The sequence below is a fragment of the Rhopalosiphum maidis genome, chromosome 1 (genome assembly GCF_003676215.2).
Source record: "Rhopalosiphum maidis isolate BTI-1 chromosome 1, ASM367621v3, whole genome shotgun sequence".
In the NCBI taxonomy this organism is placed as follows: Eukaryota; Metazoa; Arthropoda; class Insecta; order Hemiptera; family Aphididae; genus Rhopalosiphum; species Rhopalosiphum maidis.
Window position 1 is genome coordinate 49,448,778 of NC_040877.1, and position 288,358 is coordinate 49,737,135.

General features: G+C 25.5%; 11 protein-coding genes across 15 annotated transcripts; 2 read left to right on the forward strand and 9 right to left on the reverse strand.

Annotated features, from left to right (window-relative positions):
* Nucleotides 1-372: 372 nt before the first annotated feature.
* On the reverse strand, nucleotides 373-6,382 carry LOC113549475 (tektin-4). Its single transcript, XM_026950795.1, has 7 exons — nucleotides 6,353-6,382; nucleotides 4,116-4,374; nucleotides 3,726-4,032; nucleotides 3,447-3,661; nucleotides 3,139-3,364; nucleotides 827-981; nucleotides 373-736 (listed from the first exon to the last, which is right to left on the reverse strand). The coding sequence occupies exons 2-7, from the start codon at nucleotides 4,337-4,339 to the stop codon at nucleotides 523-525; spliced, it is 1,341 nt and encodes a 446-aa protein (XP_026806596.1). The 5' UTR covers nucleotides 4,340-4,374; nucleotides 6,353-6,382; the 3' UTR covers nucleotides 373-522.
* Nucleotides 6,383-12,650: 6,268 nt separating this feature from the next.
* Nucleotides 12,651-24,847, reverse strand: LOC113560874 (fatty acid synthase-like; the record flags this gene model as incomplete). The annotated part of the gene is made up of 33 exons (XM_026966988.1): nucleotides 24,709-24,847; nucleotides 24,308-24,631; nucleotides 24,035-24,235; nucleotides 23,510-23,748; nucleotides 22,775-23,008; nucleotides 22,431-22,634; nucleotides 22,186-22,320; nucleotides 21,846-22,076; nucleotides 21,580-21,769; nucleotides 20,558-20,787; nucleotides 20,169-20,473; nucleotides 19,835-19,982; nucleotides 19,590-19,700; nucleotides 19,385-19,493; nucleotides 18,874-19,308; nucleotides 18,626-18,786; nucleotides 17,309-17,473; nucleotides 16,998-17,231; nucleotides 16,744-16,940; nucleotides 16,468-16,668; nucleotides 16,321-16,390; nucleotides 16,078-16,251; nucleotides 15,840-16,019; nucleotides 15,581-15,779; nucleotides 15,298-15,490; nucleotides 15,084-15,226; nucleotides 14,906-15,014; nucleotides 14,689-14,827; nucleotides 14,300-14,582; nucleotides 13,754-14,037; nucleotides 13,461-13,688; nucleotides 12,936-13,160; nucleotides 12,651-12,830 (listed from the first exon to the last, which is right to left on the reverse strand). Coding segments are annotated over exons 1-33 (6,600 nt in total), but the record flags the coding sequence as incomplete, so codon positions are not given.
* An 8,165-nt stretch (nucleotides 24,848-33,012) lies between these two features.
* Nucleotides 33,013-48,738, reverse strand: LOC113561322 (fatty acid synthase-like). The gene is made up of 34 exons (XM_026967664.1): nucleotides 48,610-48,738; nucleotides 45,801-45,965; nucleotides 45,405-45,728; nucleotides 45,130-45,330; nucleotides 42,312-42,550; nucleotides 42,017-42,250; nucleotides 41,627-41,830; nucleotides 41,429-41,563; nucleotides 41,095-41,325; nucleotides 40,825-41,014; nucleotides 40,533-40,762; nucleotides 40,146-40,450; nucleotides 39,895-40,036; nucleotides 39,500-39,610; nucleotides 39,325-39,433; nucleotides 38,823-39,257; nucleotides 38,584-38,744; nucleotides 37,685-37,858; nucleotides 37,386-37,619; nucleotides 37,139-37,332; nucleotides 36,867-37,067; nucleotides 36,725-36,794; nucleotides 36,482-36,655; nucleotides 36,244-36,423; nucleotides 35,985-36,183; nucleotides 35,702-35,894; nucleotides 35,498-35,640; nucleotides 35,301-35,409; nucleotides 35,078-35,216; nucleotides 34,719-34,998; nucleotides 34,107-34,390; nucleotides 33,812-34,039; nucleotides 33,373-33,597; nucleotides 33,013-33,306 (listed from the first exon to the last, which is right to left on the reverse strand). Exons 2-34 carry the CDS (start codon nucleotides 45,937-45,939, stop codon nucleotides 33,109-33,111), a joined length of 6,615 nt encoding a protein of 2,204 aa, XP_026823465.1. The 5' UTR covers nucleotides 45,940-45,965; nucleotides 48,610-48,738; the 3' UTR covers nucleotides 33,013-33,108.
* A 3,481-nt stretch (nucleotides 48,739-52,219) lies between these two features.
* On the reverse strand, nucleotides 52,220-72,321 carry LOC113550202 (fatty acid synthase-like). Of its 2 annotated transcripts, none has more exons than XM_026951910.2 (32): nucleotides 72,022-72,321; nucleotides 69,292-69,444; nucleotides 67,905-68,075; nucleotides 67,545-67,745; nucleotides 67,204-67,442; nucleotides 66,881-67,114; nucleotides 66,507-66,716; nucleotides 66,295-66,429; nucleotides 65,991-66,221; nucleotides 64,555-64,974; nucleotides 64,192-64,493; nucleotides 63,505-63,649; nucleotides 63,296-63,406; nucleotides 62,999-63,107; nucleotides 62,603-62,878; nucleotides 62,095-62,265; nucleotides 61,031-61,191; nucleotides 60,380-60,526; nucleotides 60,056-60,298; nucleotides 59,742-59,932; nucleotides 59,472-59,672; nucleotides 57,792-58,050; nucleotides 57,520-57,699; nucleotides 57,243-57,435; nucleotides 56,972-57,164; nucleotides 56,773-56,891; nucleotides 56,461-56,708; nucleotides 55,455-55,737; nucleotides 54,666-54,955; nucleotides 52,985-53,215; nucleotides 52,660-52,887; nucleotides 52,220-52,520 (listed from the first exon to the last, which is right to left on the reverse strand). In XM_026951910.2, the coding sequence occupies exons 1-32, from the start codon at nucleotides 72,161-72,163 to the stop codon at nucleotides 52,335-52,337; spliced, it is 6,603 nt and encodes a 2,200-aa protein (XP_026807711.1). In that variant the 5' UTR covers nucleotides 72,164-72,321; the 3' UTR covers nucleotides 52,220-52,334. The 2 variants fall into 2 exon arrangements, with proteins under 2 accessions (XP_026807711.1, XP_026807710.1); XM_026951909.1 differs by having other exon boundaries at nucleotides 56,452-56,708; nucleotides 72,022-72,163.
* Nucleotides 72,322-81,767: 9,446 nt separating this feature from the next.
* LOC113550201 (fatty acid synthase-like) lies at nucleotides 81,768-100,175 on the reverse strand. Its single transcript, XM_026951908.2, has 33 exons — nucleotides 100,037-100,175; nucleotides 98,433-98,585; nucleotides 98,179-98,349; nucleotides 97,910-98,110; nucleotides 95,527-95,762; nucleotides 95,178-95,411; nucleotides 94,778-95,119; nucleotides 94,484-94,717; nucleotides 93,998-94,417; nucleotides 93,605-93,909; nucleotides 93,380-93,524; nucleotides 92,645-92,755; nucleotides 92,474-92,582; nucleotides 91,712-91,981; nucleotides 90,367-90,534; nucleotides 90,033-90,193; nucleotides 89,788-89,958; nucleotides 89,488-89,715; nucleotides 89,227-89,426; nucleotides 88,940-89,140; nucleotides 88,191-88,263; nucleotides 85,863-86,045; nucleotides 85,510-85,698; nucleotides 85,216-85,411; nucleotides 84,959-85,151; nucleotides 84,754-84,887; nucleotides 84,554-84,665; nucleotides 84,327-84,471; nucleotides 83,455-83,743; nucleotides 82,964-83,244; nucleotides 82,636-82,863; nucleotides 82,329-82,559; nucleotides 81,768-82,073 (listed from the first exon to the last, which is right to left on the reverse strand). The coding sequence occupies exons 1-33, from the start codon at nucleotides 100,173-100,175 to the stop codon at nucleotides 81,885-81,887; spliced, it is 6,642 nt and encodes a 2,213-aa protein (XP_026807709.1). The 3' UTR covers nucleotides 81,768-81,884.
* Nucleotides 100,176-104,830: 4,655 nt separating this feature from the next.
* Nucleotides 104,831-107,871, forward strand: LOC113548554 (vacuolar protein sorting-associated protein 72 homolog). 2 transcript variants are annotated; one of them, XM_026949497.2, is made up of 3 exons: nucleotides 104,831-105,186; nucleotides 105,272-105,525; nucleotides 107,096-107,871. In XM_026949497.2, the coding sequence occupies exons 2-3, from the start codon at nucleotides 105,275-105,277 to the stop codon at nucleotides 107,763-107,765; spliced, it is 921 nt and encodes a 306-aa protein (XP_026805298.1). In that variant the 5' UTR covers nucleotides 104,831-105,186; nucleotides 105,272-105,274; the 3' UTR covers nucleotides 107,766-107,871. The 2 variants fall into 2 exon arrangements, with proteins under 2 accessions (XP_026805298.1, XP_026805297.1); XM_026949496.2 differs by having other exon boundaries at nucleotides 104,832-105,172.
* A 6,488-nt stretch (nucleotides 107,872-114,359) lies between these two features.
* Nucleotides 114,360-208,792, reverse strand: LOC113555863 (brain-specific angiogenesis inhibitor 1-associated protein 2). 2 transcript variants are annotated; one of them, XM_026960445.2, is made up of 15 exons: nucleotides 208,289-208,792; nucleotides 185,058-185,133; nucleotides 164,289-164,381; nucleotides 133,439-133,500; nucleotides 125,841-125,912; nucleotides 125,123-125,260; nucleotides 124,198-124,263; nucleotides 123,920-124,111; nucleotides 123,617-123,833; nucleotides 122,999-123,169; nucleotides 122,827-122,932; nucleotides 122,557-122,716; nucleotides 121,797-122,107; nucleotides 117,955-119,092; nucleotides 114,360-114,675 (listed from the first exon to the last, which is right to left on the reverse strand). In XM_026960445.2, the coding sequence occupies exons 1-14, from the start codon at nucleotides 208,331-208,333 to the stop codon at nucleotides 117,967-117,969; spliced, it is 2,835 nt and encodes a 944-aa protein (XP_026816246.1). In that variant the 5' UTR covers nucleotides 208,334-208,792; the 3' UTR covers nucleotides 114,360-114,675; nucleotides 117,955-117,966. The 2 variants fall into 2 exon arrangements, with proteins under 2 accessions (XP_026816246.1, XP_026816256.1); XM_026960455.2 differs by lacking the exon at nucleotides 117,955-119,092.
* A 14,630-nt stretch (nucleotides 208,793-223,422) lies between these two features.
* LOC113560732 lies at nucleotides 223,423-229,202 on the reverse strand. The gene is made up of 8 exons (XM_026966784.2): nucleotides 228,835-229,202; nucleotides 228,597-228,754; nucleotides 227,445-227,598; nucleotides 226,479-227,042; nucleotides 226,318-226,385; nucleotides 226,033-226,255; nucleotides 225,511-225,619; nucleotides 223,423-224,851 (listed from the first exon to the last, which is right to left on the reverse strand). The coding sequence occupies exons 1-8, from the start codon at nucleotides 228,893-228,895 to the stop codon at nucleotides 224,656-224,658; spliced, it is 1,533 nt and encodes a 510-aa protein (XP_026822585.1). The 5' UTR covers nucleotides 228,896-229,202; the 3' UTR covers nucleotides 223,423-224,655.
* Nucleotides 229,203-230,954: 1,752 nt separating this feature from the next.
* On the reverse strand, nucleotides 230,955-236,031 carry LOC113550231. The gene is made up of 4 exons (XM_026951946.1): nucleotides 235,876-236,031; nucleotides 234,938-235,822; nucleotides 233,197-233,653; nucleotides 230,955-231,244 (listed from the first exon to the last, which is right to left on the reverse strand). The coding sequence occupies exons 1-4, from the start codon at nucleotides 236,029-236,031 to the stop codon at nucleotides 230,955-230,957; spliced, it is 1,788 nt and encodes a 595-aa protein (XP_026807747.1).
* Nucleotides 236,032-237,256: 1,225 nt separating this feature from the next.
* On the reverse strand, nucleotides 237,257-240,399 carry LOC113547878 (signal peptidase complex catalytic subunit SEC11A). Its single transcript, XM_026948436.2, has 5 exons — nucleotides 240,215-240,399; nucleotides 239,996-240,105; nucleotides 239,686-239,835; nucleotides 239,443-239,620; nucleotides 237,257-237,523 (listed from the first exon to the last, which is right to left on the reverse strand). Exons 1-5 carry the CDS (start codon nucleotides 240,260-240,262, stop codon nucleotides 237,473-237,475), a joined length of 537 nt encoding a protein of 178 aa, XP_026804237.1. The 5' UTR covers nucleotides 240,263-240,399; the 3' UTR covers nucleotides 237,257-237,472.
* Nucleotides 240,400-268,722: 28,323 nt separating this feature from the next.
* On the forward strand, nucleotides 268,723-286,696 carry LOC113559087 (solute carrier family 46 member 3-like). 2 transcript variants are annotated; one of them, XM_026964682.2, is made up of 8 exons: nucleotides 268,723-269,210; nucleotides 280,704-281,396; nucleotides 281,669-282,041; nucleotides 283,429-283,530; nucleotides 283,619-283,756; nucleotides 285,353-285,436; nucleotides 285,495-285,651; nucleotides 285,850-286,696. In XM_026964682.2, the coding sequence occupies exons 2-8, from the start codon at nucleotides 280,806-280,808 to the stop codon at nucleotides 286,091-286,093; spliced, it is 1,689 nt and encodes a 562-aa protein (XP_026820483.1). In that variant the 5' UTR covers nucleotides 268,723-269,210; nucleotides 280,704-280,805; the 3' UTR covers nucleotides 286,094-286,696. The 2 variants fall into 2 exon arrangements, with proteins under 2 accessions (XP_026820483.1, XP_026820485.1); XM_026964684.2 differs by lacking the exon at nucleotides 268,723-269,210 and adding an exon at nucleotides 277,226-277,343.
* Nucleotides 286,697-288,358: the final 1,662 nt, after the last annotated feature.

A 288,358-nucleotide genomic window follows, 5' to 3' on the forward strand; every position in this document is an offset into this window, starting at 1 on the left:
ACAAGACTATTTAACAAACTTCCATTACAAATGTTACTATATCTGTTAAATAGTCCTGCTACACTCTGTATATCATCGTAAAACGGTCGACTCCGGATATAATTTGAAGATTTTTTTAATTATTCTCGAAGTATTGATTGCAAAATTATAAACAGAATATATTATAGAAATTCCGAAGTCATCCCGTTTTACGGTAACTTAAGGATCTTAAAATATTAAGTATGCTAGTTTTTTTTTACTGTAGAAAGAGTATATTTTAGTACCTATTATTTTTTATATTTTATATAATACTTATTCTACACATTTCAATTGATGAATAAAAGTTTTATTGTTTACAAATGTGTATTATATACACAAATACGTGGTCTAGCTCATAGATAATTTGATTTTATATCGTTAGACGACAATTTAATAGCTTGTTATGGCGAATATCCTATCAATACATTGTATGTCAATATATTATGTTCTTTGATGGGCCATAAAAAATTATTTTCATTACACGCGTTCTATTATCGTGTCGTTTCAATGGCCAATTAATATGTTCATAGAAGGATAATGCGCTCGTATGTTTTGACATCTAATGCTATCGATCCAAAGCGTTTTCCTTTTAATACGACAATCGTCTTCGAGTTGTGAACGCGCTTCTTGCAAACCCAAGTGTCCCGTTCTGGCACAGTGCAATTGATAATTAAGCGTGTTTAATTGTTCGGTTATGCTTTTTACTTCCGAAATAAGACTATAAAAGAAAAAAAATAATATTGTTTTACATAAATTTTAGGTATAGACTATGTAAATAAGTATTTTTAGTAGAGTTAATCAAAAATACCTTAGTTGTGCATTATCCTTTACGTTCTCATCCCCCGGACGTTTCAAACGATTGTGTAACCTTGTTTCAGCAGTTTGTTTGGCCTTTTCTAAATTCGATATTACGCGAAGGAGATTTCCGATTGATTTTTCCGAATCGCCTAATCGTTGAACTACCTAGTTAATTTTGAATCAACGCAAACAAATATAATATATACAAATACAATTATAAAAGTTACTAAAACATGAATATGAGATATATTATATAGCTTTATTAGTATTCACATTTTCTAAGTTTATCTTTATTAACAAATTCATAAACCTAATAAACACATAAAAAATAATTTACTTAAGCACTAAATTGTTATTATATTGTGTAGTCTTAAAGTATTACATGTAATGTATAACATGTTGTACTTTACAAATCGTATTTGGTAAAAACGAAAAGTGTACAACTACTTATTAAATATAATATCCGTGTTGAAGTGGAAAACTATCAAAAAAGAGTGGCTGTCGTTCGAATAACTTACTATGAGTCCTATTAAATTATACTAGAAAAAATAATTGGTTTCTCTCCGTCGACACAATAAATACCATTGATAAACTTACATTTACGGGCAACGCAAATTACAAATTAAGAATAACTGTACCAGAATTAATATTTAAGCAACGTAAAATTAACTTTTATGCTACGTAAAGTAACGTACATTTATTACTTTTTAAAAGTAATTTACCTAGATATATATTTAATAACGTTTAAGATTATAAATAATAGACTATTAGTGGATATACAGGAAAGTAAAATACGACATTACTGTATAAGAGCACTGAACTCAAATCGTAAACTTAATTAATAAGAGGCGTAATCACTTTAAATTGTAATTATACATTCAAATCATACAACGATTGATTTTAAATGATAGCAAAATTTAAACTAAAAATCTTTTAATTCAACATAATATATAAATATCTCTATTTAAGTGAAATAAAAATATAATAAAAGTGTAAAAAGATCTTTGAAACAATTACTCAAGTTGAAGATAATTTTGTCAATAAACAATAAATATTTAAATATATAAATGAATTCTAATTAATTTTGTTCTAGTTTATAACATCTGCTTTAATTTTAGTTACTTAAATTATTCATTATTTTTTTAAATATGTTAAATAACTATATATTTTAGTATTTTAAATAGTATTTAATTTGATGTTATAATATTATGTCCGATCTCAATTAATAATAAGAGTAAATTACTTAATTATTAAATTGTGTTAGTATTTTTTTACATTTTATATTACTGATTTATTATTTATTGTTTTATAATATATCTAAATCTATTTAGTATTTACACTTAGTATTTAATATAGAAAAATTATATCGAGTATTGATTTCGACAAACGGGCAAAATTAATTAAAAAATATGAATATCTTGTCTTGACAATTAAATTCAAAATAAGAATGTCCAATACAATCAAGTTCAATTTGTACCAACAATTTTTCGAGTTTTTTTATAACTCACATTTAAATTAGCAAATGTATATTCATAAATAGTAGTGGTCAGTATACTTAAAATTAATTGATATATAACGATTGATAGTACATGGAAATATTATAATGTTAACCACCTCCAAATCAGCACATACTAATTCTTATTATATTAACATGTATAATAATAAACAATAATACTTTGACTCCAAATTTAACCTAGACAAAAAGAATAATCATTTAAAATAAACATACTAAATCACATAGACTAACACTTAATATTAGTTTCTTAAAACCCTTGTTTTCAAAAATACTTACACAAACTTAAATTTAAATACAAAAATAATAATTTTCAAATCAATCCTAAGACTTATCTAAGTTTACAAACTACAACAATGTGACTAAAAAGTCGAGTATTAAAAAAATTCAACTCTATCGAAATATTTCTTTCAGCAAAGTAATAAATAACTCTTCTGTTTTTGTCATAAGTCATGATTTCCTTATCAAAATAATCGACAAAAAAGCAACAACTTTTTACAATTTATTTCAATCTCACTAGCCACCATAATTCATTCGTAAAAAGTTTATTTATCCCAAATCTACAAACCGTAAGTTTAATAGAAGATAGTGCTGTGAATGCTATGACCTTTAATATTACAAATATTTTATATATATAAATATATAATTATACTATAAATTATACTCAATATCGGAAGCACTATTATTATATGTTGCTTCTTTAATCAAGTCTTTCACGCCTATAAATTTGTTAATCAATAATAAGAAGATTTTCTTATTGTGCATATGAATATTTAATAGAGATAATATATTTCTTAATATTTATTTACTTGTTTCAAGTCATTTTCGATTGCTTGTCCAATTTGTTGTGTATCGGATATGAACCGCGCTAAAGCAATATCAACTGTATCAGCTTGATCTCTTAATCTATTTGCGCTTTTCTTGAGTACATCGTCGATTATTGATCTCAATTGTCTCGATTCATTTAAAACTTGCATGGCTTCTTCATATAAAGTTTTAGTAATTGTTTCCCATTCTGGTACTGACAAACAAGTGCTATTATAAAAAAATAAAATAATATATGTGAAGATTAAAATCGCGCATTTCAAAATATTTTGTGTCAATAAAATGGTCATACCTTTCAGAATCTTTGATAACGTCCGTATGTGACATTATGATAGGCGACTGAATATTTAGCCCTAAATTGATAGTATCAATTTGAAATGATTGATGTTTATCACTCCAACTTTTTTCTAGTCGAAACTTTAATTGTTTGTTGCGATCTAACTGAACTTCTATCTGGCACAATGTACGGCAAAATAAATGTCCTATTTCGGTAATTAGTTTTTTTTCCTATTTATATATTATAATAGAATTTTGAGATATAAAAAACTATAACTAATAATGTAAATAATACTTTAACAAGTTCTACTTGTCCGGGATCTAAAGTGTGATCCATTTCCAATCTAAACGATCGTCGTTCCAAGCATTCAGTAGATATAGAACAAATAATATGCAAAGCCGTTTGAGCTTTTTGAATTTTTTTTTTACTTAAAATAAGGAAATCGATTTCATTTCGCATGTTTTCTAAAATTTGAAACATGTATGTTTTCCATCTATCTATGTTTCTAGCCATACCAGCAATTTTATTGGTACTGTCTAACATACATTTGTCCACGGAACCGGATAACGTGTTTATTGCACGTTGCACATTATACTCAACCCTAAGTTTATATTTGAATAGTACATATTATAGTAAGAAATAGTTTTAAAATAATATATATATTTTTAGATCATAAAATCTTACACATTTGATTGATGATGTCCCTGAGTTGATCGGTTTAGTAGTTCCTCGTTGTGTTTTTGCCATTGGAGAAACGAAGAAAATGTTTTCTCCTTTTCGGGATGATCCGCACAGATGTTATAAGTGACACATGGTTTGTCGATAGCTTGGTTTTTAATTTGAGATAAATCATCGGAAATCATATCACACATTGAGAGTTGACGGTTAGGGGTTGAAATGTTTTCCATGATAATGAATTATTATTTTTTTTTAAATAAACAATCTAAAAAAGGATAAGTGAAATATATTGATAAAATGTTTTAGTATAATAAAATAAATACCTGTATATATGTTGAATTTAAATCACTATTAAATTATTTTAATAATTATATACACTTAAGAAATAATAATTTTTTTTAGCCTTATTTCGTAAGTAAAAAACTCAAATGATCAATTAAACACGCTTAATTATCACAATTGCACTGCGCTAAAACGAGGCATTTGAGTATGCAATAAGCGTTATTTTTAAAGACAATACTCTCGTGTTAAAAGAAAAATCCGTTTTATTAGAATATAAAATCGTTAGTATTAGATGTCTAAACAGATTTAGAATATTGTAAGTTAATTAAAAATGTATTATAAAAGGTTCATTAAAAAATGTACTAAAGAATATATATAATTTTTTATATTATAATTATAGGATTTAATGAAAAATAGAAATAATTATGTAAGTCACAATTTTTAAATGATATATCTCTAACATAACATTTTTAAACACTAAAAAATACTTACTGATTTAACAGTCAATAGTATCATAGCAACATAAATATTATGTTATAAGTATATACGGGAAATATACACATTACAAAATGTTGTAAATATGCAAGGAAAAGGGTCAATATTAATATACACTTATATGAATAAATAATTGGAAAAAATATTCCAATATGTATCATAAATTTTCACTATTTTGTACCTTTCAATATTAAATAAATAACAGTTAAAATCTGCAATGTATACAAAACGAACAAATACTAATTTAGTAATTTGTTGGTATTACAAATTTGAGAAATTAATTTTTAATACTTTCGCTTTATCAAATAATTGACAATATCCCTTTTTTCGTGAGTACTCGTGTAATTATTAAAAAATTTCAATTTCCAGAACCGAGAGTTGAAATGATTTGATTATTTACTAAAATTGTACAAAATATACGCATTTTATATGCTTTAATGACAAAATGTTTCAATACTCCAAATATTCAATTGTATGTAAAATCAAATTTAGTCTATGGAATCAGTTCGATTTGAAATACAGACATTTTTAATCCTCATATATAGTGCACTAACTCTGTATGAATCTATAAATTTATATACAATTCTAGTTTCTAGTTATATAACTTTTTATGTTTAGTTAAAAAAAAGATAAAATACGAATTGTTGTACATTAATAATTATTTAAATTGTGTGGGTGAGGTTTTAATTGGTATAAAACTATAAAACCTATGATTTAAAAATACTCCACGCCCATGATTTCATACGAAACAGTTGCTTCTCGTACAGTACCTATGGTTCAACAACCTGAACAAAAATCTCAGATGTGCTTATAATATTGCATATCTCATAAACACCGAGGCGTTCTATAATCAACAATAATATAATAATAACTATTGCTTATTAAGTTTGAATTACCGAAATAGTTAGTACAAATATTTTATCATTATGATATAAAGAAAGTAAGTTTAGTTAATTTTTCTCTAAAACCATGAATTACGTATTTTTATAAATACAATTTTTTGATACATAAAACTTAAAACTCAGTTAAAAGTATAAAATGTTATAATTGTAATTCTTCAAATAACTATTCAGAAGATAAGTTTGTGTTTAAAAAAAACCTTGTCAATATATTTTTTGTTTTATTTGATAAATAAGTTTATACAACGAATAGTTATTTGAAATTTTGAAGAATGATAATTTGATGACTGAAAACCCGAGCTTACATTGAAAATTATTCCGGTTGAAATTTATTTTAAATTGTACGACTTTAAGTCACTTTATCTTATTATATTTCTAAAAGCAATAGAATATTTTTAATTAAAAAAATAATATCTGATTATATTTTTTATTTAAAATCTAGATACATCTGAGTGCACTATTAGTTACACATATAATAAATTTTTTACACAAAAACATTACAAAAATGTACATATAAATAGTTATATTTAATTGTTTTTATGTAAAAGTTTTGTGCTGTGTGCTTACCTTAATTTATTTGATTTATACTTTTGTAGAATTCTTTCAACGTGAGTAGTGATGCCTTTCAACTGTTCAGACCTTGAAATTATATAAATCATATCTTTTGATGAATTATGTGTTTCTAATGCTTTCAAAATGCTCAAATCGTTTTTATTATTTGTTGGTTTTTTAACTTTGCTTTTATCATATTTTATTATTATTGCCTAAAAAATATTAATTTTAGTCGTAATCAAACAATACATACATTTATGAGAAGATTCACCTTTTTCATCAATGATAAATAGTTGTTGTTGTTAAGTTTCTGTTGTGTTCAATTATTTTCCAGTCTTTGAGATATTGGAGCTTTGTTATGGAGCATACAATTATATAACTACATTTTTGTATCTTGAAAGTAATCAACATTTATGACCGTGATAAATCTTTCAAATACGTCATTTCTGGATATTTTCTCGGCGTTATCCCAATTCAATATTGTACACTTATTATAGTTAGAATATTTCATTAATATATATTTATATATAATTTTAATTTAATAAAAATACTCACATCAATTAATATATCGTTTTCAATCATTTATTCAATCGATTTTGTGCATGATATATATAATGTATCATTATAATGGAACAGTTTATAAAGAATACATTTTCCAGATGTATTGTCATCATAATTTTTTTCAGACTTTGTTATTAAATTCATAAAGTCATAAATAGTGTCATTGATATTTTGGAAGTAAAATCGTACTTAATATTTAAACAAATGTTTTTTTTTCATTCATTTTCATTCAATGCATACAAATATTACTTTTTCAATAATTATAACATTTTTCAAGTTATTTAAATTAATTATTGTTTTTTTAATCGTTATTTTTTATTGACGTATACGAATTAGAACTAAACTTATTGTAATCTTAACTGATGAAAAAACTTTGATCTTTATCTTTATCTCAAATAATTCTTTAACTTTTATTGAAAAATAAAAATAAATTTGTTTTTTTTTTTTTTGGTAAAAAATAATTTTACAAGATATTAGTACTTATTAAAATAAAATCTAATAAAACTAAAATTCTAAACTCAATTTAAATTCAAATAACCTTGACAGGGCACTGAAAGTAATTAATGTTTTTTTTTTTTTTATTTGTATAATGTAAACTGGCCGTGATTCAGCTTATTACAAATTATTAACAAAATATTTTAATAATTTAGGTAGGTATATGATATTTAGGTATTTATCAATTGTTTCAAAAGTAAAAATAATATTATTATTTTGCAATGTGAGCAGTTGAATGGAATAAGTTTTACTTCTTCTAATTTAATTTCTACAGAGTTTAGTATAGGTATTGTCAAATGTTCGTTTATTACATCACATATTTGTACTCCATTACATGTTATTTCATTTGTGACTTTGTTGTAATTAATGGTAATGTCTAAAAAAATAATTGTTAAACGCCTATTGTTATTAAAAAAAAAAAAAAAAATGTTAATACCTTTTATTGTGTATTTATTGAACGTAATACGGTTTATATTTAGTTGTCTAATGGAAACTGGTGCTTCCGTTTAGTGAATGCCTAAATTGTCTAATAATGGAAACTTTAATAGCCCATCTAAAAAATAAATCCAATTATTTTCCCATTTTACGAAACCTTGAATATTATTTTTATAAACATCTAAATGTATAATATTTTTGAAGTTGTCTCCTAAATTGTAACTATTTTTTTTTTCAAAATGGCATAAAGTTCTTCGTTTGATATACATCCTTGAAAATCATTAGATTTTGTATCATTTTCTGGTTTCTCAATTAAATTTAAGTCGTCTTTAAAACGTATTTGACCAGAAAAAAAAATTCCATCGTTGAAATTGTATTCAAATAAGTCAGATCCTCATTGTATCATTATATAACACTCAGCCAAATCTGGAAAATAGAAATTGTCTTTATATTGTAAGTATAAGAAGTATAGATATACAACCTTTGAAAAGATTTACTTACAGTAAAATTATAGTTCTAAAGAAATTAGTTTGTCGATTAATTTGTGATTTATGATTTAATATAATACCAATAAAATTATAGTAATCGTGAATATTGTACAAATTTATAAATCGTTATTCGATACTTCAATATAAACAAAAATATCAATAATCACAATGTAATAATGATCGATTTCGAAATTATATTACGCGTAGCGATCATTTTATGAACTTGATAAAAAATATAAATAAATGACTATAATAGATAGGTACTATTAAGATTATAAAGTCAAAGTCGAAAAAAAAATGTTATACTACGGAGAGTTTTATATGCTTTTAATTGTTTAGCATTGATCCAATGGAATTTTAGTAAAATAACTTATATAAAATGAAAATTTTTATTTTGTGTAGTATTTTGGTACTGATTCGTTTTTAGTATAACATTTTAAATTAAAGTAAATATGTGTTAAAAATAAGTTAATAATATAATATATAGTGGTACATTATAATAATTATTCCATGATTAATTAATTTTTATAATCAAATTCTGTTTCCAGTGCCTTTCAAATATTTTTTTAAACGGTATTAAATCAATTAAAACTGAATATTTAATGATAATTTAACATAGGTACCTATTATATTGTTTCATAATTGATTCATCTGTGGAATTTGTATTCATAGTAGGTATATGATGGCATATGATCAATATAATAAATATAACGGAAATAATAAGTCCATGTTAACAGAATATAATATTTCTTTGTCTTTAACTTATTCAGTACATTTGCATTAAGGTCATCAATAGAGTTTAGATGCATTTAATTGATTGCGTTTAAAGAATATTTCGTTTATTAAACATTTGATAAATCAATATTAATTTATTATTATAGTTATTTTAGTTAAGGCCCTCAAGACTTAAGATGACATTTTTCTATTAGTAAAAGCTTAATCGATTTTAATCTCATCTTATCTGATTTTCAATCATTTTTCATTATTAAATCATGTTTTAGTTGTTTTACAAATTATTTACGACAACTATTAATTTATAAATTTGTACACCTAATATATTGTTCTAACATCTAACACCAGTCTTCCTGTTTCATTAAATATTCAATGATACTCATAACTTATAACCATAATATTTTTGTAATAAAAAAGCTAAAATTATCTTATCATAAGTATATGGTATGTACTAATATAACTTACACTAACCTAAACTTAATATATTGAGTAATATATACTTGTATTACCTAAATATACATAACTTTAATCGAATATAATGTTAAACGAATAAAATTTGGTTCTTGAAATACGCGCTTTGATGTAAAAAGCCTTTAATTCCATTGGTGACAAAATATTTTTAATGAAGCTAGAAATGTAATATGGTGTCTGAGAGGTTTGAAATAACTTAACTGATATAGTTTTCTAAAAAATTTGTGAATATGAAGTAGATACTAAGTAATGAAAATATACACAATAAATAATGGGGGCCCGCAAGAAACCGTTTTAGGACCATAAATATTTATTTTATATTATAATATAAAAGATTTACTTAGTTAGAATTTTGAATACTTGATGTTTTTGTTTTGCCAGCAATACTATAATCCTACTATCATCTTAGTTAATGATAGAAATAAAATTAATTTAATGAAAAAAGCAACAAAAACGATATAAAATTGGTTCAATACCTACTTTGGGTCTGAAATCTTAATTTTCAAAAACCCATTAAAAATAAAATACATGGAATAAAATATAAATAGAAAAATTAAACAAATACTTGTAAAGTTATGTGTAAATAATATTGTGACCACAAATGTTCGTTATTTTTTAATTGAAAAATTAAAAACTTATGAGGAGCTTTGTATTAAATTTGCAAAAATTTATATTTGGCAAATAATTTTTAATCATTGTTTATATAAAAAAAAAAGAACTAAGAAAAATTTAAAAATTATTATGCCTAAAAATAGTTTAAAAATGGTCTGAACAAATTGAAAATGTTATTATAATAGAAAACAATAATAAACATTTAGTATACATTAGTATCTGCGATTATTCGTTTTTGAGTAACATCAAAAAAACAAAATTGGAATTTTATTAAAAATTCGATTTGCGTAAAAATCCTGTTTTCCTTAATTTTTTGTTGGTTTTCTCAATTACAAAAAAAAGTACCAGGGAATTTAAATTTGATCTCTTTAAAGTACAAACTAAATTCAATATGATATCCAAAACTACTCCCTTTTTCAAAAATCGAAGCATTTAATCGATAACTTATCGTGTACTCATATACAAAAAAAACTCATCATGATAAAATCAATATATTTATCGTTCCGTTCAGAATCTAAAATATAATTTTGAATTTTAAAAAATTTATCCTAGTAATTTAAGTATACATTTGTAGGTATATATTACATGATATCATTATGAAAGTTTTTAAGATCTATGATTTTTATGAAAAATATACAGTTTTAGAATATTTTTTTGTTTATTTTATAGTTCTATGTTTTAGATATTTGATTTGTTTTCATTAAATTCGAATACGTTATTTTTATAAAAATTATATAAATATAATTGTATAAAAATTGGTTTGAAATTTTAATTTTTTATAATCATAGTTTTATTTTCTTAAAACAAATTTGAATTTTTTTTTAATTTTACCAGGAAATTTATTTAAGTTTTATAAATAGTCATCATATAATTTAACTATGAAAATTATATTGAGAAAACTAAATAATAATTAATCAATGTTAGCAGTTATCTGTAAGATAAAATTTTTTACTAAAAATACATATAATCTTGTTTCAATCTCAACCACATTGAATATTAATACAATTTTTATTTAGAAACAATGATAATATTTTCAATATAATTCAGTATCTAACCCATATCAGATAGTGTAAATCATTACCTGGTAATATATATTTTGTTATAAATTAGTTGACTGCAACATTCAACACTTAAACCTATATCATACTAAGGATATATTGTTAATTTTAGTAAAGTGTTTAATTCCCTAATTCCCAAATATTTTTGGGCCTCTTTTTTTTAGTGTCATCTGAATTTACAAAGGTCAAATTTTAAATAATTTACATCACATATCTGTAACATGTAATGTTCTAATAATTCAATAAGTATGTGTACTTGAAAATCCTATACTTGCATATTATTAACTATCAGAAATATAGCAAGTAAACAAATATTATATAATCAAATATTCAATTAAGATAGATTTCAGTAATAATCTTTCAATCATTCAATGTGTTGAACTGTTGATCACTCTCTATTCATTCTAATCATTACCTATTAATTCATAATTATATTGATTATTTATGATGCACGATGCACATACTTTTAACGATACCATTTAATTAGCTATTCGCACAATGAATGATATATATTATTATACGCAACATACCTACCTATAAATAAAATAATAGAAAATTTTTTAAATACTTTATTAATTAAACAAAACAAAAAAGAGTCTTGGTTGATAAATTATTTAAATAAATATATTTTATATTTTTATCTTGTGTACCACATATCACAACTATTCAACAACGTCCACTGAAACCCCAAAATCTACCTGATAGAGAAACTCGTTCACTACACTAATATCATTTTAATATATTACATGTTTTTAGATTATATGAAAACCTCCCTCCTCAAATAAAAATGTATGATTCCTATCTTTTTTTAAACAATTTACCAACCAATATTTTAATTTGTTTTGTTTAATAAATATCTATAGCATTTTTAAAATCTGGGTAGGTATTAATTAATGCTAATATGATATATATTTAACATTTAATAATAATGTATTTATATTTATTGTATATTATTGAATAAAACCTATTATCACAAATATTTCTAAACTATATTGTATTAGTCTTGAATAAGTAATAATTGGGTATTTATAAAAACTATCTCAGTTTTGGTATTGGGGTTTTAAAAGTAGTATGGAAACAGATAAATCCTTTGGATATTTATGAATAAAGTGATTAATCAGCTGTGATAATAAGTAGACAGGAGGTATAGCTAAAAAAAATTGCAGCTAAACATAGTCATATTCGTTTCTCAAGTGTTCTGAAAAATCTTACTGAAAATCTTTCCGCAATAATTTATTCCACACTAATTGTTATCATTAAATTGTTGAAATATTGTTCAATGCGAGTAAGCTGTAAGCTTGTTACCTGATACCAAAAACAAACTAGGTTATAAATTAAATTTGAAGTTATACACAACATTAAATAACTATATAAGTTCTATTAACAATTTTAAAATTTATTGAATAGAAAAACCAACTATAATAACTATAATATTGTAATTATTTTTATTTATGCATTTTTCAAATATTTTTGCATATAAAAGTAGAAATTTTTGTATTTATCACTCAGTGACAATTCCACTCCTATCGGATACGAATGAACAATATTATTATTAATGATTGAAATCATTTTCTTGTCTACCATCATGTGTTTATAATCCATCCCAGAAATTATATGGACAAATGGTGGGTTGAGACAATACTGTGAAAAAAAAAAACAAATTATACATAGTGGACAACCTTATTATCCCTTAATTTTAATTCAGGAAAATAGGAAATAAATAAAAAATTACTTAGTAAAACTTACATCTTTTAAGTTAGTGCTATTAAATTTAGATGTTTTTTCATATCTAAATATTACAACTTTTGAATGTATTTTATTTGAAAGTGGCTTAGTTTCTAATAATGTTTGTAACTTATAGCGAATTGTATTTAAAGCTTTCTGTGTGTTTTCTTCAAACTGTTTTTGATAAGCTGACATATTTATCAACTGCGATTCTTCATTATAGTTTTGTATAGGATGTTTAGAAAACTACATAAATTATAAGAAAAATGCTATGTTACTGATTTTTAAGTAAAGTAAATTATTAAACGTTAAATTTATGACGGGTATATGAATCGGATAAATTAATAATAACCAATAATTTCTTAAATTTAAGTAGTACTAATATTTATAAAACAATCAAAATATATCTATATTAAATTAATTTGTTTACACATATAAAATATATACTTACATACATTATTTAAGAACATCAGATTTACTACTTTAAAGTAGGTATATAAATATTTTTGAGGTAAATGTTTGATAAATAAATGTTTTTATATTTACCTTACTTGATAATGAACCATATACTGTATTTAGTTTCTTAGTGATATAGCCATTAGATAAAAATTGTTTCGCACACTCTGCTAACATTTCTGGATCGCCTTCTAATAATGTTACAGTAGTTAATGTTCCTTGTGCTTCCAATATTTGAGCCATTTTAAGAGCAACGGTTCCGCCCCAAGATTCACCAATTATAGATACATATTTTTGATTTGTAATTTTTTTTAGTTTCTATGTTCGAATAAAAATAAATCAGCTTAGTTATATTTAGACATATCATTGCGTTAAAAGCTTACATTTACTAAAATCTGTGATACTTCATCGATGGACTTGATATCATTGGATAATTGGGCTTCAAAAACTGGGTAACTCAATTTTTCAAAAAATGTTTTTATGAGTTTTGGCTTAAATCCAGGTATTATGAATACAGGTATGACAGATTTTAGTTGTGATAATCTAGGACTTCTAGTTGAAACTTCGACAAATTTTATTTCTTGAGTTTGTATATTGTTAAGAAAATGTAATTCATCACTTGATTCGGGAAAAATATTTGTGATTATATTATTAATTTGTTGATAACCTAATAAAAATAAAAAAAAAATAATATTATTTATAATATAATGAAAATATAATGGTGCCACTCATATTATAAAAATAAATTTAAATTAAAATATATTATAAAACATATATAATAATATAATATAATACATAATTATTTTGAAGTGAAAACAGTTTTAGCTTATTTTTATAATTTGTGTACTTGTAATACACCGGAGACCAGTTGATCTTTTATCTGGGTAAACATATCATGCTTTTTTTATTATTTAATATAAATGTATTACTCTCTGATTTAAAAGAGCCATGTTCTGAGCATACAAATGATGAAGACTCCGCTGTGTATGATTTCTGTAACAAAATATCCAATGAAGGCAATATTTTGGATGTATTAGTCATTTGCGAAGACATTCCATCCCAGGAAATATTTAAAGCGTTCAATCCAATCGATTTAAGCTCAGAACAAATAGAATTTCCATTACTTAATAAACATACAAACGAACTTGTTAATGTTCTATTGGTATGCTTTTCAAAAGCATATCGAAGATTATTAATTTTATCAATATCAAACTATGACAAAAAAAAAAAAATTATTCATACAAATTATTATACTCTACTCTTAATAGGTGAATGTTAATTTTTAAAAGCCTGCTGGGTTATTTATATTTTATAGTACCTGATTCACTATAAAAATGGAATCCAAAACTTTAAAATTTGTCAAATTATTTAACCAGTTAAGTGATTCCTCTTTTGATTTTAAATGCAAATCTGATTCAATTTGTACAGATACATTTCGTGAAATGAGTCTATCAAATCTATATAGAAAAATATAATCATGCAGAATATTATACATTTAACACTTATATATGACATTCACAAAAGTATTTACAAACCTCCTACAAATAGTAGATGACATTAAACACCTTTTGACTATGATTACAATTTTTTGAGCACCTCGGTCAACCAACCATTCAGCAAGGTCTAGCCAATCTCCTCTATTTCCTGTAATTTAAATCACTATTTAAGTTGTATAAAAAATGTAATAAATCGAATAAGTAGAGAAATATTTACCAACTATTAGATACGTTTTATTAGGATGACATTCGTATGATTTATATTGAAGTTTTTCTTTTAACTTAGAACTCTCATCATTATTGTTATTATCGTCTATTGAAAGTACAACTTTTTCAGATTTAATCGATACAGCATTGGATCTAAATTAAACACAAATTAATAAAATTGTTATATTTATGTATAGTTAACATGTATTTTATAAGTTATTTACCTCATTGTGTTAAAAATGTTTATACCATTTAATGATGTAATTACAAAATAATTACGTATAGGCTTTAATACACCTTCATTTAAACCGTTCATTAGTGCTTGTTGTACAATTTGTTTATTTAGAACACTTTCGTTTAACAAAATTCCTGAACTGATGGTGAAGAACGATGTGTCTTGCAAAAATATTCGTGTTCCTTTTGATTTATGACAATTGTTTTTATAAATTAAATTACTCGTAAAATAAAGTTAATAGTTTAAATTTAAATTTTATAATATTTGTTTACCTAAGTATTTTTGATTTTTCATATCTGCTTTTGAAAAATTAAAGAAACTTCCATGCTTAGCTAATGTACGAAAAGAAGCTTCAAATGATTTACCACTCAAAAAGTTTAATATAAAATCTATTCCTTTGGATTTAGTTATCATTTTTAGTTGAACGTCAAATTTGTTATTGGTGTTCACAAGTATTCTTGATCGCAATAGCTGCAATTTAAATTTTATTTAATTATATTTTTTATTATAACTATCGTTAATAACTTATACCTCTGGGAAGATACTAGATAATTGTTCTGCTTGTTGGTGTGAGTTTACAATAGCGTACGTTTCACACTTTATACTTAAACTTATTGCAATTGCAGCTTGACCTATTGGATGCAACCCAGAAGTTACCAAAACGGAATTATCTTTTTGAAGTTTACACAAAATGTTAAAAATATAATAATTCTGAAATTATAGACATTAAATTAGTTAATTTGTTGTAATTAATTGCAAGGGTAGTCACCATTGCGTATGCCAGAGGAATAGTGGTTGCTTCTTCTAGTGACCATGTCGATGGTATAGGCCATGATAATAATGGATCATAAATCATTTGAGAAGATATTTTTTCGAACGAAGTAATTCCCATAATGGTTTTATTATCAATATACCCTGAGTATTCCAAAGGTCCAAATTCGTTCTAATGAAAATAAATACAATATTATATTCTTTAATACATGAGTTATGACTTATATTATTAAATAATTACCTCGGTGTTTTCTTCGACAACTATTTCTTTAAAATTCAAACCAAGATATTTTACTGTTAATTTACTTTTACTGAAATAAATTAAAATAGTGTGATAAAAAAGTGATTAAGCAATTAAAATCATAACATTTTTTTTTATTCAACTTACTTATTTTTAGTGAGATTTTTGAACACTAAATTTTTGTTGAACTTAATATCATTTTTTAAATCTTGAAGAACAATTTTTTTATAAGAGCCCCAACCGCCATTTTTATAAATATTTACTATTAAATCTTTTGATAACTGATTTGTATAAAATGTCTGGTTAGAATCAAAATCTGGTGCGTTTGAATCCAATATAAACAAAAATCTAACATAAACGTACGTATAAATTATAATATAGTATACAATTGTTTTGTTGACCAAATTTTTATTATGCACTCACCTTAATTTTTTTGATTTATACTTTTGTAAGATTTCGTTAACATAAACATTAATGCCTTCCAATGGCTCAGACCTTGAAATTATATAAATCATATCTTTCGATGAATTATTATGTGTCTCTAATGCTTTCCAAATGCTCAAATCATATTCATCATTTGTTGGTTTTATAGATATTACGTTCTTGTCTAAGACAATTACCTAAAAAAAAAAAAAAAATTAACCAATATTAAATAACTAATACAAAATAACATTTACCTTTTTCATCAATCCTAAACAGCAGTTATTGTCAAATTTTTGTTGTGTGATAATTTTCCAATCTTTAAGATCTTTAAGTTTGTTTTCTGAACATACTATAATGAAACTACATTTTATATTGACTAAAGCTCTTGTTGTATCTTGTAAGTAATTAACATTAGTAACTGTGATAAATCTTCTAGATTCGTCATTTTCCGGTACGTTTTCAATGTCATGCCAATTTAAGGTCTCATTCTAATAGTTATATTATATTTTATTTTAATATTAAATATATTATTTTAAAATTATATTCATTAAGATAAAACACTTACATGCATTGTTAATTGATTTTCAAAGATTTGTTTGATTGTTTTTGTACATAATTTAGATAAAAGATCGTCAAAATGGTATGGAGTACATAAAATTAATTTTTCTGAGGTTTTATCAAAAGTATCTGTTATTATATCCATAGAGTCATAGATGAAATGATTAATGTTCTAAAATTAAAAACAATATTAAATGTTTAAAATAATAATTTACAACAAGTTTATTTTTATAATTTTTAAAACTAACTAAGATTAATGCATTTTTTTTCAATTATTTGTGTATATTTTATTCTATTGAAAATTATACTAGTTCAACAAATTATAATGTGAATCTCCTAAATTTTAAGTATATGAAAAATTTGGGTTTGAAAATTGTTTGGATATAAATTAATTATTACTATATATTAGTATCAGTATTTTTAATTCCTGATTTCATATTAATTAACATGTATACTGAAACATTTTCGTTTCACACTTATATTTAAGAAATAAATAGTTGTATTTGTGACTAATTGTTACTACAACCACTTTTAATATTTCATCAATACTTGTCTTATTATCACTACATAATTTACTTTAAAATTATTCTCTACCTAAACCACCATTGTGTTTGGCTAAAATAGTCGCTTATGAGATTATTACAGTGAAAGGTATTTCAATTATATAGGAGACATCTTTAACCAGAAGACTTTGCTCCAAATTAATTGCAATTTATGTATAAATTGCGCATAATTTATTATTTTTATATTTAAGCTAGGCTATCTGAATAAAATTAATATGTATTTACTTGTTAAGTGTGTTACCTAGAAGTTTTGTGTTATTTATTATTATTTATTAAACTGACTTACTACTAGATAATATTTTAGTTCATTATTATTTTTTTTTTATATTCATTTAAACACTAGTTAAACTCTAAAGTATGTCTGAGCTCATTGGTATTTTTTCATAGATCACAATCAAAGCTGTTTAAATCACAGTACATATTCACATACTTAACACACACCTTGATAATGTATCGATGTAGTAGTTTGCACAATATGAATCTATATTATTTATCTAGTTATGCAATCATAATTTAATTTTAAGTTACTGGACTATTCAGTTTATATATTAGTATATTTAGAATACATTATAATATTAAAAAACGTATCTATTTTATCTGTTAAGTATAAATCTATTTGTAGATAATAATACTCATAAATAGTTTTAAAATTATCTAAAAATTAAAATTGATATAATTATGTAATTAATGACTGTATATTATGATTAGTATATAAACATATTAAATTAATTTTTAATTTTTATAGATAAATAAAATATTACTTTGCATTGTGAGAGATTGAATTGAATAAATATCTCTTCTTGTACATTTACTACTGCAGAATTAATCACCGGCAATATTGAATGCCCATATTTTATATCTGTTATTTTTATTCCGTCACATGTTATTTCTTTAGTTGCGGTGTTATAATTTACACATACATCTTAAAAGAAAAATATTGTAAACTAAGTATTAGCATTAAATTTTAGTAATATAAACTTTTAATCATAACGTGTGATGTATATATTACCTCTTTCTGTATTTGTTTTTAACATTGTCGGATTTATACTTATTTGCCTAATAGAAATTGGTGTTTCTATTGGACATGTGCCTAAATTTTGTAATATAGGAAATTTAAATAAGCCATCAAGAAAATAAATCCAATCATTTTTCCATTTTATATTGCCTTGGATATAATTTTTATAGATATTAAATTTGGTAATATTTTTGAAATTCTCCCCTAGATTGAATCCGTTATTTTTGAATATCTCATATATTTCATCTTTTAGTACACACCCTTGAAATTGATCAGATGTTATATCACATTCTATTGGTTTTTCTGTTTTTCTGTTTAAATGTATATTATTTAAGAAGCTTATTTGACCAGAAAAAATAACTTCATCATTTAAATAGTATTCAAAATGACCAGATCCCCATTGAATCATTAAATTACCTTCAGCTACATCTGTAAGATTAAGAAATCACTTTGTAACAATTGACAATATTGAAATTCAATACCTTTGATGGATATTAATATTTACTATTTGGATGGACTTTGATATTATTTTTAAAACGTAGATTATCAAATTGAACAGATTCTTCGGAAAATGTTTTAGAATTAATTTCAACAAACATTTCCCAAGTATTTATCTAAACAAACCATAATCAAATCATATGAACATATCTAACAAAGTACGAGTATTAGTCAAAAGAGTGTTTAAAATATATATGGTACAATTATCTTACCATTATATAAGCAAATGGTATAATATGAAGATTATGAACTTGGTACTCGGTTAAATGAATACTATCATTAACTAGTATAGTAGTTGTTCTTTCACCAAAGAATCCATGTATCTAATATTTAAGTAAAATAAATAAAATTTAATATATATATTTAAAAAAAAACTTATAATATTTAATAGAAATAAAATAAATTATAATATGATTCAGGTATGTAAACATATTTTGAATTGAATGTGTAATATTACTTGTGAATTGGTAGTTACAACAGGTGTCCATTGCTCATTATGGTCCCAAAAAGGCAAACTTTGAATACTGGGAGTACCTCGACTAACAGGAAATGAAATTTTTGGATAAATATTTTGAATTCTAAGATTAACACCATTTGCATATAACCTAAAATTAATGTAAAATGATACATAATAATAAAATAAAATGAAATATGGCTTTACATCTAAATACACTATATCCTGACTAACAAATAAATAATAATCTATTAAATAAAAATTATTGACATGACAAGGACATGAAATGCGTTAACAATTTTAAAAAAAGTCCTAAAGATAACAAGCGATGACTCACTTTCCTATAGCAGAAAGTAGAAATCGAATTGAATCTCCATACATTCTCTTTGTTAGTGGCACATTGGTTACTGTTTCGGGTAATGCTTCTTTTAATATTGCCTGAAGGAGACCATGAGGAGCAATTTCAATTACGATGGCATCACTAGGTATATGTTTTAGAACGTCTTCAAACAACACACTACTCAATAAATTGTTTGTATGATATTCTGGTGAAGAATATTTTGAGAGGTCTAATTCCCATTTTGTTTCTGGCAATGAACTGCTAACCCATCTTGATGATCTTTTTTTCGGTACTCTGATTACCTATAAAAAAATAATTGGATTATTCAACATATATATTTACACAATAATGAAATGAAAATAATATATTAATTTTATTAAACTAACATCTTTTAAATATTTAAGCAGAGTCGGACCAGCGGATTGAATATATCTACTATGGAATGCAATGCCAGCAACATTGACAGCTTTTGCAAAGACACCTTTGGATTTTAATTCTGACACAAACTCATTGATGCTGTCAACTGGACCCGATATTGTGCAACTAGTGGCACTATTATGACAAGCAACGTCAATGTCATGTGGAAGTTTATCTTTTATTTGGTCGTATCCAAGTCCTAAACAAACAGTTAAAAAAAAAAAATTAATTACAAATATTTTACAAATATTTGGTGGTATATTGTAGATATTTTTTTTAACTTTCTTTCTAAATGGTATCTTAAACGCTCCTAATTAACTTGCTGAAATTCTATCTTAAGATCCTACCAGTGGAGTACGAAACCTAGCCCAGTGCTATGTCTTATACCACTCTACTGTCTATGATTACAATCACCCACTACACGGTATGCTTAGAGTTAAGAGGATACCATACCCGAGTGTGTTGTCTCTGTCTTACTAACATACATAATAAAAAAATTGTGTTCAGCAGAGCACATTTTGTGATGTTAGCTTTAATATTAAGTGTAAATTTACCCATTATCAAATTCAAAGGTAAGAACATTATCTAGAAAATTATATATGCTTTTATTGATATAATTATATTAAAGTGAGTTATGAACATTTTAAAGTTGTAATATTTTACATAGCTAACTCACTTTAAAATAATAATATCAATAAAAGCATATATAATTTTCTAGATAATGTTCTTAACACAAATTTGTTATGATGCATGTTAGTTAGACAGAGACAACATATATGTGTATGGTGTCGTCTTAATAATAAAAATATACTCTAATTATTTTAGCTGCGTTCTCAGGCTATTTATATAATTTGTATGTTTATTTATTATTATTGTAAAGTTTTATTATAGCTTGTTACTGTTACTTAATTTTAATGCCAACATATATGTATCTTTGTTAACTGCCAATTGGCGTAAAATATAATTAAATAAATAAATATTTATATATTACCAATGGCCGCCATCATTCCAGGAATAAGTTCTGTTTCTAAAGAAGCTCGACCTCGGGCGTAAGCAGATAATATCATTTCTTCAGCCGTAAAACAACCGTCAGCGTAGGCACACCCTAATTCTCCGACTGAGTGGCCTATAATCCCATCAGGTATAATGTCTAATGCTTTCAAAACTTCTACTAATCCAATCTAAAAAATATAAATATACATAGTATAAATTTTATACTTATTTCTCAAATTAAGATATTATTTTATTGATCTAAACCTGAACCGCAGCAATTCCAACAAAAGAATTAAGAATATTATCAAATATTTTTGGATTTTGGCTGGTTAAAATGTATTTGATGTCGACTCCTAGAGGCTTTAATGTGATATCACATTTGTTTATAGCATCAGCGAAAACTGGAAGTTTCATAAGATCTGTGCCCATTCCATGCCATTGTGATCCCATACCGGAGAATATAAACCATATCTGTCGTTTCTTCATATCAACATTCTATAAATATTATTTTGATGTTACATGGCAAAATATCAATAATATTTTAATACATATTGTATAATTTAAATTTAAATTACAATAATTATATTAAATAAATGTGAATTACCCAAACTTCATCTATCCGTGATTCATCTAATGTTGGGAAAATAGAAAAACTTCTGAAGAAATGAGCATTGATATTTCTAGTAAACACGTCATTGGTCAATGCTAAATATTCCGGATCATTTCCGTGACATTTGATCTATTAATAGTAGATAATCAGTAAATATATATTAGTACTTAAATTAAAATTTTACGCTCCATCAATTACTATAAATAATACAACAACATTTAACTCAAATGTGTATTTACTTTTTTTACAGTCGCTCTAGTATTTTCTTCATTCCGCCCAGATGCTAATATAAGTCTTGGGATAAAATCATTACTGCTGATATGCTTGAATATCTGTTTTTCTTTAATGTTTCTTTTTAGAATAACATGACTAAATGCATTTAATAAGCCAAAAGAATTGATTCCAATAATATCACCATTGAAAGGAGTTTTTTCATTAATCACCTGCATGACACAAAACATTTAAATATTTCATGTATATGGATTAAGGAATAAGGAACAATACTTTTTTTGATCAACATAAATTTTCTACAAACTATTTATTAGATATTATAATGAAAAATATAAAATTTATAAAATCTTACTTGAATTTTTCCATTTTTTAACGCTGCTACACTTTTATTTGGTTCTAAGTAATTGATGTTGGGTGGTATGTAACCACTTTCTAGTATAATTATGGCTTTTACAATTGACATAAAGAGACCAGACACTTCACAATGGCCTATATTACTTTTTACGGAACCTACTTTTAATGGAAACTTCCTCTGTTTAGTACAAAATACTTCATCCATAATATTTAATTCCATAGCATCTTCAGTCTAAAAATTAACCCAATATTACATTAATATTTATTTTATCCATTTATTGCTAATATCTAAATTGTATAAAAAGAATTCCATTAATTAAGCTTTTAAGGATTATATATATAAATATAACTTAAATTTCATTAATCACAATAAAATATTTACAAATACACATTCAATGATTTCTCCAATGCATATTATGATGTTATGGTTTTTCATTAAAAAACGAAATTTCATAAAAATAACTAGATCTAATGCCAAACAAAATTAACTATGAAGATTAAGTTTGATTTTTAATTTTGGGTTTTTATTCAATTACTACATTTTTTTGATTTACATAAATAATATACCACAATACATCCAATTAAAATTTTAATCGTTTGGGAATGAATAATGATATTTTTAATAAATGTATACTTAGTGAAGTGTATTGATTTAAAATTATTTATGTTATCTTTACAGACTTTAATCATCAGTTAATTGTATTATGTTTTGCCAAATATTGGTTAATATCACCTTTATTCCGGATCCGTAAGCTTCAATGAATTCTATAGAAGCTGGGTCGATATTAACTAGTTTATAAGAATCTAATAGTAATGACTTTAAGTTATTTCCATTGTGCTCAGTTATATGTCCTTCGTGGTCCCCAAACTGTATTGATCTTACACTCAATAATGTTCCATAAGAACGTTTAGCTTCAGATGCTTTTTGAAGATACATAACAATACAAGCTTCTGACCTGTTATAACCATCAGCTAAAAATAAAATGTGAATTAAATACATTTAAAATAAATAATAAAATATTAAACCATCTTGGTTTGTGCGCACAGGTAAGCAGTATTCGTTTTATTAATTAGTATGACTATTTATTAAATATAAAATATATCCCAAGTTGTATCCTTAATTTAAAGTAAAAATAATAAAAAAAAAATATTAATTTTCAACAATAGGTAATATAATACATATTATGTAAAGTATGTGTCAACGTGAATGTAACATTATATAGTTTATCTTATTTATTTATTTTTTTTAAATATTTACCATCAGAACTGAATGATTTTGTTTGAATATTTTTATTCAATCTATTTAACCCTTGAAATTGGAATTGTATCTCTGGTCTAAGAGTTAAATTTGTAACTCCAACAATTGCAGAAGATATAAAACCATTTTCAATCATTTTTTTGGCTTTTTCTAAAGCGTTTGATCCACAAATCCATCCTCCATCCATTGTAAAACTAGGTCCTGTATTAAATGTATTTGTGAATCAATTAGATACAATGTTATTTTTAGTATGATATGTTTTAATATAGGTACCTGTTAAATTTAGAATGTATGAAACGCGGTTAGCTTGCATTGTTCTACTCCGTCCTAACATTGAAAATGCAGCAAATTTAGAGGAGTCTAATGAAAACATTTCTGTTTCACTGATAGCTGAGCCTGAAAATACAGCTGTATTTGTTCCTCTTAAATCCGCTGGACTCAAACCTGCATCGAAAATTGCTTCAATTGAACGTTCTATGTAGATTCTCGTCATTGCATCCATAGATTCAGCCAATTTAGGATGAGCACTGAAGAATGTAGCATCAAATTTGTCAACATTTTTCATTTTTCCGGTTCCAGCAATAGCACCAAGTTCGTCTATTCGACATAATATCATTGAAAAAAAATAAAAATCCATAACAATAATATAGAAAAATTGAAAAATAATTATGTACTTGGTCTCCATCTTCTCGAATCGATTGTTATTCCATTGGTTTTGTTAAATAGTAAGTCTTTTAAGTCTTCCAACGAATCGCATTCAGGAAATACTCCTCCAATACCTGATATTACAACTTCTTCTTTTTGTACAGCCATGGTTTATTAATATTATTATTATTATTCACCGCCTTAAAATAAATATAAATGAATAGTTTAAGACACATAGAAATTTTCTTTAGCTAACTCGATGAATATACAACTAGTAAACTACTTAGTTAATCATGGTACAAATAATAGGAAATTCATAAACAACACAATAACATACGTAGCTTTTAAGTCTTGGTCATTATTTAATTATTAATATTTAAATAATGTTTATTGTACATAATATTCAATTGTTATGTCTATGAGAACTGAACTACACTGAAAGGGTTATAAACAACATTTTTAATAACAAATTATATATCTCTAGTGAAAGCCATAAATAACTTTGAATTGTATAAATACGCGCTTATTTCATCTGTAGACGTCAAAAGACCATTATTTGCATTTAACAATGTATTATCTTATATTTAATTGAAGATCTTTCGAAGAGGATAATAATATATTAATATTATGTACAAAATATCTATAACAATTTTATTTAGTATATTGAAAATTAAAAATTAACAATATACTTGGCTGAAAATAATAGCTGAATAATATAATAATAATATAAGCTAATTAATAGTTGAAGTTCAAAAAATGAAAACAGGTATGCGTAATGCCCAGTGACGTAGCTAAGTTTTTTTTTGGGGAGGGTTAATCAATTTTTGTAAAGTACAATTTAAGATTTTTGTAACAATTTTCATAGACCATTAAAAATTAAAATAGTTTTTACATTTTTTTGATATTTTGGGAGGGGGGGCTACAGCCCACTCAGCTCTCCCCCTGGCTACTTCACTGATAATGCCTATCGACTATCATCATATTAAAAATTATATAAAAAAAAATGTTTTATTAATAAATACATGTATATATTATATATTATAATGTAATTTTTAACGTAGATAAATATAAAAGCATAGTTGAGTGTAAATGTTGTAAGTGTAAAAAAAAAACTTAAAAAAATCAAAAATTTCAATTATATATAACGCTAATATAAACATTTGGTAAAAATTTCAAGTATTTACAATAATTTGTTTTTGAGCTACAACAAAATAAAAAAATCGATTTTGTTGAAAACTAATTATGCACAAAAATTCCCGTTTTTCCGTCACTTTTTTAGGGTTTTTTCTAACGCTTTTGAAAACTACTGTAAATGTTTTGCTTTTGACTCACCAAAGCACCAAATAGATTCAATTTCTTTTGTAAAGAGGGGCTGAAGTCAAAATTCAAAGCACTATTACTATTCCAAAACGTGATGACACAAAAAAAAAATAATAATAAAAAAACACACACATCATTGTAAAATCAATATATTCTTCATTCCGATCAGAATCTAAAACGTAGATATTCAATGAAAATACTCGACATTTTAGTTTAATTTTGAAAATTAACGTAAAAAATTTTTTAAATAAATGAAACCTTTTAATTTGCTTAGTCCAAATTAATGTTTAGCTACTTTTATTATTATTTTTTTTTCTTTATTTGTACTTTAAGTCCATAATATTATAGTAAGTGCGATACCTATATATACATAAATATATAATGTCGAAATATACTCATTTATCTTAAACTAATTAAATTAAAATAGTTGTAATAAATAAATGGTTTGTGAAAAATGTTGAGGATATTCTCTGGATATAAATGATATAAATCATAAATAATATATTATACGAAGAAATTAAAGTAAAAATTTACATTTTATGAAAATTTCATTTTATTGTAAAAATTATTTAGTTATTATAGCTACATAAAGAATTATTTTACTGCGTACAGTAATTATTTAAGTTTTATATAAGTATAATTTAAAATTAATTTTAATATTAAAAAAAATTAAATTAAGTTTTTAATACGCACATGTATACCAGTATTTATAAATAAATAATTAGAGAATTTTCATTGTTATTGTACTAAAAAATTTACATACATTACATATGTAAAAGTTTGAAATTAAATCAAATTCAATAAAAAATTATGAATTATTTTTGTGTTGTTCCAGGATAGAATTATTCAAAATGTATATTATTATTCATAGTAAATGCATGCTCTAATAATAAATGAAGCGGAAACATTAGGCTAAAATTAAATTATTACTTATTATTGCTAACTCATTCAACGTATTAACATTAAAGTCATTATATATTAATAATAGTTTCCATTGAATTTGTCGTCATATTTTTAATTTCCTTTAATAAATTTTAACGTTAATTTATTTGAATGATTTTTTTATTTAGCTATAGGATGAAAATAAAACAAGCTGAAAAATTCATAACAATAATATGATAGATAAACCTAAATATTATTATTTTAATAATCAAATACTAATAATATAATAACTGCATTTTATTTTTGGAAAAATTAAATCAACCTACTGTAGATATACTTAATACTAAATAAATTACTTTATATCGATAAAACATACTTATATAATATATTTATATATTTATACGATTTAATATAAATCGTATTTAAATGATAAATTTCAATAAGTTAAATTAGGGAAATCTACTTCGTCGAGTATTAATGTTACATATGGTGTTCCTCGGGAGAACATATATCATCTTACTTTTTTTTTAATATTTGAGTTATCAATATCTTTAAAAACTATAACTTCAGAATTTTTGCTGATGACCTAGCTAAAACTTTATTTACTAATTTATTCAATTAATGGTTGTGTTAAGCTACAATTACTTTGAATCAATTTTATTCGTGATGCACATCAAGTGTTCTTACTTTCTTAGTATAAATGAAGAAAAATGTTCGCAGATAACTTTTCTCGACGAAAATTAATAATTTTAATCTATTGGTAGCATTGAAAATATAAGATTTTGATATATTACTATCAAAGAACTGTCTTTTAATATTATTATATGCAATAAAGTTATTTGTGTGTTCGAGTTTATACGCCACACTTGAGCATTTTTTAAATTGTAGTTAAAGTAGTTAAAAACTACATAAAAAATCTTATATATTTTCCTTTAATTTATTTCGATTTTAGAATACGGTTCAGTTATTTGAAATCCTCACTAAACTAAACTAATAATCAAAATTTAACTTATTCAGAACCGGTAACTATACAGAAACTTTCATATAAAATAAATAAATCAGATTTATCTCTGGAAAAATTAGACATTAGTAGTGGAATTTGATAGTGAACCTCTAGAAAAAAGAAGAAAATTGAATTATGTTTAAATTGACTGTCTTGAATTACTGAGTTTAAGACTTAGATAAAATTAGTCATATTGCTTCAATTAATAGAATGATGATTGTATCAACAGGCATATATTATATAATATTAAATTAAATAAAAAATTATAATATAAACATGTTTATATTTGTATATCCCGATCAAAAGAAATTTCATTCGTTCTGGTGTAATAATACATTGAAGATATATCAATTAAATTAAAAGATAGTCCAAAAATGGTTACAAAACTATGAGTTACGTTCGATTAATTATTCATTATATAGATGCTTCAAAGATTAATTATATAAAAAATAAATCGAGTTACATACGTATATAGATTAAAATTAAATATTTTGATTGTATTTTTCTTTTACTAAAATTAAAAAAAAAAATAATATTTATAATTTATATAGTTGAATTGTTATACAAAAAAAAAAAAGGTAAAATTGCAAGTTAAAATTTAAAATTAGTTATTTAATAATAACGTCTTTAACATAATATTTTAAGTACGACTTTTGATACACAATAATTGATGTAAATCATTGTAAACGTTATAGTCTTATAATTATAGACAATTTACGTCCCTATTGAATTTACTATTGCCTCAATTTAGCTCTTTTTGAGACGCGAGTATCTATCTAATAATTAGTACTTGATATAACAATATGTACCAACATATCCACACACAAAAATTGTGTACTTATCATATTATAATGTAAAGTGTAGATATGTAATTTTTTATCAATATAAAATTAATTGAAACTTACACAATACAATACCTAATCCAACCTATGAAATAGCTTAACAATTATTACATGGTAAGCTAAATAATGGTATAAATATCTCAACATAGGTATTATAATTATTAATTATCAGCTTATAAAATAAAAACTCACAGCGCTAGGAAAAGCCTTTTACAAAATATTTCAATAAGTTTGACATAGCAAAATACTTTTAAAATTAGATATTTATTATAATATGTCTCATTTTTGAACAAATGATTATTAGGTAATCAATCTATACTACATAAAATCGTATATTTCAATTATATTATGAGTAAATGTTAAACTAATAAATTTATAGGAGCGATCCATCAGTTTTAGTTTATTTTGTAGCCCCTCATGTACACATTTACGCACTCACACAAGGATACAAATGTGCACTCCCTCTAAATAACCTTAATAAAATTATTTGATTATTTAATAATATTTTGCTTATAAAGATTTATTATATAGGAAATATATTTTTTTTTTTTTTAATAATGAAAACTCACTTTATAAAACGAATAGACTGTGTAATTTGAATAGAAATAAATAAAAAGTTTTTTGTTTAGATATTATTTATATTTTTAATATAAACAATAATCAAATATTTTTTTATATTTGTATTATTGTAACGTTACCTGATTTTGAATTTGTTGCGAAACCGTTAACAAACGTCTGACACTTTCATACAATTGTACTGAATGTAGACTTCACTAAAACTTAACTATATTCAGAATATCAAACAGGAAATATATTTATTTATAATACCCTAACATCATAAAATGCATAAAGGTCAAAATTTAAATACATATTGATATACGTAGATATATATTCTTACCTGCTGGATGCACAAGTAATAATTTAGTGACTCAGTACCTAAAAAAAAAAAAATTAGAATATTATAATAACACGACAAATCCCATCATTGTATATTTATATTATACATAAAGTAAACACTAATTATCATAGAGCATTTCATTCATAAGGATTTATTTTTAATTTTAATCATACTACTGTGTGTTGAGAAAGGCATACATATATATAAATATTGATGAGTACTAAAAAAGTAAATTTTTTTGTCAATAAACGATTAATAAATTTCCTTACATAACAATGACCTAATTGAATGGATTTTAATTAAACAAGAAGTAAATAACATCATTCAAATTAAATAGGAGGTACATTAATAATACGAAACTACTCATTATAGTCGACGGGTAGTAATAATTAGGCATCTATCTATACAAAAAGATTTAAACGCGTATAGTTAAATAAGAAGTAAATGTTATATGGTTATATAATGTTAAAAAAAATTATACTATAAAATTCATAATGTGATTTAAAACGTTTTTTGAAAATGAAATATTATAATAGGGAACTTAGTTGTAGTACAGTTATTACTAATATTAGTAATAATACTTATTACTTATATTTCAATGGAAAAATAGTGACATCAGTTTCGATCTACTTAATTATCTTAACCTATCGACTATCGAGATGTATCTGCATAATAACTATATCGGCCTCAAAATCGCTTAACGAATACTTATATAAGTATGATAATTATGCCTGTATTGTTATCATTCGTCAATTTTCAATGTTAAAAAATATAAACACTGGTTGCTTTTAATTTATTAAGCTATACAGTGAATTTATTGCTTGGAATTTAAAAAAAGACACTTCTAAAATATTATGTAAAATCTAAAGAGTTTCTATGATTTTTGAATTGTTTATAAATAATTTAAAAAAAACTATTTACAAGTTTAATGGGTTTATTTAATATTAATAATTATAGTTTAATAGCCCTGTCCAGGTATATTATTAGGTCATATTATTAAAAAAAACATTAAATATATATATGTATAAATGGAAATTACTTAGCTGTATAGTAGATATCAAATAATATACCTTATGTCCTCGTTATCTATAGGGTTATTGAAATGGATTTGAATTCAATGATAAATAATATTGTACATAAAAAAACAATTATGAACGGGGATGGTTTGAGGTATATTTCCAAAAACGGTTATCATATGTACTAGGTAATTATTTTTGGAAGAAAACTATTTATTTCAAAAATTATTAATGTTTTTAAAAACGTTTTTTTTACATAATTTTATACAAAAAAAAAAAAAAAAATTGGAGCAAATTATAACTTTATATACTTTTTTTCTATTATTGTTATAATTTTTAAAAATTTTTACTTTTATTGATAACAATAAAGTTTTGGATTATTTTGTAAAGTGAACCAACACTTTGTTTAATTATCAACTAGATTTATATTGCTTCCAGAAATCGCCTCAAAGTTAAAGATTGAAAAATTTTACTACTCCAAAACGTAATAACAGACACAAGAAAAAAGGAAAAAATCAGTCAACTACTTTGTCAAGTTGGTGTCGAGATTCCCTCATTATAGTGTAAGTCACTATATTAATGTAGGTATTTTTTGATAAATTGTTATGTACAAAAAACTATTTTCAGCGAATAAGGTCCATTGGTAATACTGGTATTACTACCTAAGTATATATTTTTATGATATTAGATTAATCTTGCTACTATAGTAATTTATTATAATCATTAGGCAATAAATAAAAAGATGAACTAATTTTAAATGGCATTGTGTGTATAAATTATAGTAATATTTGTTAAAAGTTTCAAGTAATAACGAATCATACCTATATTTGAGTCATAATAAAATAAATTAAATAGTTACTTGTTGTTTATAAATATATAATTTCTTTTAAATGTTTAGTTTAATTGTATATTTGTTTTAGATATTTTGTTTATAGTATTAACTATTAATGATTTTATTAAATTTTCAATCTTTAATAATACAAATTTAATTTTCAATTAAATGTAGAAAAAAATAATATTTATACTTTTATCTTCTATAAATAGTTGAAATCCAAGTTATAATTTTATTATAAATTATGGCTGCATTTAAAATAAAAATTGTAATTTCTAAGGCAATACAACTATTAAAAAGTATCAAAAATACGTTACCTAGGTTATTATATTTGATAATTACTATTAGGTATTAAGATTAAAATAATAACTTGAGATGGAACTTACATGTTAAAAATATATTGGGAAAAGTACCTTTCATACCTAATATACCAGCTAATATATCACCTATAACTTTATATATTATTGTTATTTATTACTATAGTTACAATTTTTTATCTCCATCAAAAGCTATAAGTTTACAGGAGATACGTAAATTGAAAATAGGATTAATTGCAAAAATAATTTGTGTTCATTTTTTAATTAATTAAAACATTTTAAAAATAAGAACATTAAATAACAATGTTCTTCTATAATAATTCACAATAGAACTAAAAAATCTAAAATTATACGCTCAAAATTTTTTTTTATATATATTTAAAACTAAAATTTGGACGAAATTACATATATTTGAATGATGAATAACTATTATATTACTTCGTTATATTTCAAAAACATTATTACTGGGGGCTCAAGTCTATTACGTATATTATAAATTTTACTATACACAATGATATTTTTAAAATATTATGTAGATTTATTTTATGATATTACCTATTTATGCCAAGAACTATTCATATTCACACTGTAATGCAATATTAAATCAAAACTCAAAACTCAAAAGTTAATAATAATATAATATATTATAATATAGATATTAGATATATATTATTATGATAATTCAATAGTAATAATTTAATAAATACAATGTTTTCGTTAAAAAATAAATCGTCATGCCGTAATAACACAAGTAAAAAAAATAACTTGTATAGCTATATCAAAAACCCTATCGTTAAGTTTACTTAATATAATAGTATTAGTATGTATGCTGACATATTATTTCTGCTTAGAATCGTCTATTGTATTTGTATGCAATGATATAATATCATTTAATTAAAATTTAAGACACCCTATTACAGTAACCCACTTGCTTACCTTTTAAAAATATTTGATAATATACTTAATATCATGATCATAAACAAAAAGTTATTTTACCTCAATTATATTGGAAAATAGAAAATATAGATAAAGTTAATTGCATATTAAAAGTATACAATAAAATTATAAAATCCATGTGATATCTTTTAATAATAAATATATCAAAAATATACTTATAATAGGTATTATATAGGATGATCATTTAAATATATTTTTAATGTGTACCACATATGTTGTACATATTTGTGTAGAAGTCAATATTGTTTCTAAACCAATTAATACTATTTAATGTATAACACAGATAATCCTTTTATTTATTCCATTTACAATAAACATATGTGTATATATTTTTAAAGTTAATATTAAAAATCAAATTTACTTTATGACTTATCAATCGATAAATATTTTTCAACGTTAAAGTAAAAATTTTTATATTTATCACTCAACGATAATTCTACTCCAACTGGATACGATAGTGCTACGTTCTTTGTTATAGCTTCAATCGTTGCCTCGTCTTCCAACATACTTTTATAATCTGGCTTAGGTATGATGTATACAAATGGCAGGTTAATACAATACTGCAATATAATTTACGTACAATTAAATTGTTGATTAATAACTGGAAAATAATTAATTGAACTTACATCATTCAATTTGGTTCTATTCAATTCAAACTTCCTTTCATATCTAAATATCAACACTTTTGTATGCAATTTATTTGACAGAGGCTTGGACTCTAATGATTTTCGCAATAAAACCCAAATAAAGTTTAAAGCTCTGCGTGTATTTTCTTCAAATGTTTTATGATGATAAGACATAATTATCGACTGGAAATCATTGTCACGCGTTTGAACTGTAGATTTAGGAAGCTAAATAAAATAATAATAAATTTATAACTTTTAAACAAATAAATAATGGTTGATATCAAATAGTAGAAATAGAGAATCAAAAAAAATAAATAAATTAAATTAAAAAAGATTTATTCATTATATATTTTTTCTCAGTTATATCAATTATTTTGTTATAAAAAAAATAACTAATAATAAATTAACACTTATTAATCCTTCTATAATTTATATTTACCTCACTGTATAGCGAACTATACATTTTATTTAACTTGTTGGTGAAATTATCATTTGACAGGAAACGTTCAGCCCATCCAGTCAAAAAATCTGGATCAACTTCTAATAATGTCACAGTAACGAATATACCTTGTAATTCTAATATTTGAGCCATTTTTAGTGCAATGATTCCGCCGAAGGATTCGCCAATAATGGATATGTAACTTCGATCAGTAATGCTTTTAAGTTTCTAAAGGTCAGATAACATATAAATTAGTTTAGTGATATGTAAATTTGTTCGTGCATTATAAACATACATTCACTAAAGTTTCGGCTAAATTATCAATTGATATGATATCTTCGGGAAATTGAGCTTCAAAAAGAGGATAAAAAAATTGTTTATAAAATGATTCGAGGCATTTTGGTTTTAATCCTGGTACAACAAACACAGGTATCACAGATTTCAACTGCGATAATCTTGGACTTCTTGTACCAACTTCGATAAATCCGGCTTCTTTTGTTATTTTATTATTAAGAAGATGTAACTCGTTAGAAGATTCAGGAAAAATACTTTTAATAACATCGTTCATTTGATGTGACCCTAAAATAAATTTATTTAATTTTAATTGTATGTTTTTAAAAGTAGGTTGAAGCTTTCAAAACTGTTTTTAATAATATTAATTTAAATATATGAACACAATTTACTATGATGATGTTTTAAGCAGTTAACAAAATCAATTTAATGAAATTATCAATTAAGCATTTTACATACTTTTTAGTATTAGCTTAAATAAAATCATTAAATTAAAATATTTGTAAATTATTATATGGTTTGATTAATTTTTTGCACTACTTGAGATTAGATTACTTTTGAATTAAAAATAATATTTAATCCAAATTTATTTTTATTATTTAATAAAAAAAATTACATGTTGATGTATTGTTTTCCTCGGAGCATATATATGAAGAAGACTCTGAAGTGTTTGAACTTCGTAGTAAAAAATCGAGGGAGTATAATAGTGTTCCTGTATTTTTCGGTTCTGAGGACCGTCCGTCCCAAGATATATTTAATGCATTAAAACCTTTTGATTTAAGCTCAGCACAAATGTGCTCTGTTTTACTTTGTATACACATAAACGGAGTAGCAGTTATTTTATTTTTATGTTCTTCGAAACAGTATTTTAAATTATTAATTTTTTTATCGTCAAACTAAATAATAATTAAAAATAATAAATTAGTAAAAACAAAAAAAAATTGTAAAAAAAAAAATAATAAATAAAATAAATACCTGATTAACTATAAATAATGCACCTAACACTCTCGATGATGTCAAAAAATTTAACCAATTCAGCGATTCCTCTTTTGTTTTTAAGTGTATATCTGATTCAATTTGTATAGATACATTTTGGGAGATGAGTTTATCAAATCTATCCAGAAAAATATTACCGTAAAAATATCATACAATAATTTACGTTAAAATAAAATAGATATTAATTAAAGTGTTTACGAACTTCCTACACATAGTCGATGACATTAAACACCTTTTGACTACGATTAAAATTTTTTGAGCACCTCGGTCGACCAACCATTCAGCAAGGTCTAGCCAATCTCCTCTATTTCCTGTAATATTACATTAAAACATATTATAATTTAAATGTGTATATTGATTGATCAATATAAAGAATAGAATAAGTAGAAAAATATTTACCAACTATAAGGTAAATTTTTTCTGGATGACATTCATACGATTTACATTCAAGATTTTCCTTTAATTTGGAACTATCATCATTATTCATATTATCGTTTATCAATAATATAACTTTTTCAGAAGTATTCGATGCAGAGTTAGTTCTATATTAAACACGAATTAATAAATATATTTTATAATTCCTAAAGTTATGTAATTATTTACCTCATTAAGTCGAACATATTACTATCACCAAATGATGTAGTTAACACATGACTACGGAAGGGCTTTATCACGCCTTCATTCAAACCATCTATAAGTGCTTGTCTTACAATTTGTTTATTTTCTACACTTTCGTTTAACAAATTGTTTGAACCGACAGCGAAAAACGATATGTCTTGCAAAAATATTCGTGTTCCTTTTGATTTATGACAATTGTTTTTATAAATTAAATTACTCGTAAAATAAAGTTAATAGTTTAAATTTAAATTTTATAATATTTGTTTACCTAAGTATTTTTGATTTTTCATATCTGCTTTTGAAAAATTAAAGAAACTTCCATGCTTAGCTAATGTACGAAAAGAAGCTTCAAATGATTTACCACTCAAAAAGTTTAATATAAAATCTATTCCTTTGGATTTAGTTATCATTTTTAGTTGAACGTCAAATTTGTTATTGGTGTTCACAAGTATTCTTGATCGCAATAGCTGCAATTTAAATTTTATTTAATTATATTTTTTATTATAACTATCGTTAATAACTTATACCTCTGGGAAGATACTAGATAATTGTTCTGCTTGTTGGTGTGAGTTTACAATAGCGTACGTTTCACACTTTATACTTAAACTTATTGCAATTGCAGCTTGACCTATTGGATGCAACCCAGAAGTTACCAAAACGGAATTATCTTTTTGAAGTTTACACAAAATGTTAAAAATATAATAATTCTGAAATTATAGACATTAAATTAGTTAATTTGTTGTAATTAATTGCAAGGGTAGTCACCATTGCGTATGCCAGAGGAATAGTGGTTGCTTCTTCTAGTGACCATGTCGATGGTATAGGCCATGATAATAATGGATCATAAATCATTTGAGAAGATATTTTTTCGAACGAAGTAATTCCCATAATGGTTTTATTATCAATATACCCTGAGTATTCCAAAGGTCCAAATTCGTTCTAATGAAAATAAATACAATATTATATTCTTTAATACATGAGTTATGACTTATATTATTAAATAATTACCTCGGTGTTTTCTTCGACAACCAAATCTTTGAAATTCAACCCTAGATATTTCACTTTTAATTTGTTTTTACTGAAAAAAATAACAAAATAATAAACAAAAGTGAATATAAAATTAGAAAATATATTTTTAAATTTTACTTACGTATTTGCGATGAATTTTTTAAGCATTATATTTTTGTTAACCTTCACATCATCTTTTAAATTTTGAAGAACAATTTTTTTATAAGAGCCCCAACCGCCATTTTTATAAATATTTACTATTAAATCTTTTGATAACTGATTTGTATAAAATGTCTGGTTAGAATCAAAATCTGGTGCGTTTGAATCCAATATAAACAAAAACCTTACAAAAATGTACGTATAAATAGTTATATTTAATTGTTTTTATGTGTAAGTTGTGTGCTGTGTGCTTACCTTAATTTATTTGATTTATACTTTTGTAGAATTCCTTCAACGTGAGTAGTGATGCCTTCTAATGGTTCAGAATTTGAAATTATATAAATCTTGCCTGTTGATGATTTATATTTATCTAGTGCTCTCCAAATGCTCAAATCGTAATTGTCATTGATTGGTTCGATAAATATACTATTTTCTTCTAATTTTACAATCTAAAAAAATTAATGCAGTTTATTTTCGTTCTTAATAAAAGTTTTAGATCTACCTTTTTCATCAATGTTAAACAACTGTTATTGTTGAATTCTTGTTGCATGATTATTTTCCATTCTTTAAGTTCTTGAAGTTTATTTGATGAACATACAACAATAAAACTATTTTTTTTATTTGCTAAGGCTCTCGTTGTATCTTGCAAGTAATTTACATTGGTTATAGTGATAAACCTTCCAGACTCATCAAAATCTGATACATCCTTAATGTTATCCCAGTTGATCGTAATACTCTAATATTTATAATAGTGAATTGAATTACGTATGTTTTACTTTAAAGTAATCATAATATACTTACATTTATAGATTGTTGGTTTATAATAATTTGTTTGATTTCATTTGTACATGCTTTAGCTATTGGATCATCGTAATGGTATGGTGTACTGAGAATAATTTTTCCACTTGTATCAACATTTAACTTATCAGCCTCCATTATAATATCCATAGAATCTTGAACAAAATCACTTATATTCTGAAAATTAAATATAACATTTATTTTTGATAAATTTTATTTAGATACCTATTTGAATTTGATTTTTAACAATAATTAATTAAGGTGACAAAATAGTTTTATACAATTCCATTTTCTTTATTTTCTATTATATTTATAAGCGTATAATTATACTGATTTTTAAATTATCTTTGAAAGTAGAAATGATATGAAAATTTGAGTGCTACCTATAATCTATTTATTTTTATAACAATGTATTTTTGTCAGGAGCTCGGTAAATAAAATAATAAAATAATTATATTATAAGTGATAATATTAATGATTTAACGATTTAAAGTTATATAATATTTAATGTATTGATTAACTATTTTATGATCATAGTGAAAATCAGAATCAAATTGATCTATACGTGTGTGGATCATGGGTATTTATTTTGGTCTTTAATTACAATTGCAATTAAATATTAAAATTTGTATGTCCACGCAATACTTTTAAATTATTTTTTTCGGTGAATTTATTAAATTAAAAAATTAAATATTTTTAAAATCTCATGATTTTCTGTCAAGAAGTAATTGGAGAATTTAAAATTTAAAATTTAAATTATTTTGGTTCTACATACGTAGTTTAATGTTTAGTATAATGTTTTATATATACAATGATAGTTAATTCTACTATGAAAAGTAATAATAATACTATGATCTATATTAAGCGGTTATTAATTGATTTGATAGTTTGATATTACATACTTTGCATTTTGAGTAGTTGAATTTAGTGAATAATTTTTCTTGTAATTTGAATTCTGAAGACTTAAGTTTGGGCAATGATGTTGAATCGTTTTTAATACCTAATATTTTAATTCCATCACAAGTCACTTCATTTGTTAGTTTGTTGTAATTTACGCTTATATCTGAAATAAAAATTTAGTGTTAATACATTAATTATATTTTGAATCTTATAATAAAGACTATTAATATTTTTAATATACCTTTTTCTGAATGATTTTCAAATAACGCAGGATTTATACACAATTCTCTTATATAAACGGGAATTTTTACGGGGCCTGTACCTAAATTTTCTAAAAATGGAAACTGAAATAACCCCTCCAAAAAATAAATCCAATCATTTCTCCATTTTACGGAGCATTGTATATTATTTTTATAAATTTCAAAATTTGTAATGTTTTTGAAGTCTCCTTCTAAATTTAATCCATTTTTTTTTAAAATAGAATATATTTCATTTTCCGATATATAGCCTTGGAAGTCATTTGATGTTTTGTCTAAATGTATTAATTTTTCTTTTGTAGAACCTAAGGCTGTATTATTTAAAAATCTTATTTCGCCTGATAAAACGATCTCATCATCAATATTGCACTCAAAAATACCAGATCCCAATTGAATCATTATATAGCTTTCAGAAGAATCTAAAAAATCAAAATTACATTTTTATTGCAATTTTATACACTAAATAAAATAAATGTAGATACCTACCAGTTGGATGCATTTTTACATTATTTTTGAACCGAAGATTTTTAAATTGAATCGATTTTTCGTACAAACTACAAACGTTTAATTGAATAAAAGTCTTCCAAACATTAAACTAAAAATTATAAAATTTCAAATGGATATTCAAATTAAATAGATATTTAAAATGTTTTTTTCTTACTAATATAAACGAAAATGGGATTATGTGTTGACCATGAATTTGATACCTGACTAAATGTATATTATCATTAAGTACTAACGCAGATATGTTTTCACCAGATTGCACATCCATCTAAAATAAAATAGCATACAAACTATTAATTTATACTTTTTTTGGTTTAAAAATAGATCATTTCTCTTATAGATTGCATTTTGTGGAAAAATAAGTTCTATACTCTCTATTAATTTAGTACACAAACCAAAATGGGTATATACATTTATTTTGTAATTAATAAATGTAATAAATATAAATCTATGTTACTCGAGTCCCGTTAATAAAATAAAAAATATAATTAAATATAATTGTATGTAAGCAGTACATATTTTGTTGGTTTGTTCGTGCAAAATTATACTTACATAGTCATTGAATCCATCAGTCCATTTTTCAGAATGGTCCCAAAATGGTAAGCTATAAATTGAAGGTGTTCCACGACTTACAGGGAGAGTTATTTTTGGATATAGTTCATTTATTTTTGGGTTTAATCCATTAGTATACATTCTAAAATAAATTAATACCAATATAGACTAATTATTTTAAAATAAAACTTATTACCTATTTACAAATTATAAATCATATAATAAAGTAAGCAAAGTTAAGGATGACTTACGTTCCAATAGAAGTAAGTAAGAATCGAATCGAATCTCCATACATTCTCTTTGTCAGTGGTATTTTTGTCACTGTCTCAGGTAATGCATTTTTTATAATTGCTTGAAGGAGGCCATGAGGAGCAATTTCAATTGTAATCGCGTCATTTGGAACGTGTTTTAGAACGTCTTCGAATAATACACTACTCAATAAATTGTTTGTATGATATTCTGGTGAAGAATATTTTGCGAGGTCTGATTCCCATTTTGTTTCCGGCAATGAACTGCTAACCCATCTTGAAGACCTTTTTTTTGGTACTTTGATTACCTATAAAAAATAATTGTATTATTCAAACTTATATTTACACAATCATGAAATTAAAATAATATAATAATTGTAATGAACTAACGTCTTTCAAATATTTAAGCAGAGTCGGACCAGCGGATTGAATATATCTACTATGGAATGCAATGCCAGCAACATTGACAGCTTTTGCAAAGACACCTTTGGATTTTAATTCTGACACAAACTCATTGATGCTGTCAACTGGACCCGATATTGTGCAACTAGTGGCACTATTATGACAAGCAACGTCAATGTCATGTGGAAGCTTGTCTTTGATTTGATCGTATCCAAGTCCTAAACAAAAAGTTTGAAAAAAATTAATTACAAATAATTTGGTGTTATATTATAGATATTACCAATTGCGGCCATCATTCCAGGAATAAGTTCTGTTTCTAAAGAAGCTCGACCTCGGGCGTAAGCAGATAATATCATTTCTTCAGCCGTAAAACAACCATCAGCGTAGGCACACCCTAATTCTCCGACCGAGTGGCCTATAATCCCATCAGGTATAATGTCTAATGCTTTCAAAACTTCTACTAATCCAATCTAAAAAATATATATATATATACATAGTATATATTTAATACTTATTTCTCAAATTAAGACATTATTTTATTGATCTAAACCTGAACCGCAGCAATTCCAACAAAAGAATTAAGAATATTATCAAATATTTTTGGATCTTGGCTGGTTAAAATGTATTTGATGTCGACTCCTAGAGGCTTTAATGTGATATCACATTTATTTATAGCATCAGCGAAAACTGGAAGTTTCATAAGATCTGTGCCCATTCCATGCCATTGTGATCCCATACCGGAGAATATAAACCATACCGGACGTTTTGTTGAAATAACATTCTAAAAATACAATTTTTTATTAATTTAGTTTAAAATGAAATAAAAAAAAAACCTAAAATAGGACTATGTAAAATGAATAAACAATTATAGGAATGCAATTTACCCAAATATCATCGGCTCGGGATTCATCCAGATTAGGAAAAATAGTATAACTTCTGTAGAAATGAGCATTGATATTTTTACCGAACACGTCATTCGTCAATGTTATAAAATCTGCATTATTTCCATGACTTTTAATCTAATAATTTTATGATTAATAATAATATACACTTAAAAGCTTTTGGTTTTAATTTATAAATACCTTGTGTAATATCTCTTTAACGTTTTCCTCATTACGACCTGATGCTAATATTAAACGTGGAATATTGATCGAGTCGTGGCCGTTTACGTTGTTGTTTTTAACGATATTATTTTTTTTAAGAATTACATGACTAAATGCATTTATAATTCCAAATGAACTGATTCCAATTATGTCTCCAACAAAAGGAGTCTTTTCAGTAATAACCTAAAATAAAATGATAACTTATAATTTATAATTAGGATAGAAGTGATAATACAACCAATTTAGTATACAAACATTTTTTATATGAATAGTTATTTATATAACAATACTTTTTTTGATCAACATAAATTTTCTACAAACTATTTATTAGATATTATAATGAAAAATATAAAATTTATAAAATCTTACTTGAATTTTTCCGTTTTTTAATGCTGCTACATTATTATTAGGCTCTGAGTAATTTAGGTTAGGTGGTATGTATCCACTTTCCATTGTAATAATGGCTTTTACAATTGACATAAAGAGACCAGACGCTTCACAGTGACCTATGTTACTCTTCACGGAACCCACTTTTAAGGGTGTTTTTCTATTTTCAGTGCAAAACACTTCTTCCATAATATTTAATTCCATAGCATCTTCACTCTTTAAAATAAACAAATAATTAAAATATTAAATATTAGCATTCATTTTTGTTAAATATCACTTTAATTCCAGATCCATAAGCTTCTATGAAATCAACTGTAGCAGGATCAATGTTAGCTTCTTTGTAAGAATCTAACAGCAATGATTTAAAGTGATTTCCATCGTGGTCAGTTATGTTTTCAATATGATTACCAAACTGCATAGATTTTACATTCAACAATGTTCCATATGAACGTTTGGCTTCAGACGCTTTTTGGAGATACAAAACAATACAAGCTTCTGATCTGTTATACCCGTCAGCTAAATTAAAGTATTTTTATCATTTGTAAGAAAGAATATAATATTTGTAGTTTATAATTAGCTAATAAAATTAAATGCCTAATGAGTAACATTGCCAATTAGACTGTATCACTATGATTATTTCATGGTATGTTTTTGATATTGCTATTAAAGTAATTTATTTTACTATTAGTATTACCATTGGTAAGTTTATTTAATTGTTGTCGAAAATAATACATTTATTATATTATTATGATGTTATAACTATTATAACGTGGTGCGCCGTGTATGCTTCCTCGCAATACACCCTTGTAACGAGTCGATAACTTGTTATCGACACGGCTAAAGTAAACGGAATCTCGGCCACCATACTGCATAGCATTCGCTTTAGAATATATATTAATATATATTAATATATATTATAACAATATATATTTATACCATATTATACAATTTTATAAACTTTTAAGTCAATACTACGTTACTGTAAAACAATGTCAAAAGGTTTTGATATAATTATTACTGAGTAATATTTTAGAATGAATTTATACATTTTAAAGATGTCATTAAGAGGCCACTATTCCAGCATTTGTTTTATCTGTCCATGTCCCACATAATATCGGAACAAAAATACTCCGTATTTCCACGATTACGACTCTCTGGTTCAGTTTAGGGCAAAAATACCTAGCATATATTTTATAAAAAGAGTATTTCCTGTGTATTGATCGGATAAATTTTTAATATTAACAATTTTGAATAAATTATTAATGGTTACTTTAATCAAAATTATTTTAAATTAAAACATACTTATACTTATAAAAAATGTAAATATTAAAAATCTATGCGGTCAATGCACAGAAAATATTCTTCTTTACAAAATATATAATAGATGCTTTTGCCCTAAACTGAACCCAGAGAGTCGTGATTGTGGAGATACGAAGTATCTTTGTTCCTATATTATGTGGGTGATAGACAGGGAAAACAAATGCTGGTGTAGCGGCCCCTTAAGTTAAGTAAAATTCATAAAAAACGTAAAAATTTGAAGTCCGCAAGAATATTGTTTTTGGATTATAACAAAATAGAAAAGCAATAATTTTTAATTTAAAAAAATAATTATTGCCCTAAGTTGTATTTAAAGTCCTCATATGAATAAACATAGTGTATAAATGATAACAAATCAATGAACGTTATACTCAATTTTAAAGCTTTTATAACTATTGAAAATAATTAATTAAAAAACTAAATTAAATAGAAAATTTCTCGCGCCTATAAAAACTCTAAAAGATTCAAAATATTTTTTAAAATTTTACTATGTACAGAAACGATGTAAATATTTGGTGAAAATTTCAAGTATATTCTACATTTCTTCATTCTTAAATTATAACAAAACATGAAACATTTTTGTGAATAACTTGTCATAAAAATTGTATTAACAATTTCAAACATTCATAAAAAACTTTCTGTTAATTTGTTTTTATTTTATTATGTTTAAAAACTTATGAAGAATTTTTTACTTAACTTTCAAATCTAATAAATTAAAATTTTTTATTTCTATGAATTTCTATCTACGTAAAATTTGTAAATTCTAAGTTTAAATTAAGTAAGCTTAAAAATAATTAAATATATTTTACATATTTTATCATATATATGTTGGCAATAATGTTGTCAATCTAGGCAATAATGACAGTTCCTTATACTGAAAAGAAATAATATCATTGCCTGGAATTGTCATAATTTCCGACGTTTATTGGGTAATGTTAACAAACATGTTTGATTGTCTAGCTTATTTAGATATTAGGTGTAGCAAAAATTAATTTGTTGATAGATGAAAAATGCTATGAAATTTAAATAAAATATTGGATGTATTTAAGTATTTTGTAATTAAAAAAAAACAGGCAAGTTAAAGAAAACGAACTGAGTACAAGTAATTTAGAACAAACTTGATAAAAAAAAAAAAAATAGAAATAAAAAAATAAATCGAATAATAGTATTATTGAAATTGATAAGAAAATGTTTAAAGATTAATAATTTATTAGAGTAATTATGTAAAAAAAAAATTAATGTTTAAAATACACTTATTTAATTAAAATTAAATTGAATGTTTTTTTATACTATATTATATTTAAATATAATTTAGTAGCTTTTATAAATACATGTATCTAATATTACTATGTTATGTATTGTCTGCTATCGTCAGGGAATGATAACATGTATTAATAAATTATATTATTTCCTTTCTTTATTAGAAATTGTCATAATTTTCTAATTGTTAACATATACATAAAAAATATATTGGTAAATATTTCAAATATTTATGGTTATTTGTTTTTTTAGTCACACTAAATAACAAAATTGATTTTTTCGAATACGCATAAAATACATTTCAAGCATGATTAATATCTATACAGATAAAATCGCAAATGTATAAAAACATTATCTAATTTTTAATTTAATAAAAAAAATTAAATACTGATGACACAATACAATCAACTAATTAAAACTTGAATATTAAAATTATGTTAGTATACAATTACAATGACTACAAAATATATGACATAATATTATTATTATGACTTGATTGTTTTAAAATTGAAATTTACCGTCAGAACTGAATGGTTTAGTTTGAGCACTTTTGGTTAATTTATTTAATCCTTCAAAAAGAAATTGTATTTCAGGTCGAAGAGTTAGATTAGTAACGCCCACTAATGCAGAGGATATGAAACCATTTTCAATCATTTCTTTCGCTTTTTTCAAACCATTAGAGCCACATATCCATCCTCCATCCATGCAAAAACTCGGACCTAGATTATATTGATTACGCATTATTTGAAAAATTATAAAAACTGTTTTATTTATTATTTTAAAAATAATTTACCTGTTAAATTGAGAATGAAAGAAAGCCGATTTGCTTGCATTGTTCTGCTACGACCTAACATTGAAAATGATAAACTTGAATCGGAGCTCATGGCTGCCATTTCCGTTTCACTAATTGCAGATCCCATAAATACCGCTGTATTTGTTCCATGCAAGTCCGATGGACTTAAACCGGCATCGATAATTGCTTCGATTGATCTTTCTAAGCTTATTCTTGTCAATAAGTCCATAACTTTGCAAAGTTTTGGATGAATGCTGAAGAATGTGGCATCGAATTTTTCGAGGTTTTTTATTTTTCCAGTTCCATTTATTCCTCCCAAATGATCTATAAAAAATATCATTTTTTAATTAAATTAAATTCAATATTGTGATAAAAAAAAAATTAATAGATAGGTACTTGATGTCCATCTCCTTGAATCAATTGTTATTCCGTTTATTTTGTTAAACAACAAATCGGTCAACTCGGTTATATTATTGCTTTCTGGGAACAATCCTCCGATTCCTGATATCACAACTTCTTCTTTGTGGTCAGCCATTATATTTATTTCCTTGTGATTAAACGCTATAATAATAAAAAGCTAATATTAATACAATGATTCTCTTTTTATACTTACCTATACTGATAATTTTAAAATATAATAGCATTGAAAATAGTTATAACTCAATTGTAAATTCAGTATTAAAGATAAAACATTTTTTTGAATATATTCTAACATTTAATATATAGTCCGAAAAAATAACATATTTGTTTGTATACCTACTTAACAATACCTGGTTGGTTCTAACATTATTTTATTTTAAAATAAAACTAAACATTTATAATTATATTCATTATCAATTATTACAAAATCTTATGTTTTAATGCGTATTCGTACTTATATAGCTAAAAAGTTTTCGTTTCTTATTTGTATGATACATTAATTATAGCTCATAAATAAATTAAAGTTGAAGTAATAACTATACAGTAATATATTATTAATAATAATAGTTACTTGATTTAAGAATTATTTACGATTTATTTGAAATTATGAAAGGTACAATTTTGGTAAAAGAATCAAAAATATAAATATTATATCTAAATTATATTATTATATTTTAGTATTATCTCTGATGCTATACTAAATATTGAATACTAGATAAACTACCTAATATTGATAGTACAATACAATTCAGAATTCTAAATAGTCTTGATATAATAATGAATAATATCTTGTTTATTTATTTTTTATTACATTGTCCCATCAATATTAGGTAAATAATTATATGTATTATATTATCATTGTTATAATTATTTTAAAATATTCATAACATAATACAATTTTGTTCAATAATAATATTATATTAATTAATATTTAAATTTTTTTATCAATAAATAACATTTTTACTATTTTTATTTTTTAGTAATAATAAATTCTAAATATTTTGTTTATGATATAGAAACTAATGGTAAAATTATAATTAATAAATAAGAATAAAGCATTAAATATTTATTCTTATAACTCAGCAAGTTAATTAATATATATATATATATATATTATAGATAATTCATAATAAAATATCTGCTTATAAAGTCATTTGACTTTAAAATGACTCAATAATTAATTTGAAACAATATATCTCTTAACGTTGAAACTATATGAAAAATATTTATTTCCATACCATATTCTATTGCAAACGATACAATGTTTTTTTTATTAAAAAGAGTCAACAATCCGTAATTATTTCCAGTATCAAATCGTTAGATAACAAAAAAATATTAGCTCGACCAATTCTATATATGAACTGAAGATGGAAGTTACCAATTACATAGATTTAAACAACTCTTCTAACTATATTTTCAAAAATTAGATATAAATTTGTATATATTTTATAACTGTTAAATTACTATTATTATGCTATGTTTCTGTACATTGTTGATATAAAATATTTTTTGTTGATCTTTTACACAAATTATTGTTTATTTATTTATTTTTATTTGTTCTTGTTTTTTTTTTTCTTAACTTGTTGTTATTGTATTAAGAAATTATAAAACATGCGATTCAAAAAAATACAAATGATTTGTACAGTAACAACAAAAATGGGATTTGTTAATTTTTAATAATAAAATTGTTTATTGGTAATGCAAAATTATTACATGAAAACAATAGTGGTTGGTAGATAAACTTAAAATAGTGACCAGTTTTGGTACAAATTTAAATGTATATAATATCTTAGTTTCTCTAGAAATTATATTAAATGTCACATTGAATAGTGTTATCAAATAATTTCCCTAGGATGACAATGACAGCGCGGTAGGTACTGCTTCTAACTATAATTATTACCTAAACTTATAATTGTTAGTTTTAATTAAAATATTATCGTTGTTATTTGTTTTACCAAACATAAAATTTAGGTTTATAACTAGGTATTATTATTATATCTATTTTATTTTGTGTAACCAATAGAAATCCTATGTACAAATAAATATTCATTTTTTTGGATTAAGAAATCTCTGTGTGAAATTATTTTTATATTGGCTTCAATTTGCATAATATCCTAAGGTGTAGTACCCAAGTACCAAATTTCAGAACAACGAGTGTGTTATACTTAGTAGGTCTTGTGGATCGCTTACACACAGATATAATGGTTACAAAAATAAAATAATAACACATCTTCCACTTAAAATATGCCCTAAAACGATAAATAATTAATATAGAACACAAATAAACTAAAGTAGACGTATGAAAAATAGTATGGATGATAATCTAATAAGTTTTTAATGTAAATATATAAACACTGCCATACATTAAAATACGTATAAAAGTTTATGAATAAATGAAAAATATACATGAGATATATATTGAATATTTTTTTTTAAACATAAACGATAATGTTAACCTTTAAAATGAAAATAACAGTTAACGTCAGACAGGTGCGGATGTAATATACAAATAAGAATTGGTCCTGTTATATTATTTTGAGCTTTAGAATAAGAGAAACATGCCAACCATGATATATAAACAATATGTTGTGACTAAGTGCAGTATTTTTTAAGTTGGCCCTTACACAAAATATTAATGGAAATAATTATTAATTTTGAAAAGAACTGTAAATCACTTTTTTGTTAAAACTTATAAAATTTGGAAAAAAAATAGACAGATATTAAATTAAATTTTTCTACTAAAACTTTGCCACTACGGAAGTATAATAATATATCAAATCATTACCTGAAAATAAATTAATTGTAGTAGATCCGTTTTCAGTCTTCAACAATACTCAACTAATATCACACTGAATAACGAATCCGAGACTATCGTTGTATTTATTTCGATGAAAAATGTCCTGATTATTGTAATACATAAACAAACCATTTATTGATCATCTCATTAAATGATTTTCATTAAAAATTATGTACAAAGGTTAACATGTAAATGATTTACTCTACTTACCGAGTGCATAAGCTGTATTGTTCTAGTGATTCACAATCACATAACTGGAAAACAATGCAATATTTTAAAAAGTAAAAACCGCATATCAACATTACGTCAGTAGTTTGCTTATTTATTATTCAAAAACATTTAAATCATTCAGGATATTGGAAATCAGTAGAGTAGTAAAAATTTTCTGAGTATCCCATGAATTCTCTAATTAGCACACTTCATTTGAATCGCCATAAAATTCTTAAATAAAAATAAACAAATTAACCCATAACGTTAAATATTTCTATACAATAATTTTCAGAAAATAAGTAATCAGGTTTGATATAAACTGACAAAATTCAAAATCTTTTTTTTTTAATAATTATTACATATTTTATTTTAATTATTTCAGTGAAGTTTATTAAGGTATTGTTTACATTTGAATGTCTAGTAGTTTGTTTTTTTATATAATTATATAATATTTTATTTACAATGTTTTCAATTTATTTTTACACGGTGCTAATTAAGCAATTATCAGTAATTTTCAAATAATTTTTAATGAAGGTTAACTTCTATTCAGACTGGTAACTTTACTTACTTTGAAAACGCTTTTAAGTTTGAATAATCTTACTTTTTTATTACATATTTGACTTTTAATAGTGGTAAAATTAAAAGAGATTAAAGTATACAATCATTTAAATATAAAACATTCAAAGTACTTTAGTAAACCATTGGTTCGGGGGTGATTATATTAATAAAGGGTTTGTACATCCTCAGATTTTTCCTTCAAATTTCACCATTGTATATGTTTAATTGGTTATATGCTAAATTTAACATACTGCTAAAACTCCATAATAATAAAAAAAAATCGAGGAAGTTACTCTATTGTATGTTTGTATAGTAGTTTAGTCATAGTGCAACGCTGAATTGGATGTGTTAAATTATTACAAAAATAAGATGTTAAAAAAATTATCTTATGATCATACTTTGAACCAATATTGAATGTTAGTTAAAAAATTGTAAAAAGCATTTCTGATAATACTTGATACAATATTTTATAAAGTACAAATATAATATTACATAATGTAATAACTAATATTGTTTTATTTTTAGTATTCACCAATGATTAATATCAAATATTAATACTGTCTGTAATTAAGATATTTTAAAATAATCTTAAAAGGGACACCTACTTTTTAACATTATTTAATTATTAATGAATAAACAATCACTTGAAACATATTAATAATTAAAGAGAAATGTGTACCTAAGAAGTATTTAAAGAATAAAGTCAGATATTTTTTTTTAGAAAATTAATTATAAGATGACTTTTTTGTATATATTAAAAAGTCATAACCTAGTTATTAAATTATCTCAATTTTAACACCAGTCATCAAACTTAGCGGATAAAAGAAGGTATTTATTTCTTGAGTACATTTTGCTAAAATTAGAATTATTATTAAATCAAATGAAAGAAAATAATTCAAGTACAATTTGTACATTCATTATTGGAATATACATTAAATGTGGTGCTGTACAAGTGGTGTACAGATAAAAATATTAGTGATGTAAATAATGCACATTTAAAAAGTTTATTTTACATGAATATATTTATAGTTGATGATGAAATAATAATTTTTTCAAAGTCATGTTTACCGAAAGTCATTTGTAATACTTAAATGAGAGGTGAATCTTATTTTTCATTTTTTATGAAAAAATTTCATGAGATGTACGGAAAAAAAATGAAAGTGTATTGAATTTAAAAATAATAATATATTAAAGCTAACAATTTGAAATTAAGTAAATTATTTTAAAGATGCAAAACACGAATAGTCTTGAAAAGAGTTTCTTTTGTAATTTTTAAGAAAAATATCATTTAATTTATTTTAAAGATTTGGTATATATCCAGATTTGTTGGAATTGGACCCGATATAATGGAACAGTGATACCACTTCCAATCGAGCAGCAATTTAATTAACTCCTAAACGCCTTTTGAATTGCCAAAGATAATGCTGATAAAAATGTAAAATCAATAAAATAATAATAATATTCTAAAAACTAATAATATTTAAATATTATACCTATTTATATAATTATCGTATTATATAGCTTTTAATAAGGTATAGCTAAAATATTAGGTAAATGTTATATTGTTGTGTAACTATTTATAACCGAATCCATATATTAACCTAATTTTTCTAGTAGTATTGGTGACCAATAAAAGCAGTTATTCAAAAACATTTAATGTTATAATTTCACTTTTAATTAAACTTACTAATTATTATTAAAATATTGTCCTTGTTCTTATTACATATTATTATACATCATTAATCTAAATTTTCATTATATAACATATTAAATATTCATCTTGTATTGAACGGATATCGATTAGACAATTTAGTCTTACTATTGTTGGCAGTAACCTAGCTACTTTCCACTAGATTGGGTTGAAATAATATATCATGTAATAATGTATTGACAATTTATTCTAATTATGATACTTATCTGCGTCTTATAAATATTGTCTTGCAAGACAATTGCATGTACATTTATATGATTATGACCTTATTGCATTGATTTGTAATTTTTTCAATATTTATTGTTCATCGTTATATTAGTATACGGTTATGCAATTGATTATCCTTGAAAAATTCAGTAAATAGATACATGTTATGCAGTCAAATATTTAAACACATAATCAATTGATTGGTATTTTAAATTTAGAAAATCAGAGCGTTCATTTTCAGTGATAAAACATTAAATGAAACATTGTTTGACAATTTAACACATTTTTAAGTACTTAAGGAGATACCCATTTTCGTAAAAAATTAATAAGTTTCGATTCACATATTCGCTAAAAAAAAATTGGAGATCAATGATATTAGTTGTTAGCAAGGTAAAATATAATGTAAACAATTTATTTTTATTAGCATAATAGAAATAGAAATATATAATAAAATATCCTTAAAAATGTACGCTTATAACTTTTTTGCTCGAATTTATTGTTTATGGTATACATTATATATAATGATTTATTATTGAATTTAAATTTTAACACATCCACATTATAGTGACTATTACTCAATGTTGAGGTACATTCGACACCTGCTATTAGTAGTCAAGCGGTCATTACCTATACTTGTCATCTTTTTTTTTTTTATTTTCATGCTTGAATAATATGTTATTAAAGCTTTAATATTTTTATTATTTTATAAACAATTTACAATTTTTTTTTTAGTTGGTCTAAATTTATTCAAAAAATTATATTAAAAAAAAACAACATGACTTTTATTATTTTTATTGTGAATCGTCATATGGTATGTATACATGTATAAAGTAAAATTTAGATGGATAACATATATATTTGTCTCAAGAAAGAATAAATAGCGAGGATTATAAATAAACCTATTGACTTTAAAATATGAAATGCTTTATTTCGATAATAAATAAACAATATTAATAGTATATGCATTTTTATCAAATGTTCTAACAAATAAGCACTGATTATTTGAAAAAGAAATATTAATAATTTGTTAACATACTAATGGAACATCGGTATTATAATAGTGCTGACTGTATTTGTCATTTAAAGACATCGTCGAACTGTGTGGGTAATCAAACGCTACGTTTTCATTGATCGTTTTGATAACATTTGCATCTTTCAACATATTCCGACTATTTTCTTCAGCAATATGAATAACAGGCTGGTTAATACAAAACTAATGAAAAAAAACAAACAAAAACAAAGATTCAAAAATACAACTTTAACTTGTAAAATTAACTATACGATAAAAAATAATAATGTGCAACAATGAACCGATTAATTATTATTATTTCGGTCATATTGAAGTTACTTACTTCATTTAACGCGTTCAGACTCGTATCGGATAGCTCGTTTGATACAAATACTTGGGGTATTGATAATAGTTTATTGGGTAATGGTTCTAGTTTAATCAATGTGTTGAGTTGCGTCTGTATCATGTTTAACGAGTTGCACACGTCATGAGTTTCTATGATCTTATTGGACCGCAGAAGCTGGTTAATGTTCGCATCCCATTCATGTTGAGACGAAAATTTTTTGGCCATCTATAATTCGTTAATATATAAAAAAATTAAATAACCAAAAATAAGTATTAACTATTTAAAAAAAATATATTAAGTAAGTTGTCGATCGAGTTCGTACCTCGCAGTCAATAGATAAGTATCTTGAAAGCAACGACACGTTAATGCTGTCATTAAGAACAAGAGTTTTGGTGGTCCAATTGAGAAGGGTGCTTGGTATTCCATTCAATAATGACAACGATACCAAAATGCCTTCAGTTTCCAATATTTGAGCCATGACCAAAGCGACTGCGCCACCCCAAGACTCTCCGATCAGAGTGACTGCGCGATGTTCGGTTATTTGTCTGATTTTCTAAAACACACATCATTGCATAACCATAACAAGGTAAGGTGGTAAACCAAGGTTACTAATCAAAATATTTCCAAACAAATTCTTATATCAATGTATATAAAAATATAAAAATATAATTAAAAAATAAAACTGATATATAAAAAAAAAAAACACCTAAATGAATAACTAATTATATCTTTTATTACGTTATAATTTACTTTAAGTATATTCGTATTACAAAATATCAATAATAACGTTAAGAATTTGTTATTTTAATTTTTATATTTTTTTATATTAAATTATTTAAATTCTCTATAAATACAATCAAAAAAGGGTATTTAATATTAAGCTATGCATAATATGCGTATCGTGAGAGATATATGTGTATACAAAAAGTGTATATAATATATATATATATAATATACATGTTTAGGGATTGTACCTTGAAGAAAATAGCTCTTTTTCCAATGCTAAATCAATCACTTTAAAATAAGTCGTAGAGCTTTACATTTTCGTTAACTCCTAAAACCATATACTTTTGACAAAATACAGAAAAAAACAGCACAGTTTTGGTAGGTTAAAACCACACACATTTAAAAGATTAATACCGCACAATTTTTAAAACTGTTGTATCCAAAAATCGCACATTTATTATTTTAACCAAAAAAAGGTCGATATATAAATACTATTTTAAAATTCTATAATTTATTAATTATTATTTAAATAAATAAAAAATAAAAATAATCTAAATAAAAAAATGTATACAGGTAGTATTCAAATTTATTACTGAAATTTTTTAAAAACTTTAAACGTTTACGTGTGATTAATGTATTGTATCTTATTATCTTATCTTATCTGTTATTTAGCAATAAACATAGTGTGAAGTTTTAAACACTATAAGTTTGCGATATTCTGTTATACAATGACTGATAAAGTGTGCGGTTATTGTCTATTGACCTTTTTGGGGTCGAAATCAAAAGTGTGTGGTTTTCGAATGCAACACACAATTTGAGGCGCCTAACATTTTACGAGTTGTTAAAAAGTTATTTAGCAGCTTTAAATGTGAAACTGTAGTATAATTACATAATTATTAACAACTTTTGATTTCATCGTGGATAAATAGGATCACAACGAATAATGACTATCATGTCCATCTGAAATGTTTTAACAATAGTATGAAAGTCAATATTTTGAGTTTTGACAACGTTAAATATCACCACAGTTATATTTCGTTGGTCTAAATCAGGTTGCTGATAGCTAACATATAGAAAACGCTTGTTGTCAAATGTTTTGTAACTAGCAAATACAATTGATTTATATTTTTTGCTAGTAGACATGTAATATAATATTTTGTTTGTTGTATAATATTCAAAATTGCACATGAGATCATTTTTCACAGTTAATTAAAACAGTGTTATTCGCCCTCTTCTAAGGTTAGTATAGGACATTTTATCAAACTATAGAATCTTACTTTTACGAGAGCACTGGCCACGCTTTTGACTGATTCAAATTTGGATGGGTATCGGGCCTCGAACGTCGGGTAGCCCAGATTTCTGTACAGGTTTGTCATGCAATTGGGTAAGAAACCTGGCATAACGAATACTGGGTATGCTCCTTTAGCTTCGGCATATAACACGCTTTTAGTGGCCACTTCTACGAAGTTTGGATCACCGACAACGATGATCTTCGAGTTACATTCCAGCTCTTGAATGGTGCTTGGTAAAAACATGTTGTTTTGGTCAGATTGCAGAACTTTGGAATCTTAAATCGAAAATTAGGTAGGTAAATATATATTATATATGCATATCTATATAATGATCTTTAAATGATTTAAAAATTGCATATCCTATTAAAATCTATAGATTTATTAATATATACAATATGACTGTTGTGCACAAATTGTACAATAAACTAAGAGTATAAAATAAGTAATAAATGTAACAATATAGATACTGGCAACAACGAACAAAAGATAATATCACCGTACTATCATATCCAGATTTTAGGATAAAATAACGTTAAATGATAATATATATAACATATATATCATAAATTAAATATACAAGATTATTAAGTTTATTGACTTTTATTGGCAGTTATAAGTTAACTTAACTGTTCTCAGATAATTTTATAGTAAAGTTAATTTTAAAACTATAGTTTTCTGGGTTAATTTTTTTGAAAACATCTGTATTTATTATGTATTTTAACATGCCTAATCTTTTAGTCATTTGTCCGTTAATAAATAAATTAATGATCATACTTGTCCATTTATCAGGCACGTGTTCAGAGCACACAACTACTGCGTTGGTGAGCGTATTAGATTTCAGTATTAAATTCTCCAATATGGGTATGATTTTGCTGAGCTTAGGTTTGTCACCGTTTTGGGCCCATGACAGGCACAACGCGTTGACGCCGATTGCCTTTAATCGTTCGCACGTCTTTGCCCCACCGCAGAATAAGCACGCGAATAATGTTTTCTGATTGTGTTTTGTGACAATTTGACCCATCGCTATTTGCATGTTTTCGATCATTTTTTCATCCACCTGTATAACATCAACGTTTTAACAACATATTATTTAGCTTCATGTATTCTAAAGGAATTAATCAATAACTGGTACGAATTCCATGCAAAAATAAATAAATTAGAAGTGTCCAAATTGCATGCTACCCCTTAAAATGATTTACGGAAACGCATGCTATGGACCTTGTAGGCTATAATATTATACATTACATTTTTACTTACCATAATTTTATTTATTTTAAATACTATCAAAATTTTTTAAATAAAATAGAAAATATAGTGAATTGCTTTTATCATTTTCAGATTCGCAGAAACGAAAAGCTTAATTTTATTTTATTCTTCCATAGCTATTTTCAATACAATTATTCTTTTTCCAATTTAATCGTATTACCTACTACAAGGTGTTATAAGGAAATTATTATTTTTTTTTTTAACTTAAAAACAAAATTTTTGTTATAGTTAGTTTAAAAATAAATGAATGTATTAAATTATTAAATAAAAAATATATTTATTTTGATCTATTTGTTTATTTTTAGAAAAAAAAAAGCCTATAGTTGTCAGTTGACTAATAACTATTTGAATACTCGTATAATTGTTGTTCAGTTAAATACATAAAATAAATAAATTCATGATAAGATAACTGTTATGTCACATAATTTAGACAGACCTTTTAAGAAATGACATAAAAAGTGTACAATTTTTGTTTTAACTTAAAATTCTAATGCATATGACTTACACCACTCACGAAAAATACTGCAGCTAATGGATATGTTTCAGTCGAACTGTTCAGTAAATCACAAGCCGCTTGTTCGGTGTCCAATAACGACTGTGATACCAATTGCACGGTGATCCCTTTATAACGATCAAGTAAAATGTTAAATTTCCGTGAAATTGTCGGCGTTAAGGAATATTTTTCCAAGCCTACGACTACTTTCAATGCACCTCTTTGCGCCAACCATTCCACCAGACATAACCAATCATTAGATTCATTTCCTAAACATAATTTTGGTACATAAGTATAAAATTATTATAATATTGATAACGGATTTGATTTTACCAATAACAAAATACACTTGGTCAGGATAACACTGGAATTGATGTATCATGTTTCCAGTGTTGTTGGCTTTCTCTGTGGATATTACAACTCGTTTAAATTCGTTTTCTCGAGTCAATCTCCTACAACACGTTACAAAACAAATAAGAACTCGCAAATTGTATCATAAATATAAAAACATTAATAATATTAGTTTTCTCACTCCAGTGTCTCCAGAGCTTGAGTTCCCGTACACGCACCGGTCAGTACATATCGATCAAACGGTTTGACTGTGCCGTTTCGTAAGCCATGTTCAATCAAATGTTGAATGACCCGTTTCGTTTCTTCGCATTCAGCAATTACTCTGTCCATGCCCACAGAAAAGAACGATATGTTATTTAAAAATTTTTTCAAACCTTTAAAAACATACAAATAAATATTCAAATTTAACATTCATAAAAACATTTAAATACAATTATATTATATTGTTTTACCCATTTTATATTTCTTCTTCATATCGCTTTTGGTCAGTTGAAAAAATTTTCCATGTTTCGCAATTACTCGTATGGTAGCATAAAAATCTTCTCCCTCCAGACAGTTCATAATTACGTCCATCTTATTGTTCGCCATAAGAAATTTAATTTCGAAATTCTCTTTGTCGTAAATTATTACGTTTTTATGTGGAAGCTATAATTCGTACGTATAGAAATTTATTAAAACACCCAAATATGTATACATTTTCAACCCTACAAAACTCTTCAATGTACGTACCAATGGAAATCTCTGTTTTAAGAACTCCATTTGTTTGGAATCCGATACGGTGACAAATACTTGACATTTTTTTTCCAGACATACGTCTATGGCTGCTTGACCTACAGGAGTTAATCCAGAATGTATCAGAACTAAATTTTCTTCGGTTATTTTACTAATTTCGATCAGTATGTAATATGCCTGTATGGATCGGAATACAATATACAAACGGTTAAGTATTGCAGAAAAATAATAATAATAATAATTTAATTATAAACAAATGTAATGTTTACCATTGAATATGGCACCGGAATGGTTGATGCTTCTTCGAGGGACATGTTTTTAGGAACTGCCCAAGATAGAATAGGGTCAACCGCAATATCAGAGACTGTCGGTGTGAATGGCGCAACGCCCATCACCAAAGAACCATTAGACACCACTCCGGAGTACTCAATAGGTCCTAGTTCGTCGTACTCGACATTGTTATTTTTCGTATCGATACTCGTGTCTTGTGGATTCAGACCAATATACTTTGCAGAAACGTTTTTCAATCTATAATACGAATAAAGCATATTAACATTAAAAACATTTAAGTAACGACTAACGAGTGATAGTGCTTAGAATAAATTAATACAATAGTCAATAAAAATAATCAATCGAATAAAATGTTTCATTAAATGAATTGTATAAACATTTAACATGTGTTGTAGTTTATATAATCTAATTTGATCTAATGTTCTATTATACAAATTATTGTCGATTTCGATTTTTTTAGAATCGCCGAACGTTCACTATAAATAACGTTAATTCCAAATATTTGAAAAAAAAATTTAACACATTATTCTACAAGTGTTATCAAACAATTTTAATAAAGATATAATAAGTTTTTTTTACATAAACTTTTATTATATTAGCTGTATAATTAAGTTGTAATTTTAAATAATTTAAATGGTGTACCGTCAATTTATCGTAAACAATTTACCGCGCGACAATTGATCGCAATTGCAATTTACCGCACGATAATTGATCGCAAACTATATAGGTTATTTCAGGGTTAGGTTAAAAGAGGAAAAAGAAAGCCGCCAAAGTATGCAATCACATTATGGAACTGTTTTTCGAGAGTAATCCAAGATTTAATTACCACAAATAATGCTATAGAATGATGGCACAATTGTTTCACATCACTTATAAATGGTATGCATCCTTCACTTTAGCGATTTATAGATGCATTAAAAAAGAAGGGAGCATTAATAGATTCAAAATCAAACAATATGTTGGGGGTAATGAGCCCCCCCAAAAAAAAAAAATTTACCGAGATAGAGCAGCTAAAATAAAAAAATGTGTACCAATTATAACAATAATAGATACAAATATTGAAGATTATCTTCGTGACATTGCATATAATTTTCAATTACAAGTTTAATATTTAGTGTTTTTTATTATTTTATGCCTACCTTGATAATTTATTATTATATTATATTTATTTTTTTTTTATATTCAATTAAATGTACAAATATTATCTATTTATATAAAAAAAATATTGCACATTATAATTTTAAATTGTAAGTTAAATTTTTTTCATTTTTATATACCGAACAACATTTTTTAAACATTTTTAATCTAAGACGAAAAAATATATTTTTAACCATACATGTAACCACAATTGTGCCAAATTTATTAAAATTAAATATGTATTCAAAATATTCGCCTTTGAATTTCAAAATTGAAAATTATTATTGAAAATGTTATTTTCCGATCAATTGCTGTGCGGTAAATTCCAATTGCGATCAATAATTTGCGGTAAATTGTTTACGATCAATTGACGTGTATCCAATTTAAATAATAATGGGCGTAGATTATAATTTTTACATCAACACTTTTTATTGAAAAAATATACACCATATGTTTGCAATAAATATTGAATATGATTAGAATATCAAACAATTATTTACATTATGGAATTCAAAACTTACGATATATTAGCTAAGTTAGCAAGAAGTGTTTTTTTTATTGATATTTGAGTATTAATAACATTTATGAATTCAAATTCCTTATACGTAACCCATCGGCCATTTTGGTAGACGTTCACTAGTAAGTCTTTGGCAAGTTGTTTTGAATAAAATGTATTACTTGTACTAAATCCAGGAACAGAATTGTCCAGCACGAAGAAAAACCTTAAAAACACCGATGCTTCTTTAAGTATTTTACTTAATGTGTATAAATACAATTTACCATTTTCTTACCGAATATTTTTTATTTCATTCATTTTTTTCACCAGCGATAGTATTCCATCTACTGGTTGAATTTTAGACACTAAGTAAATAGTTTTATTTAAAGATTTCAAATTGGATAATAAATTTTGAATTTGATCACAACAATTTATATTTTCTGAAGTTAATCTGTGTATGATGACATCACTATCGATTTCTATAACCTGTAAAAATAATTAATTTAAATATTAATAATTATATTTTGTTTCTATCGATCGTGTATTATTATTATTTCAACTTTGTGAAGGTGCAAATATTTTTATTATACAACATTTTTCGAATGTTACCTTTTTTATTAAAGACAAATAATTATCTCCAAATTTTTGTTGTAGCACTACCATAAAATCACTACTGTCAGATATAGGACTGTTTGAAGATATGATTAAGTGAACACGACTTTTATCTTTTATTAAAATCTTAGCATACGAAAATTTGTCGTGTCGAGTTAATATGATATATTGTGAATTTTCTGACCCACTATTTAGGTGCTCCTTGTTGACATCGTTTTCTATCATCATCAAAGCAGAACCCTAAAAATCAATATTTTAATATTTAACAAAAACCGAAACCAATATGTTCGTTAAAATTGTATTAAATTCTAGTCACTGTACTTTGGTTTTTAAAATATGATCGGAGTAGTTGCCCATCTCGGCGTCTTGACTATCATACACGGGATACATGAAAACATTTTCAAAATCGTCATTCTGTCGGAATTCAAGCACTATATCCATACACGTGTTAATAAAATCGATCGGTGTCTGCAAATACATTTAAGTAATATTAGTTTTATAAGTTGTATGTGATTTCATTTGTACAATAGTTGGATGAGCAAATTCATGCTAAAGTCTATACAACTTTCATATTTTACACAATCACTTAGTATTATATTATTTCATTATATTCAATAAAATAATGTTTGATCTATAAAGACAGCGAAAAACCATTTAATTAAATTTAAATATTTTGTCTATTGCATTAGGTTATTTATTATAGTTATAATACTTTTTTAAATAATAATATAGTCAATAAAAAATAATAAAATAATTTATCCAGTGGTAATATAATGACTATTATTTCCAATAAAAGAAAAAATATATAACAGTAAAAATTAATATATTTTTTTTTATATCCATACATTTTTATTAAGTAATGTATTTTTAATTAAAATGATATTTTTTTTCGGAACGTAGTAAATTTTCTATTTTATCTCCCTTTAGTCTTGCCCTGATAATAAAATATTGTGACACAGTAATATAGCTTACTTTCATACTAGGATTGGATAAATCGATCAAACCCTGTTCTTTAAGCTGGAATGTTGTCTTCATCAACGGATCCAATGGTAATACTTCGAAACAAGGTAAAGAAATCTTGATGCCTTTGCACGTCACTTCGTTGGTAAATATATTGTACTGTGCAGCAAAATCTGCATTAACATATAAAAATAACTATTAAATATTCATAAATAAATTTAATATAAAATCCCTCAAATATTTTTCTTATAATAGTTAAAAATATATAGTTAAATAATATTTTTTTTTAAACATTTCATGTTAAAATTTAAATTAAATTGAATATTTTTTAATATTTAAACGACAAATAAAATTTATTGTAATCCAAAAAGTAATATTCGTAGGAACATGAAATTTTTGCTACTATAAGCAAATATTTTTTCTATATACAATTAAATATTTAAAGTATTTAGATAATTTTTAGGTATTATTTCACACCCTTCTACGATACGATATGGTATTAATTTCTATCTAATTAACAGATAGTAATATTATACAATATTATTATTATATACCTAGGTATATTATGATTATTTTTTGGAAAAAATAGTTTAATCTACAGTATTTCTAATAGAAAAATAAATTATAAATAGCAATAATATTCTATTATACCAACTCATTTAATAAGTACACACGATATCTACAACTATACATATCACCATATCAGAGTTACTTTATTGGTTTTATTTTTGTACTTGTATGAATATTAATATTTAATAGAAATATTTCAAAAACATTTTTTTCACTTATAAAGCTGATTGGTGTATATTAATGAGCAAGAAATCAATATGAATTCAACATTATCTTAAAAGACATTTAAACATAATAATATTGTATTATCGTTAATATTTTATGTATATTTAGTAAAAATAATATTAAAGAATATTTTGTTATGAAGACCTATTCATCATGCATTATGTAGTGAAACAATAAAATTATAGTTTATATCTAGGTATTTGATTATAATAGTAATAATATACTTATACGGCTATAGGCCTTTAATAACAAAATCTTGAAACAGTTTTTATCAAATTCACCTATTGGTTCTAAACTTTTCGCTAACACAGATGGATCGATGCATATTTCTTGGATTGAAACCGGAACCACGAGCTCTCCGCGTTTCTCCATATGATGCACTGTCGCCAGCTGTATCATGGCGTCCAGATAATGTATCCAATTATTGTCCCACGATACATTTGCTTCCAGTCCTGTAGGACGAATTCAAAATAAATTACCAGATCGTTTTTTGGATGTCAATCGTATGAGTGAACTAATATTCATTTGTATACGATTGATAGCCCGGAAGTTAAGTATATGCTTGATACCAGTACTTAACAGGAATACAAATGGTTTTTTTTAATTTTATAATAATGTAATTTAAACCGAAACTCAAGAATTAAAGCTAAAATATTAAAAGAAAAAAATAACCGTTAAAATATTTCAAACTGAAGTTTTAATATCGGTTTCAAACATCAAACTCTGGTGGTTTATTCGTACCTACTTAGTATACATATTAAAATAATATTATGTTTATTTTACACATACTATCTTCATATATGTCTGCGTGCTGAATCGTCTTAAAAACGTCACCAACAATGTAGCCATACTGTTCGAGGCTTGAGTAGACCTCGTTGTGACTCAGTGATACTACACGGGGATAGCTATCGCTGCCGTTGCTTTCCCCATGTAGCGCTGTTGTGTTTTTGTTAAATTTTAGACGATCGAATACAAATATATATCCGGATAACACAATTGTATTGTTTAAGCACACTTCAAAGCGCCCAGTTCCACTTTGTATTGCCGTACATAAATCACCGGATTCTAAAACAAAACCACCACCAGAAAACCAAAATAAATAACTTGCGTAAGATATTATATTTGCGATTTAGGAACAAAAGTTAATCAAATACGCACTCTAAATACTGCATAAATCTTACTTACGAATTTTGTTTATCACAACGTGTTGATGATACTGAACATCTTGAAAGACAACGGGTAAGTTAATGTTGGATTCATCACTCAATTTATTAAACGATTCCCAGGTGTAAAACTAAAGAAAATGGATACGGTGTAAGTGATCATTTTATCATGTAAGACGTAGTTTGAGAGTAAACTTAGTGTATTTTATTATTTGTAGGGCCTAGAAAATGTACTATGTACTCATCCTTACAATAATTTTTAGATTTCAGTAATATATATATATATATATATATATATATATATAAATTATAAACATACTAATAATGCGGAGAGCGGAAGAACGTGACGGCCGTGTATTTCATATTCTTCGACTGAACTGTTTGTAGAAGGTGATAGCGAAATAAGTCTTTCACCTTTATTCTTTTTTATCTATAATTTTTATAATTTGTATGTTGAATCTGGTTTATTTTTCATATAAATTTATATTTATAAAATACTAATTTTTTATTGAATATTGTTATACGTACCAGTATTGTCACATCGATAGCTGGCCATATTTCTTCGTGATTCCATGACAATAATGTATGCAATGGTGGAGTACCACTAGATACTGGATAACTTACAGGGTTATATAACATTTCAATGTTTGGATTCAATCCATTACAATACATCCTAAAAAATTTTATTTTTAATTTACATTTTTTAACCATGAATTTAGATTGGTTGATTTTAAAAAAACTAAATTTTAACATAAAGGAACTTAAGTTTTCTTTTTCAATAGTCGCGTTAATTAATACGTATTTAATATACGTCCAATAATTAATATGTTATTTAGAAATGATGTGAACAACAATATTATAGTAAATACATTTTATTATCTAACGCAAAAAAACCCATAATATTATATAATACAGTTTGTACATGGCTTAAATTTTAAATAGGGTTATATTTAAATTTTAAATTTAAGCCTTTAAACATAAATTAATATACCTATATATCATTTGGTCACTAATCTTAAACAATTTATTATTATAATTTGTAGTAATAACCAAACTGAAGAAATAGTCCTACTTCTAGTAGTACTTCTACTATGATGTAAGACGTGTAAATACTATATTGTTATCTTTTAAAATCAATGACGTTTTATAAAAATCAATAAATAAAATAACTGATGAATAAGCAACTTGAATCATAGGCGTTTGATGTTTACTTACATTCCGATAGCTTTCAACAAAAATCTAACGGAATCTCCGAATACTTTTTGAGTCAACGGGATGTGAACCAAATCAACGAATGATCTTTTAAGTATGGCCTGGAGAAGACCATGCGGTGCGATCTCAATAACAACGGCATTATTTGGTATGTGCGTACACGTTTCCTCAAACAGAACGGGACTCAGTAGGTTGTTAGTATGATATTCCGCGGAACAGTAACGAGCCAAATCCGTATTCCACTTCGACTCTGGTACAGAAGTACTGAGCCATCGCGACGATCTCAGTTTCGGATTTGGTAAAATCTGAAAATCCATTAAAAATCGTTTAAATGAAAACCCGAAAACTGTTGCGTTCAAAACACACTTTAGATAGATATTCATGTAGAATGGGAGCCGCCGGCTGTATGTACCGGCTGTGGAACGAAATATTCGAAACGTTGACCATCTTTGCAAAAACTTTTTCCGATTTGAGTTTCTCGACAAACTCCTTCACACTTGCGGTGGGGCCGGATATTGTGCAGCTCTCTTTTGAATTGTGACACGCCACATCTATATCAGATGGTAACTTGTTCTTGATGGACTGATAACCAAGACCTATAGCCGCCATCATGCCGTCTGGAAGTTTTGTGTCCACGGAGGCCCTACCCCGGGCGTACGCAGCCATTATCATCTCTTCAGCAGTGAAACAACCGTCTGCATAAGCGCACCCCAGCTCACCGACGGAATGTCCGATCATACCATCCGGTTCAATGTCCAACGCCTTCAATATGTCTACCAAACCGATCTATAATAAACACCAACAACCGTCAAGTTTAGTTAATATTATTTAGTGTTATTAATTTATTATTGTTGTTGGTGCATGTGTCAAATCGTCGGGCTAAACCGGCCAACGACTCCAACGTATAAAATTCGAAAACGCGTTTTTCATTTAAATATTTTGATAAACGAGTAATATATTAATTATTTATTTTAGCTAATAGATAGAAACTAAACATATATCAAATATATACATATAAATCAAATTACTTACATACAGCTGGTGACTAAAAATAATTTAAAGTAATGGAACAAGTTAATACTACCTAATAGTTATGAAATAGATTAGCGTATTACACGTGAGAGGACATTGAAAAAACTTGTGATAATATCGGAAGGGATTCCATGAATTTTAACTAATTGATTTTAATATTCTATGAATGACTTGAGCCACGAAATAAAAGGTTTTCCAAACCTAATTCACTTAAAACTATAATGTTTATACAACGAATGTTTCGAATGCTTTAGCAAAATTAATAAAGACTACATAAATGTGGGAATGATCATTGAAAGCGTATACTACAACGATTCTCAACTTGGGTAGCGCCCCCCCAGGGAGGGGTGAAATTTAAAAAAAAACATAAACAACGTTTTTTTTATTATTGATTTTCATTTATATTAATCCAACAACCAATACTAAAGGTATGATGGATATTATAAATATTAAATATTACATTATATAAATATATTTCTAAACATAATTTAATTTTAGTATGGTGAGAAAGAGCGTGACATTATAAAATAGTATGAAAGGAGGCATTTACTTCAAAAGTTTGAAGACCGTTGGTACATTATGTATTCATTGAGAATCATGTTAAATCTTAATAAATAGATGAAAATTCAAAACAAAAATGTTTTGATGATTAAATTGGTTTTATGTATAAAATACAGTTTGTCTATTGTAAAATAAAAATCGTAACTTAATAAATTTTAGTATATAACTAAGTATTTAGGTTTTTGGAACATTTTTCACTATTTACGTACCTGAATTGCAGATATTCCAACGAATGAGTTCAAGATGTTATCAAACAACGCCGTATCGAGGCTCGTTATAATATTTACTATATCGATGCCAAACGGCCGCAAGACCGTATCACACTTTTCAATTGCTTTTGCGAAAATTGGTATTCGTAACAGCTGTGTGCCCATACCTAACCATTGTGACCCCATACCAGAGAACACGAACCACACTTGAGGTTTTTCATTCGTAATCGGCTAACAAACATATATTGACATAAATAATAAGTAAGTAGAGAAATGAAGGGATATTAAGTTCGAGTTTGCTTACGTAAACGTCTTTTTCTCTCCATGGGCCCGGCGTGGGAATGATGAAGAAACTTCGGGAGAAATGTGCACTTATATTTTTGGAGAACACTTTATGCAGCAACGATGTGTATTCTTCATCGACATTATAACTCTCAATCTATAAACAAAAACAAAAATATTCATGTGACATTAGTAGTAAATTATCTAAAGTTTAAATATCTAATACAATCATACCAATTTTATTGTTTTTCTGACTCCAGCATCATTACGTCCAGAAACAAGAATTAATCTCGGTAAATCATCATCAAACATTTCATCTTTTGCATATATTTTCTTCTTTTGTTTGTTATACCTTTTCATAATAATATGACCATAGTTTCCTGTTCTACCAAAAATATTTAAACCTACGTAATCACCATTTAATGGAGTCTTTTCTGTGACAACCTGAAATTTTAAACAAACTATTTTATTCATAAGATATTATTTTTTATTTTTTGTCACTCTAATCGATTATTTTATTGAAATTCTTTTAAAATTTGAATGATATATAATACAATTTTGTGTGGTTTTATGTGCTATATTTTAATCAATTAAATTTAACTAGGTACCTGTAATTTTCCAGATGTAAGAGCATCTGATTCACTATTTGGTGCAGTATAATTTATATTAGGAGGTATAAAACCGGTGTCCATTGCTATGATCGATTTCACTATCGAAACAAGACCAGCTGAAGCATCAGTGTGGCCTAAATTGCTTTTCACTGAACCGATCTTCAAGGGTTCTTTTCGATGGGGAGGACAAAATATATCTTTTATTATATCTAACTCCATTGCATCTACATTCTAAATTTAATATAATATTATATTGAATTATAAGTGTGCATTTTTAATGAATATATCATTATAGATGAGAGATAATATATTTTAAATACCTTAATAGCACATCCATCAGCTTCAATATACGCTACATTAGCGGGATCTATTCCTGCTTCTTCGTATGCTTTCATTATAATTTTTTTATAATGTTCACTAGAGTAATTGGTAAATACTCCTCTGAGATCTCCGTACTGTTCCATTTTTACACTCATTATCGTGCCATACGATCGTTTTGCATCCAACGAGTTTTGTAGTAAAATGGCCACGCACGATTCAGACCTGTTGAAACCATCAGCTAAGGAAAAAAAAGAAAAGACCAATTGTTATTAAACCATAATATTAACGTAGGCACTGATTTCGTCATAACCGGTAATATACGTGAATATATTATACTCACCATCTTCGCTAAACGACCTAGTCTCTATTCCATCGTTTAGAACTCCTAAACCTTTTAACTGAAGTGATAAATTTGGTCTTTGCACTAGATTACAACCTCCAATTATCGCGGTTCTGATATGGCCTTTTTCGATCATATGTTTAGCCATTACAATTGCGTCCACGCCGCCGGTAAACGACGAAAATATCGTGAAACTAGGACCTATATTATATGAAACAGTAAACCATTTTAATCACTATATGGGAATGTATTCCCATTACCCACATTAGACAATGTATATTTACATATTAGATCGGTTGAATAAAACAATGATTAAATAATCACTGGTCGATACGCATCGGAAAAAAATTGAATACTCACCGTTCAAATTTAAAACGTATGAAAGTCTGTTGGCTTGCATGGCCTTGTTGTGGCCAACTATAGCAAATCCTAATTTCGATTCGTCAAACATCGCAATTGTGTCGGTTTCGCTACCCGAAGAGCACGTGAATACTGCCGTATTTGTGTCGTATAAATCTCCCGGATTTATACCTAAAAAATGTATTTATAATTATCATTTATAAACACACTGTATTTGTTGTTATAATAATATCCGAGAAAATTGTATAGAATATAATCACAATTTATTTTGTATTATATTATCCAAAATTGTGAATTTTTATCGATTTTATATCAAAAACTATTGGTACCGTTGAGATATAAGAAATAAAAACTGTAGTGTTTTGATTTATACAATCAATATTGGATTGTTGAACATATATAAGACCATATTCAGATTTGATATAACCATTTTGCTTATTTACAAATATTCAAGATTAAATCATACTTTAATTTAGATATGAGCAGAGAGTAATTTTATAGAAAAATTTAGTATTTATTTAATATTTTGGTAGAACAACAGTTAAAAATTCAATTTGTGTGAATAACAAAAAAAAAATATAGATAACTGTTTTTCTATAAAATAGGAGTATTTTGAAATTAAACATGACAGTGTGACAGTATAATATTTATGTTAAATCATTACGTACGAATTCAAAATTCAACTATTTTGAATAAAGATGGTCTATCAGCATGTATATATAACTATAACTATAACAGCATACTATAACTTAATAACTTAGTATAATATAATTATTGTATGATATATTATATATATTAGCACTAAAATAATTTATTTTACATTCAGCAATATGATAAGTTGAATTATTTTATATAGAAAATATTGAATTTTAAAATTTAATTTTGTCTATAATATTCAATAATATGCATTAACATTTTTAAATATCAACGAATAAATAATAATGCTTTAGAACTAAAAAATATTAAAATCGTTATTTTTGGTTATTTAAATAAGTAATTTCGTCTAAATTTGAAATTTAAATATTTATAAAAAAATGTGATTATTTGTATATTTTTAGATATTTTGGTTTTTATAAATTGTTAACTACAAAATAATTTTAAAATTTCTGTCAACATTTTAACTACAATTACTTATAAAAACCGTATCTGTATATCTTTAAAAACCTATAAAAACAATTTGTAGGGAATCTTTTTCTATAATGTGCATATTATTTTGTAGTTGAAAATTAATATAATATTCAATATGAATAGATTTAAGTCTTAAAATAAATAACAATATAATTTAAAAACGAATACAATTAAAATTTTTGTTTCTATTTACTAAATAATATTATTATATTGGTACATATCGTTTGTTTACATTATAATGTAATGGTACAAAGCTAACCTGCGTCGATAATAGCTTCCACGGATCTCTCCAAATTCAACTTAATTACAGTCTCAGAACTTTCACATAATTTTCCGTGCATGTTGAAGAAGACGTTGTCAAATCGATTAATAGACTTTACCTTGCCTACTCCAGATTTTACCCCATACTCATCTGAAAACGAAACCAATCAAAGATTTTCAAATGTTTTGTGGAGTGCGGACAATATTTTTATGTTTAGACTATTCTTAATATAATATTTGTCATACTTACTAAAATAGTAAAATAAATTGAATATACTTAGATAGTATAGGTAGTATAGGTATTTATAACATTTACAAATCAATTACTTTGTCACAATAAGAATAAAAAAATATATACATAAAAGGACTATTTTAATTTTGTAACCTACATAAATGTACAAAGCTATACAGGAATGTTATATATTATTAAATATTTATATATCTATACATTTTTTAATATGGTTCTATTGTCGGGTTTCATAAATAATCGCTAAAAACTTAAGGAATCAATATATTGAGCTAATGATCTTAAAAATGATTTGATGATGCATGGTTTGTGAATCAAATTGTATTTAATTATTTAAGTAATCAATTTTTCATACAACCCGGCATATAATGCATTCTGTTTATTGCACAGTATTAGTAGTATTACATATATGAGAACTATAAAATATTCTGTACTGACCAAAGGTATATAACTAGATATCTTCATTTTTCAAATTTTTTTGAAGACATAAAACTTTTTAAAAATTGGTAAATTGACTATAAATTAAAAATATGCTATCATTAATAATAAGATACACAAATTGAAGCTGTTTTTTTAATTATTTAGTATAGATTTTGTGTACACAATACAAATTGATACAAGTTTTAATAACTATATATTACATATTTGTATTATTAAATTTTTAATAGTTTTAATAACAACTTAAGACCAATAATTCTCATTTTGAATATATCTGAATATGCATTATTATAAACAAATGCTAAGAAGTAAGCACACATACCTATTCTGATTTTATTCTACAGCTGGTGGTGTTTAATTTTTTTTTCATTTGTTTACTATCGGGATCGATGGTATTAATCATAATAAAACGGAATTTTCGGTAACTATGGTTGTAATTAAAATGTCCCGTATACCGCAGTATTGTAAATTACTAAAAAAAAAAACAGATAGAGGTATTAACCAATACTGATTTTTACATATAAACTGTAATTACCACAAAATCTAGAAATTAACATTTCAATAGCTAATAACTAAATGTTTGTAAGTTAAATAACTATAATGTTATTTATGATGTATAAATATGTTTTTTTTTGTATTTTAAATATTTCAATATTATTAAGTTATTTTATAGTCAAAACTTATCTTTTTTTCCTAATAATTATACTGGGTAAAATACAAAATGCTAATATAAATTTTATTATTATTAATAAACATTACATCCAGATGTTGGTTTTTGTGTAAAATTAAAACAAATATGTAAAATATTATGTAATTAAGAATATCCCAATGAAGGTACCAAAATTTGTTGAGATATATACTACGTTTATATGCATTAGTTAATGTGCATTAACTCAACGCACATTAAATTAATTTGCATTAGAGAACGGGTTTATATGCACCTAAAATATCAAGATTAGATGTTGTATAAAATTATAAGTTAATGCGAATGTTTTTTTAGTCCATGCTTTATACTTTGGATTCCATGACCAAAATAATTATAATTTGACGTTTTGAAATTCCCGCTAAAATATTAATTCGCATTAAAGTGTTTACATGCATTTCTTAATTCCAGAGTAAGAGTTAATTTGATTTGATGAGTCGAATTAAATAATAAATGCGCATCAGCTTAATGCGAATTAAAAATGCGTTTATATGCACCTAACTTTCGGACTAACTCAATGCGCATTAACTGATGCATATAAACGTAGTAACAGTTCTATCTCTAAAGTTAATGATGGAATGTAACTAATTGTTGCACCGGTTAATGAGAATATTTTTTTCTGAATAATAAATTCGAAAAAATATAAAATTAATATACATATATGTGTATACAATTATAAAGGTATACCAAATTAATTAATTTCGGTTTATACATTAACGAAAAATTATCCTAAGGAAAAGAATTTTTTTAAGCGAGAATGAGATTATATTGGTCACTTTAACGATAAATCAAATACCTGTAAAAAATTATAACAAATTTATATATTATATATACGTATACAACTAGTTTGAGTAAAAAACCAATCTTGTATACATAGTGCCATATTGGATTATATTACACTAAAATTAAATTTTAAATAAACCGTAAAAGTTTAACCTTATAATGATGTTGAAATTTTTGATTTTTCAAAGTAAAATGTGAGAAAAATTGTTCACGAATTTTGGATGAGAAAAAAATCATATGATAAATTGTGTTAAATTTATGATTATGATATCATTATTTACTTATCCAAAGTATCAGTGTAATCCCAAACATAATAGTTTTGTAGAAATATTAGTAACCGGTGTCTAGTATTACTACTGACCCGTTGACTGGTATTTCCCCATTCCCCTATAACTAATTACAATATTTACGATTCATTAAGCATTAGAAAATAATAGTAATAACAACAGAACGAGGAAAAATCTACATTTTAGATACAGACTTATAGAGTCCTGCGTTGACCAATACTAGTCATGCAACTCATAAAAACAACATAAATATCCATCATATTATCTCACCTAATGGCCAACGTCTCGAATCTAACGTAATCCCGTTTTGCTTATTGAAAAGCAGATCTTTCAATTCTTCCACATTGTCACTTTCGGGGAATACTCCGGCCACACCCGAAATGACGACTTCCACCTTATTTGTTTCCGCCATAACGGAGGTAGAAGTAACTAAACGGCGTTTAATGTTTGATTAAGAGAATATCGAATTTCGATTTCAAACGAATTTCACTACGATCAACAGTCATCGGTTTAACATTCCAGTCGAAAATCTAACCACAGTGTAACGAGTACCAGCAAAATAATAATGACAGGATTGCTGCCGATAGTCATTTGGTTTTATGATAATTGATGATAATTTTATTCATGGCTGTATAATGTACACTATAAGTGTAATCAGTATTCACTGTGTAATAATAAATTAATAGTCATCGGGGAAAAAATGTATGATTTAGTCATCAAGCGCTTCCGTTATCGGAAAAACGTCTTGTACGCTACACAGTCTTAAATCACTATTCACTCATATACCTGAAAATACATGGAATGACATTTTTTACTGTGTGATGATATGTTTTTTTATATGCATATATAATGTCTATAGACATATAAAAATATATGGGTGAATCTTTTGTCGAAGAACACTAATTATATCAAAACTAATTGCAGTTTAGAAAATATAATTTTTTTTACATATTTCCAAGTTATTACAAAACAAAATATGCGAACGATACAACGAAACAATTCAAATATTTAAAAATATATTATTACCTAACCTTTCCAAAAAATTACCCTGAAACTATAAACTAATAAATCATGAACATGCGTAAAAATATATTTTTATTATTTACCTTTGAATAGTTGATTTTACATACGTAAATAAAAATTACATTTCTACGAAATAACGAAAATATATTATGCAAATTGTTTTAAATGTACCGTTATCTTTAATATATGCATTTATAGGCACCATAAACTTTTTTTTATGAATTCTTTTCTAACTTAACCCCTTGAAATACAAACATTAAAAAATATTTATAAATATATATGAAAAATCATACACATCCGGAACTCTTGTTATAAGTATATAAAGCGACAAACGTGGACGAATGGAGTGAAGTGGCACAGGAGTACTTACCGTGTTATTCCATTACTTTCACTACTCCGCTCATCAAAACTTTACACCGGAAAGTCCAAATACTTGGTTAATCAATGGACAAAAAAGATATTTTCTATTTATTCATTACACATTTATAACATTGGCTATATTTTTACATGCGAAAGCCCGTAAAGCATAACTCTATAATATCTATTAAGAAAAAATATCAGTATAATAATATAACAATTGATTAAATATTCATAATGTGTAAAATGATCCAATGATATAATATTATTTTTAAATTTAAACATTTTAATACTAAAATTATACCTTTATAATACAATTAAATAGCTTGAACACATTCTTATTATTTTAATTAATAAAAAATAAATGTATCTATTTAATGATTTAATATCAATGTTTTCCACATTTTAACATATAAATTACCTTTATTATTTTTTCTTTATATATATATATATACATATATATACTGGATGTCCCGCGAGGATTTACTCATTACGATATCTCCTGAAATAATGAAGTTATTATAATTCTGGTTTTTTAACAAAATTCACAGAAACAAGAACTACAAATATTTCATGTTTTAATTTATTTGTATGTTTTGGTAAAAAAGTTATATATACAATAGCAATATTGTATAACATATGAATTAATTAAAAACAGGTAAGAAAATGGGTACCGATGTATACATTGTTTGATGTAAGTACCTACTTTCAGTCTGACTAGGTGTCGAGTGAATTTATTGTATAGGTATGTTAAATTTAAATTTTATAATGTATCATTTGATATTTACAAAAAGCGATTCTGAGCAAGAAGGCCAGTCTGTTTACATTTATCACTAAGTTTATATTTTCATTATATGTTTCTGATATAACTATTAGTCATTTATTTTATTTTTGCATTCTAAAAGGTTTATTTAATTTTTTTCTAAAAAAATAATATATTGACTTATTGTGTTATTAATATTTAATTATTGTAATAATATATTTTTTACCATATTATATGAACTTATATAACTAAAAAATTTAATTTTATCTTTCTGTAAATACCGTTAAACAGTGTGAATAGGATCGTAGTATAAATAAATAATAACTTAAAATTATTAAATATACTTTGAAAATGACATTGCGTATAACAAAATTCATAATATACAAAAGATAATTAACATCGTTATTCATTGTTGAAATACGTAATTTCATCCAAATTTGAATTACAAATATATATATAAATAAAAATTATGGTTTTATTTTATTTTTTTATTTTTTTTTTAATCCCAGCTAGCTATCTAAATAATTTACAAGAAAGATTGTATTAGATTTTTACATCTAAACTCTAAATTTAAAATCAAAAGTTGCTCACATCTATAAATAGCTAAAAAAAGAGTTAAGAAATTTTAAAAATTATACCATATACCAGGTATATTTTACACATAGAAAATAATAACATAAATATTTTGTAAAAGTTTTAAGTATCTAGGAATATTTGTTTTTGAAAGTCAAATGTATTTATAAAAAAATTAAATTTATAATTTTATAATTTTTATATAGATACAAGAACAACATATTCCATATAATATTATCTTATACTATATTTACAAGAATTTTTACCCAGCAAATAATTTATTATCAACATTCATAGAAAAAAACTAAAAATTAAAAAATGTCTCATTCAAAGCTCAAAAAAAGTGGAAATATTTTGAAAATTGTATTATATATAATATAATGATTATGTGACAATTTGTTGAAAATTTTATGTTTCTACGGTTATTCGTTTTAGCTTTTCTTGCAATAAATTTATTATCATTATTATTATTAGATACACAAAAAAAGCAAAATCGATTTTGTTACAAATTTTACTTGCATATAAATTCATACTACTCCTAAATCTTTTAATATCTTTCTTGATTATTTTGAAAAATTCTGATGATTTTAACCTCTCGAAAATACAAACTAGATCAAATTTGTAATCCAAAACCACTATCAAAGTTGAAAACCAAACTATTTTTTCAACTACATTCTGTGTTGATAAAGACAAAAAAAAATAAAAATACATATCAGTGTAAAATCAATACATTTACCGTTTCATTAGGAATTTAAAATATTGTTAAATATTGATTAATATTGTTTTAGTTATTTATCATAATTTTATAGATATATTCCAAAAACTATTTTGTTGTGTTGTTGTGGAATATGAAATAAAAACACATTTTGTCATTCATAACATTAAAAACAAAAAAACTATAGCATAAAAAAAAGTGGGTAAGTAGAGAGTATAATATCGAATTACAAGTAAAGAGGTTGTCTGTACATTTATTGGTTTCAACTGTTTCAAGTGTATCTCGTGAATAATTGGATCACTATCTATAATGGATATTGTGTTAATTTTGAATTCAATTAAATTATATATCTATCATCTTATACGAAAAACAATTTCAAGTGGAGATGGTCTAATTTTTTTTTTTTTTTTGTTTTTCCTCATTACTTTTGAAAGTATTGATAAATTACTTTTTTGACCTACCAAAGTTCTTTAACTAGATACAATTTACTGCTGTAAACCACCCTCGAAAAAGATGACCAAAGCGTATATTTTACAGAGATAAAAATAACATAAATTTATATAAAGTCAAACATTCATCGCTCCACTTTGAACTGTTTCCCGAAAAATATTAATAGGTTTTGAAATAATGAATGGTCGTGGTATCATCTTGTATTTAATTTATCACATTTCTCTGTACACAATTGTATTATATCATCTGAAATTTTACAGACATATAAAAAAAAATTGCCAATATAATATAATGTAAAAATAATTTGTTCCTATAACAATATTATTTATTAGTGGTTTCACGAATAACATATACATTTATGATAACATTATAATTAGATAATATCGTTATAATATCTACGGTATCATTTATATTATTATTACGTATGATATTATAATATATACACCCTGTTATTATGGTATTTCTCTGAAAACACGTAAAAACATAATATTTGCACGTATATTGTATTTTTAAGGTTCAAGGCTAAAGTTGTGTAATGAAATTAATATAATAACACACCTTGTGTTAGGTACGAGTTGTACCGTACAACTGATGAGAACCGTCATCATTACGTTGATACGTGTATGTATAAGTTACACAATAAAAATAAAAAAAAAAAAAAAAAAAAAAAAAAAAAAAAAAAAAAAAAATTTATTAATTTGTTACTTTTTACATAGCTATCTAGATATATTAATAATTAAAATATACACACGAGATAAATATATTGAATTTAATTCCGAGAATTTTTAAGACATTTTCCACGCCTATGTATTAATACCATTTTATATAAATAATAATAACATCACCATATTTTATTAAACAATTCAAGTCGTGTTCTAGACAGACCTATCTAATTAAACATTATTTTTAATTTTAATTTGTAATTCTATATTTTCAACATCCATGTTATATCTGACAAAAAATTCTCATAGCGATTAACGTATAGGTCAAACAAACTGAAATACCGTATTGAGAAATATTTTCGTTTTTTAATGGTATTATGGAGTTATCCTAAATTTACGAATGTAAAAATTAACGAGAAAATATGTATTCTACTGCCTGAACAAACTAATAATGACTTATATTAAAATATTAACTACATATATGATTCTATACAAACAATATGCAAAATATATTATATTTCAAATTAAATACTTTTAATCCACAATGCAATTGTACAATATTTGTTCATTACATGACAATAAATACAATTATTACTTTTATATCAATATTATTACATTTTGAATTTAGGAAATCAAAATATTATGATAACAATAAACAATCATTATCAAATCATTTTTTTGAACATTTACTTCCGAGCATTAAAAAATCAATGCTATAAGCTCTACAAGTATTATAACTAATGTCACCGTAATACTTCACGTATAACAAAAAAAAAAAATATTCATTGAGAATTTCTTTGAAATCATATCCTGGTAGTTATCCTGGTGTATAATATGACGTGAGACACACAGCTTAATCCTTTATAGTCTACCAATAATTTATAGTTAATATTTTAATAATTAAAAAAAAAATTGCATATAAATTGTTATTTAATTATATTTGCAATGCTAGGCATGAATTATTACTCAATATTATGTAAAATATTTAAATAACGCATGTGCAGTAATCGAGTTAGGCAAACCGCAGGTCATTGATCGTAAACAAATAAAAATACTCACATAATTTAAATACAATTTATAAAGGTTACAATTTATAATTCAGTGTCATTGGATTCAGTAGAAAATATTAAACGACTACTGACGTGGTAATTGTTACAACGCCTAATATCACGACAATATGCTTGAAAGAGTGATGGCTGACTAATATGTACATCAATCAAACATCGTTTTAAAATAAAGTTGCTGCAATTTATGTAGGAGACATTAATCTGTAACAATATATATGTTATAGGTGTTTTTATTAGTTTTGAACGGTGTGTCTTAAACTGCTGTTAATCTATATATATATATATATATATATGTATATATATAATTGAATCTACGTATGTATGGGACTTGTAGAATTGGAAACTACTGAATTTGTTAATAACAAATTTTACACGTATAATCCTTCAAACTCGGGTAATGACCTTGCTTAGTGTTTCGATTGTTTTAGTTTGTTATAGGGTGGCTAATACTTGGATGTCGTTTTGGATCACGAAAATCCAATATTTTTTTATTCATGTATTGAATTGCTATTGGTCACAGAAATATAATATTAAGAAAAAAAATGGTATAGAATAGCTCACCCACTATACGTTGCAACGGTACTTTTTGGGAATTAAGGAAAATAATATTTAGGTTATTAATTGTAATTTCAATTCAAATGTATACAACAAACGGAAATTTCCATATGTTTATAGTTTATAGAATCAAAAATTACTTAACTAATTTCGACAAATGTTTTACTTGTTTCAGAGATAGTTCTTAGAGTTATCGGGAAACATTAGAGAATAGTTTTAATTTGTAAGTTTAAACCGTGTGTGTTGTCTCTGTCTTTACATACGTACGACATGAAAAATTTTCGTTCATTAGTTTCAGTAGTGTGATGTTAGTTATGATCATTTTAAAATTTGAAGTTTCAAAAAAATCATAACTTACTTAAAAATAATGATATCAATAAAAGTCTATGTGGTGCCATTGATAATAGTCTTACCTTTAAATGTTGTAATAGGTCAATTCGCTCTAATGTCAAAACTAATAGTACCTACATTATTCAAACTGATGAACGAAAATGTGCCATGTCGTCGTACATGTGTAAAACGGAGATAACATATGCGGGTACTACGTGTTCTCGAGCGTTTTGTTATTTATGTATGTTTGGTGATTTTTTTTAAGTATTAATAATAACATAACATGGTTTTATCGATTTAAAAAACAAATGTTCATTGGGTATTATCGTAAATTATTTATTTCTAACTTGATATTTATTTAGCTACTAAAAATGTTTACATTTTTGAATTGAACGGACAGAACGGTATATATTTACACTTTTTTTTCATTAAAAATAATAATATTAATAATTGATAGGAATAACCTATTAAAAAAAAAAATTAATAAATAAATATATTAAGTTGAACTGATTCAAAGCTGGTTTTATCCACTAATAAATATTATAGTTTATTATTACTACCTACCTACCTACTTATAGTTTTTAGGTAGGTATAAATCCTTATAGAATTTATTAATATTATTTAATGAAAAAAAATTTTTAAAAATGCTGTATTTTGGCTGTAAGAATTACGGATTATTTCTTAGTATCGTCTAGTGATAATCGAAATAAATATATTTTTATAATACGTATATATAACTCATAAATAGTTAAATAGTTAAACGAAAGATAATATTCCTATTGTAGTCATTATTAACAACGAGCAACTAATTGATATATTTTTTTAATAATATTTTTTCAATATACTATGATATTTTGAGGTAGTAATTAAAAAAAAAGTTTTGACTATTAAATTATTTTATTTATATGAAATATATCGATTATATTGAAACTCGTTAATTATGCAAAGGACTATCTCTATAGTTATTATAACTGTATAACAATATACAATTTTCCCGACTTCATAAATAGTACTCATTTATATTTATCGTAGCAAACGAATAATGTCCCAATATCCCTTTTTGACTTTTTCATACGAATTGCGTCCCAGTTATATTTTTTATCAACTACACTAATTGCGTCCGATGTAAATAGGTACATTGTTTTCCTTTCCATTTATTACAGATGACTTAGGGCTGTCAATAGCGACATTACCTATTATATTGCTAAAGGTAGGTTAAAAATATTGTTTTTTATCGTTAATTTGTTAAACGTTAAACTAATAAAAATAATAAAAATATATAAGTAAGATTAGGTTGTTGTATTATTATATAAAATTGTATTATAATAATATTTATAGATTGGTAAAAATTTGAATGATACAGACCATGCAGTTTTTATATAATCAAAACTTGTTATTTTGTTCACTTCATTAATATTATTTTTTATAAATTCTGAATTCAGGAACGCAATTAGTACGTCACTAATCACAATTTTTATATCGGGGACGCAATTCGTATACAGCCATATTTATACCGTAAAAGAAGTCTTTTATAATGTAAGAAATAATTTTATGATCAAATCCTGCGATCATTTCACCCCCCCTCCTAATTTTTAAAAATCTACTAGAAGTGAATACGATATTTTAACACTGACTAATGTCTCTGAGTACAAATCGTATATAAAATATTAAAGCGCTGTCATCTACTAATTCAATTTACCATAGTACCCATTGGTCTGTGTATGTTGTAAATTATAACGTACGGAGTCCTGTACTCCTGTAGTACTGAACAGTTAACAATGAGTTTGTATTATACTAGCTTAGACGATAATGGTCAATTAGGTTCAACTAAGCAATTAATTAATGTGAGTTGTGTGACAACTTCGACACGTCTAGTTTAATTATCATCTTCATTAGGTATGTTATGCAACAACTATAAGTATGCATGTGTTGACGTCGACCACCACAACAATACGATACTTACTAATTCACTGTACGTTCAATATACATATAATATATTGCAATGTTAAAGCAACGTGAAAATAGTCGATTTTAAAGTACGAAAACATTTCATTAATAACTATATGTCTATATTATAATAATTAATTATGATATTATATCAAATAAATATATAGAAAATGTTATCATAATAAACGACAGCGTGATTGGTGAGACATAATAATATAACATTAGTATTATAGTCACGTTATTAAGTGACTTAACTTTTTTTTATACCTTTTCGTTGTATGTCATTAAAGTCATTAGGTATATGTATATAATTTAAATAGTGTAGTTACTAGTGTTATACTATGTATTAAACCATACATTAATTAATACATTACAGCATAGCCATTGAGTAAAATAATACTAGCAGTTCCTATGCGATAAAACGGATGACGTTAAACACATGATTGGACGCGGGTGACGGCTTTTAAAGTAAAAATTAATAATTAGGTACCTATATATTGTTAAAGATAGTTCAATTATTATTTATTGTACGTAGGTAAACAGTATACATGATTTATTTATTCATATGGCATAATAATGAACGATAGTATTAGATGGAAATATTACCTTAGGACCAGGAAACACATCCAGTTTGTATTATAGTTGACTTAAATAAACGTTGTTTAAGTAATATATATACATATATATATATATATCAATATCCACAGAATCTAGCCGTAGAACTGTCTCAAGAGTTAATCAAAAATTAGGTGTTGCTCCGACTCCACTGAAACATGGAGTTTACTATTTCTGTACCTTCATGTATACCTATAATTCCACGATACCTATCCATTTTTCCCTTTTATTTTAGCACGATGTCTTGTTTCCTATTAATAGCACTCTATGTTCCTCAAATGGAGCAGCCATTTTTGACGAGTTAAACCTCAGTAACTAAGTTTTACTGAATGTATATAATATGATGAAAATCAATTATTTGGGTTTGATCGAGTGTTGCCTTGAGTATTTTTTTAAAAGTCACAAAAATTTACAGTCTTAAACTTGTAGTTACTTGAGATATAAGACTTATAGTAGTATAATTATAAAAACTATATTTTACTATTATTTTTTACTTCATTTTTAATCTTGTCCAAACTATCTCAGATAATTTGCTATACAATACTATACAATACATACAAAATTAAAATAAGTCAACTAAAGTAATGGGATTAATAATTATAAATAATATTTAACCCTGATACTCAAAATAAAATTCGATTATAATATTTAACATGAAATGAATTTAATACAATGCACGTTTACTTAATATTTGAAATACAAATCAATTAAGTCACAAAATCATTGAAAAAATTTATTTTTAACGAAATAGTTGCTATTTATATAATAAGAAGACTTTCGTATTTTGGAAAGTTATAAATCATTTAATAAAAAATATTTTGATATAAAATCAAAATGTTTAAAATTAAAACAACACAATATTATGATAAAAAATAAGAGTACTTAAATATGCTTTAGTTTTTTAAAAGAAAGCAAATTATAAAAATATTATAAATAAATTGAATTAAATATTTGCACTTTTTATTTTACTAATAATCAATTAATTGAGAAATTTGTATATAAGAACTATAATTTTATAGTGATAAAAAAAATACTCTTTTTTTCTTATACATATATATAAAAATAAGTTATTTCAATTAATTGACAACAAAACCAATAGTATTAAGTTCAGAACGTTTGTACAAATCTGTAATTGAAATGTCGTTGGCATCTGGATGATAATGTAATATATTGTTATTTACAAATCGAGATAATTGTTTTTCTGATAGCATGTTGTCATAGTCTTTTTCATTAACCGAAATTATTTCAGGTAAACGAACGCAATACTAAAAAATAAAAACCGTTACATTTAGAAATGATCTAGTCAGTATTTAGTATATACTAATAAAATATGCAAGACATCAGGATTTACATCCAAATCAATACAATGAATAAAAATGGTTTTATAAAATAACGACCAAAATTTAGTTTTTTTAAAAGTTGTGGTTTTGGGAAAAATTCTTATTAAGTTTAAAAAACTGTTTATAACATAATCAATTTTGGTTGCTTAGGAATTACATAATATTATGTACATTACTTACATCTTCTAGCTTATACATTTTTGATTTTTCAATATTCATAGTTCTATAAACCACTTTGACTTTTGCAATTATTTTATTGGGAAGTGGTCTTAAATCAAGTATAGCATTCAATCTAGAACGTATTGCGTTTAATGCCTTTAAAGCTTTGTCGGCGGCCAAAACGTTGTTTGATGATAACATTTTAGGTAACTCTGTGTTCCAACCATTTTTTGTAGATATTTCTCTGGCCATCTGTAAATGTCCAATGAATAAAAATAATATGCTACAGTAAATTTTTTTGGTAGTAGCAAAAGTAAATGCTTATTACCATACTGCTTATTTGGAAATAGTTCAATAATAATTTAGCATTAATATTTCCGTATTGTAGCAGACTTTTCGTCCATTCCTGGATTACATTTGGTATACCTTCTACCAGTGTCAGGCTCACTGCAATGTTATCTGCTTCCAATAATTGTGCCATCATCACACAAACAGCACCACCCCAAGATACTCCGATTAGAGAAACATTACCGCATTTGGTGATTGATTTGAGTTTCTACAAACAAGTAGTAAAGTAGTGGTTTATAAATCAAAAATATAATAACTAATAAGGTTTCAAAATTAAAACATTAAAATAGTGTAATTATGATATTAACCTGTACTAATATACTCGCTACGTATTCTATGGACTTTATAGTTTCAGGTAATCTTGCTTCGAATGCTGGATACATTAGATTTTCATACAATTTTTTCATTCTTTTGGGGAGGAATCCGGTAACAACAAACACTGGTAGACCTATGGCATCTGAAAATCGGGGACTATTTGTGGTAACTTCAGTAAATTTGATTTCCTCTGTAACTGTGTCTCCAAATGTGATCAATTCTTCAATGGATTCAGGCAATTCCGCAATAATTTTCGAATAATATTCTCGGCTTGCTATAAAAACGCAATTATTTTATAAAGTTAATAATATTATTTAATTTGTTTTTTAAGTTAGCAAGTATCGATAATGATTTTAGCTCGGGATAATTATCTAAATAAAATTGATTCAAAAATATAATTTTTGTATTTTTTTAGCCATTTACTTTTATTCTGAACAATTAGTTTTTCATTATAAACGATACCATTTACAGAAAAAAATTTTACCAATCAATGTTCTGTCATATTCAGTGCATATTATTGTAGATGAAGACAAATTGGTCACATTTATTAATAATTTATCTAATGATGATACTATATTAGAAAAACAAGGTTCCGTAGCCATTAAACTCCATGAAAGACAAATAGAACTTGGACAAACACCGTTTGCTCTTAATTCTATACAACTATTTTCTCCACCACTCATAATACAAACAAATAAAGGTTTCATATCTCGAAAAGATGGAACATTCTCAAGTACATATTGAATGTTGCGTATCTTGTCTTCTTCATCGCTCTATTTGAATAAGAATAAATATATTATTAAAATTAATTAACATTTATATACAATTTTGTGTATTAAAAATGCATAATACTATACTGAAACTATGCATAGAAAGAAATACGAATAATTTATATTGTATACTGAAAAAAAACATTAACATGTAGAAATATAATGTATTTAACTTTTTAAATATTATGAATTGAAGCCGATTAATCATTTATGATATATATACTCGTAATAACAGTAATTATAATTAATGTAATATCAGTATAACTGCAAATGTAACTTTAAGATTTGAATACATTACTACTACAACAACTATGTATAACTTTAAAAAAAATTTAAGACGAATAACTAAAAAAAATAAATAAAAAAAAAATGCTAACATTTGGGATTTTGAAAAAAAAAATAATTTATGTCATCGGATATTATTTTTTATATTATTATAAATACAAGTGACATTATTTATGTATTTTTTTCTCAAAAAAAAACCCTCAATCATTTCAATTAATATATTGATTAAAATTAATTTTTATATGAAATTTAAAGTTTTAAATATGTCAGAAGAAACATTAATAAAATATTATGTAATTACCAATGTGGCAAAAAATACCGCTCCAAGAGGATATATTGCTGTTGTATCATTTAATAACAGAATTAAATCTTCTTTTGAGTTCAAGTTTGAATCTGATACTATTTGTATCATAATATTTTTATATCGTGATATAAGTAAATTAAACCTGCATCATTAAATTTTTTAAATTAATAAAAATACCTTAATTATATTTAAAATAATAATAATGAAAATTAGCTTATTAATACCTTCTTGATGCAGTGGTAGACATGGAGTATTTTTTTAACGTCACGACAATCTTTCGAGCTCCTCTCATAACCATCCATTCAGCAATATCGATCCAAGTACTATACTTACTTCCTATAAAAACAAATAGTTAAATAGTTGAATATTATATCTAACAACAAAATTATTTACTATCTATATTCGACAATCAATCATATCTTACCAATAATTAAATACACCCGGTTAGAATAACATTGATATTTTTCAAATTCTGATCCTTTTAAAGACTTTTCTAATGTATTATTTTCTTCTAGAGCCAACACTACTCGATTATATTCTACTCTTTGATATGATAAGCTAGTTTTTAAAGATAAAATATAAAAACAATAAATCGTATGCACATAAATTAGTTTAGATAAATAATATACTGTAATGATTTTATGGCTTGTTCTGTTGTACAAGGACCAGTTAAAACTTTTCTATCAAACGGTTTGACAATACCGAGTTCTATTCCTTTTTGTACTTCATTCTGAATTTTCAATTTTATTTCACTAGTTTCTGCCAATAGGCGATCTGGACTAACACCATAAAATATAATATTTTTCAAAAAAACAAGCATTCCTAAAATATTAATACAATGTTTAGATAAATAAGTTAACCACGTTGTCAGCAGCAATAATATTACCAATTTTGTCTTTCTTCTTCATGTCAATCTTAGTCAATTGGAAAAATATTCCACGAAGTGCTATTGATCGAACTGATGCATGAAAATCGTGGCCGTGGAGACAATTTACAATTATGGATACACCTTTTCCATTAGTAGCAATTTTAATTTTTACTTCAAAATTATCATAATAACTAAAAATTCTGGATTCTGATAGCTTTAAAGCATAGTAAATATTATTAAATTATTATTAATATAATTATTTGAAATAATATTTTATGCATATTTATTTATAGTTAATGTTTAACTTTTTACCGAAGCGAATTTATTCTTAAGTAGTGCGCACTGTTCTTTATTTTCAACTGTGACAAAAACACAGTATCCTAACGACAAGGCTACAGCTATAGCTGCTTGTCCAATAGCATTAAATCCGGCATTTACTAATATCGTTTTATCAAATATATGATCACTTGGCGACTTTAAAATAGACAACATATAATATGCCTATATATGAAAAAAAAATTTAAATCAAACAGAAATATATTTCATCAATAACAGTAAAATAATATAATACCAGATTTAGATTTTCAATGATTAAAATAATAACAAAATGCCAATACATTATTAATTATGTCTGTTAAATACTAGTTAAATTTAAAAATATTTACCATCGAATAAGAAAGAGGAATAGTAGCTGCGTCTTCAAACGTCTGATCCGATGGAATAGTCCATGTTAAATATGGATCCGGTGAAAAAATTTGATTGAATGTATTTTTTCCAATTGCCGCAATTCCCATTACTTTTTTACCATTGGTCGTTATTCCAGAATATTCAAAATGATCAAGTTCGTTCTAATAAATAAAAATATGGTTTGCATATAATCTTGGATAAGTTACCAAGTCAGATAATATCCAATTTCTAGATTTAAAAATATTATATTTTCATATTTCAAATTCATAATTTATTTATATGTGTCTATAATGTGTAATATAACTAATGAAAAAGACAATATATTTTTACTAATCAGATAGACAAAAATGTATTTAATATAAAAATATTTTTAATAGATAATAAAGTTATCTTATTTAAATGTCTGTACTCTATAATTCCAGCCATTGTAATAAATTTAAAAAATTTGGACACCGCTCTGCTGTACATTAAGTGTCGAGTGGGTCACTATTATAAATGTGTTAAATTTTGAATTCAATAATATTCGATTGTATACCAAAAAACCATTAAGAGCGGACACGGTATATTTGCCTATATCACAAAGCATATTTCATAATATGTATTTTTGTTACAATATATAACTATTAACATTTATTTATTTATTTTTAGTTTAAAAGTAGGTTTAATAATTTTTTTTTCGAAAACATAGCATTTATTTTATTAATAATATTTAATTATTGTTATGTTATTATTATATTCTCACCATATTATATAAACTTATATAATTCAAAATCGTAACAACATATTTCTGTTAATGCAGTAAAATAGATTCATTGTATAAAAATATAATATCTTAAAATAAATAAAAAAGGTCATAGCATATTATAATACATTTTATAATACTATAATATAAGTACATAAGCGTTTTAAATTCCTACGAATTATGTTTTTAAATAATAACAAAATAATTAATATCAATATTGTATCGTTTAATAAGTATTTTTGTCAAAATTTGAAGTTAAAATGTCTATTAAACATAATTGTCTTCAAATATTATTTAGATTTTATGGTTTCAGTATAACTTACTTAAAAATAATCTTGTGTTACATTTTTAAAACTTGATATAAAAAGAAAAGAAAAGTGTTTATGTATGTCTAATTTCAAAATAGTTTGTAATTTTTGTCATATTTTGTACAAATTCTAATTATTAATATATATATAATATACAATTTACATAGATATATAAAATGTCAATGAATTTCAAATATTTTTATACAAATATAAAAACAACTTATGTTAAATATTTTTAAGAATTTCGACATAGCGAATGATTTTTTATCAATATTAATAGATGAAAAAGACTAAAACAAATTAAAAATTACTCAAAATATTTTATCTAATGAAAATGATAATTTAAATATTTTGTATAAATTTCAAGTATCTGGAGTTATTCTTTTCTGAATTACTAAAAATATAAAATTGTTTAGGAAAAAATGATTGTATGGATGAATATATTCTAATTTCTAAGGTTATAAAATTTTTAAATGCTTATAAATAATTAATTTAAGTTTCCGGTAGAATTTTTTTCTGTTAGTTAAAAAACGTATAAAAACCTCATACTTAATTTTAAAATTTTAGTTTTAAATAGAATTTGTTTTATGTATTTCTAACAAAATATAACTTGTATTTTTTGAAATTTTAACGAATTTTATCAAAATTTCAAAGCATATAAAAAATATTGTGATTATATATTTTTAATATTTTTAATTTAAAAATGAACCACTTAGAAAATTGTATTAAGTTTTCAATTATTTTTACAAATTTATAAATTTGTTATTGGCATTTATAAAAAAATATATATAATCTAAAATTGAAATTGCTTATAAATAGGTCAACAGTTCTAAAAATATTTTAAAAATTATATGTTAATATAAATACTAGGTGTTAAGTTCGAATTTCTGAGGTTATTCATTTTTAAATTATAACAAAATAAAGAATTAAATTTAGTCAAAATCTGGTTTTATGTAGAAATTCCCGTTTTCCTTAATTTTTTGGTTTTTTTTTTCAATACAATATAGTATCAATAGCATCAATTAGGATAAAAAAATTGAACTTTTTTTATAATTTAGTATATTCGAGTATTTAAATAATATTACTTAAATTAATGTATATTTGTATATTTTATAAAAAGAAAGTGTCATATTTTTTATACGATTAAAATCGAGGTTTTTAGGTTAAAACTTTACATGTTATATTTAAAATCTTAAATAGCCCATTTTATATTTTTGTTATAATTAAATACTTGTAATATTTTTATTGTCACTTACATCTACTATGTTATTATTTACAAATATATCCTGGAAATTAATTCCAAGGTACTTGAGTTTAAGGTCATCGAATCTGAAAAACAAAAATAAAATATTTTAATTTGTCTGTGAAATATTTAAAAAATATGTTTCAGACAAAAACATAATTTAAAAATACTAAGCGAATTTTTATGCGATATGTGTTTAATATTTTTAATTTGGTATCATCCACACAAACAAAACTTCACAAATCAAATTTTCCTAAGTTTTTGAATTTTTTGTTTTAAGGACTATTGTATTTTAATTAAGCTCGACTGTTATTTAAAATTATTAAAATTGTTATCATTTGAAAATTGTATGCAAATATAATACATGATACAATTTAAACAATATAAAATTAGTAAATAATTAATTTAACTGTAACCATTATAAATATTTAAGCAAATTTTATAAAATAAATCATAAAGGTACTTGTATATTATTTGTATGTCGATGAACTTTACTATCGATACTTAGTCACTCATAATCCAACCAATGTTTTATAATATATTTATTCCTAATAAATCAAAAAAACTATTATTTTTACTACTTATTTTGTTACAAATATGTTTTATGTAACTTAATTTAATGTTTATTTTTTTTTTATGTAACTTTTCTACTTTGGATTTGTATACTGTTTATAGTTTTATAATTAATCGAGAAAAAAAATGTATATGATACGATTCATGGTTATTGATTAGACATGTATGTTTAAATTGTATAATGCTTACGTGATATCATTGAGGTAGGTCGTGATCTTATTATCTGCAGACACGTTAAAACTGGAATAATTGTCAACAAGATTTCGAACAATAGTTCCCCATTTATTATCTTTATAAATATTTACAAATAATTGTTTTCGTAACTGTTCAGAGTAAAATGAATGATCAATATTGAAATCAGGACCCGAATCGTCCAATAAGAAAACAAATCTAAACAATAAAGTTTTTTTCATAGTATTTTGTTTAAATCTCGTACGAGTATATCTACTAAATTTGATTGATTATTAGTAGCCTACCTGATCTTATTCGACTTATTTCTATGCAACACTTCTTCCATAAATCTTGTTAATTTTACATATGATAAGTCTTTTGTAAAAATGTAAAGATAACTTTTTGTTTTTTTACATTCTGCCAGAGAATGTTTAATTTTCTCGTAAACATTTTGAATATCTGTAATATTTTCTAATTTTAAACTAATTATTTTTATTTCTTTGATCTAAAACAAACAAAAAACTCAATTATTTTAAGATTCCACAATAACAATGAATACAAAAAACCTTTTTGATCAACACCAAATAGTGTCCATTAAATTGTTGTTGCATAATAACACTCCATTCTTTGGTGCTAAATATAGGTTTTTCCGATATCACCAATAAATGAACTCTTTTAGCGTTTTTTGAAATTGAAATAACATTTGAAATTTGATCATGCGGTATTAATATGATATTGTGATCATTATTAATGAATTTTTCTGTATTAATTTTGTCTAAACTCACAATTGCGTGCTGTATAATTGAAATTTTTTTAAATTTTTATTTTACGTTTTAATAACAACAATGAACACATCATAAACTAACTTGAATTCCTATCTGAATGTCAAGCATTTGCTTCATTATTATGGCGAACTGATACATTTTTTTATCATTATTACTGTAATATACTTTGAAATTATTCATGTTGGGATTGGATTGAAATTTTTTACATTCAAATATGACTTGCAAACTATGATTGATAAAATTAATTTCATTCTAAAAAATAAAAAAATATATACTACATACCTATATTTATAATAAAATGTATGAGTTTTAGTCCAATATTATACCTTACTAGTTGGATTAGCTAATTGTACAAAATTTTCTTCTTCTAATCGTAATTCAAATGGATTTAATGTACTTATTGAAAACGATTTAGTTTCTGGATGCAAAATATATATACCATCGCCGTTTATTTCATTAGTATTAAAATTATAATAAATAGAAACATCTGAAACACGAATAAAATTATATTTTAATACCTAAATGTATTTATATACATATTATTCTTCAATTAAAAATAATTTACGTTAACTTGAACAATAACTTTGGGAAAAAACATAATCATATTATAGAGATTTTGATTAAAAAACATATATAAATACCTAAATACTCGTATCTCACCTTTTCCTAAGGAATCTTTAAATTTAGATGGATCGATATACATTTTACGAATAGTTGATACATCTGCTGGATTATCATTAGTTTCCATACTTTTGTGAATAAGAAATGTGAAAATTCCATTAAGAAATGTCATCCAATCATCGTCCCACTTTAAGTTTCCTCGATATTCTTTGAAAATAAATATAAATATGCATCGATTCATTAGATAATACAATTGTTTTTCTAAGCAAGTGCATTTTAGTTAAGTTTTAAGGAATATTACATATTATGTTCAATTATTTAGTATAATATAATAACATAAACAATATTTACCCTCTCCACCACAATACTATACAATTTAAATTAAAATTATATACAAAGTGATACACCAAGGACGCTGATTCCCTTTTTTGTTAATAATGGAATTATTCAAAATCTGATTTTTAGTATTTTAAAATGCGCTTGAAGACCAAAATGTTGTACCACTTAAGAAGGGTCCTGTGGCGATATAAACTTCTGTTTTTCATTTTAAGCCCCTTTTTGTTTTCTGTATGGCAGATACATATTTTTTTAATTTGAATTTATCTAAACCAAAATTTAAACGAAGAGTTTCCAATAGTTTCTATGTTATTAAACTTTAAATAAAAGGATTTTAAGGACTTTTCAATAGCTATAAAAGCTATAATTGTTCGTGTCTATAGCCCAAACACTAATAATTGGTACACTGTTTATATTTACGAAGTAGATTAGAAGAAAAATATTAGGCGCCTGAACACCTAGATGATTTGAAAATGATGATGATTAATATTAATCTATAACATTTATAATTAATAAAAATAGTAAAAGTATAATAACTAGATTCAATATTACATTTTTTATAAAATCATTTTTAAGGTATTTAATTCTTATTATATACAATTTCATGACTTGAAAACCAATTTTAAATTTTGATTTTAATATGTTAAAATGTTAAAAAGTATTTGCTTAACAATTTATAGAAAAAAATAAGAGTTCCTATTTGAAAAACAGAAGTTTATATTATCACAGAACCATCCTTAAATTATATAAAAAATCAAAAGTATTTAATATATTATGGTTAAATTTTTATATTTAGAATTATAAATCCAAATACATTTTTAATATTAAAAATGTATTCATAATATTTTATCCATTATGAATATTTAAATGCATATTTGTATCAGTAAAACAAATAAACAATTTAAAACTATGTAATAGGTATGTAAAATGTACATATTATACATATATGTAATATAATTTTACTATAGTTATAGTTGAACTGTTAAAAACAAATATCAAAAATATCAAAACGTTTATTATTTCATATTTTGAATACATATTACTTTACCTTCAAAATGTAAATCTATATTTGTCACAGTTTGAAATTTTTCACCGAGTTCGTATCCATTATGTTCTAACAATGAGTACAAATCATACTTAGAAATTGAACTATGTGGTACATCAAAAACTGTATCTGGATACTTCATCTTTGGTTTTATTAGAGTCATATCAATAGAATCTGGTCGAAATATTTTTCCTGAAACTATTACTTCATTTTCCAAGCATATTTCAAAGTAACCACTTCCACATTGTACAAGCGAATAGAATTCCAATTTATCTAAATGTAAATAAAATATTGAACAAAATCATGAATAAAATCAATGTTATATAGTTATAATAGTTTAGCCATTATTTATATGACATGTTTAGTTATTATATATATATGTATATAATTTGTTTTTATTTATTTATGTATTTTTAAAATTATACTAAGATTTTAAATTATTAATGAGATAAAATTTTTTTTAATGATGTAAATGTTCTTTAGTAAAAATATTATAAAAAAAGATTGTAAGAAGAATTCAATTTTCTTCAATTTTAAAGTAAACTTTCCAAGTATTAAGTAAAATATGTGTCCATATTTCATTAAATAAAATTATTATAGTTTAAGCTCTAATTTAAAATAATTAATCATAAAATTATTTTTATATAAAAATAAATAAATATTGCATTTTTTATACATATTTAAATATTCATAAAGTTAATTTAGTACCAAATTATAAGTAAAGTTAAAATGTTTAGGTTTTAATAAATATATATATGTACTTACCATTTGGTTTGATTTCAATAGTTCTTAAAAAATGTAGTTCCTCAAATGCAATGATCTCATCAAAATGTAGTTCACTTTGTATTATTATAAATGATTTCCACACGTGAAACTAGACATTTCAAATATATTATTATTTATCATTTAATAAAAATTAAACACCATGTAACTCACTAGAAGAATTGAACTAGGCAAAATATGTCGTCCTTTGATTTTGTAATCGAATAAAATATGTTCATTATTTAAATGTATTGTAAACATTCTCTCTCCTGAAATTCGTGTAGTCTGAAAAAAAGTGTTAAAATAATTAAATTTTTTAAAAATATTAAATTATTTTTAACTGACAACACTCGATAAGTAAAACAATTAATGCATCAATATTTGTATTAAATATTATGTAAGAAATATTATGTATGTCACAAATAATTTTTCCAGCATTGTACATTGATTAAGAAAGGATCTAATATATTTATTATAACTAGTTACGAAAAAAAAAAAAATAATAAAAAAAAAAATAGTAAATTAAAAGTTGAATGGAAAATACCTATTTATCTATGATTAAATTTTAAAATAACACCCAGGTAACTCACTATGAATGATACGAAAATTAAAAATTATTTTAACTATTGGAAAAATCAATGGTAAATTTTTTTTTTTGTATTCTTTGTTATTTATCATTATTTTGAAGAATTTGTTTTTGTATCTAATCAGCACTCATTTATGTATAATATTTATTTTTGTTGTATTTTTATAAAGTAACTTTTTTTTAAGTATCATTTAAAATATTTAAAATGTATTTCGTGGTTTTCAAATTTATTTATATTTTTTATAGATAGCAATCATATCTGTAATTTATATATTTCTTATAAAATGTAATACGAACATTTAAATTTTAAATATTTTACTTACTGATTGCGCCATGCTTTTTAATGCCCATTCTTCTTTGTGGTCCCAAGGAAATAAAGAATGTAAAGATTGAGTTTCTCGGCTAACTGGATAATTTATTGATGGATAGAACGATTCAATATTAGGAGACATACCGTTATTATACATCCTGTTAATTTTGTATTAAATATGTTCATAGTATTTTTATTACAAAAAGTTATTACATAAACTAATGAACTATTGACTTACTTTCCAAAAGCTGTTAATAAAAATTTGACTGAATCTTTTGTACTTCTATGTGTAAGTGGTATATTTGTCACTTTTTCTGATAACGATCGTTTAAGTATGGCTTGTAAAAGCCCATGTGGAGCAATTTCAATTACAATTGCATCCTCAGGTATATTTCGAGAAGCTTCTTCAAATAAAACTTGTCCAAGAAGATTGTTAGTATGATATTCCGGTGAACTATATTTTGCTACATCATTTCCCCATTCGGACTCGGGTACGGAGCTACTCACCCATTTCGATGATCTAGGCTTTGGTTGTGGAATAACCTATGGACAAAAAAAATTAATAGCAACAAGTTATTTAATGAATATTGATTTATTGGAAAGACATTTAAATACTTCAAATCAAAATTACTTCTTTCAAATACTTCAATAAAGACGGCGCCGCTGGTTTTATGTACTGACTGTGGTATGCAATATTAGAAACATTGACCAGTTTGGCAAATACTCCTTCTGATTTCAATTGTTCAACAAAATTTGTGACGCTAACCGTTGGCCCAGACAAGGTGCTGCTGTCAGACGCATTGTGACAAGCAACTTCAATATCGTGTGGTAGTCTATCTTTAATGTCGTTGTACCCTAATCCTATTGCAGCCATTGACCCATCGATGAGTTCAGTCTCTATCGAAGCTCGACCTCTTGCATGTGCAGCAAGTATCATTTGCTCTGCAGTAAAACAACCGTCAGCGTAGGCGCACCCCAATTCGCCGACTGAATGACCAATAATACCATCAGGGACAACATCAATACTCTTCAACACGTCCAATAAACCTATCTATTTTAAACGTTAATTAAAGAACCGTTTTTAAAATTCAAACACTAGGGTTGTATTTAAATAAACCTGTATCGCAGCTATACCAACGAATGAGTTAAGTATATTATCGAAAAGTTTGGGGTCTTCATTTGTCAAAATATCAATAAGGTCAACACCTTTCGGCTTTAATATAGTTTCAAGTTTGCGTACTGATTCTGCAAATATAGGAATTTTTAACAGTTGTTTTCCCATACCATTCCACTGTGATCCCATTCCGGAAAATACAAACCAAATGGGTCGTTTAATCAACGCTGGAAGATACTAAAAATAACAGTTAATAAAAATAAAACCAATAAAAACAATAATTTCTCAGTTACCTACCGATATTTCTTCTTGTGATCCTTCATTATCTGGAATTATAGTGAAACTTCGATAGTAATGAGCGTTCATAGATTTATAAAAAACGCTATGTAAAAGAGCTGCAAACTCTTCGTCCATTCGACTATTTTTTATACGCTCTAAAAACTGTGTAACACCTTCTTCGTTCCGACCGGATACAAACACAATTCGTGGTAAACCGTCTTCAAACATTTCTCCTTTTTCATAGATTTTTACTTTGTTTTTCTTATTTTGTTTTAAAACTACATGACTAAAAGAATTACACAAACCAAATGAACTAATACCAACTATATTTCCTTTCAATGGAGTTTTTTCAGTGACTACCTAAAAAAATATTTGGATATTAAAATTTACAGAAATACAAATTTTATTTTTAACACACTTCTAATTTGCCAGAAAAAAGAGCGGGGCAATCTTGGTTAGGCTCTGAATAGTTAATATTTGGAGGTATATATCCAGAGTCTAAGATAATAAGCGCTTTTGCTAACGACACTAAACTCGAAGTAGCTTCACAATGACCAATATTACTCTTTATGGAACCAACTTTTAATGGTTCTATTCTATTTGGAGTACAAAATACTTCACTCAGAATGTTCAGTTCCATTGCATCTACTTTCTATTTGAAACAATATATGTAAATTATTTATTCAATATACCTTGATTACAATATTAACTAGTATTTTTATAAAATATTTTATTTATTAATTAATTATAAAAAAAATCAAACAAACCTTAATACCTAACCCTTCGCCTTCTATAAACGCAACTTTTGCTGGATCTACATTAGCTTCTTTATAAGCATTTAATAGAACATCTTTATAAAGGTGATCAGAATAATGATAAAATAAATCATTTGTTTCTCCAAATATACCAGTTGCGCTCAATATAGTTGCATAAGAACGTTTAGCTTCAGATAATTTCTGTAACAGCACTACTACACACGATTCAGATCTGTTCATCCCATTTGCTAAAATAATACATTTATTTATTTTTTATTTAAAAAAAAAACAAATTGATAGTAAATTATAATATGATACATTTTAATACTAATATTACATATGTGACATTTATCAATATACCTATTGTAGTCAATTTATTGTCAATTTTTATAAAACTAGCAATAGACTTAAGTAATTTATGCTCCAAAAATTAAGATATACTCTTCTAATCAAAAAGTTAGTTTTCTTTCAACTATTTTTAATACTTATGAATTTAAAATAATATTTTAAGTTATTTGCTCATGTAAATAAATAACTATTCATTTTTCACACCGATATTAATAGTCATAGATAATATTATTAGATTTTGAACGGAGTGAAGAATGTATTGATTGTACAATGATGTATGTTTTGTATTAATTTTTTAATTTTTATGTCTGTCATCACGTCTTGGTGTAGAAATAATGCTTTGATTTTTGATTTCAGCCCCTCTTCGAAAAGAAAAATTAATCTAGTTGGTACTTTGGGTACCTTGGGTCAAAAGTAAAAATTTCCGACAAAAACGATTTTTTTATTTTGCAGTAACTCAAAAACGAATCATTGTAACTACTTTAAATTTTCAAAAAATGTTTATATTAGCGTTATTTATTTACAATTAAATTTTTAAAATATTTTGACTTTTTTTAAGCTATTTATAGAAAATTGAAATTTTCGATTTTTCTAAGTTTTTTTTTTTTTGAAATGCCGATAAAAAAATTTGGCATTCCAAAAAACCTTTAAAATTTAACAGAAGGTTTATTATAAGTTGTTATTGTAGTAAAAAAAAATCATAATTTTTGTTTACAAACATTTAAAGTTCAAATGTTTACAAAATATGTCGAAATCTCAAAAATTTGCAAGGAATTTTGAAGTTGAAAATTCATAACAATTTTTTGATTTATACCTAAAAAACCTAACACAAGGTACTCCGTAACTTTTTCTTCAAATAACTGTAAATTAATATTCTAACGTTAACATAGAAAAAACTTTATGAGCGTATGAAATTTAATTTTTACAAAATCACGTAAAATAACGATATAAAGTGGAGCGTTGTGTACAAATTTATTTTTAGTTTAATTTAATTTAGTTTTATCATTTGTTATGTTTCTTTTATTGTGTACACATTATGAAATGCAAGATTATTTTATTATCTACTATGGCTTACTCCAATGTAATGAGGTGCAAAAAAAATTGATTATTATTTCAAATAAATACATTACATATATTTTTTTTTTATATTTTTTATGTTATGTATGAATATTATATCTAATAAATTAATTTTCAACTTTTTATCAACATTTTCAATGGTTGTTTGATTATCCGCACAAATTGATTATTCGCACCCGCTTCGGTCTCAATTATTATCCTACTAATTATCCTAGACTGACAAATTATCTTCGTTCAGAATCGTTTTTCGTATACAATGATACCTGTCATTGCATTCAAATTTAACACATTCATTATTATAGGGACCTACTCTCCATCTTTACTATACAGCAGAGCGATACACACTTGCCCGCCTTTTTTTTATATATTATATTTAAATTCCAGATTTGTTTTTACTAATCGCACTAAAATAAAATTAAGCAAATAAAAATAAAACTTTCTAGTTAGGACTTGATTTTACAATAATTATTATCGTATATGTCTCTAAGATATACAATTTATGCATAAATAAATGGAAGGTACTTTAAAATTAATGTAAAAATAACAATTAAATATATTTTTTCTAGAATAATTAGTGACTGAATACCACGTTGAGTTAAACCCTTTATCTACAGCGAATATAATCTAAAAGAATAGAGCACGAAGGAATGCGACACCTGAACAATTATAAGTACCAGGATAAACACAGTAAAGATACAAATTTCTCGTTTACCGTTCCTGTAAGCTAAAACAAACCTTAATTGTATTTAATCAGCATTCCCTTTAAGTATTTTTATAAGCTTAAAGTTAAGATTTTAGCGAATATTTTAAATCTTAAGGATTATTATTTCTTTTAATTTGATTTTTAGAATTTATATGTTCAATTAAAAATAATATCATGAATAATTTTTATGTATAATTAAATACATATTACATATTTAAATACCAGGTATATTTAATGTGTGTATAAAATATATTAATTTAAGTATACCATCTTCACTATATGATCTAGTTTCGTTTGTATTTGTCAATCTTCCTAATCCTTCAAGTTGAAGAGATATATTAGGATTCAAGCATAAACTACATGATCCGATTATTGCTGCGTTTATCACTCCATCTTCAATCATTCTTTTTGCTCTCATAATAGCTTGTGATCCACCAATCCACGTTGCATCAGTTGTGTAACTAGGTCCTATTTTCAACAGTATCATAAATTATAAACATTAATCTATTAATATTTTAATTATCTTTGATGATTACCATTTAAGTTAAGTGTATAAGACAACCGATTTGCTTGCATTGCTCTGTTATGACCTAAGAGACCAAACCCTTTTTGCTGTGTATCAAAAACCTCAAAAAACTCTGATTCACTAATACAAGAGTTCATGAAGACGGCTGTATTAGTTCCGGATAAATCAGCTGGGTTTATTCCTGAAATTCATAACAATTTGTATTAAAATAAGCACATTCTATAACTCAACTAAAATAAACTGTCATGTATACGATCACTTCACCTGCATCAACTATTGCTTCTATAGATCTTTCCAAACTAAGTCTAGTCAAAGCATCCAAACTCTCAGCCATCTTTCTATGTATACCAAAAAATACGTTGTCAAATTTCCCGGGAGTTCGTATTTTACCAACTCCATGTGGTGTTCCCAGTACACCTAAAAAACGCAACAACCATAAAAGATTTATTTAAATTTTAATTCTGGAAAATTATTTAATGTATAATGTATTTAAAGTGGAATTTCAAAATTATATTATCTAATACAGAAAAACATTTTATTTTCAATTATAATTTACATACAGATAATTATTTGATTGTTAAATTTTTAATTATTTATGGTATACTAAACAATTAATGAATCAACAGTGAGCTAATGAGCTCTTAAATATAATTAAGTGGTCCATGATTATTGGTTCATTCAATTTACCAATTTGTCATGCAACCCAACATAAATTATTTAACCTAATAAAAACCCCGTGGGTATAACATAAAAATCGTAAATACAGATAAATTGGTTTGATCAAAAACGTCACTTTAAATCATTGTATTTAAAATACAATTTTTAACTAATTAAAATGAAAAAAAAATAATAAGATATTTTACAATTTTTCAATATTTTTTTTTTGTAATAGGTACTATAAAAGTTTCAAATAACATTTTCGATCGATATACTCGATGTAAAAATAAACATGGATGATGATTTTAAAATACATTTTTTTTTAAATTTAGTATATTTATATGAACATTTTTTAGAAAAACTTATAATATTTTAACCAATCATTTTTACTAATTTTGCTTGACAAAAAAATCAATTTCCGTTTTTTTTTTTTTTTTTTTAGGAAATTAAATAACAATAATCCTTGACATCTAAAATAATGTTATAAAGATGTATAGTTGTAAATATTAATGTTTTTTGAAATAAGTAAAGAATTCTATTTTTTTTTTTACTTTTTGTTTTTGATATGGGTACGTTTAAAATACCTTATAAAAAAAACTTCTTATTACTATAAAGCCTGTCAATTTACATTGATTATATTAAATACATATTACTTTTCGTTATCTAATATTATAGTAATTCGTAAATCTTAAAAATTAATTTTTGTTATCTGAGTTTAATGAGAGCGATTAATAAAATGCAATGATATTATTACTGTATTTTATACAATCAGTACACAATAATAAACTAAATAGTTCATAAATTTCTATTATTCTGTGCTTCTATCAAAATATTTTTTCAATCCATCTCAATGATTTATCATTGTTTTAGAATATTAAATTTATTAATACACTACTATATATTAAAATGAGAGTTGTCAACATCAGATTATTAAATTATTCCGATAAAGTTCTTAAACTAATGATGATAGTGATATCAGTTTCATAATAATATAAAAAGACTCATAATTCTTTTTTTGAAAAAACTCTTTTTGGTAAACTAATATTTAAATAAAATATTTTATTTATATACGATGTATATTACACATATATACGTGTGTATATTTAAATACAAGATGACTCTAATAAATATTCTTATAATGTTATTATTACTGTTATTAAAAACATAATTAATTATATGTTTTTTTTTTATGATACAAAATAATGTCTAACCGGGTATCCATCGCCTGCTATCTGAAGTCACACCATTCTTTTTGTCAAACAGCATTTGTTTCAATTCATCCAAATTGTCGGATTCCGGAAAAAGGCCTCCAATACCAGATATTACGACTTCGACTTTTGGTTCCGTCATTTTCAAATCACAATTCGGTTTTACTTTTCACAAGTGTTTAAATTCCTAACAATTGGAATTTAAATTTACAGTTTTTAAAAATCTGATTAAAATTGTAAACGCATAGAGCAGCGTACTTATTACGTTAAACAATTATTTATTATTTTATATAGAATTGTGCAAAATGAATTACGATTTAGGGTTTACCTCGACACAAAGCAATGTCATAAAAATTTTTTTATGAATCCATTCAATTTTTGGTTAATTAATTATTATTCAAAATTGTATAACTATTGGACATTGTATCCCGTGAAGAACCACAAAGGTTAAAATTTGCAATTCACATAAAACATTTCTGGGGTTTAACAACCGGAATAAATGTACGTCGTTTGCCTTCAAATGTGTTTTCAATCATAATCTCATTACCAAATTATTGACAATGAAAACTAAAATAATAAAACTTCATTTTATATTCGGAGCTAAGCTAAATACGATATAGTAGTATGTATTATAAAATATTAGTTATTTACAATAGTATTTGTTTTAATATTTCGTGGTATTATTTTTGAAATATTATGTACTTCAAAAGCTTCATATGGCCACATTTATATAACTTGTAAATATTACTTATGTAGCCCGGTAGCATAAACATAAGTTTTTCACAGGTTAGAGATCAGATCTGTGAAATTAAACCTATTACCTAAATACGAAAAAAGGCATAACCCGTATATTTTTTGTCGATACAAACTTTTCCCGCAAAAGTACAATATTCTCCCCAACACAATTCAAAATCTACGTTTTGCAATAATTATATAAATTACATATTATAAACTATTAACTTTTAATTATAACGATTATTAAACACCTATTCACTGAATTATTACGATGAATAATAAAATAATGTACAAGTATATTATATATTTAATATACATTATTCCAAAATGTATTATTATTTATTAAAACTGCGTTTTATTAGTAAACAATACACGTGCATTATATATTTTTCTCGAACGGTTAATTACAATTATAGGTTATATACTAACATAGCAGATAGATAAGTACCAACTAAAGTCTTAGCAAATTCCACTTCCATCATAACGGAGTACTACTATAATATAATGGATATATATCATTAGAAAAATAATACAAATCTTCATTGTATATTTTAGTATTGCTTAAATTTAAACTATTGACACAGGTAGACAGGTACTTTCAACCTTTTAAGACTAAATTTAATTTATTCAGAATATTTAAATATATCTAATAATAATATTATTTTGATAACAAAGAAAATAATTGTTTTAATTACTACTGAAATTTTAAACATTAAATATTGGGTATATAATGTTATCGAGAAGATTGATTTAATTTAATTTTAACGCTTCATATTTTCTATATCATTGTGATACATGATGTATAATGTATATCGTATATTTATTTATATATAATGCTATATTATGTTAACTGTTTAGATAAGTACATATAATAAAGATCATATATTTTTCTTAAATTTTAAGCATAGTTTATTTTCATTATTTATCCAAATTTTATGATAGCAAGTACTGAATTCAATATATGATCAACTATAATAAGTTAAACAAGCTTAGTGATAATTCACACGTGGCTACACGTTTCAGCAAATGTAAGTTGCGGCTAGTGTTTCTGACATATTGTATACATTAGACGTGCGCACAGGGGGTTCCGGGTGTGCCTGAGCACCCCCGACATGTAATTGGGGCCCTAAAATTTAAGTCTTATAGCATATATATGGGTCCGTATTTTAACTAATGTTACTAGAATAAAAATTATATTTTTTCTAAAATATGTAGTAAAAAATTATGTTTTGGGATAAAAAAAAAACAATACAACTTAAAATATTTTAAATTTGCACGGTAAAACTTATTATGATTATAACAGCTAGATTTTATCGACTACAAAAGTAAAAATAACAAATAAAATATATTGCAATTATCTTGAAAATAGATTTTAGATCCAACTAGTGAAATATAATGAAATATTATAATATAACTCGGTACTAGTAATCAGTGCCGTAACAATAGGGACGTAAGGTATGCATTGCATTCCTTGACCAGGTTTTATGTTTAAATAGGGGCCCATCACCAAAAGTAAAAAATAAGAAAGTTATTATTAGAAAAAAATAATAGAAAATGCACCTTCTATAATAGAATGATCTTTATTCTGTCATCCCTTTATAGTGAAATTCTTACTGCTTGTATTACATATTTAAGTCTCTCAGTTACTGTCACTACAGCTGAAATCTCATTTTCCAAATTAAAATTGTTGAAAAACCATCTTCGCAATTCAATTTCACAAGAAAGATATATAACTGACATAAGTATACTTAATATTGAAAAATCAAGGATTGAAGAACTTGATCTTGAAAAATTAATAAATGACTTTGCTAGTATGAATTCTAGAAAGAAAAACTTTTTAAAATAAAATCATTGTATAATATTTGTTAATAGCTAAATTTTTGTTATTTAAATTTTAATGTAATATTTTGTTAAAATTAAGAAAAAATGAACATACCTATTACATTTTGTTTAATAAATACATTTATTTTTAATTAACTTGACTCCCTGACTACTGATAATTGATGTATTGTTAGAAATGTGTTTAAAAATCTGATGAACTTAATATTACTAATATTACTACTATAATATTTGAAAAAATGTTAAGCCCTTAAAATGTTGTCTTGCATTAAGGTTTACTGAAAGTTAATTGCGGCACTAACTTTTTAATTGTGTTGGAGTGCAAGTACAGGGGCCCAATAACGTTTTTCGCATCAAAGCCCCACAAGACATAGTTGCGGCACTGCTAGTAATAGTAGTAATACTACTGATTAATATGTGATATAATATAAGTAATGTTTATTCGTGCATTATAATTTATTAAAATATGTACATGTCTTGTTAAGAGAGAGCCGGAATTTAGAAAAGGGACCGAAAAAATTGTAGGCACCCCCGAAATTCAAGTCTGCGCACGCCTATGATTGTATACTTAGGTTAACTGCAGCCTCCAGCGGAAAATGTTTGTACTGATGAAGCAAGATGTACTTACGTTTCAAAATATAATATCCGATAAATTTTACCATTATTGTTTTCAATTAAAATAGACTACTGTCTACAGCTGTAGAGCGTACACCGTACACCGAACACAATACCTATGTATGTAACATAGGCTATGTTAGTTCGCCGATAACCGTTTTATACAAGTGCACGTGTAAGTTCGTTATTTTTTTTTCAATTAAAATGTTAAATGATCATAATGAATAGTGTATTGTACAATACAATGAAAAGTGAAAAAAAATAAAACATTAAAATTTATTGATGGTCGTCATTAATTTCGTTTTCATAAGTTAAGTTTTTAAGAAAATGAACGTTGATGTTGTACCGAATGTAGGTACTGTCTAAACGTAAATATAAGGTATATAATATTGTCATATATTTTTAGTTTATATCCAGAAATATTTATATTTCTATATTTCTTGGTATTTTAGAATATCAGATAATTATTGTTTTAATAGTACATATAGACCCAAGGGGTCCCGGACCTCGGGTAACCACAAAATGAGTGCTACCACTTAGTGATTTTTTTTTTTACATTATATTATTCAAATATAATACACAATATTTTAATATAAATTGGAATTTTCAATAAAAATCCAAAATTTTCTTTAAAAATACTCAGTCATTGACGTTTTCATAAATTAAATTAAAGTGGGAATACTGAGAATACAAACAAGAATTCATATTCGATAGTAAGGAACTTGTAAAATGATGATTTCCAAGAATTAAGCTAATAAAAAATAGATTCCGAATTTTGATGACTGATGACAATATTAGGCCCGTTTAAGTATTAACAAACTTAGATTGTTCGATTTTTCACAAGTGGTGTAATATTTGCATTAACGACATTTAAAAAAGCATTCATTTTAATTTAAATTTAATTTAATATAAATAATAATTTATATTATATTATTTATTTCTGTGTTAATTAATTAATACAATTTTTTACAACCATACTTTTATTCAAAATATTTTTGAAAAATAAAAACCATTGCCATTAGTAAGTGTCTAAGGAGTAAGAATGGACCTAGGGTTTCCATATTACTAAATTCGCCCATCTATATACTTACCTAATATTACTAACTAACAACTATAACTAACTTTTTATCACATTTAAAGTTTGGATGAGTCTGCAGGTACTAGACTGTACCTACTACCTACAGAGTACAGATTGTAAAAATTTTAGTCGATTTACGGTTATGAATATTATTTATTATACAATATTTATGTACCTAAACCTAAGTAGGTACAATAAATGATTTATAGTTTTTAATTGTGTTAAAAAATACCTACGAATACAACAGTATACGCCATATAACAAATTATATTCTCATTGCATACCTACCTAATATTTGATTTTCATTCATTCCGTATATACACGATAGAAATAATTACAATTTACAAGAGTTAGACAAGAATACGAGAACACGAGATGGCAAATTAAAATATTTGTATTATGATTAATTTTATTGTTTTCTGTTGCTGTTTGTCGTTTACAATTTGAGAACCAATGACACAATCAATTTTCCAATGTTCGTTAGTAACTTCATCTCTCTATAACAGCACTGCGATATCGTGATAACAGCGTTTAAGCTAAAAAGTAAAAACTGATAGTGCCGAATCCGAAAAGTTAAAATAAAAAAACAATATAAGTGTTTGTAAGTTATTAAATTATTTCTCCAGTGTTTAAACTATTTTGAGCTTTATGAATTTCCGATTTATATTGGTTTGAATTTTGCCTAAGCGAACGATTGTATTTCACAGTATGCCTATAAGTTACATTTTGAATATTCTTACGATCAAGCATTGAACAACGGACAAATCATGTTTTTGATAGATTATATGTAATCTATGGCCTCCGCTGTAAAAACATACATTCAGTACTTCTGAGAAAACATTTAATTCAATTAACTGTGCTGTATTTAAATTGTAGGTTAACACAGGTTAAAGTAATCTTTAATGCTTAATACATCTTTATGGAGTTTTGATCTGTGTGATTAATTAACGTTCAAAATATAATTGTTTCAGACTATGGCTGCTGAAAGAGAACGTCGTTCGAATGCTGGTAACAAACTAGCACGTTTATTAGATGAAGAAGAAGCAGATGATGAATTTTATAAGACTACATATGGTGGTTTCAATGAAGATGAAGAAGACAATGATTTTCATTTTGTTGATGAAGAAGCACCAGATGAAGTTGATTCAGATTTCAGTATTGATGAAAATGATGAAGTGATATCAGACATTGACGATGAAGAACTGTCTAAAAAAAAAACGAATAGGTTGGTACATTACAATTATATACTGTTAAATATTTTGTTTAAAATCTTTGAAATCTTTTGATCAGAATAATAATAATAATATATGTTTATCAAAAACAACAAGTTAAAATTATATAGATACTTAACATAAATTAAATTGCAGCATTTTCTATAAGTCAAGCCTCTGCTGGTAAAGGGGGGGGGGTATCAATTACAATTGTCAATTGTACATATAATAACATAATTTAATAGTTTTTATTAATTAGAATATAAAAAAGTATGGTATCTATACAATATTATAACTAGAATAAAGGTTAAAAATAAAGAAAAAAAATATAGGTAGTATAGAAGTAAATACATAGTATTTAAATTTGTTAATATTAATTATATACTAAATCAATCAAAACTCTTAACATAACATTTGAAAGACTTATAATAAGAAAAAATGATTTATATTAATATATAAAGTTTGGCATAGTTGTAGGCCATTATAAAAACTTTATTATAACTTGCTAAATGTATACTTATATTATGTTTGTATCTTGTACAAAGATAATTAAATGTTTATTTTTATGAAGTTCAGCTAGTTTAATTATCGTAATTATTATATTCTCCTCATAAAAATAGACTAGTATTTAGTCTTTGAATTATAGAAAGCATAAATTAAATACAAACACTACTTTATTAAAAAAAGAAAAAAAATGTTATTCTTTATAAAACATATTCATAATTTTAATGTAGTCATTTACACTAAAATAAAGTAGAGAGTATACAATTTTTTTTTTATGAACATAAGTTAACTATTTAATAAACATGCATTAGGTATTCAGTAATATAAATGAATATTAAATTATGAAATCATTGTATATTACCATTGATGATTACCATTTATATTACCATTGGTTATACATATATAGTAATAATAATATACATATTATGTACAATCAATAGTATTTTTTTAACTTATTAGATATTTTTTTTTATTATTATTAAACAAAAGCAATCCGCAGCATAAATGTTTATTTATGTATAACAACGTTATTAAATGGACTATCCACCTTGTGGATTGCCAAAACATACAGTAATCAATATTGATATACATAGGATTGTTATAAAATTATAAAACTAGTAAATAGTTATATAGATATAATTACAATTAATAAAAAAAGATAAAATATCTACTAGGTAAGATTGATGACGATTTAAAATATATATAAATACGGATTGTATACAAAAATTAATTAATAATAACTGTTTATATATAAAATAAATATGTCTATATATTAGGTATGTGTGCTGTATTAGTATTTACCTAAGTTTATATTAAGTATATATATATTATTATTATTTAAATTGCACTTTAGTTGTTAAAATATTATTATTTATGTGGTTATGTAAATAACAATAGTGATGAATTTTTATATAATAGTAGTAATAATAATTTGATTTTCTTTCAAGTTGTGTTTAAAAATATTCAAAATTTGTCATTGATATTGGTATATAAAAATATTTAGAATCATTGCACTAAAAACTTTTCTAATCTTTTTTTTTTTCGTGACAACTAATTTATAATTAATAAACTTCATTTTAGATATCAAGAGCCTAAAGCGCCAAAACCTATTGAACAAAAAGAAGCTCCAAAAAGAAAACGTTCTATTACAGAAAAGGTGGTGGCTGAGACGTCATATGAACGAAAGTCAATACGGCAATCGACAGCAGTTAAATCTCAAGAGACAATAGAACGTATTAAAGAACGTGTTAGTAAAATCAAACGAAATAAGCCAATGCCTCCAGAAGAAATGCCTTCTCAGCAAGAATTGTTGGAAGAAGCAAAGCTCACTGAAGAAGAAAATTTAAAATCATTAGAAAAATTTGAAAAATTAGAATTGGCTAGAAAACAGACAAGAGCTAAACCCCGTGTCACATACTTGACTTCTGTAAAATTTCTTAGCAAAGCATACCCATTGTTGCCTGAAGATGATACTGTAAATGTAGAAAGTGAAGAACATGGTGTGAAACGTGAACGTCAAGAGTATTTTGAGCGTACTACCATCACTGTGAATGAACCTCATGAGTTCGAAAGAATGTTCCCTAAGAAAGTAGCCAAACCAATCAAACCACATAGACAGTGTGTATTTACTGAAGATTATGCCAGATACAGGGATCCTTTAACTGGCCACCCTTATAAAAATCAAAAGATATTTTCAATACTAAGATCTGTATACTCAATGCATTTAGACGAAGCCTTTTCTAAGAAATAGAATAACATTTTTAACTTTTAGAATTGCTCTTAAAATTGTATTAACTAATTAAGTATTAATTAATTATTATTATAATTCATTATTTTTATACCTTTAAAAGATAACATCGATCATTGATATATACATTTTTTTTTTTTTATCGTAATGTATTATGAATTATGATTTGACTATTTGAAATTCAAATTGAATTTAATAATAGGTTATTTGTAATAAATAAAAAAATTAAAAGACATTTTATAGATATGGTTAATATTACGTTTTGTTTAATATTTTGAAGTTGAATTCCATAGTTGGTGTATTTGATAGTTGACATTATAGTTGGCGCCACTAAACATTAATAAATATGACTTATGTTAATAATTTTAAAAACATACTATGAGTTAAACTTATATTGTTGGTACACACATAGGCGTGCTTAGACTTAGTCGTAGTATATGCAACTTATCAAATATTATGGTCCCCAAAAATATAAATGTTCATATCAATATTTTTAAATTAATAATGATTTCAAGGTAATATTGGAAGATTATAGGGTTTTCAGAATTTTTCTTTTTATATATTGAAAAATAAATACATATTTTTATAAAAATTTGTTTATTTAAAATAATATAATTCCATTAATTCTTGTCAAATAATAATTAAGCCAATATTTATAGTGTTATCATATATCAACAACCTACAAATGCTGTTATTTATTTTCTTTTAAAAAGTATTATTTCATGATATTGTTCATTATGACCTCTCAATAAAAATTTCTAACCTATAGAATATGCAAAGACTATCCTTTATAGTGAATACCATGTTTGCTTGCCTATGGATACACACAATATTGTATAATACAAGATACTAAACTAACACAAAGTATGTTTTTTCAAATTATTACCAACATTTATGTGACGATCATTTCCTTTTGTAACCCCAACTATAATTAATAAGTATAGATGTTTACCACACAAATTAAACATTAGGATTGGTAACATAAGAGTTATATACAATTATTTATCATGTGTGTATCCCTTATAATATTTGTAAATATGTTATATTTCAAAGTGATAACCAATAAACAAAAAAAAATTATTAGGTATTTATCAACCAATATATCTAATTATTAATTGATGTTAATTGTTTACATTACAAATGGTTACATCTGATTAAATATTACTTACTAAAATTATGTCAATAATTTAATAAATATTTGCACGGCATACACATAAATGTTCAATAATTCTTCAATACTAATATATTTTTTTTTCTATTTAAGTTTAAAAATAATAATTTTATAATTAGTAAACTACATATTTTGTGTGGAAACCAATTGACATATTATATAAGTTGTAGTATGTAGGTATAACATTATATTATATTTTTTGTATTTTAAATTGAAAATAGGTACATCATAATATGTATAAAAAGATATAATCTCGAGTATGGAATATTCAATTATTGGAATACTCCAGCAATGATTTGGTAAATTATTTTTTAGTTTAAAATTCAAAATATTTTTATTCTGATACCTAAATAAATAAATGCATTACTAGGTTCTTTATAAATGTTTCTTAAAACAATTAAAAAATAATTCATTATTTATATATAATACCTATATAATAGTTTTAATTTTTACTTTTTAGGTTCAAATGTGGACAAAACATATATTTTAATCTTTAGCATAAAATAATTGATGATATACCTCAAACGATTTTAAAATTTGAAATATTTTACTATAACTTATATTATCATTTTCTATACACAATGATATTTTCCAAATAATTTTAGGTACCTATTAATAGTTAATATCACAAGTCAATAAATATGTTCATACCATTCTATGGTATATTGGTAAAGATTTCTAAAATCTATGTTAATACAATATATTATGTTTGCATTAATAAAATTATTATTGAGGTAATAATTAGGGCTCAGAGGTCGATTCCATTTTTTTTAGATCTTTTTAGACGATGCTCTCCTGGCCACAAATGTATTTTACATTAGCATGTGAATCTGATTAACTAATTTTTATTTTGCATTTTTTGGTGTTTATTACTTTTAAAGAAATTTTTTGAAATTTTTAGGTCATTTCCCACATCTTAAATCATTTTTACTGATTTCACATTAGTTCACTTTTTATTGTTTCTAGTCGATTGCCATTATGTCGATAATTTACTTAAAACTTTGAAATTAGTTATTTGAGATTAGTAACTATCCGAATTTATCTCACCGATTACAGTCGTCGTTGTCGTGTTGTAGTAAATATTATGGTACCTACCTAAATTTTATTATTTTTTTGTAATATTTTCGAAATGCCAAAAATTAAAACGTAGGTTAATGCTCGTTTACGTCTACTATATTTGTAATTTTTTATTTTATTTTTAAAGGACATTTTTTGTCATTTTCATGTCATACTTGCATATTTTTTTTAAATCATTTTTTAATGTTTTTAAGGTCATCAACTTCCGAGCCCTAAATTAATAATAGATTACTGAGATAATTAGACCTACTGTATTTTTTATAGAGAAGTAAATGTCTAATAGTTATATAAATAAATATAAAATATCCTCAGAGATAGAGATTGCCACATTGTCTTCGATCAGAATTATTTTTCAATTGTATAGTATGATTTCTTATTGAATTAATATTGAATACATATACACAATTATTGCTACATAGTTATACTCAATACCAAGTACCTGAAACCCACTATCCTACTACAGCGTACAAAGTTCTATGGACATTATTTTTTTTCAATAATGATTACTGAATTTAATGGCATCATTAAACAAATTTTATCTACCGAGAATTATAACTTGAAATTGAAACTAGGTTACTAATAACTGATAGTAATTAAGATTTCTTTATGTTTTTTAAATTATATATTTTTATTAATATCTGGTTAAAGTCTTCAACTTATATAGGTATGATATTGATGTAAGTAATAATGTATATAATTTTCTCAAGGATATTCGTTTATCGTTGTTCATTTAGTGTCTAATTGTTATATGAACATTTTCAAAATTATATATGTCTTATGCCTACGATAATTATTTATAAAACTGTTACTATGGAATGTTTCAATAATAAATAATACTATTATTATAATACACGCCATATTTTGTGATTTATACGGCGCCCTAAATAGGCTATTTAATTACACCAATAACATAATTATAGTTGCACTTTCGCTATAGACCATAATATTAAACGATAATAATATTTATACTTTTTATTTATTTACCACAGACATATTTTGGAAAATAAATTTAAAAATAAATACTAAAGAATATATTTTCAATTGCATAGGCGTAGAATGGGCACGGAAATAAAACCTACGTGTTTCCTGTAAATTATAATTGTCTCCCCTTACATGTATTCCAGCATAAAATTTAATTACTTGAATAATAAACGCATAAACTATTTTCTCTTTTAATGATATTATATTAGTTTCAAATATTCACACATTGACCAATATATATACCAAAATACCAGAGACATAACGAAACTACCTACTTATTACTGAAAAATAAAAATATTTGTAGGTACAATATGTTGTGTAGGTACCAATAATAATTATAATTCTGTATTGTTAGTTGTTACATTAAGATACACAATGTGTATTAAATCTCTAAGACCATATTACTTCTTTAAATAGTGAATAATTATTTGTTATTATTATTACCTATTCGATAAAATTATAAAAAAAAAAAATTCTAAATACAAATATTATTTTCAATGTATCGAAAATTCTTAATTCGTTTTCATGCTCAAAATATACTTAGTTATAATTTTAAAATATAATATTCTAGTATATTTCCTCGTATTTATAAAAAAAAAAAAAATAAAAATATTTTTACTAAAAATTAAATTCTTAATAGTAAAATCACCAAAAACACAAGATTAAATTGTTGATTTAAAATGTGTTAAAATGTATTATATTTTAATAACTTCTAGGAAAGCATAAGGCATAATAACTATCATATTAATATGTAAGGGTCTATTTTTATAGGAACAATTAAATATTATGGATTATTCAAAACGTATTAAGAGTATATAGGTAGGTATTTGAAGTGGGTAATTTATTCGGAATACTATACCCATATCTGCAGCTACGGTTAATAAAAAACAAAACTGGACAGGATTAGGATATGAGAAAACACATAGAATAAGACGTGTAGGTACATGAATAAAATATTTATGCATTTTCAACTAATTATTGATTACATTATAATAACAGTATTTGATTAAAAATATATATAATAATATAATATAACACAAGAGTAAGGTGGTCGTACAATCGTATTTCGGAAACGAAACTAAGATCGATTATATGACTAGCTCAATAATCGTACAGTATATAATGTATACACTATATACTATAGATATAGACTATAGAGCCAATAAGAGATTTGTTCAAATTTTTATGTTTTTAAAAATTTGGCAAATGTTTTTTTAATGTAAATAAAAATTTACGTTTCTCGTCTGTTTGCACTACCAATCCAGACTCTTTGATTGTTGATGATGATAATAATAATAATAATAATAATAATAATAATAATAAAAATAATAATTATATCCCGTGTACCTTCAATATACATAAAATACAATATTAATAAAAAAAAAATAGAAGATACAAGTAGTATATAAATTTATAAATGATTATACGTACAAAAATCTATCAAACAGCGAAATAATAATATTGTTATAATTATGATGATAATAATAATAATAATATATGCGATTGTAATAATATTATATAGATTGTATAGGTACCTATAAGTACATGGAAAATGTTCGATTGCCAAAATAAAAAGTGTTTAGAAAAATTTGAAGTTTTTAAATATTACTGATATCTATAATTAGGTAGGAGGTACATATACAATTTTGATAAATATATAATATAATACTGTTATTGTTCGAATAACGACGATAATAATAACAAACATAAAATTAATACCGATCTTAATAATATATAAGCTGTATAGTATAAAATGGTTATTCGATATTTACAGACTAAAATTAAAAACAAAAAACAAACGCGCACATAAGACATTAACAGGTATAATACGTATATCTAATCACGATGTACACATAAAACGGACGTAACGGCTGCCAGGCTGCGACTCGGAAGAGAATATAAATTGCAAACCGCTGTTTAAATAATTATCTGGTTGGAGAGCAGACCCGGAAACGGTACGAAATCGGGATTTAAATTTATTATTTTCAAATGTTTTCTAAACGATTATGGACTCGTCGGGACGAGATACGACGACGACGACGACGATATGTATGGCCCGTAGCCTGTGTAATGTGTATATTGTATATTGCACATTTACGCGGATATATTTTACTCGGTTGTGACGACGACGACGATCAGATTGGAAAGACGACGGAATTGAATTTGAAATCGGTAAACGCCGTACGTGTGATACACATATAATAATAAGTATAGGGTAACGCACCTGCAGCCATTATACAGTTGCGTAATGGGCACAACGATTTTGGCGATGTTGCGATTGAAACGTTACGTAGTCACCACAAATGATACATATTATTATAATGGGTATACAGATCAGAGTCATTTACGACTCAAGTGTATATAATACAATAATAATATATGCGTGTGGCACCGATTCGATAATACTATGATATTTTATCAAAATATATATAATATAAATGTATATTATGATATAATATGAAAATGTTATTGGTATATATATTATGTATATATCGGGCGGTAATCATTTTTCGTGATATATTATCGAGTCCGTATTACACTTAATAGTTTATGTATTATATAATAAAATAAATGGTATATGCGCGCGTAAATGTTACCTTATAGACTTTACGCCGTAAAGTATAATGCCCGCCTACCTACATATTATATTATTATGTATAACTAATAATGTTCGACACGGACGGAACGCAAGAATGATATAATATAAAATATAGTTCATATAAAATATTATAATAACACATTTTATAAAACAAATAAAAATTTAAAAAAATAAAAATAAAAAATCCGTCGGACCCAACGTGAAAAAATAATAATAATTGTAATATAATATTATGTACACCTCTGTAAGATTACGTTTGAAATATCCGTATCTACTATAGTGCTAAAGAAATAATTGTCTAAAACAACGTGTCAACGTATATTATCATCATTGTTATTATATTCACTTATAATATACGAGTAATATTAACGTATACGCGGTCCGAGTATCGACGTATCGACTACGCTATTGAACTATTGTAACAGACTTATTTCATTTTACGTGTATTACCTATCTACATAATATCTACCTACGCGTGTATATCTGCCGAAGAAAGCGAAATGAAAAATAAAAACGTATCGCAACAACACATAATAGTGTTATTTACTATGGGTGGTGATCTGGCCTGGTTGTCGGTAAAAAAAAAATCAAATTACAATCGCGCAACCTCACACAGAATACACGTTGTGATAAAAACTTTAAAGTATTGCACACCTATAGGTACCTCTTACAGTCAGAAATTGTTTAAATTTTCAACAACGGTATATAGTGTACACATTGAGTTCGGACGCTATTAGATTAGTTGAGCAATGTTCGGCCTGCATATGTCGATAGTACATATACAGTGTTTATTTTTTTGTTTTTTTTTTTTTTGTTTTTTTTTTTTTGTCAAAACGACTAACTAATATAACAATAATAATTAAAAGTATGTAATGATAAAATATTTTGAAGAAAATTATTCACTTTAAAGCGTGAATTGCGAAAAAAAATTTATAAAAATATTATGCTATATGCATATATATTTTCTATGATTTATTTTCTTTACGGATAAAGTGACGAATCATATAATATATTATATGATCTTCGGCGCTGACCGGTCGTTGGTGTTGGTTTTACGCAGTTTGATTGTCGCAAACACGTTCGTTCTGAAATCAAAATTGTAATCATTAGATACCTATTAATAAAAAGTACACATAACGACTTAACACAATATTATTACGCATATTAACTAAATTATACGAGATGGTCATGCACGGTATTGCCCGTGGATTTACTACTTATTCTTAAACTTCATTAAATGTTAACTGCACTGCAGATTTTTAACATATTCATTTAAATTGTTATGATCAAACATAAAATTCCTGTCTAAAATTATATTTGATCATAATAGTTATATAATAGTTTTTATTGTTTACAACCAACGGCAACAAATAACAATATATAAAGAAAAAATATATGATTCGTTTTTCGTGAGCTCATACAGTGGTGATTTTTTCTTTAAAGTATAACATTCTAAAATTTGACTTCGAGCTGCGGGTATAAGAATATCTATGTAATAGTATGTACCAAATTTCAGAATCACGATTACGATACAATATTGACAGCGGATCACTTACACAAACGCAAACATAATCTTTTATATTTGATTAACCTATTTTATTAGCCACTTAATATATTTATATCGTATTATCGTGCCTACACGTAGAGATATAGTATACAGTAGCATTGTAAGCAGCTTGAAAATAGGTACATCATTATACGGCAGTTAGCCAAATTAAGACACCCGCGGATTATTCTTCTTATTATTATTCTCTTTCGCCTTTGTCCCGTGCAACGGGGGGTTAGATCTTAGATGCACTCTTATAAACCACATTTAATTCCTACGCATCTACGTGTATATAACCATCAGATCATAAAAAACCCATATATCATATTCTCTCCACATGCCTTCGCGTACTTTTTAAATGCGAGACCACTAAGAATCACTTTTACTTTGGCCTATCCCTACTTACCGTTTGTTAGAACGTATTTAACTACCATGCGTTTATCTCCTTGTTTCCCTTCATTCCTTCTCTGAACATATCGGAAACCATCTCTTCCCACAACGTATCAATAATTTTCTCCGCTATAGTATAAAGTCGCTTTAATACGCACATAACACGAATAATATAGGTTTAATAGTAAATATTAATACATAATAGATGCATTGTGAATTATAAATTGTGATTTGTTGACCGCGAGAGGAATAATTTAAAATGGGAAATAATAGAAAGACAATAATAATTATGTATTTTTTTTTTCGTTTCGAACCATTAACTTTACTTTGCTCTGATGAAAAAGTTAAATTCAAAAAAATTTAAAATATTATTCATGTTTAAAATGTATATTCGAAAGTCATCTATGTATAGAACTATGTATTATTATGTACGACGTTCATTGTACGTATGTATAACTATAGAATTTTGAGTGGTTGACGAGTTTTTTTTATCTTGTGTGTAATTTTGGTTTTGTTAACTTGTACTTATACGTGTATAATGAATATACTTTATTTACATTTTAAAGTTTAAACATAAAAAGCAAATACTTTCTAAGAACAACAAACGATTGTAGATGACACATGTACGAAATGTACGATGTACGTGTAGCAGCCATAAAAATAAAATATTGATTTTCATTTCAATGATATACAAAACACCACACAAGACAATACAACAACCGTAAAAAAATATACAGTTAATTGTTTTAATAGATTTTAAAGTTTAAAACTCTGTGACGCAATTTTTCGATGTTTTTACAACGTTGTTATTGTATAGTTTTATTTGCGGACCACTTTGTCCCGTTCAAATATACCAAAACAAAACAAACTAACTCGAAATGGTATAATGCGTCTTTTTATTATCAATAGAACAACTCGTGGCTCGATGTCAGTTTAAAATAAAAAAAACAGTAAAAATAACAAAAACAACATAGAATAAAACAGACCATTATGCGCACTGAATAAATATCGGGCACAATATTATCATTTTTATGACGTACAAATGGTAAGTATAACGCTATACTGCATCACTATAATATAGTTGCTTCTACATCCTACGATTACTACTAACCACGTTTACTTATAACTACTATACTAGAACACTACTGTTACGTCGACTATTATACTAAGACTCATAAAATGTTTGCTCCTCTTGCTAAGACTTAATTGATAACAGTAATTACGTTAAAGTTCGCAGTTTGATCGCAAGTCAGAATTATTTGTATCGGATAAAATATGCCCGTCGGGTCTGTTCACTGTATACGTACAAATGTATAGATACCGGTGTAGAACTACATCATCTGCTTTATACGAGACGCACCTTAACCGAATTATAAAGACCATTTGTTTACCAACTCTCTTCCGCCAACACCGACGCCGTCTATAATTCGACTGTACAAATTTACGACGTCGCGTGGTTGTTTGTATAAGCGATGATAAACAGCACAATAAATAAGTAGTATAGGTTGTATCTACCTAGTAATAATTTCATAGATCTGTCGAATTCTCAAATTATACGCATTTGTAATAAAAATAAAGAAGTATTTCTGCTGTATAATAGTCTCAATCTATATAATGTGTATACATACATTATACTATTGAGATTGTGAAGTTTTTCTATAACCAATGGCCACAATATTATATAAATTAAAAGATTGATAGTTTTTCGTTAGTCAGCTATACTCAACGTGTTGTATTAAAAAGTAAAAAGCAGTCTACAGATTTTTCTGAATGTATTGATGAAAATTACATGAAAATATACCGAAAAGTGTGATTTGCAAAAGGGTCATCCATTTAAGGTCATTGATTTTATGTATAGTAGATAGATATATTTATTAATTATGACTGATCTTGCGGGGCGTTTTGCGTGACGAATTAAGTAACGCCGGCGGATTTAACCTGTCTTAAATAATTCTGTTAAATGTAAACTACGCACGTTTTTAGCACATCATTAATTTGAGTAGTTTGACCAATTATAAAATTTGGTTCTAAAACTGTATCCAATCATAATATTATTACTGTTGTTGTATTTTCTGTAACCAATAGAAACTGTATGCAAACAAAACAATATTCGTTTTTTGCTAGTCGACAAATCATTGTAAAAACGTAAAATAAAAAAAAAAAAATTTAAAATGGTTAAAATTTTAAAATTTTAAAATTTTGAATTCGGGGTGCTAGACTGACGGACCTTTCGAAGTGCACATCCTCGATTATAACATTACCCACGTACCAAATTTCAAAGCCACGAGGCAATAGTCTTGTACGTGAATCGCTCGCATGCACCCACAAACAAGCATTGTCTTTAATAATATTAAATAGATATATTTATGATCGTGTAGATATATATGCATACGCCGACGATAAGTCGCACGAGGGCGTGGGTTTTTACCTTTGGCGCGTCCTACTTCTTTCGCTTCTCTCCCCACGAGTCGTACCATCCGTCGTTGTGTGTCGCGTTGATGTACTTGAACGTCTGCAGCTTGGAGCTCTCGAACCGGATGTCAGCGTCCGAGTCGTGTTGCGCGTATCCGTCGTCCGCGGTGGCGGTACGGACGGCAGGCGGTGGCGGCGGCGGGGGTGGCATCATCATCGGCTGGTGGTGGTGCGCGGCCGACGGCGACTGACCGTTCGCGCCGCCGATCGCCGCGACGCCGGCCGTCTGCTTGATCAATCGGGTTCTGGGCAACAGGCTGGCGGGCGCGGGTGCGGACCGGACGTTCTTCAGGTGGTCGTCCACCACGATGCACGACTCGGAGTCGTCGCCCCCGCCGAAACTCGACGAGGACGATCTCCTGCTCCGGTGCTGCAGCGGTTGCTGCTGCTGTTTACGGTTGTCGTACGTCATGCGCCGCATCGTTGACGAACCGCCGCCGTTCATTATCGTTTGGCTGTCGTCGTCGTCGCCGGCTATGTCGATGTCCCGGCTCGAGGCCACAGTAAACTTCTTGTTGGCCACAGGCGTTCCCGCCGTCGACTTGTTGTTGTTGTTGTTGTTGTTGTAGTTGTTATGCTGTTGCTGCTGCTGTTGCTGTTGCTGTTGTTGTTGTTGTTGTTGCTGTTCTTCTGCGTCTGCGGCATTCACGTCCACGAGCGACCTATGCTTCCACATAGACATGCCGGTCAACAACCCTTCGTCGCTCGCGCTGGACTTTTTAAATTTCCACATTGACTTTGTCCTCTTTATCTTCTTACCCTGCGCGGTGAACCCGTCGTCGTCGTCGTCGTACGCCGAATTTGCATGCCTAGACTGGCCGTCGCCGAACGACGACAGGTGGCCGACGCTAGTGCTCTGCCGCATCGTCGACGTGCCCGTGTTCCGCCTTCCGGTGTTCATCCCTCCGCCGCCACCGTTGTACGACGACTTCATAGTGCCCGTTGACTGTCTTCCACCCGTCGTCATCGTCATTGTCTGATTCTGGTGATGACCTTGACGGTGGTAACCGCGGTCCTCATCGGATGACCTGTAAGCCGCCGCTGTTTGCTTGGAACGCGCCGCCGTGTCTTTCTTCGGATCTTTGACCATAGTTCTGGTTTAAACATCATACTCGGTTACAATTAACATGAGCTAATATATTATTAGCACCACCAACACCATTACCAACACCATCGTCACCAACACCGTGTATCACGGACACCGCGGATAACCATTTAACGCAACCATGGTTAAATAGGCACCCGGTTACGTGTTAAGCTACGAGTCCAAGTCCTCGTATAAAATAGCATGACATTAGAGGCGTCTTCGCCGACCACGAAGGTTAATTAGTGTTATTGTTGTTATTACAATATAATGCATAATATTATAAAATAGTATCGCCCACTGCTTTTCATATTCCGTATTAGCCAACTTTTATAGGGATATAATACGTGTATTTTTCTATGCTGACGTGTTGCTGTATATTTTTTGAGCAACAACTCTACTTGGCCATACTTTTCTAATAATGTATCTATTTTACTCTATTGTGTGTATTGTATACAACAAGTGAAATTATGATGAAAAAAGACTCGCGTATTAATATATACATAATATCTATTATTGATTTATTTATTTGTTTGGGTCGTGATTAATACATTTCGTCTGTTGAATTATCCCACCTGCGCTGTCCTCGGTATATCAATTTGGCCCTTTAAAGACGATTAAAAACAAGTACAGTTTCCTTTAGTTGTATTATGTGATTCTCCATAATATGGCACCAGTTATTCATATGAATTTATTTTATTTTTTATAAATTATGAACGTCATCAGCTGGTAACGAACACGTGGGTATTATTCTCGTTTATAATTATCTAATAACAGTGGATTTATTGACGATCGCGAATATTGATAGATTGTCGTGGGGAATGTATTAACTCGAACAGAGTGTAGGTATATTATTGTATTACACAAAGCGATATGTAGAAATTAGGTTATCGGTTCGCGTCTACATAATCCACACGAGAAAATTATTCTAAACAATTTTAATAAGCTTTATACACAAACGTCGAATACTGTGATTGTAATTGGATTTGATTTTAATATCAAAGTGTTACATATTGTTTCAAACTAAAAATATAAAATAAAAATAAAATACTAAAGGAAAAGTTAAAATATATAAAATGTATTTGTTAATTATGAATGAAGTATACGCGTGTAAGCACTGCCAGACTGGGTATATCAATAAACATTTTAAATATAATATAATATTATTATTGTAAATTCGTTAAAAATGTATTCAATATAAATTAAATTTAAGAAATTCTACAGATAAACCTTTGTATATGAATAATTAATAAAAATATATATGAACATTTTCATTTGTGTCCTATATGATATACCATGTACATTTTTTTTTAATTAGCAAATAACATAATAAAAAATATTTTTTTAAATTATATTAAATAAAACCTGTATTCATTATTACAAATTACAATGACTATATTTAAGTTTCATATTGCATAATATATATTATACATTATTTTATCACCTTTTAGAGGTAGTAAAAATATTTGAATCTTCAAATTTTTGGGCAATTCCTAATGGTAAATTATATTTTGGTGTGTCAAAAGTAGAAATCGAAATAAAGTAGAATTTCGGGTATTTTTAAAAATAATCGAAAATAATGAATTAATAATTATTAAGGTAAAACTGAAATATTTCTTTAAAATCAATTGGAAATATTTTTATTGTGATTCATTAATAAATTACTGTAGATACTTAAAATTTTCACAGCATCTCTATATATTAACATATCCTAGGAATTAATGTATTATGCAGTTTTAAAAATATTTTAGATTTTCTATATAAATGTTTATCAAGTTTTTTTTTTCATGGCCAAAAGCTAGAAATTTAATTCAAAGTTCTTTGTAAGTTATTCTGACAGCATTTAAAAAATATAAAAACAAATGCAACATTTTTTTTTATATCTTATATTTGAATAACATTTTGACGAAATTGTAACGATTTTTCATTCAATGGTTGTAGTTATTTTGTTGTAATTTAAAAATATATCTTAGAAACTTAACATATTCTCAAAATATTATGGTTAATTAAAAAAAAAATTATACCGTGAACCTATTCACACTATTTTACGTTAGGTACACTGATATTGACTTAGGTTAATAAATAATAACAGATATAGTAATATTATATTATATGTGATATTCATAAAAAAATTTAATTAACTCACTAGGTATATTAATAATATAGAAAATTTTATATCTTACAATAATATAAATAGGTAACTTATAAAATAACCTTAGACATTTAGGCTATCAGAAAACTATCCATGCTCAGAAGTGTTTTTCTTGTGTAATTATTAAATTTAAATTTAACACACCCATTACATTAACCAACTCAATGACAAGGTATATAACTCCACCAGGTACCTATAATGTACAGCAGTGACACTTTTTGGTTTTATTCTTAAGCTTATTTTATTGATTATCAATATATTTTTATGCGTATTCTATCAAGTATACCAGTAACTGTTAGTGTTTAAGTTATGCTTGATTTTTAATTAATCAGTTTTAAAGTAGCTACTCTATATACATAATATTAGATTCATGCTTATCCATTTTTTGTATAAATAAAATTATAATAACATAACTTTTTTTTTGTCCTGTTTTCATTGGATTTTTTCAATCCAAAGTTATAAGTATAGTATACTAATTTCATGCATGAGATAATGTTAAGCAACGCACTAAAGTTATTGTTACAATAACTACGATATTTTGTTTATAATATTTTGTATGTACCTCGCGTTTTCGTCATCGGAATAGTCGATTTCGGGCGCCGGTGGCGGATCGTTACTGAAGCCGCTATCGTTACTGCTGTGTAGGCTCGCGTTTCCGTGTTGGTGGTGGACTCCACCAGTCCTCTTGTCGACCGCGCTTGGCTTGCCAGGTGCAGGTGGCAATGTCTGCGGTGGTGGCGGGAAAAATGCGATCGGCGGTGGTATGTGCCCACCATACTGTCGGGGCACTACAGGAGCTGGAACCGACGGAGGTGGAGGCCCATGCGGGTTGATCCCGTAACCATTTGATCTACTGTTTGCCCTGGACCGTGTCTACGCGAAAACAATATCGTCATAGTAGTTATTAAGTATAAAATTATTTTATAATAATGAGTTACTGGAAAATGTATATTTGTATATAATAGGTAACGCCTATCTATAAGACTGCACAATTATAATTATTTATCAATAATTTAAAAATCACAATTTTTACAGGGGATAAGATTTTTTTTATTTTTTTTTTTGTGTTGTAATTATTGAACAGTTATTTTAGTGGTTCACGAAAAAAATATATTAGTATGTTTTGAATATGGTACAATTTTAAAATAAATTTAACTGGCACTTTAAGCGCAAACGTTGTAATTGAGTTCGAAGAGGTGCCAAAATGAATACTAGTACAAAGATGTTGCTAAATATCTGAATGTAAAAGACGTATTCTTAAGGGCTTTGGCAGTACAATAGAATTATGAAAAGTAATAGAAATCGTCTGGAAATAAGATTACCGGATATGGATTTCTGTGAGACAGAGAATCACCAAATCTTGTAAGTGTCGTCGTTTGATAACGGTTTTGTTTGCCAATCGTTGCTGATTCACTTCTGTTATGGGTTGAGACGGTAGATTGGCCCATAGAGTCCTTTCGTCGATATGATGACGGCGAATCACTATAAACACACACAAATAAAATAATAACATGGTAATATCGCACTAATATGTCATCTTATAATCATTAATGAAATTAATGAGTGTTTTCATTTTAGTTAAGCACACTTACGAAAAGACAGAATCGTCCAGTACGGGTTCGGTATACGTTAATGGAAACCAACCACTGCACTGAGTACGTAAATTCTCTCCAAATTGCCATCCCTTATTCCGTTCTCCTGAAACGTACAGCGAGACATTTTTAACTACCTACCTTTACATGAGTTTTTTAATACTACACTTACCTGATATAGCGATTGTGTCTCCTTCGTGGAAACTTAATTGATTGTCACCGCTTGACAGATAAGCGTGTGTCGCTTGCACGAGATTTGCACCCTGAGATTCCCATCCGTTATCGACTACTGCCATCGACTTTGGTCTGGATCCATTATTTCCCGGACTCGATCCGTTTTCCACTAAAATTTTACAATAGTTTGATTAATGATATTCGAAATGCATGACAATGTAACCTAATGATAAATAAATTCGCATGGTTTCATTCGAAATTCATAATGAAATGTTGTAAATTAATATTGAAATATTAATACGTTTTTGAGCACGCCATGTGAAAAACCAATAAATCTAAATATTGTAAGTCAGCAATAACGACTGAATCCTTAATCATGGAATAATTTAAATTTTAGAATCATAATGAGTTGAAACAATGCTTAGGGGCGTTTAAATTAATATGTATGTTATATATGTCATATAAATACCCGGGGTAATCAATAAATATGAATAGGTGTTATACACAATTTAAATTATTAACACTGAACTAATTTCAACATAATTTATATATGCATTGAACGCTCTGATAATATTTTAATAATATATATTTATGCATATCATATATAGTTATGTACTTCTGTTCAGAGATTGCGATGATGCGTTCAAATTGAAATCTGATTTGGCTCTAGAAAGCGGATAATTTAAGACCGGACTGGATATATCATTTAGGGCTCGAACATCCAAGCAAGACGCATCCATTGATTTTGTTTTTCTCAGTTGTGATGACAGCGAAATCCTATCATCATCGATTCTTGGAGAACTAACATCATCATCCAGCCAGAAGCTTACTTGCTATAATATTTACATTAATAATATAAATTAATCAGTCGAAACCTATAGTAAATAATTTTTTTTTCTACAAATATATTTTAATTTACTCGTAGTTTTGTTGCGAACATGGTTTCCACGGATTCTGGCAACCGTTCTCGAGACTTAGCCACATCGAGCCAGTCATTAAGATGTTCATCGTACATTGACTGAGTGTTGGTATGATACGCTAAACAGTGTTTAACCAGCGAACATTGTCTTTCTAATACAAAACCATATCTACGTCTTTCCTGTGTCATGGCCTTGTAAATAAAAAATTACACAGTATTTTAACATAATTTTTTCCATCGCTGTATAATTTAAAAATTTACTATAGAGTAATACTTACATTTTTCAAACTTTGTTCGCAAAAGTTATCCAATTTATTTTTTTCTTCTTCTAGGATTTGCATAGTCTGTATACAAAAAAAAAAAAGATTAAAACCCATTGTCATAATGTTTATCAAAAATAATAACGATGAGTACTATTCAGAGGTATTATGTAGGGGATTTGATTTTGTTTTGTTTATGTAAATCCGTTACAAACAAAACATTTTGCACGTAGTATGATATTTTTGCATAGCAATAACGTGAAAATAGTTCATGGTATTTTATAAAACGAAGTGTGTACTTTTCAAACAATGAGCATCTTCAATGGGCTAGTAATAATTTTTATCTGCCGACACATTCGGGCTTTACGGTGCCAAACAAATAAAAACTCAGTCATAATATATTTGAATAATCGTAGTTTAACCTCGCCAATGCGTAGTTCTATATAACTGTACAGTGACCGTTGTACACATTTTACATTAAAAAAAAAGTGAACAATAACCCTCAATCGAAATCCGCGACATTTATTGTACGCTATACTTTACGACAGATGTTTGGTCAAGCATTATCTTAGTATAAAAAACGTGATATTCATTTCTTCAACTACATTATAGCAAGAATAAAAATAAAATATAGATACTCATATTGTTATATTATTGAACATAAGTATAAAGAAAAATGAAATATACCTCTGTTGGTAGAGATCTTACAATACTATTTTTGTTTACCAATTCATTAAAAACAAAAAGTTAAATTTTGTTGAATTGAATTGAACTCAGTTAAATTATATACATAACTTAAGGGTTTTAAGCTATTCAGCCAAAAATAATAAGGGCATAACTGTATAGTTTAATAACCTAAAAAGCATGAGTATAAAGTTTTTAATAAGTAGGTAAATATCAAATATTTATTATATTACTAATAAGTTAAAACGATAAATGCTACCTTTATTTCTTTATCCATGGCCAATCCTGCTTTGGGTCCAACCTTGTGCTTTTTACGGCACTTTTTCATAGCCGATGCAGCCTTACTATAACTTTCAGATCTTTGTTTATGCTGTTGTAAAAATCGTTTTTGTTCAGACTGAAAATAAAATGATAATATTAATAGAAAATAAAAGTAAAGTCGTTGTCATTTAAATTTCATCTGATAACAACAAAATGGTACCAAGGGGTTAATCAGCGGTCTAAACTAACCAAAGGGGTTGGATTATTTATTGGACAAAGCCATTTTATTTGCTCTACGCACCTCGTAATATAGTAAAAGTGTATAATATTATATACAATATACATGTTATATACGGCCATATATAATACACATAAATTCGTTATTCCATACCAAATATCAGATACGCATTATTATTATAATATGCATTTTTCCACTTTTACTTTTAATGGTGAACATGAATTATAGTAATCGAAACAGAGAAGATAGGACGAGGCAAACAAGTTGACCGAATACTGATACTAATATTACTCATTTTTTTGTCCGCAATGTTTCCGGTAGTAAAAAATTACATATCATAACATAACCCAAAAGTCAAAATCCACCATTAACATTATTAAAATAATTGACGCATTTACATGGCACTGTTTTTGTTTTTGTGTCATTATTTATTATATATTTATATATGATTTATATGTGTAATGAAATTATATTTTACCTGCACGACTTTGGTGTCTTTTTCAAGATTTGTCTCCAACGGCACTAGTAAATCGACGTAGAATGCTTTCAGCTAAAAAAAATAATAATAAAATAGTATTAATTTATATGAGTTTTGTGAATACTAGCAAAATATTATTGTTTGAAAACTCTTATAATAATACCATAAATGTATTTTTAATTTAACATTTCAATTTTCTATATTATTTTTGTATAAATACGTGACAGTAACATTTTTAACATATTACTTCCAATGTATTATTTAATTTTATACTAACGCGAAACATAATGTGTGACTGATGTTTCAATTTAAAAAAATAATAATAATAGTTATAATAATACAAATACAAAATGCAAATCCCCGTATACATCATTGTATTGTTTGTCGTTAGTCGTTTGTCATTATTATGGTACAGCAGTTATCGCTAAAATCAAATTTGTAAAACGTGTATTTTTTTATGATTTGATCAACTATTTTTGAAGTACCTGATATTCACTACTAAAAAAAAAAAAAAAATTTTTTTTACACAATGTGCCCATTGAAACATTGTGTACACAATATTGACGACAAGTCGGACTTGTATTCAAATAGTAGGTACATCGTCACTTATTCATTGATGCATTAAAATTCATTACACAATAGGAATGGTTTAATAAATATTGATCCGAGATTCATGACATAGCTAGATTGACAAATATAATATACATGAGTGGTTTTATTTTTACGTTTCAGTGTATATTACGAAGATTGATTGGTTAATAATTATTAATTTTATACGAAAGTTGCATATTTGTTTATCCTCGAACAATACTGTGGTTTAGGTTCAGCTATCTGTAGTCTGTACAATCATAATTGATTATATAATAATAATATATAACAATATACATGAGTTATATATATATATATATTAGTTCTAATAATATTATTATTATGAATTTATTCAAAACAAGTTATATCGCACATAAATAAATTTGTTTCTTTTTTTTGATCAATCACCTATTAAAGAAATTAGTGTCAAAACTTTACCAAAATTTTAATAACTTTATACACAAAAGTTTAGTAATTGGCTTACATGAGATAAATGGCAAAGTTGTGTTATGTACACCTAACCTACAATATTTTTTATTTTATTATGTAATTTTAACAGAATAAAAAAATAACAAAACACAAGTTGTTAGTTAATATAATATTTGTTAAACTAATATTACTATATATATATGGCAAAATAAGAACCTCACCATCAAATAATTATTGGACAAACAATGAAATATTCAAATAATTGGCTTAGTTATTATTTTGAAGCAATTATATACGCTGTCACCTTTTTGAATTTGCATGAAATACCAAAATTCAAATCAATATTACTTTTTTTTATCTCAATCAATGAAATATCATGCATTAATATTATCTGTTCTATAATTATTGCATTTCGTTAAATTTAAATATACACATATTATAAAACGACTGGATTATTATGAAATAATATTATAATAAACCATCAAAAGACTATAATCGTAGCTTTATTGCGATGATGCCTATTGGATACGAGTACTTTGACCGACGGGAATATGCAATTTCAAAACTGAGTGAATTGTTTATAAGACTTCGCGGTTGACTAATGCGCAATTCTAGTGTAGATTTATCTAACACCATTCAGTATGATATAATATGTTTATGCAATAAGTATCGGAAATTGTATTATAATTAGAGCGATCGAACAATCATGGAATATAAGAGGATTCTACCGGTAACATAGTGTTTAATGTTAATGCAACCTAGTAGTAGAGATACATATATTGATTAGATATCTATACTTGAAATTTTCATCAAATGTTTATACTATCATTTTCATTATAAGATAACATTTTCAAAAATGTTTAAATCTTTTTAAGTTATTTATAAGCACTACAAATTTTTATTTATTTTAGTTTTTTTTTTTTTATAAATGTCAATAAAAAGTTATTCACTGGGTCAAAATTCTTGAAAATGTAATGCAGTATCCCCACAAAAGTTTTTATTATATCGGTATAAAAATATTAAAAATACACAGACACAATTTTTTTCATATGCATTTTAAATTGGAATTTTGACATAATTAATAAAAAAAATTCTTTTTATATCTAAGTTTTGAAAATTTAATATAATATTTATCATAAGTATTGTGTATTGAAACCATAATATCTAAAAAAAAATATATAAAGCCGATTATTCTTTATAGGACATTTTAAGTTCAAATTACTTAAATATTTTTTAAACGAAGAATATTAATTATTTTGTTATAATTTAAAAATATTATTGGTGGAAACTCCAAAATCTTACATTTATTATTTTATAATGAACTTTACCACACACAATGATATTTTTATTTATTTTAAAATATTATATATTTGTACTATGAATCTATTTTTATTGTCTTATTGTATTTACAGAAATATGTTATTAAGATTTTGAGCTATATAATTGTTGATATAATATGGTATAAATAAATATTATTTTAATAATTAAATACTAATAATATAATAAATGCAATATTTAAAAAAAAAAAGTATATATATATATCAACCTACCCCTACTGTAATACTAAAAGTAAATTAAATGATTTATTTATTTATAGCTAGGTAATATTATCAAAAAAAATATTGAAATAATATTTTTCGCTATATTTTTATTAAAATTTCTTTCTTAAAAATATGATATTGAGTTTGAACAAAAACAAACGATGCTTGATGAAGGACTGCGAGAAAAAATATGTCTCTCTCACTTTGCCAGCCGACGTGTACCGCACATTAAATCGAAATCTACTGACCATGGATAGAAAAAAAAGAGAGACATATACATAGACACAAACACAGGCACATATATAGAGAAATCAGAAAAGTTTAGTACAATCCGAACGTGTTTATATATATATAAAATAATAATTTAATAATATATTATATGTACAAGGTTCAGACTGTTGCCATATTGTGTTTTTACCCTTGCAGCGCCACCATTTCCGGATATACAGGGTAGATTACCACTGCATTTTTTCGAGTTAGTTTAAAACGATGAAACACATTGAACCGCCCTGTATACACAACGTATCCTCTCTTTTTGGGCGAGTGCATTATCAAGGAAAAATAATAGAAAACGTACATAGCGTCGGACGGAAATTTGAAAAAATAAAACTTTCGACGACTATTTTTTCCCCTCCATCATGTCAAACACCGCCTCCGTCGCCGCAATGGCGGCAGCATTCGAAGTCTCCTATGCTTTTCAAAAGTATAAAAACCACGACGATGCCACGTGGCCATAGCCTTGTGACGTTACATGTAATATATATATATGTATAGTAATGAAAAATAGATTATATCGAAAAACTTTGTATGATCGATAAAAGTTTTTCACAACGCGCGGAAGTTCGAGCCGTGTATATAATATATATATATATATTTACTGTGTACACGTTGTTCAACGGAAAGTCGATATGATACGAAACTCAAAGTCCAATCATATGATATGACCTATAGTATAGGACCTATACTATAGGTGATATAGGACGCGCACGTAATGCTACATAATGTAGTAATATGTCCCAAAAGCATCATAGTATATCTGTACATGTATCTCCGTGGAAAATCAATATACTATGCTCCATCGTACATTGTGTTCCATCAATAATCTATACGTAAATATTTTATCTTCTCTTTTCAAGACTTAAAATACTCAACTATTCATTATGCTTATTATACTAAACGTCATAGATTGTATAACTGTATTAGGTACTCAAATACACAATTAGAAAAAAATAAAAATGAAATTTCATTCAAATAGTTTTTTTTTATATTAAATTGTTTTTAAATCTATTTAAATTTAAATTGAGCAAAAATTGACCAAGTTAGAACAGATAACATTTTTAACTTTCAGGCGTACTAATATTATAGTATGTAATCATATTACCGGTGAATCTTATTGAAAAATGCAACCTGTATGCATAATGAAAACAAGATAGATTTACAAAAGTAAATTCATGTCAAGCCTAATCGATACGTAGCTTTATCATATCATTTACGTAACTACCACGAGAGAAAAACTTATTTGACAATATTTCAATTAATTATAAAACTAGTTACAATAATATTATAGTGTATATGGAATTTTTTATAAAAATAAATATTTTAAAAATATTTTATCAAGTTGTGATGAAAATATCATTAAAATACCATCGATCGAATATACAGGTAAAGCGTTTTCGATTTTAATATGTTACATAGTTTGACAATGTGTCAATTTATTCAAATAGTATTGTATAATACCACAAGACGATATTGGTTAAATCGGAACTTAAATCTCGTAATTACATTATGTGTCCAAAACACGTTTTGTCGGTTGTCTAAAACCAGAATTACATGAAATTGGTTTTGTAGGCACTTAAAACAAGAAAATATTTGTACTTAGATTTATATTAGAAATCAGAAATATTTAAAAACAAATTGATTTTTGATTCTCTGGACAGAAATAGCCATAATAACTCACGTTTTTGTAGTAAAAAAACTTTCGAAAGACGATGGTCATATTTCTGACGCGTCAATAAAATAACATCGATCATAATATAAGATCGAGTATAGAATATTGAGAAAATATTTAATAAACTGTTCCTTAAGCTTTTGGGTTTTTTTTCAAAACTTTATTTTCAAAAATGTATAAAGTTTGTATGTATAAAACATGAATGTCTTTTCCTTAAGTAGAATATATAACAGAATATATTTCGAGGAAGATTGGATTACGCTTTTAACGATGTTTTATGATTTTTAATAAGCATTACCTACTCAATCACAATAAAATACGTATTTATGCACACATAACTCCGCGAACGGGTTTATTAATTAGAAAAGTTTGAATATTGATGTATAATTAATTTTGTTTACTGTTTTGAAATTGTATATTGTTAGCATAATATACGAAAACTTAAATCAAACATTCAAAGTTAAGTTCATATTTATATAACCATCACTAATCACTTATTAAATGATAAGTTTAATGATGTTCATTAACGTAGTTATAACTTATAGTAAAATATCAAAATTGCATTGTTATTTTGTAAGTTTTCTTTGTGAATATGAGTAAACCATAGATTTTAATTATACATACGTTCTTAAAATCATTTATTTTGTAATAAAATACATTATTTTATGTACATTTAACTTACGAGGTAACATGCACAACTATAGTATAATATTAAGATGTATAAGTATTGATATCAACAGTGTTTTTTTTTTTTTACAGTTTTAATATAATTTAAAACTCTTGCGTGTAAGATACACATAAATCATAGGTATATATCTATTGTTATAACAATTTAACACTTTTTAGTCTATGTATTTTTCATAAATAATAAGTACCTACAATTATTTTACGTATCATAATAATGGGCTTTTAAACATTTTATTCGAAAAAAAAAAATGAGCGGAAAAACGGTTTAATTAACGTTGTTCATAATGGCAGGCGGTAAAAAATAAGATTAATATAGGCTACTATATTATTATATCGTTGATTATATGTTATGATTATTTATACTAGTTAAATGACTAAATGTAGTTTGGTAGTATGATGATAACTATCAGACAGTGTTTTGATCGTTATAAAAATTAATAATTATATTCCATTAGCCAAAATATTGCTACCTATACTATTAACTTTCTATGGTTTTCGCTGATATATATAATATTGATTTTGTTCATTTACGTTTATTTAGACCAGTTTCTCGAAGACGGTTGACATTATACCGAAGAGAAAATGCAAATGTTACGAAAACACGTGCTGTACAATATTATATTATGCACTTAATGCTATATTTTTATAACTCCATTATAGGTACTTACCTATATTAATAATAAATGGAACATAATATATGTTTAGGTAGAATTATAATGTCATTATAGAATGATAATTATAAACTTATTTTTAAATAAATATAATAAAAAACAAAATGTCGTAATGTTAAATTTGACAGTCAAACAGAATATGTATGGGCGTGCAAATTAAATGATCTATTTATCGGCAATGGAATTGAAACGCCAATATAATTATAAGAACATCGATACTGATGCTGACCAATATTTAAAATATCGGCTGAAACGCTGAAAGAGTAGTTACAGAGTGGCAAAGAGACGACAGGATGTATTATTATGTTAATGACTGTAACGACGAGCGCGAAAACGAGGGTGGCCTATGATCTGCAGTTAGGCTGAAATCATTACTGTTGTGTGTGTGTGTGTGTCTTTCTGTGTCTGCCTGTGTCTGCCTGTGTCTGTGTCTGCAGTGTCGGTGTGCATGACGGAGGGAGTGGGATAAATGCCAGAACCCTCGCATGACTATGATAATTCTCTCACTGGACGATTTACAAAACCTGAGGCTGAAATCGAAATGCTTTATACATTGTAACATAATGTTCGTTATATTTTTTTTTCACTTCTCCATTGGATTTGTTTTAAATTTTCGTTGAGACCGTTTACGAATAAAAAAAAAATATACAAAAAGACAAAGATACAAAAAAAAAAAAAAGTTGGTATGTACTGCAGGATAGTTACTTACTATAATAAGACAACATTAAACTGACACATTTAGCAAGTACACCATAAATGCCCCATCAAGTAGATATAAGTGAAAATATTTTTGTTGAAATGGTATTTCGAAAAAAAATAAAGATATAGGTATTATTATATATTTGTAGAATATTATAATCGAATTCACACATGCAAGATTTAAATGTCGTCGGAACATGATATGAATAGACCGAATAATTTACATAATATAATATAGGTTCATGGAAACGTTATTTTTGCTACGGCTCACGATTGGATAAATATATTTTCAAAATAAAAACAGTATTAATACGGATCACATGTTTGTTCGGTATTGGAAAAGTTTTATTGAATTTTAATTAAATATTATAAAAACATTAGAATAATATTTTAATAATATAAACCATATCATTAGTTATTCCTTAGATAAATTATTCAATCATCCGCAGATATTGAATACTTTTTATTTTATTTGTGGGTGACTTTTTTTTCATTCGTATACCACTGTTTACATTATATTTATTACAGAATTCAATGTAATTTTTTTAACTTCGGTGCATGATAAAATATTAATTAAGGGACGGATTCAAAACTAATCAATTATTCATAATAAAAGTTTATATTAACAGGTCATCGTAGTAGGATACCAATTTCCTGTTTTGATTACTCGTAGGCATTTCTCTCGATATTCTCATATTTTTAAAAATAATATACTCTTTGCATTCACTATAAAAGGCTATTTGAATCTTTTAATATGTTATAATTTATACATTTTGCTGGAGGCGAGTAAAATTAAATTATTTTTACTATTATTTGACTTCGACATATTAAAAATTCATAAATTAAACAACTTTACTCTGTTAAATTTACTTTTCCTGAATGCTAAATATATAATGTTATCTAATAATTTAACCAAAATAATACTTCGACTAAAAATATAATAAAACAATATAGAAAGTATCATGTAATAAAAACAGAAGAAGGTATTTATAAACTAATTACTAATGTTTACTAATTTGTGAGTTTTTAACTTACGATGTTTAGCTGTTGCGATTGGATTTCTTTGTAAACTTCAACGATCTGCATAAGTGCTGAACCTGAAACGTAATTAAAAAATATTTATAGGTGAGTACTACGTTTTACTATGACAAACAATACCCTAGAGAGAACGGTTAAAATTATAAATGGTTATAAATAATGATAAATTTAATTCCATTCGTTATTATAAATAAAAAAAAAATAAACAAATATGTAAATAAAAGTGATTTTTTTATAATATTAAAATATAATCCAAGTTCAATTGATTATGCGCGAATAAACGACGCATGTACAATGTACCTATAAAAACTCATGAAATTAAATAAAAATCTATTTCGTGTATTATAATTTATTATTTATAGTCATAATAGTAATTTAATTTACAATGCTTCTTTATTTAATTTATTCGTTGTTAAATATATATATAAATATATCTTTTACCAAATTGAAAATATTATTGTATTTTATTTTAACTATATAATCATTTATTTTACATCTATGTTTACGTCGTTTAATTAAAGATAGTTGAATCATTTTGTAAATTGTTACTATATTTTTTTTATTTTTCAAAGCTTATTAAATCTGACACATAGTTTAAACGGAAAAATTTTGGAATTATCGAAGGAATTGAGCCAGTTATAAAAATTGCGAAAAAAATGTATTAACAACCAATCAAAAATGTATTAACAATCATGTAGTTGGCTTTCAGTTATGCAATTTGTATAAAAATGTTCATAGTGAATTTAACTAATACGAGCGAATGATCGGAGTTCTCAATATACATAGGTAATTCAATATATGTCTATACACTAACTCTACTAATAATAATTTTCTGTTTCTAAAATTAAAAGTATCCCAAGGATACATCGATGTTCACGAAATATATAATAATTTTCCTGCGTTTTGATGTGTTATTTATTAACCATTTAACCACGCCAATCGATATCTATTAACCGATTAATAATGAACCATAAATGAACCGTAAAACCATAAATGGGTTTTCTAAAAAAAAAAATAAAACGCGAAATACCTACATTTTATTCTCTTTAAATGTTGCATATTATAACGAAATCGAATGTTATACTATTCTATAAATATTGGTTATAATAATTCCATAAATTATTATCAAATAAGCATTATATAATTTTTCTGTAAAAATAATAACGTTGGCCAATGGTAAAATTCAAAAACTGAGTTCAGGCATTAATAAGAAAAAAATTATTATTTTAAATATTACTTCAAAATGTTTCCATTAACAAACCAAATAGTACCCACTTTAAATTTTAAAGCATATGTTTATTTAAAATGCGAATTGGTTGTCAAACGTTAATTAAGCGAATGGATTCGATTGAAAGCTCTAAAATACGACCAAGCAAAATGGATTATCACAACCCCCCTCCCACTCTATCAACCCCTCTTGTAACCATCTGATCGCTTCTTTAGGTTAGAACTTAATTACTTTACCAAAACGACGCATGTCTTAATCCTCTTTGAGTGTGTAAGGTGTAAGTAGAGTGGTAGACATACATACAAAAAATACCTTACAACTTTAAAGTGTTAAGCTCTTAAGATGTGTCTTCCACAATTATGGCACCACTAATATATTATAAAATATAGTTTAACTTTAACTCACAGTTATTTCCTATAATATATCGATAATCATCGATGCAAAACACTGAAGAGTATTTTAAAAATAATTTAAAAAAATAAAAAACTCTAATTTAATATGAATGATGTGAAACTAATGTGCAATTTAAAAGTAACAACAATTATTTACTTTTTTTTTTAATAAGGAAACAGTTACTGAGGTTTTTTCTTATATTATTTTCACCTTCCTAAAATTTAAAATTTATAAAACAAACAAACACATACATATGTGAATCTAATTAAATGTTAAATTTAAATAAATTCATTTTAAGAAACAAAAAATTAATATAGAGAGATATTTATTATTAATTATTAAGAAATAATTCTTTATTGATTCAGGAAAGTTGTTGATTATGTACATACTTTACTAATTCAAAATATTTTATAAAGGTCAGTTGAAGTTTAGAAACGTGTTCTATAACTGGTAGCTAAAAATTATAATATAATATATTAAGTGATAAGTGAAATCAAAATAAAAATAATGACATTTTCCATACTTTCGCGTATATAAGTGTACTTTTACACAAACAAATATAAACATAATTTAATGATGAAACACAAGAAAAATAACGACAGTACTATATGGTATATACCTTTCTAATTTCACTTACTTTGTGGCTTACATACTAAACAAAAATATAACAAATGTCATGAGTTCTTTAAAATTTACATATTCCTACTACAAAATATCTAGCTTAAAATATATTTTAAATTACAATGACCCATTTAAAAAAAAAAAAAGAAAAAATATGTTATATATCATGCATTTTAATTTTCTCTTAAATATGCACAGAATTTAAAATATACAAATCGCCTGTATTTACTTCATAATATGTAATAATAATTTTAATATTTTTTTCCGAAATCTGTAATAGTACACAGATGTGATAATTATACTTATTGTAATCATGTTTAAATTGTTCACAAATATTCAAATACACAATTTGACATTTATTTTATATATAAAAAAGATGGTCTTGAAATTTTATATATTAAATGAAAATAATATGACTTTTAGGTCATAATAATATTCAAAAAAACTAAATTATATGAGTATTCATATTAAAACAATGTACATTATGATATAGGTATTATATTATAATGTTTGGTAAGATAACGTTAAAATGTACGAGCGTCTCTAACTGTATAAAAAACAAACGTTTTGGAAAAACGAGAACTAATTCAAAGCTACAAAAATCAATTCTGGTGTCGAACAACGTTCATGTGGAGTGGGTGCACGAAAAACTTCATGATATTATTGTACTACTTGTACATTATTATTATATATAGACATCGTGCGATAATCAAAGTTCTTCTTCATAAAAAGCACGTTCATCCGAATTCATAACGTCGTGGGGATGATTGCAGACTTTATGCAGGGTTATATAGAGAGTTTTTCTATGAATATTTGTTGTAAGTTTAATTTTATTTTTCTTGTCGATGTTTGTGAGTGGTTTTTTTTTTATATCGGTAGGGGGTTAGACTTTTTTATCACATCACATACGGCCATACGCGCAACCAAACATGACAAACTTCATAAATACATGACAGTCGACAGCATATATCTTTTATATTGTTTAAAACTTTTAAGTGTTAGTACATATTACATAGGTGTATAATATCATATTTGACATCCCGACAACCGTCGTACTGCGTAAAAAGGTGAATCATCCGTTTTATTCGAGAAAGAAGGAATAATCTGTTATTATCATAATATATGCGTCACAAGTCATATGCACCACACGTTATTTTTTTTTGTTTTTCGTCTATATCAAAACAAGAATAATACTTTATTAATATTATTTTTTTTTTTTTTACGGTAGTTAAATATTATTGTGCGACTGTGACTGTAAAGCACACCGAGTTTGTGTGTTTCTCCGATAATTACTGTAACGTAACACATTCACGCGACGGATACAAATAGAGAGAGAAAAAAATAATACGCAAAGAGGAAGATTTAGAAATGGGTCGAGACAAATGTCGGACAATCGGGTGCAAAACGATTTGTCCGATTTAGGCCCGGAGACGATGACGATGACGACGATTACTCAAACCGGACGAACCGCAATTCGCCGACGCCGCCGGAACGGAATTTCGCACGCCAACCTCTTCATCATGTCGCTGCCCTCCTCCTCGCCGTACCGTATCTCTAACGTCGAGACGTCGTCCTGGGGCCAAATATAAAAACTAGACCGGCTCAGAACGTTTGTATCTATTTGTTATAATTTTCGGGCCATTTGCCTTTTGACCGCATACGTATATACCGTATACAATGTATATGTGTGTGTGTGAGTGTGTGTGTATCAAGATTCAAGCCGGGCTTAGATGTACCTACAACGACGGATGACCGCAGTGAGGATCAAGATTTACATCTATATAAATGGCTTTACATCGTACTTCTGTGCTGGTGGCTTGAAAACTCTAAAAAAAATTATAGTCACGGACAACATGACCCGAATGCGATTTTTAAAAACCAACTGTATAAGTTTTTTATTTTTATTTAATATTTATAGCGTATACAGATGCAATTTAATGGATATTGTTTAGAAAATAAAAGTAATTGATTACTAACTGATGTTTAAAGACACTACCTACTTATAAACTATAATTCTATGCAATCTGAAAATATACTGATAACTACCTGATGATGGATGCTAAAGTAACATTTACACATTTATAAACGAAATTGATAAAACATTATAATATGTTATACACGATATATTATATACTATACACACAAATATTATATAAATATATTAAAGTAAAATATAATTAGAATAATTCTTATTTATGCGGTGTTACTTAAACGAAAAGTTTGTTCTTTATTATAGTTATCTAGACTGAGTATGAAACGACTCCGTTCACAACTTTAAGAAAAATTGTCAAGCCATTACCAAAACTATAAAATATGCGGACTTCATAACTACTGTATACATATTACTTATTAATTACTGACATTGTTAAATAATATACCAATCATCACTAACAACAAAAATGTACAATATCATATTTATTATATTCATCGTCCTGAATCGTCATAAAATATTTAACCATCTGTTGTATGCGACATTCGATTTACGAGCGTCGGCAACATACATATTTATAGTTAGGTTTTCGACACTTGTCTTAATAAAATGGTATAGCGATAATGATGTTATTTTTATGCAATCGTCTGCATTTTCATTTTATTTTTGCCATATTCCCCTAGTTGCTCTGTTTTTGTACAAGCAACGCTCTATGGAATACACGTTCGATTTTAGGTACATATATATATAATATCATACTATGTAGGCAAATACAATATACATACATACATAAACATTTTCTACACCTCTAAATCATGAACGTTTAACTATCACATACATTTTAGGGAGGATGTTTAATATTTGGATGTTTTACGATCAGCAAACCACGGAGATTCAATCGTGCAAATGTATTATCTTACAAAGAAAAAATAAATGAAGTAATAAAAAGAAAGAAATAGTTAAGAAAGAACGATTGAACATGTATTCCATTATTAAATAACACAATAATGTTATAATTTTTTTGACTTGTTAACTGCGTATATTGTATTAGTTAAAAAAAATGTTCCATTTCAATGTTGGTGCCTATTATACAAATTAATATAATTTCTTTTCTTTTCGAAGCTTAGCAAATAATTGCATTTAAAAAAAATATGGATAAACGTGAATATACATTGATCTTAGACAAATAAGCGTACCTATTTTTTTTTTTTATTATATTTATTAATTAACTTAATGGACGAAATAAACTATGGTCTACGATCGTAAAATATAGTTTTCATTCGTTAGTTCCTCTTGTGTAACTGCTATAAATTAAGCGTCCTTGAAGTAATACGTTTCACACAAAACAAAATGCACGTATGATTTTCAAATGATTTTAAACCCGCACGTATTTCGTAAATAAAATATTAATAATGTCTATGCAACTAATATAATTATAAATCATACAAATGTACATGTTACGTTTTTTAGTTAAACGATAGTGATATGGTGAATGGTGATACTCAAACCCACATACGCTCACACACACACACACACACACACACACACACACACACACACACACACACACACACACACACACACACACACACACAAGAACACACATAAGACATATTATGTATATAGAACTGAGTTATTGACGAGAGTAATACTTCTATGCATAAAATTAAAATGATTAAAAATGTGATATGTGTAAAGTTATAGACAAGTTGTAGTTCTCGGTATGTTTATTATAATATTGAGTCTAAAAGGTCTATGCAATTATAATGGCTTAACATGTATACATGTTCCAATAATCTTATGCAAATTTAATTTGGCCTCGAGGTGTCTGACTAGCATATGGGTCAAGTTAAACGGAAAATTTTGAATCTACATTAATGAGTAATCGTCAAAGATTAGTTGTAAAGATAATAAACGACATTTTCATTAAAAGCGTATTACAATAATAGTGTACACACTAGTAATAGTGCATACGCATAAATTACAAATAGGACCATATAATGTTTCTTTACATTGAATCAGGTATTGATGCGTGATAACAAGAAAAAAAAATGCCCATGTATGCATAATGTGCTTATACATTGTACATATAATAATATGTATTAATAAAATTAAAGCAGTGCCATGGCTGCGTATCTATCATAAGAATACTCTTGGCCTCAAGAATTATACGACTATGATAGTATATGTATTTTAAAATTTATACTACATTCGAATAATTATTAAAAGAGTATAGTAAAAGTTAGTTGGAAGGTAAATCTACTAATATTAATCTGATATAAATAATACATTAGTCCCCTAAACTATAAAACTACTACCTAAAATTATAATGTATAATATACTATATATTCACAGTCATGGACTACAGTAAGTTAATAATGACAACATTTCTTCATAAATTATATTTTATTATTTGTTTTTAGGGAATATTAATTAATTGAACATTTTTTTAATTCTTAACCTCTATCGTGTCTTATATCTATTTGATATAACAATTACATAATACATTTTTTGTTTATACAACCTTATTATTATTTATAATTATATCCAGTAATTATATAAATAATTATGTAATAACATATTATCTCATATTTTTGTAGTCTTATAAGATATCATCTATAAGTATGGAAAATACGAAAAAATTCTAAATGTTTAAATACTATGGGACATAATTACACACTAGTTACCTGATTACGTGCAAAACTACTAACAGATTATTGATACAATTACGTGTTTTGAACGAATATAGTTCATTGAGCATTTAAATAACATAATATATTTTTTTTACCATTCAAGCTACAATTTTCAAGTTATATGCCATTTTTATACATTGGCATATTATATGATTTATTCATAATATTATGTATTCATATTAATGATTCTTATAATAATTACTCACTGGGCGTCAAATAATTAGTATATTTTACAAACTTCTAGGTTTGGCATTTTAATTCCTGTACTTTACATTTAATTTAATAATTCAAATAAATTACAATATGTCAATATAGATAGGTACCTCATTTAATACCCAGAAGTTGTTTTGTAACAAAGATAAAAACAAAACTTCAAAGAGCACATAGTTTCTCATATTAATTACTAAAGTAATGTAAGCAAAAAAAAAATCAGAAGGAATAGCATTAATTGGTACTTTGAAATATTAAAAATATTATAATCAGATACACACCGACGAAGAAAAAAACAGAAACGCTGTTTGTAGCAAGTAGCAGGTGCCCTAATACCATATTATAATACTATATTGGCAGTTACTATTTCGTGCGTTTTATTTCCATCTCATTGACGCTATTTAATATAATATGCATTGAATAACTACGACTATTATAGTCGCAGTTTTAGTACATTCACTTTTAACCCTCGACTTCATTAGGAAAAAAAAAACATTAGCGATGGGAATACGAATTAGCAGAATAACGTAAGCCGTGAATAGGGACGACCTACATATCGCCCAACTTTGAAAACATTCTTTCGCCAGATTCTGCCAGTCACGTATTGAACTCTGACAATTACAACTAGTTCAGGCGAACGATGGGTATTTATAGGCAGGTAATAATAATATTATAATGAATTATAATACGGTTCGTGCGATGTTGTGCGAAACTCGTGTAGGTCGCTGTAATATAAATGCGTTCAACACAAATCGGTGTGAGAGTGAACTGTATATAAGTTATCGGTTACACGCGTTGAGGTGAACGGGGGCCGCCTATTAAAGAAATATCGTTAAAAATCGGAAAGCAATTTATCGCAAAACGGTAGTGTCTTTCTGTAGGTATAGGTAGGTATAACGATAATATAATATTTTAAGAGCTGCAGTAACGCCTGCCGCAGCTGTTGCCACCGAACACAAATAATAATATTATAATGCCGCGTGTATACGTCATAATATATAACATATTATTATTATTATTATTGTAACGTTGAAAACTGATATTTCACGTGTTACCCGCGCGTAAATACGATGGAAATAAAACAATAATAATAATATATCGAATACGCGTCTAAAGCACCAGCGGATTACTTTCTCGTTGTATTGTGTTTTGCTCGCGGAATATTCTCGACGTCCCGACGCGGCTCAGTATAATAATATATTACTTTAGTTTTTTTTTTTTTTGTATTATTACGGCAATGAGATATATACCTCGACTGCCGCGACGACGGTGAAACGAACGATCTTAGCTGTAGCAAGAGAAATACTCGACTTGAAACGTTTGTTTAATTCTTTCAGATTCGCACAAGTGATTTATATTTGTTACGCAGTAAGTCAGATAAGTACACTGTACTTCAGTAAAATATAGGTGGATATTTGGGTAAGATTTCAGGGGTGGATACAATTTGTCAAAAATATTGTAGGCACAAATGAAAATTTGCAATTAAATATAAGCAAATAAACTCGTATAACCATACACCCTCTACCGATGTTTCGAATATTTGTATTCAATTAATGATAAGATATAATAACTGTTGTTCACAAAAAATAATACATACGTAAAACACATTAATATCAGTTAATAATATAGATATATATGATTTTTCTTTAATAACAACTGATTCAAAATGTTTTATGGTTTGGCATTTTTATTGAATAATCCGAGGCTTTATTGCCAGTAAATTATTAATACATATAATCTATTAATTGATATTTAATACCAATTAACTCTAAAATAAAAACTAAAATAGAATATAATTTTTTTGGGGAGGAGAGGGATTGGAAATTCATTTTTAAGTGTGAACGATGCCATCATAAGTCCTTTTCCGATGTGCACACTTGTGCATTTTAGATAATTTTTGTGCAAAATCAACAACAATTACATCAGAGTTTGATAAATTATTAACAATATAAATTAGCCGTACAGTTAAATGTTTTTGTGTCTTTATACGTTATAAAATATAATGTTTCCATTTAAAATAATAAATGTTGTAAGTTTTAGCATGCTATACACAACTATTTTGAATTACCTACATAATTTATTCCGTTTAAATTTAAATTTGCTGTTTTGTTATAATAGCCAATTCATTAGAATATTGTTAATTCAATTGCTTAGTGCATAGTATAGTCATAAATGTATAATTGGTAAACACTTCATAGTAGTATTTTCATACTATGTATAACATGACCGGTCGATCATCTGTGCATAATTTATAATATTCTTCGCGTAACCATGCTTTTAAATTTTAATGGACTCCAAAGCCGATATATTATCATACATATTAATATATTATCGTAGTATAATAATATAATGTTTGCGAGGCTGTGGCGAAGGATCGGGGTGGAGGAAAAATGCCAAACAACAACTCTTTATTTTTTGTTCTTCTTTTCATCGTTGTTGTTCCCGAGGGAGTAACTCGTATTTTGAACGACTAAAGAACAATATTATAGTCGTCTCGACCAGGCGCTAAAAACAATACGGATAAGTCGTGTTCTTCCGTGTAATATCAACAGAGTAATACGTTGACGCCGTGCCGCCGTTAGCTATTGTCCCATTGCCAAAATTCTGGCACGAATGCTGTCCCAGACCGTTTGGCTGTTAGCTCAAAGAAAGTTTAGAAAATGTAATCCATTTTTCATTAAAACGAAGCCATTGTGGCAGACGCGTGGACAAAATTCAAAATGGACGATATCGATCTATTGGTCGACGCTTAAAGCTCGATGAATCGTGCTATTTATTCTAATTTAGAGCTCATATAAAGTTGAATTTTCGCAGTCAAACGACAGTTTAACCGACGTATTTTTTTTATTATTAAGATTGTCTTCCAAAAAATGACCATTGTCGATCTTGTTTGAAAAAAAATAAATGCCGATCCACACCCCCCTTCGCCCCTTTGTGAGTAAACAGTGAAAAAATAGCAAATCCAATCTTGTTGTCGTAGGATACACCGCTCGTAAAAAGGAAACTCTTTTAATTATTTTTTTGTGCGTGAAAAGTTGATTTTATATAATTTTCTCTTGTAAATAAATATCCTCGCAGCAGAATTTTCTCACTCAAGTCAATTTTAATAAACTTGTTTTAACCACGAAATAAAATATTTTTGTTTTATTTAAAATGTATGAAATATTGTACTATGGGATCCAAAGTCTTCGAAAAACATTTTTTAGCAATACTTACATAATATTTTTATAATAAAAATATATTTTTATGGTTTTATTTAATTGCCCTCGATAAATATTCGGTTTGAAATTTAATACAACTTACGATGACATAATTCAAAAAATTTTTTTAAAACATATTACCCACACTATAACTACATTTTATATTGTTGTAGTAAAATAATATAATATACTTTTGATTTCGGATTAAAGATGTAAATGGGAAAATTTAGTCAACGTACATTATTTATATAAACGTCAAAACTCGTAACCCCATGTTCGTGTTGGTCTGACAGACGACACAGAAACAGTTATGATGTACTTATATATATATATATATATATATATATGACTACGCATAGAGTAGGCAATGCAATCGCAGAATTCCTGGACAGGATTATAAACTATTGTTTATTAAGGGCTAATGGTTCAACGCCTGCCGTAATGACGTTTCCACGGGATCTCTGGGGAGAGGCGAAAAATATTCCATTTGGAATCCTCTACTCCAATACCCTGACACCTCTTCTCCATTGAATACACGTACCCATACTACACACACGCTCGGCGATATCACCCACTAGCAGGCGACCGTTTGCACGTACACACACACACTTATAGTCTTCACATTATTATATATTATATAATATAACACCTATATATATATGTGTGTGTGTGTGTGTGTGTGTGTGTAAGTTTGTGTGCAGCACCTATATATATTTTATGTATATATATACACGATACGAAGTGCTGTGGCTCCGGTGGTTTTAATTAAAACAGTCGTACCGCGTAGGTACGTATACGACCGCGACGCGATCGGGATTTGCCCGGCGAAACCACTCAGAGATATGCTGGTATTTCGCAAATTCGAGAACATAATGTTCGATCAGCTGCGGTTTTTTGCGGTCCGCAGTCCAAGCTCGCCGAGCGACGCATTCCGTTCGTCGTCCAATAGCCGTACATTGTAGTAAATAACAACTCGAACAAACAAAATCGCCAGCGAATAACACTTCATAACACAAGGTGCGGCGAAAACAAGTAAAAAAAACTAGCTAGTGGGTGGGTGAAATAATTTATTCACCAAAATCGAAATCAAAACTAAATTGTTTATTTTTACAAAAGTTTTATTATAATTAATTTTTATGGCCTTAAATCGTAAGTGTTCAAAGTGCGTAAGAGTTCATAAAAAAAGGTATAATACCTAACTTGTTTGAAAAAAATAATACCATGATAATCTTGTAATTCATGAAACAACATTATTAAGGTTATTTTAGTGACCTAAGTAATGCAATAACGTGGCAATATATTAAAATACAACAGGAGAAATGTAAAATTCAGTTCTCGTGGATATTAATTTGATGAAAAAATATTTTATCTTATAAATATATTGCATTTATTCATTTTTTTAGAAGATTTAAAGATGACTACTAGCTGTTGGCATATCTGACGGTAAAGGAGAGTAAAATGATACCTTTACTTTTCCAATAAAATTTCAAAGGTATAAGTGCCCCTTTTCCCTCTAAAATTACATACAAAAGCATTTATTTTGTATAATTAAATTATGTATATATGTGGCCAAAAATTCAAATTTAATCGAAATTACTTTATTTATTTCAGTCAATATGTATATAGCGATTGATTGTACATAGATCGACTGTTTAAATTAAAGTCGTGTTATTAAATCACTAAGGGTCGCAGTGGCATGTTTTATATCGATAGCTATACAAAAAGTGGCTGTTAATATTAAATGAAGGATAAGTAATATGCGAACGTCGCGAACCTATTATATTATTAAAGTATTGTTAATCATTGAAACTGTATTTTTAATGTATTTGAAATAATTATTTAATGATTTTAATTTTATTTAATTTCAAAATATATTTGTTCGTTTCATTACAAAATTATTTAAAACCCAAACACATTTATTAACTCATTTAAACCTAACCTAACCAAACACATTTACTTGGACTAAGTCCGGTCCTAGAGATATTTTATAGACAACAATAGTAACTTGTAAGGATTTTAAAATTATTTTCCAATAAGTACGGCATATATCAACTTTCAAGTGGTTGTTTATATACATGTCTAGGCGTCGTCTGGCTTCCATGTGTAGAAAACGTTACATCACGAACGCCGGTAACATAGCCTATTATTCCGTATACGCGTCCTCACGTCCAGCTGTACACAGAAGAATAATATATTGAATTTATTAACAAGTATAAATAACAACAACAAGACGCACTCAACACCCGTTCGTTGTTTCCGGTGATTAACGCGCGAATCATTATTACTCGTTATATTATTATATAATAGTCACGCGACGTACATAAACCATTCGCATAAAATAGTATCTGAACAGGTCGGCGCAGGTTACAAACAACCGGAAGAGATTTCCCAAGAGGGTTTCCAGATTCAGCAGGATGTTCGACTAATCCAAGCGCATATTATATATACCTCTGAGTCGCTACAGTCATCGCGGTCTTTGATATTATACGATATTATAATCATATCTCCTTTTAATCGAGAAACGGTCGTCGTCCTTTTTGAAGCGCGTGGAGGACCGGTGGACCGTGCGAAAAACGTTCGTTAACACGGTTTGTTAGCGCGGTAACTACGTGAGGCGAACGGTACAAAATCTCGTCATAGGTATACATATATGTATGAATGGTGGAGACATGCGTAAATGTAGTACCAGGAAATTTCCGGGATAGCTGCAGGTTTTGAGCGGCGTCTGGATGGCGGGTTGTCGGTGTGTTAAGCAGTACATGTATATAGATACTCTCAACTCTGCGTATCTGCACATTTATTTAAATGAAAACTACTTCATCTTAATCACATCCATAATATAAACAAGAAAATTGTAGCCAATTATTACCAAAGATAATATATATATATATATATATATATGGATACACCTTTCTAAGTAAATTAAATTAAATTATTCTCTATTTATCTTTTATTTTAATTAATTTATATTTTTTTTTTCATTTTATACGATGGATTTTGTACAATATCTTTAGTATTATTATAGTTAAAATATATGTATATGTATTTAGACATGTTTTTTTCTGCTTATTGTGTATTAAAAAGTGGATTCAGAAGGTTATAATAGATTTTAGTGTTCTATATGCCGTATACGTCAGCTACAAAATACAAATACAGCATTTAACAATTTCACATAATACAATATAATTTATAATACCTATAATATGTACTTCGTGAAATTGAACTGTTTTAGCTACAAGGCTTTACGATAAGTTTTCATTGCGTGGCTGCAGGAAAACTCCGCCTTTGATCAACTACAGTACTGAAATCCTCTATACTCTGCCATGATATGAAATATTTACTTCATCTACCGAGAACAGTAATTTAACATAATATTATTACTTATCACATTTTCGTGAGACACACATGACGCGTGGCATGTGTAATGTATTTTAGTCGCGTCCAAATGGATCCTCAGCAGTTATCGAAGCTATCACGATATTCTACTGGCTTTAATAGTTTAATCAACTGATTGATTTAGTGTGTACTATAAAATCCATAAAAATTCCGATTTCATCTTCTCAAACTTGTCCCCTGTTGAGCTAAGGTCTCTGCGTATAATGGCGTTTTAGTGTTATTGAATGCTCCCTCCTACTCGCTTGTTCGGACATGCGCAAATATATATAAATTAACCAGGCTATGTATGTAATATAATGCACGGGGGAACATAAATAAAATGTGCGATCAGAAGAAAACAAACTTTTATAGACTTTTACTTGTATATAGAAATACAAATAATTCTGCATCCCAAACGCTCGATAGAAGCGAAACGGTTTTTTATGCAAAAGTAATATCGGCTGTCGTTTACAGAATTAATACGTAGCTATATAAATTTAGCACACAAAAAAGTTAGATTAAAGTTTTTCTCAATCTGGAAACCTTATTTTGCTTTAATAACTACCACGTCTACAAATTTATAAACGAAGTTTTTGTATAATTGATATTTTTTTTTTTTTTATCTTTTAGCCAAAGTAATATAATATACATAACAATTGACCATTGTAATAAATATAACAGTGAAGTGCATTCTTTTAACTCATTGTAACTTAACGTAGCTTTCAAAACATAAAGTTTAAATTTTGAAACAACGAATTTAACTTTGAAACTTTTATTTTGCATTTTCACATTTTTTGATTTTCTTGGTTATTATTACCTTAATCATTGCTTTTTATACTGCACTTTTATGTATTTTAAATATGTTTTTAAAAGATTGTGTAGTATATTTTAACAGCAGTTCTGGTAATAATAAAAAAATATACAAAGAAAAATGTATTTAAATACATTTTAATTAAATGTAATAAAAATACTTTCAGTATAAACTATTATGTGGCTTGATCAAGAACAGCAATACTATATAAAATTATGTTAAATGTAAGATTCAATTTTGCAATATACCAAAGATATATATATATATACACACATGAAACAAATGAATGCGTTTATTATTTTATGGTTATACTATTTAGCATATACATGACACTACGTTTATTCAAATCTTACCTATTAGTAGGTATGTTAATTTTATGAAAATATTTTGTATTTACTTTAAAGACAATATTATTACGTTGTAAACCTGTTCTGTTTATTCTTCTATAATTATAAACATATCAGAAAAATTATTGTTTCTTGGAGTATAATTAATTATATAAATATTTTCTATAACAACAATTATCGATCTAAAACTTATTATTTCATTAAATCAATTTTAAATATCAAATACATTATTCACTTCAATATTTATGTAATTAAAGCTTTATACATTGTTCTCCATTGATATAATTTTTTGTAAGAAATAAGTATTCACAGACCAAGTTTCTTGTCGTTCTTGTACGATATTCCGTGATTAACAAAACTTATTTCCATAATAACACGTTATGGTATGGAAGAAAGTGACAATTAAAACTTTCCAGTCTTATTCCATACCAAACCTAACCTGGGATTTCATTTTGAAGTTTTAGTGTACGGTAATACCTATACAGGTTCTTTTATCCACTGATTACGAACCGGAGCCACTTATTTAAATGTTTTTTAACCGTACTCAAAATGCAAATTTCTTAGGGGCACCACGTTGATTGTTTTCTCTCAAACTGCAAACACCTGCAACCACCGGAGACACTGCTAATCCCATTATACACTACAGTACTACACAGTAGAAGTCCACCCGAGAGATCCTTGTCAACAACAGCAGGCCTTTCTTTTAACATTCAGTGCGCTTTGGTTTTTAGTAACTAAGTAAAAACCATAAATCCGATACCTTTTAGGTGAAAAAAGGTCTACGGGGTCGAGTGGGCGATTCCATAAACGTTGTGTTTACTCCACTTGAAAGTCCTTTTTAAAAACTAAAACCACAATAGCCTCGTTTTCTTCCCTCGCCTAGCACTCACAAAAGCATAAAAGCAAATAAATTGCTACCGACAGTTTGTGAATTTTAAACGTACTAAATGAAAGTAAGTACTTTAGGAAGTAAAAATGTTCTATAAGTGAGAAATCTAGTACCGGCTCACGTGCAGCATTTTCTTTTGTCCTACCATATTATCATTATTATCACACTGAACGTTTAATCTAACTCGTAAATGTAATACAATTTAACTAGAGTTTTGTTCTATTATTCAATACGCAACATCAGGGCAAAGTTAAAACTATTTATACAATTTTAATTTATTGTTCTACATAAAAAATATTTGTTATTATATTCATAATTACATTTGTGTTGTTAATATAATTTATATTACAGTTATGTTTCTTTCGAGGAAATACTTAGTTCCTGCATCTTTGATCTTGTTTCAGTATTACTCTAAGGATTCCTTAACTTGTTTAACTTGTGTGGAAATGCTTATTGCTTTGCATAACATAATATTTCCACCGTTTCTCGTTTACTCCGACCACTATAATATTTGTTTCTTTATACTGTTGGTGGGGCAATGTATTTGCTCCGTTAGTGCTAAATGTTCCTTTTTCATTAGGTGTTCATTTATTTTTATGTTTTAATAATCTTAGATGACTCATTTATTTTTTATCCAATTACAATGTTAGTGTATTTGCTTTTATTTTTATTATTGATTTAATTTGTACTGTTTACTCCTGCAAACCTAACCTAATCTTTACTTAAATATTAAATTATTATTTAATTATGAGTATTGCTAAACAATTATTGTTATTATTATTGTAGAATTATCCACATTATAAAAGAAAATGCTTATAATTTTGTTTTAAATTGCATGCGTTTATCGAATCGCCATGGTTATACACGTTGTTATAGAACTTTTACCCTATAATCTAGATTGGTCAACCCCCCGCATCTTTTTTTCTAAACAAACGTTCCTTTTTAAACACCTTTTTTAAAACAGCTATCACGAATGATTAAATTAAACTATTAAGGTAAATGTCAATTCAAATAAATGTACAGTATAAAGTATAATGTACATTATATTATATTATATATATTGAATTAAAATTTTTTTTATTTAGCAATTTATTTATTTTAAAAAATTTTAAATATTGATATAAATTAAGTCATGCATATGATTTTTCAATTTCACAATGAAAAATATGAAGATTTAATGTAGACATTAACAAATAATTTTAATTACTTAAAAAATATTATTGTGAACATTAGTACACAATTGAGTTGTAAATGTGACTATTTTACTGAATACAATCTTTTAATTAATTTTACTTTTAAAAGATACATTATATAAAAGATCTTCAATAAATAATTTTATGATTCTAATGTATTAAATAAGTAGTACAATAATAATAGTATTATAAAAATACATATTTACTTTAACATGTTACATGCATAAATAAATATAACAGGCCTTATCAACTTAACCTAACCCAATCAAAGTTCATAACGGTTCCAAAGCAAAATATGTCAATGAAAATACCTCAAACAAAAATATTATATGGGCTAAAATATCCTCTCAATTAAAAATTTTTAATTTATCAATGACTTGAAAAAACATACCCTCAATAGTAAGCGACATTGTTTGTAATATACTATGACAGACTGAATAAAAATGGTAATAGATTTTTAAAAAGTATAAATTATGTTCTCCTTTTAGATTTTGATGGATATTTATATAGTATTTTAAAAAAAAAGGAAGACAAATGGAGTTGTGATGCGATATACTGCGTATAAAACCAAAAACTGCATCGGACGTTATTAATAATGTTATACGACTTTGCGCAGATCTGTCAGGTTAGTTATTTTTTTAAATGTTGTTTATGTTAGTAAATAGTTTTCTCAGGTATTTCAGAAAAGTATCTAAATTCTATAGTATATTAGTCCATAAGTACATCTCTTTTCTATTCAAAAGTAACAAAATATTTAATTGCAGTAGACTTGGGAATGTAAAATACAGTAGTTTTTGTCACGGTCAGTTAAGTGGGAAATAAATTCTGATGCAGTTATTACTAACTTAAAATTACAATTGGAAACTAAGTTTGTTTTTGTTATGTTTGATTGTATTGTAAAAGTTTTAATTTAATTAGCTGTATTTTAAACTAAAAATATTATAATAAGCACTTATAGTTAAATAATAAATATATTTAATTTTTTATTGTATATTTCAGACACAATCATATATTGTGGAATTTAGACTAAAGAATATTTTATTCATAGGAATTTAAGCGTAGTAAAAAACGCATAATTATGTATTTTCCTGTAAAATATAATAGTCATGTAATCGTAATGATATATTACTAAATACGTAGCTCATAAAAGTTCAAGTCGTTGCGCAATATAGTTCTCCTTTATATTGTTTTGTTCTTAGATTTTTTCTTCAATCATATGTTTAACATGCGAAAAACTTTAACGGTAATATTATACAGAAGATACGTGACCTACATCACAATTGTTTGCTAATAGTTTTTTTGTTTTCTTCGCATATATACTTTTCATACGTTTGATATGTCGTTATATGTCGTTCGTGTGTATGCCAAAAAGACAAAGGATCAAATAAAACTACGGACCAATGCTTTCTAAGGGACTATGCGGTGATATAATATACTATAATTTCAACAAATAACGTCTTACAATGTCTTCTTTCAAAATAAGTAACCTTCGATACATGTGTATACCAAAATATCCAAGAAAAATTACTGTTAAAACATAACACTGAATTTTATACCCACCCCGTTCCGTGAGAGTTCAAATAATTTAGACGGGGTTAGTTATAATAAAAATACATGATATAAAAATACAATGATTAAATTAATATTAATATTATGTTTAATTTGTATGGAATATAAAATTTACAAGGAGTCATGTACAACACAATAAAATGTCTATTTTATAATTGCATATAGGTATAATAAAAACAAAATAATATGAATAGAGTGGAATATAATTTAATAATAAATTATTAATCCAAAAATTAATTTAAATTACACATAAACCATTGAATTTTATATAATATGATACAAGATTTTTATTTTTTGATTATAAAAACGTAGAAAATATTTTATTATAAGATCGATTTTTTCATAAAGATAAACGTTTATTATAAATATTTTTATTTTTTTTATTCAACTTTTGAAATGTAGTATTATATCTCGACAAAAGTTTATTATATATACGGTAAGTAATTTAATAAATCCGTATTGAATACTACAAACATTTGTAAAATCAAAGTACACCTTACACAATTAAAAGTACACGGTTTTAAATCGCAATAACGTAATGAAAACTAATTAAAAATTATAAATACGATTTCTATATTTTTAAAAAAAATAAATTATTAGTTGAATAATTTTTAATTACTCAAATCAATTTAAAAGTTTATAAGAAATAAAATAAATAAGTGTTTATAGTTTTTATTAGTTATCAATATTTATAAAATATAAACAATAATATTAGGTAGGTAACCTATCAAATATTTTTTGAAAATTATTCTTCAAAAATTTTAAAGAAAAAAAAATATTTAAATTGTTATTAAAACGAATACACCGAATTTCGATTGATATTATTTAAAGAAAACTAACGTGCTTATAAAATACTGTTTTTTTGGTATAATAAATTAATAAATAATAAAATATTGCATAATTTAAGAATACCAACAAGTAGAAAGTGAGTAAATATAAAATATGCTAGTAGTTTTCTATGAAAAGATTAAAATTTCTAATATTTAGATAGTTTTAAGATAGTACCTACATTTAATAATCATTTATTGTTGACAATTTTTTAAAACGACATTACATAAATATATTTACTACTTTTACTATTACATATAGCCTATTAAGAGTGTAAGCCAAATGTTCATTAAAATCCCGGAATCGTTTACAAAATACGATTAATAACTACGTAATATTCTATTCTAGAATAAATTACTTTATTCCAGATTATATTATAATATTATGTATGTAAATTCTATTTTATTAAAAGTATTTTTTTTTTCATTTCTATGTACAAATTTTAAAAACCAACAAGATTTTTACGAATCAGCTTGTAGAACAGAAATTGGATTAACTGATAGAATAGTTGAATGCTTATAAGTTACAAATACGTTGAAACATGTTTCTACTCGACATGGGGCTTCTTTAAAGTGCACTACGTAATTGGTATCAGTTTTAATACAAGTCGATAATAAAGTCTCATTTAAGAAGCCGAGTAGAGCGCGAGTGAGCTATGGGTTTTCAATTATGTGGTTACTGTAGAAAGCACTTTTTAGCTGCTCAAGTAAAAAACATCAAGAAATTATAATATTCAGTATCTGTATACTGGGTTTTGGTCGAGGTCAATAAATATATTTAATTTCAATTAATTGTTTTCAATTATTACTAAATAATGTAATATATGAAACGATGTAAATATAAACTCGAAACATAATATATTATTTAATATCATATTAATGCAAAAAAGATATCTACTTAATTAAAAGTATTGTAATGATAAGTAATTTTAAATTTCTTTTAGAAAAAAATAAATTTACAAAAATATGATTATTTCATTTTTTTAAATAACACTAAAAATAAAAATATAAATTGATGTACTTACTAAATTATTATTGATTAGGAATTGAATATAATATGTTGTGTAATCACGAGATTGTTTTTTTTCAATTCCAAATAAATATAATAAAAAAGTACTATGTGTTTTGAAAATATTTATTATTATAAAAGATAAACGCTGGTCAGGTCAAAATTGTTATTCAAATGCAATGGAAATTAAAATAATTACTGTCAAATATAAAGATACCCAGGACATATTTAGATTTATTTATTTATTTATTTAAACGAAAAACATTTAATTATGAAACATTAATGGACTTAGATACAATTTATAATATAAGTTATTAAAATGTTTAAAGGTAGATAAGTACCTAATAATAACTACCGATTCAGCACAAATAATCTGTATACACTTAAACACACTTCTATAGAGTAAAATCCACTTATTTCACTTACCATCACACTCTTAAAAAAACTCACCAAGCTGACTAAAACACCAATGATGTTGTAGACGTCATAATATTAATTTAATTAAAAGGTGTTATACTAATAGGTAATACTCTCACCATGTTATTCATTCCATACACTTATTTATTTTACTGGTTGTAAATATAGTCTTATTTTAACGTTAGAAGTATAATTATTTTATATATTTTATAGTAAATATAAGTATAAACATCAATTTTATATTTTATTTTATGGATGCAACGTTTACCTACTATTATAGTTCTTGGTTAAGAAGAATATTAACATAGATATTCGTAATATAAATTTAATAAATCGAGAAATTTTCCATAATGTTGACTTAATTTGACATCTAATAATATTTAAGTAGTATTTTTAGCAAAATTGTATGTACATACTATTTACAATATTTATATAGAGGTACGTATAAAATAATATTTTCATTTATTATACTAAAACATAGTAAACTAACACTGAAATAAAATATAAAATAATTGTATTCCAGTTTTTTAATGAAAAAAAAATGGTACGACAATAATATAATAAATTGTCGAGTTATCTTTGGGATATTTTATGCAAATAAACGTAAAATAAACTTGCATATGAATAAATGGATTATAATAATTTTTTCAATAAACAAAATTATTAAATTTCATAAAATCAAAAATATCTTTCGTGTAAAAATCAAAATAATAATTTAAGGATATTTTATACAAATTTAAAGTTTAAGCTAATGATATTTCAAAAAAAGAAATTTGTGAGCTCCTATTAAAACTTAACAAAATCCATAACCTTTCCAAAAACTGTTTTTCACACTTGGCGAGATAATTTCTTGACAAATATTATAATTATATGTGTTATAAATTCTAGGAGACTATTGGGTTATGCGTCACCACATCGTTCAACGAATAAATGTTAACTCAACAATATTTCACGAGGTTGTTTTCGTTATGGTTTTAGACTTTTAGACAAATGTTTATCTATATACAACCACAATTCATCGAATATTGATCGTCCTACCAAACCACCACTGGAATTGCTATTTAGCCCAATATAATTATTAAACAATGTTAAAATATCTTTAATGTCGGTCTGCTATTCTAAAAGAATTTATAATGATAATATTCAATTGCGGTTCAGAGCCGATTTTGTTCAGTGACTAAAAACCCGCATTTGTGGCGAAAGCAAAAGTATAGTTTTCCGTTCGTATAATATATAACTAATAACTATTATAGTTATCGATTTTTATATTTTCACAAAAATCAAGTAGGTACTCGTTCAATGTCAATGTTCACGAGTTGTCTAATTTCCAATCGACTAATCTTCCGTAAGATGACACCAACAATTTCACATTTTAGAGTTATTACTATCGCCACATTCACATATAATAGGCGTACATTTGCCAAGTGTAATCAACTATAAACTGATAAAGAGTTTAAAAGCATATCTTTGTGGTCTAACCCTACAATACACGTTTACAGCTGTCACATTCACATATGCGTAGTGCGTACAAGCTCGTACAGAAGAACGGTAAACGCAACTTCGCCATAGTCCAGTCTCCCCCTTAACAAATCTAATAGCCATCATGATTTTTCACTGTTCGATGAAAAACGCCATTTTTTCCAATTTCACTTCTTTTTCACAAATCGAATGACTCGCTGGATACACAATGCAATGTAAAGCGATGGTTCGGAGGACCTATTCAGATACTACAGTAAACTTTTAAAAAAGTATGTTTACTTTACGTTTAGATAAAACGAAAAGAACGTAAAAAAAAGGAGATACAGTTAAAAAGTTAAATTTTGAACGTACACAATGATATATAGGTTTAAAATGATATAATTATTTACGTTTATATTTTATAAAATGAAATACTAAACAATAAAATATACCTTATTTGATATAATATAGGTTAGGTAGGCAATCATAAGTTTCTAACCTTGCATTTCTACGGGTACGTCAAACTATTGGTTAAATAAATGTAGGTATATAATTGTATAGATACAAGGTACATATTTGTATAAATATTGAATGAGGTAATATAAGTAATGTATTATACTAGTAAACTTTATACTCTTGAGTACATAGATTATCAAAAGTATGCATATTCACAACCGCTTGAATCTAGATAGTCAGTAGTCTGCAGTTTCTATTTACATACGTTTGATTTATCTCTACTCATCACTTACTTTCTTTAGCTGAATTAACTTACCAAATTTAAATTTAAGAATTCAAATTTAATATTAGTCCATAAATATCCAATATTCCGGTGAAACGTGTACTTAAATATGAATATATTATTATTTATTATCAAAAGGTAAATGTTGTAATTTATGTCTGAAAACTTTTGGAAATTTCAGTAGAGTATAATAAACAAACAAACATAGAAGATAATTTATACTCAATAATTGTTTAAAATATTAATATATATTTCATAATATACATTTAATGAAATAATATTAAAAAAATAATGAATTTATAATAAATTTAGTTGATGATATTATTACACACTTTGAACAGTACGAACTTCATCTATATTTATATTTAATAATATTATGATGCATGTTACAAAAAGGAACGTTTCATCTCATAATAATTCAAATTTTGTTTAATGGCCATACAAAGAACAGAATAAATAAAGCCGTTGAGATAAAAGTAATTCGGCCATGGTCGCTACCATCCAGTTAAAATAAATAAAACAGAGTTCATGACTTTCAACTTATATACTTTTGAATTTTTACCAAATGTTTTTTCATCATTGTTTACATAATTCAAAACTTCTTCATTGCAATTAAAACAGTCAACAGAAGTTCTTCGTAATAAAAGAAATATCAAACAAGTTGAACTGTGCTATTTGGGCTGTGTATCTAACCTTTGGCTACACTAACCCTACAACGAGTGGCGCTGCGGTGTCACAAAAACTCTATACCCAAAATGTGTTTTTTCATCGCCTGCCCTCACGTCCATTACGCACAGGGATTCTTTGTGAATTTACGACCTTTTCAGCCCATATTACTATACAGGATCGTATATTTCACGACAATAAGGTAAAAACTGTCCGACATTTTTTTTCTTCTTCATTTTCCATACTCGCAAGCGCGTTGTCAACGGCAGATGTCACACCCGTTCTCCTTTATGGGCCCGGGGATTTGCAATTTAATCTTCTCACGTCTTCTTCACGGCTACCTTCATCCTACGGTCTAAGCACCCCTTCACCCGAATAACCGTGGAATAGTGACGAAGTGAGGATTTAACTTTTTTCTGATCATATCTGTCAGGATGGCTGATAATACGGGAGGAGTTTTTCTTATTCATTCTGCCAGCCAACCTTCCCCCAACGGCCACTTGATATCTGGGTTTTCTCGGTTGGGTGTGAAAATGGAATAATAATAACGTTTGCCTGGGGGAGCTACCCCAATGAATAAGACACGTAATAAGCTGTGTAGCAGAAAATTTTTTTTAAGCCTTACCCGAGGACGAACTATATAATAATATGATATATTAAAAACCGTAAGTAAACGATACACAACCACAGATGAGAGAGAAAAAACTATATTTTTATTATAAAATGTGAAATATTCATACAAACTTTACTAGGTTGATCTAATTTTAATTAAGTACAAATAAAGTAATAATTATTAATAATTCTGAGGCATCATTTATAATTTTTTATTTAAATAAAGGAAACAATTATTATTAATTGAGAAAGAATAAAATATGTTATTATGGTTTTGTTATTTTTTTTTTTTTTTTGTAAAATACCAAAGAATTGGTGCTTATTATTTATATTAATTATAATTTTAATAAATATTTATAATGGAATTCGGGTGGTAAAAAGAGCTCATATAAAGTGTATCCTTAATAATATAATTACGATACATATATACTATGTGAAGATATTTTAAGTAAATAATTATTTTAAAGTAATTATATAAATGTACAATCATTTTTATAAGAAGTTAATTAGCAATATACTGTTTTGGAATTGCATGTATCACCAGTAAATTTTAAAAGACTTAAATAACTTTGTACAAATATTATTAAATTATTTTAAATAACAAGTATTAGACATATTTTAATCAAAAATTATATCATACATTTAATAAAATCAATTTTTTATTTATCAAATTATTTTAAATGCATAAAAAGTAACAATAATATTATTATTTAAACCTAACTGAAATAAATAAAACAAAACAAATAAAAGGTACCTACAGACAAAAACACTTTTTAATATAAACATTGGTAGTTATTGCATTTATATAACTTTTGTAAAAAAAAAAATGTTATAATATCATAAGTATCATCAAACAAATTAAAAAACATATCAGTTATTTAGTTGTTTTTATATACATCATAGAAATAAGTACCCGTAAAAAAATTCATCTACAGAAATGTTAATTACTTTTATTTATATCTCGTCATAAATACAGTTTTATAAAATCATAGAAAATACCAAACAAAATCTAACTAATTTCTCTAGTATAAATCAATCTGATGCATCGAATAAAAGAGGCAACACAATATAGAAATAATTCCACTATTTTGAAACGCAAAAGTTAATGTTCGTCGAACTTGGGACCGAAAGTTTACACATGGCTTTTTCCTTAGGGGAATAAAAACACAACATGCAGTCATTAAACGACAAAAGCAAACTTTTTATTTTTTTCTTCCTACAATGTTCACATCAATAGAGAAGAAACTCGGATGTTTAGATCACAATATCTTCTGTTGAACAAATATATATATATGTATGTATACATGACATGTAGGTATGTATATAAATCAAATTAATACACTTCTTGTCAACAGTTGATTAAATATATCTAGTTAATTATTTATTTTTAATGGTTCATGTCGTTTGAAAAAAAATATATACCTACCATTACCCACTATCGTTGGGTAAGATTTGATATGAGTACTTGTATTAAAAAAAATGATAAAAAAAACCTTAACCAGTTATTCAGGGTTATGGTCGTTCAATTTTGTTTGGGAAACGGCGTTTTATTATCTTCCACCCTATCACAGCACCTGTATATCGCTGTTAAGGTAATATTTCATGGGAAGTATAATATTATAATTTACTCTGTATTCTCTTGTTGCAGTCGATAACGTGTCGTCATAAAAAGGTAAGGACTTATTCAACTTGTAACGAAATAAGAAGTTCGAGCGTACGATGCTATATACTTATACAACCACGTACCGACCAGAAATTATTTAAATATTTTTTAAGCAATGGTTTAATTCGGGAATAAAAATAATGTGCTTGTATTATTGTAACACCAGAACAACTTGAACTTTTTTACTTTCCTGAAATTTAAATTACGTCTTTATTCTTATAAAAATTGAAAATAAAAAACAAAAATAAGATATTTTAAAGTCAATTTAAAGTGTTGTAATAGCTATTTTTTTTAGTATAATATGTAAATTGTTAAAAACAAAAATTAATTGTCATTGACATCTTTCTAGTACTAACTAGACATTTTATTCAACATTGAAACTATTATATATATATATATATATATATATATATATATATATATATATACTGTTTTTGTTAGTTTAAAAAATAATGAAAAATAAAGAATTACTATATAACATATTAGTAAGAAAACTAAAATTTTAAGTCAAATCTGTTTCATAAGTCATAAAGAATTAAAAAATAAATGAACTAAACAATTTCGTTTTTTATGACTATTGATTATAATGATTGTATATTCAACATTGAATAATAAATAATTATAACAAATTCAATACATTGTCAAATATTTTAAATTGTTATAATAAATATAAGTAACTATGAACTATAACTTTTGTAGTAACTAATGATGATAAACAGATACTTAGTTATTTTAACATCTAAAAGATTATATTTTATTATAATACGTATAGCCACAAAAAACTAAGTATACTACGAATCTTATAATTTTTGTAGCGTTATATATATTAATTCTTTTATTATTTCAATTATATAAATTATGAAGAACTTTATTGTTTTACATGCTTAAAAAAATTTTTAAAGAACTAAATAGATGTTTTGAACTTATTTCTAATAAATAATTGAGAATTACTATTTAATTTACATCTGGAAATCAATTTAATTGTTCATATTTAAACAATGAAACCTATTATCAATCATATATATATTATTATTTTTTAAAATTCGATAGCATAATAATTCATAATAGGCCATCATCAAATAAAAGTACCTTAGAAAATCTAAGGTACCTATAAGAATCCTTAAATTCCTTGTGCATTTTTCTCGATTTCATAGGTGATGTTAAATAAATCCAACCAACCGTATCCTATTGTGATATATCATATAACGTTTATCAGCAAACTTGATGATATCATATTTCTATACCTACTATAACAAGGGGTGGTAAGAACCGTTTACCCTTAGTTGACGAATATGTATTGGTATAATATGTGTCGGAAACATGACGAAACCTGAACTCAGAAATCCCTTAAGTAGTTGTAAGTCTTCGTTTACCACTAGTCGACTACTTACTCTGCTGTTGTTAGTCGCAGTATTTAATTTTGAAACGTTTGGGAGAAAACTGAGAAAAAACCAACCTACCCCCTAGAAACTAGCTTATCTTCAGGGTTTCAGGCTTTTATACGGCCTTTGACTTGAAATCACTGCTCTTTCATTATTTGAAAAACACTGTTAGTATGATGGCGCCACAATAAATTTCAAGAGGTTAGGATGGGAAGGGTTGGGGGACCTTTTATCGGTAGAACACCCCAACCAAACAATACATTTGACAGAATTATGGGTGTACGAGATTTTTTTCATTTCACTCCCTCGTATACGCCGATTTTAACAGGAAAACGACGTTTACTCGAGTTGTTACCAATATATAATATTATTTGAAATAATAATAATAAGTAACAAAAACAGAAATATTGTTCATATAACTAATAAAGAAAACAAATCTATTTTGAGAAATATTTATCATAATTTAGAGACATTTTATATAAAAGTGTAATGCAAAATACGAGGTTAATATTTTTTTAATATTATAAAAGTCGATTTCTATAACTAAATTTATAAAAGTTAAATAGATATAATAAAAACAGATAGTAGGTACCATACTGCTTGTAATGTATTTCATATAATCCATATAATATACGACTAAAGCAAACGATGTTTTTTATCAAACCAAGTTTTTGTATAGAGAAGGGAAAATAATCTTTACAATCACAAAGACTGACAGCAATACAGTGAAATATTAGATTTTTAAATCTAATCGTATACAGAAAATTTCCTCTATTTTTGGTTTCTACAGATTATATACTAACACATAAAAGTATCAAAACTGTATAAGTAAAATGCCAATGAAATTCTGTATCCTTGTACTGGTTAAATTTACAATACCTATAAGAATTTAATATAATTTCTATTTCCCTTTTTTTTAGTCTGAATACAATAATATGCGCAAGCACAGTGTAATTTATCATGAATTATCTTAAGAAGATAGCTATACTTTAATAGTAACACTATAACAGTGTACTTTATTAACATACATATCAATTGAACAAACAATTCTAGCTGAGGTTAGACGATCCAATCAAATGGCTTTCATACTGGCAAAAAAAAATTATTATATGTATCTAGCAATATACAGTATAAATTAGATTTTGAAATTTATTCAATTTCGATCCCATTACGTTTAGTTTCATTTTTTTAACATGAAATATAATAAGATAGTAAAATAATAATAATAATATAATGTGATATAATATTACTTTTACTTTTTATAACATAAAAACATTTAACTATTTATTTGCAAAATATTTTTTACAATGCTGAGGTATAAATAACGAAGTCTTATCCTCATCTGTTATTGTTTAAAAAACAACCAACGCAATATTAAACAAATAATAATTTATGCATACAACTATTGATATTTCACAGAAGTATTTAAGATATGAAAGCTTTTTTTTTTTCATTATTCGTGTGTTTATTTACAACCTATGTAGTCTTAGGATTATAGTTAGCTATACAATAAGAAAATTTGATTATTTTTGTTTGATATGAATTTCGTAAATAACAATATAGGTGTAAATATTTATTAATATTACGCTTTTTTTATATCACTTTGTGGCAGCTTTAACAATTTAATAAGCTATAAGTAATTTATTTAATAATATAACAAAATACCTACTATTAGCTTTTTTTTTTCGTTCTATATGTATTTCTATATATTATACTTAATACTAGAATAGCTATATTAAATTGTTAAACGATTCTTTAAAACTATGTACGATAATAATTAAAATAAAGAAGTATATCAAAATAAATTAAACCAAAGCAAACTTTGTTATTGTATAATGTTTGTTCTTAAATTGAACTATTTATAAGGACATGCTATTTTGTAACGATATAATTAAAATTTTCATTATGTCACAATAATACGGTGCCCATGAGTTGTGTTATTGAAGTACAATGATTTTTAAATATAACGTTATTTAAACATTTTAAAAGCATTTATTTTTCCTCTTAAATAATTTATTATTTATAATTGATATGGGATGATTATTTAAATGTATCGAAAACAATAATAAGAATTTCTATTATTTCCACAGTATTAAACATTATCGCTTTACGTCAGAGTTGAAAACACTTTATGACCTACTCTAAAGTATAATTTACAATTTTATTAAAATGAACCAGACCATAATTTTTATTTACTATAATTTTTGTTTCACGCGAAACGGCAATTATATAATTTGTGGTAAAAATAAAAAACTGTCACTTCTAATTTATTTTTATTAGTATAATATATTTTTTGTTGTATAATTTGAATGTATAATGCCAACAAGGTTTTCTAAACTAATAATGATTGGATCATATACGTGTTAATAACATATTGGATATTTGTTACCTATATGTTCATATGTTATATGGGCGTCAGTTTATAATTTGGAGTTTTGTGTGTAAAGAAAAATATTTTATGCCGTTTTATTGTAACCATAATATTCAAAGTAATGTGATTTCGTGAAGTTCGCATGTAGTGGGGGATAGAGCCAAACTATCATATTATAAGCCCCGTATGAAGAAAAGCGATAATACGTCGTATTATTGATATTTTTTCTAGTATCGTCGACACAAACTAGATATTAGATTTTAAAAACACGGTCACGTAAAATGTTACTTATATTACATATTATACTGATTTATTCCAGAACATAAAAAATATAATTATTTTATTAAAGGAAATAATATATTATATTAATTCCAATGTATTTTATACACTTAGACTTTATTTCATCGAAAACTTTTTTTATTGTCGTTTTTAATGTTTTCAATTTTATTTTCTAAGTTTACTACATTAACGATTCAATAAATGACAATATATTTTTATTGCTTTAGCTCAAATACTGTTGCAATAAATATTAAACACGGTCGGAACTAGATGACAGAATTGTATTCTAGCAAAATGTATATATAATAATATATATGTGTACATTATTATACAATATATCTAATACAACTATACACCTTCATGCCAATGTGGCTGACAGAACAATATGTTGTGAAAAATTGTGATCCATTGAGGGAATGTAATTCAAATAAATTATCTAAAATTCAATTACTTATTCTTTAATTTATTTTTATTTTTGATGTCATATTCGATAAACAAAAAATATCATCCAATATTTGAACAATAGTGTTGTCGGTGGTTGATTGTTAATTCGACACAGAAACAAGGATTAAGGGTAGAGAAATACGAGTCGAAAATGCAATATTTATCTCTTGTATTTGCATAGCCTTTCGGGAGGAAAACGACAGAAATTAGCCGGTTGCCATTTTCTCGACAAATCGATTTGTTTACACAAAAACACGTGACGTGTTGTTGGGTAAAAAAATAAAATAATAATAATAATACTAACGTAAACAAATTGTTTCTGGGTATGAATAATTTACCAATCTAAATCTACATATAATCAAATGAAATTAAACATACATGTGATTGAATAAAAAAATAATAATATGTAACTGTATTATGATAGTGATAAAATGTAATGGGACGTTATTCCCGTCAAAGTTACTCATAGCAGTGCCATCATCGTTTATACGAAAAGAAGATAACTTTTTATGATAACTTACCAATATCGGCTGATCCTCCCCAAGTTCCTTGCTGAGATTGTTTGGCCAATCTCATTATAGCGTCCGTATATACCTTGGAAGCTGTAGCGGCTCCTGCAGATAAAAACAAAAAGGAAACTCTAATAAGTATAATGTTTAATTTGACATAGGCTATTTAATAGTTTCTGTATTTAATTATAAATGAGTTAACATATCTTTTAAGTAAAAAAATTCATTAGAACTTAGTTATAACTTAGAATATATTAACAGTATTAATAATATATAAATACATATTTATATATTATTATGTATTATCATTTTAGAAAAATTAAATATTTATTACATATAAAATCTTAACCAATTTCTAAAATTATGAATAAATTATGACTGCACACGATAAATTATAATTTAAGTACAATAAGATAATAAATTAATCTTTAATTAATTATTTTTTGTTAACAAGTTACAATGTCAGCAGTCTTATTTTATTGTAAAGTAATTTAAAGTTCTTGAAAAAATGTCTCTGCAACACGTACGCGGGTGACAAAAATAACAAATCATCATTACAAAGATTTAGCTATTATGTGTGATATAAAATATAATTACATAAAAAATAATATTTGTTTGTATGTTATATATATTTTTTTTAATGATTGTTGTATAGTTCTTATAAATATTGTTTGGGATATAATTTTAGCACCATATACGATGAAAAACATACAAAACTTTATATATGTATAATATAAATGATGCAACTACATTATTAATCAGTCACACCCAAAAGGTTATCCGAGCCATCTTAAACAATACGAAGGATATATGGAATACAATATGATTGTGTACGAAAACGACGACAACAAAACACATTATTCGCACTTGACAGTTTCCTATTTCACAAAAGTGTGCGGAACCGAATTTGATTTGTGCGTAAAGGTCGTGTTCATCGAACATGTACACATTAATATTAAAACGTTTGAATAATATAGGTACATAATATAATTATAATATGTTTGTAAGTCAGTGTGTATGTGTGTGTGACATGTGCATTCTATGTGGTGGAGGAAACCGGCGAGAAAGAGAGACCCGCGGTTTATCGTCGTAGAATATTACTATTATAGTGTAAATTATATATGTAATGCGTGTTAAGACGTTGTCTGAGTTGAAACGCATTCCCGTAATTTCGGTCGTCGCGTCCTTTTGTACCTATTAAAACTAATTTTTTATCCGAAAGTTTTATGAAATACGACTGAATGCGTGCGCAATTTGCGGCACTGGCGAAATCGTTGGTACTTAAACAATACGCGAACATCAGTGTATCGGATAACCGCAGAACTTTTATTTTGTATGTGCGAGAGATTTGGAACTGTAATAATATAATAATATATTATGTTGGGCATAATATCATTGCTCCTGGGTATCACATTGTGTTACTACGAAATCCCGACACTACAATTTTCGTGTCAGGGTTAGTTGAATTGTCTATTGCGCATGACTAGAAAATCGATTTAAAGTATGATTTTTATTCTTTATTATTTACCACTATCCGTAATTATTTTCACTCTGATTTTTTTCTCGTCATAGTATTATAGTAATTTAACTACTAATCGATCTTCGTAAAAAAAATTATATTCATTAACGTCGATATTGATATAATGAAGTTTAGTTCTATTCTAATCCCGTAATATTTATTTTTAATGGGTGGTTTTTACCAGACACGTATAGTTACATATGTAGATTTTTGCACCTGTTTTGAATCCCTTTCAATTTGTGAGAAATTAACTATGGTGGACTACACTAAATGCATGTGAATCAAACCCAACGACCCACTTAGAAACGGTATGGAGATTAAAATATTATAAACGAATAGCAATTTCCGTAACAATAAATGACCTTTCGATACGCCAAAATGGAGTACTACGTGATTTAATTACCATCAAGGGGTTCTCTGTTTAAAATGCAAGTCTCTGTTATTTTTTTTTTATGATTATAATCAAACCTCAGGATTACCACGTATATGAAACGTGGTGACTGCCAACGTAACTCCATTTTAAACCCTGCGGGGTTTGTAAAATCACGAGTTCTTTTAATAAGCCTAATAAAAAACAAGGGGGGTTGCTAAAAAAAAGAAATATATATTTATATCGACCGCGTATACTTATAACAAGAAAAGAATAATAACAAATTAATACGAGGCCTGCCATTTCTGTGAGACATTGTACTACTATATAACAAACCAGGAAACTTGAAACGACATTGTGTAAAGGCATTGGTGTTCGGGTGAAAACAAGAAAACGCGTAATACCAAAATGGATTCACCCAACTATTACTGACGTAATGACACATTTCCATACATTATAATCTGAACGTTGTATATTATATTCATGCACACAGACTCTTCGAAACAATCCAGCTACCCATCCTCCTCAGAAAAACTTTATTCTTTACGGTATTATTTAGAATCCATTGTGTACGATAAACTGTTTCCCGCTTAAATCTGACAGCCAATGACAGTTAATTTAAAATACGTATATTGCACGTGTACTACAAATTTTTAGAAAAATAAATTTTATTCACAAACCAGTGCACATAATATTATTGGCTTTTAAAAATTGATGTCTTGTCACAATTTCAATTTCGCATTCGTGGGGGAAAGTAACCCTTATGTTTTAGAAATCAGCTACCCGTGACTTTGCTATTTCCTCCCTAGCTTAAAATGTCATCAAAAAATGTTTAGCGTTTCGACAGTTTAAATTTATGGTTATACCATTAATACCAATGGTTTTTGAAGTACGTGGATTGAAAACGTCGAAATATTTTGCATAGTTCACCGAAGTAATGTTTTTATAAATGTTTCAGTAACTATAAAAGTGAAACTCGAAATATATAACTATTTTTATATTATAAAAATATATCTTTTATTTCAATTATATTTGTATGAACATAATACAACAATATCAATAATTGCTGTTTATTTAGCTTCATTGAACGTTATTAAGTTAAATTAACATCCATTCAGTAAAATATCTTCAAGTTATATTGAATACTTATATAATATGAAAATTATTTATTAATATAATACATCAAATTGTATTAAAATTATTCTAGATTAAATTGTATAATAACTTATAATTGTCTAAAATAATAAATTTTAAAATTAATTTGTAATAAAAATTTGTGAAGGTGAGATATCAATGTAATTAGAAATATTTAAATACCTTTAATATTAAAAATGCATAATTTCCTTTTTGAACATTGGTTTAAGAAAAAAATAGTTAAAGTTATTAAAATTAAAATTAAAAAATCGAGTGATCATAAAATTTGTATATTTTTCTACCTATCATATTAATTTCATAGCTATGCCTATTAAAATAAAAATGTTCATTACAAAGAACTTATTATAGAAAATAATAAATTTAAAACAAATTGAAAACTTATTTTTTTATTTTTTATGTGAATACATTTATGTGTATACAAAATGATCAGAAAGTATCATAAATATAATCTGTTCATAATAATTTACTATTATAAAATATGTGTGTATATAGAATTGCATGTTTTCATTATCATGAATTTTTCATAATTTTATTATTTATGATATCTATAGTTGAATATTTCAATTGATAATTTAGACAAGCCTCCTGAATACATAATAGGTAGATATACAACACGTACATGCATAATATACGCCTTGTTTGAATAGGAATTTTTATTTTTAATGTCATTTTAAGTCTAAGTCAATATTGTAAATCGTTTTTACTAAGGAGAAACTGTATGTTACTCTTAGTACAGCCGATCGTTTTTCCATACGCTAAATTGACATTGACACGGGTGTAGTTGAATTACCTATACAATACGCCGTATAGTCGGGGGTCGACATACACGACGCATTAAAATTGATCGATTCACTTTAAAAATACAATCTGATGAAAATTAATATGAAAACGAACAATAATAATAAGATAAATTTTTTTTCTAATTTATTTCAATACCTTTATAGTCACATAAAAATCTAGTTTATAAAATAACGATACCATCACTAGAAGACTTAATATACTAATACACACTATTGAAGATTAATATTGCTAAGGATTAGTATATAACACATTAACATGAATATTTATTATAATACAAAATATAAAAACTTATATTTTCTTATACTCTTATAGTAAAGAAAAATATTAAATTTTCACCGGTCTTAGTAAAAGTTAAACTTAGGTGTAAACTTTTCTATCATTATTTCATAAATAATAATGAATTCAGTGTAAAAATGAATTATATAAAAGCACGATAATTTTTAATCGGAAACAATTTTTATGAAGACTTTCGAATAGGTAACAATAAATGTTTATAAAAACAGGTCAGAAAAATTTTCGAAATTTTATTTCACGTGACGGCGGTGAACTATAAGTGACAAATAAACATCACGATGTGAGGAGAAAACGAAAAGAGATATAGAAAGGCGATAGAGAGAGAAAAACAGTATTGAAGAGAATAATAAAGCGTTCCCCCACGAATCCATAGCATTTACCCCGGGGGAAATGCAAAAAACATACACATCCGGTGCAAATGAGAACAAATTGAAGTTTATAAAGTGCATCACGGAACCTATCCAGCACGGCGATTGCGACGACACGATGCTGTAATACTAGAGTATATATATTATAAATTCTTAAGTTTGTCCGGTTTCCTCATTCGCGTTCAAATTAAATACAAAACCGAAGACTAAAGACGGTGACGACGAAAATGACTATAGTAGTAGTAGTAGTAGTAGTAGTAGTAGTAGTAGTAGTAGACAGAAGCCGATTCCGCCAACGACGCCCGTAATCGAGTTACGGCCGCGCGTACGAGTGCACCGCCGACACCACCTCGCTACCACCCGTCACCATGAAACGCCGTGCTACCCACCGTAACCCGTCACGCCATTTTCAAATCGCATTACTATTATCATTCCGTTAGGCAGCGGCGGCGGCGGAAATGCACGAGACACGGTGATGTACTCTCTTCGTTTGCATGATTAAATACATATAATATTATATATACATATAAAATATAGGGTGATTCACCAACCATGCTCATTCTCATTTTTTTCTATAATAATGAATTTATTCAAACTTTGTTTTTAGAATTTTTAAATACATTTAAAAATCATTATTTCAAAATCTTTAGATTTTTCTTCTATTTGAATAGTGTCTCATGGAAATAAAAACTTTTGTTTTTCAAACGATAAGCCTCCTTTATCCGTCCTAATTTTAAACTATAAATTATTTAACAGAAATATTAAAACTCAAACAAGTCATGTGTTACTTAAATGTGTGTATTAAGGATAAATTATACCCAATTCAAAATTCAAATGAGTAGATTCCCAGAATACAAAATTTTAATATACTAACTAATAACTAAGAATCTACTTGTTTGAATTTTGAATTAGGTATATTTATCCATTAAATAATTTTCAGTAAAAAGAAAAGTTTTCATTTGAAAAACAAGTCACTCCGTAGTAAAAAATTGTTTAGAATTCAAAAATATTGTCTTTAAGTGTATTTAAATATTCCAAAATCAGAATTTGAATATTAAATGAAAATAAAAGGTAAGCATGCTTGGTGAATTACCCTGTATATATTTTGTATACACAACACCTATATTATTTTAAGGCGCGTCTAATCGACAAGAGATTGTCGCATAAAGTTATAAATTTTTTGACCGAGTCTTCCTGCACAGTCTTAGTACACTTCCACAACAACAATAATAATAATGATGATGATGATGATTATGATGATTATTAAGTACTATCGATTATAACACCAATTATTCATTTTAAACACTCGAAATTCGTATCTGTATATTGTATTGTTATAGCACGGCTTGTGTTTTATCGTCGTTGTTGTATTGTTATTTATCGAAAATCATTTCATTTAAGTGCAACATACATAACGCGTTATAACAGTTATGCAAGTTTATTCTCATTATCGTTATCCTATCGGAGATATTTAATTATTTCCCATATAATATGCGTTAATCGTAACGCATAATATAAACACTTGTGGAAATTCGTTGTGATCGCTTAAACGTTTTCGACAAAGCGTGCATAATGAGCCATGACGATGGAAAGAATTATTATGTCGTTTACGAAAAAAACTACGCCAATTATTTTATGGATTTCTAGTTTGTCAAATTGGTGTCATTCAGCTATTAACTTAACCCACAGTATAATACCTAACTATTAAACAGAAAATTAGAAAATTGTACTTATTTTGTGAGTACACACGATTACTATTGATACATAGTTACTATACACTATATAGAATAAAATATAATGTAGTACCTCTCAAAAGTCAAAGCAACGTAACAGACATACAACTTTCAAAGGAAAACATTAAATAATAGTTTTTAGTTCACAGTTATTTGTATAAAAAAAAAGGATAAAAATTATTTAAAAATCATCAACAATCTAAGCATTATAATATCAAATATGCAATAATATATATACATATACATTTATAACACAAGAGACAACGTTTTTACTTTTTTATTCACGTTTTGTAAGTATTTAAATAATAATTAATTTTTAAATGCAAATCAAATGATACAGGAATAAATTGTTGTAATTTACAGTATAATTAAATACATTTCATTGACACTTATATCGTTATATCTGAACACCATTATCACTCAGACTAAAATGTTAGGGAAATATTATATTTAAATAATAAATTACTATTTAAATTTAAAATTTTATAAATAAAATACATTAAATAACTGCTTATATAATTACTTACTTATAATTGATTTAAATTTGAAAACGATAGGTTAATATTATAAAATTGAAAAGTTATCAAATATTCTATATTTTATGTTTAATTAAAATGAAAAAATGATAGACGTGATTAAAATATTAAAATAAAATCAAAATATCAACGACATGATATAATTTATACAGCCATTATTTTTTTATATAAAAACTTTAAGATAACGATTACATATAATATTACTAATCCGAAAAGTATTCCATGTCCGCCATTGATAAAATATTATTACAACCTTGTGACCTATAAGTATTATATTTCAAAAAATAAAGTTAAAAATGTTCCTTGTTCAATTTAAAAACAAAAACATATTTAAAATTTTTCAATAAAAATATGATGACTTTTATAAAAGTATTATTATTATTATTATTAACCATATGATTTGCATATGTAAAATTATTAAGATATACACGAATACAATTTGACACTCAATTATTCTATATTTTCATTATATAAAACTTCTACCATCCGTGATATTATTTCTTTATTATGTTTATTGTTTATGTTAAACGAAGTTAATTATATTATAAATTTAATAACAAAATAATATAAAATATAACCCAATTTCAATAATCATTAGTAAGTATAAATATAATTATTTTTATACAACAATAATAACAATACTGTAGTTATTAATTAACGACACAGTTACGATAGTTACTGTAATTATAGTTTAACTTTCAAACTTAATTTATTAAAATATAAATAAAAATATAACAAATATAAATCGAGTATATAAACATTCGATAAATTATTGACCACATCGAAATATTTGGTAGGTATGATAATAATAATAAAAAAAAACAAAACATTACATTGCACAAAATTCTGAAATTTTAAAACTACATTTAGAGAGGATCAGTAATCAATTAATTTCAGGTTTATTAATTTATGATTATAAAAATAATTTATTTCAAAAATGCAGATAAATATCTATTGTATCTGATCATAAGAAAAAATTACCTACCTGAAATAACGTACGAATCATACCAACGTATTATAATAGTGATCCAAGTTCAAAAATAAACTTACCAAAGTGAAGCGATTTATGTGTATTTAAATCTGAAAATTTATGAACTCAGTAATAATGTATATATCTCTAGTTCGTGATATTTTTCTCATTCATGGATAAGACCATTAAAGAAATCTCTAAAAATATTTTTTTGAGTGATATAGAACAAGACCAAATATATTGTTATTATTTTTAAAATATGCATGAAAATTGAATAGTGACTGTTAGGAGACAAGAATGCAAATATTATACAGAACAACACGATGCAAGTGGTACAATCCACTCAGCTAAAATGAATTTGTATGAAAATGGTTACAGAAACTCGAGGATTCTTGAGGAAACTCCAATCTTCAAACAGAACTATACAGTATACACACATGACAATACCTTAGAGTACCTAAAGTGAACCCTTCACATTTTTACCCCATTAGAGTTTACAATTGGTAAATACTTGGCATTTTTTTTAGTTTTTATATTGTAATTTTTATTTTCGTTTATTGTTTGTATTATATTATTATACATTAGCTCAATTGTTTGGAAACACAGTAAAGTTGTAAAGATATTCACAAGACTTATCATTTTAGTTTAAGGGCCTAAAATTGTATGTAGTACAATACAAATGGTATTATTATAGTAAGAATTTTTCGATAGTATAAAAAAACAAATTTAAAACTATAGTTTTTTTTTTTTTTTTTAAACTTGCTAAGTTTAATCTAAGTTAAACATATTTATAGCAGAATCGTATTAGTATATTATAAATATAAAATGTATTTAAACGTATTTTATATAAAAATAAAACATAAATTAAAAAAAATATTAATTGTGCCAATAGCATTTTCAATCCAATTTAATTATTATTAAATCGTTCAATTTTATACTGCATATTATTTGACGAATTTTACCAGATATCGATTATTATGGCCGAAATATAATACAATACATTTTAGCTGTAATACAAAAGTCTGATACATATTTATTTGAATCTAGTGATAAATATATTTATGTAATGAAAAAATTTAGTTGTGTATTAAAATATCTAAATTTATGTACAATGAGTTTGCAGAATTTTTCTGATTTCCATATTATATTAAAATTATTAATACAATAAAAAACATTTTAATAGAAAAATAAATCCATGCAATCAAATAATTTTTTCAATAAATATCAAAATCTTGATAGGTAGGTATATTATTGAATACTATATATAATAATCATAATATTGTTGAAAGTGTCTAAATAAATTAAAAACAATGCTTTTTAATGCATATAATATACATTATACATACATAGGTTCATACATAACTATTACATCCACATTTTCTAGTGGGCACAACGCCTACGTGTTGAATATAATAATTGTTCGTAGGTTAGCGTGTATCTATTTTTGAGAAACTGTGCCGACGATGGCTATCAGGAAAAAAGCGAACGTACCGTGTGGGTGTGTTCGTAAAGCTAATTTCTTATCTCTGACAAGATCAACATCTGTACTTATGAAATATGAATGTCACTTAAAATGCCACACCAATGGGAACGTCACGCCCAATCATCTTCAAACAAATATTCAAAAAGGGCCGAACAGTCGATTTTCAATAAAGAGATGATGATGGGTATTTGCTATAAGAAAATATAATCGTTAAAAGCAAGCGTTTTTATATAATATATCATAATACTTATACAGAGTGTCTATTAATCCTGTTTGTCGTCAAAAACTATATTTTTTACCAATACTTTAAACATAATAAATATTTTTTTTAAATTAATACTGAAATAGAAACTACAAAAATTATAATAATTTAAATTACTTACTTAAACTCAAAATATTATATTTTATTTTCAAACTTATCCAAAATTTGAGATAATCAACTTATAGAGCTAATTTATGTTAATATTTAATTTATTTATTTATTATTCTCCAAATAGTTATTCAAATTTTAAAGTTCAGGTGAGATGCAAATATTTGGTGGTAGAAAATTTATGAATCCTAGTACCTTATTTAAAAAATATAAAATTTTCCATTCAGTTTTTACATCACAATTATTATACTCAATAAAAATATATACTTTTTTTTGAACATATTAAGTAAAATTAATTTAATAATACAAATTTTTCATAGATTATTGAAGTTTTTGCTTTGGAATCGTGACATTAATACAACTTTCTCATTTTTAAAGTGTTAATATTTATAAGTAAATTGCAAAAACTACCAATAAATAATAGTATACAGGAATCTTATAGATAGTATTGAAATTCTCAAAATCAATTTTTGAATTGTAAAAATTGTTTTAAGATTAATATACTTTGTTATAAATATAATGAAAAATGTAATTATATGTCTAAAATATTATTTTATCGTCCATAAAATAATAAACAAATATTGTTAGTTATTGTCTTCATATGTTATTATCATTATCTCAAGTTTATCATAAATATTTTTACTCAAATTTCGAACTATAATTTTTTTTATTCAACCCAATTTTTGTTACTTATATTAAAATATTAAAAGTTCATAAGCAACTTTTAATTTTGATATTAGTATAAACCTTAAAGGTGAATTATTTATAAGTATTATACGGAACATTTATTACAGAGTACCGGTACAAGTTTTAAAACAATTATAAAAATAAATTACTTTATACTGAATTTTGAAAATGAATTAGTCGCTATTGTATGACTCCTTTCTTAAGATTAAATGTTAAAATTAACAAGAACCATTAGAATCGACAATGTGTTTAGCTTATTGAACAATAATTTTATACTTATATATCGTATAATTGATTACAATTATATGCATTATAACAACAAATAAAAAAACTTTATATTGCAGTGATTATGCTACATTAAATTTAAAAATTAATTTGTGACCATATTATTTTTGGCTTTAGATTTTAGAGGCTTTCCTAAAGTAATGACTGGCAAATTGATGCGGTTATACTTTATATGTATACTGCTACTATATAGTAAACACGCTTAGGCAGCACTTCGACACTATTAATATAGGTACATTACTATGCCATTACAATATTTGTCAACCAACATTATTCCATTTATCCTTCGGTGACATCCCTATCACGTTATTTCCACTATCTCCGCTCTACCCGAGTATAATTACGTTTACTATTGACACTCGTGTGGTCATTCTATCAACTTTGTAAACGCCGTTGTTTAGGATGCGTGTGGTGTAAATGAGGACATATTATAAAGGATAAGTTATATATCTATTATGTTTACCATATTGCAATAGCCTATTCTGAAAATAGAAGGGCTCGGCCCGTATATTATATTTGTATTGTATTTCAAATATCGTATATTGGCCCGGGTGTAGAAAACGGCTTTAGCGTCATATTGTTTTCATGGATTGTCAGAGGCCGCACTAAAACCTCCTATTACAATACTCCCCTCGCCAATGTGGTCTAGTAAAAAAAAATATTGATATTTCCTTTTCCTTTTCTAAATTATATAAATAGTCTATATATTCGGAAAACAGGTTCTATGGTAAATAGCATCCACTGAAAAAAAGGATACATTCTATTTAAGCATGAAAATAATTACAATCTTATTTACATCGAAGAGATATAACGGATAAATCACTCAAAATTATTTACAATCCATTGATTAAATTCTTGTAATTAATGTGTTTAAAATATGTTATACTACCAAATATTAAAATTGTCAATTATTTTATATATTATTGATAAAAATATGATACCTATTTTAATTATAATAAATATATTTTTTCTTCCAGCATTAAAAAAAAATAAAATAAGATGTAACTTTCAACAAATAAAGATATGTATACCTATTAAAAACATAATATCCTAAATATTATAGAACTATTACAAAATCTAAAATTATATACATAACTATCTTATTAATTAAATTTATATAAAACTGGAATAAATGAAAACTTATCATTTATAATTATAATTATTTGTGACATAAGAAATGGGTTTACAAATTATGTTATGTATATTAAAGACTGTATACTTCATAATTTCATACTAACACTTCTTACACTTATGAAAAAACTTGATAAAAAGCAATTAGTACTTAATTAATTACATTATATTTTTTTCATATTTTAATTTTTTTTATTTTATTGTTTAATTAAATAAATAAAGAATATATGTCCTTGCAGGATGTTTTCTTTAGATAATTACCTTTTTGGTTCGACACATTTAACTTGCAATGCTTGATTGTTTATCGTTTAGAGTCGCAATAATGTTGTGATTAAATAAGAGTCCTATATTGAAAAGTTACGAAATTTGAATGATAATAAATAATGTTATAATAGTTAAATAAAAATCACATTAGAATCATTACATATATTTTTTTAATAATTAATACTTACTAATAATTTTTTTGATTAAAAGTTAAATGTTTATACTAAAAATATATTTTTATTTTATCGAGATGAACTAAACGAATTTTAAAATATATTAAAATATGCATTAAAACTATAACTATTTAGGGGACAGTGGAATAGATACCTAGTTGAATTTATGAAGGTAAGAATTTTTGACTTATATGTTGTAAACACATAGTTTTGGCTCGGAAGTCATTTCCCAAAAGGGTTAGGTAACCATCGAGCACCGCAGAGTCGTTGTAATTATCACCGTTCGTGTACTTTACGTGGTTTAACACTGTGTCGAAAGTTTACAGCAGATGCGGGAACGGGAGGTAAAAGTTTCACAACAATAACTCACCTCATCCGTCCCATCCTATGCGTTTATCCTAACCTTACAAACTATAATAAAGAGATGTTATTTAGAAGTTGATTATTATAATACACAGAAGCGTTTTATGTACGACGGTCTTTTTGATAAATGGCCGTGGAGTGGAATAGCGGGGCTTACCTTTGCTACTACTTTTGTTATTTATATTTCTTGATTAACACTTTGTTTCAAAAAAATAAAAATAAATGTATAATAAAATAATAATACCCACCCAAGAAGCCTTTCTTTAACTAATGCTTTTACTCTCCTAACAATGTTGGAAGCAAAAAGTAATTTTCCTTGGACGCCTATCATATTTGGAGCTTTATTAGCATGACAGGCGGTCGAGGGGATATGTATATACTCATACTATATACATTGTACAGAGTTTATCACACCAAAGGAACAATTTGTTTAAATAACGGTCTGTGATTATTTTTATATTACAATTTATTCAGTTTTTTTTTAGGAAGAAGGTGGGAGTTAATGCGTTCATTTAAAGTACTCCTTGATAAGTGCTTTCAATCTCCATTAAACTTTTCTCGGATGCTGTCACTTCAATATCATAGTGTCATTGAATTTTGTGAACATTATGAGACCACTTAAAAATAATTATATTGTGCTAAATTATTAGTAATTCTTTACAATTCAAAGTAATTTACACATTATTATTAATATTTTATATACGATACATACCTAATAGCGTTACGTAAAACTTAAATGTTTAAATAAACGAGACTTTACATCATTGCAGTTAATTTAAAACGCATTAACAAAATATATTATTTGGTATAGCTTCATTTAATTCAAATATTTTCCTACAAGTACTAGGGTAGTTTAATTTGTTTGTAGCTAGTTATTATTTTTATTTCAACGATTATGGTTAGGTAGGATATGGCATATGTGTTTCTGAAATTCCCAGGCGGTCACCCATTCAGGGACTAGCAACGAAATTTAACTCCATCACCGTCAGGCAACTGGTGCTTCCAATGCGCCATGCTATGCCCCAAAACTACTCTTTAAATATATCTAGTGTATATATTAGAAATATATAAATTATTCAGTACATAATTCATTAGTTTTCAATAATTTATACTATTGTTTAATTATATGAAAATTACTAAAAATCATTTAGCGTAATTCTGTAAAGACTAATTATTTTATTATTCGTAATAAGAGCTTTGTTGTATAACAACACTATTATAATTTATTGATATTGGATTTAATTGTTATAATTAATAGATGAATATTGAATATATAATGTTTGTATTTAATGTATAGTGTATACTATATATAATTACGTGGTTATAAGCGTAACACAAAATAGGTACCTACCTACCTACACATCATATTCAATTTAATATCAACACAACTTTATGTAACTTGACTCGTTAATTTCCTGCTAATTAATTCTTCAGTCCTTCAATCATTTACTTAAGTATTTAGTACTTATATTCCACTTAAAATTAAATAACATAATTTTTACATAAATTTTTTTGAAATTTATCGAGAGAGAAAATTACTAATAAAAACATAACAAACCTTAATTCGTACTTTTTGTACTTTAAAAAAAACAATAACATATGTAAAAAAATATACAAGTTATAGTTTATTATCTATATGGCCTATTTTTTTTAACTGTTAACTAATTATATATAAGTCTACTATAGGTTAATATAAGCAATAATTATAACAATATAAGTCAACAAATATTGAAACTTCTATGCATCAAAAATAATTTAAATATAATTTTATGAATAATGCTTTTATTCGTGATTTATGAGTTTTCCAAAATTATCAGTGTTATCACTGATACTTTAAAATTTCCCACATTAATTTAGCCCAACACTTAATAGATAAACAATTGAAGTGTATGGAATAGAAAATATTCAATAGACTTTTTCCGTTTATAATAATAATAAAAAAAAAAATAAAATCTAAAATCATTATACCTTTAAATGAGAATCTGATAAAATAACTAAGCTAACATAATAATATTTTGTTTTATATGAGTTAGAAAAACATAAAAATACTAATAAAATAATAAACCTGTTTGTATTTATATAATTCATATATTATACTTGAATGTGTAACACAACAAATTCTTTAATAAACAGACAGCAATTAGATACTTACTAGTTACTAATTATTAGTACAATACATGCCTTAAAAGACTCGCAGGAATAACATTTGACATATTCCTCAATTGCTTTCACTTAAATTTATTTCAGCTGTTCATCTTGTACATTTACCAATTTTATAAAATAACATACAAAAGTACCCAGATGTTAATGGTTAAATTATTCCAGTTCTTCTGCTCAAATGTATCCATAGTATTAAGCGAGGGCTCATTCTATGTGAAAAGGGTGGTTAAAAATACTTAAGCGAAGAAATTCGCCCTCGTCGTTGACCCTGCTTTTGGATAATAAAAGTCATTTGGCTATGAAATTCCAAAGGGAAACAAACTGGAGTGAAGTTAATGCGACAAAGAATACTACTGTAAAGATGCGTTTTAATTTCCGCCTTGAGTATTTTTCGAAAAATTCAATTCTACGAGCACGCTATTTGTCACCCACCCAACGGCTATGGTCCATTAGTCAAATGTTATTTTACAGTGAACAAATGATGAACTTCATTGGCTCCTGTTTACCATTAATATTAATTTATACAATATGCCATTAATTTTAAAATGCTGAGATCCAGAGAAGAATGTAACAATTGCTTCGATATGAATAGTATAGTATCAGATGAATTATGTTTGAAAAATGTCAAATTAAATAATTTATAATATAGTAAAATAAAAATAACATAATAAATAGTACTAACTGGTAAATTAACAAAACTAAATATCTATGGACGCTTAGATCAATAATAAGAATTATTTGCAAACACAAAATACTTATTTTACTTACGAATGAAATAAATTCAAATGTAATACAAGTTGATTACTATATGCATTTAAATAAATCATAAAAGTTAAACATACGAGTACATTTATAAAATATGTTTTTAATCGGTATTAAAAAATTTATAATATTATATACATTATACATACAAACAATGAAATATAGTTAAGAATAATAATTATTTATAATACAATCATATTCATAATATTTACATTGTATAATATTAAATTGTTTTTATAAATGTATTAAGTGTGCATAAATCAGTACAATTCAATATGCGTGTTAATATATTAAAATATGATTTTTTTACGTTTATTAGCGTTTATAAATTTATTTTTTCACTTGTACATCGGGTATTTCGTTTGAATCTTGTCTGTCGAATTTATCATCACAATGATGATGATAAGAATACAGTTTGAATTCATATGGGAAACTACGGTTACATTTTCTATTTTTACCCTCATCTTTCTTCCACCCATAAACCCGAATAATGGAGTTAAGTCTATAAACCATAGAATATCAAAATGTTTTTGTTACTAAATATCAACAGAACATCAATATTGAATTCTGTCAAAGCTCTGAGTATCACGATTTACATCATTTTTATTTTTACATAAAATTTAAAATATTATTCATATATTATTAAATTTTAATATTTTATAAAAAATATATAGGTACATATATTTATAACATACATACTTATTGCGAATAAGTCATGTAAATGGTTATCTACTATACGATATAATATAATGTTTGACTATATTTCTCGTATATTAAATTATTTAACACAGCTTAAATAATGTAAGAAGATGAAATTTTTTTATTGTGTTTTTGTCGGGTAAAGAGATGAGAAATCACTCGCCATAGTAATGCCAGTGTTGTTTGCTTTCGGTAAATTTATCCTGAGGGAATACTACAACAGGGTCGAATGCAATTCATTTATTCTTCTTCTTCCTTATTTTTCCCTATCGCTTGCATTGAAGTTTAAGGGCAAGTTTCTCGTTAAGATGTTTTCATCTACAACAGAATCGTTTTCTTTTTTTATCACAAACGGCTCATCTCTACTCCAAGAGCTTTTGCTTGTTTTTTTTTCTAACGAATTTGGTTTCGAATTAAGTTTATTCAAGTTGAACGCTCTTTAAAGCGTTTTTAATAAGAATTACCTGAAGAATAAAGCGAGTTACAAAAAAAAAAATCCAAGTTTGGGATTATCTCCATAGAAAGTAAAATAGGTACCTAGTACCTACAAGTTATTACGTGTTCTTCAAAAAAGTTTGAACACAATGTTTTGTGTTGAAGCTTAAAATAAATTTTATAAAAACTAATTTTTGTAATATTTACAAAAACTTAATTTTTAAATAATTTAATAAATAAATACGAATTTAAATATTCAATCCATCTTAGCATATTACAAAATATAATTAATACTAAAGGAAATTGTTTCAATTTTACAGCTATCACAAAATCGTCAATTGTAAACATTTTATAAATTATTTTAAATTAAAACATGTTATTAGCTAATAAATAAACAGTTAAAATTAGTAATAAAATACATACTTGATAAAATAAAGCTTCTAAGTATAAAGATATGTATACAAGGCTAGGCCTGCAATTCTAGAAGCTATTATTAACATTTTTTTTTTTTTTTTGTTAATATTATACCGTTAATATTTTTAAAATAAAAAATATATCACATACAATTATATTTTATAACCACTCTTATTAATAAAGTGTTCAAAATGCAATTATTATTTATTCTGTTTTTCAGACGATGAAATTTTTATTTTGCATTAAATCATAAGAGGAAAATTGAATTGTTTGCTGTCAGGTTATATTATAACTATAATTATTATTCACTAGACATCTTTACAAATTAAATAAAAGTAGACGTATTCGAACGTCAACAATCTTTTTATAATAAACATTTTCAAATTACAACCTAATTCATTCCATATTTCCATCCCGTTAAATTTCAACTAGTACAATGTGGTTCTTTTAAAAATAAATTAAACCAACCTATGTACTAAAAACTAAAACTCAACTATAATCAGATTAAATAATCTAAGAATCAAAATATCTCATCTAATTATTGTAAATTATTACATTGTATTTTATTATTTACCTCTTTAAAAATTGGTTAATTAATTAACATTTTATAATTTTGAATAATTATTACTTAGTAATGTATGCATAAACAATTGAAATTTAAAAAACAATCTAAAATATTTATATGTGTTTCATGACAAGTTCATTAGGTTCAGAGCCATTTTTTTTAAAATATTATTAAAAATTATGTGAAAAATTAAAAAATAATGATTTTTTTTATTATGTATTAATTCATATTATTTAGTAGTATTTAAAAATTAATGCTAAACTATTTAACAAAATAGTTGAAGATTAGTTATTTCAATTGATATAGTGGCATAAAGCCTATCATTGTTTACTGTAGACATTAATTGTATAATATAATTTATAAATAATATATAACTTAATTACTTGAATACAGAATTAAAATGGTAAATTATTTTTATACGACATATATAATTTTAAATAATTTTTAAGCTGATACCGTGGGTAGTTATTTTGTATACCATGCTAGTTATCGTCTAATCAAGTATAATTATTATAATGCAAAATTACAGATAGTATTTTAATTTTAAATATTGTTAAAAAATGTTAAGTTTTTAATTTATATTGAAACAATAAAAACTTTTGAGACAATTATTCCGTCAAATTAAGAATATCAATTGATACAGTTTTTAATGAAAATTATACAGCATAAAAGCCGTTTTTTAAATTTTTTCCATCCGTTAAAATTAACTTCGTTTATTGCGCTATGGTAGAGTTTGACAGTTTAAAAGGTTTTTAAATCAAAAGTCGTAAAATTTTTTCCGCGTCAATTTTCCCAACCCATTTTCCTTTCCATAGTGACACACGCAATCCAATTACTTATTTTCTCAGTTACACTCTTTTTACATAATTATTATAATGTTATTATAAAACTTAATACATCACATGTGACTGTAAGCTATTCAAAGAACAAACAAAAATGTTAATTTAACCAAAGCATTGTTTTTAAAAGTTAATAATTTTATAGCGAATAATTCTACAAAATTAAAAAAAATGTATATTATACTACTTTTTTGAATTTAATAAATACACAATAAGTAAACAATTATTTGCACCAAACTAAACTTAAGTTAATGAATTAATATTTAAAAATATTATCGTATATATATTATTATTATATTGTACAAACAAAAATTGTTTGATCAATTTCATTACAGTGAAACAATCTAAACATGAAATATATTAATTATAACGATTTAATATGCATTTCTAAAATGTTTTGTAATCATATTGAATTTTAAAATTATAAGTAATGATATAATTAATTCAAAAATAAAAACAAAAATCCAACTATTACGCATACAAATTAATTTTAGATTTATTCGACCAAACAAAAACATTATTATTTGATGCATTTTGTCATTTTTTTTCATGTATACAGTTAATAATATAATATGTCATAATTTTTAGAGTATACACGTGAAACGCATAAATGAGACAAATGCCCTTGAAAATTATATTATTTGTAGTACTTTTAACATTTTGAAAGGAAAAAGTTTAGTATGAAACAGACGGGGTCGTAATAATAATACAAACACAGAAAATATATCAATCATCAACCTCCCCATCTATACGAATGACAACATTAACTCTAGAGTACGATAAAGATGCTCGTGCATACGATATGCACGCTGTCATCAATCATACGATGTTGATAAATATTTATGATGTGTCTATATTTTCTCTTATTCAAACCGGCAAGCGTTTGTACAAACGCCGAGTTTGGTCCCTAGAAAACAAGTGAGGATATTATAGGAAATATATTATTGTTCGGCCAATATACTGTTTCATTTATTTATATTATATTATTTGTATACCTATTACGTTATTTTCTACAGCAGAATCGACGAATAAGGACATTTTTAAAGGCGTCATTCGACGGGTTTCTACTTGTTTACGAAATGTACTTGAAACTATTTTGGATCCAATTACGAATCCCGAGAAAAAATTGATCAACCCGTTATCAAATATATTAGAGTAAAAGACCACTTTTTAAAATTCACCCGTTTATTTTAAGAACGTAGGCATTATAATCTTCTTATTTTTTGTACCATTTCAGTACGATAATATTTTTTTATTATTATCATATTATCAGTTAGTCATACTTTTACATCACAATTGATAAGATTTATTAATTGTTTGGTATGTAAGTATATAGTTTGATTTATTTTAAAAATGTGTTTAGTATTATAAATATAATAAACAATTTAACAATGTATTAATTATACTTAATATTATTATTACTTATTAATCGTTATTATTTTTTATTTGAAATGCAGCCAATATTATTGGCCTAACGCATAAATCATGTTTCATTCAATTATTTTTAATATTTTCACATAATATATTCTCTAAAAAAACAATTCGAAATACAGAAAATACCAAAATGTCGATTAAGCTATTTTTCATAATACTACTTAAGTAGTTAACATGTTACATAACCACCAAGTTTTCCATTGTATTTATATTTTGTATACATTAAAATCAAGCTTTTCTAGCTCAAATAAATATTGAAGTTAAACAAAATAATAATAATAATAAAATAAAGCATTAACAATGTTAAATGTTTATTATTATACTATTTAATACTATAATATTATTAATTATACTATTTATACTATTAAATTGTTTTAAAATGTAGATTCTAAAAGTACAATTTTTACCTAAGCTATTGGCTAATTTTAAAATATATAACGTATATTGTATTTAACTTAACAATATGGTAAACTTTCTATGGAATAAAGTTTAATTTGCATTTGTATCTATTTATTTTTATTTGTTCACTAATATGCATAAAAATAATCACATCGTCGTCAAGAACTATTATTTTTATATCAAAATTATGTGTATAATGCACATCAAATAATTTATTTTAGAAACAGACAATTTATTTTCTATTAATATAATTATTATTTCGAGAGTCCCTATTCTTTTCATAATATAATACGTTTAACAATTGTAAAATATTAATAATATCTTACATTAAATACTCAATTATTTTATTTTACGTGTTTATAAATATATATATATATATTTAAAAAGTATCATATGTCATTAGTTTAATCTATTCAAACTACAACAATGTTGTATGATTTATTACGTGAATACCTATTACCTATATTACATGAATGTGTTTTATATATACAGAAATTTTCATGTAAAACCGTAAAAATATATTTTAAAAAGAGTTTACTGATTAATCTACCAAAACATAAATCATGACTCACCGTGAAGTGCTTTCAGGTATGCCTTTCCTGCGTTTATCATTTGTCGGGCACCTGGATTGAACTTTTCCAATATACTCTGAAATTACAAAATTGTTTGTTAAATATTTAAATATATAACCGTATTTATTTACATAAGTGTATAATTAAACATTTTCCCAACAAATTATCAGCACGATCATAAAAATATTTTAAAATATATAAGATGATATCGACCTTATCAACTGAATCAAAATATTTGTATTATTATTTTTAATTTTTCATAATTTTAGTATTTCAATTTCTAATTTAAAAATTATTTTATACAAATATAGTTGAATACTATTAACTTACTTCTCAATTCCATATGACTGTATAGCATACCAATATTAAATTCTACCAAATAATCAAATAAAAAAAAATCTAAGCAAATTTTCTAATCAATAACCTTCCTAATTATTCACAAATCAAACTATTCCTCCAATCTCTATATTCAAATAGTAAAGAACATAGTCATCTGTTTATATCATGACGTCCAATAATTATTTTTGGACTACCAAACCCGTTTATAGGTATGTTAGCTGCAAGAACTATGCTTGAGAATTATCCTGGTCTTCTCATAAGAAATTGGTGCAACGACATATTACATTAAAATGTAATAGGTGAAAATATCCTTAATGAGTAAATCCTATCGCAAAACTAAAATCGATTGGTCAATTACCAATAACCAATAATTATGCTTATTACATAAAAAGAAACCATATAAATCGTACCTACATTACAATACAAAAATAAAATTACTTACCAAATATAAAAATAAACTGAAATTATACAATAAATAATTTTCCAAAATAAAAAATATGATAAGATACAAAAACTATTATTATTTTTTAGATTCAAAGCCCATTAAAATTACATAATTATTTTCAATTTAGAGATGTAAATCATTATTATTATAGTATTTAAATTTTGTTTCTGAATAGAAATTCAGGCTTACTAGACATGCATTAAATGCTTTCAAAATTGTTGTCAAAAATAGAACATGTTGATAATGCCAAAAATAAACAATAGATTTACTGTTCCACTTAGAATTATAAAGTACAGGTATAAATTACAATCAATAAATTGTTCGTTTAAACTTTTAATAGAAAAATTTCACTAATAGGAACTTATAAAAATATATTTCTATAATAATTGTATAATGTATAATGATATTATAAATTCACAATATTATATTACACACTAACAATTTATTAGAAATCATCGACATTGATGACCTTGACATTGTTTGGTTATTGAAACACGACATAAAAAAAAACTTGTTTATAACTTTATATACTAATATTTTTAATTTAATTATCCTGTTTAGCATTTCCTAACGTATACAAGACTGTAAACTAAAATAATTTTGGTAATAATATACTAATTGTTTTTAACTAAAACTAAAAAAAATTAAGAATAATTAAAATATAACATATGTAAAAATTAACTATAAGACACGTAATTGTTGAATTAAAGAAATATATCAAAAGAAGAAAAAGTGTATTATTTAGATACTGAAATATCATATGTTTAGTCTTAATCATAAAAGACAATTTAAGTCTAAAAAAATAGTATTTCAACTTCTACAAAAACAGAATAATTTAGGAGTAAAATATCTAAATTATTTTTTTTATTTTTTTTATTACTTATTAAATATTTGCATAAATTATTTTATAAGAACCTTTAAAGTAGCTATTATTATGTTTACCTATAATTATATCTATATGAAATTTAAAATTTATAACTGATCAGAAATAAATCTAAATTTCAATGATTAGTACCTACAAATATAGAAAAATAAGTAAATAATTTACTAAAACGTTATATAACTGAAAATTGGACATGTAGTAAATGTATTTTAAAAATGTTCACCAATGGGTATATAATAAACCAAACATTATTCAATATAATATGAAACCCGCTCGTTGATTAAATAATTTGCTATTTCACTTAACACTCAAAAAAAAAAAAAGGAAACTTGCTCGTGTGTATTCCTGGCACGATTTCAGAATAATAACAAAAAAAAAGTCGTTTAGAAATACCTCTCACCAACCCATTTGATTTTGCCTTTCCCTCGCATCCAACGGTGTTTCACCCAAACGAATTCCCTGCATCCTCGTGACTCGACGCCGCATGTCGTTTGTTTTCCAGAAGCGACAAGGGTAGTATTCTCATCCAACACTACTGTCATGACTTTTTGCTCCCCGGCCGACGGTTGTACCACATTCACGACTACAATGTTTACCCCAAACATTGGAATGCATACATTATGCATATATATATGTGTATAGATTGCCGAGCAGATCGTGTGACCTATCTTGTTGTTTTGGTTGGATTTCCTTTTATTTTCTATTCTTTACATTTTTCATCATACAATCGAAAAATAATCACATTGTATACATACGATATATGACATCATAAATTCGTAAAACTGGCAGGCCAAGGGAATGTAGTTGTAATTTCCACATGCTTCTCTTGTTAAATTATTACTTTATGTGCTGTCTTTCCCGATAAATTTCAATATAGATCTATTATGAAATTGGCTATTAATCACTTGCACGTTCAATGGTAGATTAACTAAATGAATAGTGCGCCCAATCTGACCCTGAGATATATTTCAGGGTATAGACTACAGCTATATTATCGTAACAGCTTTTGCCTATATTTATCAAATTACACCCAATACTAAAGTATTTACGTACTATTAACTAAAATATGTGAGATTTTAAAATTTATTCATTTGGTTGAGAATACAAACTATTAGATAAATATCAACATATATATTATATTATACCTATGTAATATGTTATATGGCTCAACACACAATTTATTAATATAAAATTTAATACACAACTATCAGTGATGAACAATATTTGCATCACTGTGACAGTTCACAACAGTAACAATCAGAAAGAGATTAACAATATTATCAAATATTTGACTTCAAAATGTGTAAATTATTTATATATCAAATTATTTAACCTATAGTATATTATTAATTAATACCATTTTATATATAAAAAATAATAAATTGTTAATTTAGCATGCACGTTATTTTTCCTTAACTTTCACGTTAAGAAAATATTAAACCTACATTTTAACTTAACAATGGAGTTTATTATAAGATCTTATAATAATTTTTCTATATTACGCTAATAACACGATTATATATTAGATTCAAATAATTAGGTTGACTGTTGAATCTTTTAAGACGTAATCCTCGCAGTAATAAAAATAATACTTTTTCTCATATATAATAAAACACTTCTAAGGTTAAAATAAAAAATTGAATTATTTTATGTAACTATATAATTATATGTATATTTTAAATTATAAAAATATCTTATCAATTATATTATTATTATACAAGTAATTGTTTTATTTTAATAGTTGTTATTCTTCCTAAAGGGAATGTCCTATAATGCTTTATATATTCCCACGTTAAGTAATTAATCATCTATAATTTGCTTGTATTTAAAATATTATAGTTTTCCTGTATAATTGTGTGTTATAATTAACCTGATAATTTAAAAATAAAGAATAGATTTTTAAAATTGTAATTGATTATAAGTCAAATTTGATTCATTACATAACTTAAGATATTTTTTTAGTATTGAAATATTTAAATTCTTACATATACGTATTTATAGTTGTATACACAAAATTAAATAATTTATCGTACATTATACATACGATTTCATATTTTTTGAAAATGCAGATAATGGTACTTATATAATAAGTACGTTTATCGCATACTTTTGAAAATTGAACATTGGTGTCTTATGTCTTTATGATCAAATTTCATCGAGAATTGGTCCTAAGATGAATCAATTTTAATATTATGTCTCACTGTCTCAGAGTAGCAATAAAATAAAGAATAAAATGGTGTGATAATATCTATAACATTAAATAAATATTTCTAATTTCGTGGACTTCTCTTGTTAACCCCACAAATTGTGGGCCACAATTACCAAGTGTCACGCCATTGGTTATCAGTAAAATGAAAAAAAGCCAATATTAGATTAATAGAAATATGGAGTGCTATCAAAGTGCATGCTAATCTTATAGTCACGAATTTTTATGAACTCAACGAAGGCCTATTATAAAAAAATGTACAATTGTAAAATAATGTTTACAATTGTCATTGTAAATAGGGAATTATATTGATCATGGTTGTAAATATTTTCCCGACCAACGCTTTAGATTTTACATGAAATACACTTACTATTTAAGAAATTTCATTGTTCACGTTTTGTGCATGCCCCCGGTGATTAATTGGTGTATATGATTGTATACAGTTTGACTTCAATAATAATAGAACGTGATGAGAAAATCGTAATCATCGTATTGCCAACAACAACTACGTATCTCGGATAAGTTAATTTTATCGGGAATCACAGGCGTTTATTCAAATATTCACATGAACGACCAAGTCACGAGAATATTTATAAATATTGACATTTTGTATTAATAAAATTCTCCTGCTGTATACTTAGTATTGGTATATAAATATTAAATAATTAACACCTAAAAAACTATAAACCTATACTGATGATAATATGGTCTAGAAATCAGCGCCCATGTTCGTTCATGAACTTTCTACCATTTTACATTCCAAAACATAAAAAATAAAAATACATTATCATTATCGTTGATGTGTTGATGGACGGTTAGCAGTAGCTTATAGTTTTTGATATTAGATGATACTTGATTGATAAATACTGTAAAGTAGATATCCGGTATTTATTCATTGTAGGTTTATTATATAATATTATACTCTACAATAAAACGTTACACAACAAATACTAAACAATGTTAAATTTGTAAACCATATAAAAAAATTAAACAAATAATGCACTGTCTGCGTGTTTTGGAAAATGAGAGTGAGTGAAAGAAAATAATAAAATAATACAATAACATTTAAACTATATTATAAGCTGCTATAGAATTGAAATACCACTTCGTAAAAATAGTATTGAAAAAAATGTCTACTAAATTTATAACTAAACAAGTTTAAATCTTGACAGTAAATTAATTAATAGGCTATAATTTACAATATTTTGATAAATCATTAATTTCTACATTTATTGTATGATTTTCTTATTATAATCTAATATATTATAACTAGACTGAATAACAACGTTGTTCCTTTGGATATTAAAAAAATATGAAATTAATTAAAAATGTAATACATTTTTTTTAAATAGTTTTAAACATTTTGATAAAATATAAACAGTAGAGTTACGTACGGTGCCAGAAAGGGCAGTTTGATTTCTCAAATGTTTAGACGTAATACTTTTCTTTGAAATTCCTTTATTTGTTAAGTAATAAGTTAAGGTCACTCATTAAATCTAACACCACCTCCAAAAATATAAGTATTAGTACGCTACTATTTAAAATATAATTCACCTACACTTAACTAAAACTATGATAATATATTTATAATCTATACTTGTGTAATACATTTAATCTCCGAGTTATTTTAAATAATATAAATTAATCGTTTTATTACCTTTATTTAAAAGTTAGGTATGACTAAACCTACCTATTTATTTAAAATTCTAGTAAGTATACCTACTATGAGTTTAAAATTATTTTAAGATTCAATAAAATAAAATAATTTATGATTGATGTTTATATTTAGAGAACGTTTTGAACATACCTACAAACCTAAGCTTTTCCTTTTTATTAGATATAAACTTCAAACAACAAAATTAATATCCATTCATTATATTTAAAATGTTTTTATTCAGTTACATCAATACTCTATAATTTTATTGAAAAACAGAAATCGAAAAGATTTTTTTATACCTTATCAATGTATCTTAGTTATAAAGTATATTAGTACGTAACTAATAACTATACACTGACAATAATATCATAATATTATATTCTAGCAATATATTGTACAAGCAACTGCGAAACATGAAAGAATAAAACGAATTAACAATGATAATATAAGTTTTAATCAAATAAAATGTTAAAATTATTTTTTACACATATAGGTGTATGTTTTTTTTAACTGTTCAATGTTTACATAAAAAATATAATATACATGTAAATGAGAAAATATTTTTTTTAATTCTTCGAAATTATTAAGCAGTCAAACATTAAAAATAATGTTATACTATAAATGCAACGTGTTTAAAAAAATATGAGATGGATATTTGAAGAAACGTAAAATGCATCGTTTGCGCAGCAGTGAATCATTGTTCTATTCCTGCAGAATTTTCACAAATAATCAAAATCATACTCATCATATTATTTTTTTATACATAATATTTAAAAATTTTGTTTACATTTAAATTTACTATTATCAAGTCTATATCATTTCAATTCGAAGAACAATTATTAATTTTGTTAAGTACTGGAAAAAAACACATTGCATATTAAAACTAATACGATTTTTAATTAAAATAGATATAGCGTTTGTTAAAATCAATAATTTTAGTAATTAAAATATAAATGGGTAAACATAATATCATTAATAAATCAAACATTTATATTTATTCAGTACCTATATTATTATATTAAAATAAAAGATATTATATATAATAGAAAATAACAAATATAAACAATATAAATAATTGTTTCATAACTATGTACCTATTACCTATAGATTAAAATCTAGAAAAATAAAATAACTTGAGTAAACTATCAAATTATATATGTCCATCTAAAATTTCTCAATACAAATAACAATATGCATCAATCTGTCTTCGAATATATTTAAACCTTTCTTATTTATTAAATCATTTAATGCCTATAAATATAGATATAGTTCTAATTCATTATTTTAGAAAGTGTTACATGTGCGTATAAACATAAAATAGCTAAGATCCTAAATTTCAGTTCTCGAATCGTTTAAGATGAGTAGTTTTTTTAATAAGATGTACAAAAGAAGACTTCGATTATTTTAATCATATCTTCGTTACCTATACTTTTTATTCATATACGATTATGAAAAAAATTATGGATTGAGAACGATGTTGTATTATTTTATCAAGAAGTTTTCTCCACTTATAAAAGTCAATGATGAATAAGCGAAAGTGATTGATCAATTGATATTTGAGTACACGAAAAATAATACTTTTACGAATTTGTAATAAGTATATTTAATTATTTATATCAAAAACTATCAATACAAATAATATAAATATTAGCATACGTGCGTACAATATACTATATAATAAATTTCCATTCTGCAATATAAATTTGAATTCAATGTTATTTACAAGTCATTATGTGCTCATAAAAGTGGACGTGAACATAAATATATATATATATATATTTAATCTTCACAGTAAGTTTAAATCATACAATTTGAACCCTTTTCTAAAATATAAGTTTTTAAAAATGAAAATGAATTTTTTTTTTTGTATTGTAAAAAAAACTTTAAGCTTTAAGTTTTATAAACATACTTTTTTTGTTAGAACCCAATATATATTACACAACAATTAGTAATTATATTCAAAAAGGTAATATACTTTATAATATTCTTTTAGTTGCGTATAAGTGTTACAAACGACTTCTTTTTTTATAATTCAATACAATCTTATTCAACTAATTTTTTCATCGTGTATATTTTGTATATTGTTTGTCAGCCAAAGTTTCAAAAGTTCCTTAAATGTATTCGATAAATGAAACAATTTAAATTATGTGATCTAAAATAGTATTTTTATTAATTCTACCAGCATTTAAATTTAAAGAAATTATTTGAATAATTATACATAGAGGATAATATTCTATGTGCTATATTATAAAATTCATATTTTATTTGTTTTTAGTAAAAATTTAAATTACAAATTTATAAAAATAAAAAAGTGACATTTATTTTACTTACGTAGCTATCTGATTATAAGATAAAAAAAATAACAATATGGCTTAATATTTTTTATAAAACATCAACGGTAAATGAGTATTAGTTAAGCTATAGAATGTTTTATTGTTAATCATAGAATCGAGGAAATAGTCTCAATCTATATATATATATATGAATTATATAATTTAAATATATTTAATAACCATATATTACTAGTGATTACTAATAAATTTATAAAAAAATAAAAATATTCACCAAAGAAAAAAAAAATTCTACAGCATAATATATTTCATCTAAAATACATTGAGTAATGAGTAATTATTCTATTTATTATTATTTGAATTACATTCGTTTTTACATTTTGGCATCAAATAAATTAAACACACATATTTTATAATTTTTTTAATTATACGAATGTATCGTCTTATTTCAGATTTAAATGGTAATACCGTAACAATTTCATGATCTGTCCATGACATAATACAGCCGAAATTAGATATATGAACACGCAGTACATTATAACATTATGTATAACGTATAATTATGCGGGAGGCGATACTATTTTCGTTCATACCTATAGTTGATTTCGTAAAAAATGTATTTTATATTTTATATTTTCTAGTCGTGCAGATAAATTCGATATACAAGGCCATACCCTTTTGACAGTGCCCTATTTTAATATATTCTTTTTTTTTTTTTTTATATATTTTTTTTGAGAAAGTATATCGAGGTACTTAGAAGATTGAAGTGATACAGACATTCAGTATAAGAGTATTCAACACGGAAAAAAGGTGTCAGAATCGAACGCGTCTTCCTATTTATACGTAGCACTTTCGATTGCCCTTTATATTTCGTATTCCGCGATCGTTGTTTCCGTCCTCCGCCGCTCAACACTTGTTCAATCCCAATCAAACTCGCAATGATATTTTGTGCGTGCGGTCTCGGCACGTTTTACCACCTCAACCATCCATCCCACCACCTCATTCTGCACTCTCTTGGGGCTAATATCGTCTCGTTTGTCCGTTTATATGGGACACGACGGCTGGACAAGTGAGCCGAGGAAATCCCTCGCTCTACAAACCATCGTTGGTAGATTTCTCACAGGCTGAAGTTATAGCCAGCACGTCTTATATATATAACTCAAATAAATTAAACGCTTTTACCAGAGGAGATGTAATCTCATTGGTGAGATTGCTATTTTTCCCCACTCTTTATTATATTGTCACCCTAAACTCCGTATGAACAATATTATGATGTATAATTTCTCAAGAGATGACAATAAACTTCATGCAAAATCTCAAAATATTTATTTCGATTACTTTAACGTTAATATGTATGAACTATGAAATATTATATATGAGCCTTAAGTAATTTATTTTTACTTTTAAAATATAATATGCATTTTATACATACATACAAATATATATTTATAATAGTTTAATGTATTTTTTAACTAATTATATTTTTTGTATTAAAAAATATTAATGTGCATACAACATACCTACCTTATAAAATCATAAATACAACACTTCTTAAATGTCATATCCTAATAAAACTATTGGATAGTCAGATAAACATATTTGTGTATAAATATGAAAAATCTAAATCTTAGAAAAATAACAATTAAATGCTAAAAAGTATTTCTATTATTTTTTTTTTTTTTTTTTTTTGTTAATAACAAAATATAAATTATTATTAACATGCTATAAATTTTTATTTATTTATTTTTTTAATGTATTAATTTTAAAGTATAACTATGGTTGAAACTAATAGATAACTAAATACGTTTATTTAAAGATTAATCTATTATTTTATTTACATAATATTTACATAATTCTACATACTTATTGTAAAATATTATACAAATTCGTAGGCCATGATTACTTCTATACTTAAAAAATCTGATTTAACTTATTGTTAATATAAAATACAATTGAATGAAACTCTCATTATGTGAAATACCTACATGTTTACTAAATTGTACGACTTAACCCAGAATTATTAGGTACAATAAATGTATATTAGATCAACATAACATACAATATTCTTACCTTGCAGCAATATTTTAAGATTAAAAATTGAAAATTCATAAATATTTTAACAGTTAATTTTTTTCTTAAATTGATTTTATGTGATTTAATAAAAAAACATTCATGAAGTGAACTGGACAAAGTTAAAATTATTTAGGTATTATAGTAATTTTATTATACATGGTACTCCTTATGAAAATATTTAGTTGTATTGATATTAAAGATTTTTTTGGGATTTAACATTATATACTTTAAGAATGTGTACTGTCGGAGAAAGTATTTTCAATTAATGTAATATCGACAAGTGGTCTACTGAAAACTAGTAAATCCAGTACGCGTCCCGTCCCATCTGCATATTATAGAGAGTCTATAAAGTATTTGAACTGATGTCGTAATACTGTTACAATATTATAACTAAAAAACTTTATCTTAGGCAGTTACACTTGTACAGTGCGTTTAAAATAATTATCAAAGTCCTATGATTTCTTTTAATGGATAAACACTTTTTAATTTTTAAGAACTAATAAAATATAACCCAAACATTTTATAATATAATATTAAATCAATTACCTATTGTTCAAAATAAAATATTTCCGAAATACACTAATTAATGAAAAAATACAACACTATAAAAATTGTCTACGTGATGAAATTTCAAGTTCACAATTTTCAGTAATACCTATATTATGAATCAATTCATATATATAATATTATAAGGTATCTATATTTCAAAGTTATTCATTGGTAGGTTCTGAATTTCAATGTGAAAAATGTATTTTTATTTTCAATAATTTCATCATTATTTACTTGTTTATATATTCTAAAACAAATGTACCATATAACCATATCTCTCAATACAAAAAAGAACTCTGGGGATTGTTGAAGTTCCTCTACCCACTCGTTTCGAGTGGAAAAATCACGTTTACCTCGGAGGCATAATGTGACTATATGGATGTGTGTATACACATGTCCTTGCCGAAAGTCACAAGGGGAAAGCATCCATAAATCTAGATGACATTTCGTTCGCATTTTTATTTTGAGAAAATCGGGGGAGTAAGCAAAATATAAAACCATATAAAACCTCTTTTTAAGTTCCACGTTATTTTTAAAATAGAAAGCTTAAGCATTTATTAATTCAAACATTCAACGAACAATATCAACGGCATTCAAGGATGAAATTAATTTAATCATAACTTACACAATACTCCAAGAGTCATTTTTATTTTTGATAAAACAAATTATCTTGGCTGAGTTAAATAAAAGTAATAATAAAACAAACATATTCTTAACACGTTTGAACATTATATTTTTGCTACCCACTTAAATAAGTGTGTGATATAAACATTATTTCTAAAATGTATTTTTTGAATTCTTATAATATTATAACAATGAAAAATTTATTAGTCACCAACCAACAAATAATAATATGATATAATCGAGTAATAAGTAATAATATAAACTTTAATATCCCCTAATAATCTATATTATATCTAGTAAAATTATTATTAAAACTATAATATTAATTTAATTCAATAGATATTTTTTTTCTTTTTTAAATAAAATTGGAAAAAAACCATACAGAACACAGAAACTGGGTATTGACGAGTGACACCTTATATACATTTCAACAAAGAATATTTTTGATATTTTGTGTTATCAATGATAAGTACGTCATCATCAAATTCGTAAATTTATTTAAAAAAAAAACCGGATTAAAACCCTTATTAAATGTCTTCAACGCTTTTCTGTATATTTTTCTTACACATAGAAAAATACAGAGAAAATTGAAGAATAATCTTTTAATAACCATACCGACTTGATTAAATTTTCAATCTATAAATATAATTGTAAAACTACTTGAAATTTTTAAAATATTCCTTCTATAAGACATGCGTTTGCAAAAAAAAGGTTAAATGAAAAGTGTAAATGAAAACATCATTGTAAAACCAATAAGCAAAATTTACATAGCAAAAAATCAGAATTCAAAATAATAAATTTAGTTTATAAGTGAAATCAGCTAGATATTAAAAGTCATACTCTATTTTTTCCATGATAGAATATATTTATCTAAAATATAATATTCCTATCTAATCTATACGCTTTCTCATTGGTAAATTATGTAAGTAACCATTTGGAAATTAGTAATAATAAAAATTAAGCTTTGTTATTCTCATACTCAATTGAACGTAATTCATAGGATTAACAAAATAATATTATATACTTCTAAATTGAACGACCTGTTAGTTATAAATACCAAAATAAAAAGTGAAAGGTGAAAAACTGTTCAAATTCATTTTAGTCTAAATGTATTCATACATAATATACAAAAATGTCTTCACTCATCTATTGTTATTATTATTGTGGAAATATAAGAGTCTATATATCGGGTACATTTTCTGGAGGTCACAAGACCTTTTATGGGTGAATCACCTGCAGAACTAACGTTGAAATTGCACAGACACTGCGTATTTCTGACATAACCTTCATTGTTGATGTCTATCTTGATTTTGGATCTTTTTTAAGCATATGATAATCATATAGCATAATATGTCTATATTCACATTTAAATTATTATGTAACAAGTATTTTAAAGAAAATGTATTCTCTTTTTTTATTTTAATATTTAATCTCTTTTACTCAATAAAGTTTTCTAAACATAAATATTAATCATAATAAATAAACTATTTTAATTATTCAATATTATACATTTTTTTTTTAAGTGAACTATTAAAATACAAGTACTAATTATGTATTAATATCATGCTGAATTTATGAACAACAAAATTCAACTTCAAAAGATATCGGTTCATTTTTTTTTCAAGGAAGACGGAATAATATACAGTAGTTAATAACTATACCTAATTTGACCTTAATGAAAAACAAAAAATGTTTCAGTCACGATTTTCCTGCTTTTTAATAACTACATAGGGAATAAAAGTTGACCTTACAAAAATTTGAAATTAGTCACTTTTATAAATTAATATACTTATAATGTAATATGAGTCTTGCTATCACTTCGACGGAAATATAATTCTTCGAGATTTTTATTTTGTATTAAAATTATATAAGAGTTATTTACTATCAATACATTTATATTTTTACTAAAACAGTCAAAAATTCTAATCTGACTTAAAATTTAAAGCCAGTTTACATAAATTTAAAATAAATTACTAATTTGGAAGGTTAAATTAAAAATGTAAATGAAAATGTGTTTAATTGTCCTATATTTTAACTAAGCTTCTTCAAATTTGTGTTTAAATCTTCTGCGTTGTATAATTTTGGCTATGCCTGTATTAGTGTACCTATTACCTAAGCTGCTTGGATGAATATTCATATAATAAATATATGTGTGTATGTATATTGTATATATATTTATTTATTTTTATGTATGCATATATATATAAAGAGATTATTTTAAATAAAGATGAATTAAAATCAGAAATTAAGTTATATAATTATCTATTCAAACTTAAAACAATAACTTAATAATCAAAATATGACTACTACATGTAATAAATACGATGCATTTAGGATTATTTAAAAAAAATAATGGCACGTCGTCTCACCTCTGTATCGATACAAATACTTTTTACATGATCTATGAATATCGTAGTACCTAAAACCTACTATAGCAATATAGATGTATATAATAAGTTTATGTATTTACATATGTACTTTGTCACAATTTGATGATGTACAAAGAAGAACAGGAAAAAAGCTATTGAGAAGTTTACAGTTTATGTTCAACGCGAATCGTGACTGGAGTATTATGAATATCAGCATAGTATGACCTAAAACTGGATGACAACATACTAATGAAGCCTTGGGACTACGTATCCAAAGCAAACCACACCCATATACACTGTTTCACATATTCGTCGATCACCAACATATGAAACAATATTTATAGTCCTGTACGAAGTTTATGATACTTAATCGAAGATAAATATATTTAACATACTTATAATACGCATATGTATTATACATAAATACAAACACAAATCCATTTAAAGCTTAAGTATATAAAATTATAAATATTGAATTTGACTCTTAGGTAACTTTTGTATTTTTAAATGCAATTTTGATAACCTTATGGTTCGTATACTATGACTTAATATAATGAGTTGTACATTTTGTTTTTGAAATTAAATTATATTCATCTAACAAACAGTATGTATATTTTTTTTGATAAAGTTAAATTGTTTTCTAAATCTTAAACTATATCTAAATGACTATACCTACTTAGCTTTTAACACAAAATCTATTAACATAATTTTGAATAACTGGGCGTATCTATCATTATATTTTTTTAATACATATGGTACAAAATTAGATGATTAAAATATTTTATTAAATTGTCAATTATTTATTAATGAATAGTATTTAATAATTATTAAATAATAGATTTATAAATTTTAATAGTCAATATTAATTGCTATAAATTAAGTTATAAATTATAATGATATATAAGTCATAATAACTAATATAATATTTGAACAAAACAAGTACTATTTTAAAAAATTTATTCATTTTTTTACATCATGGTTAGATTATTAGAATTAAATAAGGATTTAAAAATAAAAAATTTGAAATATATATGTGAACATATTTGGCAGAGTATTATATGTTTGCTTCAAATTACCAATGCATAGAACGTCTGCAAGTCAAAACCAAAATATAAAAAAATTACAGTTAGCCGTTTGTCGTGGCAGTTATGCATTAGGAATTTCAAATGAAATTTAACGAAATACTTTAATAACTATACTCGGATGCCTTTTATTTGTATATAGAATATGTAATAAAGTAAATATTAATTATAAATAATAAATTACATATAAAATGTATTACGAAGACTAAAATTAAATTAATATACTCTTTAACTATTTTATTGCTTCTCAGATTTTTTTATCTTGAAAAGAAAAGGTTACATTATGTATACATAAATGTTGAAATAAATATGTATCTATTATAGTATTAAAATGTTTGAAATATATAGCTGATAAATTTATTAAAATATTTTTAATTTTAAAATGTATAGAAATTTATTGAACAAATTATAAATTGAAATGCCTAGTTGGTATAATATACAGTATTACTAATCATATTAAAAAATGATTAACTAATTAACATGTTTACATTAAATTATTTTTAAATAAAGGTAGTTTTTTAAATGAATAATAAAACACATATTATTCAATTATGAATTATATAATTATTATTTTCAACTATAAAACATATGCTATAATGTAACTATTAATTAAAGTATAAAAAATATAAATAAGTAGTACGAGTAGCATCTTTATAGTATGTATTGTGTACATTTTAATTCCATAGATTTTTTTTTTACTGAATAGGTATCTACTTATTTTAAATAATTTAAAGTAAAATATGCATCCTAACTAAAAAATGTAAAATTACTTAATTATACAGTATGATAACTTTAACTTATTACCAACTAATATATTAGTACATATTATAAAATATTACTATAAATACGTTAACACCTGTACATTCAAACTATTTTCAATTTCCATGCCAACTTATAAATAATTCTTTTACCCCACGTAAATTGCCCATCATCCAATTTTCAATAATTTTAGGTTTAACAATGTAAATTAGAAAATAAAAACTTTCACTTCACGCTTAATACATATATAATATTTTTACTTAGTCTGTAGACGCCCATTTTTCATTTATATGGAGGTTAAGCAATCAATCAAAACTCTTACAATATGACAGACATATAATAATCTTTTTATAATTAACACAACTCTACAAATATTGTATACAAAATACCACGAGAGCGTGATAAATAATATACTTACTAAACATTAATGATTTATTATTATGTATTACAATATGAAATCTATACATTTTTACCAGTAAATTCAAATTTCTTACAAAATTAGCTAGAAATATTTATTATTAAAATATTTAAACATGTTATTAAAACTTTTTGTAATTATTATACTTCAGTTTCAACAATAAATAGAACTTAAAATAGACTATGTGGATAATATAAAACAAATAAGGTCAATAAAATAGACCACAATATACAAAAATATTATAAAAAATGAATGAATAAGTACTTTAGAACCTCTAGTTGCCTCTATTGTAAATATTTTTCTTAACACACAACTATATCGTTAATATGTTTTGTTGATAGTATATAAAATAAGCTTATCTATGTATTCAGTCTAATACCGTATGAAAAAATTCAAATGTTCAAATAAAATGTACACAGTTAGTGCCAATTTAACTTTTTAAAAATTTATAATGTTAAAATAAAAAAAATTGTTTTGTAAGTCTGAAATTTCTAATGCTATAAACAGTATGTGGTTAGCTGTAAAATATATTTTTACCTACTTCTAATATGAAATATATATAATATATTATAATTTAGATTACAAATGTATAAAAGTATTATAATTATAACGGTTAACTATTATTTACAATTACAATTTATCCAAATAATGATATATATTTTATTGAAGGGTAATGTTCCATTTCACAAATTTAGTAAGCTATCAAAAAAATAAAAATAAATTACATAATTAACTAAAAAGTAATTTTCCATCCGCATTTACTAATATTTATCAACTGTAATTGCAATATAGATTCTTCTATAATATAAAGATTTATTTTAACTACCTATTAAAACTTAATCATAACTATTATTAAGGTTAAAAACTTTAACCATTAATCTATTTTATGTAAATAAAATAAATATTATTAAATAGTTTACGTATGCAATTTAAAAAAGAATCTCAAAGTTTATTAAAGTAGGTATAATCGATGCCTATAACTTATTTGTATTTATTATAAAAGCAAAACAACATTTTATTTTGCGCATTATCTTATTTATAGTTAAAAATACTTTTAGCTTATCATATAAAACTAACATTTACACAAATTTTATAGATATAAGTACACTATGGTGATTGAATACATTTTTAATCTTTTAATAAAAATTACATAACATCACCATTATATAGTTGTGTAATACATTTACATTTTTTTGAATAATTTTGAACTAAAGTATCTATCACTAAGACTCTACAAAAATATAATGTTCAACGAAATCAATAATAAAACGATATAATATCTTAATATCATCGATTGTAATATTATCTATACTCTACGTGTCTCCTGTATTATGTACAAAACAGATAAAAAAAAACTAAACGATACGGTTATACGACGACACGCGATAGTACATGATATACCCAACGTAAATAAACTAACCGTTAAATTCTGACAAGTTGTATATGCGAAGCACTGGTTTAATGGTGCATTAGAATGCATAAGACATTGTGGACTTGGACGTAGGTAAAATCTTCAATTAAGTATAACGGTGTTTGATAACAACAATAGCACCTCTATAGGTAGGTCGATTATTGGCTACATTATCTTTTATGAAATTGCTAAATGTACATAGTTACCTACATATATTATGTTACTAATATGATTCACAGTCAATCGATTATATCTATAATACATTCTATGGATAACAATTTGTATTCGTATATCTTTCTTTCTAATTATTTTCATTATAGTTTAATGCAATGACAATTATTTTCATTTTATAAGTTAAATATAGGTATTTTAATTTGTTACCATGATTTAGCATTAGGTACAACACTTCTGAAGTACCAAATAATTGCTCATTTATAAAAATAAATTTAATTCTTTATTATAATATAAGAATAAGAAAAATAAGTTTAATTATTATTTAATTATTGATTAATAAAATATCAAAGAGTAAATTTATATTTTATCTCAATAAAGTTAACGGATATATACATTATTGTGTGTTTCAATATTAGAGTTTGTTCTGCACTACGAAAAAAATAAAATATGCACACAAAAAATAATTTTAATTAAGGTATTATGTTTTAGGATATTTTGTCACATTATGAATTCGTTGATCAAAAATTAAATTTTTTGCATTGATATTCAGATATGTATGTATAATATGTGTATACTGTATAATTTAAAACTATTTTTAATACATAAAAGAAATTAGACATTAATTTCTTCAAAACTATTAAACTTGTAAAAACATGTAATATATTGACACATTTTCAATTTAATAAATAAAAAAATACTACCTACTTAATTTTTTGTCTTAGCATGTTTATTATTAGCTATTTTTAAATTTAAAGTACATTTTAAATGAATTCTCTAAAACCAAAATGATTTTCTTATCAATAAATTAAACTTAAAACTTCACATCTTCAAATAAGATTATTGAGAATAAAACACCAAACTTTCAACAGAATTAGTTATACATTTGATACATTGCCTTAATAATTAATCAATGGCGTAAACAAAACAAACTGATATTTTAAATATGTCATTAAGTTAAGGAAACAATGAACAAAACAAATTAAATTTGTTTATAAATATATTTTTATTAATGTTTAAATTTAAAACAAATTTTAATTATTAATTACAAATTGTTAATATTGGCATTATTAATGTTTTAAATAGGTAAGTAAATAAAAAACCATTCCGAAGGTAGGTATAGAAAATATATTTACGTAGGTATCTATAATATTCTTAAGAATTACATAATTCATCTATTTAAACCATTTTATTTAATCCTATTTTCTTTTATGAGAATTATATCATTGAAAAAAACACTATTATAGTTACTCATAAATATAAATACGTTTTTAAATATTTAATTATTAAATTAAATATAATTAATAGGGCTCAGATTTTATAGCAAATGCTACTTTGACCGGGAATGTGATAGAAAGATAATTCTTATACATAAATACATTTTAAATCATTAGGTATGGATTATAATCATTACTTTATATAATTATTCATATATTATAAAACGTGTATAAACATATTACAATAATCGTAATAGAAAATTTAAAATACTATGATAGAGGAGTGACTAAAGGATTTATCAATTATTGAATAATTTTTTCAACGGCAGTTTAAAAACAAGCAACGATAGTAACATTGTATATACTTTGATACCTACAACAGCCCCGGAAAGTGAGATTACGTCCATTCTAAGGACCTCCTCGGGCTCTCTAAATATAATTCACTAAAGCTTATAATTATTATAGTACATACCTTAATAACCCGGTATATATGTATTTGTAATATAATAGTAACAACGAATTATTAAAAAGAAAATAGGAAAAAGAAAGAGAGTGAGAGAGAAGGCAAAATGTTCCTTACAGCCGCCCCAGCAGGTAACATTCTTGAATAATAATTTTTTACCAGCGTTTAGCTCGAATGGAATCTGCGGCACTCCCAGCCGACCGGACGACCTTCAAGTGTCCATGCGCCAGGTTCACTTGGTATGGTATTTTGTTTTGTTTTTATCACGATATATTCGCGTACAGGTACAGCGGAGAAAATAGGGTCGTGTTTATATTAATATCAAATACAATAAAAAAAAATCGTATACACAATGTGTCCATACAATAAGGTTTTTAATTGCTAATTGTTCGCAGTTATGCTGAAAATTGTTCAACTTCTTATATTGATGCCACGTACACCCATAGTATAATAATCACATGTATTAACCAGAGCAATATGAGAAGAACCAATACGATGACCATGACAATAGATATTATAGTTATATATTTGTCATGCTAAAACCTATCATTACTAGTAACCAAAATCGTGTTCAATGACTCTTATAACACGTAAAAAAAACAAATAAAAATTTCAAATAAGTACACAATATATTTCTTTCAAACCACCTAATAAAAATATGAAAAAATCAACATGCTTATTCTTGTTATTTTCTTACATTCATTAATAAGACTATTTCAAAACATGTTCAGATACATTTCAGAAATTGTGGTTTATTCTGGTTAAAAATTAAAATTAAGAAAGAAGATTTTATTTGAGATTAAAAAATGTAAATACACACAATTTTTAGAAAATATACCTGCGTTGTAAGACTCTAGAAAAAAGTAAAGACTGATTATCAAACATAAAACTAAATACAATATTTAATGACTTAGAGGTCTTAATAAAGATTTAAAAATCAGCACACTGATACAAAAATTATAATATGATTATATTATTTTATATTGATATTATTTACTAATTGAAGTTATCAAAAATACTATAAATAGTCACTGTGTATAACAATACAATTTATATAGATAACAAAATATAAAAATAAAAATATATTTTAAATGGAGCATTGTTTTTAAAACATTTAATATAATTTTGTTATCTTATTTATTAGCAAAAGAAAAAATTTTAAAAAAAGTGTTCTACCGTTAGTTGATCTGCGGTTAACCAGTAACCACGTATTATAGGATCAATAACACCATATAAATAATAGCCAATATCATACCAACGAATTTCATATAACTATAAAAAAAGACCTTTATGTAGAGTTTGTTCGATAACACAATACAAATTATTAATTATTAATTTATTTACCAAAAATATCATTATTATATGAAAATATAATATCACAGCAATTTTAAATTGTCAATAGTTCAATATCTACTGTTTTAAACATGTATTTTCTTTAACAATAAAAATATATAAATATTTTAATTTAATATTTAGAATTTATTCATAATTCCAATATAAATTTAAATATAATTTTATGTGTAATTTATTAAAAGAAAAATAATTATATTTATTAAATATTATCGTTTTTACAAACATTTATAAACATATTCAAAACGTCTCTCTACATATTGAATTATTAAAATTCTGATTCTTATTATAAGAACTTGAAACACTTTTATGAGTACATAGTCATTAGAGTCATTATATATACAACTTGTATTAAATTAAAGAAAAAACACGTTTTCCAGTCTGGAGATCAACGACTTTGAATAACGTATATCGTATATGTTACTAAATTGATACGTAGTAGCATACCTGCATATTCATCACATAAGTTGGTATCTATACTAAAATACTTAAAAATTTCTTTAAAAATCACTATTATTAATTAAATAACATAACACTGACTCTATAGAAACTTTTTTAATAATTTAAAATACGTTTAAATAATATATAGTACACTGACATAAAATAATATTAATAACTATAAATAATTATTCTTAGTAATCATTATGATATCAGTATACTTATAAATAAATCAATATTTATTGTCGTAGTAATTAAATCGTTAAAAAATAAATGATATTGTTTTATTTTCAAAAACTTTCTAAAATATAATATGCAAATATAGATGAAAAAGTGTAAAAATACTAAAAACAAAATATTTCACATAATATTCTATCAGATTATATTCATTATTACAGTAATATAATATTTTAAATTCTGAGTTTACCAAGAAATGTGTAAGTTTTTCAAATAGTTTCTCATACGTTAGCGCAAAAATGTACTCTAAAAGGTTCATACAGTAACTTTTTGACAAGAAAATGACATCCAGTTCATACTTTATACTTTAAAAAGATCAGTATTGAGTGTTTAGTATTCACAATAGTTTAACACAAAAAATTGAAGAAAAGCTATAGTAAACTTTACGCCTTAGCATCTGTTTAGCTTTTAATAAAATCATAGAATTTCAATTTTAATTTCGGTTAAAAACTTTAAATATTAGTTCCTTACCACCTTTACTTAAATATATACATCGTTATTTGTATTTATTATTTTATTTTAACATAAGATTCGAGATTGGTTTCAATTGTATATTTATATATAATATATATTATATTTATATTTATACATCACTATTTTATCTGAAAGCAAAGTGCAACAAATATATTCCAAGTATATAGTACATTCGTATATTGTTTATATTTTTAATTCTTTACTTACACATATCAAGAAATTATTACTAAGAAGTTAGTTAAATTATTGTATGTTAATAGTTATTATATAATAAATAATAATATTAAATCAAATTCTATAGGATAATTTCCTTTATAAGAACTTTTAAATCGAAGATAAACTAATTGTTTTCTCCCCAAAACTAATGTTATTGTAGACAACTAATTTTTTGTCCGAATGAAAAATATTGATCATTTTGAAACTCAAATCTCCGGAGAATATATATTGTTATACGGCCACAGTGCCACACAAACATCTAAAAATTAAACATCTTATTTAAACGCAGCAAAAAGACTTAATTTAAACAGACAGATTTTACTTTTGGTTGAATATTTAACACTAAAAAAGATTATAATATGTACTCGTATCTACTGTACAGGTGCGAGGCGTGTAAACTACAGCTAACATTTATTATAACGTGTGTAAAGCATAATATACCTCGCCGCGTTTAAATAAAATTGTGTGGTTTTTAGAGCGTTTTTTTATCGTATACTCTTTAGTAACAAACTTAAGACTTTAAAAACACAATAAATTTTAATTTACCATGAAATTTTACGTGAAAACAAATCCTTTATTTTACTGACAACACATTGGATTACGAAAATAAATTTGAGATCAAAAATTGACTATGAATTATATAATATCAACACACTATTCAATATAGTAAAATAAAATAAACTAGTATTGATTAAGTTATAATTTAAAATTTGACAAAGTTAAATTACTCGTAACAAATAAATAAAAACGTTAAGATTGTATAGGTACCTATTTGATTAATATGGTATCTAAAATAATTTGTATAATACTACTCCCTAATCAAAGTTAGCTAAAATTTGTGCATTCAATTATTCAATAATATTCGTTTTCATGTATGAAATTATATATTTTTTCAAAGTATCAACTGCTACAAATATATTATTTATTATGAATTAAAATATGTGTTTTAAGAATTCAATTACATGAATAATAGATTTACAGTGTTATAAGTATATGATTAGTTACATTGTATATACAAATAAAAAATGAAAAATTAACAATAATAATTATTAATGATACAATTAGTGCTTAACACTAAATAGTAATATTTAATAATTATTGTTAACTAAATCGGTACGTAAAATAATATAATTTAAAAGTTGTTTAAAAAAGAATAATGGTTGATTTTTAAAAATGTGTGTTTTATTTATTTGAAAAATACAAGTAATAAAGTACTAAAAAGTAAGGCAATTAATCCTCATAACTATTTCGGTGGGAATTCATATAAAATGTATAGCATTCGATCTGGTGATACATTGTGAAGCCAACAATTACAAACTCGGGACAATCAAAATTATTTTGAAGAACATTATAACATATCAAGTTTTATTTATACAATTTACTGCGGGTTGTTTTCGCGGGTCATAAAAAACTTCGCAAAGTTATACACGCAATACATACCTAAGATAAGATCTGTCTACACAAAGTCGTATGACGTAAATTCGTTTTAAATCGAGTGACCGCTATAATACTCACACTACTGATAATAAATAACATTATATGTCTATAGAGCTCTGTACCTTATAGATGCCATCTACGAGTTTAGTGATCTCTTCGGTCTCCATCGTAGCTGCGTTATGACAATATCCAGTTAGAGACGCCACAGACACACACACACACAACACACTCACAAGATAAGGTCTAATGGGGATGATTCAGAAAAAGACGTAGAGACGCGCTGACGAAATGAAATCGGAGGTAGCGTAGGGCCACGGTGTTTAGTTCGTAACGCTAAAAACGCTGCAGCTGTCTGCGACGGCCGCGGAAACGCGCATCGGCACGACACGCGTCGGACACAGAATTCCCGAAACGCGAGCGAGGGCGACAAACCGTCCGGCGGAAATAATGATATTATTATGCGTCTTGTGCGTATACAACAATAATAAGTACGACGGGTGTTGCAACGTATCGTTATACACGGTTTTTATTATTACCAATGTTATATCGGTATCGTAGAACTGTGCCTGCGCGACGGTGAACGGCGTGCGCGAACGGTCACGTTGCCACTGACTACAATATTTATACTACGGCAACGACTCGGCACCGTAACGGCCGTTCTCTGCCGGATCGGTTACACGCGCGCGCCGGGTCTGCCCGCGAGAACGCGATCGTCGCCGTTCGTTGGGGGTAGGGACGCCGCGCCGGTGCCGGTGCCGCCGTTTTCCAGCACGCGCGCGACCGCCTACGCGCACATAGAGAAAACGACGATGTACCTATCGTTGCACGAATGTACTATGATACGAGGTATGTACATCAGCACATGACGTTGTTGTTATTATTATAATAATATATACAAAACCCGCCGACGATGTGACCGCGACGTAGTATATATAATATAACACTATCTATTCATAACGTAGTCGATGTACCTATATTTTATATACAGAGTGATGCACCGAGCAAGCTCACCCTCAATTTTTCTTTCAATAACGAATTTATTCGAATTCTGATTTTCGGTATTTTTAAATGTACTAAAAGATCACATTTTATAATTCTTAAGATTTTTATATACTGCTTAAAAAATGCCATATATAGTAGTGATACAAACTTTTGTTTTTCAAACAAGAACTTCAATTTTTACTGAAAATTATTTAGTGGATAATTTTTTTTAAAATGTATATAGATGTTATGCCTATTTCAATACAAGTAGTTTTTCAATTGTTAAAATTTTTATAGTAATAACGATAATATTTCTTAAAAACATAAAAATATCGGTTCTAGTATTTATTATACTTTAATAAACTACTACTTTACGACTACTTTTATAAATAATAATGGATTAATATTGATTACTATAATATTCAAACACCAGTATATTCAAAAAACAATTAACTAAATAATTTACAGTAAAAACAGTGAGTTTTTACATGAAAAACCTTATCTTTTTTTCCTTTAGCACACTCCTTATGTATTACAAAAAGTTTCGAGAATTTGAAAATATGATGATTTTAAACTTTTAAAGTATATTTAAAAAATCCAAAAATTATAAGTACCATGAATAATTGCTTTAATAAATAAAAAAAGTTGTGAGCATACGTAGTGAATCATTCTGTATGTGTATAAATTCAGTGTCCTTCAAGCGTCGATGACGACAACAGCATCATCACACGCACGATGTACCTCATGTGTTAGTATTATATACGTCGTGATATTACAATATAGGTAACATAATGTATCATTATTTTTGATATTGTTATTGTTCAGCGGTAGCCATCGTGATTATGTACCGGGTCGGTAATAAACCATCGATATTTTAACCGTTGCCGACCGAGTGAAACCGATCGCTATCGTATATCATTTTTGTAATCTGTAGTCTGTACCCATACATAGGCCATAAGAAAACATCAGAGGAGCACTTGGTTAATTAGACAACTCCCTAAAATGCATTTATACTGCCCTCCTTCCAAAAAAAATTAAAATCCCTTTATTTGAAATTGAATTAATAATTACTTGTTTATGAATAAGTAATACTATATAACTTTTTTTTAACACAGTACAAATTCAAATATCACAAATACCTACCTATTTTCAGACCTAAATATCAAAACACTTGTAATAATATAATAATACAATAATTATGTCACAAAAATCAAAATGAAATAGTATGTATATGTTGTTTTTATTTAATAGAGTAGCAATGCAATGCAAACAATGGCTTATTATTGAAGATGGAAAATTGGTTTCGAGTGTAAAATAATAATCACAACATACAGCACATCTAAAATTTATAATATTTAGGGATGTAGGCCAGAAATTATTTTTGGTTAAAAACAACTTGAGTTTATGGTATTATAGAGTAAGCATCCCTCACGTAAACCTCTCTTTATCCCAAACATAGTAGAAACGAATTAAAACAATATCAACATTTTTAGTGGTTTTTATTTTTTACTTCGAAGCACAATGGCACGTGTACATAAATAATAACATAGTTAGAAGACTTAAACGAATAAAATTATTTTAAAGAACATTCACATTAATTAATAAGCTCATAATTTGTCCTGTTTTTTAATATACTTATACACCATCATAATATCATTATGATTCGTTATGGATGTATAATATGATTAAATATATACTTTTGTTTTTAGACAATAAATACGAACGCTTCTAGTACCTATGAACGAATAACACAGTTATAGCTATATAATGATACTTAAAGGTGCTATATGAGCTCCGACATAAAATGTAAACATATATCGGCAAAAACAAAACGTATTCTTACTCTCACTGCAATCTACTAATGGTATCGAAAATACTACATAATAGGAGTAGGTATATACTGTGTAACGCTATATAGCTATAAGTATATTATTTGCAAGATAATTTTATAAATGTTTCATTTTTTTAATAAAAATGTGTAACAATTTTAACATTATTATTATTTATTCATCATAAAAAATAAAAGAAACACACATACATAATTATATTATATGGGACAAAATATGTATAATATATGTGTGCGTGTGTGTGTGTGTGTATACAGAAAGAGATAATTAAAATATACCTAACTATTAAATAAAATTGTTAACCAAAGCTTTTTTTTAATATTAATATAACACGTTGTGTTTTATTGTTTTTCATTTTTATTATGACGTTTTCAATTCATGCTATCACAAAAATATCATGTTTCAAACGTATTATATTAAAAATAATATTCCCATCACTATGAAAAAAAAAAATACCTATAACACTTTAATTGTGTTGAAATGCTTCAATATTTCTGTTTTACTCCACAGATGTCTCCCTTTATTCTTTTGTTGTTAAATTGCTTTTTTAATGAGTTCAAAAATATATTTGAGTAATATGAATAAAATATCGTACATTACTTTAATTAACGGTCATTAGGACATTCTTGATGACCAAATGATTTATGTGTTATTCATATTATTGTATATTATACGGTTATTTATTTTTATTTTAAGAGCACAAATTCATAACCATAAAAAACTATTTAAAAACACATAACTACTCATATTTTATTAAGTTATACGAAACAAAAATATGTTCCTATAAAACCTATAATAATCTATATTCTAAAAATACTAATTACCTACTTATAAGTTTTAAGATATGCCTTATGGCGATCGTATATATTATATTATATATATATTACAAAAAAAATGGTACTGCTAAACATAAATTTGGTTAGTCAAGAACAACACACGCAAACAAAGCATCCTCTTAACGAAAATATGTTATTGCTCACAAATATCTATAATATTTGTAAATTATTTGTCTACATAAAATATTTATCCTACAAAACCTTAGTGGCTGACAGCTAGAATGCATGTGAAAAACAAAAATGTTTTGAATATCATAAATTTAGTCTAGATGCGTATTGTATTGTAAATTGTGAAATTATATAACCTAATTATAATTTAAATAATTGAAACTAATTTAATTACTTAATTATGAAAGGATAATAATATATGAGCTTTACAGTAATATGTGTTTGAATCGGTTAAAATTCAAAATTAACAAACTTGCTGTAACTAACCTATTTAGTATTCACAAAATATTAACATTTTTCTAGACAAGAATTAGGTCACTTTCAAAATATTTAGGCTGTTACTGAGCTATTTATAGACATTTGAAATGTACAATTATCGTTTTATTTTGATTATTTTCTTAAACAATTAAGCATAATAGGCTCTGTATAAAAATTTTAAAAAAGGTATTTAATTTTTATTGACATAACTACATATCTAAATAATTTTTAATTTTCAAAAATATTGACTGTTAACAATAAAAAAATATAATTGTTTTTATATTCCATTTTATCGATCCCTAATTTTTAAAATACCACATGTAAAATAGAATAAAATAAACTGCAGTATATAGATACTCATTTATTTATATTTCGACTAAACATTCAAACTTAAAAGACTAAATATATTTTATAATAGAGATATATTTTTACTTTTAAGATTATAATATTATATATTCCCTATAAGTTAATGAAATAGAAAAGCCTACATTATTTAAATTTTATAAGAAAATTGTTGCTGAAAATTATTTTTGTCTGCGTATAATGTGTATGAAATATGATTGTATTTATAAGTATTTTTTTATACATATATACGTATTGCGTTATATTTATTTATGTATACAAAAACACAACGCATCAGAATACCACCAACAGTATACATAGCTATATGTCGCTCTAAATGTATAAATATAGTGAGGTTTTGATATTTGTAGTATAACTTTTTGAATTCGCGGAATACGAAATAATATCATTTTTTTTCTTCTGCGTTAATAAAAATACAGCCGTTTCCCCCACTATAATCAGTTCCGTGTTAAATAATGTGTCATATTAAACCCCTCAAGGGAAAATTGTATTTTATTCGCACTATCTATCTCCAAATAACACAAAAAACAGCAAATATATATGTATATATAATATATATAATAACACTAACTAATTTATATATATTTATATATCCATTTTGTGATGTCAAAAACTCTTAAGTAATCAATCCAGTTTTTATAACAATTTCTTAAGTTATAAGCTAGTATAATAAACTGTGCTCAAAGAATGGCTTGTGAATAACTATATTCTGTCTACATAGACTATATGTATTTTAATTATTATAAACCTATAAAAGGAACCAGATATTAATAATATACGTGTAGCTTCTTACCTACAACAATATTAGTATGAAGTTTTTCGAACTTTTATCTTCTATCTATAGCTATACCTTCTAAATAATTTTTAAGCTTTTTAAGACCTAAATAAATATTTTATATACACATATAAATTAGCATTAAAAATTAATACTTACTAATAATACGATAAAATGCTTCAATTTTCAACTTTGAGGGTTATTTCAAATAGAAAATTGAATTAAGTTTGTACTTTAGAAAGTCAAAATTTCTCATTATTTTATAAAAATAACTGGAAATAAACGAAAAAAAATTATGGAAAATAACCAATTTATTTGTAAATCGTCTGTTGCACTGAATTTACAATAACTCCATTAATTATTTTATTATACATAATACACGAATACACCTGTGATAAACGGTTTGATTGAACATTTTTTAGACGCAGAAAAAATAACCAAGGCGATGACCGTTTTTCAAACTAAATTACCGACAGAGAATATCGCGGTAATAACTATATTGTCTATATTGGCCTAGTACAATAATTTTGGGCAACCAGTCCTGAGAACTATCTACCTAAACCACTGTATAATCTTTGAATTTGTACTTCAGAGCAGAATTAATACGTGAAACGTCCCCATGAATAGTATATTATTATCTATGATCTCCCCGTATATTTAGAAATTAGAACTTCCCCGAATTCTTGCCAACCACAGCACGTTTGAAAACTTGACGCAGAAATTTATTGTACACAATTCGCCTGTACTGTATTTTTTTTTTTTTTTGAACCTACTCGCTAAAGCGATATTATAAAAATATATTTAATTTTTTCGTTAATTGTATAGAGTTTGACGCTATCCTTTTAAAATTCGTCTAGAAACGTCACTGCAGCGACTTCTTCAAATAAGGTATTATTAATTTTATAATATAAATTATATGCGCTTAACCTGATAGTTCGCTATCAAAATTGTATTATTATTTATTATTACCTATACACGATTTGATGAGCCAAACATTTCGAAACGTTCTTCATACTTTTTACCATAATGCAAAACTATTACAAAATCGTTATGTCGATAACGCGGTGTAGTAAGGATATCTTCTATACTTCGTGGTCACGGACTAAGATGTGTAGGTACATCCATCTTAATGCATGATCATAGTTGATAATTTATCCATGTTATATTCTAAATTTAAATAAATCAGATCATCCTACATTCATTCAGCAGATTCTACTACTGTAATTGAACCTCCGTCGTCCAATATATTTTTATAGAATCATGGTCGGGGCAAGAACTGACTAAGTATCTAAGTACAATAAATTAACGAATATAATTTCATATTATATTATATCAAACTATCAAATTAATAATATTATTTTATGAACACAAAACATTTTATACCTATACGTCTTTAAAATATGTAAAATATAACTAGTACATAGTATTAATTAATTATACATATAAGCCACGCTCCAAATAGTGTTTTACTAATTAGTATTGATTAAATGGGCGCGCTTTTAACGTCACATACATTAGACATTTATACCTTTAAAATAAGTACAACGTTTAATAGTTCTATTTTGATTATTAGCTAAAAAATATACACAACAGTTAAGCATATAAATTGGGGTCCGTAAGAGGAGAACACACTGGTTAGGTTAGATAAGCCAAAATATACAAGGTGATTTACCAAGCATGCAGCGAATCCCTTTTTTATCCTTTAATAACGCATTTATTTATATTCTGATGCTAGGAAAATAATTTTTGAGAAATATATTTGTTATAAATTGTATTTCACAAAATGTATTATAGGCATATCTGTGTAGTACAATATTGTTCTTGCAGCCAAAAAACAAGTCATTAACTGGTTCTGATAGTGTAGAACTAAAAACATTTAAAAATATGCTGTATACATTATCTTATTTGCCTTTAACATATAAAATAATAATAATGAATTTTAATTTTTGTTTAATATATATCGTATTAGGTATATATAAATACTTTCATCTATATACCAGTTGTAAATGTTGTTAACTAGAATTGAATAGCTGTGGTTTTTTATACTTTTAGAAGTTTAAATTGCATTTGTATTTTGTATTTTAATGTAGATAGTAAATAATAATTGTAAGTTGTAGCTATTTTGAATAACTTCTCTCAACTGACGTCATGGAAACATATTGTTTAAAGTTAATTATATCACATTTTTATGTCTATAGATAAAATAAATATATACATATTTATAATATATAATATTATAATATTTATACCAATGTTTATAGAATATAACGATAAATACTTTAAATTGCCATACCTTCACCTTTTTTTTATACACATGTAAATGCGCCGTAAGTTGTAACATAACTACCAATGTTAATATGTTGTACACGACATTACCGAAACAATTAAGAATGTAAATTATTTTATATTACACAAGATTTTATTTCCTTATTAAAAAAAAATTCATAACAATAATAATAATCGGCTTGAAATTACATTAAGAGTAAACGACCCACGAGACCTACTAAGTACAAAATGTGTGCAACGCGTACATAATATTATATTATTATTGACATAATATTATTATAGGCACGTACCTACCTTTATAAGATACCTACCGGAATCCATAGTGAAATATATACCTATTGACCGTTATTTCGTGTTTCGTATGCATTGAACCACGCACACTTCTAGTGGGTAATAATAATATTATCATATTATAGGTATGTTATTTGATACATGTATATGATTATTGGATAGACGGTATAACGTTCACACGGAAGAATAATATGAATTATGATTTATGATAAACCTACCTACGTCCTAGACATACATGTATATTATGTATTATAACCTACCTATACCGACGTGTTTTTGCACATTACTGAATAATTGCTGAAGGTAGATAGAGAGAATGTACTAAACATTTTTTACCATAAAAATAATTTAAAATATACAATACATATAAATGGTCAGGTGGTCTATTATTGTATTACTATGAATATACATGTAAGTGATTCATTTAACATAAAACAGCCATTATTTCAAAAACTATTAATACTTTTAAAAATATTATTTTTACATAGTTCTCGGTCGTTACAAAACAATATGTTTGAAAGAAAATTAATATTTTTTAAATCTAATATAGTTATAATTTTAAAAGTTTTATTTTTTTTTTTTGGAATTAATACAGCTTATATTTTAATTTCCGAAGTAAAATATTATTCGATGTATTTTGATATGTACACATTTTATTGCAGACGAATCTGTAATTATAATTCATAAGTTACAAGTACATTACTTAAAGTTTAGTGATTCGGAATTCATTGGAAATTAATACTTAAAATCAAATACTTCAAACACAAACATTTAAAAAATATCGAGGAAAATCAAGTTCCACATCGGCAATATAATATAAATATAGTTTATATATTTTTATAAATTATCATGCTAGAATACTATTTTTATTTTACATAAAATCCTCATCAATTTTCATGATTTTATAATCGTGTCATTATCTAACTACAATTTGATTTTCTAAAAATAGTTTTAGTAAAAATCGAATTCAAGACCGAGTTCAATTTCAAAAAATTTGAATAAATAACGAAGTCAGAGTACGTCAAAATGTAAATTTGATCATTCCCTAAAAAAAAAATGAAAAATATACCTATTTTTGTCAAAATTTTATTTTGCAATGATTTAAATTCTATCAAAAAATGTTTTTAAAAACATTAATAGTATTTAAAAATAACTTTGTTCTTCGATAAAAGACTCAGCCATTATATGATAGCATTGGTGATTCTTTAAATACCTGCAAACATCGAAAAATGTATTAAATTAAATACATTTTTTATTAAAACCTAAATAGATACTTTAGCAGTTTAGCACACTAGATTTTTTCACAAATAAATTAAATTTATTACAAACATTGTAAAGCTTAGATATAACACAATATTACAAAGTTTACTCTTCCATTATTATATCTAAGCATAAAGGAGGCGTATAAGTAAAATACAATTAATTCAATATTTTATATATTATACGTCAACATTGTTAATAAAAAAAACCTAATAAGAAATAATAAATTAAAAATGTATGGATTGTTATAAAAATATGTAAGAACCTAAAAACCAATAAAAAAATATAGTATTATAAGTTATGTATGTATAATGAATGTAAGTTTAAATAGATACCTACTACAAATGTCAAATAATATATAACATTATTGATTACACCGCAAGGTAATTCCTTCTTAGGTTTTAATATGTTATACTTATTTTGCGCTTTATTTAGATTATAAAAACATCAAGGAGGTTCTTAATGGTTTAATAGTAAATTTTTGAAATTGAAAAATCACATTTATAATAATTTAATATTATGTACAGAGTTTTCTTCATTGGTGCCCTGAGTCAAACATACCACTAAAGTATCTGATATCTAAGATCTAATTTATAAAATATGTGTTTTAATTGTTCGTTTATAATACCTATATTTATAATAGATACCTACAACGGCATGTATATATTAAATTTTCTTGTATACAGAATCCTACTTGATTACTGAAAAATTCCCCTGAGGCGTACAATTATTATTATTATTATTATTATTATTATTATATGCATATTGTATATACATGTAAGCACTAACACGTTAAAATCATATTCTTATGACAATATATAGATAATAGAACAACTGACTACACCCTTCCTTTATACTTACGTGGTCACGTGGAATTATCAGATATTATTAATAAGTACCTCGTGTACTGAACTTTAGCCTATATCTTATAACAACTTCTAGATGCATTCATTGTTGTACAATTTATATCATAAATAACTTAAAAATCTCACAAGCTGACTATATTTTTTATCAAAGACCTTCAAATTGCAATTTTCACAATCATAAATATAGGTAGGTATTGCAGATAACCACTTATATAATTTACTACCGTGTATAATAAAACTGCAGCCAATATAAAAGTATACAGGAAACAGGAATTAATTTTTAATAGTATAATATATCGTAGCTCAATAATGATGCTTAACCTAAGCACGCGTATTATTACGTATTGTCAGCATTGATCAAATTAATTAAACGTTGTTACAAAAATTTATTTACAATATAAGTACTATAGGTATCATCAGTCATATAATGATAGGTATGTATAATTGGCTGGTCGTGTACATGTATTATATGAGTGGTGGGTTAGGTATACGTATCATAAATATCAAATTTATTATTATTATTATTGTGAGTACTAAGTATCTATATATAATATATTATCTACAGCACGCTTTGCAATAAACTTACCATTTACACAGATTCACTGTAGAGAATACTTACCGTACCTAACTACCAATTATAATAGTACACCTATTTATTTTAATTTTATTTAATATACAGCCGGCTAATCATTAATAGTCATAATTTTATAAAAATTATTTATTTTAATAAATATCGTGTACATTGTACAACATCTTCGTACATGAAATATTATTGTGTGCGCTTAGTGCTTACATAACAATTTAATTCGTTATTATGATTAACGAGTATTATTATGTTATGGTTGTGTGCGCTCGTGTATTAAATTTACTATATTATTATTTTTACTATTTTTATTATTATTAATGATTAATTGTGTTTGTTGTACTGGCAATTGAATAGTGGAGAGTATTAATTGTAGGAATATATTTAGTAATATTATCATTGTAAGGACGTTAAGTATTGCAGTATTGGTATACATCTTTGCAATAGAATTAACACATTTTTATCTCAAATAGAAGAAAAATAATTTATTAGTTTATTTTATTTATTTTTTTTTTTTTGCATATTCACAAATAGGTACTTTGTCGATTTTAAAAAAAAAAAATGAATCAGAATATTATTAAAATTTAAAAGTTATAAATTACCGATAGTGACTGACTATGACTGAATGGTGAATGCAGGTGAAAAAGAAAGGTTAGTAACAACTTAAAAATGTAACATAAATTCGTTTCATATAATTCTGATTCCATGCAAATAAACCAATTTCTTTTTGCTTTTTTCGGCTTTTCTTATGTGAATACTTCTTTATTGCTTTTTTGCAATTATTCCAGCTGTAGCATTTTAATATTTTTATTGTTTTATAATAATGAAACAATTTAAATTTAATTTAAAAAAAATGTAAAACTATGTTTCTTACTATGTACGATAGTAGGTACAGTTCTCAATCTATTTAAAACGTGAAATACGGAGTATAGAATAATATAATATAGTATATTATATAGTGTAATTGGATTATTATTGTTTTCGTTTATCGGTTTGGTTATTAAATGTATTAAATATAATTCGACGATATTTTGCTATTTATCTCAGATGTAACACCTTATATAAAAAAAACTAGTAATTGTATAAAAGCACTTTATCCAAAATGCATACATGATGTAACTTGTTTGACAAAATAATATGCAATGATTTTGAAGAAGTATGTGCACTGTGTACACTACAAAGATGTAAATTAGTCGATTGAAGGAATGAAAAAAACATTTTTTTAAATGTCTTACAACAATCTTCAATAAGGAATATCCGGAATTGCCAAATCCACCAAGATCAATATAGTAGGTATATGGATAATGAATCTATATTAATAATCTAATTCTAATATTATAATTATACTAAATTATATGTATAATATTTAGGCTAAACGTTGGCAATTTTGTTTTAAAAGTAAAAAATAAGTTGAATGAAGCTAATGGAGATATTACAACTGCAATTTTGAGTAAATTAAATCTTATTCTTTCGAAAATCCAAGGTTGGAAACAGTTACAGAATATTAACATACTGTGTGGTGTTTCAACAAATATTGATTATCATGAATTGGATTTAATAGATACAGATTGTATGAATATTATATACCTACCGATTATACTTTAGTGGATATAACATATCAAGCGTTCATTTTTTATGTATAAAAACATGTAATCTTATAATAGTCAGTTTCACAACTAAAAATCTGACTAAATACAATATGATCGTTAATTATTTTTTAATTTAAAGTAATTTTTCAATTTTATTTTTGTTTATTTTTTACCTAGTCCAAGTTAATTTTTGGTCATGCTTTTTTTTATTATTTAGGTAGGTATAATGTTTTAAAATTTGAGCTTTACTCGTGATAAAATAAATAAGTATACTTAAAAAAATTCAATTTTTTTCAAATTAGTGCATTTCCCACTATTTTTAATTAGTCTTTGAATTTTGAAGTCTAAAATACTTCGCTAAAACGTGAAATATTAAATAATGTAGGTATTGAGGTTAACATATTAGTATATTACTACATTTAAGTACACATATTAGTATACAATAATGCTATTGTAATAAAAATATTTTGTATTTTTGTATAATATTATTGGTGCCATTTAGATATTTTTGTGAATATAAATAATTTGAAAATTTTAAATTTTATATTTCATGAAATTTTCAATCACTATCTACTTTCAATGCTATCTGTATTATAATACCTACTTGTAGTAAGTTCTCTTCGAAGCTCAGGGGGCAGGGGGGGGAGTATATACTGGTTATACCTTAGTACAATAATTAGTAGTGAAATACAAATTTAAACATTCATATTAATGAATTAATAATTTTTTTTTAACTTAAAAGTAAAATTAAACTAGCTTTTTAAGTTTATTTTAATTTATTTAAAATATGTTAGCATATCATATGCTCTTATCATTTTTATACAATAAATAATAAATAAATATTAATTATATAATTTTATACCTATCTGATATTTCTAAATATATTACAAATGTGCAATAATATAAAAAAATAGTTATTAGAACTTCTGTTTGTGGTTGTATTTTTAAATTTTATCCTTTGTCTTTTCCAATAAGAGTAGGTCTTGTGGAACTTGCAGTTTTGGTTCCTCGTGTTCCTATGTTGTAGAACCGTGCTTTACCGGAGATTTTAAGGTTAGTGTGAACATTTAGGAATTGGGTTTTCGTCCAGACTTGAAAGAGAGGTATTACCGTATCGTTATACTATAACTGACTAAAGTCGACAGAAAAATAATTGTGAAATAAAAAAATAATTCATTTAAAACAATTGTTATTAGAGACCTGAGACCTATGAAATGGTTTTTTCAGAAACATTTACTTTGCCTGTGTAAAATTGTTAAATGATTCCATCACCGAGTACATAGCTAACCCTAACTTAACCACCGGTTAGGCAGAGTTGCTACGAACTGCACTCCAAAAACGACCAAAAGATAATTAATAATATTTTTTAAGTATTTTAACTGAAAAACACGATGTAGATAAGATACCATCTTTACATCGTATATACAAGAAAACGTCACTCGAAATAGGTAAACGAAATAATTATATAAGCAGGTATAACAATTATCATTTATGTAGCGCTCTCTATCTGTCACAGACCAGATTTGTTAATATTAATAATTACCTATTAGGATTGGATCTTAGGAGTTATAACTAAAGGATACAAATTAAAGGATACTGAGATGGGCAATAGGCCTTAGGCGAATGGGTAACTTGAAGTAGTTTGTCAGGAAGCATAGCAATGTTACTGACTAGCTCGATCAAGCATTGCTTGTTTAACTCTACCTAGTGCTACTTGCAAATGTTTATGAAATATATGGTCACTATTTATGATATCACCTTTATTTCTGATGTGTTGGAACGATAAGTATATAATAGAAAAGAAAACATTTATGGGATTGGATTTTCTACTGATTGATTTTTGGAAATTATAGTGAAGAGTTCAATAGATAATGAAAGATGCCTAATAGTAAACTTCATAGATTATGTAATACACTTCAGGAAAGGATAATCGCTAACAATAATTATAGAAAAGGGATGAGAATGTGTCAAACATACACTATTTTTTTCAGTCAAAATACTTAACACTTTTTTTTAGAAAGCTTTGACTGCTTTGAGAGCACACAGACCCCACTAATTTGTATTAATGATTAAAACCGTAATTAGACAATAGAAAATACCAAATTCGGGTTGTTCCATGTTGTTTTCAATTCCAATATTCTCAAAACCCCATTCAACAACAATGTAATATATCAAATTATAAATATTTTTTAATTTATATAACAATGTATGTAAGATATGAACTCAACAATAAAATGCACAATTATTTCTACAGGAATAGAGTTATCTGTAAAAATGACTTAAAATGTTATGTTTCGATATACAATAAAAAGAAAAATTTTTATCATGTAGATATGTAATAGTTTTGTGATAACTATATTATTTTATTTTAACACCTAATTGATTATTGTAATTTCATAATTATTATGAAGATATAATAAAATGGTAACATACTTACATATTAGATTTTAATAAATAATGTATACTATGGGTACATATATTTTATTGATAATCAAAGGACACATATCTAACAATATTTAACATGATTTCTATACAATTTATATAATTCACAAACAGATAAAATAAAAAAACAATAATTTGAATAAAAAAATGAACTATATAATATAATCATTTGGTTAATAAGAAATTATGTGAGTAACAATATTAAATTTGTATAATTTCAGAAATACATTATTTTTACAAAATATAACTATTTACAACAATATTTAGACTTTTTCCATATTTCTAATAAATAAAAATAAAATCTTATAAATTAATCACACTTGAAAACATTGAAACATTAAATTGAAAAAAAAAATAAGTAATGCAGAAAAAACACATTCATATTAAGAAGAATTACTAATGAGCTAACAATTTAACCATTGAGCATCTTAGACTCTATATAATAGTATGATAGTCAACCATCAACTATGCAATACAACATACTACATGTTAAATAAATTAACTTAGATTTAACCTCTAAAAAATGAAACATTTTAATTAGGATAAGAAATAATGCAAATATTGTCATTGCCTTTGTAGTATATTGTCCTTACTATAAATATTGGCACATAGTTATTATAGGATATGTAAATAAATTAAATATAATATTTATTATTAACGGTTAAAGTTATTATAAAAATTTTTTAAAAATATATAATTAAATACATTTTTTTTGTGATACCGAAGAACATGAACAAAAAAATTGAATTTAATAATATTATGTATTGAGGTAAAAATAATTTGTACGATTAAAAACGTTTAAATTTAATAACACATAGATATTAGATATTGTCATTAGTTCAAAATGTCTCGAGATACGTTACTTAAGTAAACCACTAAATTAAAAAATAACAATTATTATATTTATATATTTACAGTAGTCTCAAAAATCTGAATGGTATTGGGGAAAGCAGTTATTCGCATTATTAATTTGTTCAAATTATCTATGATCATATCTAGATGACGTACGCATGCAATGTACGTCAACGCATGTATCAATATTATTATTATTGTGTAGGTCTACGAAAAAATATATATCTAATTATAGTGATGCAATAAATCTCAAGCCCATTTGGACTAACCCATGTTTGGATTATCAAGATCCTACTGTATATATATTTATCATTCGTTGTATAAAACATTATGAATACAAATAAATAAAATAATAATATATCAATTGCCATCATCCGATATTTAAGATTAATTGGCTTTAATTAATAACAATATTTTAATATGTACAAATGAGCTACTGAGTTTCCATTTCACTGTAAGGTTAACACAAAAAAAAAATGGGAAAAACCACGGTTGTTTACTGTGTACATGTATTATAAGAGTTCTAGTTTATGATGAAAGTGAAAGTTGAGAAGTAAAATGTAAATATAATAATTTACAATACTTATACATTATTTACAACTAAATAAATTAATGGAATACATGGAGTAATTTAAAAGAATTTCAAGAAGAATACAGATAATGTTTAAACTTGGTAAGATTATTACTAAAATTGTACAATAATAAAAATTAAATGCTAAATAAAAAAAATGTATTATAATCAAATACAAATTATTGTAGTTATTCCATGTATAACTTAAGTCTTATTTACTATTGAAAATCTAAACATAGATAAATGCTAAGACTCCAATTGTTTAAATTATTGAAATGTGATGATTATTGATATTAATATACAAGTCTCCATAAACATGATAATATACTGTGTACAAAAACTCTACATTATAAATTTAAATTTAAATATTTGGAATGCCAAAAAGTTATATCTGTTAATCATATTTTTTTTTTTTTTAAGGAACAGCAACAAAAAAATCACACTGTAAAATATATTTATTTGCCAGTCCAATGTATAGTCATTTAGACATTACATCTGTTTGGACCGACTACAGTGCTTGGTCATTGCATACTACCATATTTTTGATTTTGGGGTGTAGCCAAATTACCAATTTGTTCTTCACTGCCATCATACTCTGAATAATCTTGAGTACGGTTAATTGCTTGGCTTATAGCATCACGTAACCGCTCTCTAAATGTTTTGTATTCCATGTCCGAGTTATTGGCAAAATCAAAATCTGCTACTTCTACCATATACCTATAAAAAATAATGTTGGTATATTATATTTTAATGATTATTATGAAAGTTAATTTCTTTAAGTCAATAAAAAATTAAAAATGTATTAAAAAAAATAAAAATTAATTTCGTAGTAGCAATTTGTATAGAATACTAAGTACAGGATCCGGCAAAAAACCTCCCTTATTTAGAAATAGCGCTGTGTGAGTAATGGTGGTGGTACAACAATGGAGAGGGTATCGATGGATAGTGGTATATGTGCCATTTTTAGTAGATGTAATGGCAAGAAACAAAAAAAAAAAAAATTGAAATAAAAACCAACAAAAAATAACAAAAATAAAACGTGATTTTAAAAAAAATTTCAGAATTTAAATTTTTTAATGTGATCACTCTGTGATTACGTTGTTTGGGGATATTTAAAAGGCACAGTGTATGATCATCGCCTTGCGCCTCTACAAGCACTTAAGGAGCCAATCACCAGCCATTGGCCTCCATTACACCAGCATTGACACGAAGAGTTATGGAAAACTATTGGGAAAGGTTTCGTGAATGTGTTAACAATGGAGGACACCATTTAACCAATATAAAATAAATAAAGTTTTAAGAGAAAGCAGACAAAATATTAAGTTTTATGATATCTTAAGTTGTTTAGATAAATATTATTTAAATATTAATAGTACCTCGATCTGTTTTGAAAGTAATAAGCTATTCCAAACACAACAATTATTACTGCAATTGAACTGAAAGTTACTGGTACAACAATGACAGATATTTGTGGTTGTTTTTGTACTGAAAGGTATAAAAAAAAATTACACATACAATAAATAAAATTTTAAAAAAATGGGACCATTCCAAAGTGTAATCTACCGATAAATGGCTGGTCTAACAACTAAAAATATTTATGTATGCTACTTAAAACAGTTATATACTTACTCCGTACAATAATGTTGATTACTATATTAATTTTTTTATCAGATTTAAAAAATACTTTTGCTGTATGAATATAACAATCATCATTATAGCACAGAATAGATTTAATTTATTCTGTGATTATAGTACGAGTAAGTACATTACTATTTTAAGTAGTATACAATATGTACATTTAGTCGGTAGATCACACATTAGATCAGTAATTTATTTGTAGATCACACATTGGACCAGTCCTCAAAATATATAGACATATAGTCATAATTTATAATTACCTTTATAAATATTAATTCCAATAGGTGTTACGACTTTTGAAACATCATTAGCCAAATTTACAATTAGTGTATAATTGGTAGGCTCACGGAAATAATGTACAAATTGCATTTGACACTGCACTAAATTTCTGTCCGGTATACAAGAATCATTACTAGTTTCATTATAAGGTCCTTGAACATAATGTGCACAATAGCGGAAGGGGCCACTACCATTACAGTTTACCTATTAATTAATGAATGTTTAATTTAATAATGTTACAATTTACAAAATAATATTTTAATTACCAGAAGATTTAACATTTCTCCTTCTTGTATCCAAACTTTTCCTTGAGTCTTAACATTTGCAATTGGATCTAAGAAAACATAAGCTTTTATTATTTTATGCTTACTAAAAACTAATAACAAACGGCAAGTTATTTAAAATCAATATCCTCTGTAATATTTACCTTTGGCAAGCACAGAACGACTAAAATATCCATATTTTTGTTGATCTTTTAAAGAAACTGCAGATAATAATAATTCAAACTGATTTTTTTGTTCACAGTCTGAAGTAAAAGTCGAATTGATTATATGATGAGAAAATATAACATCAGTTTTAGAAGGTGCTTTAGTGGTAGAAGGCGTAGATATAGTAGCATCAATAGTAGAATTAATAGTAGAAGTAGAATTATTTGGATTGACTGTGGTAGTAGATACTATTGGTGTAGGTGTAGTTATAGGTATAGATGAGGGAATATTGGCTACTACAATGCCAAGTATTTCATGCTGAATGCCTGGTTCAGTATAATTACTAGAAAATGTATAACTTGTTGTATTTTCTTGGTAGATACAATCAACAAACCAGTAAACAGAGGTTGAATTGGCACTTTTATTAAGATAATCTAAATCGGCGGTATTGATTTCAACTTGGTGAACAGTTTCTAAATTAGTTGACACATAAATAGTTCGTGGAGAATTTTTTGAAATATTTGTATTATTTTGAAATAGTTGAAGTACACCATTCAAATTTTCTATAACAAAAAATGTACAATAGTCATGTAAATCATTTCTAAAATAATATATTTTCTTTTACCCATAATATCTATTATATATTTGTTCTAAATACAATTATATATAATTATGAATATTTTTAATTTGATAAAATGAAGTCTTAACATGTACAGTAATAGAAGAATTTATCTTCTTAATTCTAAATGTTAAAACTAACTAGATTGTAATATAAAAATGTTATATTAATATATATGTAATTTATTATCTTAAAATGGCTAAATGTCAAATATTTAAATATATATATAATTAAATTTAATTAATAATGATATATTATACAAATCATTACAATATGTTTACATTTATATTTTTTTAACTATAAATTTAAAAATAATTTCTCATAAAATAATTATACAATATTTTACCTGTAACAATTAACTGGCCACGACCACTAGTAATTGGATGAAAGATGAAAGGAAGTAATTCCTGTTTAACTTCTACTTTATATCTATAATTTGAAGGTCCAGTTGTTGTATCAAATGCTATGTAGAATATTGCCACACAATTTTTTATCTTTGTCTAAAATTGAAAAAAAATCAAAAATTTAATTATTTCCAAAATGTAGAAATAAATCTAAATAATAAGCACTAATTAGTAATTATAAGTTGGTTCAATGTTAACTTTAGTACTGATTTATTATTATTAATATTATAAACTACAGCAAGGTATACAGATATTTAAATATTTGGTATTGTTTCAAGTAGTATTTATTAATATATGATATAATAATATATAATACTATAAGATAATAATACATTTTCATGTTTTCTATGAAAATTAATTTTATACTAGGTATACATTGTTTCATGCATTATTATTATAAATATTATATTTGCAACCAAAATCTGGCTCACAGCCTTGTAACTACAAGTAGAATGCCATCTAAGATTAAGACCTCATGTAAACATGAAATGTAAAAAAAACAGTTAAACAGACAAATAGACAATTACCTGCATATAAAACAAAAGTAAAAACATATTTATCTGAAAAACTAATTTATTTATTGTATTTATTTTTTTTTATCTAGTATTACATAGAACAAATAACAAATTTATGAAATAATATTTTAAAACATTAAATGTTTTGATTCATAAAATTAAAAAAATGCATGTGTTGATAATATGAGTATCATAATACAGTATTTATATCGTTTTTATCAATAATATTTGTATTTATACCTATTTATAAATTTAGTTTTAAGATTTTAAATAATTAACAAACATATAATTTAAATCAGATAAGTTATACTCTGTTTCAAAGTAGGATACACCAGTTCTGAGCACTTTTTCCCCTTCCACCAGTCACTACCTATGCCGTTATGTGTGAGATGCGTGCCACCGGATGGAAACCAGTTGTCGCTTGGTGTATTCTACTTTAAAACAGAATATATAAATGTCTAAACAGTAAAATGACAAACAAATTTTTAGTATAAGTACTTTATTTTATAAAGTACAATAATAATAATCTACTTGATGTTAAAAAAAAATATATAAAAATTTAAATGTTCAAAAACATACCTCCAATATATGCTTTGGAAATGCATCATCTTCATAGGAAAACAACAGATTTCCCTTAGCACAAACACCATTGTCATCGACAACTGTGGCATTCAGGGTGACTGTTGAACCGGTGGTTACAGGACTGTTATTGTTCAGTATTAGTTGATAACCATCAACTAGAATAGGTAATAAATAATAATAAAGAAAATTGACCTATTACATATGGATAGTCTACAAAAATGGTGTTAATACTAACCATCCGTGCGACTCCAAAATAAGATTGTAAACACTAAATACCATTTCGATTTCCCTATCATAACTAACGGCGCATTCAGAACAATGATCTCGAGAAATTTAAAGAAAACAAATTAATTTTTAGATGTAGTGATATTTAAAAATGTTAAATAGGTAAAACAATTTTAAAAAACAAGCAAACAATTTATGTTAATTACTCAATAATTAATACAAGAACATACACAACACTGAAACAATCATAGAATAAAGTCTCTATTGTAGAGATTAGAATTTAGAATGGTCAACAATCCGTATTGTTTTGATGAAAGAAAAGTATAGAACGAATGTGTAGTACACGACACTGGCACCTACTACGAGTTGAGTTTGAGTTATGACTAATGAATGCAAATTGCAAACAGTGTTATTGTTAATACAAATCCTAATGTTATCAATTGTGTCCCAGGCTTATCGCCCTAGTGCTCTACATATGTTTTATACAATATTATTTTAAATGGATAGATGGCGCTAATAAAGTGGTTTAAGATAGACTATCTTAAACCGTCTGGTAGTCACACGTTTCCAATTTTCATGTCCAATAATATTGTATTACGTTGTATTCTATGTCTATATACTATAGGTAATAGGTCTTAGATTTAGTATTTAGATAATAAACGTATATAATCTAAGCTATAGGCAGTGGCGTATTTAGGATTTTTTTAGAGGAGATATAATTAAAATTTTCGATGCCAAACTACTCAAAATTGTATTACTTATTGATAGAGTGATAAATAGAAAAAAACAACTATAACCACTACGGACTACTACATGTAGTAACTAGTAGTTCGTGAATATATATATATAACCATATAAAATTAGCTAAATAAAGTGGGTCGTGGCCAAGGGGGAGATAGGTAAAACTCCCTAATCTTCCCTTGTAAATATGCCACTGGCTATAGGAGTATATAGGCTAAAGATGGATGTTACTGCAGGTACCATTTATCTGAATTAAGACGGCACTACTGGTTGTACGAGTAGTATGGCACAGTCGACGCACTGGCCACAAGCAAGTCAGCGACAGGACTCAGTGCCGATTGGCGAACTTTACTTTTACAGTAGTGTATACATATGGTGACCAGATATAAAAATTAAAAAAAAAGTACATTTTAAAACTTAGTTCCTTCTCTGTCGTAATTCCCTAATGCGTATACTATTCTACCCGTTTTACCCCTATTTCCATAGGTCATCTCCTATGAAAATTGTTTTTTTTTCATCTGATTACTCTATTTATTTTATTATTATTATCAATTGTTTGAAATTATAATGTCAACTCATTTAATGTGTGTCTTTATGATGAAAATACTTTGATATTGAAGAATTTAAAGTAAACTTAAACTAATGAATAAATTATTTTTTAAAGGTAAAATACCAAGTGTAAAATTTAAATATATACGATTTAGTACATCTTAAATCGTGCTACCAACCAATAAGAATGCTTTAGGTCGAACCATAAAATATAAATTAATAATTAAATTATAAAAACTAGTAAAAAGACATAAACACGTATTAGCCCATAATAATTTTAAAAAAAAGAGTTCAATATCATGTACTTAACACTATTGTTAAGGACATTAGGACACATGTCAAAATAGAGTACTGTCCTACGAAATAGAGTACGTCTGGTCACCATATATATACATCGGCGGACTGTCGACTGGGGCGAAGAAGATTTAAGCGGGCCAAAAAATCTTTTTTGTATGTTTAAAAAATGTACCGTTCGCTACATTCGTTTATGGCCAATTTTACAGCCATTACGTAGACCTAGGATTATTCAAAATAAATTATAGGGATACAAATAGAAAGACGATACCATGGGCCCAGGCACGAACCCCCCTCCCCCCCCCGAATTTTTTTTTTTGTATACGTGCCTGCATGGGCCACCTTGTACTCATTGTAGCATCATGAAAACCCATAAAAAAAGTAGACATATTGATATATTCATTGATTTTATAACGTATAAAATATTATATATATAATATAAAATAATATATTATAATATAATATTTAATATTATATTTTATACCTATAACTATGAATTTATATTCTGTTGTATAAATGTTTAACAATTATATATAACTCACTAAATCATAAGTATTTATTTATAAAAAATTGTCTCACAAGTGAAAGACTACATTCTTTATGTTCATAAGATTCTATCCCTAGTGTTCCTGTTTTATGTTCATTCTTAATAGTCTCATTAGAATTTTCATGTTTACATTCTCTCCACAAAATATCATAGTCTAATATTCTTTCTATAGCCCATTCTAACCGTTTCTTGATCATGGGTTTGATCATTTCAAACCATTCTTCATTTATTTTAGCATATTCAAATTTTTGCTTCGTAGTGATATCAACTGCAGATATTTCATCATTATCTGAAATATTTACCGAGTTACTTAGCTACCTATATATATATATCTAGAATGGTAAACGGTCGAAAAATCCGGGGACAAAAAGTATGTTTAAAAAAAGTTGGAAAAAAAGTCCAAAAATACAAAATATTTTATAAAATTAATATTTATTTAAAAAATTTAAAAATGTTTATACACATTATATTATTATATTTATTTCTATTTTCTTATTTTCATTTATAATTATATATTTATTACAACATATTAGAACAACAATATCAAAATGTGTTTGTAATTAAATACATTTTAACAAACAATAAATTTTATTTTATTTATATACAAGTCAATCTAAAAAAAAAAAAAATAGTATATCATAATTATAATAAAAAAAATATAAATTTGACATTATTATAGTTACTTAACTATACTATACTAAAATGGATTTCCGTTATATTTTTGTTAGTTATACGAACATATAATATGTGTACAGCATTTTTTAAAGTTTTAAAATAAATATTAATTAGGTAGGTAGCTATATAAAATATTTTGTTTTTTTTTGGACTTTTTGTTCGACACTAAAAATGTGCTAGGACTTCTGACTTTTTGTCCGACTATAAAAAATGAAACCGGACTTTTTGTCCAACTTTTTTAAAACGGGTAAAACTATTTTATTATTTATTATTACCTTTAGTCTATACTTACATAAAAATGTAAATAATTCAATAAAGAAAATTAAACAAACTTAAACATTTTTAAATAGATAAATATAATATTGTAAAATGTGCAACATTTAACGTTATTATAGGAAAAAGTTAAATTTATTAGGTAGGTAATAATAATTTATGACTTATTATACTTGACAGATGACTGTAAGTTATCTATGTAAATTCAGTGATTATTACTATTATTACATTGTCTTATCATATACAGGATAATATATTATTGGATAAATCTGGTTAATACAGTCTCGATAAAATAAAAAGGAATTGTTTTATACATATTTCCTTTGTTTTGAAAATTGTTAGGTGCAATATTAATCCATAAGCATTTAGTAATAAGTAGTAATTATTAACGAATATTTTATATTGCATACTGAATATAATTATCGAGCTCATATTCATTTACCAAGTATTTAGTATAATAGACTATATTATTCTTATTTCTTAGTATTTAAAGTTAGAATAACTCCGGAAGTTTTCGTTCAAATTTCGATTACAATATGTCAAAATTTTTAGAAAAATTACCTGATTCATATTTCTCAGTGTAATATTTTGGAACCTGAATTTTTATTAGGTTGGAGATTTTTGCATTGCCCCATAACTGTAGGCCTTAAGTCCAAATTGGCTTTAGGATAAATGTATAAAAGAGTAATTTAATAGGTATTTAATTTTGAATGTTTATTGTTGACGATTAGAGTTTGATACATCCGTAAATGGGAGTTTAATTGTAATATTTTGACTTTGATATGGTGAACTCTGGGTAACACCGTGTCTGAGAATCAACTCAAGATACCAATCAAAAATTTAAGATATATACATATATATGGTTAGGTTAGGTTGGTAATTTTTTCAAGTATCTATGGTTATTCGTTTCAGTTTAACATTTAAAAAAAAAAACAAAATTGATTTGTCTATTACTGATTTTTGTGTAAAAATTTACGTTTTTCCTCTTTATATATTTTTTTATTATTTTGAAAAATGAAAAGTACCTGTTATTAATTTTTACTTAAAATTTTGATTTCCCAAACCACCAACTATATCCAATGTTTGTCAGAAACCACCCCCTAGGATTGAATTTTTTAAGTTTTCACCAACCCTACATTCTAAAATAGTGATGGTAAACAGAAAAAATACACATAATTGTAAAATGAAACCATTTATCATCTCGTTCAGAATCCAAAACTAATATCAATACAAAAAAAATCGTATAATATAATGTTTTTAATTTAATAAGATATTAAGATTACCTATAGGTACCTGAATCGTTTATTACTGATTTTGGTTGATTTTCAGCAGGAATTTTATACATTTCTTGACAGACTTCATCATGATCAAATTCGTAAGTACTTATTATCAAATCAATACAATCCATTGTTATATACATGATTTTATGTGCGTTTAATTCGTGATGATTCATTTGACTGTGTTCAAAAACAATTTCTTTTTTTAACAATGTGACAGCTGTTTGACTAATTAAATTTAAGCATTTTTCTTTAAGTGATTCTTTTAGTCGCATACATTGGTATAAAAGTTCTTCAATACTTTTAGAATTCTCTGTTTGTAATGTATGATAAAGATATGTCATCTTTTCGTCGTGGTAATGATATTTTTCAATAAAAGACAACTTTTCTTCTAAAATTACATTTTGATGATCTTTACTTGTTGATTTGTTAAGTAATCCATTGCATTTTTCAGATAATATAGTATTTTGCAACTAAAATTTTTTTAATTTTTGGTTAAATAATGAAGGCATTTTTATGACAATAGCTATCTTGTGAATTTAAATTAACTTAGTCTTAAAACTAATTTTTAAAAATTTTTCATGTATCTATCTAAGTAGCAAAGTAAATTATTTCATATTCATTTTCAAAATATTACTGTTGTCTCTTAGCAAAATCTAATAGTGATTGGTTTACCTATAGGTAGGTATTACAATTTAAATAGGTACCTACCTACCTACCTAGACACTAGAATTTATAAATAGGATCAACACTTTTAATTTAAAAAAAAATTGAAATATGATGGTTAAATTGTATACAAAAAACATTAAAATACTTTCCTTATAATAGTCTTTTGAAAAATGTTTTTATTATATAAATAAATAACTAAAAAAAAAAAAAAACATTTGTAAAGATACTTTTGAGGCTTCAACTCATTAAGTTTCAAAATAAAAATATTTAAGAAATTTTTTCACAACATACAAAATATTTTAAGATAGTTAAGTATGCTAAATAAACTAAAATAAATACTTCCTAACTCATAAAATATACAAAAAAAACTTTTACCTATATACACTGTCGAACGAAATCGTCTGTTTTTATTATTTTTACAAAATTGCATAATATTTTAATCAGAGAAAAATGTAAAATTGTTAACACCTCAATATCTGAAATCCAACAATAAATAGGTAGGCAGGTAGGTACTTACCTATTAAATACTTTATAAATGTGTTTAATATATAGGTACAGTAGGTACTTCCCTGTATATGTAGGTAGATACTATAGATACTAGATACTAGGTATTTACCTAAATGCGCAAAATAACTATTATATTATATATTTTATTAATTTTAAATAAAAATGTTAAGATTTAAACATATATAAATATATTATGTAGGTATTTAATATTTATGTACCTTATTACTTTGTTTAAAATTTACAAAAGTAATTAGATATTTCAATGTGAAAATAAAATAAGTAAAGGTACTTATACATGTTATACATGATATACATGTTGGTTTAATTTAGGGTTATAACGAATACAATTAATTAATACCTACCAGAAATACAAAATATTGTAAAGGTACAGGTAATAACTAGTAGATTAGTCTACTTTAACTAGTAGATTAAAAATTTTTTTTTAGTAAATACCTAGTTGTTTGCAAATTTTATTAATATTGGCTAAGGCCAAGGTTGTTAATCATGTACCTACCAACAACATTGAATATAATATATATTACATAGTTCATAGAATCATAGATACCTAGGTACCTACTTACTTGTACTATCGATGATATGTTGTTAACATTGGAAATAGCACATCCTTGTAAAGGTACACTGATCCTAGCTATATGATCTAATTTCCTCAAAATATTTATTTGCAAAAACCACATTTCTCTGTGAGGTCCAGTTCGTGTAGGTCTGAATAAAACAGTTAAATGTTTAATTTGACCGGGACCCAAGGTATAGGTCCTGGTGTCAAAAAAAAAACACTTTTTTTGTTTTTGTTTTAAAAAACAATCATATTTTGTAGCGGTATATTCTTCTTCTATCCATTTATAGTTGACACTTATTTGACCACAGTTTTCTATTATTATCTCATCCCAAGAATCTTCATTTATTTTTACAATATTAACTATTTTTGGATTTGTTTTTAATTCAGTTGTTGTGCAAATAGTGCTGTCATTAATTGATTGTATTATATAATCATTTACTCTAACATAAACAAGTGCAATATTACACTTGTTTTTTTTAAGAGTAGACTCAACATAAACTGATGGAATAGTACCTTTATAATCAAATTTGTGCTTCATAGCTTTTTTAAGAATATTTTCCCCAATAATAGCTAATTTCTCAGAACTTTTAAAAGGTATTAAACTTTTTAAAGTATTTAATTCATTATAAAGCAACACTTTATTAGGTGTTTGCAAATCAAAGCGAGCATCTTTCTTTATGCCCGATAATCCTTTTTCAGTACGTATTACATATGGTATATATATACTTGTAAAATTATTTATTTCTTTAGCGATAGAATAAGGAAAATCAGCACAATATTCATTATTGGCTTTTAACTTGAGTGCTGCATCAACCAGCCATTTACATTCAACTTTTGATCTGAATTTATCAGACTTATTCATTAACAACGATGCAGAACTACGACATACCTACAAAATATATTTTTAAAATGTATATATATATATTACAGCTAAATATTTACCATTAAACCAAGGTATTTATGCTGTTGTTTTCTTATTTTAAGCCATCTATTCCAATTTCTTAGACTTTTACTTTCAACCACATCTCCACACAACATAATTTCATCAGCTGTTTCAACAGGTACATATTCCCATTCATCATCTTGATTACAAGACATTTTTATTATACAAATATCAAATTTATATTAAATTTAATATTTTATAAAAGAAATAAAATTAAACAAAATATTTTCTACGACAACTAAATTTTATAAATCAAAAACAAAAATAATTAAGGTCAATAAACGTATAGGAGATAAATAATAGTTAGTAATAAAATTAAAAAAAAAAATGCTTCAAATTCTGGTTTATACCTATATTAATGTTGCCTTAAGATTGCAAATCCAAGGAGAAATACTGTAAGTAGGCATGATAATTCATGCATAATAACAATGAGTCTTGGTAAAACCTATTTAAATTGTGCAGTACATTAAGAAAAAATGTTTTATTTTTCTGTAAAGATATGTATAATAATATAGTAATCTAACATTGGTAATTAATCATTCAAATCCTAACAGTAAAATTAAAAATAAATAAAAAAAAGATATAGAGATGAAATATTTTAACGCAGCCAAAGATTGATTTTTATTCAAATGAGTTAGTAAAAGTGATTTTAGTATTAATTTTCTTTGCTATGTATAGAATGATCACTTACTTTGTTTTCACTTTATAGTCAGATTTCAGCCCTCTACATATCATCTAGACTTTTCAGTGTTGAATAATTTTGCAGTGAACACTGCAAAATTATTTGATTAATAATCAAAATTAAATAATAAGAGTATTTAATTAAAAGGATTTTCAACTAATATAATAATATTAATCAAAAATAAATGAAATAAAAATTATTTTTATAATAGAAATAAATTTTAAAACATTAATGATTTATTAATTTAAACATAACGTATGAGCGGAAAATATTTAGATAATAATACACAACTTTGTAAATTATTGATACAATTTATTTTTTAGATTTGAACTTAATCACGCACAAACGCATATCTTTTTTTTTTTTGAAAAAAATAATGTACAGAAAAAGAAAATTAAAAGTTAAATAAATATACGAACTTATTATTATACTTATAATTTTTTTTTTTTTGAGTTTTCCCTTACTTATTTTGAACGACTAGAGACTATTTTTAAAATGTTTATAATAATAATTATAATTTATTAAATTTAATAGTAATAATAAACTATATAGTAAAATTATACAAATTAACATAGTAGTTTATAATTGAAAATATTTAATGTTTCCTAATAATTGCAATTTATAATAATTATATACAAAAATAAATTATTTTAATCTTAATTTTTAAGAGTTATATATAATTTAAATAATATAATATTTGAAATGTATTAAAAATTGTTTTTTAATTTGGCTAGATCAAAAAATAATGTCATAATTTGCTTTTAATAATTGAATAACAAAAAAAAAAATATTTAAGAATAAGAAATACTCAGCAGCCACACATCAATACACATTAATACACATCACATGAAGATTAAATTAACAAGTAAAAGAATTCCAAATTGTCTTTGGCACAGCTCAAATTAATTGAGGATTTATTCACGATGAACGAGTACATACAGTCCAAGACATGCTAGAACAGCAAACTGAAAAGAAATAATTATTATTATTATATTAAATATATAATTTATATAACAATGAATAGGTAATATGCTTCTATAAATTCTTTACAATATGCTAATATTTTAATTGTCTTTAAACAGATGAACATAGTGGTAAAATTAATAAAAAGTACTTAAACATCATCTAAATAGATAACTAGTAGTTATATTTTACTAATTCAATATTATTTATACTTATGAATTTTAAGATTTAAAATGTAGTTAATTTACATACAACTTTAGACAAAATTAATAATTCTATTAACATTCAACACTTTGAAAATTATAATAATTATTTTTTAGAAAAAACCACAAAATAGCAAATTATTTAATACTTAAAAATTCATAAAATAATAAGTTTCATTAGCTAAGGCTAAATAATTTAATTTTATGTTCTTCATAAGTTGTTCTAATAGCATTTTTAAAATATTAAAAATACATTTATACACATTTTTGTCTATAAATTTGAAGTTCAAATTTTGATGAAATTATAAATTTAAAAAAATAAAAAAAAACAATTTTTTCTCCAATAGTTTATTACTTATGGTTATGGTTTCATATGGTGTACTTATTTTATCATTGTACAAAAAAAAATAAATACAGCAACATGAAACCTTATACTATATTGTATTTTTTATATTCAATGACATTTTCAAAATATTTATACTAATTTTAAGCGATTTACATCAGAGACGTAATCATTCGTCACTACTTGGTATTGGTTTATAAGTTAATAATAGTGCAAATAGGAGGGAGCTTAGGAGCTTAGTCCCCTGCCCAAATAAAAAGTGAATTTTTTCTAAGTATTTAACTATACTGAATTCTTTTTTCTTTTTTGGTATTACCTATCATTCTCAAAATAGTTATAAATTATGCTGGTATGAATATGATTTATATATCAAAATTATATAACAGAGGATTAGGCTGGCACGATTATAAATAATATATTACAGATAATCATGATTTATGTGGCCAACTTTTAAACACATTCCTAGTTGAAATGACAAAGCTATAACCTACATGCAAACACAACATTTCAGATTTTCAATTTTACATTGCCTCAGTAACTTATTATTTTATTTTAACCTCCTGATTTGTGAGTTATGCTCTAAAATGTAAATTGAAAGTAGCAAAATACTGTATATTAAGATTAAGCTAGGAAAATGAAGCCTATATTTAACGAACTTCAAAAAGTCGTGAACAGTGGTGTTTATCCAAATTTGTTTAAATTTATATAGCGCTCAAAATTCTAGGAGTCTTGTGACATACAAGAGATCATTTTTTGTCGTGTGAAGAATCAAAAATTGGCTGCACACTTCAATAGAGCAAGATCATTTTACAAACTTATCAATAATTTATAATGAAAAAAGCATATCTAATAAAATAGTCAGTGAAGAAATATTAAATTAAGTTAGTTAATTGAATTAGTTAAAACTGAATATAGACTACAATGTGTGAATTGAATATTCTTGTTTTATTTAGATAGATTTAAAAATGTAAAATCATGTTTGTATTGTATAATAAAATTATTAACAACTTAAAATTATGAGTAGGAATAGATTTTATCAAGAATTATTTTATGAATTATGGAGGACTGACTTCCACAGATTTATGTATCTAAAATTGTTCACCCCCCCCCCCCAAGCAAAAATTTGTATTTGTGTCTATGCATTTCAAATAATATATTACTAATAATAATTATTGTATAATAAAAATTATTTGATAAAAATATCAAGCTCAAAATTATTTTTAAAAATTTATCAAATTTATTATGGTGGTTTATACAATAACAAGGTATACTTAAAACCTATTAAACACAAGAGAAGATATAAATAATATAATAGGATATATTAAAAATTACTAAACTTGCATTTCATTTTTATGAAATAAAACTCAATACATACTTTGACTTTAGGATATTCGTTCATTAAAATGGTAACCATTCCAACATATGGTAAAAATCCTCTTGCTCTGCCTACCATATCTGATTTTTCTAGCCACTGTTGACCAGGTGCATACAACCCTCTATCATCTACACTATTGTTGTCACCTTTGGTTAAAAATTTAATTGTACCATTATTTCTAGAAAAAAAAAACATTGATAAAGCCAGATTGTTTTAAAATAATAATTTTTAAATTAAACTGACTTTTCGTGTAGTTTTAAAACCCTGTGCACAATAGGAATATCACGTCCTTCAATTTTAAAAACAACTATTTCACCAACTCTAACTGGTTCTTCTTCATAATTTGTTAGGAATAATAGATCACCTCGATGAAAGGCTGGTTCCATACTACCACTGTAAAATATTGATCACGTTTAAATATAATATTTTAAAATTCAAGCTACTAAAATTTAGGAATAACTAACAATATTTAAATCTTTAATAAAGTAATTATTTTTTTAATATGAAATATAATTAAAAACTTAAATGTTTGAATAAATTATATTTATTTTACCTTAAAACAACAACAATAGGACTCTCACTACCAGTAAAAACCATTAAACCTTTCCATATCATTAATGCCGATGAAACGATCATTCCAAAACTTAATACTTGATAGAGAAACTAAAACCATAATGGAATATTAAAAACAAATAATATCTAATAAATGTTGAAAAATTAAAAAAACTATATTGTATTGTTAAAATAATACAACACAATTTGTTTCCATTACTTGTCGTTTATTCATGCGTTTCAAATCATCTAGGAATCCGTCAAACATCGTGGCTGTAGGTAAGGAAATTTTAAACAAAAAATAATGTAATTTGAAAAATAACTATGTACAGAAACGTACAGAATGTTTAGAAAACTTATTTAAAATAAAAATTGAACACCGCATAACCACGTCATTCTAAGAATATTTACTAGCAAGAAGTTAGCTACGAAATTGTGCCGGATACACAGTTATCTCGTATTCACGTTTCGAAGTTCTTGTTCACGTAGTTCACGACAGGGAACCAAACACCCGTATGTTCCAGATTTAATAAATATTATGTGAAAGAATGCGCCAAAAACTCAATAAAAAAATATGAAATTCAATAACCTCCTACATCAATGGCACTGGCACATTTGCACCGAAATATATTTCAAAAATATAAAATATACTCGTAAATTGCGCTGAACAAGGTACATTGAGAATTTATGCATAGATATATTATATTTTTTTCGACATTAATTTGCTTATTATTTATTATAAAATTCAACGGTTCAAAGTTAATATTAATATAGGTCTCAATAATTAATTTTAAGTAAGATGATTTTCTAATATATCAGTTTTATTTGTCAAATTTTAGATGATTAAAATTAAATACTGAGAAATATTATTTTATCTAGTAAGTACAATTTATATGAATCGTGAATATTTTTAATTTGTGTCTTTGCTATTATATTTTTCCTTTGTGCAATTTATGCTAGTAAGTTTATAACCATTTTATTGTTGATAAATTCACCAGCATAAAATATGTAAGTACCTAAATCTTTTTAATTTGTGATAAATTCTCAAATTTAAAAAATATACCTACCTATATATTTCAGGTACCTACTACCTACCTAGTCTAAAAAATATACGATGCACATGCAATTGACGAATACTACGTCATGTTACTTGCGTATTGTACTATTGTAAGACTTAAAAATATTATTATTTAATAAGTATTTCTAATATTACGGCAGATAGGTAAATGACGTACCACATTTTAATTACAACTTACCTAACGTATATTTTAATGACATCTTAAATAATAATTTAGAATCTAATTACTACATAAATATTATGTATTTTATACATCGAGTAAAACAAATTAAGATATATATATCTTGTCATAACATAGCTTCGAACATCAAGGCTGAAACTGAAAAAAAATTTCGTGGGGGGGTCCAAAATTTTTTTTATATATAAACGTTGAAAATGTATAGTCAATAAACTATATTCATCACTAAAATATTTTTACTTTTAAAAATTTTCGGGGGGGGGGGCTGGACCCTCTCCCCAATTACGGTCTTGTCGAACATAGTTCTATTAAACCAAAACAATTATAAAAATGATTGAAAAGGTAACATTATAAATATGTATTGAAAATTAAATTACCATTAATTACAATTGAAAAAAAAAATGGATATCGCTCTACTGTATAGTAAAGATGGAGAGTAGTAAACATAGATTTCTAAATAAACTTTGATATGTTTTGGATCATTTCACAAGTATGTATTATTTGTGTCCCAAATTGAGAAGAGCAAGGATAATTATTATTAAAATTTTAATTAACAAATTAAATTTATATTAAATTAATTATTAAGAAATTTTCAATATTCATAATACAAAAACTTTATTATTGTAAAGGTAGATTGTACATTTTAATATTTAATAATTTAAACAATTTCGATTATCAATAGTTAATAAAACAAAATTACCTATAAGTAAATATTAGTTAAATAAAGTTTGCTAAAAATGTATGAAAAACATTAGTTATGAATAGTATATTGTTAATTTCTTTTAGATTTTTTAACGGAGTAATGAATGCATTGATTTTACAATGATGTGTGTTTTTTTTATTTATTTATTTATTTTTTTTTTTTTGTGTCTGTCATCACGTTTTGGAGTATTAATAGTGCTTTGATTTTTGACTTCAACCCCTCTTGAAAAGAAAATTGAATCTAGTTGATACTTGGGAAGGAGAGTCAAAAGTAAAAAATTTTTAGTAGTTTTCAAAAGTGTCAGGAAAAATCCCGAAAATCTAACGAGAAAACGGGAATTTTAACGCATACAATTTTTCGACAAAATCGATTTTTTGATTTTGCTGTAACTCAAAAACGAATCATTGTAAATACTTGCAATTTTCACCAAATATTTATTATTAAATTTTCAAAGTATTTAGAATTTTTTTAAACTATTGAACTATTGTAACTAATTTATACTATTGAAATTTTCGATTTTTCTAATTTTTTTTTCTTAAATTGCCGATAAAAAAATGTTGGCTTTCCAAAAAATCTTTAAAATTTAGTGCAAGGTTTATTATAAGTTGTTCTTATTGTAGTAAAAAAAATCAAAAATTGTTAGTCATAATTTTTGTTTATAAGCATTAAAAGTTCAAATATTTACAAAATATGTCAAAATCGCGAAAATGTTCAAAAAATGTTGAAGTTAAAAATTCATAAAATTTTTTTAATTTATATCTAAAGTTAAAAAATCCAACACAAAGTTCTCAATAACTTTTTCTTCAAATAACTATAAAAAAAACTCCATCGTCAATATAGAAAAAATTTTATGAGCGTATGAAATTTATTTTTTTACAAAATCGAGTAAAATAACGATATATTACATGCAATTATTTAAATATAGCTAATAATATAATATATCCTACTAATTATCCTAGACTGACAAATCATCTCCGTTCAGATTCGTTTTTTGTATACAATAATACCTATCATTGCAATTAAATTTGACTCATCCATTATAGTGACTTACGTAGGTACTATAAAAACTGTTAACACACGTAAATATGCGATATCGTCAATATCTGGAAAAATTTAAAATTATATCCTAATTAGAAGTATTTTAAACCAAAAATTAAAATAATATAAATCTCAATTATATAGCCATACATCTTAATTCGTGCCTAGAACACAACTAATAATTTAAATAAGTAACTAGGAAAAAAATAAAACAGGTTTAGTTAACTGAAACTCAAACATTTAACATTTTTTAAACGTTATTGCTTTCTAGACACGGATTCACAGATGAAATATAGTTATATAGCTACGAAGTACAAATTAAAAACCAGCGAGGAAGTGTTCTAATTATTTCTTACTTACTAATTAATATTATTATTAAATGGATAACTTTCTAGTTTCTATTTATTAATTTAAGTTATTAAATTTGAGTCTGAGTTTATGAATATAAATGATAGTTAATTATCATTTACTATAATTTAGATAATACCTTACGTACCCTAGTCTAATACAGTCTTATACTGTAGAGCAACCTGATCAGAAGATGATTTTCAATCAATTTCAGGACCGTTTCGATCTAAAACAGTTATATTTACTTTATGTGTACGTGTACTCCTAAGAGCATATTATAATATGAGTAATAATATAATATTATGATATTTTTTCCCCACTTCACCCATTTTAAAACCGCGACCATATTTAGTGTTGATATGTCGTATAGCCGTGGCCAATTCATATATTTCTGATCATAAGCGGCACTTGGTAGAAACTCATGTGGGTGCAAACGTTTATGGTGATTCACATACCCGCCGTGGGGGGTGTTTCTCCACACTTAGGTACCTAATATTTAACTGCTGTTACAGCAGTTATTAGTTATTACAAAAGTAATAAAAAAATCTTAATGTATAACTGTAATCTGTATGTCAATTAGTATAATATATAACTGTAAATATATCTAGATTACTGCATTATTTAATTATTGTGAAATAAATAATTACCATAATTTAATTTATTTTTAAGTATGAGTATAATAACAATTAATATAGTTATCAATTCATATTTAAAATATTGAAATGATCCATTATGATTATAATCAAAATTACATTATATTACTATTATTAGCAATGTTGCAATGCAATAATTAAAATATAATATAATATTTTTGATTGTGGTCTGTGGGTACAAAATGACACTTTTGCTCCTTTAGAAAAATTGTCGTGTGCGTAATAGCACCCTCATTTCCTCCTTAGATGCCATCACTGTTTCTGATTTATAGGGTAAAGAAGTTGTATAAATGATAAGAACGGCTTAGATTTACAAAATGTATAATATAGTATAATATACTCTAATATGTTAATTCTAGGGTTATTTAGGCACTTAATATGTTCTATGTACATAGTTTAGTTATGAGTTATTATTGCCTCTCAAACCAAAAATATGTTATTTCTTTGTAATAAATATAATTTACTTGCAAATAGTGTAAATACGATTACAGTTATTCTTATTACATACCAAATTTGACCTATTTGCAAAATAAATATTTAAAGTCTACAAAATTCTAGTAAAATATCCAACAATAGTAAATTAGTGAACAATATAATATTATAACGAAGTAGGTAATGCGGTGAATTTCTTGAGTAAAAAGTCATATAGATAAACTATAGCTGACAATAATAATAAGCATTTAAAGTAAGACCTTAAATTGCATACACGTAGCGCCGTCCTAAAATTTATATTCTGTAAAAGGACAAACATCGTTAAACTATATGAAGGTTTAATTTTAATACATACATTTCTCTAACTATTCAATTCCTAACATTGATCCTTGAAGAAATTATTTAATTTATCTAAGTTTCCAATAGGTTTTCTTTTTTGTTCATGGAATTAAAAAAAGAAAATGGAAATTGGAATAGTTATTTATACATCAATATTTAATCAGGTTTGTACTCGTATGTTGGTTTATTGTAAATTAAATGAACTACGAAATGTAACTTCAACTGGTTTATTATACGTACTATATTATAATTAATGTTAATATTCTTATTTTATATCATATTTCTTAAAGTTTGATACAAATTTAAATTAATATATCCTGAGAATGTATTGTGCATAATGCATTGATGTGATCGAAAAATTTTAAAATTACAGGATTTCTGTGGGTTTTCAAATATATTTTTTGGATAAATAGGTATATGAAAATAATAACGCAAAATTGCACAAACGATGAAATTTTATTAATATTTTCAAAGTGAATCGTGTATAATATACGATGGTAGTATTTAAAATAGGCAGTATTTTTGCAACAGTGAAATATTTTTAAGGGCCCACCAAATTGAAAAAAATGTACTTCCTTAGTTAGCCTTAATTTAAATGCTTTGCTGTAATTAAACGTTCGATATAATAATTTTACTTCAAAATAAAACATAATTTTTAAAATAATATAAATCACTTCTGGTTAATGATTTTTCGTTTTAATACAATGAGAATTTTTTTTAAATTTATTTTTAGAAGCTATATGTACCTATTTCATTAATTATTTGATTGAAGTTAGTTCCGATCAACAACTCTTTTTCAATATATGTATATAAACATATAACTTTCTAAAAGTTCTTGTGACAAGGTGCTTCTTAAATATACCAAATATTTTGTCAGATTGGATTTATATTTATAATTTATTTTATATATACTAATTTACCAGTTTGTAGTAATGTATACAATAAAAGTTGTATTAAAACACTCAAATTTAGAAATATTTTTAAGTTAATATTTTAAATCATAAATAGTACAAAAACAATTTACGTAAAGTGAAACGACACACTAGTACTTGGTAGGCTACGCGCACAGTCACTAATCAAAAGTGGATACGATAATGATCAATGGATAATAAAAATAATATACCTAATCATTTTCATCACACTTTTATTTCATATCACGACATGATCGTGCAGTGTTTGCGGTTGGTGGTCAATTTGATACTTCGATATTTTAACAAAAACAATGTGTAATATTATTTTATTATTTAAGGACTTATATGTTAGATATGTAAAAATTCGCAAGAAAATATGACTTGTTACGGTATTTTCATATTGCTAAGAAATAACAATAATATTAAATATATGTATTTGGTGAATTTATTTTATTGTATAAAAACCCATCGACATAATCATAGATGAAGGCCTACAGGAAAACCTTTTATTTCTTATAGGTCTATGGTTTATCCATTCACCTAGGTTTGCGATAAACTGTAAGTTAGCAAATAGTTTTCACAGTAAGTGAGTTGATTTCTGAGACCTAATTTATGTATTAGTTGATTCCCGAGTCATATAATTTTCGAGCTGTAAGCATCAATACGTTATATTATGTTGTAGCGCTAATTATATAATTAGTGTGTAGTTACTAGTTTATCATTTATTGTTCAATAATTTAGGATAAAGAATAAAAAAATGAATTGTATAATATGTATTAACGTTTTTATTATATTATGTTTTTTTTTAAGTGTACAGTTTAAAACAAGTATGGCTACAAAGAGTTGATTTGATTCTGCAACGTATCTATTGTGTTCAGTGTGTATGTGGAAAGTTCGTGGCGAACCAACATTTTTCAATTATATAAAAATATAAAACTTCAAATTCTTGTAAATTATACATGCATTTATATACCTACGAATATATTTTTAAAAGTCCTTTCAGAAAATCCACAACGTCACACCCATAAAACGCAATTTATGTATTTGTAGGCTATTGTTTAGGTACATATATACACAATGATGTATAAACATTTGTTCGGTTTCTTTGTCAAAGCGATTTATGTATTTATTTGTTTTCCTCTGAATTCGTGACTAATTGCCATTTGAAACCTTACGCATAAATTGCTTAAACGCTCGCAAATTGTCGAAAAAATTAACCGACGTCAGTAAAGTGCGCTTCTATGTACAACGGATTTATTGCAAAATGTGACATTTTTGTAGTGCTATCGTGGAGGTCAAACTTTACTTTAGCGGTCACTTATGGTATTATGCATATACTATGTTATTTTAGTTTAGAAAAAGTATACTATATATTTATTAATAATTGTGGACCATTTTTAGTCTTATACAAAAATTCTGTGATGTATTTGTATGCTAATAATACAATATATATATATATATATGACAATAGTTAATAACTACTCAAGTTTGGACTACGATTGTACAACAACAATGACAGAGTCTTATAATTATCCCTTTGAATGACCATGACAGTTACTTAATTTTTTTTTGCATCCGTTGTTTAAAAAATGATTTATAAAAACGTCTAGTTGAACTTGAAGAATTTATATATATATATAGGTAGTATATTATACTATAGTAATATCTAACTTTGCAAACCTTAGTTTTAAATTTATTTACAACTTTAATTATAATAAACGAGAATAGTGTTTTTGTTTTCTCGTTAACATCTATAACGAGGTAGTATTGTAAGTATACTTACAGTTACAGTATAAATTGTAGTAAATATATAAGTAATATAGTACAGAAAAAAAAATGTCAATAGTTTCAAACTTTAAACTATTAATTTGATTAGAAATAAGGATTTAAATAGTTTGTATTTTCATTTGGTCGGTTTGGGATTTTTTATGAAAAACTACGTTATAATGGTAGACTAATCAATACTGTCGATTTGAAACAGAAATAAATTTAAATACATTTGTTCTAATTTCAATTATAATACTACTAGAATAAAAGCCTACCTGGGGATAAATTAGATAAAATGAAATTAATAAAAATATAATACATCTTGTCTTGTGAATTGTTAGTCCACTACTCATCATTACTCATCTATAATTAAAAGTAAATATACTAGTTTATTTAAAAAAATTAACAATTAATTTAGATAACTACACCAGTGTCTATGTCGTTATAACATTATATCATCGTCCATTTTAGTCATAGAATTTAAATGTATAGTAATACCAAGATGTAAACAATTATTTAGTATATAATATAATTTGTAAAATATGATGTTTTATACATTTTTAGTAGACGAAATCTGTATTTTGTATTTTTGTAGTAAGGAATAAAAAAATCTAACCTCCATGGTTTAGGTTTTAGTATATAGAGGATGCTAGGTGGGTATTAGTAAGATTTTATTGTTCCCTGTAAAAAAAATTCAGTTCCGTATCATTGGTTATAATATATAATAATGCACAACTTAGAGATTAAACGATGGTATTTTTAATATTAAACAACATAGTATTTTCTTTGTATAATTATATATGTTAACTACGCTAAATACGTTAGTTGTCGTCATTAAAATTGCACATGCCTTAAATTTGTACGTATATAAAATGTGGAATTCAAACATAATAATTACAATGAATTTAGTAATACAAGCGGAGGGATGCCGTACAGAATATTTACACAATTTTTCATTCACATAGTTTATCCACTTACAACATTTTCTTTATAAACTTTATGCTCATGCTTATCTAATTCATTCGTAGATTTATACGTATAACTCTAATAAAAAAATGTCTTGTTATAAATGATTTTCTGATTTTAATGTTTTAAATATTAAGGAAAATCACTAGAAGTCTATACTGTGTTTTTTGGCTGTATAAGAGATTGAAGCTGTTTGAACGTGGTTTAAATAAGGTTATTAAAATATATTTATACAATAATTATTCTACTTAGTACAGCAAAATTATATACATTTCACAATGTGTAAATCACTGTACATATCGCAAAATGTATAACTTCGGAGTATGAACGTAATATATATATATATACTACATGCTAAATATATAGTAAATTAAATTATGTATTTGTCTATAACTCATTTATTTTAAATTACTATTCGATCACTGACCCAGCTGGACAGGACACATATGGAGAGCACAAGACCAGATAACTGGAGAGGTAACAAAAAGGATCCCCAATGGAAAGAGGCCATTAGGAAGGCCAAGACAAAGATGGATAGACAGAGTTAAGAGTGACCTACAAATGCTAGGAGTAATAAATGGCGAAGAGCTAACTAATGATAGATAATGGAGAGATGTGGTGGTTGCGGCAAAGGCCTAAATGGCTTATACTAACCCAAAATAATTCGATCACTGAATAAAAACGCATAAGGTTAAAATATAAAGGTTTTAATTATTTTATATAGAGAGTGATTCACTAAGTAGTTTAATCAACTTTTGTCCTTTAATAATGTATTAATTAAAATATGATTTAAAATTGTTTAATTACACTTAATACCATATAGTATAAAATATGTATGTTTTTACAACATTTAAGGAAAATTTTGTTAGAACAATTCTGTATTAACTATATAGTATATATTATTAATTGGATGTTTTTTTTTTTAAATGTTGACCTGCTTAAATCAAAATTCAAACGTTTAATTTCAGTTATTAAAATTGTTCTGTTCCGACGAGAGTATTCCTTTATAACAATTTTACAAAAATGTAAAATAGATGCAATAATATTATTTAATTTAATTCTTGCATTATAGTACTCGGATAAATTTTACTACAAATTATGAAATTGTAATAAATTAATATCAATTATTATTATTTTTAAATCGTCATATCCCCCATATATTATAACTTTATAAGCTTATTATCATGGATTATATTATATTATCCCTAGTATTTACAATGTAATGACTCAGAAACTACTAGTATAGAATTTCGATTTAAATTCGACAACATTCTCAACAACTTTATTTCCTTAACAATTTAGAATAAGAAAGGGTGCTTCTTATTTTTTCTTTTTCTCATTTTAAATTGTATAACAAATACAAGTATTTGAAAATACGGTTTTTAAGTTTTTAAATAAACTTAAAATTCATAAAAATCTGAATTTAAATAACCTCATAATATAAATTATAACGTATATAATGTAATAATAAATGGGTATGATTATTCATTTACTCGTGCGGAATAATGTTGTTAATACAACCTCACGTAAAATTGAAAAACTGCCAGTTATAAGTAGGTATTACCATATCGATCCTTTGTGTCCAGTTGTTCCGTCAAAAGTTGTACGGGTGAGTTTTTTTTCCGTTTTTTTAAATTCTGTCCCGCATTAATCCCATTTCCCCCCTTACTGTTAATTTATCACTTTTTGAAATTTATTTTATAAAAATATTGTTTTTTTTCTACGATATTTTTGTATGACAATATTCAATAAAAAAAGAGTGGGCAAGTGGGTATCGTTCTGCTGTATAGTAGAGATTGAGAGTGGGCCACTGGTCTCTTTAATGGATGTGTTAAATTTGAATGCAATGACAGGTATCATTGTATACGAAAAACGATTCTGAACAGAGATGATTTGTCAGTCAATGATAATTAGTAAGATATATTATATTATTACCTATATTTAAATTGTAATATATCATTATTTTACATGATTTCGAAAAAAAATTTCATTTCATACGCTCATAACATTTTTTCTATATTGACGCTGGAATTTTTTTTTACAGTTATTTGAAGGAAAACTTATGGATAACCTTGTATTTGGTTTTTAACCTTAGGTATAAATCACAAAAATTGTATGAGTTTTTAACTTTAAAATTCCTTGCAAATTTTCGCGATTTTGATATATTTCGTAAATTTATGAACTTTAAATGCTGATAAACAAAAATTGTGACTAACGATTTTTGTTTTTTTTTTTTACTACGATAAGTACATCTAATAATAAGCCTTGTATTAATTTTTAAAAGATTTTTTGGATAGCCAAATTTTTTTTATTGGTATTTTAAGAAAAAAAACTTAGAAAAGTAGAAAATTTCAATTGTCTATAAGTAGCTTAAAAAAGGTCAAAACATTTTGAAAATTTAATCTTAAATAGATAACGTTAATATAAATATTTGGTGAAAATTTCAAGTATTTATAATGATTCGTTTATGAGTTACAGTAAAATCAAAAAATCGATTTTGTAGAAAAGTTGTTATACGTAAAAATTCCCGTTTTCCGTTATTTCTTCAAGATTTTTCCCGACAATTTTGAAAACTAATGGAAATTTTTTCCTTTTGACCCCCTAAAGTACCAACTAGATGAATTTTCCTTTTCAAAGAGGGGCTGAAGTCAAAAATTGAAGCATTATGATTACTCCAAAACGTGATGACAGACACAAAAATAAAAATAAAAACACTCATCTTTTCAAAATCAATACATTCATCACTCCGTTCAGAATCTAATACTATACTTTTTGAATCTATACTTTTCAATAGTGTTTTTGGATTCTTGTTTTAACTATAATTGCTGCGGGTAAAAAATATAAAACTAATAATATCACATTGTTGTTGGCAACGTAAAATGTTCATAATATTATCATTATTATTATATCAGTCGTCGCCTAAACAAGAACAATCTCACCCGCCGCCGACAATTTGTTGTCAAATGTGTGCGTTTTGCGGACAATAATATCTATTTATGTTTTTTATTGTATATTAATATCCACAATAGTATATCTATGTAAAATTAAAAATATTATTTGTTATTATTGTTATTATATTTATACATAAGTGTCGAGTCTCAAGTACACGACAGACATTCAGTGAAGTGAAGTCATGCAAAAAATACAGCGCGCTTTCACTCTAAATTTATAACCAGAATTTCCTTGTTTAAGGATGCTAATGAAGTTAAAAAAATATTTTGTACAATATATAAATCGATATTTTCTATATAACATGGCGGATGTTTAGTTATAAAATAACATTGAACATATAACAAAAAAGAAAAAAACATTTATTAGTATTTTCAGCTGCATCAAAACACGAATGAAAATCTTTTATATTATTAAATTCAGTGAATACAGTTAATGCAGTTAAATTCAGACTAAAGTGTCCTTATTATCGTCACCCTAATTTAAAGTACATATCATTGAAATGATATGTACTTTAAATATAAATATAATACTATAATAGTATGAATACTATTATAGTTAAATAGCATTGAGTTTTGTAGTAGAGTTGAAACATTTAAACACGCAAACGCAGCTCACATTAACTTAACCTATGTATTGGAAAAAAATTGCTACATTTTCGGCGTGATTCGCTGCACCGAGTTTTCACATTATATCATATATGACATAATACACATAATAATGTATATTTATATGCAGTCTTCACCAGGTATTATTTTATAAATAATTATATTAAAAGAAAAGAAACTGTTTTCTATCATTTAATTTAACATTTTATACGCCCGAATACAATAGTATAACGTGCTGATATTTTGTTTTCCCTGGCGCAGGCCATTTGTGTGAATGAGCAAGCTTTCTGAGCATCAGCTTACATGTACTATTACATGAATTCTCTATATATTTATATATATCTATATAATTATGCATGTGGTTGATATACGTTTATAAACTTACTGAACGTATTTTAATGTATATATTAAGAATTTTTAGGTACAGCGTGCGTAATTAGTAGGTACCTGCATTTCTCATATTGATATCACACCTATTTCTGGGTTATTGCATATGCACCAATGACGCAGGTTAGGTTGCACAAAAGTCTTATGTAGAAAAATTTGTTTATTTCTAGTAATTTATAATAAATATGCAATTTTATCTAGTAATATTCATAAAAGTAAACAAAAATGGTTGTCACTCGTGCGTCACAACTTACGATCTTTTGTAAAACAAAACAATAACCATGGTGGAGATTATATTAGAGCATCGCGTCAAATTCGTCAAATCGCACAGGACCTAGTCCATTATAATTAATAATATACATGTACAAGTTGTCAAAATATTTTTGATAAATATGCAATTCTATTTCATGGTCATTTTGTAATTACTATTATTACCTATTTTCATAACTTTTTAATTTTTTTTCTATTCGCTGCGGTGTAATTGTTATACTTTTGACGTTCTTAATATTTATTTAAAATGTAGGCACCTATATATGTACCTATGCGCGTAGATGATAGTACAATATGTGGTGTCATCAACATATATCGTTCATGATTGCTGGGATATTTAAATTATTTTAACATTTTTCACTATAGAACTCGGATTATATCCATAGATTGTATTTTTTAAGTATTGACACTATGTATGACCACTATGGATAGAAGAAGAATTTGTATAATATAATATTTTAAACCTTGGTATATATTATATTTACGTTAACGTGGTTAAGTACCACACCCATAAATTAAAATTTTGGATTCATCAGTGAAATTTCCTTGTTTTACAGCTGATTAAAACGTTGATGTTATATATTATATGTTATATATTATTTACTAATAGATGTATTTGATGATATTATAATATTAGTATTATTAATCCTACACTATTAACTGTAAAATGATTGCGAGTGCTTCTTAAATTTTCTCAAAAATATCCACATAGGTTTTGTTTGATTTTCATAACAAAGGGTTTTTGATAAAAGGAATTCACTGGTCAAAGTCCCATCTTTGAGTAAATGAACATTTTTGAGATATGCTTGAAACTTTTAGAAATTTATGAAAATCTTAAAAATTGATATTATTTGGTTATTCCAAAAGTCTAATATCCAAGCGATACAAAAAAGTCGAATTTGGAAATAATGTTTGTTGTATGTGGTATTGCCGAGACAGTTGAAATACATTGAGAAATAAATTAAATAATACAAAAAGATGGATAAGTGGGTACCGCTTAACTGTACGGTAAATGTCAAGTGGATCACTGAGATAGATGTGATATGTGTTTTGAATTATAATTCAATGATATTGCATGTTTATTTACAAAAAACGAATCTGAGCGGATGTGGTTATATATATATGGTCACATATCATCTCTCATTAAACATAATTCCTAATATATTTTTTTGATTTAGCCACTAAAACCATTATTTTTACTTTTAATGCTACGACAGGTCGATATGATTTTTTTCTGAAAATATTTTATTTATTATATTGTTAGTATTTCATTGTTATAATTATTATAATAATATATGTTTACACCATATTATATCAACTTGTTGATACTGTTGATGTTACTGAAAATGTTATTACATTTTCAGTAAATACCGGCGAAACATTAAAAATAGATGTAGTACCTATAAATTTATAATATTTTAAAATAAATAAAAAATGTTATTGCATGTGGTAAAATTTATAATAATATGCAATATTATACAAGTTTAATTTACCAAGAATAATGATTTTAAATTACAACAAAATAATTAACATTGTTATCTATCATTTAAATAAGTTGTTTAGTCTAAATTTGAACTTAAATGTCTAAAAAAAATAATTTCCCTTATATATTTTTTTGGATTTTATAGTTTCAGTATGAACTACTTATGAGGAATCTTATACTAAATTTTTATAACTTAGACAAAATAAGAAAAGTTTTAATGAATTTTTAACATGGAATAGTTAATAATTTTTTTTGCTGTTTTGACGTTTTTTTTATATTTTAACTTAAAGCGCTTACCAATAAAATATTATTTGATTTTCTGGTAGACAATTTTTATATATTAACCATGAATACTTGAATGTTATGCATCTTATACTTTTTACCTTATAAATAATTTTTAAATTTGTTAAAATTCTAACTTATTCTAACATATTTTATCGATAATCTTTATATTACTAATAGCTAATATTATAGTCTACTGTATTCAATTTTCAAGGTTTTATTAACGATCAAATATTTTTTTTATTGAAAATTAAAAAAAATATAATATTTCAATTATCTATAAATAGCTCAAACGGGATTTAAAATATTTTGAAGATAATACTATTAATAGATAATGACAATATAAACATTTGGTGAATCTGCTTTTAAACGTGTTATTAGTTTTATATTGGAGACTTTATTATATAGATAAAGTGGCGTACTTAGACCTGTTTTTTTTTGGGAGGGGGATTTAAAAATAAAAGAGATTTTAAAATGTACGTTGTTTATTTTATTATAATAGACTACCTAAGTACAATACAATTAATTACAAGAACCATAAATTTTAGTTTTCTCATATAAATAAATTCATAAATTCTAAAAATTTCGGTGAGGGGGGGGGGTTGATTTCCCATCTACGCCACTGTATAAATAACATACTATTTATTTTATTTTATTTTGTATTTTATTATTTTTTTATTTTGAAAACGTATTAATGAGCTATCATAGTTGTATACATTTTTAATAAAAAAAAAAAAATAATTGGGGATAATTTCAAGTATTTATGGTTATTTATTTTTGAACAATTAACAATACAAAGTTATCAATTTTTTTAATTTAAAATATCTCATTTTTTTGTTGTTATTATACCAAAAAAAATACTAGGAATTTTACGCTTGATCCAAATTGGTACTATAAAGCACCTTCTAAGTTCTAAGTTGAAAATTGAAGCATTTTTATTGTCCCATGATGGACACACGCACATACAAAACATATTATACAAAAAACAAATCATTGTAAAATCAATACTTTCATCGCTCTACTCAGAATCTAATATAGAGGTGAGTATGTTTGGTGAATTACCTTATATAGTTGTATATTATACCAATATATTATGTATGTATTTCAAATTATAAACATGCTGATTTTTATTGATTTTCAAACATCTTTGTTATATAGGGTTGTGTGAGTTTTGCGGGCATACCAATATAGTATAATATTATAAGAACTAAACAAGATGAAATTCACGGACTGGACAGCCATGTTAGAGAATAAAAACTAAAATATGTAGACTAGATAAGGTATTATTTTTTTTCTAACAATACGCTGATTGTTTAAGCTATAATAATAACACAATCAAATTATGAATATTATCTCATATGGTAAATCGAATTTTGTACAAATATTATCGTAAATTTATATGCACCTAAATTGGTTAAATCAATCATACATAATAAAATAAAATGTATAGATTCAACAATTAATCAAAGAAATAATATGATCGATGAAATGAGAAAATATATCAAATCATTTTGTATAAATCCACGTAAAAAAATTATTTTATTTCCATTGTTTAGTTATGCGAGTAATTAGTAATTATTTACATTTTACATATTGAACGAGCAAATTCCACAATTGTTATAATTTAATGGTACTGAAATATATCTGGTACAATATTATTAAACTTTTTGTTTCTAATAATACAATATAATTCTAATTCTCGAATAAGAAAAATAAGAGCAGTTGGGCTCTTAGAATAATTAGTGTCTTTTATACTGTTTAAACGCTCTTTAACCCGCGAAAGGCTTAATTTCTATTTCCTACATCCCCTGTGATTGACTATATTCTCACACATCTTCTTAATCTCACTTTCAATAAAAATCAATAATCCGAATACTGTAATACTAAATAAAATAATACAATCTATTAGAATAAAAATTACATACGAAAAATTATTTTTATATTGGGTTAATTATTAATATTGTTTACGTTATTATTTAGTAACTATTACAAAATTGGTTTATAATAATATTATATAATTACTCGTAGTTTCAATCTATTCCATAATAATTCATAAGAAAGGTTACATTTTTTTCTTGTAGTCGCACACTTATCGTAGATGTAAATTTTACTTTTTTATAATAGTATCCATGATATTATATGAGTATAATATAAATCTAGTAGATATATAATTTAAACTGTAGTAGTCCTTTTTTTAAGCTTTTCAATCACATGGATAGATAACTCAATACTTTTTATAAATTTAACTATTTGCAGCGATAAGATGGATTCAAAATTTTAATTATTTTAATTCAATTTACAATTTATTAGACTTATCTGAGTTTATAATACATAAAATAGGTACATAATATATTATATGAATATGTTTTTCAAAAATAACTTTTAAAAAAGATGTACTACCCCCCCTTCATTAAAATATAAATAATTAGTAAGGATGCGATAAAATTTAGTAAATAGTGTAGGATTTTTATCCTCTATACTCCTTAATCATACAACAATTCAAACTCTGCATTGGTATTTTTGTATGCTTCGGTCTTTCGATATTGGGAAATATAAATTAAGTTCGCTGACCTGTGTCAATATATATTATAAGTTCATTGGCATTGAAAAATACCTACTAAAAATCACACGATATGTCGATATTACTTATATACTGTTATCAATTTATACGATAATATATTAACTATTATTATACCATGAACAGTAATTCATAAATGTAGATAAATTAAAAAACGTTTAACACAATTTTTGTAATTTATATTATAAAGTTGATCGTTTAAAAAAATTTTAGAAGGCGATAAATAAGGAGGAGATTTTTTAAAATACTCTCCTCCCTTAATATTTGGTTTATTATTTTTAAAATGTAAATATTAAAAAATAATTATATATGTAAATTATTTACATTAAATATTAAAAAAGTTTTGAAATATAATAAGAAAACAATGTAAGTAAAATCGAATTCGGCAATAAAATAAAAACAATTTTTTGCATATTTCTTCTATCATGCTATGGGAAGACTTAATTTTTTATTTGGCATACAAGGTGTATATTATTAACCACCAATTTATTAGCTTATTCGGTTGAATACGGTAACGCTAATACTCCTGTCTCCTGGAAATTAGGCAACAAAATTAACGACTATAGCAGTATAGCTGGAATAAATAAACAGATGTGTTTAAAAATTAATATTATTTGAATAGACGTTTTGCTAAAATGCTAAATATTTAAAAATATATATTTTTTATAAAACTATACATCATTCATATTCACTGTATAGCAGTTTATTTATTTGTTTTATAATTTGTACCATATAATGTTATTATGGATGGATTAATTCAGATTTTACATAACTAGTTGATATAACATTACAATTTTATAGGATTCTCAGCAATATTTTGTAATGAGACGTTTGGATGATTTATATTTGTTTTAAAACACGCAACTATGATAAATTCAGCTAGGTACCTATAAATTATTTTCGCGTCGTATATTTTGTATAATATGATAATATGAAAGTGTAGGTATATTATGGTCTTCGTGTTTTTTACTTGCCTTGATATGCTTATGGAATTACAATTAAAACAAACTTAAATACCTACTTAATGATACAATGATTGTGTATTATTAATGTGGATTGTTGTACCTATTTAGTATTTTCTTTTCGAAGTATATTATAAAAGGTCACTGTAAGTAAAATTTAAATTAATAATTTATAGTCAGTCACGGTCATTACAGTTTTAATTGAGGAATGAAAAACCAAATTATTGTTCTGCAATAATATCATCATTCAGATAAAAGTAAATGGGATTTTGAAATTGTTAAATTTAAAAGATGAGAGAAGAAAGGTTTTTAATTTATTGTAATTAAATATTTGCTTCGATCTTAAAGACATTGAAAAGTTAGAATATTATAAAATCTTACTTAAAAAACACCTTTTTATTACATTGCATTACAGATTGGTGTCACTATCCATTACTTAATTTTAATATGACAATTTACATTTTACATAACTACCGTAAAAAATTTAATACGATTTTACGTTAACAGCTTAATACTTAAATCTGACAACGACTTTTTAAACATCCATATAGACTACACACATTCACGTTCATACGAGTAAAGTGTTTCGACTGTAGAAAATATTATTCAGTTAGCATGGTAAAATATTTCAATTTAAAATGTCTATCGGTAACACTTTACGATTGGAAAGTTCGACATTTCGTTGTCCATTAAGATCATATAAATACGTATCAAAGGTTGTATATATTTGACATCATATAATAATGGTTATTATTAATTACTATACTAAATAATTAAAGTCTAGTACTGTTATCGTTTGGTAGAATTAAGATAGTTGATACACAGCGATCGGTGGTTTTTCGGAAAAATACATAAACACACGTGGACAATAAACAATTTTCAACGGTGTGAGTAGTTAAACTTGAAATTTTGATGGAATGGCAATCGTATAGTATATGTACAATAAACATATTATAATATTTATAATGTGTTTCATATGTAAGTGTGTGTCTGTGTCTGTGTATGTGTAAAAATAAAAAAAAATAAAAACGTTATTATTATTACGACACGGAACCTGTTTTAAACGATTTAAGTGAATGCATTTGAAAAGTTATGTATTTTGAGAAGATGTCAGTTTTTTGTGATAGTATAAAATATAAGTAATTCATGTTTTATAATATAATATTTAAATTGAAAATTTCATAAAATAAATCTATTAATTGGAGTATTTGTTATAATTTGTGTTATTAATTACGTCTCTACATCATTGGGGTCGTTGACATTTTTGTATAGTTAATACTAGGTATGGTATTTACAGTTTTTTTAAAAAATTTTATCTTTTAATTGCGCATAATACCTAGGTTTATCACGTAGCTATTGATTTTATCATACACAATCGTATTTGAGTAAGTTAACGTTATTTTCGTATGGTTGTAATTTCGTCGTATTTATTTGGAATGAGCGTGTGGGTTAGATCACGTCGACCCGAATTAAGCTGTAATTTATTAATATTACTAATATTATATTGGACAACGTAATTTTGTTGCACCCATCAGCGTGTGCATATCATTAAATTATGATGCATTTATGTTCCTTTAACAGCAAAATATATGCATTAAGGTCTCGTGGTTTTTATTTTAATATATTTTTTTAGATTTTTGTTTAAAAGTTGTTTTGGCACTATATATCTATCAATAAACTATAAATCGTAATATTTATATTTTATATACATTTTATTGTCACGTACTGGTACCAGACGACAGGCATTATGATTTATCTATCGCCTTAACGACCTGCGGGTGATTGTACGATTGCAAAACTATTCATTTTTAAAATTTAATTTATATTATTTGCATTCGGTACAATACATAATGCACATTTAATAGGTATTATTAAATAATTTGATTTTATCTCGAGTAATTTCTTATGCTATACATATATGTATATATGTATATATATATAATGTGAAATATTATTAGCGCGTTATAAAATGTCGATGTACAATATCTTTTTATATCCTTTGGAATTTTGGTCAGTGGATTATTTTTGGAAGAGACAAGAAAATTTCTAAAACTGCAATGCTTAATGTGTGTAGTACTGTAAAATTATTTTTATCTATTTAATTTCTTGATGGTGTTTTTTAATTTTATATGATTGTTTCGCGTAAGGCGTACATTATTTTGATTTTACTACAACCGTTTTATTGATATTAAATTACTTTATTTCAAAATATTTCAGGTTATATTTTATTTTATTTCGGTCACATAAAATATTTTATATTAGTTTATTTCACATAAACTAAACGTCACCCGTAAACATATGATTTGTATAGAACAATAAGTTCATCACATGATCAATTCAGTGAAACTTCTAAGGTTACAATTTTAAATTTATTTCTGTATCATTCATCTTTTTTTATTTGACTAAGTATTGACATTAAATTTTATATTTTGTTCAAAGATTCAAAATGGTTTTTCAAAAATTATCTCTTGGCTTTTTTAACCACGTTGTAAATATAGCCTTTTTTAGTATCTATCATAGATGATCATAGCTAAAATTAATTGTTACATTTTAGGAACATATATATATATATATATAATTCGAGGATTTTTTTTTTTTTTTTATTAAATTTAAACATCGTTAAAAAAATTTGCGCGTGACTAAACATATAATTGTATGATATTGGCTCAGAGCAATGCACTCTGTACTTAATTGTTTAATACTTTATCTATATTGTGTGTCACATTAGAGTTTAAATTAATTCAAATTTCCATATAAGTAGCATTATATTTATTTCAAGGAAATGAAAGTCTTAATAAGAATATCCTTAAAACTATTGCTTTACAAAATAAAAAAGATGTATACAATCTAAGCTTTGATGATACATATAAATATACCTCTCATAGTAATTTTGGATGCTAGAGACATTATACTTCGTACTATATTTTGTCAACAAACAAAGTACAAAAATGAATCATATTTAAACTTAGTTTTGATTTTCGAAAATCAACTTAAAAATTATATAAATTTAAAATTTTCAAATTAACTATGATGACGTACATACGCGAGTATGCTGTGGTAAATCATATCTGTTATTTCCTTGACTTTTTCGTGTACAAGAATTATAAAAATCATTTTTCGTGTGCAAGTATAAGATGTTAAATCTATATGCAAATAGCCATATTGAAACATATTATACCTACCACGCTGCTAACTGATGATATGATATTATATTATCCATTTGAGAGTATTATTACTAAATTTGATACGGTCAAAATAAAATATAAAGTATCTAATGTATTCAAACAAATATATACAAAATAATGTATTATTATTATTACGTAAAAATTGTATAATAATCGTGACACATTATTTGAGGGAAGCTACCGCCAATTAATGACACTTAGATTATTCAGATTATTGTTAAGTTTTTTTTAAAAAAAGAGTAATTTAAGTATAGCTCCGTGTGCTTAATGCTGTTTATCTTATGTATTTACTAATTTTCTTAATATCAAAGCATCTATGTATTATTAATTTTACATTTAAATTTTAATTGTAGTAAATTTCGTATCATGTATATGCTTTATCTCCTTCATCTTATATTATATAATTATTATTCATCGTTAATAAAATTTTATATTAATTTCCAGCGTTCATAACAGTGCATAAAAATTACATAATTAAAATTTTCGTTTTCACGTAAATACTTACCTATAATCAAGGGTAACGATACTAAAAATACATTGGTATAAAAAAATATTTGTTTAATCCTTCGTGTTTTTTTTATTTATGTTATCAATCTTTAGGCGATCTCTATAATAGGCAAAAATGAATTTAAAAACGTGATTAATCATAATCTACCTTCAAAAATTGTTTAGTACATATAATACTAAATTAGTTTCTAAACACAACATTTATCTAGTTATCTTTAATGTCAATTATATACATCAATTTATTATTGTCTACAATTATTTTCAAAATAATATTATTCTATTCTTTTGCTATAAATGGCACATATTTCAAGGTATGTATAAAATATTATATTAACCATTTTTATAACTTAATATTGGGAATTTTAATTGATTATAATATTCTTCAATTTTAAGATAAATTATTTTTTTAATTTATAATAATAATAATTTAATTATTTTGAATAGGTAATAAAAACTAAAAAATTAAAAATGAATTTTATTTTACCCATGCTAAATTAAATAATATTATGTTTATATGTATCAATTAAAGTATGTACTACGCACTTTAACTGTATTTAAGCTATCTAGTTTATTACATTTTACATTTTTGGTTAATGAATATATAACATTTTCGTATTTACAAGAATCCATTCAAAGTAGAATACTTAAAAGATTTAATAAATTACGTGAGCGTTTTAATGGTAGCATTTAATTAATATCACCTACGAATTTATGATTTTTTTGAAGATGGCAGGTAAACGATTTTCAAACATCGTCTCCCCTAATTAACGACTGTAGATTCAACTAAGTTGTTTAAAATACGTTTAGAAAACCTGTTTTTCACTTTCATCAAACATTTATCCAAATTGATACATCTACAACCACTCCTTTCGCCTCTTTTAAACACACGTCATTTTACCTTGAAGTATATCCTAGTAAATCTCGATTATATATTTTCTTCTTAAACGCTTAAAATATTTCTCAAAAAACTTGTTCAGATCCAAACATCTTAAATCTATCTATATTATAATTTTTATTTTTTTTATGCATTGAATACAACTTCTATTCTTAATGCACTTTTTGGGTGAAACACGTGTGTTCATTTTATGGTGGCGTGGCAGTGGCAGAATGATGTTGGATACCGAAGACCAAACCCTACTGTTGCAGTACGGCTGAAGTCCAAGGACCAATACCAGTACCAGTACTCGGTCAAACGCAGCACGTGAGCTGCTGTATATATTTACTATACATTTTTTTACATTTTTGTATTTTGTAAGTTCCCGTACGCCAATATTTTGATTTTGAGTTCATCACTAAAATATATTATTTTATTTATGCATTCTACAAAAAATAAATTTTATATAAATATAAATTATTAATGTCTAAGCTGCAGTCAATAAGCTATTGATTATAATAATACATTATTAAAGTTTTATAAATTCTACTTTTTAAATGTCTATACTTATGCCGTGTCGTATGATTAATCGATTAATTTAATTATTCACCAAAACAATGGATTAATATTGAGCCATTAAATCATTTGAAATCAATAGATTATTATTGATTTATCAAATAATTAGTAAATGTTTATGTAACCCAGTATTAAAATTTAGCTTTTTAGCAGTTTTATTTGACATTATACTGAAAAAATAAACTTAAGCTAACTTAATAAGTTAATCATATGGACAAATCTCATCACATTTTATAAATAAATTCATTTGATAGACTTAGCTGTAAAGCAACATCTTTTTTTAGTGCTTCTTTAATTCATTTATTTTTAATTTGATGCATTTAAATTGAAATTCAAACGAATAGTTTTGAGTACTTAAATTTAATGTACTAAAGATAATTATAGTCAACAATCACTGGTTTAAAAGAATTGGAGAAATGAAGATTTTAAAATTATAATATAGTTTGATAATTTGTAAAATGTGTTTTATTGAACAATGACTAATAAGTATTAAGCTAATTATTACATACTATAGGTAGGTACTTTATATTTCACGTAAAATCATTATTAAAGACTATTATTTTTAGTAGGTATTTTAATTCATTTAAATAATAATTCACAGTAAAAAAAGCAGTTCTCATTTAAGAAACATATAAGTTTGTATTACCGCACAATTTTCACGTGTAAAAATTCTAAATATTTTAAAATAACGTCATTTATTTTATAATTCAAGATTAAAAATCAAAATAGGAGTAAACGTAATTAGTTAATTACTTTGTATATATTTTATGTATTCTATTAATTCAGCTGGAATTCAAATATAGTAAAAAACGAAATATATTTTATTTTGAACGGAAACTAAATTACTTTCTTTGAGTTATAAATTAAATTAAGTAAGTTATGTTTTAACATTCAATTTGTTTTTGTTTGATAAAATTCGAATTATTATCAGAAAATATTATACAATAATAAATTAGTAAAATTTATTGGGTGAGGCTATATATATATAGTTGTTTTGATAGAATACGTATCTGTAGCACTTTGAAGTTTGAACTATATGGTTTTAATGTTTAAGTAACTTATTAATTAGAATTGGATTTTACACCTAAACATGTGTTTCCTTGGTTCTTAGAATTTTAATGTTTTCATGACATTATGTTGAAAGAAAAATATAATTAACAATTAGGAATTAATCGATTTTTGCTAATAAAAACAAATATAATAGAATACTGAAAAAAAATGTACAATGTCAAAATAAATAGTTTTTAATTTATTGTATTTATACAACAATGAACCAATATATTTATATATTATTCATACTATAATAATTGTAGTGTACATTTTATTTTTACTATTAAAAGGTTGAATCAACATAAATAGTGAATGTCCACACTATTTATAAATAATATATAATAATAAAGTTTTCAAATAGTTTTTTAAAAAAATAACGAAAAAGTCACCACCTTCTTAGGTGAACACTGTTCATATTACAGATATTCAAATTCATGATTTTCAAAAATGATGGTAGTGTCTTGAAAGAAATTGGATATAGTTGATACTTTAAAAGGTCAACAGTATAAAATTTCTAAAAGTGCATTTTAAAATTGAAATTGGTAAAAAAAAAATATGGTAAACTGATTTTTACGCATACCTATACAATTTCCGACAAAATTGATTTTGTTTTTTAGTTTAACTCAAAGATGAATAACCATAGATACATGAAATATGTACCAAATTTTTTATTTAGAGTAAAATTTTAAAAATATTTTGACTTTTTGTGAGCTATTTAAAGGTATGAGAAATTTTCAATTTTTTTTATTTTTTTTTCTATCAATATCGATTATTAGTTTAATAAAATATTAAAGGCAATATTTTCGAAAACAATTATATAGACTTGCCGTAAAACTAAAATTAAATTAAATTATTTTAATAGCTATATCGAAAAAATGTATTTTTAAATATACTTATAGTAATATTGGCTGACTCCACAGACTCTATTTTGAATCATTTTTCGTATACAATTATGTATAATTAAATTCAAATCTAACATACCCATAATAGTGATTCACTTAACACCTAAAGTACAGTGGAGTAGTATGTACTTGCCTACTTTTTTAAATGTTTAATTTATAAATTATAGTATGTACTTACATTAAATACTATTTTTGTAAACGATATTTTTCTGAACAAATGTAACTAGGATAAAATAGAGTAGGATGTTTATGACCTTAAAATATTAAAAAATGCATGCAAATATGCGCAAAATATGGCCTTAAAAAAATTAAATGTCTTTTTAAAATTAGTTTATTATTTATCCAAAATGTATTCTAAATTAATTTACAATTTTTTTTTTATAATTTTAAACTTAAATACAAATATATAAAAATGTAGATACTCTAATATAGATACTATACTATATTTTAATATAATATAATTATAATAATACATTAAATTAATATAATAATGTAAGTCATTATGTACTATCGGCCAACTATCGTTTGTAAACATACTTATATTGATTATTAAACGTAGAGTTAAAGTAAAGTAAGTAAGTAATAATTTATTACTAATAAATATAAGTTAATAATATAAACTACACGTTTCATATTTTCTCGTTTTTGTTAGTTGTGAAACCAGCCAATCTATGAGTTTATATTAAATTTAAGTTATTTTTTTGGCGAAACATGCATTTATTTACAATTTTTTTCAAAATACGCATTTATTCGTAAAAATCCCTTAATATGCAAAAATATGCAAAATAAAATAGAATGTATCTGATTCAATGTCATGCAAAACTAATTTATTTTTAGGTTTGTAATGAGTACGACTAAAAGAAAAAATATGCAAAAGTCATAAACATCCTAACCCTAGTTATAGAGGATTAAAATATTATATTTTAAATACAATTAATTATTATGATAACGCTAAACAAACTATAAATGGAACCTAGTACAATTTTGAATTTAAAATTTATAATATTGCGTTTGATTTAAATGTTGAATTTATAGTTTTATTATTATTATAATCAATAGTTACGCGTTATTATTTTTTATGTCGCATTAAAATATTCTTATTAAATAATAAGAACTTAAAATAACTATTAAATTGTATGATGCTTACAAGCATTAAGTTACAGAAATAATCAAATAGGTACATACATAAAATGTTAAATTGTTTTTTTAATTACTGAACTTAAAATTGTATAATTATAACTATGGCAATAATTATTTATATAATAATTTATACGTTTGTACCTATGTTTATTTATTTTTAGTTGATTATTATTTTTAGTAAATTCAGTTATATTAATTTCCTACTAATAATTATAAATTACTATTCATGAAGAATAATTGTAATTACTTGCAGATTTTATTATAATTTGGAGAGAGGCCTTGTAAACTGATATAAAATGAATTTAATTAGTGGTCTAAATTAAAAAAAATTCCTATTCATCTAATTGCAAGAGGTGTTTTCAATATAAAAAAAACTATACTTCGTTTTAAATTAAATTGTTTACCATAGAAATGATTTTTCATTGAATTTAAAATTAACATATCCACAACATTGACATACGAAATAACGAGGTATACTTAACAATCGACACTTAACATACTGCAGTGCGACTTTTCCAATATTTTTAATTATTGGTACTTTGTTATTTTATACTATATTGATAAATCATTTAGTATTTAACTGTAGTCATCGATTGTGTTATGGTCAAAAGTTTATGAACTTTTTTAATTCACCTTCAAATTATTTTGATTATTGCTGACTGATTGGAAAAGTTACATTTCTATTGAGTCATAGATTTATCAAAGTTGATATTAATTAAAATTTATACAAAAAACACGTGCAGTTTAATATAACAATTTATAAGCAATAATAATCTGGAAGAAGACAAATCCTAACCCCAAATAATTTATTAGTCCGTCGAAATCGTAGTAATAGGTACGTGACTGCAACATGTTTTTGGCATTCTTTTGAATTCTATATAATACAGTCCAAATTATTGAATATTTATTTCAACCAGATTAAAAATAAGATATGATAAAAGTTAATCGATATTTTAAAATATTAAATACATATACAATTAATGTATTGGTAAAATATTATAAGTATTTACATATTTAATTTATAATATTATCAAGCTTGTCATTTCGATTTATATATATATACTATATCAATAGGTTCGGAAAAATAATGGTTACAAATTATGTTATAATTTGTTATTATTTAAATAGTTGAATATATGTTAAAGTGTTTAACTTGATAATTTTTTTATTTTCTGATCTAATATCTATCAACTTTCAAAATGCATTTATTAATCATAGCATTGTTTATCTATGTTTATTATTTTTTATATCTATTAGTACTATAATACTTAGTGCTTCTTTAAACAGTAACCACTCATTATTTCGAAAAGTTTTATGTTTTTTGAAATATATTTTGTAGATATTAAAAACATTTTATATTTTTACCACTTTGTTCGTCTTAGTTTTAAATTTTTAAATTTGCAATGTACAATCAAAAATGTATTTTATCAATCAAAAATTAAAAACTTAAAACATTATAACGATACAAAATAATAAATTTATTTTTATTTTTAATAATGTTGTTTTCTAATAAAATCAGTTATAATATAAAAAACAATTTTCAAAAAAATGAATGTAGACTCGAAAGAACCATCTTATATAATTTGACTGTATCTAAATATATTTATTCTTTTATTAATATATATATTTGCATGTTATACTTAACTTATAATTTACGAATAATAACACACTGTACAAATAAAAAAAAAATAGAAATAATTAAAATACTGCAGTGATATTTAACTATGAATTATACAATTTAAGTAATATAAGTAGACTTAAAACGACGGGGTTTTTATTAATTTGAGTATAATTTATAAAAATGCGTATTAGATTGAAATGTTCATATAATATTACAATGGGTTAGGTACATGTGAAATATTTTCTGGATTAAATACAAGAGTATTGATAATAAAATATATATTTGTCATTGAAAAAAATATGACTTACTAAAATATATGAATAATGAATAAATTACTAGAATAAATAATTTTATTTAGTTATTTTAATATCTTTTTTTTATAATTCTTAATAAAAATTAATAAATTTATTTATATTACATTGGAGTTAGGTTAGGTAATTGGTTATTACGTGATTAATCTTTGAAAAATGTTATATTATACTTAAATTCGAAAAAATACAAAAATATAAATTGATACGTATTTTACTTATATTATATCCAAATTAATTTTATTTATATAGTTTCATTGTATAAATACCTACACTTAATTGCATCGCTGTCCAATCGGTGTTTGCGAACGCAATTTGACTGCAGAAATTTCAACAGCATGCACCGATGGATATGTCAAGTTAACATTGTATAATACGACCGTTGAGTGGTAATAAATTTGTCATTTTGGTAACAGATCACGGGAAGCATTCATATGATAATAACATCACAAATATATTATAATAATACTGTTAACAAGTGAGTGTGCGAGAGGAATATTATAAATTTACATGCACCGCGGGTACGAGCGAAATGGAATACCGCCGGCGCGTCGGAAGTGGGGAGGAAGCAGAGGGCAGCGAAATAGGTATTATATAGTGACGACAAATTAGCAGTCTTCCGTAACTCGTGGATACACGATTGTTTTCATAGTCGTACAGCGTAACAGTCACAAGTCGAACGTCGATCGACGACCGTACACACTACGCGTATATACAATACCAATGATCTATGATATAATATTATAATCTCGTATTTCGTACGCGACGTGACCGCGTAACCGCTGCGCTCAGGGATATAGAACACCATATACGGCTCTACCTATACAATACACATTTGAACGTCGCACGAAGAATACAATTTAATAAGCTGTTGTACCGCGTGCACACCGGCCACAGACATAGTGTATATATATATATATAGTATAATATACTATATGAGTGTGAAGTTCTCGTAACGACTTGACTGATTTAATTTGTCATTAAAAAAAATTGTTGTAAGTCTCTACCGTTGGTTACAAGACATTTTTGACGATGTCATAAATCGACCGCTTTTCACGATTTCGGAATTCGATACGAACATCATGTACAGCCTGGCAGAACGTCGCGATTTCGGAAGAAAGGTAAGAAAACACTATACATGTCTAATATAATATTATTATGAACTTTATGTTATACGTAACAGGTAAGTTTTTTCATATAGACATAATATTGGCACCTATATTCATATTTTGTCTTTAAATGTTTTTTAATTATTGTGATGCTCGGATATCGACCGACGGCGTCTCGTCCAAATTAGGGATATGAAAATCATTAATTTAATTTTTGACTTAAACGTCCGTGTTATATATTAAATTATTATGGTGTACCTAAGTACGAAAAACGATTTGGTTGGCTTTCGCGGACTTTCAATACATGCACTGGTTAATAATTGGTATAGGTACCTACTTTATACGATTTAGTTTTTATGTTAATACCTAAAAACAACTTTGAATTATTTGCGTCTGAGAATATTACGACTAGAAAAAGTTGTAAAAAGTATGATGACAATTGATTTTTAGCTTTTTATTTAAATTGTATATTATATGCATATTGATATAAGTTTATTTATTTTCTCCGAAAAATATTTGTATATTTATATATGGGTTATATACGTGCCTGTGAATACAATTAATTTGTAAATGTTTAATCCATTATATAGTTGAGCTTACATAATTTTTATATTAAAACTAATAAATTATTTTAACCTTGTATTAGGTAGATGTATTCAGTAGGGTTTAAAGATCGGAACTAAAGTTCTTTATATTATAAAGACCTCAATCAATTTAGTGTTTGTTGAGGTACAAGGATCTATACGAAGCCTCTTTTTATAAATTCTCTAGTGTATGTTACAATATGTAACATATATTTGTTATAGTATAAACACTTTATTAGTCATTACTTTATTGTATTACCGTTAAAATGTGTTTATTACAACTATGTATACAGTAATATACGATTTATAAAGATGATTGTGGTTTTAGTAATTTTTTTTTTTTTGTCAGCGTGCACATTTGTTCTAGTTTTTTTTTACAAAATTTTACATAAGTTTACCTAATAATACTTTTTCTATTGAATACTTTTAAAACACTTTTAATTTCTATTTATAGCGATGTCACATTTTTGAACGAGCTATTGCATAATTATTTTTTTTTTATATGTTTTATCACTGTTATTCTAACCGATTTATTATTTCAGTTGAATATTATAATATGACATTGTTTTTGGGCTATTCTCAGGTTAAGTATAATAGGACAATAAAAGTTAATAATGTGGACTGCTAACAAAATTGAAAAAAATATTTCCTCATCTATTGTTTATACACACCACAGGGTATAAATATTACCATATTTAGATATACAGATAATGTTTATCAAAATTTCTTCATACATAGTTTATTTTCATTGTAGACAATCATATTTTTCTATCTATCTAAAACCATAGTGTTGACGAAGTACCGAATGTAAATTGTTTTAAATTTCTAATTAAATATTTTAAGTTTGACATTAAATCAAATGAAACATTGTTATTTAAAATCCATAAAACTACCTAATGGTTTTATACTAGATACGCCACAAGTTATTCACGAATCCCGATTAGTACTCAAATTCAATTATAATTTTACCCAATGTTGTAAAATTTAAATACTTACATGGAAACTAATATAGTACTTATAGTTGTGTGTAATTATTATTATAATACTTTTTAATTTTGTAATTATTTTGAGTTTTTTCTTTATTCGATGTAAAATTATATCATTTTCATATTGTAATAATCTTGTTTCAGAATCATTTACTCAATCACAATAGTGTAATAATTTGTATTGCTATCATTAATATAATTTATGATCGAGTTTAATAATGGATCTCGTGCATAATGTATTAAAATTATTCGTTAAATTTGGGCACAAGAAAAAAATTAATCAAGAATGTGGTGATAGCAAACATCGTATTAGTAGCTTATGTATATAAATATATATATATATATTGTTTATTACATATTAAATGCACTATGGTGTTAATATAGAACGATTTAAAATTAAATACGTCGTAGAACAAGCAATCTCAACGTGGATGTAGTACAGGTTAGGTTATGTTATATATTATTTTATATGCCGAGTAGGGGAAAATTGTCCCAGAGTTTTCATCGAACTCCATTTGAAAATGACCGTGTTATTGACATTTCAGTTTACTATTAAATATTAATGTTGACTCAACTACCCATACGGTATACACGTATCACGTATGTTGTATGCATGTTATTATTTATTGTCCAAGAAGTCCGTTTATAAGATATGGCGGGAGGCTTGTTAAACGTTTTCAGTAAATAAACACGGCAAAAGGGTACTTACATAATATATTGTATTGACTCCCGTATATGTTATGTATATAGTAAGCTAAAAAGAAGCTGTACGTAAACATTGAAAAATTCATTTTATACATGTTTATTTGAACTCTATAAATTTATATTTGATTAACTTTTAAAATCAGTTACTCACATTATTTCTCTAAAAATGTAACACGTAAAAATGTATTTATTTATTGTAAGACAAGTTATAATTAATTACAATTGATTTCGTTATCCAGTTTTAACTTTAAATTGAAAATATTTTTTACCTAAAATTAAACAGTGTAACATCGTTTACATTTGTTTATTTAGTATGGCTTCTAGTTTTTATGTAAAGTTGAATTTTTCTTACATGATTTATTAAAACAATCGTATTAACTCATGCATTTTATATTAAATGGTATATTGTAATATAATGGTTATATTGGCTTAGTGATATAAATATTTAGTACAATGTTGAGTTCGTAGGTTACAATTATTTTAAAATAGAATGTAATTTAATAAATTTTAAAATGTTTTCATGTGGTTGTATAAAAAATAAAATGTAGTTCTAAATAATATTTTGAATTTATTTTAGTACTTAAACATTCGTTTTGGGCAGTTAATATATAGTCCCGCACAGGATTTATGTTGTACTGTTGTGTAATGTGAACGGATATAATGATTAAGACGAAGTAAAGCAAGTGGGCCAGTCATTTCAATAATACATTAACACAGTTTTAGATTCTGAACGAAGCGATGAATGTATTAATGGTTTTACAATGAAATGTGCTTTTATTTTATATTTTGTGTTTGAAGACGTTTTTTACGATGAAAAAATGCTTCATTCTTTAACTTTGAGAGTAGTTTCTAATAGCAAATCGGATCTAGTTGGTACGCATTCTGGTGAATCAAAAGTAAAATTTTTCCAGCGGAAAAACAAAATACAAATAAAAAATAAAAAAATAAGAAGATAAAAAATAAAAATATATACGTAAAACCTAATCAATTTAGCCGAAAACTTTTTTTATTGTGATTCAAAAATGAATAACTATAAAGATTTAAATTATTGACCAAACACTCATTAATTATTAGTACTTTATCACTTTATAGACACTGTATACGTTTCAAAATATCTTGGCTGTTTTTATGCTATTTGTAAACATTTGGAATTTTTTAAAGGTTTTTGTCAGTGAGTAAAAATGCTTGAACATGCAATGCATGATTCCTCATAAGTTTTTTTTATTAGAAACTAAAAGTTTTGTATAAACCAAATACATTTTTATAAGCATTTTAAAAGTTCAAGTTTAAATTGAATTATTTTGTTATACTTAGAAACCTTTAAGTACTATGTAAATTAATATTTAATATACACAATGAGATTTTCAAAATATTTCGATCAATTTATATGACAAACATTTCCATATCATTCTACGTTTGTGTTGAATTATACGTTATTATAATAATAATTATTATTTTATATTATATGTGGTTTTCTGTTGAAAAAGGACTAATAAAATTCAAATTTAACACATTAAAGTGACTATTGAGTAAGTTTTATTAACCTATTAATATTCGATACCTCGTGTATAACAAAGCGTCTTCCTCGGTTTTTTTTAAAATACAATTTAAATAAGTTTTAGATATATAATAATGTTGAAGTGCATGCTTGATAAATTTGCAATGTTTGTTTGCCAATATATAAGTATCGAAAATAGGTAAAATTAATGGAAAGAATGTTTATTAAACATACAAATTAATAATTATGTATTTCGTAGGTTCAGTTTTATATTTTATTATCCATCGTCCATTCGATATAATTTAAATGTATAATGTATAATGTATAATGTATATTAGTGAGAGATTATCTAAACCATGTTATAAGTTTCCTTAATTTACCTAGCACTCCAAAACAAACGTTTTACTGCATTTATCGCGTTCGATTTTTGTATGGGCTAGGTTAGGTTAGGTTATAGACTATAGTAATAGGTAAATCGGTTTTTGCCAATAATAGGTACGTGACATGTATTAATTACAAAGTTTATTATAAATACACGGGACGACGAAAACAACAAGTCAATAACACAACTATGATGGTATCAACAGGCGTAGAATTTTTGAATCGCAAGTCCTTGTGAGTCTGTTTTTAGAATAAATTCCGTATAGAATGACCGAGATTCGCTTACATTTTTATTTATGTGTATTACAGTATACGAATTACGAAGTGTCATCAATGGGTGGCTTCTTCATTCAAATTTTTCATGTTTTCTTTCTTTTTTTTACATAGTTCATACTCTTATTGTGCCTACTGGTACAGATTAACTTATAACGTCATATTTGTATCATCAAGACATTTTGTCGATATTGTTTTTGGTATTTTGTTTTCTTTAAGTAGGTAGGTACCTTTATGTAAAAATGTTTATTTTAATTCATTATTACCTATTAAAAAAATATCATGACACTCTACGTAATAAAAAGAAAATTCTTGATTATTTATCAATATGAGTTGGAAATTATTATTTATACATATTTTATATATGTATTTTATAAAGAGAATAAGTTGTAAAATTAGTATACCTATAATTTTATGAATATTACACTATTTTCAAATAATTGTGTTATTTTAGTTTCAATAAATAGTTAATCAGTTATCACATATTGAAAATATCACCACGTATTTATTACAAAAATTTAAAATCAATTTTAATGACCGAAACTTCGCGGTTATGGACACGGTACTAGTTACCGGCGTTGAGCGGTTGTTGTCAAAGTTAATTTAATAAAGGGACTGAGTGTGGTTATTTATCAAGGTTGTTTATCGCGTATATATAAAAAAAAAAAAAATTAAAATTAGGACTCGTCTGTAATGACATCCTTTACACGACAAAATCTCCCCAAATTGACTTGGAATTATTTTATATTATATAATATGCGATTGTTCTTGTTGAAGAATTGATTTGTCCTCTTGAAATTGAGTAGACACGCCAACGTCTTTGGTTCATCTGTGAACTACAGTCAACACTTTTTGGATTTAAAATGACTTTTATTTAAAGAATTGTCTTGTAAGATGTATAAAATAATCATTGTATGCAGTAATAACTAACAACCTAAATTACTTGACATAGATAAAATTATTAAAACGATTAGTAATTAAAAGTACTGTGTTTACTTATCACGTTGATCATTACTTTATCTATTATGGTAAAATTTTTAAAAATAAACGGATCATGTAATTGAAATTATTTTAGTTTTAAGATTAACTAAAAATAATCATAAAGTTTCAAATGTTTTAATACAATTAACAATCATATTATAATTATAATAAATACTATTACCTATAACATATTAAATTTTTCTATAATGTATTTGTTAACTACATTTTTTTACAAATTTATTTTTATTTATTTTATTAAATGCCCTACTTTGTATGACTACATAATCTATTACATTTTGTTTATACGAGTTTTATGGACAATATGTACGAGTAGTACGTATAAGACATTAAGTAACAAAACTTAGAATTAAAAGAATTGTATTAATCCATAGTAATTGTAAATAAAATCTCTCCAGTTAATTATAAGTATTATCAGTGAAATAAAATTTTATTATTGTGTTTTATGACCACAAAAAAAAAATGGTGAATACGACTCGATTGGGGCCAAGGACAGGATATTTTTGTCATTGATGATGAAAATACTCAATGTTTCTAATCGACGAGTTTGATCAAAGTTACACACTCTTATTTATTATAAATATATATATATATATTTATACCTACTATAAATGGAAAAATAAGGAACAAAATTATGTGTTACTCTATGTACCTATTCTGCAGATGGATCAATTATTTTTCATTAACATCCAGACTCCTAATTTAAGTATTTAGGAATAAAGAGTTTGAATAAAAATTTTCTTAAGAATCTTCTCGTTTTTCCATCATAAAATCTTCTCAAAAGCTGTATAAAAATTCATATAATTATTTAAAATATTATACAGCTATATAATCTGAATCCATTGATCTTGTTAAAATTAAAATTTAAAAAAGTGGTATTATGTGTTTATTGATATTTTGACCTATCTTTGGTGGTGGCTTATATTTTCAATTATACGTTTTGGTTGGGAACACGTTGACCTATAATGTATATTGTATGGTTCGAATTTGGAGACAATTTTTTTGTGAGATTGGGAGTTTAGCCTGATTTCTTAGCCTTCCCTTCTACCATTCACCTTTTTCTATATTTGTGTCGACGGAAGCTATTTATACCGAGGTTACGGTACGGGAACTACCGATTTTAGCAAAATGAAGACCAATTTGCTAAATATATATCGCCAAATGACTACTAATAGTATAAACGTGAAGGAACTTAAAATTATTGTATTATTTTATTTTTTTTTACAAGGTCGATATTGAGATTGAAATAAAATTATAACCAGTGTGATTAATTGATATTTTACGAGCATATTATAATATAATGTGTGCAAAAAAATAAATAGATTTACAATTTGCAAACAATAGTGTAATAAAAACATAAAATAACAGGTGGTAACTGTCAATAGAATATAGATTTAAACTATCGTACTCTATGTATCAATATTATTAATATTGTTTAATATTTATATTACATTTAACTTTTGAATAGATTCGATATCAAATAATAAAATGTGTATAACACGTCATCACTCGTTTTAACAAAATCGATATTTTCAGAAAATTAATGTGATATTTGCACCGTTTGAAATTTACTGTGAAAATACTTTGATTCGTATTTAACGAAGTAGACATTGATACATTTTTAGGTATTCAATTAATACAATCGATCAGATGATACAAAATTATCATAATACTAATACGAGTAATACGTAATAGTTTTAGTATTATATACGTACTAAAAACGGCATTTGATTTATTTATGTATGTAAAATACGGACGTTGGCACATTTCCCAACTCAAATGTACAATAATACAATAAAACATATGAAAAATAATTAAAATTAATAAATAAAGAAGAAAAATATGTGTTTTCATTGGAAAGTATCACGTACTAGAGAGATTAGCTTATAATGTTGGCGGTGCAAGGGGGAATCGCAAAAAAAAAAATTCGTTGTAGTAGGTATTAGAAGGAGATTAGGAAACTTAGGTGGGCAATTGAAGAGTTGGTGAGTGAGTTACATTGGATTAAAGCTTGCACAAAAAATAAAAATTATCATTAATCTACGTACGAGTAGTGAAAGAAGACAATCCAAGCCGCTGAATTACTGAATCGTAGTCATGGTAGTCATAGTTAATGAAATAAGAAAAATGCCATTATTGTAAAGTTAGTAATTTTATTTTTTAATTAGTACCTATTGGCAAACGTATTTGAATATTTTATAAAGTAGTACTCTTTCAATAGTGCAAATCGGTTAAATCGTGTTACCATATGATATTTTTAATTGATAAAAACGATAAGATGTGTATTTCTTATTTTAACACATATATTTAACTATTGAGGATTAAATAATATGAGTCATATTTCGAATAGAACATATAGTATACTAATTGCCGGATCATCAAGCCTTGAACTAGTTGAACTATGTTTTATGTTATTATTTACACAGTTGTAGAAAAAATAAAATTATATACGTTGTTAGGTACCAGTTTGTAGAGATTTAACATATTTTATTTAAAACAATATAGGTGCTTGGAAAAAAGTTGGTTGAATAATATTAATAAACAAGTAATAATTTCTTCGGATAATGATATTATTTAAAAAAGTATTTTTTGCTCAATAACATTTAAGGTCGTTTTTAAGGTCTAAGATTTATTCCACTTCATAATGAATTAGCAAAAATAACGTGTTTACTTGATGGATCATACATGCGCATTGGAAAATTATTGTATATTCGTACAGGTAAGTACTTATATGTATTTTACAAAAATCTGTGCGAATTTTAATAGATAAATAATTATAAAATCGTCTCGAATAGCTATATATACATTTATTATAAAAGCATAATCATTTTTGTGGAGAGATATTATGTCAAACTTAATGTGTAGACCTCTAAGTACCTGTTGTATAATAAAGCGGTTTCTATTAACAACAGTATTGTGAATTAGGTGCATCGATACTGTGAGCAGCATAGTATAACATTATACAATTATAACATACACTGTTACTAATATTAATTGTAGGTCAATGCAGTGGTTGCAAACTCTTCACGACTACAACACCGTGTGCGTTTAATTACTTTTACTTATCGAAGACGATAATGCGACTAGATATTTATTAATAATTGCTCGTATACTAATTATAATTTTATTGTAGTTATAATGAACAAATACAATTCGCATTATATATATAAATATCGTGTTGAGCTTGCGCCTAATAGTGTATGTATATGGCAGGTAACAATACTAACAATAAGCGTATTTTTCCAATAAATTTTGATCGTTTTTGAGCTGTAAAAATCTACAAAATATGTATAAATGCGAGGTTCTACGAAAATTCGATTTAGTTTCCTTAATAATGTGTATATAAACTTTCATAAGTAGCTACTGCAACGCCATGTGTAATAGTACCTATCACAGGAACCTAATATTAATCAATCGATATAATAATCTGATAAATGCGTTTACAACGATAGATTATTTTTAACCGTTTTTAGATTTTACTTGAACAATAATAATAGCCACTTAATAATACTATACCGTTAATATTTATTTGTTATGTATTAAATATTCGAATTTAAATTTGCAGAATAGAAAAATATAACGCAGGCTACCAGCATTTGATATTTGATTACAGCATACTGAACTATTAGACTAAATACACAGCCTAGTTATTAATTTCTCTATAAACCATTCGTTAAAATAAATTCTTACATTTAATTTTTTAATAATGTACCTAGTTACATATAATTTTTTATAATAACAAAAGGCAAAAAAAAACTTATAAAGTTATTAACTATAAAAATGCGTTTGAATACAAAAGTTTTAATTGGTAGTTGGTATCTACATAGAGTATATTGTTTGTCAAACCATTCTAAAAAGGTTGTATACTAAATATAATAAAACAACTATTGCGTTTCAACATTCTTATAAAATATATTGTACTGATTTATCTACCTATACAATTAAATTTAAAAATTTAAACTTTTAAATAGATATTAAATACTATATGGTATAGGGTATAGCATATTGGTTCAAGACTCAAGGTTAATTCTTAATTTATTTGTCTATTTTAAATTCAGTGAATATTAGATACTTGCTTATATCATTTTGGATTAATTTTTCAAGCACAATTGTAAAATTATATTTGTTTGATTGTTTAAAACTAATAACCAATTTAGGTTACTAATAATTTATAGGTACTTTTAAATGTCCAACTATTAATGAATTAAAATAATTCGGAGTTCCGATTTAAAAAAGTACAATTTTATTTATTACATTTATGAATATAACTATCCACACAGTGGCGCTATTAGCAGTGGTATGGAAAAGATTGTAATTTCCACAGAATGTTTTTTTTCAAATAAAATTATAATTTTTCCAGATAAATAATAATTACAATGTACTGTAAATAATCTACATCTGGTTGGATAAAAATGATGAGGACATTCCAACCAGCATTTGTTGTCACTGTTTGTGTCTCACAAGTATATGACATTGCAAATCTACATTTAGCAGTTTACTTTAGTTTTATTAATTTTAATTTTTGACAGGAATCGACTTATTAAAAAACTTTTTTTCTTAATGTTTTATTATTTTATTTATTTTTTTTTATATTTAAAAAAATTACGAATCGCAATTAAATAAAAACATCGAAAAATCCTCCTAAGGAGCAAATATAATGTTGTTTTTTTTAAACTAGTTGATTGAACCCAAAGTTAAAATTAATGAGACTGAACTTGTACTGCTGAACGTTATTATCTATATTAAGCGTTTATAAGATATATCTAAAATATAAATTCGAGTGTATCGTTTTTTAACGGGACAAAATATATTTAAAAAGAAAATCAATACTTAAAATGTTAAGAATTTTGTTTAATTTGTATCATTTAAGAAATTTAAATTTATTTTTAAGTTATGATTTTACTTTCAAAACAACCGTTTAGTAGCGCCCATATTAATTCAAGTTTATTATTTAATACTTAAGTGTAACGTTATTATATTATAAATTTGTATATCAAATATATTATAATATTATGGTATCTACATTCTTGATTATTTAAAAATAGTATCTAAAGAACGATATAATTCATTCTTGTACGTATAGTTCGTTCTAGGAAGTTTTCTCAGAAAATAGATTTTAGTTATGCTTCTGCCATTCACAAAATGTCGGTTTATTGTTTCATACTAATGTGACAAATTTCTTTATTTTATAACGATATTATGTACAATAGTCAATAGACAACTAACATTTATGATATTACGGTCATTAATGGTCATCATAATTTAACTGGTTATTTATCGAAGTGCTTTTGAGAATACGTTATTTAATGAAAAAATATATATATATATATATATAAAACTTAAATCATTTACGTGATCAAAGATGTATAAAAAGATAAAGAGAGCGCAATGAAGAGTGAAAGAGATGAAGATAGAAGGAAAAATAATCATTGTATATAAGATAGTTTGTCACCTCATAATGGTGTTACAAGAAGTGTGTCATAAGGTCATTGTTTATAAGTTACTGCTGTGGACCATTGACCCGCCCGATTATAATTAAGAATCACTACAAACCTATCACGTCGGTTCATAATTTGTTATCGTGTTTTCCCTATTATTGTCTTTAAATTCAAATAATTATGTTGCCGAAGATATTTTTGTGGTTTTTTAATGTCAATGCCGTCACAATGGTTCTTCCTTATAGGTAATATAAGACTTTAATTACTTGCCAAATAATTTTCTCTTAGGCTTTATGATCTTGACACAAAAACAGTTAAAAATTAACTACATAAAGTAAAATGTCAATTGATCTGAAGTTAGTCTTCAAAGTAAACGTATGTAATTCCGTATTGTCTTCATAAATAAAAAGTTCAACGTTCAATATGAATTACTTTTTATTATTTAAATATAACTTAATATTAGTGAATTATCTCTTCCAATATTCATATAATTTTACCATCTACCTGACCTATGTTTTATTTTTAAACGCGCTGTTATTTGATTCTAAATATAAATGTACGATGTGAATCTACAACAATTATTTTAACGAGTATTTAGCAACCATTTAAACTTAAATTTATTATGTTATGTTTGTTTTTAGAAATTTGGACATGTTTGAGTCCAGATATACTTTGCTGTTGAACACATTCGATTTAACCCCTAGCTGTGCAGTTTGAGCACCATTCCAGACAACCCTAATACAATGACTTACGACACCAGCGGAGTAAAACGCGAGAAGCCGTCGCCGCCGGAAGACAACCACGAATCATGGCAGGCCATGAGCATCATGTCAAAAGCCAAATTCATGTTGAAACACTGTACGGTGGAACCGATGTTGGGGTGCTACATAGTGTCCAGCGTGCTGGCATCGCTCGCCACGCAGAATCTGAACTTGCAGAAGGCGTGCCGGGTAAACCTCCGGCTGGACAACGCCACATGCTCGGCACTGGAGAGCCGATCGATGGACAACTACACGAGGGAGGACGAGGTGGTCGTCCAGGAGCTAGTCGCCGACATGATAATATGGAAAACGATCGTGCAGAGCAGTATACCGTCGGTGCTAATAATATTCATCGGATCGTGGAGCGATCGGAACCACAAACGCAAGCCGTGCATGCTGATACCAATCATCGGTGAATTCCTCACAAGCATCGGCCTGTTGGTCTGTACTTACTACTTTTACGATCTCCCGATGGAGGTGGCCGGGCTCGTGGAGTCCGTACCGCCGGCTATGACCGGTGGATGGATGACCATGTTCATGGCCGTGTTCAGCTATGTAGGAGACGTGACTACGGTTAGTAAAAAAAAAAACCCGATTGCGCCTAAGCTATTGGTATCAACCACAGTCTAGTCAATGATGTAATATTTTTACTAAGTCCTATATTTTGTGATTAGATTTGTGTCTATATATTATGAAACAGCATAGAGGTGCGATTTCCGCGTACAGTTTATATGCCGTTAGATACGTTTCTAATAAAACCCGGACAAACGATTACTATATTATACACAGAAAGCGATTTAAAATTAAACAATAAATGTTTTAATCGGTTCGTTTTGATTTTTCAGGTGAAAATGCGCACATTAAGAATCGGTATAGTGAACGTATTCTGTTCCGTAGGTGTGCCCATCGGCACCGCGTTATCTGGTGTACTGTTCCGAGAACTTGGATTTTACGGTGTATACATCATAGCTACAGTATTATACATATTTGCATTTGTATACGGCATGGTTTTTATCAAAGAGACAAAGCCAGTAATCAGTATTGAAAGCAAAGAGCCACCGAGGGACACGTCCTGTTTGGATTTCCTCCAGGACTTTTTTAGTCTAAGCCATATCAAAGAAGCCGTTCGAGTGACGTTTAAAGAAGGACAGTATAACCGAAGACTTAGAATTATTGCTCTAATGGTGGTTGTCATCGTTGTAATGGGCCCTTTGCATGGTTCGTACATTTATATAAAAATTGATATGCTTAAACATATTATTTTTTTTATACTGAGCACACAATTTATTTTTACACACTTGTCCAATCGACCTTGGAATTTGTAAATCTTACGGTTTAATACGGTTGATTTGATCTGCATTAAAATAACACCTTACAATATTATGTCGGATATAAATTATGTAAAACGTAACTTAAAAGAAATATCAACCGCTCGTCAATAAAATATAAATGAAATGCATATCTAATCAACACTACCGCCTATAGTACTTCATATGGTACTAAAAAAAATAAAAAAAAGTTGTATACTATTTTCTTGAATAACCCCAACTAAATTTCTATTATTTTATTAGGTTCCTTCAGATGATTAAATTTTCTATTGAATTTTATTCACATTAAAAAATTATTTATGTATTTTCTACGCGAACCTGACATTCTGGTTGTTTTACACTGCACGAGTAATACTATACTATTATAGTGGGTATGAGTAATTTTATAAGCATTTTCGTTTTTTTTCATTAAACCTTATTTTACGTTTCCATCCTATCTACTTAACAGTTATAAATATTAATCCAATGGAAATTAATGCAATTATCTGGAGGTTATTTAAAAGTCGATGTTACACAATAATGTTATAATAATTACTATATAATATATATAGGTACTACTATTATAGTTGATTTTCAAATAAAAAATTCCACGATAGGAGACAGTGAGAAAGACAATGGCAACGAAAAATTAAAATACTAATGATATAATTGTTTTAATCATGATGACCTTCGACTCTATAACAAAGCTTTTTAATTTTTTTGAAAACTTTTAACTTACAATTACAATATACATCACTGTATTTGTTAATTTATCAATCGTTTTAAATAATTATTGCTGAATTTTATGTTACAATACTCATGATATTTATACAGTTTTTTTTCATAAATAAATATAATTTAATGTGAATTAAAATACGTAAACAAATAATTTATATTTATACTTCTCAATTATTATCATAAGTTATAACTACAGTATTGCAGTTTACCGGTTGTCATTAATTATTCCAGTTAGGTAAATAAGATGCCTACAAGTTTAATCTTGGATAATATGGTATACGTTGACCATGGCCTAAAACTATGTCAAAAAATATGTATCTATTTATATTTTTTAATATATTCGTATAAACAATGTAATTTGTCATAGTTTATTTAAATATTTATACATCGTATTATTAATAATAATAATACTTTCACGAACCCTGTAAAGTTTAAAATATTGTGAAATGTTTTGAATGCTATGTATTTATAATCTGATCGTTTTTAATTATATCGTACTTAGTAGATAGGTACTTGGTTTGTGATTCAGTAGTTCAACGTATACAACTTAACATTTTCAGGTGAAATGTCTGTGATGTATTTGTTTACACGTGTACGTTTCAATTGGGATGAAGTGAATTACAGTATGTTTTCCACGTATTCTATGATTACTAATCTAGTAGGTTCGTCAAAGTTTATATGCCAAATAGTTTTGAGGTTTCAATTGTTAAACTAGTAAAATAATACTGTTTTTATTTTTAATCTAAACAGGTACAATGTTTTCGGTCGGAGTCTTCAGTCACATGCTGCAAATCGACGATGCTTTGATTGGAGTAATATCATGTATGAGTAAAATATTGGCCGGATTTGTTTACGCATTTGCTACAACGGATTTCGTATTTTATTTGGGTGAGTAAAATTTCAGTAACCAAATAAATAAATGTAATTATCTACTAATACACTAATTGCTAAAGAAGAAGCATTTTGAACACAACCAAAATTAATACCTATCTATGTATTATAATTTACAGCCCGTACATAAAAAAAATAATAATAGAAAATAACAATAAAGTAGATGAGTGGGTACCGCTCTACTGTACTTCAGGTGTCGAGTGGGTCACTATTATGAGTATATTAAATTTGAATTAAATGATGTAATATTATAATTGTATACGAAAAACGATTCTGAACAGAGATGATCTATCGGCGTATATCACTAAGCATATTTGCTGATACATATTTTTTTTTGATATAACTATTAAAATTATTATACTTTTAGTATTACGGTAGGTTTATATAATTTTCTTCAAAAATATTGCATTTATTATTTAATTATTATATATTTACAAACAATTCATATTATTCAATTATTATAATAATAAATATTTATGCCAATATATTAGGCAATCAGCTTATATAATTTAAAATTTAATAACATATTTCTGTAATTACCTTACAGCCGTCAAAATAGATTCATAGTATAAATCGATAAAATTAATAATAATGTAACATACGTTATAAAGTTTTAAGTGACTATGTTTTGATATTACAACAAAATAATTACTATAGTTATTTATCGTTTAAATAAATAATTTCGTTCTAATATGAACTTAAATGTTAAAAAAAAAATAATTTCCTCTATATATTTTTTAGATTTTATCATTTAAATATGAACTACTTATGTAGAATCGTGTATTACATTTTCAAACTTATATACAATGAAAAATGTTTTCATACATTAATAATTAATAGTTATTAATAATTTGCAATTTTAACGAATTTCTTCAATATTATAACTTCAAATGCATGAAAAAATATTACCATCGACATTAAGGGTTTAAATATGTATTACTTTTTTTTTTTGTTTTTATAAAAATTATTATTATAACATGCTTAAGCTAATCTATTAGGAGTACGCCTCACGCCCTCATCAGCTTTTTATTGTTGGTCTTTGAAATGCATAACATGTACAATTTACATTCAAAAGTTCATACTTAGCTTTATTAGTGTTAAAATTAGCATAAATTGCCTTTTATTAAACTTAAAGATAAAAATATTTCTGTATTTTTACTTGGGTTATGATATTTTAATTTTTAAATTGTAATATTTAACATAATTATAAGTCATAAGTCATAATTTGCTTGAAAATTGAAATATCGTAAGAAATCTACGCTCAAACACAAAAACTTTTGTTACCATTAAGCTTGATTATTGTTCAAGTCTCTTTAATTGTTGAGTATACATTTTTTATGTTATGCATTTGTAAAACGGAAACAATTAATCATCTTAAGAATAAAACTATTTGTAATGGATTCGTATTATATTGTATCATTCTGAGATATAAAAATTGTATATAAGAATAATAAAATAATAACAATTATCAGTTATTTATAAATTTTTATTTTATACTTGTACAAATATCAAAAGTATCAAAGCAAAAAAAAATTGTTTTTATTATAGTTTATAAAACAAATCCAAGTGATTATAAAAATATTATGTTTACAGCACCACTTGTTGACATCGTAAACGGCACGTCGTTTATTGCCATGAGATCAATTATTTCAAAACTTGTACCACCAGATGAACTAGGTATGTGTGAACTTTAAAATCGGTTTTTCCGTATCTAATCTTACTTAAATTATTTCAGGAAAGGTAAACTCGCTGTTTGGCGTATGTGAAGCTCTAGTACCCCTAATTTATGGACCAATGTACAGCGCTGTGTACAAGGCTACACTGAAAACAGTTCCAGGAGCGTTTTTCTTACTCGGGGGTGCATTAACTGCTCCAGCAGCTCTCATATTTTTGTTAGTATAATATTATTGATACTGATATCCTACATCGTGTTTATCTATAAATATTTTATTTATATTTTTTTATACGTTTCAACAAACCTATATAATTATGAATACATTTATATCAATATTTGTTTATTACAAAATGTCTCAATTTAACTTTTAAATGTATTACCTATAAATATTTTAATATATTCATGTCTGTAATAGATGGATGTACAATGAACATAAAAAGGAACAGAGAGAAAAAGAAGCAGAGATCAAAGATGAAGAAAAGAAATCCGGCCCGCTGAAGAAAAAAAATAGTTTAGATTTCAGAATAACCTCGCATGACTTTGACTTAAAAACTATATTAGATCGACGAACACAGACCCATAGAGGTTCAGGGCAATTTTCAAGTCTAGGATTGGACAACAAAGCGTTCCAAATGGAAGAAGGATCTGCTAAAAGCTAATAATCCTGATGACTAATAATATGATTGAGTATTTTTTATTCCTAATGTCATTAGGACACAACTTCGTTCATTCGTATCGTATATAATGTGTACATAAGTTAAGACGTCCGTGAAAATGATTGTGTACATTGTACAATTATTAAAAATTAGTAACTTAATGTCCATATTTTGATGTTTAATATATGTCTGTGAATTTCTATTACCATGGTTGAAAACATATATTATCATTTATATTTATCGTTTTCCTGTGTATGGGGTGTGTTAATTTTGGAACAATTTGTTTTAAAAATATTACCATTGACTCACTATAGGTCTGAAGTAGTATTTACACTTGTAGTGATAGATAAAAATATCTGTAAATGACAATCTCAGTGACCTAATCCCAAATAGAAATATTGTATATTATATATACATTAACTGTTAATAATTAATGGTAAAGCGAGTAATTTAAACACTAATAGTATTGTCTTATAGTCATAGAATACAGTTTTTCTAATTTATTTATCTTGACAGACTTTAACATCTAAATTTTAAGTTACCCATCTTTGTACATGTAAATATAAATATATAATATACATACACACTTATAAATAGTTATACATTAGTCATGTTTTATAATATTTCACCGCGAGGTATTAAAATTAATAAACTGTTTATATTGGTTTGGTTAAACAATATAGATTTAAGAAAATTAATTTGATTTTGACCTTATTATAATTATCATTTTTATTTTTTGTTTTTGTTATTATTATAAATATATAATATGTTGATCATGTGTTACGTATTAGACATATAAGTATATTAAATTTAACATCAAAAATGTAGAAAAAAAAATCACAGTTATATAATAAAAATTTGCAAATTGTATAGATGTACGTATTATATTACTAGACAGATTAAATTTGTATTTGTTTAAAATATATATAAGTGATAATAAAGTATGAGCTTGTTGACTTTAAAATTAAATTGTAGATAGATAATTAAAATCTTTCTTTTCATTTTGTAAATATTAGAAGGCGTAATCTCCATCGGGCACCATGGGCCATGACTTCACTTATACACCTACTTATAAAATGATAATACAGCAAACTAATACCAGTAAAAACATAGTCATAGTAAAATAATCATATTTTTTACCATTTATATAACAAAAATAAACATAATACAATGTATAGTAACATTTTTATTTAAGAATGCAGTGATTAAGTTTTAAACAAATAATCCGTAAACATTTAGTGGTTTTTAAGAATTTTGTTCAATCATATAAAGATGTCATTTCAGACTACAATAAAAATAAAAATACTATGTTAAAGGTTTTCCTTTACTCATTAAATATATTTAGTAATATTCAATAAGACAATAGTGCTTTAATAGTGACTGGAAGTCACTAGTAAATTACTTTATAAATTTATTTACAAACATTTTAATTATTTTTGATAATACCTTAAAATTGCCTATATAAAGCTCCTTAAAAACACAAAAATTAGTTGTTACTTGATCGTTGTTTTTTTTTTTATATATATATGTATAAATTATAAGTAATATTTAAACAAGTTTCTGTACCTTGTATCTTTAGTTATAACTGTACACTTGTAATATGAATCATGAATAAATTTAAATTTTTATATAAATGTATATTATTTTATGAATTTATCTGTATTTATTATTTAATTATTATATATTTACAAACAATTCATATCAGTTACCATTTAATATTCTATAATAATGTTTTTTTATGTGTAACATTTTAACAGTTATCAAATCTCTGTTTAAATATTCAAAATAAGTATAATTTTGAAATCATAGGTTTAATTTTTTACCGTTGGATCAACTAGTGTGGAGTAACGAAGTTTAAATTAATTTATAGAATTTACTACCTATGATTAACTGTACAATTTTAATAGAAATTTGTGAATAAAACGTAATACGTACAATGTATGGACGTATAGTAAATATATATATATATATCGATTTATACTTATGGTCTATGTTTTTTTTTTTTTATCGTCACGCGACAGACCGTAAAAAATGTATTGATATCAATCATTATACATGGTAAATACTAAATACGCACCTATTTTAGTATCGTACGTGGTATGTGTTTAAACTTTTGATAATTTCTTACAACACAATGACGAACCATAGGTAACCTCACTCTTTTATTCATACATAATATTTTATGATGGTAATATTATTGACCACTACGTCTTCAAAACGTATATCACCACAACCGTTTCGTTAAATCAATTCAAACCTCAAACTTAT

Excerpts from the sequence above, each read along its gene's own strand:
- LOC113548554 (XM_026949497.2), top strand. The coding sequence starts at position 105,275 with ATGGCTGCTGAAAGAGAACGTCGTTCGAATGCTGGTAACAAACTAGCA. Across the intron at positions 105,526-107,095 it reads TCTAAAAAAAAAACGAATAG|ATATCAAGAGCCTAAAGCGC; the intron begins GTTGGTACATTA and ends ACTTCATTTTAG.
- LOC113559087 (XM_026964682.2), top strand. The coding sequence starts at position 280,806 with ATGACTTACGACACCAGCGGAGTAAAACGCGAGAAGCCGTCGCCGCCG. Across the intron at positions 283,531-283,618 it reads TATGATTACTAATCTAGTAG|GTACAATGTTTTCGGTCGGA; the intron begins GTTCGTCAAAGT and ends TAATCTAAACAG. Across the intron at positions 283,757-285,352 it reads GGATTTCGTATTTTATTTGG|CACCACTTGTTGACATCGTA; the intron begins GTGAGTAAAATT and ends TTATGTTTACAG.
- LOC113547878 (XM_026948436.2), bottom strand. The coding sequence starts at position 240,262 with ATGTTTGACGGATTCCTAGATGATTTGAAACGCATGAATAAACGACAA. Across the intron at positions 239,621-239,685 it reads GTTTTAAAACTACACGAAAA|AAATAATGGTACAATTAAAT; the intron begins GTCAGTTTAATT and ends TTTTTTTTCTAG. Across the intron at positions 237,524-239,442 it reads ACGAATATCCTAAAGTCAAA|TTTGCTGTTCTAGCATGTCT; the intron begins GTATGTATTGAG and ends ATTTCTTTTCAG.
- LOC113549475 (XM_026950795.1), bottom strand. The coding sequence starts at position 4,339 with ATGGAAAACATTTCAACCCCTAACCGTCAACTCTCAATGTGTGATATG. Across the intron at positions 3,662-3,725 it reads GACAAGTAGAACTTGTTAAA|GAAAAAAAACTAATTACCGA; the intron begins GTATTATTTACA and ends ATATATAAATAG. Across the intron at positions 3,365-3,446 it reads GTTATCAAAGATTCTGAAAG|CACTTGTTTGTCAGTACCAG; the intron begins GTATGACCATTT and ends TTTTTATAATAG.
- LOC113555863 (XM_026960445.2), bottom strand. The coding sequence starts at position 208,333 with ATGGAGACCGAAGAGATCACTAAACTCGTAGATGGCATCTATAAG. Across the intron at positions 125,913-133,438 it reads AATCGCAACAGCTAAACATC|CTGAAAGCATTCTACGTCGA; the intron begins GTAAGTTAAAAA and ends TATTTTTTTTAG. Across the intron at positions 122,933-122,998 it reads AGACACAATCGCTATATCAG|GAGAACGGAATAAGGGATGG; the intron begins GTAAGTGTAGTA and ends TGTACGTTTCAG.
- LOC113550201 (XM_026951908.2), bottom strand. The coding sequence starts at position 100,175 with ATGACGGAACCAAAAGTCGAAGTCGTAATATCTGGTATTGGAGGCCTT. Across the intron at positions 92,583-92,644 it reads TGCCTAGTTCAATTCTTCTA|TTTCACGTGTGGAAATCATT; the intron begins GTGAGTTACATG and ends TGAAATGTCTAG. Across the intron at positions 90,194-90,366 it reads TAAAGATTCCTTAGGAAAAG|ATGTTTCTATTTATTATAAT; the intron begins GTGAGATACGAG and ends TTCGTGTTTCAG.
- LOC113560732 (XM_026966784.2), bottom strand. The coding sequence starts at position 228,895 with ATGATAGGGAAATCGAAATGGTATTTAGTGTTTACAATCTTATTTTGG. Across the intron at positions 228,755-228,834 it reads ATTTTGGAGTCGCACGGATG|TTGATGGTTATCAACTAATA; the intron begins GTTAGTATTAAC and ends TACCTATTCTAG. Across the intron at positions 224,852-225,510 it reads TACTTTCAAAACAGATCGAG|GTATATGGTAGAAGTAGCAG; the intron begins GTACTATTAATA and ends TATTTTTTATAG.
- LOC113561322 (XM_026967664.1), bottom strand. The coding sequence starts at position 45,939 with ATGGCTGACCACAAAGAAGAAGTTGTGATATCAGGAATCGGAGGATTG. Across the intron at positions 41,831-42,016 it reads TAAAAAACGGAAAAATTCAA|GTTATTACTGAAAAGACTCC; the intron begins GTAAGATTTTAT and ends ATTTTATTTTAG. Across the intron at positions 35,895-35,984 it reads GAAAAATCAAAAATACTTAG|GAACACGAATATTTTTGCAA; the intron begins GTAAACAAATAT and ends ATAAATCAAAAG.
- LOC113550231 (XM_026951946.1), bottom strand. The coding sequence starts at position 236,031 with ATGTCTTGTAATCAAGATGATGAATGGGAATATGTACCTGTTGAAACA. Across the intron at positions 235,823-235,875 it reads ATAAATACCTTGGTTTAATG|GTATGTCGTAGTTCTGCATC; the intron begins GTAAATATTTAG and ends TATATTTTGTAG. Across the intron at positions 231,245-233,196 it reads ATCAGTAATAAACGATTCAG|ATAATGATGAAATATCTGCA; the intron begins GTACCTATAGGT and ends TAAATATTTCAG.
- LOC113550202 (XM_026951909.1), bottom strand. The coding sequence starts at position 72,163 with ATGGCGGAAACAAATAAGGTGGAAGTCGTCATTTCGGGTGTGGCCGGA. Across the intron at positions 66,430-66,506 it reads TCAGAAAAACAATAAAATTG|ATTGAGAGTTATAATGTCGA; the intron begins GTATGATTGTAT and ends TTTTGTTTATAG. Across the intron at positions 62,266-62,602 it reads CGCAGACATATATGAAGATA|GACTGGAAGCAAATGTATCG; the intron begins GTATGTGTAAAA and ends TTCGTCCTACAG.